Source organism: Ursus americanus, chromosome 11, assembly GCF_024610735.1.
Source record: "Ursus americanus isolate L20-20 chromosome 11, mUrsAme1.1.p, whole genome shotgun sequence".
Lineage (NCBI taxonomy): Eukaryota > Metazoa > Chordata > Mammalia > Carnivora > Ursidae > Ursus > Ursus americanus.
Window position 1 is genome coordinate 63,563,560 of NC_142137.1, and position 242,878 is coordinate 63,806,437.

At 39.8% G+C, this 242,878-nt stretch overlaps 1 protein-coding gene and 2 non-coding genes across 8 annotated transcripts; all 3 read right to left on the reverse strand.

Moving 5' to 3' along the window:
- Nucleotides 1-42,130: 42,130 nt before the first annotated feature.
- IPCEF1 (interaction protein for cytohesin exchange factors 1) lies at nt 42,131-212,097 on the reverse strand. Of its 6 annotated transcripts, XM_045805390.2 has the most exons (14): nt 211,957-212,097; nt 175,076-175,199; nt 174,068-174,132; nt 161,516-161,559; nt 128,192-128,244; nt 114,439-114,478; nt 113,638-113,807; nt 90,717-90,790; nt 89,110-89,181; nt 83,719-83,777; nt 82,295-82,383; nt 70,013-70,370; nt 53,028-53,221; nt 42,131-44,120 (listed from the first exon to the last, which is right to left on the reverse strand). In XM_045805390.2, exons 5-14 carry the CDS (start codon nt 128,213-128,215, stop codon nt 43,914-43,916), a joined length of 1,287 nt encoding a protein of 428 aa, XP_045661346.2. In that variant the 5' UTR covers nt 128,216-128,244; nt 161,516-161,559; nt 174,068-174,132; nt 175,076-175,199; nt 211,957-212,097; the 3' UTR covers nt 42,131-43,913. The 6 variants fall into 6 exon arrangements, with proteins under 6 accessions (XP_045661346.2, XP_045661348.2, XP_045661345.2 ...); XM_045805392.2 differs by lacking the exon at nt 175,076-175,199 and having other exon boundaries at nt 114,439-114,475; XM_045805389.2 differs by lacking the exon at nt 175,076-175,199.
- On the reverse strand, nt 63,539-63,642 carry LOC123797518 (U6 spliceosomal RNA). Its single transcript, XR_006780968.1, has one exon. It is a non-coding gene; the product is annotated as a U6 spliceosomal RNA (small nuclear RNA).
- Nucleotides 74,441-74,547, reverse strand: LOC123797509 (U6 spliceosomal RNA). The gene has a single exon (XR_015726190.1). It is a non-coding gene; the product is annotated as a U6 spliceosomal RNA (small nuclear RNA).
- Nucleotides 212,098-242,878: the final 30,781 nt, after the last annotated feature.

The window sequence follows — 242,878 nt, forward strand, 5'->3', positions numbered from 1 at the left end:
CATTTCAATTCCATCACAAAAGGCCCAAATGAGAATAGCTCACAAAATTACAGAGCTTGACCACATTAGTGCATATTTTGTGAATAAAACCAAATGGCTATTCTTTCCATTATGGGATTTAAAAAGAAAATGGATCCAGTTACGAGTGTGTGTGCGCATGCATGTCTGGGCGCATGCGCATGATTTTGGTACGCCTCTTTACGTATGTGTAGCGCAAGAATGTATTTAGATTTAAAACGAATAATATCTTTAATAAATAAGAATGTCATGTTTCTATAACTTGGCCATAATCCGGGAGGAGAAAATATTGTTTAATTGAAAATATGTTTATTCGCAGAAAATATTTGGCTTTAAGACTGTTAGAAATAACACTGACTGGACCAGTTTGTGTCCAGTATCTCTTGTTTAGTCCTATGAGGGATGGATCATTATCTCTACAGTTGAGGAAACCAATGTGTACAGAATTCGCCTGCCCGAAGTTATAGTTACGAAAAGAACTGAGGAATGAATGCAGTTGAATTTTGTTTTAATCTATGTGCCCTACTGCTCCACCAGTCTGGTTGTCATTCTTCTCAGAACTAAATTGTAGTATTTACATACTAGCGATTCAAATGCCATAAGGTCTTTATGTAGGCTTGTTTAGATATATTCATAGCTATCTGTGTGTCTGTGTATAAAGATAAACAACCAAATAGATTAATGAATAGCTTGGGGAATTAGAAATTTAACAATGAGGATTTCGGTTATCATTATATGAGTTCAAATTATTTGAACTAAAATCTTTTGCCATCATAAAGGTCGTATTGATTCTCACTGAATGATACCATTTGCTTTTCCACAAGTTAGAATTTTTCATTCATGTCAGAGAGGATCACTTAGTATTTTCATAAATCACTTTTATCCTGCTAGAGAAGGCAGCTTGGTGGGCGGTGGTGCCAGAGGAGACCAGGACGGGGAGTCAGGTGAATGTTCCAGTGGTCATGCTTTGCCTGTCCAACTTGTGATGGAACAAATCCCTTCATTTTATGCTATCTCAGTTTTCTCAACTCGTGCATAAGACGGTTGAACCAGAAGATTATTCTGTATATCAGAACCATACAGTGAACCTTGATGCATGAATTAGCTAGCGTTCTTCCTGAATGAATACTCTCATCTTTCAGGGAGGTTAAGTTTTAAAGATTAGATTAACTAATATAATTACTGCAGCATTTTCCTGGGCTTGTTGTTTCAATTGATGTAACAAACTGATAAAACACGGCAACATATTTATCTTTAAAAAACTAAATTTAAATGAGATGTTACTTATTTGGCTGACCTCAAGTGATGAATTGCTATTTCATAATCATTTATCATGGAAAATTTAGTGTTTTGAACCATGTCAATCTTTAGTTGTTATCTATATTTATAGCTTGGGAGCTAAATATGAAAGGTGGAAATTTTGCTCTCTTAACTTTCTACAACACATTTATTCTTCCTTCTACCTCTATGAATTTGAAATGCAGTTACATAGTATTTTTTTGCTTTTGCATTTTTTTTCTTCACACCAACAAACTGAATGAAGATGACCTATCACAAACCAGTCATTAACTTTGGAATGTCATTCTGATTGTTGTATCTTTTGGTAGGTTGCAATAAATATTTGCAAATTGTGACAATTTTACAAATGACAAAATTATTTTGGGGATTACATTATAAGAACTGCAAGTTTCTAGAATAAAACATGTCTTAATTTTTCTTTTCTAATTATTATTTCCATGGAAATCAAGGGGTCACAACTTTTGTTGTCCTTCTCCCTTTACACTAAGGAATTTCTTACTTATATAATGGATTTCCTGGCATTGAAATGAGTAGAAAGTGGATAAGAGGAGGCTACTAACAGGATTTATTTTGAATGCTAAATAATTGTAATGGTACTTTTTCAAAACATGAATGGTTTTCATGATACATATCCAGAAGATTATAATGGCAGCTCTCAAGATGTCATATGAGTTTGATCTTCTGCATTACCAGTGATGTATGCTGAAGGAGTGAATACCCATAAATATTATTTTACTAACCATACCTGGGTGGGAGGTGAGTTTAAATATAATTTAATATTTATGGTTTTATTGCTTGTGAATCAAAGAAGATGAACTACTTTTTCTTTCCATAACAACTGAACTTACTAGGAACACATGCAAATAAATAACTAACCTGATACCCTTAAATAAATATAAGCTGAAAGTTTCATCGTGATTTAAACTAATGGCTCTCTCAGTCCACGAATGAATACAGAGAAAAATAATTAATGTCATTTGTCTATAAAGCATTGTATTTATAAGGAAAGAAGGAAGGAAGAATGGAAGAAAGGGAGGGAGAGAGAGAAAAAGAGTACATTTCGTGTTTGAAATCAGCCATATTCTTCCTACTATTTTGTTTTCCACACAGATACCAGGAATCCCAGGGATACCAGAAATCTAGGAAATCTATTGAGCCCTACCTAGTTGTTTCCCCTTTTTTCTACCCACGTTATCAAATCTTCATAAAGGTCAAAAGAGATAAAGATAGAGTTGATCCAGAATCCCAGAATGGTATGCCTAAGTCCCTTAAGGCATAACAAATGCATAGATTTTTCTTATTGTGATATTTACCTCTAAGACATCTGATACAAAAGCAAAAAAGTAAAGGCTATGGAAAATGCCATTGAGAAATAAGAAAATTTTACTCAAGAAAAGCCAAATTATTTTTTTAAAAAAAAACTTAAAAAATGCAGTGAATAGGGAATGTAGAAGGGAATGTGGTCACTATATATTTGACAATACGATTACTTATTTAGTCCATCCTATAATTTACCAATTTAGCAAGAATATTTCACTCTTACCGTTCTTTCTTCTTCTCTATCATGTTGCCAAATTGTCTTTATCGTCAAAAATCCCCAAGCAAAATTGTACATGGATTCATTCAAATTCAAAACATCAACTTAAAAAATGTTTTCTTGGAGATACTCTTGGGAAATAGAAGAGATACACGTCACTCCTAGAACCTTACCATGCTGCAGATAGATGGAGGCTTGCAGTATGGCTACTATGTGCTTTAACAACTGAGAATTTTTCTGGTTATTTCAGAAATGCAGTGGGACAAGTAGACTCTCAAATGACTACATATAAGTAAATATCAACACCTAAATCCCATTAATGCAATTGGATTTATCAAGCATATGCAAAAGATTCACAGGTCTTAGGGGATTGGAACTGGAAAAATAACACTGGAGATCATCCAATCCAAACTGCCTTATCCTACAAATGAGGAGTATAGTCCAGATATGTACTTTTTAAATTTTGTGATTTTTTTTCCTAAATATAAAAGATGATAGTGAGAATCTTTTCAAATAGAGTTTAGGAGAACTTTTATGACTAAAGAAAAAGTCAGGTAATTATGTATTATACATACTCTGGTATATGTAAATTTATTTAAAAATTTCAGCCGGTAAGGGACATTTTATAATTAGATAAGAATAGCAAATATAATATAAGATCCTGAAAGTTTAGGTGGTGCATTTATTTATCCAGAGTCTATCACTGACCAGCTGAATGCTCCTGGCTAAGTTTCTGGAACTCTCCAGTTCCATTGGCTGCATCTGTGAGAATGGTGATAATTGTAGTAGTTAGCACTTAGTTTAGACTTCAATGTGATGTATCCTAGTCCACATACTTTGCCAGGCAACTGGCTAGCATTATTATTCCAAGCCACTCAATGAGGCTTTACACTTTTCATCTCCTTCTTCTCTTTTCCCCAAGAAACTGAATTACAGCTCTTGTAAAGAAAATTTAAAAGGAATAAAATAATGGTACCAAAAGGAATCATAAGGTTGTTCTTGACAAGGGTTCTCAGCTTGGCACTGGTGACATTTTGAGCCAGCTAATTCTTGTTGTGGGGGAATGTGCATTGCAATGTTTAGCAACGTGCCTGTCCTCTTTCCATTAGATGCAAGCAGTACCCACCCACCCCTAGTTGTGCCAGCTAAAATGTCTCTAGACATTGCCAAATGTCCCCTGGGGTGGGGTGGCAGGGGTATAGCGAGGAGAGGGGAGAATGAGTTGAGAACCATCGATCTAACCTGACAACTGCATTTAATTCATGAAGAAATTAGTTGTGATGTCTTTAAAGTACTGCCCCAAAATAGGAGCTAGACCCCAGGTGTCCTGAGAGACACCACACTAATTTCGCAAAAGAAAGCTTCCTTCTGCACTAAGATTGCAAAGATTAAGACTCAGTATTAATGGAAGACAAGAGGAAAGCACGCTTCTTCAATCTTTATTTTATTTAAAGCTTCTTTTTCTGAGAAAAGTTCTTCAGTCTCAAACATTATTAAGAAAGAATTAAAGGCCAGTAAGGGTGAAGATATTGTTAAAAGATAATGGGAGGCTCAGAATGAGGTCAAGTCTCCTGGATATTGTGAAACATTAAGAGAACTTGTAAATGAAACACAATTATGAAACATAAATCATAACCTCAGAAGCAAAGAAGAATGGGAGACATTCCTGGAAAACTGGGGGTTGGGGGGAAACAGAGTCACAGTTTAAATGGCAACTTTGCAGCAACTAAAAACCTCACTGAACACTTAGCTTTGCACTAATTATTTTTAGGACCTAGAACAAATTATTAAAATATATTTTGAAAGCATTTAGAAAAGAAGCAATAACCTCTGGGAGGCAAGATAAGCTCTCTAAGAATCTTGATTTCTTAGAGGACAGGGAAATCAAGTAAACACAGTATCGATGGTGTTTTTTGCAAGAGATTTGCCCAGCTCTTGCAGTTTTTAATAATGCTATAGTATGTTGAATTATGATCTGAATATAATGGTATAATGAGATAGGCTTATAAGCTTTGAAAGATTCCCATCTTAGGAGTCCCAATCAATGGAGGAATGCTGAATAACCTGAATGATAGGGTAAGGGAACAAACATAGTAGAAGAGTAAGCAAAGCTACAGCTACAGTAGTCACTAGAGAAAAAATTTAGTCCAGAAATCCACCTATAGACACACAGAATGTGAGTGATAGCAGATATGGAAAAAAAAAAGTCATAGATTTTATTTCATGGATCAACAATACGGTATAGGCCATCTCAAATATTGCAATGATAGATAATCATATCAACAGAAGACCTATCAGCCTAAGACATGTTCGCTTTAATACACCACATTCTTCAGGAATGAAATAAGCAAACTGGAACGTGTTCAGAGATGAGCAACTAAGAAGGTGAAAGAAGTTAAAATTCTTCAATATGACAAATGGTTGAAGTAACTGCACGTAGTTACCTGAGAAATAGAAGACTCAGAGAGGACAAGATAGTTCTCTTCATATACTTGAAAGGATGTGAAGAGGGAATTGGACTTCTTCAGTACAATTCCACTAGTTAAAGCCAACAGGTGGAAGCTACAGGGAAAAGGATTGTAATCCAACCAAAGAAAAACTTTTCTAAGCCTTGAAATACAAGGACTTCCTTGTCGCTGGAGGTCTTGCATGTTCAAGCATCAGCATTTTGCCTCCATGAAAGGGAATGTGGCCAGAATTCGGGTGTAAAGATTTGATGTTTAAGGAATCAGAGCAAATGACTTTCTATAAGATTTTACAGCATACTGCTACAGTGAAATATTAATATGCAGTCCGTGAGAAAATAACTCTTTAAACAAATTTTCAGAAATGCTGCTTATCATATTTTGGTCATGGGGACTGATAATCTATATTAACATTGTAAAGGCTTTGAAAAGTCTGTGTGTGTGTGTGTGTGTGTGTGTGTGTGTGTGTGTGCGCGCGCGTGGGTATGCCGCATTTAGTTTTACATATATGTTTGCATTTTGTTTTTTAAGCTGAAGTTCTCAAACATATCTGAACACAGACCCAATGTTTCAAAGGATGCCTGGTAGCAACAGAATGAAGTTTTCACCAAGCAGTTTCAAAGCCCACTGTAGACCATAAGTGCCAGTTAGGCACAATTATTTTCAAAAGCCAATGTCTTACTAGAATAAATGGCAACATCCGTTTGTCCCAGCTATTAACCAGGATTCAGAAATTGATCATTGATCTCTTAGTCTCACTCATTTAAAATACATGGCCTAAATACAAGCAAGAGACTGAAACTTGTTTCTGCTTGTTATTGAACAGGTTGTGTTTTGTTTGGGTTTTCACTTTTGTTTTGCTCTGTTTTGAAATTTGCCGCTTTTTGGCTACAGTCCTAAAGGGGGACAATGTCTATGTAGCTTTGGGATGTGTTTTCACTCATTTAAACTACACATTACTAGGAATAAGTCTCATAATTGGCACATTTTTCTGTTTTGAATAAAGCATCTTTGAGGAAAATAGGTTTCTTTTAAAAATCATCTATACTCAACAGTGAGATGCATGCCAAAAAAGTTGAATAATTATGATCTTTCTTGTGAAAGAACACAAGCCTGGAAACTAGGGAGCCTGGGTTCCAGTGCCAGGCTGACGATAACCAGCTATGTGAGCTCCGCATCCCACACCAGTGGCTGCAGAGGACATCTTCCCAAGTAGGACATTTCTGGACTCTTTCAACTGCCAACAAAGTGGGGTTTGACTAATCACCCCATTCAGACTCTGGGGACTAGCTTCTCCTAGTGAACAACAAAAGTAGCCACGAAAGCTTCCTTTTGTGAGAGAAAAGACTTATTATATTGAACAAAATAAACACACATTAAGAGTAGGAGGAAGCATATGGCACAGAAAGTCCGTATCCTTTGAACTACCAGATTACGTCACCTCTCCTTGAATTCTCCTGAAGTTTGACCCCTTGTCATACTCTAGATTCCAATATGTCTACTCAGACAAAGGAGCTTAGAAAAAAGGGATGGATTCTGTATCATTGAGGTAAATGGTGAGTTTTGTCTATTAAGCATCAGCTCTCAGTTTTTTGTGTGGCTTTGTTTTTATGATTCTGTAGTAAGGAAATTTTGAAGCCTATTGCTGGCTAAAACTCTGATCAGCTTCAAAAGTACCCAACTCTGTTACTGGCTTCAGTTGCAACTTTGGATGGCATCACAAATAGGAAAGAGAAAAACAGAAGTGGAAAAAAGTGGCTGCAAAAAGCAAAAATAAGGATATTGATCTATCTTTCCTCAACCAATACTCAAGCCTGTCCCTTCATCTTTCAAGACCTCCGTTTCCTTCCATAGAATGATGACACTGGTTTAAAAAAAAAAAATCTTTTAAATTCCCTTCAGGGGTAGGAAACACACTCCAGTCATTGTGTGGTTAGAGATTAAAGGTGCCTCAAATAAACTTCACTTTGAATCTAAAAGCTTTTCAAAACTTTATTGTTCAAAACAGGCTAAAAAATAGCCCAAGGGGATTTGCTAGTTGATTTCCTGAAAAAAAATAACAGTTCCAAAAGCTGTTGACAACGTTGGAGAACTGAAGGTGGATTAAAATAGTGTATCGAGGTCAAACGTCAAATTTACTGAAATGTGTAATGATGCCGTGGTCACGTCAGGACAGAAGCTCAGACTTAGGAAATGGCAGGGAGTTACAGGTTTCTAAAGGAGGTATCTCGGCAAGCAAGCAGGTTTGGCACTGCTCCATGGGTACCAAAAATACACCATGTGACTCAATGGACCAGAGAAAACAATGTACTACTCATGGCACTGCAGACTGCAGGAGCAGCGGCACGGGAGCCCTGGTTCCCCATCCCTGTGTCCCATGGTGCAACGCAATGGGCCCAGACTGTCACTATGCACACAGAGGATTGCAGCCAACTGAGGAGCCCAGAGCTAGGGGTTCAGCACCTTTTGTAGCAAGTGGTAAGCAAACCAATCCTCTGTCCTAGGAGCAAGCAATTCCAAAATGGTCGTGCCGTGGTCCTCCTGAGGTCAGGCAGCAAAGGTTCTTGACTATGTGACCATGGGAAGAACTCAGAGTCAGAAGATAGGCCTTGTCATACAGTTGAGTCAGCAATGTGTAGGGATGCTTGGAGGACTGTCTTTCCCAATAATTCACCTGTCAGCTCAACATATTTTTGGCTGAACTCAATTTTCATATGCCACCCCATAGCAATTTGGATTAAACATACTGATGGGGGCTAGAACCAAATCTGTCCTATTTATTTCAATCAATAGTTGATTAGACTTATTATCCATAGAATCCCATCCCAGGATGAGGACAATCTATAGTATTAACCTCAGCCATGCACCCCAGGATCTATGTTCAACTGAACAAGTCCTAGAGAGGGCTAATAGGTCTTATTACCAATAACCATTTAGCTTTCTTTCTTATAGTATGCATGAATTGTACCACCATACTATTGATATTAATTCAAACGCAGCAAATTAATTCAATCACATCAACAAGAATATAGCCTAAATCCCAACAATGATCCATTTACAATCAGAGAGTTTAGCCTGATCTGTTGATCTTTTATGGCTTGTTACATTTCATTGGCTATGGTAGCTAAAGGATAGGTTCCTGACTATCTCTACAGTGTGGAATCTGATGGCGGGGGACGATTTTCACACTGCTACACAAAAACAGGAATCCACGTATCCCTCAGGTCAGACAGCATTGGACAGCCCTCTTTATCTGGGGGCCTAACAAAGGGAATGCAATCCAAGGAATGGTGTCATTGCCAAAAATTGCAGGGGACAAAGAAGAATTAACCAGCAGCCTCCAAACATGCCCAGTAGAGAGATATCCTGTGGCCCATTCTCTCCACATACAAACATATAACTGACGGGACAGGTTACTTTAGTTCAGAATTTGTCAATAAATTTTATTTGGATCACCATTACGTTAATTTGGATAATCCGTATGGGCAAGGTCATCAAGTAGTTATAACGTTGATAGCCATACATGGCATAACCGAAGAACACTCAGGTGTCAGGAGAAGCATATGAATTGGTATGAGCCTAAAACAAGATCACGTGTATCTGTACATTTGTACATGGGCAAAGGGCTTCACATTTAGGAATTTTCTTTGATAACATCGGACACAATAGAGTAACTCAGGGCCAGCCAAGCCCTTATGAGTTTTCTTGAGTCAGAGATCTTCTTGTCTCAATGAACCATGTGATTATTTTGCCAGGTTGTAGAGCTAGAACTTAGACACAAAGAGAGGGTTCATTATTTCCCTCTCCCAGCACCTCTAGTGTTTAAGGAGTTCTTTCCCCAACTGAAGTAGGTAATGGTACCAAGGAGGCATGAAGGGGCTCTCCTCATGGAGGCTGCCTCCCTCTATGGAGCTTGAAAGCACCTTGGGACTGGGGTGTTGGAACAACCTCCAGGATCATGGGAGGCTTAGGTCCTCAGTCAAATTCGGCAGATTTTCTGATTAACTTTCAGACTCAACAAATGCATACATTGATAAGGTACATATTATTTCCAATACCTGAACGGTGCAACTGTGAGACGGCCTTTCTGGTGGTAGAGCGCCATAGTTCTTATCTCTTTACTGTCTGTAGGATCCACTTTTGAGTTGTAGCCCACATTGCTCCCAAAATTTTGACTTGGGTGGCTGGTTCCTGTATTTTATCAGAATTAACAAGCTTTCCTGGGCCTTCATATGAGTTCGTATCTGCTAACTTCATTAGGGCTTATCATGATAATATCATCAATGTAGTAGGACCATGTCACCAACAAAAAAAGAGATTTGTTCCGTATATCAACCTACCTATTGGTGGCAAATATCCTGAGAGTTCAGGTATGACCACTGCAGCACAGTGTGTTCTGGAGGCTCAGCCAGGTGAAGGATCTGGATCTTCCAGGGGCTAAAGAAGTTGAGAAAAAGACAGGATAGCATACCAGGCGCCATCATGGGCAATTGCTTCAGTCATAGTCACAATTACTGGAATAGCCAGATTGTAGGAGCAACAACTGAATTCACTTGGCAATTATCCTGCATGAGCCTCCAGATTGCCTTAGATTTTTTAGCCACACAGAACTATTATACTAAGATACTGTGTTTGTCATATGTACTATTACATTTAAACTATGATTTCCTTTTCTTCTCCTGGAATTCTAAATTGTTTCTTTTATAGACCATGGAAGGGGAACTGAAGTGGAGGTGTGATCTGTTGTACATGCATCTCCCTCATCACCCACCTACAAGAGGCTCTACCATACCAGGAACATCTCCCATACCAGGACATTATGAGCCTACACAGAACAAGCCTGTAAATTATCAATACCAATTACACGTTCAGTCTTGGGAGCAACAAAAGTGGTGCATAATGAGGGTCCAAACAGTCACTTCCTTTCCCATTTTATTCTGTTTCAAATCTGGCTAATTGAATGTGTAGTCCTCGCCTCTCAAGAGAACCTAGCATGTTAGTCATTCAGGTACAGATATCCAAAAAAATAAATAAATACATAAGTAAATAACTTTATATTCCCCCCTTCTTACCTTTCTCCCCCACCCCATTCTGCCCTTCTAAGGGTATGAGGCCTCTGATCCCTGCTGGAAATGAAAATACCCTACTTCATCCTTTATCCTTAAAGGTTTTCAAGTCATGATACAGAAATGCGGGTCAGGCAGTAGAGGTTCTGGGGGAGAAACTTACTCTAAGGCAGCCACGTGGCTTCCTAGTTCCTCAATCAATGGAGATTGGTCTCCACAAAGGAATCTGGTCCTACAGGAGCACACAGAGTTTTCTTTGTATGAACTACTAACTGCCCCCTTGGGGCCCATTGTAGCCTTATATGTGGACTGCATTTCTTTGGTGATTATCCCATCAGCCTGTACTTTGGGATCCCCCATGTTAAGAGGCATATCCCATTGCCTGACAGTTTAGAGGACATTGGCTGTTCCCATCCTGGCCTTTGTCTTAGACAGCCTGCTTTAGAGAGTGCTCTCTTTATCCTGGGCATCTAATGCCCAAAGTCAGCCAGCTTTCAGCACAGGGTCTCCCACCAAAAAAAGTGGTCGAATTCTCCACCTTGCAGGGAGGGGGGGTAATCTTAAAAGTGAACCAGTCATTCTCTGGATGTGGGATCATAATCAGGCTATCATTCTGTTCAGGATAGAACAAGTCTAGAGTAGCCTCAGCCTTTGAGTAGCTTTCTCCATAGGGTTTCGTGGGATTTTATTGGCCTCAAGAAAATCTCCCTGGTTTGGTCATAATGTGACCATTGAAACAGAAATACACAATAGCAAACCTCATTGTGGGGCATGATTCTGTCCCAGTTAAATGATCTAAACACTGGCTTAAAGTATGGGGTCTCCTGTAAGATGGTATAAGTGCTTTGTTCACTAAGAGCATGAGCTCCCTACTCCTTCATCAGCCACATGTCTGACAGTCCCTCGGCCTGTTGGTCAAAGCACTCCTGGATATCCCTCTTTTCCCTCTCACTGTGGGTCTATATCTTAATATTCATTATAATGCTCACTGTAGAGGGCGTTTGTCCTCTAGTTGTTTCTAGTCCTTTTTTTCCTTTTATTTTATTTTTATTTTTTTAATTTTTATTATGTTATGTTAGTCACCATACAGTACATCATTAGTTTTTGATGTAGTGTTCCATGATTCATTGTTTGCGTATAACACCCAGTGCTCCATGCAATACGTGCCCTCCTTAATACCCATCACTGGCCTATCCCAATCCCCCACCCCCTCCCCTCTGAAGTGCTCAGTTTGTTTCCCAGAGTCCATAGTCTCTCGTGGTTCATTCCCCCTTCTGTTTACACCCCCCCCCCACCGCCTTCATTCTAGTCTTGACTTAAAACTGGTGAAGTTGTGCTTTCCTCCCTGGTGGGGCTCAGAGCGCTCTCTTAGCCTCCTAGTCCAAGCAACAACCATGGCACCATTTGGGCAATTGGTTAGACTTGATCCCTCACCATTCAGCCCCACCCATTGACTTAAGTCACATTCATCAACAGGGAGGACAGGAGTGGACAACTTACTCCATCTTTCTGTACCACTTTTGCCAGAACATTTGCTACCTGGTCCCAAGGAGTTTCTTCATATTCTCGAACCCAGTCCATGAGCCCTTGCCTTTTCTCTTCCAAAAAAGTCATTGTCTATCTTCACAAACTGCTCATGGTGCCAGTTTGGGAAGAACCTCTTAGAAGGTGGAGAGAAGTAACCAGATTCCAAAGGAGTTGACCGAGCAAGCAAGCAAGTTGTCTTGCCACAACTCTTCAGGTGCCAAAAGTAGACTGAAGTCAGTTTAGTACTCACAGCACAGCAACTGCAGAAACTTTAGCACAGCAGTGCCTCTTCTGCCCCCAAATCCCACAGGGCAGCATGATGGGACCAGATGGTGGCTGCACACACAATGGGTTGTGTCACAGTTAAGGAACCCAGCGCTAAAGTCTCAGCCCCTTTGGGGGCAAGTGATAAACCAACCTCCCTAGGAACAGGCACTTCACACAGTGATCAATGCTGTGGTCACCTTGGCCCACCTAATTGCCTATGTGAGCACCTGCAGAAACTGTTCCAGGCCAGAGAACAGTCAAGCCTTGCAGTTTGGCACAGTCAGCAAGGATGTGCAGGAAACCCAGGGCCCATGGTAGACTACCTCTCCAAAGTGGTGCTTCTGATCTTTCTATTCCTTATTCTTAGGAAATATATTGAAATATGTAGTGATAAAAGTCAACTGAGTATCAAACAGTTCTGTGAGATAATGTGTGTGTGTGTGTGTGTGTGTGTGTGTGTGTGTGTGTGTGTGTGTAGAAGAAGAGAGAAAAAAAGAATAGAAAGCAAATGATAAAACAAATGGGATAAAATGTTAATAGCAGGTGAGTCTGGGAAAAGTGTACACAAGTGTTCTTTATGCTATTCTCATTCTTGCACTTTTCCTGAAGTGTGAAAATTACCAAAATAAAATTAAGGGAAAAGCCCTTTCATCCCTTTACACTGACTCTATAAAAACCTCCTTTCCTTTTCACCAAAAACTATAGTAAAAATGACGGCAATGATTATTTGTTAATTACGAAACGTGTTTCTTTCCCACAAGTCTCCTCCCATAGTTGAAAATATCAAGCCACATTTTTAGGTGTGTGAACAAATGTCACGTTATTGCTCAAGGTATATACCAGCTTTACAGTAGAAGAGGGGGTGGCAAAATTCCTGTATTTCAAATCGTTTGCTTCAGAAAAAAAAAAATCCATTCATTTTGAGAACTAGATGAAAAATAAAAATGTCTTCATCTAGAAATAAAGAACCTGAACGGTGTTGCAAAGAGAGACACTGCTTTTCTTTTGAAATTCTTGTCAAGTCGTGAATAATTTGAGGAGAAAGAAGGAGAAAGAAGGTCAAGAGCAGAGGGGGATAAGGGATTTGGATTAAAAATGTATTTTTTCAAGGATGCCAATATCAAATATCTCTTTGATGACTAGTGTATAATTCTTATTCATTAGTGTGTACAAATGGAAAGCATATTTATAATGATCTGAGAGATTATTCATAATGAACCAAGAGATTAATTAATGTCTTGACATTTAGGAAAAGCTCTGAGGTTTGCAGGTGAAAGTACTCTGAGGGCCCTCAGGACAGTTCTGACACACAGATGATGCCTGATAAATGTGCACTGCGGCCCAATTTGAAATGCTCACTGTCTTTGCTCTTTCTTCTTTCAGCTAGAAAATCTGGAAGCGGAAACTGCTCCATTGCCCTAAGTGGGTCTCATGCCATTCAGACCCTCACTGAGCTCCGAAGCCACCATCTATGTGGAAACAGGTCACTGTAAGAACCTTTGGGAGGCTCTAGTTTCCTAGCAAAGGGCCTGCTTCTGAGTCATCAAAACTTGATCCTCTGTGGCCACTCCACTTTGCACATGTGAAGGACGTCTCTGCTAAGTCAAGTGCTGGGAAGGAAAGACTATACCACACTCGAGAGTCCAGCTTGTGTACATAATCATGAGGAAGACGCCCAGTGGGACCAAAACACACCGTGGTATGTGAATTGAGATCGTCATAGAAGATGGCCTTTCTGTGTGTAACGTTTTGTTTTCAAGTGAATATTTATGACCTCATCAAAGAAAAACCATCAATGTAAAATTCAGCATGGTGACATGTCAAGTAAGTGCTACCTCTGTTCAAAGGGCCCCATGTGGAAAGCCCAAGACTTTATTTAGTCTTCTGTAAGGGATACTTTCTCTGACTTTATTTAGTCTTCTGTAAGGAATACTTTCTTCTATTTTTTACCTTTAATATTAAGCTTAAAATTATCTTCTGATTAAGACATCATTTCCACCTTCATTTCTTGGTTTTGTATTCTTTTAAAGAATAACATCTCTTACCTAGCTCCATCATTGCAAGGGAAGAAATTAACATGAAAGTTAATGTGAACGGCAGTAATGTGTCAGCTGCAGGAAGGTCAATTCTCGTGCATTGCAGGTACTTCCCGAGAGTCTTCATGCGAGATTGTCCATTCTTAGGTTTTCAGTGGTTTGCTCCCTAGTTTTAACTGTGCAATTCCCGTCTTTAATGTAAGTATTCATAAAAGGTAATAGTGGACCAATGAGCTCAGTCCTTCATCTGTGGAGGAAGTCAAGCGTTAAAATGTACTTACCTTCATTTCTCAGTAGTTTCTCCATACTGCACGCTCCCTTTGCATATTATTTTATCTTTTTTTTAAACTCTTCTCAGCACACTTATGCCTTTTGAATCAATGTTATAAAATGACAGATTTTTTGTTGTTGTCGATTTTCAGAACAGTTTAAGCCTTTTTAAAAACATGGATCCAATAAGCTTAATCTGAAAAGAGAAAGACTCAAATGACCATAGATAAAAATGGTTAATCTTCTTTTCAATCCTGTGGACTTACTTGGACATGAAATACTAACAATGACCCAGGAATATTTTCCTGAAGATTGTGTTTATATAATGTCATCACCAATATGTTGGTCTTTTTGATCTTTGCTAAATGTCAAGATTTCCTTTGTAAAATGTCAGTCTTCTAAGCAATTTCTGTAAGACAACTCTCCTCTTTGACTGGTTTTCCTTGGTATAAAATATAGTAGAGATTGGGCAATCACCCATTTCATTTGATCGATGTAGACAGTCAAGTCAGATGGCCCGTGCAAAAAAGCCCTACACTTTGAACTTCTGTCCGTGTTGATTAAATGAGTCGTGTACATTGTAGTTAACCATGAAGACATAGCAGACAACAGGGTGCCAACCTCCCTTATGAAAGTATTTTTAAGTCTACAAGCTGCCAGTAGACTCAATATCACAATTTGTATCTGTTCCTCAATATAGTAAGACACAAATATGCACCGGACATCCAAAGGCAGTGTTTCAGGAAGACAGCTATCTTGGATCAGAATAACTAAATTTACTGTCTCAGATCCAGGTGGCTGCCATTATGTGGACCCAACATATGTATCCACTGGATGAAAAGAAAACAAAAGCCAAGATGATATTTTATCTTGAATCTTGAATCTTGAAGTCTTACATTGTCTCTAATAAATCTCTATTTCTCAAATATTATGTCCCAAAATAGATATGCATTATTTTTCTTTTTTTTTTCTGATCAAAGTAATTTAAACCAGAGCCTTAAGAAGCTGTAGGATGTTAAATAAATGCATTTGTGTGTAAGTACATATATGCACATATACACTATGAGAGCTTCCACAAGTAAAAGGATAATCCAAATGAAACACAATAAAGGAGAGTGAAATAACTGCATGTAAGTCACTGGGGAGGAAAATTCCTGCCTTTAATGGGCTGTAATAACACGCGTTCTCTCAAGAGATGATGCAGTACTGCTTTCCGCTCATAAGGATGTTTCTCAACAATCATTTCTGCCTAATGACCAGCTCTTAGTTAAAATATTCTAAAGTAAATAATAAATATGTTTTTCAATATTTTTCTTTCAAAACCATGGTCACAAATTTGCTAGAACTGCCTTGCTGTTCCATGGCAAATAGGGAAGTGCCAGGCCTGACTCAGTCGGATGAGCTACAGTTCCTTATGAAATCTACATGTAAAGAAAATGTAATGTTCTGCTTTGTTCTTCCTTCTCATTTCACCTTCCCGTCCTTATGGATAGGATTTCTTCTGGTTTGGCATTCCAGTGAAGCAGACTATAGATGTAAACTAAGGGTAAGACATAGTAGCCTTAGCTTCTCAGCTTCTCTACTAGACATACCGGCTCCTACTATGGCTGTGCATTTATACCCACAAATACTCTCCTTTTCATAGAAATATCCACGAATAGGAAATAGGTGTCTTCGGGAATCCTCACTGCCATTGCAAAAGCATCAAGATTTTTGCCTAGATTTTCAACATACTTCTTTTTTCATGAGCCATATGACTTCGGCGAAGGGAAAGGATGGGAACAAACACAAACGTTCATCAGTGCCTTGGCCTAACCACTGTATTTTCCCTGGTAGGAGATGCTTCAGGATCATAGTGACAGAATATAGCATCCAGATCATATTTAAGACAACTGCCATTGGAACATTAGAGCCTAAAGTGACAAATCAACTAAAGGGTCTAGCTATGTGTCATCCAGCCAGCAGGCAGCTGAATTTAAATAGAAATAATTTCAACCCAGTCATTGTTCACCACTGAGATCAAACTAAAACCACAAGGAGGTATGTACGTTGCTAGCTGTTCAAAAGTAAGCAAAACCAAATGGCAAAACCTTAGTGTGCTATGGTGCGTGGCAAATATTCAAGCTCTTGTCATGTAATGCCTTGGCATTTTTTAAAGGAGGCAGCAGATAAGTCAAGTTCAACTTAATTTACCTAATATTATTGTGTCCTAGACCCTTGAGTTACAAATATAAGGACCATTGACGCTGAGGTTTTAGGATTATGAACAGTGAATTGAGGGTGGACTGAAAATGCATCCTATAACAAGGTGCTTTTCAAATAACATTGAATAGCTGCATATACATTTTAAAGGAATTTTAAAAGCTCAGAAAAAATTAAAATTGAATATATCAATCCTTGAAAGCATGTCTTGACTCAAATATATGAAAAGATGGGCACATATTCAAAGACAGATTAATTTTTCTGGGGTTCTTTCCATCACGTACTTAATGCAACTATACTTTTTTCAACTCACTTCGCACTTTCTATAACCTTGTATGAAGTGAGAATTCCATTAAAATCTGCATTTCAAATTCACCTAAACTTTACAAAGTTGTAGAGGAGATTGGGACAATTGCTGCTTCCTCTGCTCTTTGAGCGGGGTTCAGGTTTACATTTCTTAGCCAACCTACCTAGAAACCAGTGCTTACAACTCTCACGTCCCCATGCCCTTGACCCCACACCTAGAAAAAGTAGCCCTGTGATTTCATGTGGTACAAGGGGTGAGCTACTTCCTTCTCTCCCAACCTCCAGAAACTTAGTAAGTCTCTGATCCATTCACATCCAGAAAAGTACCCCACCTGCTTGAAGACAAAATAAAACTCTATGATAATAGATTAAGATGTTCCTAGATGGTACTACCAGGTCTAAAACAGTGCAAAAGTTTTACTATTTATTTGGAAAAAATGAATTAAGAATCAAGTGGAACCATAAGGGGTAAGGAAGGAAGAAAAATGTTTACTCATTTTTATCATTCTACCATCAGAATTATTTGGCATCATGCTTCACTACCACTCAGAGGAGCTGGTTGGCATTACTACTTTTTATACAAAGATTTTTGTTTCTAAAAAGTGTGCATTTTTGTAGAGCGGGTAGTGATCTATTCAAAGTTGCAACGTTCTTTAGAATATATTAGACAAGAAACAGGACCTACAGGAAACACACTTGAATGCAAGCAAGTTTTATAGCTTTGTGTTTCAGTAAAACCTCTATATACTTGTAGAAAGAGCATAAAACAGTCCTATGTCGTATAAAAATTGCCTAAAATTAGTCATAACAGCCCCAAATGTTTCAATGAAAGCATAGATATGCTTCGATTTTTCAGATGATGTGTCTTCAGTTTTGATTTTGAAAGAATGGTAATATTAAATATACGTCACAAGGGGAGATACAATTTTTGCAGGAACTGAATTTGCCTCTATACATCTCAATGATTGCACACCTCAATGATTTGTTGTCATTCCGAGCTATCTCATGAGTCACACATAGTTTGCTTCTCACCCTACAATTATATTCATGAAATCTAAACTAGGGCAACTAAAAAAAAAAAGTTTATTGCTTAAGTTCCAACTAATAGTGTCGCATTGTTAGCAATGTTTGCGTTACCTATACAGAATAAATGTATATTGGTCTTATGGTTTCAGAGAAAGAACACAGAGGTCTTTTTGGACACAGCAAGGAAAATTATCTTAGTATTGTCATATGTCCTGTAACAGGCATGTTTAGCAACAAAAAAAAATCCTCCAGGAAAAGATGTACTTTAACATTATCTACAACTTCCTTCTTCTTACTTTGCTACTTGATTTTTGAAAGAACCTAAATCTTGAGAACAGGTTATCATATTTCCTTCCAATTCTCTTAAAAGAAATTTCTGTTGTTTTCCTTCCCATACATAAATGTTTTATTCAATTAGCATTACCCACTAAAGCTAGAAAGTTTTTAATGAATACACAGGGTTACAAAATGCCAGATGGAAATGAAAAAAGAAGTGATTCCAACAGAGGGCGATATGAGAAGAGAAAGGGAGGGAACAGACACTACGTTTCTGAGAGCCTGGGTAAAACTGAGCAGTCACATACACTGAACATGAGTGAGCTTCGTTAATATAAGCACAGTAAAACTGTTTGAATTCATGATTCCCAGAGAAAAGGCAGAGGAAATCACATTTGTGTGACCTGATGAATGAGGTTTTACCACCCATAGTGGAGGGGGAAGCAGATGAATCACCAAGAAAAACAACAATTATTTTCCCCATTTGGTGGAGGGAAGCAATGTCCCAACACCACATGATATTTGCAACATTTGCATGTCTCATAGGCTCTCCTTTCTGTGGTTCCTTCAGAGATGGGCTTCTGGGATGCAGAGATACTTTCCACATTCCACATCTGGTCATAGCCATAAAGTCCCCACCCCATACTGCTATGACATCAAAGCAACCAAGCCTAGAGATCAGCTGGTGCCTCTCAGAAGAGACCAGAGTCTGCAAGTGCCTGCATAGATTTGGCTCCCAGGGATATTCCCAGTTCTGAGTTGGGAAGGGCCAGTTACAGGCATATGGTCTTTATTATGCACTCAAAAGGTCTCTAATCGGAGGTTAACCTGTGGTTGCCCCTGGTTTTTGTGTGCCATATTAGGGTTTTTGCTTTCCCAAAATAAGACAATGCAATTTGCATGTAATTTCCATTATGGAGTGTAACGTTGAAATGCAGTATTAATTTCTACAGTTTTCCTCGCAGAGTAGTACATCTGACACTGTTCCTGCCGTGGTCAAGGTATCATGCTCTGAAATCAGTGGGCATTATTGCCTAAAGAGTCTGACTACCAGAGACTTTCGAAAGAGAAGAGTTCCCATTTACAAAGTAAATGAGGATAAAATGGTCAGTCAAGTGTTTCAGAATGCCTATTCCTTATTTGCCAACTCCTTGAGGTTCTTTTGTTTGTTGTTTGCCTGGTTAGTTGGTTGGTTTGGGGATTCATTGTTGTTGGTGGTTTATTTTTTGCTGCTGTTCAAAATTTTGGACTTCGTCCTGGGGTATTTGTTATCATACACATGCAGGTTACTCGAATTTCACTACTCAGTGAATTTCCCTTTGTAATGACCAATGTGGGAGGTCATCATTGCCCAAAAAAAGTAGAAAATTGAGACATATATTTGCTCATGGCTTGACATCAGGCTGGGCCACCTACATTCCCCATTTCATCAAATAATGTCCCTCTTCTCTGTATCATTTTGACTTTAGAACCAATCAGAATGCAATCTCTAATATCCTGACCAGAACAAGAAACCTATCAGCTGATTCTTTTCCTGCATCTCTGCAGGTAGTAAGCCTGCTTCCTATTGCCTGCTCTTGCCTCTGCAGGAGTCCATTCGAAAAACAGAAAAATAACAAGGCCTTCCTGTTACTCTCTTTGGCTGTGAGACAATTTGTTCCCATCTGCCCCCAGGCTCACCCGCTCTGACTCTCTGGGAAGCTGCTACTGATCATTGCTGTATTAACTCAAAACTCATTTGCCTTATGGAAATTCCTGGCCCTTATTTCTCAAGAGAATGGAGAAAACCAATAGGCCTCCTACCCAGCTAGGTACCTTCCCTACTATCTACTACATCTATATAAATTAGGTGCAAATAGCCTCAGGTTATTTTCAAGATTTATAAATTCAATATTGCAAATCATAGAACCTGGCAAGTGGTTCTTAGGATCCCCTTGCTGCCTATGAATCAATCACATAACTGCTGCATGGACTGCGGAGAAAAATAACAAGAAGAAACACTTGTGTTTACATCAAAAACTGCCCCATGATTTTTGTTTGTTTTAATAAATTTCATCCATTTACCGGAGATGGGAGATGGAGTTAATGTTGAATACACAATCTTTTTCACTTTTATTATGAAATCCTTCCGTTTCTAAGAATGAACTAAGTCTTATCATAACCAAATGCATAAACCAAATGTACAATACAATTCCTAATAGTGGCTGGTGATCCATTCATTGTAAGGTTCACGACAATGTAATTCCAGTCAAATCTAAAAATAATGTAATTCCAGTCAAATCTAAGACAGTCCATTGAAGTTACCTACACCAGGATGTAGCTTGGCCCGTAAGCATGGATATGCACATAAAAATATGAACATCTCTTTTAAAGTATCATTTTCTCATAACGAGGCCGAAGCTTCCAGTAGGAAATTAAGAGATCAATATGGTTCATTCTCTTATTAATCCTGAAGACCATTGAAGTGATTATGCTGGTTGTTTCTCACCGAGAGACAGCTGGACCCTGAGCAGTTAAAGACATCATGGGGGAAAAGCCACCCTACACTTCACGCAGGGCTGAGGGACAGGATAGGGGAGTCCACTGATTCCCTGTAACTGCTGGGTAGTGGCCATGCTGCTTCTGGCGTAGATGTAAAAGCTGAAAGTCTTTCCTCTGGCTCTGGTTTTGCATGGTGCACAGACGTCTTTGTAAAAAGCAGGAAGTCAATACTAGATTGGATCTATAAACTAAGTCATTTTGACTCTGTCATGTTAAAAGAGAGTAGTTTTGACCTCTCACTGTATTTTGTAATAATTTGAACTCTAAGAAGCTCTTGTCAACATTTTATGGTGTTGGAGACTCCCACATACAAAAAAGACAATTTGAGTTTGAGTGCCCACTATTTGAGAAAATCCATAATGGAAGAGCTAAAATGTCAATAAGACTTTTAGATGTGTATTTCATGTCATAAGAACATCTACATTACTTTGAAAAAAGTTCTATACATATTCTCAAACATATTTATTTAGTTCATGGCTTAACAAACATGTGACCTTCCAAACTGGCTGGGAATAGCCCTGCAGCCTCTTGAAGGTCAGAGGACTCTATGATTCTTGAAATGTCAGCTTGGCTGAAGCTTCTGTTAGCAATCAGGTACTTTGCACTATATAGTATATTTGAAAATAACTATCACGGACACACACACATAGCAAATTGGAGCCTTGGATATTATATGGTAATTGTAATCAAAATAGAAAGCAATCGATGAAATAAAATGTATCAAGAACTTAGCTCCTTATTTGGAAGGCCCTGAATCAATAAATTACTTGCAAGCTTTTTTATATTTATACTCCTGAAATAAAACAAAAATTAGAAAATGCTTTAAGCTATACATTCTCTATTTAAATCTTAATTTGAATTTCAAATGATGCTCTTATCTCCACCCAAACCAGTAATTTCACTGAAAAGTTTGCATGGTCATAAATCCTGAATCCATAAAATTCAATGCTACAATTTATAATTTAATACTCCCACCATAAAAATTTCTACTATATGAATATAAAAATATAAACTCGCATTAATTTAATAGGAATTTAAAAAACAAATGCCAGTTTCCACTGAACACATCCTTCTCTTGGCAATACATTTTCTGAATTTTTCATCTACTAATAATAATTTTGGAAACTTAAAACAAGTGATCTGGTTGCTTTTATTTTGTTCTGTTAAATGAAAAAAAAAAATACAAGTGGAACTTTAAAAAAAAGAAATTCAAAAATCTGTTCTAGCAAGAAGAGCAAATAGATGAGTTTTTTTTTTTTAAGTGTGAATCTAAGCATTAGGTGCTCCATCACTTGTCATTAAATTTTTTGTAACATTAATGGCACATTTTTGTTTTCCAAAGATAATTTCCATTAGAAAGGAGACGGTGTGCTGCATGATTTTAATTATATTTGAAATTCAAGCAACTGAAATCACTTAGTTTAAAAAGATACCCATGTTTCCATGGGAAAGATCAAAATATTATTTTTAAAACGTTTTATTAAATGAGATTCTCTGTGGTTGACTTAGTACAAATATTTTTAAACAGATTCATGCCCACACTATCCACAAACTACTTTTTCCCCAGCAGTAGAAATGGCAGCAGAATTATTGCTTCCTTTTTCTAAGTTTGAAGTCAAACCTAACGTAAGCAATCAACTCGGCACGTATTGATTTTGGTCTCGTGGCTCCCACTCAGGGGTCTGAGAGAAAAGCAGAATCGATCCTTTTCCTTGAACGTGTTGGGGATGAAAGGAGAGAAACAGATCTTCTGCTCTGCACATGGATTCAGCTTCTATGCAGCAAATACCCAAAGAGCTGAGTATACAAACGCCAACCGGTAGCATGAAAAGTCTAGAGTAGTTCATGTCTTACAGATTTTCTAGTCAAGTAAATGATAACATAACCCCATCGTTAGAAAAACAGGATGAAGTCCATAGATTTAACAGTGAGCACAACATGCTTCCTGTTTACTTTTAAGAACTTCCCCATATCTGCCCTTACCACAATAAGTCAAAAATATTTACCTAGGTAGTGTATTTCACCTATATGGCCCTGCCAGGAAAACAGAGACAAATGAATGCATTGACCCTTGAGCAACATGGATTTGAACCACATGGGTCCACTTGTAAGTGGGGGCTTTTTGATAAATACAGTATAATCCTGTAAATGTATTTTCTCTTCCTTATGATTTTCTAATGACATTTTTTTCCTCTGGCTTCCTGTATTGTAAGAATATTGTACATAATATGTATAACATACAAAATATGTGTTAAGTGATTGTTCTATGGTGGTCATAAAGCTTCCAGTCAACATTAGGCTATTAGTAGTTAAGCTTTTGGGGAGTCAGAAGTCTCATGCAGATTTTAAGCTATGTGGTCAGGGTAGTCAGTGCCCCCAACTCCTGCCTTGTGCAAGGATCAACTGTATATTGTTGATTGTGCTAACACCAACAAGGAATGTTAAAAAATACACAACATTGTTTTTGTGTTGATGGTCTGGTAGTTTGTCTTTAGTTTTTTGTTTGTTTTTTGGCTTTACTTAATGGGTTGGTCTCATCATAATGTCTTTTTAATTGTAGAAAAATTAATATTTGCACTTGAAGTAAAGATGAAGCTATCATTTTGCACTTTATGCACATTTCCAGGTCGGAGAGGATGATCAGCTTTAGCTTTCAAAAGAATGAACTGCCAGATCACAGTGGTCTCATGTGCAAACCAAAATGTTGACTTGACATCAAACAGTGAGCACATCAGTAAATTATCTTTACCTTATTCCTATTTAACTGTTGAAGATAGTTGTATATAAAAATAGAAACTTTTGACTGTATTACTCTTGTTGTGCCAGAATACATAACCATTTGGGGCTATGTTGTGATATTTTTGCATGTAATGTACAATGATCTATATGACTAATAAAGAAAATCTGATAGTGATATATAGATTTTCCTCTTGTCTTTCTCATTTGCACATAACTTACCTGTTTAAAAAGAATATTCTCCCAGGCGCCCCTCAGGGCGTGATCCCAGAGTTCTGAGATCGAACCCCACGTCAGGCTTTTCCGCTGGGAGCCTGCTTCTTCCTCTCCCACTCCCCCTGCTTGTGTTCCCTCTCTCGCTGGCTGTCTCTCTCTCTGTCAAATAAATAAAAAATCTTTAAAAAAAAAAAAAGAATATTCTCCAAGTGAATGATACTGTAGATAAGGACCCCATGAATTGACTAACATACGACTTCGATAAGTACTTTATTTTTTTTAAGTTTTTATTTAAAGTCCAGTTGGCTAACATACAGTATAATATCAGTTTCGGGTGTACAACATAGTGATTCAACACTTCCATACAACATCCGGTGCTCATCACAGCAAGTGCTCTGCTTAATCCCAATCACCTATTTCCCCCAACCCCCCTCCCACCTTCCCTCTGGTAACCATCAGTTTGTTCTCTATAGTCAAGAGCCTGTTTCTTGGTTTGCCTCTCTATGGTTTTTTTTTTCCCTTTGCTTGTTTTTTGTTTGTTTTGTTTCTTAAATTCCACATATGAGTGAAATCATATGGTATTTGTGTTTCTCTGACTGACTTATTTCACTTAGTATAACACACTCTAGCTCCATCCATGTCATTGCAAATGGTAGGATTTCATTCTTTTTTATGGCTGAATAATATTCCATTGTGTCACTTGAATTCTGAAATATAAATGTATAAATATAAATATATATGTATATATTTAAACTTTTTTAGAACTATAGGATTTCTTTTTATACGCTTTGTTGTCTCCAGTCACACTTTCTTTCAGGGGTGTTGATCAATTATTGCACACCTAGGTGCCTACATAACAGAGGGACAATGCATTTTTCACATCCTCATGTTCACTACAATAAAAAAAAGCTTTAAAAAAATAATAAAAAAAATTCCAGTGTGTGTACCACTTCTTCTTTATTCATTCATCAGTCTATGGGTACTTGCGCTCTTTCCATATCTTGGCCATTGTGGATAATGCTGCTATAAACATTGGGGTGCATGTATCCCTTTGAATTAGTGTTTCTGTATCTTTGAGTAAATACCTAGGAGCACAATTGCTGCATCATAGGGTAGTCCTATTTTTAACTTTTCAAGGAAATTCCATTCTGTTTTCCACAATGACTGCACCAATTTACATTCTAACCAACACAGCAAGAGGGTTCCCCTTTCTCCACATCCTCACCAACACCTGTTGTTTCTTATGTTGTTGATTATAGCCATTCTGACAGGTGTGAGGTGCTATCTCATTGTAGTTCACTGTGCAGAAGCTTTTTTTTTTTTTTATGAACCCCTGATAGTTTGTTTTTGCTTCTGTTTCCCTTGCCTCTGGAGACATATCTAGCAAGAAATTGCTATGGCTGATGTCAGAGAGGTTGCTTCCTGTGTTCTCCCCTAGGATTTTTATGTTTTCAAGGCTTACATTTGGGTCTTTAATCCATTTTGAATTTATTTTTGTGTTTGGTGTAAAAAAGTGGTCCAGTTTCTTTTTCTTACATGTTGCTGTCCAGTTTATTGAAGAGATTGTCTTTTTCCCACTGGATATTTTTTCCTGCTTTGTCAAATATTCATTGACCATATATTTGTGGGTTCATTCCTGGGTTTTTTATTTTGTTCTATTTATCTATGTGTCTATTTTTATGCCAGTACCATACTGTCTTGATCACTACAGTTTTGTAATATAACTTGAAGTCCAGAATTGTGATGCATCCAGCTTTGCTTTTCTTTTTCAAGGTTGCTTTGGCTATTTGAAGTCTTTTGTGGTCCCATACAAATATCAGGATTGTTTTTTTCTAGCTCTGTGAAAAATGCTGTTGGTATTTTGATAGGGATTGCATTAAAGCTGTACAGTGCTTGGGTAGTATAGGTTTTAACAATATTTGTTTTTCCAGTCCATGAACATGGAATGTCTTTCCATTTCTTTGTATCATTTTCAGTTTCTTTCATCAGTGTTTTTTGGTTTTCAGAGTACAGGTCTTTCACCTCTTTGGCTAAGTTTATTTCTAGGTATCTTATTATTTTTGGTGCAATTGTAAATGGGATTATTTTCTTAATTTCTCTTTCTATTGATTCATTATTGTTGTATAGAAATGCAACAGATTTCTGTACATCAATTTTATACCCTGCGACTTCATTTATCAGTTCTAGCAGTTTTTTTGGTGGAGTCTTTCTGGTTTTCTATATTGAATAAGTACTTTAAAATGATTGTTGTTTGTATTTTTAAAACTAAAATGTCCCCAAACCTTGACAACCATGACTCCTTCAATTAGAATTGCCAACCCAACTGTATAGAGAAAAAAAAATCCTCTGCTGTAAAGTCCATTGTTGAAAATAAATGTAGGTACCTTCACTTCTAGTCTACTTTTCAAAAAATGAATTTGATATCTTAAGCAGCAAAATTCTTTCCAAGAAACAAGAAATTCAATACGGTAAATTTTAGAGCATACTTTAAGTTGTTAGGTATGATTTTTTGAATGGGGAAGTTGTCTCCCCATGAAAACACTTCATGGTAAGAAAAAACTTTTTAAAAATAATATTGGACAATATTGCATATTTTAAAAAGATATAAATGTGAGCCTTTTGAAAAGAAAAACCTAAGTCCAAATCCCAATACATGTCTTCTCTGCCTAACATTACCAGATGAACTTCCCGAAACACAGTTTTGTTCATCTGCTCAAAACCTCTGAATGGTGTTCCAGCACCTAACTATTAAAGTCTAATGCCTTCCCATGACATTCAGAATCTTCATACTCCTTGTGAATACCACAATTTATTCATCCATTCTGCTATTAATGGACAGTTGGGTAATTTCTAGCCTTAGGCTGTCATAAACAATGCTTATATGTCTCTGTTTTCTGGTGCATATATATATAACAATTTCTTTGGGTACATACCTGAAGATGGAACTGCTTAGTTAATAACACCAAATGGTTTTGTAAATCGACTTCATGAAATTACCCTCCCTCTAGCAGTGTGTGAGAGACTTTCAGTGCTACACATCCTTGCTAATATTTCATCTTGTCATTTTTTAACAATTTTAGCCATCTTGGTGGTATATGATAGTATCTTATAAGGGGATTAAGTTGCATTTCTTTGATAATAATTATGTTGAGCATGTCATCATATCCTCATTTACATCTGCAAATTCTCTTTTTTGAAATGCCTTTATAAGTTTTTTTGCCTATTCCTTATTGGGTTGTATGTCATTCTCTGATGACTTGTAGTTCTTTACATTCTGTGGATACAAGTTTTTTATTGGATATATTCATGAAAGTATCTTTTCCCACTTTACATATTGGTCTTTTACTCTTTCAGAGGCATATTTGGATGAATGAAAGTTCTAGACTGTAATACACTCTATCAATGATAGTAGTTTCTACATCCTGTTTGAGACATCTTTGCTGACTACAAAATGAAGAAGATATTATCCTATGTTTTTTTCTAAAATCTTTTACCTTTTGCAGTCCATAATCTTTTCATAATATACAGTTATTTATGTGTATGAAATTAAAAAGACTTTTCCATATGGACGTTGAACTAACCGACCACCATTTATCAAAAAGATGGGATCCCCTCTGCCTTGTAGTATATCTATGCTGTAACTCAGGTAACCTTATATATCTGGGTCTGTTCCTCTTTAATCTATTCCATTGGTCTACAGACATATTGTAGATACAGAAATTTTACAAGGAGTCTTGATTATCTAATAGCGTAAGGTCTCTAACTTTGTTCTTTGCCATCAAGATTGACTTAGCTATTCTTGGCCCTTTACTTTTCCATATAGATTTTAGAATCAGCTTGTTGATTTCTACAGAAAAGGCCAAAGAGATTTTGATTAATATGAAGTATTGCCTGCTGAGAAGGACCTGTTACTGGGGCATTGGGTTTAAAAGCTGAACAATGCAAGCAGCTTTATGTTTGGCTGAAACCAAGTTTTAAAGAACTTTGAGTGTTATTTAAGGAATGTATACTTTATTCAGTGGACAACAGGGAGCCATCAGAGATCTTTATGCTGGAAAGTCAGATGATTAGATTTGTATTTTTAAAAGATCACTAGGAAGCAGCATCCATGCCGAACTCCAACCACCTAAATTCCCAGATACCTACCTTAAAAATAGAGTTATGTTTATACCCAGGTTCTAACAATAGATTATTCTCCCTAGAACCTCAAAGCAGAGAAGTTGTTTCATGCTTAAAGTTGGGGTGGGGAGAGGCCTCCCCACATGTTAGAGTAAACACAGCCAGCAATGTGTTCCTTTCCAATGCACCAACATTCAGTGCAAGGCTTGTTTTGAGACTCAGGAGAGTGTCACCCTCTTTGAGCCAGTTCATGTCTACAGGAAAGATGCATAGTTCTCTCGGATATCAAGGTAATGAGAGCAGATACGATGGCTCTATACTGGAGTTGTACCCAAATGATCCACCTTATCTCCTTCATTCTCACTCCCCCTTCCTGTAACCCCCAGGCAGAGGCAGGGAACACAGTTAGCATAAAAGTGCTAGACACAGAACACATACAGAAACCACATTATGTACAATAAAACACACACAAAACGGCAACTTATTAAAATATCTTCATCCATGACTCAGACTCCTTTCATTCCAACTTCTGATCCAGACTGCAGGAGCAATCAGACAGTCCTACAAAAGTACAGACAGTTCTCTTCCAGAAACTGGCTGACTGAGCAGCTTATTTAAAAATTCGTATGCATTTTTAGGACAAGAGTCAAAGAGAAAACGTTATTCAAGAAGAGGAAATAGGAATCGTAGTTAGCCCACTTATCAAAAATAGATGACAAGAACTGTCTATTTAAATTAGATTTCATGTTTGAAGAGAAGATCTCAGAGTTATTCTTTGTTTCCCACCAATTTCCTATGCAGTCATGGGGCTTTCAGAGCAGTCTGGTGGCCAACGGAGACTTGGGCCATTTCTATAGGTCAGATCTATCGTCTGCATCCTGACAAAGCTTGGTTCACTGTGGGTATCATGGATTACTTGGAGCTGTCTTTTGCAAAAGCAAACTAGACCAGAATAACATGAAGTCTGTGAGAATAGATGTCTTCCCTTACTAAGTCTGTACCCATCCTCAGGAATATTGATGGACTTAATCTCTGTCCAGATCCGGGGAGGGGGGTCTTAAGTTCTTTTTTCAATTTTATCCTGTCCCTAGTGACAGGCTCCATGTAAGCATAGAAAGACTGAACGAGCCACAGTGCCCAGGCTTTCTGAGCTACCGGGGTCTCTCATCCAGGCTTCTAGAGCCTCTCAGCCTCAGGGAGACAGAAACTCCCAATGATGAGCAGTAGGGGGCCTCCTTTCACAATTTTCCTAGCACAGCCCATGCTGGCAAGGGTGTTCAGGATCTCCCACTGAAACTAGACCAGCCCTTTCTTAGACGAAATTCAAAACAGACATATACTAAAAACACTAAGCTAGAAAGAAAATTGAAAGAATTTGATAGAAGGTATTACCTGAAGAAGCACCAATGTAATCATAATAGAAAAATTCAAAACCTCTTGGGACTTTTCTTTTTTCAATATTGAGTATTTTCACTATTTTGATTTGCATAGGGAAGGTAATGAACCATAATTTTTTGGGTGTTTAGGGCCTTTAGAGACATAATTCAGCTCTGTCCATCCAGAAAGCCTAAGACGTATCTCAGGGAGGCCTAGTTGGTCACATGGATGACTGAATAAATTTGTTGGTTTGGGGCTATCATAAAAAAAAAAAGTAAGAAGCCATATAAAAAAGATCATGTGCACAATCCTACCTGTGTCACAACCTGTCACTAGTGCTGTCTTCCTGGCCTGCTACTCCTTCACCCCTGCTATCACTCCCACACTCCTCGAATTCCTGACTGCACCAGAGCCCCGTTCTGAAGCTATATGCTTAATATAAAATTCAATACTCTGCCTAAGATATAGGAGAGAAGAATTGAGAGGAAAACCCTATGGGAATTTATGATATTCAGCTCTCCTTGACACTTCCAGTAAAACAATGATATCAAATTTCCATGGAATAATGTAGAAACTAATACTAGATATAGCCAAGTGATTCTGCATTCTAAGCTCACTATATCCCTTATGCTCACCTTATACTCCTTCTCTACATTGACTAAGGGACTTCATGTACCAGCTAAACTTTTAGTTCCTTGGCCCCTTTTCTGAGCCCTCCTCTCTTACTGGCCCCACATCCTGGTAAACAGTCACCAAGCCACAACGTGAAATGCAGGCACGACAAAAATTCACAGCTCCTTAAATTCAAATACATGGAGAATGCAATGGAAACCAGCAGGTATGTTCCATGATCTACCCATATGACGTGGCTGGAGCTAGACTTAAGAATTCCAACCTGTTCACTTGCCATGGAAAGGCAAATGGATGAAGCAAGCAGAGTATAGTTAGCTGCCCACACTTACACTAGTTGGGAATGTAAAGTGTCTTTGAAGAACACTTACTTCATAATCCTGTTACTGGCAATGAAGATGTAAAAGGATACTGTGAATATTCCTCAAGCCCAAACTACCTACAGTTTTTCTACTAAGCGCTTTACAATTATTGTCGCGTTTGATCGCACAATATACTTACATGGTAGTACTACTAGCATCCCATTTTACAAATGAAGATATCAAGACTGAGAGATTATATTCTCCATGTAATCCAGGTAGTAAGTTAGTTCGAAACTATGCTCTTAACTTCCACATTATACTACTTCTTTCTAAAATTATTCCCAAGCCTATAGGTGACATGCAAATGAAGTATAAAGAAAAATCCATAATTAGAAAAATAAAGTTAGAGGTGAGGTTATGGTCAAGAGAAGATTACAGCTATGTACACTGATAAAAAGAAAGGATAGACAGGAGTATATTTACTATTTTAAAAAACGTATCTGTTATCTCTGAATATGCTTATTTTCCCTGGCATGACTTATACAAGATCAACAAATTATTTTATGGTTCAATAAAGAAATAAGCCTTTACATACTCAGTTCTTGATGTCAGTAATTTTTTTTCTAATGGAAGAAATATTTTTTTCCTATAATTTGGACAGAGGAAGTTAAATAGAAATTAACCAGCAAGTGCTCTATCCCTGGAGTAGAGGGGGTTATTAGAAATTCAAAAGAGAAGATTCTGGTCTGTTGACACTCTTACTGAAATTATCTTACAGATCCAAATGGAGGTGTATGGTCTTTACACATAAAACAGAGAATGGTACAGATTCAGTCATCGGTCATATAATATAATACATGTTTATGTGCCATGTGAATGAGAGAAAGAAAAACCATTCCAGCCAAGGTAGCCTGGAAAAGTGAGATGAGGTAGGTAAGATGAAGGAAGAAAGTATAAAATGACGATCAGCACGTAGGATGATGAGGAACGTTGGAGGAAAGAGATTCACAGGAGGGATGCACACAAGAAAAGGAAGGACTCTGGTTAAAAACAAGGCAACAGACCCAAAATGGAGTTGTTTATGCTAAGCCACGTGTCACCAGTGGAGCCTTAACTTAATTACAGTTTCAGCTTTCCCAGAAACGGAATCTTCGCCCAATCAGGAATCTCCTGGCCAGCACTCTGAGGCAACCTTCCTGATGGACCCCTACTCTCCCCTATAAGGAAAGGAACCTCCAATTCAACAGCCTGCAGTCTTGCCTAATACCACTTCCTTGTTCCTGCTCCCTGCTGCCTGTAAAATGTCTCATTGTGTACAGCTCTTCCGAGCACCTTTCTATCTGCTGCATTGGATGCTGCCTGATTCAGGAATTGCTGAATAAAGCCAATGTGACGTTTACTCAGTTGAATTTTGCTTTTTTAGCACTGAAGACCCAGAGGTCAGTGCTGAGACTCATGTCTCTGCTGAAGGGCCCTGGAATTCATGAACAACATGTATATTCACTTCTTGCGAATTTTTATCGGGAACAATGCTAAGTGCTAGAAAAAGAGAGATGGAAAGACACAGTCTTCGTCTTCATGGGGCTCAGATCCCAGAGTAAAACAAAACAAAACAAAACAAGAAATTAAAGCAACATCCATAATCATGTAGCACGTCATAAAATTCTTAACTTTGGGAAACAAACTGAGGGCCTCAGAGGGGAGGGGGGTGGGGGATTGGGGTAGGCCAGTGATGGGTATTAAGGAGGGCACGTATTGCATGGTGCACTGGGTGTTATACGCAAGTAATGAATCATAGAACATTACATCAAAAACTTGGGATGTACTGTATGGTGACTAACATAACAAAATAAAAATTATAAAAAAATAATTCTTAACTTTAGAGCCTCACTGACCATGTTTAATCCCTCGGCTCCTCTGTTCATTGGTGTATTGTTAATCTCTCTGAGCCTGTTTCTGCTGCTACAAAATCACTAATAACTGAAATGAGGATTAAAGTAGACAACTTACAGTTAGCTTTCAGTAAAACCAAAAATGACAGGTACGTGGTTTTTAGTGTTAGTATTTTAGAATGCCTTCATAGAGAAGTGATTCTCATCCCAGTTATTTACTAAAGTTGTCTGATTGTTTTAAAAAATGCCAATGCACCCCAGTTGAATTACGTCAGTTAAGTATCTGGCGGTGGGGCCTGGAAATCAGGACTTTTAAAAAGTTCCCCAGGTAATTCTCACATGTGTGCCTTTACACGCAGAAGGGATAAGGCAGGGAGGGGAGACAGCCAAGGCAGATGTCCTGGGACTGATGATCTCTCACCTGTACAGCAGGTATGATGAGAGGAAAACTCTCTAAAGGCCTGATATACAAGGAAAGTCAGCTTAGATTTCTTTTAAGTCAACATGACTGTGTATAGACTTTGTTCAAACCAAGAGCCTGAATGAGAGGCCACCATGCATGCATTGTACATCTGCTTTGGGCATGAGTAGGCTCAAGAAAAACCATCTTGTCCTTGAGATGTCAATCAACGCTCCTACTCCTGCATTCCTTTGCGATGAAACTTGTGATTCCTGCCTATATGCTAATCTATAATCTAAAATCTTTTGTAGAAAGTATATATCCCTATAAATACTGTTCATTCTCCAGAGCATCTTCTTCCCTATAAGGAGCATGTTTTCTGGGCAGCTGTCCTAACTTGAGCTCGAATAAAACTCTTTCTTACTTTTAGAGATTCTAAAAGGTTTGCTCATTTTATGCTGACAGGTGTCAGAATCCAGCAGAAAAGATGGGAAGAAGGTCAGGTGTGCACCACATGTTGGAAAGGTCAGGAGCAGTCCTCTGGGGACTTAAGCATGGTTCCCCTTTATGGTGCATCTCAAACTCCTTGAGTTCTCCCCTTATAATCTCTTGTCTTTAAATGTTCTTTCAACCTGCAGCAAACCACAAATCAGAAAATACACATAGTTAAAAAACCACAGTAGAAGGGACAGCAATCAATAATAGTGTCCTTTGAGTGGCCATGTTCCCGTTCACTCTGACCGTGATCACTCCCTCCAATCTGGTAACTGGCATGTCAGAAAGAGCCCCATACATGGGGATCACTGGGACACCCTTTTTAATATAGAATTGTCCTTAAGGAAAGGAAAAGAGTCACTATGGCTGCAGCTGGCTAATATGCTTTCAGAGAAGCAATCAGGGTGAAAGATACTTAAAGACCCAGGCAAGTGTGGGTGGCCTTTCACATCAGCCCCTATCGTCTGGCTTGCTAGAAATGTAATCAAATGGTCTTCATTTTCTCCACTGTATATGAAAGGAAAGACATGATCTGCAGACCAAAATGGCCAGAAACAAGGAGCATGAGATCCCACTACTCACATTTTGAATTTCCCCGTGATGGTATCTCGCACTTGAATCTGCCTACCCCACAGAAAGAAGAGGAAGCACGTGTGCAGACTTGAGGAGTGACACATACCCCTGTTTGCATACCCTCTGTGCTGACAGGGGGCCTGAAACATTGATATGCAAGTCATTCTCCGGATGAGTCAGTATTCTTCTCGAAGCAATTAGCAATTACCAGCATTTATTCTGTGAGCAGGAATCAGGCAGACAGACACTGACAGTCCGTCATTAACACAACAAAAGAACCACAGCTTTTATCCTCCCCAAAGGAAGTAAGATTTTCAGAACTCCAACTTTCAAGCGCTCTCTCTCTTCCCAGAACTATGATTTATTGCATCATCAACCTTAAAATAATATAAAGTTCAGCCATTTATTGATGAAGACCTGCTTACAGATGTCCCTCCCAAGAATCTCGTGCAGCCCCAGAAAGCTCTGAGACGATGAAACACAGATTTAATAGCTCAACCCACAGGGGGCGTCATCTTTACACTCACCACCCTATTGATTACCTTCTGAGAGAGCTCCCCCTTTCTGCAAGCCTCCCGCAGACCGCTTCCACATTGTCACACCCTAACAACTCAGATGCTCTTGTAATGTGATCAAATCAATCATTATTTGCTACATTCCAATTATAGGCCAGTACTAGACACCGTAGAAGCAAAAACAAACAAATGACCCCTGCGTAGTCCCAGAGCCTCCGTAATGGAGCCAAAGCCAAACTGGAATGGAATCGAATCCACTTTCAGCTCTTACTGGATGCACAACTTGGGGCAAAGCATTTACCACGCTGAGCTTTAGTATAGTTTCCTCATTTATCAAAAGGATAAAACCAACCTCACACAAGAGACATATGTATATAAAGCACGCTGCCTTACACACAGCATGTATTAGCGTCAGAAGTCACCGGTTTGTCCCAGCCTTTACCAGCCGTAAGTATAAATATTCTAACGGTCAGCCCTACCCCTAAGCTTCAGCCTATATTCCCCAGGTCCATCATGGCTTAAAGTCCAGCCCTTTCCATTAATTCCTTCTCTATTTATTCCCTCAGAAGTTTTGATGGGGGTGGGGATGATGGAATTCCTAGCAGCCCTGACACACAGAACTTCGGACAACAAGGCTAGAATTGCAGCCCTCTTGTCTGATGTCCCATGCTCCTGGGCTGCAGCACGACAAAGCATTCCCAGTCTACAAGCCTCCATTGCTACTTGCATTTTTGCCTTTTTTTTTTTTTTTAAGATTCCTCGGGACTTCCTACGTAGACAATCATATCATCTGCAAACAGGGAAAGTTGTATTTTTTTTTCCCCTCTGTTTTTTTTTCCCCTTCTGTTTCTTTCTCTTACTGCACTGGCTAGAACTTTCAGTATTATGATGAATGCGAGTGGCGAGAATGAGCATGTTTGTCTTTTTCCCAATCTTGGAGGAAAAGCATTCAGTGTTTCACCAGTAAGTATAATGTTAGCTATAGATCTTTGGTAGATATGCTTTATCGAGTTGAGGAAGTTCCCATCTATTCTTTTTTTTTTTTTAAGTTTTATTATAAATAGGTGTTGAATTTGTCAAGTGAATTTTCTGTATCAATTACTATAATCACGTGATTCTTCTTCTTTAGCGCGTTCATATGGTAGATTTCTTGACAGATTGTAAATACCGAATCAGCCTTGCATCCCTAGAATAAATTCCACTTGGTCACAGCACATATTTCTTTTTGTACATTGCTGAACTCTATTATTTTAAAGATTTTCAGATCTATATTTATGAGGGACATTGGTGTGTCTGTTTTTCTCCTGACTTTATCTGGTTTTGGTATCAGTGTAACAGTAGTTTCAGAAAGCAATCTGTCCCCTCCAACCACTGGCCCTTTCTGCCAAACTTGTATTTTTACAGTCCCACAGGCCTTGTTACTCATCTTGCTCCCATCTCACCTGGTGGTCCCGCAATCCATCAACTAGGTGTGACCTTCTCTCAACCCCAATTGTGGACTAGTTCTTTTTCATGTCCCTTTAAGTTCTGTTCAATTAGATAGTAGTTTCCTGTCTGTATTGTATATATTTCTATTACCAAAGGATCTGCTGAGTCCTTAAAAACCAGGACAGGCCCACCAAGCATAATGCTTCTTTCTTACTGGTAGAAATGCAAGATACAGTAACTTGTCCTCTACTTTGAATGAGCTGTCCTAGCTTTTCCCAGGCCATTGGACCCTTAAATCTTTTACATATTCGGCAGGCCCCTGAATCTTTGTAGGGTTTATCTCTCACTCTCTGAGGTTCTTGTGTCTAATCAAAGCCTCCAGTGCACTTGCCACCTCTTGCTCATCAAATTCTCATTGTTTATTACATGATATTATCAATATAGTGGATCAATGTGTTGTCCTGTTTAAATGGTTCACTGTCAGATAAAGGAGGAAAATGCCTCAACTTCTATTTTGTGACACGTAGAAGCAGAATTAACATAGACCTGGGGCAAAACCATAAATGCACACGGTCTGTTCTAATAAAGATACCATGTCCAACACAGCAGCTATCATTGGGGTTATATTTTGGTTAAGTTCTCAAGACTCCACTATAATTTGTCATGATCCACCTTCGTTTGTCAGGAGTCAAACTGGTAAACTGGTATGAGTTGGGACCACTACTCTTGTATTCTGAAAGTCTTTTAGGGTGGCACGAGTTTCTGTCATTCCCCTTAATGTGATATTGGTTTTTATTTACTATCTTTCCTAAAGGAGGTAGCTTCATGGACTTTTATCTGGCCTGTCTTAGTATAATAGCTATTACTGGTCAAAGAACCAACATGAGAGTTCTTCCAGCCACTAAGTATTGCCATTCCAATTATACATTCAGAAACCAAAGGATATGGGTGGGCCATTTATCCCTTGACTTTATGTGCCCCTACCCTACTCTAATACAGTGCTATAATATTTGGGGGTGGTTCCTGGGAATCAGCAACAAGGTAGACCCTTATCCAGTATCCCTTGAAAATATATGTACTGTGTATTGCTGGCTTCCCATATATCTTGTCCCTAGGAAAACCATTTTCTACTAGCAATCTTCAAAGATCCTTACAGCCAGCACCAGTCCCAGGCCATCACTCTGACCTTACTGCCCATTACAGTAATGCTGACTACCTTGCTGATAACTGTTAAGTGCTACCATCTGGTCTCAACTAATCACTGGGCACGGCCACCCTGGTTGGGGTTGGGGAACAGAACCTCCTGGCCTCTCTCATTTAGCTGAGGACAGTTTTCTGGAAATGAGGGATGCCATTAGCTACAAAACCTCATAGCAACTGGGGAATCAAAGCTCCAGCCAGGTGAAGGGTTCTGGGCAGGCATCCACGGTATCCACGGCAATAGCCATTGGCACTGGATAATAACTAGCTAAACATCCAGGCACCCTGTTGGCCTGGGAATTTTGTCCCTTCCCTACACTTCCTGCTCTGGACAGAATCGGCAAGACATACTGAGTGCAGACTTCCGTGTTAGTAGAGTGTTTACGACTTCCTAAAAAATGTGACTAGAAAAACTAACCAGCATCACAGAATTACCTGTAAATACAAGTTTCTTTGTTTGTTTAAGAGAAAAGATGAATATAATGTTCAGATTTCCAAAGGCCAAGACGTCTGAAAATTCTATGCTTATCAGGATATTGGAACATCGACCCGCACTCACAAGAGTGTCTTTATCCTGTGCCCTGGTCACACCCTCCATCAGTCTGGCAGGCACAGGACAGCTCACAAACCTAAAAAAATGATTCGTGATACTTGATCCTTGAAAGTGACTTTGTCAGGCTTTGTCTTTAAATGCAGGTGTTATTAAAACCTGATCTGATTATTAAAACACTGTGCCTGTCACACCTGTGTACATGTGCTTTTAAAAGCTACGACTTCGTTTTCTCAGACAGATGGAATTACCTTTCTTACAGTGAACATATTTTGATGAAATCAAATTCATGTCACAGAGCATGACAAAGAACTTTCGTGCTTGTGGTTAAAACTTGGAAATCCTAGGGGCGCCTGAGTGGCACAGCGGTTAAGCGTCTGCCTTCAGCTCAGGGCGTGATCCCGGCGTTACGGGATCGAGCCCCACATCAGGCTCCTCTGCTATGAGCCTGCTTCTTCCTCTCCCACTCCCCCTGCTTGTGTTCCCTCTCTCACTGGCTGTCTCTATCTCTGTTGAATAAATAAATAAAATCTTTAAAAAAAAAATTGGAAATCCTAGAGCTTCTGGGAGAAATCGATGGTTTAGGGGATGACACAGGATATTTGAAATGGAGGTTTGCGGTAGGCAGACCAATGCCTATCTCCTAATCACTGGAAACTGTGTATATGCCACAAAGGGGAACTAAGGGCAAGGGGGAATTAGGGTGGCAGACTGAAATCAGGTTGCTAATCAGCTGACATAAAAACAGGGAGAGTGTCCTGGATACTCACATGGGCCCAATGTAATCACCAGGGCCCTTGAAAGAAGGTGTGGCTAGAAAGAAGGGTGCACAGAGATACGGTGCTGTGGGCTTTGAAGATGGAGGAAGGGAGCCAAGAAGCCAAGAATGTAGGTGACCTGGAGAGGAAAGGGAATGATTTCTCCCCTGAAGCCTCCAGAAGAAGCATAATCCTGCCAACACTTTGATTTTAGCCCAAGAAAGCCATTGTCAGACTTCCGACCTCCAGGGCTACAAGAAAACACATTCTTTGAAGTTCCTACATTTGTGGTAATTCATTGCAGCAGCAATAGAAAACTAACACACGGTTGTCGTAGAAATCAGAAACATGCTGTCCCTGTGCCTTATGCTGAACGCTTTGGCCTAGAATAATTTTTCCCGCTTCTGTGTGGGAGCCTGGACATAATGGATGGTGGCTGGATGGAGAAAAAAAGGGTAGGGCTCAACATGTGAAGTGATAACTGGGAGAGAGAGAGAAAAAATAACCCCTTATTTGTTTGTGTAGACAGCAATCAAGGATTTGTGAATCAAGTTCAAATGCAGGCTAATTTCCTCCCATCAGTGACCCAAAATAAAGGCGATTTGTTATGCTATTTCAATATTTTCTCTGTTCATTTTTCACACAGAAACAGCTTATGCATTTTAAGGGACATATGTGCCACAGGTCTTAATTTTTATGGTCTGCATATTTTTCAAATTCCCTAAACAAAATGTGGGTGCCTTGTACTGATAAGGGGTATGTAACGTGCAAGTCAAATTTTGTGGACCAACAATTCTGAAAAGTATATCTTTTTACTAACAAGCCTGTAAGCTAAGGACCACTGCAGAAGAGCACAACAGTTATTATCAAGATAGACTTCCCAACATATTTAAATGCTGTACTTAAAAAGTAAAAAGCATCCAGTCCAGATCCGTTATTCTTATGCTGGCCACCAGAGGGCACCACAACCTTTGTAGAAGCTGAAAGCCCAGCCATCAAACCCTTCCCAGCGAGTTTGTTCTTGGAGGAAGCAACTTAGCAGGGCAGAAAATGAACACCAGTAGTAGATTTCCATTTTTTTTCTATGTCATTTTACTAGATATATTTTCTCTTGTTTTTATTTGTATCTTACAAGTCAATCTGAAAAACAAAGCAGAAGAAATGAGCCATGCCGCTTCTTCCAGTTCAAAGAGGATAGGTGACAGAGAATGAAAGCACAATGAAATCGAAGAGATCATTCCCACATCGTCATCTTGCCCCAAACACCATGCAGTGCTAGAAGTCACATCCCCATCATGCAAGGACATTAAAGTCTATGGTGATTACAAATCCTGGTGTTTATTATGGGATGCTAAATGTCTCCACGGAGCATGCTTCCCCTTTGGACTCAACATAGAGAAATATCAATATAGAGCCGTTAAGTCTCACGGGAAGAGATATGGAAGAACTTTTTTAAATGTAGAATCATTTCTCATGTTTTCTGTGGTCTGTGGTAGTATGGGAAAGAGGAAAAATGTGCAGAGGAAGCAAGGAAATTGCTTCCTCCCTCACAACATAGAAAACCGTGGAGCTGTTCAGTACCTTGCTCACAGAAAGGGGCGGCTTCCTGTGAAGACTAGACTTATTCCTCCTCCCCCACCCATTTCATATGGTTATTAAAATCTAGTTTCAGGGGCTTTCCTTAATTACACATTACAAAACCCTAGCAGGGCGGTCACCTGACATTTCTAGGACTCGATTTCTCTTGTGAGGTAAGCACACAAAAAATTGGAAGGAAAATAAAATGGGAAATCTCAAATATCATGTTTTATTAGACTGAAGAAGAGATGTATACTAAAACTAACCAGAAGTTATTGGTTATTTTTATTATATTGGCTTGTTTTGGATAGGCATCCTCTATATCTAAATTACTCACTTAAATCTTCTGTGTGACTGGATACCAAAATATTACCTTTCAAGGAGAGTAAAAGAGGTGTGTGTCCATGAATCTAAATATGGCTGGAATTTGTCTAGTACCTCTCCTCAAAAGACTTAAAAGTGTGTTTTCTTTTTATCTGTTTCAGCTCTGTGGTATTGTCTGTCATTTCAAGCCTATCTGAGGAAGCTACCGTAATTACAGGAGAAGGAATTGGGAGAGGAAGGTGGAGGGCCTAACTCCTAGTCACCCTCCTGGCACTCTTTTAAAGAAAATAAATGAATTCCATTTCTTTAACTACCTCTTTAACCCAAGGATCTCCCAGCACCTAACAAGCAGTATAATTTCCAGAAGGAAGGAAAGGAGACACAGAGTGACTAGGTCACACCGCAATCCAGTCAGCCCAGCAGCCCCGGCCGCAGGAGGGACAGTCGCCCTTCAGCCCTGAGGAGGAGCCTGTGCTCAAGGAAAAGGGGTCCCCTCGGGTTTCCAGTGGCTGACTTCACAAAAGCCCCCACAGCCTTGTGCCCGGTCCAGTGCAGTTCACACACACCGCACGTCACAGGGCTGGGACCCAACGGTGACTGCAGGAGGTAAAGAGAAGAGAGAGAGGGGTGAGAGGGGCTTATTTCCTCCCCCGTGATTAAGGAGGAATGATAATCCACCATCATCCCCGCAAAGACCACTGGGGAGGGAAGGGGGAGCCTGAACATACAGGTTTGCAAACCACAAAGTGCTACATAAATATAAGGCTTGGGTTTCACATTGAACTCTGACTCCAAACACAATTTTTCTTCGGCTTCCTGGAGTCTTTGCAGTAGTTTCCTTCATGATTCTTCCTGGGTCTGTGTTGCTGCACTGAGACAGTGCCAGTGTTATACTATCAAAATTATCCTATAGCGGTACGCCCGTCGGCTGTGGGACCGCTCAGTTCGGCAGGTGCTGCAATGTACCAGCCACGGAGGGGTCTTATCAGGCACTAGTCTGGGTCTACAGGCTAACCGCAGAGAGATGCCGTCCTCCCTGCAGCCCCAAAGAGGCGTTCCATCCAGATCCTAACCCACAGCCAGGGCTCCAGGGTTGGACCAGATTCTGCTCCGATCCTCTGCTTCCTGAGCCGCCGTGATTCTAGGTCATTCCACAGCCCTCAGACACTATGTCTACAGGAGTGGGTAAAAGAGTCACCCCTTAGACTCCATGAAACTACCCAAAATCCATTTCAGAGATGCCCCAATTCCCAGGAATAAACTGGAAGTAATCCAGTCTTCCCAATATCCTTTGCACCAGACAAATGGCAGGGTTATTCCTAAATGGCATGTCATGGAAAGTGTCGCCCACTCTGTCACTTCCTACTGTCCCCCCACCCCCACTTCCTCTCAGTGGCCACAGCTGAAGCTGGGACCTCACAGAGGCAGCCCCCTACTTCCTAACACAAGGTAATGCAGAGCGAAAGCGTTTACAGAGGGGCCAACACTGAGAAGCAGGCGAGCTTGGTCTCGAAGTGGGGGTGCGAGACTGGGCAGTTTGGTCTGTCATCTGGGGAGCTTCTGCGGAGTAAGTGCGTTCACAGAAGCCAAAGCTTCTAGACTGACGACTTTGAAAAATAACTGAAAGGTCTGACTCGGTAATCTCATGGACCCATTCTGCCTTTGAGTGTCCCCAAAGGAATTCTCACTAAATGGTCAAATGCCGAAACAAAGCACTAAAGTGTATTCACAAGCCCTGGCCAATAGCTTCTGGAGGACCTCAATTTAAAAAGATTGTTTAGAAGTTTCTAGGTTGGTACTTCAAGCCAGGTCAAAGAAGGTGGAAGAAAACTTTGCCCAGCAATTACCTCCTCCCTTAGTACTTCTCCTTCCCTCAACATTTTCTCTACATTGTGAATCTTCAACAATGAACCCTCTATCACCTGCTAATTGTAGAAATAATCAATGGTAATTCCCAGAGGAAGGAGACGAAAGTACTGGCCTCTCAAAGCAGAAGTTTCGGGGTCCCATCTGAGGACTTCTCTCCAGCCCCAGGGCCAACAGTAAATTCACAGCAACCCCCCCCACCCCCACCGCTTCTGTATAGCCTGTGTCCTTCCCCACAACACATTCCACTAGGAACAGGTGCCCCTAAAGGTTGGTTAGGCCCTACTGCCTGACATGCCCTCTTATTTTACAGAAGCTTCTAGTACTCTGACTCGTTTCCTGTTTTTTTTTTCTTTTTCTTAACACTAACACTGTTTTCTTAACACTAAGACTGTTTTTGTTTACAAAGTATTAACACTTCTGAGTAAAGCTCGGGGGAAACCTTCAAGGACTCTTTCCATTTGGTCTGCAAATAAAATTCAGAGGGTTATTTCCACTTGAATGTCAAGCCACACATGACTCTCTGAAGCAAGGCCGCGTTGGGCTGACAATTTAAGCTAGGGGTAAGGGCAAAATGGGTTTTTGGTGGGTTGTGGTTATTCGTAGGATGAAAAATACTCATGGTGATTAATAAGGGACGATTTTCATATTACTTCTCTAATAAAATGAGTTCTCTTTAACAGCAGACCCCAAAATTTCTATTAGACCTTAGACTATGTTAGTTGTGTTTCATTTGGTTTAGGGTTTGTGGGCATAAATGGCATAAAGCTTAAAAAGTTTATTTACTAGAAGAAATAACCTAACTCCTTTTCTGGTGAAGAATTCTGAGCTCTCTGGGTTGAGAAAGAGAGGCAGAGAGAGAGAGAGAGAGAGAGAGAAGCCAGAAAATGAACAATTATAAATGCATGCCTCCACATTTATCCCACAAGATATCCTGAGCATTCCTCATACGTTATAGTGCAACATAATAACTCCAGTGAATCAACAGTATTCCTATTTTCTCAAGCAAAATGTATATACATGGAGACTATATATTGAGCAAAACATATAATTACTTTACCATCTTTTGAAACACTAGTAATTTGACCTTCTATAAATATACTTAAATAACAAACATATTATAGATAGCTATTCACATAGGACACAAAGTGACACAAACATACAAAAATAAAACAATCATATTGTAACTCTTTTGTTGTTTTTGTTGGGTTTTTTGGAGTAAAGATATCAAACCCATTCAGACACCAGAATTAGCTTGTCAATCTTGATCCTGGGGAAACGGGATGTAAATTGACACTGCGTGTAGGCACCACTCCCAGGGACAAAAGCAGCAAACATTCCTTGATGGACATATTTCTATCTCCTGCAGTGGTTTAGAAAAGCGAGGAGGGAGTGGAGTCTCTACGCGTAATGAGATAGATTTCTTTAGCTGTTCTGTGGAAAGGAAACTTTAATCAGATCCCCCAACCCCTGGGTCAAGTGTGGAAACACCAAGCTCTCCTTTGAGAGGGTGTTCAATAGGATCTGCCTCCCCCCTTGGGCTCTCCCACACACCAATCACCACGAAGCATTTCTCAGCTCGTGGAAAAGGCACAGCCATTCCAGACCAAAGGCAAGAAATCTGGGTTTCACAAAACCACATTTGTTCCCTTCCAGTTTCTGCTGTAAAACATGTTCCTCCACTCCAAGAAATGATTTGAGGAATTCCACTACCCAACCCGGGGGAATATGTACATTCTTCTTTTGGAAAACAGAACATCTCTATGAATAATTCTCCCTGGTAAAATGTGACCTTTGCCCATAGAACACCATGGTTCTCTTGAGAGCAAGGAACATAGACTTCTCACATCCCACTTAAAGCCTAGCGTAACCGAGAGCTCCGAGTAGGAACACGATGTTCGTTCAACTGGACTCAATCCCTCCAGCCTCGATGAAAGCACTCCAACCAGGACGAGGAGTCCTGCTGCCGTCCCAGTGGGTCTTCACCTCAGCTGCATCTTTGGAGAAGGAGGCAATGCTTGAGGAACTGGTTTCAGTTTTCCTTTGAAGGAAAGCCCTTGCAACCTCCCAAAGAGTCCCTTAGGGTAAGTTACCAGGGGAGAGAATGCTGGCTTGTTCTCAAATAGAATTTTCAACACGGGCAGAAGAAGGTGGTTTCTCGAGTCCCTCGGGGGTGTCTTCCTGGGCAGACGTGGGGGCCCGCTGCTGCTGGTAGATATCCTGGATCAGCAGGGTGTTCATCACCTTCCACTCCCTGTATTTCCTGGCTGTCAGCTTCGGATCATCCAGCAACTGGTTGATCATGGCCAGGTCATGTTCTTTACACTGGCCCCGTGGGGGGAAAAAAAAGGGCGGGGGGAGGGGGTGAGATATGGTGAGTATCTTAATTTTAATAAACCCTCTTCAGCCCTTTTACAAATACCCAGATACATTCATCAGAAAATTATCCAAGTGTTTTTACACATGAATATTCTAATCCCTAACCAAGCCTAGGGGCTATGGCAGGATATCCATTTGCATGTATTTGCCAAAAAGAAGTGAAGTATCCTATGCAAAGGCTGGTGGAAGAACTAGCCATATAGACGCATCTTCCTGTTGGCTCCTCCCCGATCAATCCTTATTCCACACCTCAGTAATATTTCTATTTCAGAGTGAGCCTTATTCCTTCTGAAACATAATTGTATCGTTATTTCATCGACCACCCAACTCCGCTAACCAAAATTGGGACATAGTACTTTCCCTCAGACATCAGATAACACAAAATATATTTTTATTTTTATTACATTATCTTTTTAAATAACTCACACACATGTATTTAATTAATATATACCAAATAAATATATAGGCTACCTTTTTATTCAAAGAAAAGACTACTAACTTGCCATCAAAACAGTATGTGTCCCAATAATGCTAATAGAGCAAACAAATCTATTCATACTCGTGTGCCCTGCTCCTCCACAGCCAATGCCACGTATTTCTGAAATGTCTGGCTTAGGTTAGGGGAATGTTCTGTAGTCAAGGAATGGGCTAAAAATGAGGTGTAACAGCTTCTACATTCAAAAAAGGTCAGTCCTGACAATTTTACCTCAAATCTATTCTTGTTTGCTCCATCCCTCTGACTGTAATCCTAACTTGGGGTACTACGTACAGCTCATTACACTTGATGTGTCCCTGCCTCCAGTCCTCACTTTAAATCTGCCCTCTGCACTGCAGTGCAGGGCGTCACCTAATATGCCGAGTCCTCGTAATGGCTCCCCTTCATGTCCAAGGTTCTATGGACTTGAGCTCCACCTGCTGACCCCACTTCCTTCTCACTTCCTGCTCGAACAGTGGTGGTGTGCATTTTCCCCCACATAACATCAGTTCACGCTCCATGATACTATGCCACATGGAGGACCTTCCATTTCTTTCTTCTGGGGAACTCTACCTCCTAGAGTTGCTTTCCCATGGAACACTTGCCCATCTTTCTTTACCAGATTTTACTCTACTTCGTAATTCTACACCCACTTCAGGCATCATGTTCTCTAGAAAACCTCGGAACCCCTAAATTGGATTGAGAAGCGATTTTTATGCTCTCATGCCTTCGAATGCTTAGAACGTACCATGTTATCCTTCGATGTTCACAGATCTGTCGTGCACCCTATTCTAAAGCTTCTTAAGGAAAGTGACAGAAAACGTTTTATTTGTCCCTGCATTCCTTGCACCTAACACGATGCCAAGTGTCAGGGAGACATTCAGTACATCTGTATTATTGAACCAGTCTTTCAGTCTATCCCCAGACCAGCATGTGTGTAGCTGAAAATTCACGACCAGGCTCACTGGATGCAGTTCAGATTCATGACTACTGCCATTAAGTGGCTTCTACTACTATCCAGTCATCATATCTTCCCACCCCTTTTCTCTCCCAATCTCCCAAATTACCATTTCAAAACTTTTCATCTCTACTCAAACCTCCTTCCCCATCCTCCCTTAGAGCTGAGGACCTTGCTTTTTTTTTTTTTTTTTTTTTGAGGAAATGGAAACTATCAGAAGAACACTTCGCCCAAGTTCCTATTGCCTGCTACCTTCATCAACACAGGTATATCCCGCCTTCCTTCCTGTTCTTTTGGATGAAATCTCTGTGCTCCCCGCAAAGGCCAATCTCTCCATCTGTGCATTATCACCCACTCTCTCATACTCAAGAAATTCACTCCCGCAATTCTCCCTTCTTTCCTGTGAAAAATTTAATTTCCAATCTCCTCTTGATCATTATACGGGCTGTCACCTCTCCCATCTTTGAAGCTCTCTCTCAACTCCACATCTCTGCTCCAGGGAATGCTCCACTTTTCTCCTTGTCTCCGTGTCCCTCCTCCCCACCCCCCGCCACCATGCCCATTCTCTCATAGACCCACACCCACCAGGATTCAACCGAAACTGCTCTTGTTAGGACCATCAATGGCTTCCATGTTGCTAAATCCAATAACTATTTATCTGCAACTTACTTATCAACAACACCTAAAACTGTTGCCTACTCCTTCTGGAACACTTTCATCATGTCATTTTTATGACACAGTTGCTTGATTTTTCTCATCCTAAAACGGCCACTTCTTCTTTTTTTTTTTTAATGATTTTTTATTATATTATGTTAGTCACCATACAGTACATCCCCGGTTTCCGATGTAAGGCTCGATGATTCATTAGTTGTGTATAACACCCAGTGCACCATGCAATACGTGCCCTCCTTACTACCCATCACCAGCCTGTCCCATTCCCCCACCCCCCTCCCCTCTGAGGCCCTCAGTTTGTTTCTCATATGGACTACGGCCAGTTATTCTTAATCTCCTTTGTTGATTCCTCGTTCTGGCCCAATCTCTTAACATTGGAGAGCTCCAGAACCCAGCCTTTAGCCTCTTCTCTCCGCTATGTGTATCCGTGTTCTTGCTACTCTCATGTAACCTCATGTCCCCCAATCTCCCGATATACAAAGGGTCACAAATGCATCCTGCAAACCTTACCTCTCCCCTGAACGTCATACTTGTTTGTCTAACCTTCCTCTTCAGCAGCTCCACCTGGACACATACTAAGCATCTCAAATATAACATGTCCAAAAACTAAGCTCCTATTGGGGCGCCTGGGCGGTTCAGTCAGTTAAGCTCCCGACTCTTGGTTTTGGCTCAGGTCATGATCTCAGGGTTGTCGGATCAAGCCCCACATGGGGTTCCCTGCTCAGTGCAGGGTCTGCTCCAGATTCTCTCTCCCTCTCCCACCCTGTCTGCCCCACCCTCACATGCTCTGGTGTTCTCTTTCTCTCTCTCAAATAAATAAATAAAATCTTCAAAACTAAGCTCCTATTATTCTCTACATGCCCTATTATTCTCTACATGATCACCCACCCCAACTTCCAATACACGCTGAAACTTGTTCCTATCATGGCCTTTTGCAAAGCATTTAATGACAACTCCACCTTTCCAAAGTAGCTCAGGCCAAATACTGCAGTCGTCCTGCTCTCACTGCCAATCCTGAGTTCTACCCTCAAACTATGTCAAACTACGGCACACTTCCGTTCAGAACCTTCCAAGGCTTCCTATCTCACTGGGTAGAAGCTAAAGTATTAGCAATGACAATAAAGCACCATAAGTTATAATCCCTCATTACCCTTCTGACCCACTGTGGTCTCCCCAGGCCCCATTCTCCTGCAACACTCCAGCCACAGGACCTCCTTGCTCTTCCTTAAGCCTACTAGGCACATTCCCACCCCAAGGCAGTTGCATTTTTGTTCTTTCTACTGTAACATTCTGCCTCAGATAGCCTTGACCCACTCCCTTTCCTTTCCCAGATTTTACTCAAGTTCTACCTTTCGAAGAGCCTTTTCATGCCTATTCTAATTAAAAATCAATCCATCAGCATTCCTCATCCTTCTATTCTCTATCAAATCTATCATCACTTAGCAGACTATAAAATGTATTTAGTTAGTTAGTTAGTTAGTTAGTTAGTTAGTTAGTTAGTTGTTAGTTCATTTCTTCTTGTACCTAAACGTAAGCTTCTTAACGGCAGGCATTTTTGTCTGATATGCCCACTGCTATTATCCCCAAGTGCATAAAAGAATGATTCACACATGCTAGACATTCACTAAATACTTGCTGGAAAAAATGAATATATGAAATAAAATGTGAATGAATAATTATCCATTTGTTTTTAAATCTCTTTTATATCATGAACCCTATTTAAAGCCTGAAGAAATCCTTTCCGTAAACAAAACAAAAAAAGGTTTATATGTATGTGTGTTTTATATACATATTATTTATTATATATGTCATATTTGTTTATATATAAATATATAGATAGATATTTATATCTACATATTTGCATACAGTCTTAGGGATTCTAGAATTGGTAGCATTTATTCTACCCAAATGAGGGGTCTGGTCTTCGATGATCGCAAACACTGGCACAAAAAAAATGTATTATTTGTTGTTTACAATTAGCTTTAACTTGTGTTTTACTTGAAGCATTTTATTACATTTTCTTTTCTTTTTTCCTACTTATTTTACTTTTTTTTTTACTACCTATATAATAATCTGAGTGGTAGGATTTACGATTTTGAATTAAGAGAGCAAGAATGTGATGATAGATGGAGGTTAAAATATATATTTGGATTCCAGGAAGGAAAGAAAAATTGTGTAGTGAGAAAGTAACCAAAGAGTGATAACAAGCAGGTTGACCAAGAACCAGAAGCAGAGGGAAGACTGGTTAAGTAAGTGGGTAACTAGAAAGATTGCTTGTAGAAAATCAAGCAAGGCCAAGAGAATTTTCTTTCTTCCCTCTGAGTTCTCAACATCTGCACTTCAAATAATAATCTTTCCCCTCACAATAAGCTTTCATCCTTTGATATCACCATAGTGCTATTCATATGAAGTTGTTTAAGGAGTTTTGCTTTGTTCTTAAGAAATTTTGACATCTGGGGTGAAATAGGTTATGTGGATAAAGAGTGTGCTTCTCATGACGAGTACTGAGTCACGTATGGAAGCGCTGGGTCCCTTTATTGTTCATGTGAAACTAATATAACACTGTATGTTAACTGTACTGGAATGGAAATAAAACACTTAATAAAAATTATTAAAGGGGCACCTGGGTAGCTCAGTTGAGTCATGATCTCAGGGTCCCGGGATGGAGCCCTGCATTGGACTCCCTGCTCAGGGGGCAGTCTGTTTCTCCCTCTCCCTCTGCCCCACTCCCCACCCCCCAGTTGTGCTTTCTGCTCGCTCTCTCTCTCTCTCTCAAATAAATAAATAAAATATTTTTTAAAAATTATTAAAAACTATAACTTATTCCACAAAAAAAATTGTTGACATTTGCTTCAGAATTTTATTGAAAGAATTAAATAAGATCTTTGCAAATTAACAAAATTTAAAGAACTGATTTTCTTAAGGCAAAATGAGTTAACCGCCCCTATAAATCTGATCAAAGGTTTTAGGAAAAGGTCTCTTCAACTTTGGGCTAACATTTCTCATATGGTCTTCAGCTCTAAATAGTTCAAATTTCTTACCATCTAGCTCAAGTTTGTGTTAAGTTCTTTTATGGATAAAAGGAATAACTGTAGATAAGACTAGAGAGGAAGGAAATTAATGAGACAACAGAAGGCTCTGTAGTGCTTCCCAGCACGGCACCCCAGTCAGCAGCACGGCGCGCTGGCCCTGCCTCCCCCTGTGGTAGAGCGGGCTCACCAGATGCTTTGAACTACATTTACAACAGCCTCCTTGCCTTCTGGTAGGCAGGGTTTGGCAGGCCTTCCAGAAAATACCATGAGAGAGACAATGCTCTACTTTCCTTTCTCACTCCCAACAGTCAGTACATGACTTGACTCACGACGCAAGCATTGGAAACGTGTTCTACCACAGAAGCTGGGGAAGGAGGCTCGTTCCTCTTTTGACACAGACCAGAATAACCCTGAGAACAAGTTTCAGTTGGCTCCATTACTTATTCATTTTATTGTTCTTAAAAAATGTACCTATTTATTAGAGAGAGAGTTGTGAGAGGCGCCCAAGCAGGGGGAGCAGCAGGCAGAGGGAGAAGCAGGCTCCCTGCTGAGCAAGGAGCCCGATATGGGGCTCAAGGCCAGGACCCTGGGATCATGATCTGAGCTAAAGGTCAACACTTAACCAACTAAGCCACCCGGGCACACCTAATTATTCATTTAAAAAAAAAAAAGACAGGCTTAGCCAAAAGTCAATGGATATCAAATTACCAGAAATTCCTAAAGATCGACATTTAGGGTATGACATGATGGTTTGCTCAACTCCCTAAAAGAATTTCCGTAAAGAGAATTTGTTCCAATACAATCCCAGTGTAGGGATTTTTCTTTATTTATGAAATGTGCCTATCACGAATATAAACCTTATTGTTAAAACAGTGTCATTGTTTCTGCATGAAACTATGTTGTCTTTCCTTGTTCATACTGCAGTTTTGAAGTAGTTTTTTAAATAAACATTTATATCGCAATATAATATACGTAGACAAAAAGGCACATATAAAAAGGTTTGTGCTTGATGAATTACAATGAAACGGACACATCTGTGTAACCGCACTGAGGTTAGAGGGGACCCTTACCCAGCCTCTCAGAAGCTACACTATGGCCCCTCCCAGGAATCTCTTGTCTCCTCCTCAAAGGCAACCACTATCCTGACTGCTCGGAATTTTAAAGGTAATTATCATGAAATTTGATTCAATTACAGATAGTTAAAATAATTCTTATAGCCTTTTGACATGAATAAACAAACATACCAAATTATCTTTCTCCAGTGAATAGGCTGATGTGCTTTTTTCTCTCCAAGAAGGCCAGTTTCCACATCAGTGTGTCTTCCTACCTCGTGATGAGGTTCACAGGACCCTCTAACATGAATTGTGCTTCACCAGCCCCAGCATTACACTCTTGTGAGGTCTAAGGGATCTGTGGAAAGGGCTTCTCTCCAGGAATGCACAGAGACAGATGTGAAGATCTGACAGATCTTCAGATGGGTGTGGTCAACAGCCCCCAATGCTCCCTGCTCCCCAGCATTCCCACCCTTATGAATTCCCCTCCTTGAACGTGGGCTGACCCAGTGTCTTGCTCCTCATGCATAGAACACTGTCATTGTAATGTGGTGTCCCTGCTGAGACACATCTGATCCATCTTGCTCACTTACTGTTGCTCTCTTACTCACCCTGAGGAAAGCCAGCTTCCATTGGAGAAGCTACCGTATTTCCACAGGGCAAGGAACTGGGTGAACAACTGGAACCTCAGTCCAACAACCTGCAAGGAACTTAATTCTGCCAACCAGCACACGGCAGAGCCTGGAAGCTCACCTTCCAGGTGGAGGAATGAATGGGGCCCCAGTGGATGCCAGGATTGCAGCGTGTGGGACACCTGGACAAGCACCCAACCAAGCCACATGGGGAGATTTCTGACTCACAGAAAAAGTGAACTAACAAGTGGTCATTATTTGTAGTTGCTAACTTTGGGGGTATTCTGTTACCTCACAATAGATAACTAATACACGGAGAGAAAAGCAAAAGGCTGCTGAATTCACAAATTCCATGGCCACAGTGCACGGAGAGCAGGAGGTCACAGAGAACCAAAATTCTTTGTACAAACCTGGCCTCCCAGTGGCCAGGTCAGGGCATGGTCCTGTGACAGTCTAGAGTTTTGAGTCGCTATTCTGTGGAAAGCTAAAACCATAGTCTTTCTCCTTCTAGAAATGGCCTGAACTGACCATCCTTCCTTAGCCTGTTTCTTGTTTCTCCCAACATGGGCTGCAATGGATCCTCCCCTGACACACATCTGTCTAGGCCAGGTCCTCCTCCATGAAAGTCCTTCCTTCTCACCCTGATATTCTTCATCTCCTACTCATGGGTCAGTTGTCAGCACCTCCATGACTTTGTCCCCAGTGGCCTCAGATAGGCAGCCACGTCCCCCCCCCAGGCTACCGAAGCACCCACACTTGTATCAGCCACACCTCTCAACACACTGCATTCTGTTTTCCTCTCTGTTTCCACCATCTGGTGGGGTGCACTCAATGCTCCCAGTGCCCAAGAACAGAGTCTGGGACATAGTAAGATTCAGAAAATATTTGTCTAATGAAAAATGTATTCACTCACACTGGTTATCCCAAATAAGACAGTAAAATCCCAACATACTATGGTATATTACATAGAGTGACCAAACGTATTTATCAACTTCATACATATCGTGGAATATAATATATTTGGCTTTGATAGGAGTGCTACAATGTCTTTCATCATTAAATAAAGGAGAATTTCTCTACATTTGGGTTTTCTTTGTGTAATTAAAATACTCCTCTGCCTTTTCTTTTTCAGCCTCATTTTTGCAGCCTTTTGGGGTGCTTAGCTATTCTACCGACTAACAAGGACATCTAAGAGTCACTCGGCCATTTCTTTGTAGCCTTGTCCTTTGATTGCTGGTATTTCTTCCTGGAAGGAGACTCAAATTCTTGATGCAAAAGGACATATACAAATCAAAATTATACTGCAGAATCTATCAAGGCTTTTTAGAATCTATAAATCTTCTGCTAATTTGGGACTATTTTACAAAGTATCCTGGCCTCCTCCTGTTCATGTTATAATCTACATGTGAAAGCAAGATGCTTTTGTTTTGAAGAACCATTTTAGTTCAGGAGGCGCTGAAAATAGCCTCAGTACATTTTGTACCCAGTCCCCCATTCCCATTGTGAAAACATCTGCTGGCCTATCTACTGTATATTTCCCATTGCCCATCTCTCATGGTGTTTCCTGGCTCCAGAGCCAAGGGCTGAGAATCACGAAGTCTTGGCTCTATCTGAAATCTACAGATTTTCTTCTGGATGTAGTTAAGAGAAGACTGGCCCTATCTTTAATGAATCAGGTGAAATTCCAAGATCTTATTTAATATTACTGTTTATTCTCACAAGCTGACTATCTTAAGCCCCCATTTACATTTATGGTGGTAGGTAAAGGGTCTGGGAGTTTAGCATTTGAACTTTTATACCAAAGTGAATGTAAAAATCAAGGCCTGTTGTAGGTAAGTGAAATGGGTGCTATTGTGTGAATGTTCTAGTGCTTTAAGGATGTCAAAGGTCATCTGACCCTACAGATGATTGCATTTGCTTTTACTGCCCTCCCCTCCATCCATACAAACACGCTGGTGAGCCTGAATCTCTCTGCAGAACCAGCCTTGCCCCCCGTTCACAGAGTTCATCCACAATCTGAATTTTTTTTTACCTTCAATGTGCTATTCAAGGTTCGGATTTTGTGAAGTTTCTCATTTATGGATGGATTCTTACATCGCTTAACAAAGGACTTCCTCAACTCCTTTTTGGTTGAAGGTCGACGGTCCCCAAGAGGAGAGAGACTAGCTTGTTCTAACGATTTGTAGAGTTTCTCCATTTCATCATCTTCAGACAATTTTGTTTCTTCTATTAAAATAAAAAAAAAAGCAATTACAATAAACCCAGTTAAAATCAAGGTGAGAACATCAGATGCTGTGATCCTAACACAAGGCTCTGCTGACCCCTTGATCTCACACTTCTGACTTCCAGAACTGTGAGACAATAAATTTTTGTTGTTGAAGCCACTCAGTTTATGGTACTTTGTTAGGACAGGGCCATGTTCTCTTTGAAAGCACTAGGGAAGCATCTGTTCCAGGCCTCTCTCCCAGATTTTGGTAGTTCCTTGGCTTGTGGCAGCAAAACTCCAGTCTTCATGGGGTGTCTTCCTTGTGTGTGTGTCCTTGTGTCCAAATTTCCCTCTTTTGTAAGAATACCAGTTGTATTGGATTAGAGGATCCCTCTCCTGACATCTCTTAACTAATTACATCTGCAACAACCTCATTTTTAATAAGGTCACATTCTAAGGTACTTCCGAACTAGGATTTCAACATGAGGATTTTGGAAGGACACAATTGAACCCATAATAGTCCACCATCTAACTCCCTCCAAATTCACATCCTTCTCACATGTAAAATGCATTCACCCCATCCCAACATCTCCAAGAGTCTTAACCCATTGCAACATCAATTCTAAATCCAAAATCTAATCCAAATATCATCTAAATGTGGTATTGGTGAGAAACCGAGCATGATTCATCCTATGGCAAAATTCCTCTCCATCTGTGAACCTGTGAAACAAGTTATCTGCTTCTAAAACACAGTGGTGGGGCAAGCAAACCCTAAGCAAACTAATATATAACCTAAAGCTTGAGAACCATTTCCCCTGATGAGTTTTTAATGTCCTTCTTAGAACTACCCTTTGAGAAAAGGAATCCCCATGTGATCTTTGTGGCTTTGAGCAAATAATGATCATTCTTCATGCTGCCACACACTTCCACCCCCACTTCTTAACCACAACCTCTAGCCTCAGCCCAAATGCTTCCAGTGAAGTGACATCACATACGATCCAGGGGGGACCACATGAACTAGGCGAAGCTAATGGCTGTTCCACCCTACTGGCCACACTCATTGATTCAGGGATCAGCATGTATCTCAGGTCAGGCCAACTGGACCCAGGAAGACTCAGTTCTGAGACTTTGGTTGGGGTATCAGAGAATCAATCTCTCTTTTTTTCTAAACATGTAATGATGTGAGCTAGAAGCTTTCAGGGATCACCCCAAGAATCATAAGAATGGAGCCAATCTACAGGACATGGCTGAAACATGGATCTTGGTGATTCTTTTGGAGCTCTTGCAGCTAATGGGAGCCAAAATGTTGCCTTTGTCAAACTACTATCAGTGCAGTTTTCAGTCACATACAACTGAAAGGATCCCAAAAGATATAGGTTACCCAAAGAAAAATCTTCATCTCTTGATATCACTTTAATATCCCACTAAGAGCTTTGGTCCTTTATTCCTTCATTCCCTGAAAATAATTTTAAGAAAGATGCATAGTGAGATTTCTTTTTCTACCATGTATTTTTTAGTGTCTATGTGTCTCAAGTCTTATGCTGAGAATAAGCTTGATAGAGGGCCATCTAAAAAATATGGCATTAAGAAGAACTGAGAAAAGGGGCCTCACCAAAGAGGCCTCATACCATATTAATATAAGAGCTTCAAAATCAAGCAAACTTGACTTACTTTACAGTTTACACTTGTAAGAATAGAAATCATTAAACGATAATTAAATTTTCCTCATCTACTGCCAGAAAGCTGGCACAGGTGTTCCCAATATTTTTTCATAAAATAGAGGGCAAAGATGTTGAACTAACTTTACGACTAACTTAAAGTATTAATCAGTAAACCCCTACCAAAGCAGACCCCAAAAAGGGGGAGATATTTAAAACTGCATTTGAACACAATTAGACTTTTGGCTCAGACTGTGTACACACACCAAAAGTGAGTTTTTCTCAATAAGCACATGAAAAGGTGCTCAACATCATTAGTCATTAGATAAATACAAATCAAAACCACAATGAAATACTACTTTGCACCCACCAGGATGGCTAAAATTACAAAGACAGACAATAATAAGTGGAGACAAAGACATGGAGAAAGTGGAACCCTTATACATTACTGGTGAGAATGCAAAATGGAGCTGTTAAAAATATCAGAAATTATCTTTCTCCCCCATACACATTCCTTTCCCTGACTTAAATTTGGGGGCATTAATTACGAGAATATGGGGATGTGTGTGTGTGCGCACACGTGGTATCTGTGTGTAGTGCATGTGTGGTGTGTGTGGTATGTATGTGTGTATGTGGTGTGGTGTGTGTGGTGTGAGTGCATGTGGTATGCATGTGTGGAGTGTGTGTGTGTGGTATGTATGTGTGTATGTGGTGTGGTGTGTGTGGTGTGAGTGCATGTGGTATGCATGTGTGGAGTGTGTGTGTGTGGTATGTATGTGTGTATGTGGTGTGGTGTGTGTGGTGTGAGTGCATGTGGTATGCATGTGTGGAGTGTGTGTGTGTGGTATGTATGTGTGTATGTGGTGTGGTGTGTGTGGTGTGAGTGCATGTGGTATGCATGTGTGGAGTGTGTGTGTGTGGTATGTATGTGTACTGTGTGGGCATGTGTGGGCATGTGTTTCATGTGCAACTTGATCTTCCAGTCTCCCAAGAAAAAGTGGAACTTTAAAATTAACACGCAGGTAAAGTGGACCTGTTGGGATTACTGAAAGTTAACACAGAATTCACCTAAAATATGACCAAATAATGTTCAAAAAACATTCTCTATTTGAATTTATTTAGAAACTGGAGATAATGGAAAGGAGCAAGTATGCTCAGATAAGGTTAAAGCTGTTGGGGAGATGGGGGGAACCTGAAAGGTAAATGTTCTTGCTGTGTTCTTGCCTCTAACCATCCATCCCTTCTTGGGGGAAACCTGAAACTGAAAGACTCTATGTACATCTGACCTCTAATAACAAGATTCCAGAATTGCCCATAGACATAAGGACAATAAAATAATAAATGATGATGTTAGGAGTGAAGAAAATACCCCTATTGGCTTTTTTGTGTCATAATCCGTGAGATGTACAATATATTGCTAAATACTTAGGGGACATACCTGTGATCCAACCATGTCCATAACCCAACTCGGAGCTTTGTATTGTCTTTACTGCTGCTAACACCTAGGGCTTAGGTCTTCATGGGGCCATAAAATGAACGCCCAATAATAACGGAAGCAGATGAGAAACAGAATTCATAGGACAGCAAAAGACCCAAAGGGGATAAGCACAGAGCAAAATACAACTTACATCTGACCCCAGAGCCCAGGTGAGAGTCTTCCCAGTCCCTCCAGAGAGGGTAGTGCTGGTGTGTTAACCCCGGGCCTTCATGGAGCTTCTGCATTAAGTAATGTTTTAAAATCTCCCTTTCATGTTTTTATGTAAATATTGTTCTACATTATAATATCATATTAGGAAGCACTAGGTTATTTATCGTATTTTACCAGATTGTAGAAGGAGCAAGGAAAAAGATTGCCAGCAAAGACCGCTAGTCTGTCTCGCGCTAGAAAGAGAAGCCAAGTCCATCATTTCCGCCTCGCTTGTCTTCTGCAGCAAAAGAAATGAATTCTGTCTGACAGTCAAGTGTTTCCAATGCAATTGCTAGCCTTCCTCTCAAGAGTCTATCTCAGTCTCTTCTTGCATAAAATAACAGGACTTTCACTCCCTCCACCACATAAGGCACTTTACAAACTACCTCAACTAGCTCCCAAGGCTTTGCCAAGGAAGATGAAAACTATTTTTATTTTATGGAGGAGAAAAAAAATGGAGATTCTTGAAAAACAGTAAGTGATCTTTCCAAAATGTAAATCAGTGATGGAATTAGGACAGAAGTTCAATTCCACATTGCGCAGGCCCATGCGTTTCTAGACCAGTCTTCTCAAACTTTAATAGGCGAACAACCACCCAGGGCTCCTGTTAAAATGCAGAATCTGACTCAGCCAGTCTGGGATGGCTCTGAGCTTCTAAGTTATTAACAAGGCCCTACGTGATGCTGGAACTGCTGGCCCATGGACCATGCTTTGTGTAGCAAGGCTAGCCTGTCCGATTAGTCTTGTAACACCAGTTTCAACTCACTGAAGAGAAAGGGACTGGAGTTACAATTAAGAAGTAGGGACCCATCCAGAAAGCAGCACCTACTTTCTCTGTGACCCTGTACACCTCTTAGGCTAGCTCAGAATGTCTCAGGGGTCTGACTAGCAAACGTTCTCTAAACTTAGGTCATTGTAATGTAGAGATTTAGACTCAAGAAAGAAACTGAATTTTTTTTAATAGGATCTTTCTTGGTGACTTTAGCAAACGAGGCAAAACAACATTTTAACTAATGGTTGGAAGTTCACTCCTTTCCAAGATTATGCCAGATGAATGTGCTGCTCCCTTGCCATCCTCCCACGTAACCCACCCTATTGTCTGCCTCTGACAGGGCAGGCATGCTCCCGTAGGCCCAGAATTTGGCTGTCGAGAACACCGTATGCAGATTATCTCTTTAAATGCAGTACTTTCAACTTTGCCTCCCCCACTATCTTATTTTTGGTGTTTCCTTGTGCTTTCTAGAATGTGGTTTTTATTTTCTATTTAGAACATAAGTGCCGAAGAAAATTCGCATGCCATATTTCATATCAGAATTTGAAAGGAACCCTGTTTGAGACTGAAAAAGTCTATATGATGTCCCAAGGAAGAAAAGGTTAGCTCCCAAACATGGACTACTTGGAAAGGTTTACATAGAAAACAGTATTCCCTGCTTTATGTGGGACGTTCAAAGTGTTTGAGAAAGGGAAGACCACGGAAGGCACTTATCACAACAAGATAACTACATAGTCATTTCGACATTATGTGCAGCCATTGAGACTTGGCAAATGTTATTTAATAGAACACCTGATGCCAAGAGATTCAAAAACTTTTACAGGCTTCCTCTAATTAGTGATTCTGACAACTCTCCAACATAGCAAAAGACTTAGAATCATACTGACAGACAAATTTGAATTATGTCACTAAGACAAATGTGGATAATCCATTTTAACAGTAAGGATACTACTGATCAAGAACATTATCATGGTAGAGTCTTGAGAGACTGCCTCCTCTTGCTGCTGATGGAGACAGTCTTAGGTATTGAGTTTTTAGTATGTAAAAGGTACCATATTAACTACTGTACCAACATGACCTCAGTATCTTTGTAACAACCCTATGAAAAAAAGTATTATTAGCCCTGATAGAAGGGAGACTGTTGAAACATTAAAAACTTTGACCAAACCCACAAGGTGACAGACATAGGTTGTGACTTAAAACCCACAGCCTTAAACACTATGCTATACTATAAATATATTTGATGAACTGTCTTTTGAATAAAGCCCAATGAAGAAAGATTTCAAATCAGGCAATACACAGTCAATGAGATGATAGCCACTTGGACCAGACAGACCAAGGTTCAGATCCCTACTCCCACTGTTCTGTCTTCGAAGGGAATAATCCCCACCCAGAGGTGGCCAGGTTTTACACTGCAAACTCTGTTCTCACAAGGCCATAGGGCACCCGACCAGGAAATTCATAAGCTGGCCAGAAACCTAGGAGACAGGCTGGGTAATCAGATTCCCTGCTCGGCATCTGAACTGGGCACCTGGGGATAATCTAGTTCCAATTAGGAGCAGAAGCCGAGTCATGGTCATGGTAGTCTGGGCTCTGTGTAAAACAAAGATAGAAGAGCTTAGAAATGGAGAATAGAATGTTGGAAGAATACTCGATGGGAAAGAAGGAATTAAAACAAAACAAAACAACAACATCAACAACAAAAAAGACAGCCGGTAAAATAAATTCTATTAGAGAGAAATCACACTGAGCAAGACAAAGCCTCCAAGTATAAAGTCAGTACTTGTGCTTGTACTTATAAGAGTAGTTTCATTTTTATTTCCCTCATTTTTTTTTTAGGTATTAGATATTAGGTATTAGATTTTAGGTATTAGATATTAGGTATTAGGTATTAGATTTACCTTCTCCACCAGAGTCATTTATCTTTCTTCTCCTGGATATTTGATGTTTCTATTAAGTAAGGTGACTCAATACTCTTCTACCATATTACTGCTTTTATTGAGAAGAACAAGCCTAGTCTATTGGGCAATCTTTACTGTTGTTCTTTTTTAGTATATTGCATCTTATGGCAGTGATTTTTAAAAATAATCTTAGGTTGAGTCCATGGTCCAAGTATCTGATAAGCAGCTCTACATTCTTAAAACAAATATTCCATTTGTTTTTAAAATGTATTCATCCAATCATAAGAGCACCTATAATTAGGTGAAATATTTAATGTAGACATAAAATTTCTGTATCTGTTCACATCCTAAGAAAACAAAAAAACATTGGCAAGCTCACACAGAAAGGCATTTCCTTGGGGTTTCTTTTTCTTTCTAAAATATACTTGCAAGGGAGAGGTTGAAAGGGAACTTAAAAGGGGAAAATAGCTGGAAAATTGCCTAAATTCAAGGATCCAAATCCAATGTACTGTAGATAAATATGTCAACCTTGGCTCCATAAACTGCTGAGTCCATCGACCATACGAGTCCATGATAAAGGCAAATGAGCACAAAATATAAAAACAGAAGATGCAAGAGGAGGAAAGGGATGGGGGGGCAGTGGGGCGAGAGAAAGGAAGACATTAACCTATTTTAATTTCACTAAGCAGAAAATGAAGGTTTGGAGTAGAAAAATGCTCTTACCTTCTTAAGATGGCACTCTCTTTTCCTTACTTCAATGATTATAGTCTGGTGTAATCTATCATTACTTGTATAACATCCTTCTTTTTGCCTTATAGGAAATCCACAGTGTACATATTTAGAGTTATGTATTTAATTATGGCGTTAAATCCCTACTAGCAAACCTTTTCCCAGGAAATGATACAAATCCCTAAGAGTTGCAATTATATTTAGTAATACAAGAGACTGAATGTGCTGGAAAAGGTATAATGCATCCTTGATTCCTCTCTTTCCCTTGCACATTTGATCCATTCATTTACTCAATTCATCCATCAAATACTCTTTGAATGTTCACTGTGAGCTAAGGCAGTGTATTTTAGAGACTAGAGATAGACTAAATAGGCAAGAATCTTTTATGATTTTTATACTCTTACATTTTATATGTACGATATATCCCAAATGATCATTTTTTTCTGCTCCCTGCCCCACTTCACTATCAACTTAGTGCAGGCCACCAACATTTCACTGCTCTCAACAACTACATACGTGGTCTGCTACAGCTTCCTAATACCCATTTTCCATATATAGCAAAGTAATCTTCTTAAACAATAAGGCACATCAGAACACTCCCCAGCTTCCAAAATCATTCCGTTGCACTTAGAACAAAATCCAAACACCTTACAGGACCCAATAGTCGCCACATAAGCCAGCTACTACCCACTTCTCCAATCCCTCCTTGTGTTTCCCCTGCCCACTCTATTCCAGCACACTGGATTTCTTTCCGTTTCCTGAACTGCAAAACTTATGCTAGTCCTAGAGCCCTTGCATTTTATTTTCTCTCTGTCTGGGGCACTTTGCCAGCTATTATTTTCACATGTAGGTTGCTTTGTGCCATGTAGCTCTCAGATCAGCTTTTCAGGGAAGTCCTCCCCAACCAATCATCTAAATCAAGGTCCTTCCCCCAATCCCCCATTATTATATACTCCCACCTTATTTCCTGTATAGAACTTATTCACTACCAGAAATCATCCTGTTCTTATATTTACCTAAGTGTCTCCCTACCCTGCCATAATAGACGTATATACCAAATTGTAAATTCTACGCAAGAGGGCTATTGTCTCTGTTATTATTCACTCGCATATCTCCAAATGCCAGTTGTGCCAGGAAGATAGTAGATTCTCAATAAATATTTGATAAACATTTATTTGGTCAAACTGTTAATTCTTGATCTCATTTTTATCCCCTTCACCTATCCTATCAAATTAGCACAATGAGTAAATTTTGGAATTGGATTATTAAAAACTCAATAAGTAAATTATACTTATTAAATTCCAAGTATCTAGATAAGCCAAAAGTAAAAATATATATTATTTAGCTAGTTAAGAAAGAAAGAGGACACAAATTACTAACACCAGAAATGAAAAAGGGGGCATCACTATAGATTCCAATAGACATCGAAAGGATAATGAAGAAATATTATGAACAACCCTATGCCCACAAATTTGATAACCTAGCTGAAATGGACCAGTTCCTTGAAAGACACAATCTGTCATTACTAACATGAGAAGAAATAGATAATATGAATAGGCCTATCTCTATTTAAAAAGTTCAAACATTAATAACCTTTCAAAACAGAAAGCACTATGCCCGCATGGATTCATTGGTGAATTCTACCAAATATTTAAGGAAGAAATTATACCAATTCTCTACAGAAGACAGAAGCATAGGAAACACTTCCTCACTCATTCTATGAGGCCGGAATTGCTCTAATACCAAACCCAAATACATTACAAGAAAGGAAAACTATAGACCAACATGTCTCATGAGCATAGATATAAAAGTCCTCAACAAAATGTTAGCAAATTGAATGGAACAATGTATAAGAAGAATGATATACCACAAGCAAGTGGGATTTAGCCCAGGCATGTGAGGCTGATTCAATATCCAAAAATTAATTAATGTAATCCATCACATCAACAGACTAAAGAAGAGGAAAAAAATCATATGATCCTATCAATAGCTACAGAAAAAGCACTTGAGGGGCGCCTGGGTGGCACAGCGGTTAAGCGTCTGCCTTCGGCTCAGGGTGTGATCCCGGCATTATGGGATCGAGCCCCACATCAAGCTCTTCCGCTATGAGCCTGCTTCTTCCTCTCCCACTCCCCCTGCTTGTGTTCCCTCTCTCGCTGGCTGTCTCTATCTCTGTCAAATAAATAAATAAAATCTTAAAAAAAAAAAAAAGAAAAGAAAAGAAAAAGCACTTGAAAAATAATGACCCATTTATGGAAAAAACTCTCGGTAAATAAAAATAGAACTTTCTCAACTTGATACAAAAGATCTACAAAAACTACAGCCAACTTCATAAAGGGTGAGTAACTTGAAGCTTTCCCACTAAGATCAGTAACAAGGCAAGGATGTCCCCTCTCACCACTCCTTTTCAACACTACTGAAAATCCTAGCTAATGCAACACAAAAAGGAAATAAAAGGTATACAGATTGGGAAGGAAGAAATAAAACTGCCTTTGTTTGCAAATTACATTATATGACATTCTGAAAAGGCAAAACTATGAAGATAATAAAAAGGTGAGTGATTGCCAATGGGGTAAGGGAAGGGCGGGCTGAACAGGTGGGGTACAGAGGACTTTTATGGCTGTGAAAATACTCGATATGATACCATAATTATGGAAAAATGTCATTATGCATTTGCTCAAACCCACAGAATACACAACCAAGAGGGAATCCTAATGTAAACTATGAACTTTGGCTGGTAATGATGTATCGGTGTACGTTCATCGGTTGTAACAATATCCTACTCCTGTGGAGGGAATGCTGCTGATGGAGGAGACTATGCATGTAGAGGGATGGAGACAGATGGGAAATCTCTGTACCTTCTGCTCGATTTTGCTCTGAACTTAAAATTTCTTCAAGAAAGATAAAAGTCTACTAAAAAATTATTTTTCAATCTATTACTTACTATAGTTGTGTAGTTTGAGGAAGAGAGAACCTTATTTGCTTTGGCTTTAACTAGGACAGCATAACATTGTAGGGAGAGAAATTAGAACTTAACAACAAAAGGACAGTGCAGGAATAGACCTCAAAGGCTTAAGACCTTATCCTGATGAGAAGGGTCTCCCTGGAAAACTGACCTTCAAATCGACCTTTCTAGCTGCAAATTCAGATATGTGCTGGTATCTTCATAGTTCCTTGCTCTTGATGAATAGAGAAACAACTCCAGAATACTAAAATATGGCCAAGAATATAATTATAGAGACAAAAAAATGAATCTGAGACCATGAGGTTAGAAGCATTTCAAAGAACTACACAGGAATCTTCCCAGAGCAAATAGTGTATCCTGTAGGAGTCTGTTCTCGAGAAGACTTGTAGATCAGGGGAAGTCACCTTCAGTTTTGTGTAACCATATCCCTAAGAGAGATTGCCTTAGCCATTGTCATTAAGAAACCTACAATCTTTTTCTATGAAGATCACAGTTCCTTAAATTATGTCATTGACTTTTGTCATTGGCCTTTTGTGAATCCCATGCAGACAGCTGAAAACATAATCGCTTTGAAATATTTTTAAATATTGTGTGTGTTTAAGTTCTTATTTTAATTCCAGTGAACAAAAATACGGAACACTTCATGAATTTGTGTGTCATCCCTGCACAGGGACTATGCTAATCTTCTCTGTATCATTTCAATTTTACTGTGTGTGCTGAAGTGAGCACTCACTTTGAAATTTAAGAGCACTCTTTTAAAACTAGGTTTGGTTACAGAAGAAATTAAAAGTTAAATTACTCTTAGGGGGGTGGGGGAATGGGATAGGCTGGTGATGGGTATTAAGGAGGGTACGTATTGCATGGTGCACTGGGTGTTATACACAACTAATGAATCATCGAGGCTTACATCGGAAACCGGGGATGTACTGTATGGTGACTAACATAATATAATAAAAAATCATTAAAAAAAAAAGTTAAATTACTCTTAAAACTTCTGGCTTGCAAATGGCCAACAATGAAAGTACTATGTAACACAAACTGCAAGTTCTAGTCCAAGAGGCAGAACACGCACATATGTACTAGGAAAAAGATGTGAAAGTAAATCAACGAGGCAGTTAATTTAAGGAGCTAGCAAAGGTCCAGCAAAATAATTCCAAGTAAAATGAAAGATTTCATAAAGATAAAGCAGGAGGGCACGTGTAGTGATGAGCACTGGGTGTTATACACAACTAATGGATCGTTGACCACTACATCAAAAACTAATGATGTACTATATGCTGGCTAACTGAACATAATAAAAAAAATCTTTAATGATTTTGCTAGTTTCTAGAGTTAAAAAAAAGATAAAGCAGAATTTCATTAACGGGATAATAAAAATAATGTGCAACCAATAATGCCAAAGACTATTTTTTAGAGTAAAAAAGCAAAAAACTTCAGGCAAATTGCGATCACACAAGTAAGAAAAGGAAATGAAGCGTAAATATTAGAGAGGACAAGCTAAAATGGTCATCATAAAGATACGATAATTTATCTAGAAATAAAACAACTTCCAACTATAAGGTAGGGTGACTAGTATAAGACAAAGATGAAAAAAAAAAGCCTTCTATTTTCACATCAGCGATGGAGAAATATACCATGTTCATAGATGAAACGACTCAGTGCTTTAAAGATAGCAGTTCTCACCAAATTAATCTAAACAAAGTCAAGAAAATTTTCATCAAAATCCAAATGTGATTTTTAAAATTAAACTTGAAAATCAAATCCAAAAATTTACCTGAAGATAGTGCCAAAGAGAGTAATGCTCTACAGAATAATAAAGCATGATATAAAAGTAGAATTAACTATTGTACTGACAAAATAGAAGATAAAACATCAGTGAAAGACTACAGAGATTGCAGAAATAAGCCTATATATATATATATATATATATATATATATATATATATATATGAATTTTGATACCATAAAGGTAGCAGTACAAGTCACTGGGGAAAGAATCTGTTTAATCACATCACATAATGAATATTCACTAAAAAATAACTTAGATGTTTATAATCATAAATAAAATGAACTAGTTATATTGCACCAATTTGCAGGTAATCTAATCAGCATTATTTCATAACATCTTCTAGGGATCGTTAACCACTGGGCATGGAGCAAACAAAAAAGGCGGTAGATCATCTATGCTTGAGAGCAATGCCATTGAGGTCAACAATTGTAGATTCTGATTTTCCCAACACTAAATATTTACTTCTATTTTGAGATCGCTTCTTAAATTATAGTTCAAAAAATAGGATCACTAGGAAATCTTCTAGAGACTAAATTAAGTCATAGAGGTACAAAGACCAAGATCAGTCCTCACCTTGGTAGGCATGCTATGGAACCCCCCCAGTCTCTCCTTTGCTTCCTCTTTCCACCGCCACCCCAGCTATTACAAAATTTCCTAACTCTTCTGATTTCCTCTGTCCCCTTATATGCTTCTAACCCCACATTCTAGAGCGACATAATTTTTCTGAAGTATAGCATCTCAGGTATTTGTCCAGCCTGACTCTTGCTGGCCTTTCATGACTTTAAAACAAATTGTGATCAATAATTTTAAAAAAGTATATCATCGATTATATGAGCACCCTGATGAGAAACGGTCATCCATTATCTACTGAAATAAAACTAATGACTAGCCTAGAATTCAACATTATCCAAATTTCTTTTCCATCCCTCCTTCCCATGGCTTCCCTCTCTGCAGATCTTCCCACTAGGATCACAGATTACTTAGATGTGATCTTCCGTACTTTGAGTTCTTGCTCTCCTTTAAATCCCTCAAGTACCTTCTGTCTTTGTGTGGCACTTACTTTACTCTGCTTTCTTTCATTAAATGAGTCTTATTCCTCCCACCCTCCCCATAAAGATCTTAACATTTTTTAGCCCAGAAGTTGTGTCTTGTTCATCTGTGTGTTCCTGTTAGGACTGAGTACATGAGTACATGCTAGGTACTCAAAAAAATAAGAGTAAATTGAATGGACTTCAGTATTTAACTTTTTTTTTTTATTATCTTCTTGCTTCCTAAAGAGACATGCTGAATAATTCCTACAACAGCATCTGAATTAGCTAGCTAAAATAATATAGCATCCATACTATTTTCACTCAGATTATGTAAATTTTTTTTTACGATTTTATTTATGTGTCAGAGAGACAGAGATTGAGTGAGAACAAGCAGGGGGAGCAGCAGGCAGAGGGAGAAGCAGGCTCCCCACTGAGCAAGCAACCCGACGTGGGACTTGATCCGAGGACCCTGAGATCATGACCTGAGCTGAAGGCCGACACTTAACTGACTGAGCCACCCAGGCGCCCCTACAATTTTTGTAACTCTTAAAATCCGGCTCATTTATGTCACATTCTTAAGCTGTCACGCATTTTCCAGTATGCTTGGCTCTTCGTTAACAATTCTTTTTCTTCTACATGGTTCCCATATTGATTCTGACTGGACTTGTCCTTGACCATTTATTTACATGGAGTATTAGCGTCACTGGTGGTTATTCAGCTCTTTAGCATCCAGGGTATGGTCACTCCGTTCATGGTGTAAGCATAAATAAAATCGTCTCCACATTGTCAGCATAATGTAAATAGAGACATACATGGGAGTTATCATCACATAGGCATAAGTAACAGACCAAATAACCTCTCACAGAAGGAAACAATATAGGGTAAAATTGAACTGAAATGAATATTCCACTAACCCCATCACCTTTTTTCCCCACTGTGCTTTGAGGAAAGACTCAGTGAAGAATCTGGAAAGCTCTGGAACTCTGTAACTTCCAATGTGGAAAGGCAATGGGATGCAATTAACACTCTGCATTTTTTTATTAGCTTACACCACAGGGAAGAAAGGTCTAAAAGGCTATTTAAATTCAGTATAAAATTCTAGCAAGCACAATTTTAATTGCACAACCGCAAAACATTTCTCTCGTCGAAATAAAAAGAAGGCTGTAACGCATGCTTCTTACTTATTTCAGGACTCAGTTATTAACCTTTAAGAATCTTTTCTAGGAGAAAAGCCTCTTTCTCTAGCAAATGCATCTTGAGACTGGGACTTAACCTAAAATCCTAACTCCTGTCTTAGACCATGTTGACACTTCAATCCCTGTCATAAAAACACCCTGAACAATATTTCAGACACAGGAATGTCAGAGCTTTTCTTTTTTTAATTGGCAGCTAAAAAATAATTTTTAGCAGTCAGAGAAATGAAAAGCTACCTTCCTCTCCAACACACAAACATACACATGTAAAAAAAATGTATAATATGCAGTCTGATTACTCAACAGCAAATCATCTCAAACGCAAGAAAAGACCTGGTTGCTGTTTCCATAGCAATGACTTTATGTGGTTTAACTCTTCTGGGAATTTAACCAAATCCCCAGCAGCAGGAGAAAATCATCAGCAAAAATTTTGTAACATATGGCAACTGCCAACACATCAGTGAGGGAAAAAGACTTTTATTTTCTCTTCCTTTCTACTGAGAGGAATACCTTCATGTCAAGCTGCTGGAAGAAGCAGAGAGATTTTGTTGGTCACCCAGCACTTAACTTAAAATTTTTAAATACTAGGTTTGTTCTCCCTTAGATTGAAAGAGATGCTGGTCCCCAGCCAGCTCTGCAGCTCGTGCCTCCCCAGAATGACACTTGGACATGGACACGAGGTACACATGTATTCCCATGACTCGCAGTTTATTCATCCTAAAGAAAAGCTCAATCTGCAGGGTCATCTCTCGGGAAAGATTGCAAATGGAATTTTATGCTCTGTTTTGCTTTTAAAGCCCCCCTCATCCTGGGGTGGGGTGTGTGTGTATGTGTGTGTATGTGTGCACATGACACTTTTTAGTTCTACTTATGGGCCAATGATTAAGAGTTTTTCACAGGAAAAGAATAGATGTGGTACTTTTCATGATTTTCTTTAGTTCAAACAACGCTGTATCTGAAAGACTCCTCCAAGTATCAAGTTAGAGGCCGTCCAGCTCAAGATACTTAAGTGCTCTCTTCAGTATGTCTTCATAAGAACAAAGATTGTGGGGCGTCTCAGTGGCTCAGCTGGTTGAGCGTCTGACTTTTCGGTTTCGGCTCAGGTCACGATCTCGGGGTGATGAGATGGAGCCCCAGGTCTCGCTCCACACTCAGCATCGAGTCCTCCCTCTCTCTCTGCCCCTCTCCCTCCCCCTGCTCGTGTCTCTCTCTCTCTCTCTCACTCTAAAATAAATAAATAAAAACTTTTTTAAAAAAAGAATAAAGATTACAATCAATATGCAATTAATACCCAATGAAAATGGTTGTCTCAGAATGAGGAAACACCTCCAGTGACAAGGAATGCATTACTTTCCAAGAAACCCATTCAATTTTGAACCATTTTCAACATTACAAGAAGTTTCTCATGCTGAATCTAAAACCACCTCCCTTTTGCTTGTGCTTCTAGCCTCACCATCTGCATCAGTTCTGCACTTCCAAGGAGACACAGATTACGCCCAATATTTCCTCTACGTGACAGCACGTCTCAAACCTAAGGCCGGCTCCTGTCTCCGGTTTTCCATCTGTCAGAGCGCACCTGTGACCCCTGTATTCCCACTGGTGCTGTTTCCACTCTCCTCCCTATTCCACTTCCTTCACCTCTAGACATAGGTTATTTCGCCAATGACTTTTTTCAGTCTACTTTTTTAAATGTAAAGTAGACCACTGGCCTAGATTAGGGGTATTAAACAAAAATGCCATCAGTTGCCAGGCAGGTAACACAACCGTGGGAAGTATCTTCAGGTGAGGCCATAGGGAGTGATGACAATCATGGTGACTTAGAGAGTGAGTTCCCAGCCTGAGCATTCAAATTTACATACTTCAAAATACTGTACACACACACACGCAACTGGACTATAGTCACGATCCTTGGCTCAAATAACCCTGACACCAAATATTAAATTAATAGGGTATATCTGAAAATTTGAGACCTTAAATAAACTTTCCCTGATTATCAGGCTCGGAGAGAGGGGAGAGCAGCCATCTGTCTTCGGGCCACTCTGGCAAGGTATCATGAGAACTGCCCCCGTCAACTTTCTTTCAAAAGTACCCTGAAAAAATACAGACCAAACTCAGCATTGTCTTGTCGCTCAGGATCTTGTATCAGGTTGGCTTGTTTTTATACCCGAGTAAATAAGGTACAGACCATCCACCAAGCCACATCATGACTGAAAACTAATACTTAAAAAAAGTTTGTCTGAACAAAAGATAAGACCAATTATCACAGATTATTAAGAAAGTTCACGTTTCTATACTCCATTCACTGTTTCCTTTGCTAAGACTTAAAAATATTTTGTTGTTTTTTTTCAAAAGCAGACACTGTGCTCTCCTTCGTGTTTAAAAGTTCTAGTGCTGGGGCGCCTGGGTAGCGCAGTCGTTAAGCGTCTGCCTTTGGCTCAGGGCGTGATCCTGGCGTTTCGGGATCGAGTCCCACATCGGGCTCCTCGGCTGGGAGCCTGCTTCTTCCTCTCCCACTCCCCTGCTGTCTTCCCTCTCTCGCTGGCTGTCTCTCTGTCACATAAATAAATAAAAAAATCTTTAAAAAAAAAAAGTTCTAGTGCTGCCTTCCAAAGTGCGTGCAAACCGTCCATCTTCCGGTTAACCACACTGACAGCTTCAGGAGCCAACTAACGAGGATCTAGGCCTTTCCCGTGGTTGTGGCCCAGGGAAGGTGGTTGCTCTCCGTTTGTTTGGAACCACAAGATATCAACCTACAAAATCTTGATCTAATCACCACGAGCTCCAGGGCATAAGACATGGGACCAAAAAGGAGTCAAACTTTTCCTCAGATTGGTGGAACATTATAAGTCTCATCACTATAAGCCTGTGGCCAGGGACACTTAGGTGGGTAATTAATGGCCTTGAAGCTGGAGTCCTCCACATACAAACTCTACAGAAGCAGCCCTCAGGCTTAGCCCACCTGACTGTTTAATTATTGAATCATCATTCATGACATTCAACATTCTTCTTACAAATTAAACCTAGAGTTCTATATCCACACGCAAATATTCATTCTTTAGGAAAGAGTAAACAAATTGTTGGTTTACCTCTGTCCGCCATCTTTGATCCAGTGGGCTTGTCTGGGACAATAAGATGGTCCAGGTTGCTAGTCAGTGAAGAAGTGTCATCACTAGACAAAGAGTTCAAAAATCCACTTTCCGATGTGGCAAGGCTGTTTTCCAGAGCCCTGCAGCTGTTTGCCTCTGAGGGTGCAAGTGAGTGAACCTGCACGGCGAAAGTTATAGACTGTCCCTCGTCGTCCGCAGCGGCGGAACTATGCACCATGTCAGTCCAGGACTGCCTCTCTCTAGATAAGGAGGCCACACTGCTCTGTGTCTTGATTGTACTTTCCGAGGAAGAGGAAGAACAGGATTTGGGTGAAGAGGAAGATGCCTGCTGTGCAGCCTGTTTCATAAATAAAACCAAAACAGAATAAAATAAATAAATCACGATTAAACTGGCATTCTCTATTTTCCATTTTCAACGAAGGTACTCCAGTGTTTCAGAAACAAATTATTAGTAACAAATCGTTTTAAAAGCCATTCACAAGCTTTGGGTTCGCTTTTTTTTTTTTCATTTGTTTTACCAACTGTAATTCAGAATAATTGCTTTTTGTTCTTGCATTTAACCCTTTTTTTCCCAAACAGCTGAAGACACCATGTTTAACTTTATATCTCAGTGATAGGGAAATAGCTGCATTGGCTTCGCCTACGACCTTAATTCTCATACTTCATGTGAGGATTATTAGTACAACCCCTTTTTATTCTGTTTGAGTTCAATTTGCTATGGGGGAAATTACAATTCTTAAGCTTCCTCATTACTTAATTTGAAGATTCTTAAACAGATCACAGCAAAGTTCATTATAAAACTGTTAAAAGGACTTGATAAAATACACTGAGAGAGAATTGGTCTGTTTGTATTCAGTACTTCCGTTAGTTGCCACAAGGAATGAAGTTAAGATTACATTTAAATGTAAATTCCATTCTACTTCTTAGGGATCTACATCCACAGGTTTAAATGACACGCCCGGAGCTCAGTTGTGTATTGTAATGTGTTATTAAAAAAGATATAAAGAAACCTAAACTACTCTAAAAAAATAATCCAATGAAAAATGTATCTTTATATTCATATAACAAGAACTATCACGCCATTGCCCAAAACCAATTTGTATAACTTTGAATTCTCTGTTTTAGGATCTGAAAGGTCTCCTTAATGTGATTTACCCTATCCTTCAACGCTCTCTAGAAATGTAAAAGGTCTCTTTGGGGGACTCTTTGAAATACTGAAGGATACTTTGAGCAAAAAGCAGATTGTAATCGATCACTGAGTTCTCACTGATTGAGCAAAAACTTTTGAGAAAGGTAATTAAGAGAAAGAAAACAAAAGCTGAAGCCAGACAGGAAGCAAAATATTAACTGAGTGGAGACCACGGATGTGGACAAAGTACATACGTTTCAGTTTTCCAATATCATTTACATATTCTTTAGCACACACCCAGCAATAGCTCGTAACTACACAGGTGAAATCATGTTAGCTCATTAGTTCTTAAATAATTTAAAACCTTCAATAAACTTTCACCAAAAAAAGATAAGAATCCATTTGCAAGCTCTTAACTCAATAAAGAGAAGCCAGGGGGAATGAAACGTGAGAGACTATGGACTATGAGAAACAAACTGAGGGCTTCAGAGGGGAGGGGGGTGGGGGAATGGGATAGACCGGTGATGGGTAGTAAGGAGGGCACGTATTGCATGGTGCACTGGGTGTTATACACAACTAATGAATCATTGAGCCTTACATCGGAAACCGGGGATGTACTGTATGGTGACTAACATAATATAATAAAAAATCATTTAAAAAAAATAAATAAATAAAGAGAAGCCAACAATTGTTCCTAGACTGTGAGAAATAGCTTGACGATAGAGGATCTTCTGAAAGCAGTTCCTAAGAAACAATGCAAGAATTAATAAGAGTCCTTGGCAAAATGTTCATCTGCCCACGGAGAAAACATCAATGCAACACCACCAATCGCCCTCTCTTGGAAAGGACTTCATTTATCCTGAGATTTTATCCTTGTTTCATTTTGATGGTAAAATACATGCCTTCTTTTGGAAAATGGTGATAATAGATGTTAGTTTTTGTCTTTTTAAAGTATTTTTTTATGTCCTACATAGCAAAAAAAAAAAAATGGCAACTATATGTTAATCCTTCACTTTTAATTTTATTTGTCAATAAAATCCAAACATCTAGACAAAAGAGACAAGAGTGTCTCTGGGTCACCCTATATCTCCAATGGCAGATGAGACAGAGAAGGCATTTTATGGTTCAGTTTCATCAATTTCAAGCATTCAAAAGTCGAAGAAGTAGTAGGAAGGAAATTGTTAGTGGGACGACGCCAAAGAGCAAACTAGGATTTTCTCCCCACAACCTCAGAATCATTGCAATTAACTCAGAATGATTGATTTTGTTTCCATCCAGTATGTTCCCAAGAATTTTGCAGGTTCTAAACTCTGAGTTCTGATGGGAAAAGCCCGTATTTACCCAACATATGCTCAATTTGCTGAATACTAGACATGCATTGTCAAATAACCAGTAAATTCACTTTTTAGAAGCATGACATTAAAATATCCAGTTAAGATACTTGCTCATCATATATCTTACTAATAATATGTTTGTACATACTGTACAGACATGAAAACTTTCCATTCAGGAACGTGTCAGTGAGTTACAAATCAGTTGCCTCAAATCATTCAGACCATTCAACAACTAAGAGATTAAGGATCTGTAATTCACTAAATAAAATCTTAGTTATCTAAAGGAGATAATGCCCAGCCCCCAAGCTGTCCAAATAAATGCCAAGACTTGTTTACTCATTAGAATGATCTATGAAATAAATATTAACAAAAATACCATTCAGACCCAGTCCTGACATGTTCCCCCATTGTGAGCTATTTTAGTAAAACTTGGCTTTGATGGGGCCAGCTTCCTTTTCTGAAAAGAGACCAACTGCAAGGTTTTCCTGTTGTTCCTATTGATATTACTGTAATTTGATTAGCAAAATGGGCTATTTGAGCAAAAGCCTGTGCACATAGCTGCTGTAGCATTTTCCATAAGCTTTCTGGTCCCCAAAACTCTGTTTAATGGGCCAGGAAAGATATGTTCATTGAGCATCAGAAATTTCTGTGAAGTATATTCCTTTTGGAGGTACTTACTACTCAAACACAATTCACATGTTTTCAATCCATCATCTCTACTGCACTGTGTAATATTTAGAAATTTGATTTTTATTTTTTTTACAGATTTTATTTATTTATCTGACAGAGAGAGAGAGCACAAGCAGGGGGAGTGGCAGGCAGAGGCGGAGGGAAAAGTAGGTTCCCCGCTGAGCAGGGAGTCTGATGTGGGGCTCATCCCAGTGTCCTGGGATCATGACCTGAGCCAAAGGCAGACTTAACCAACTGAGCCACCAGGCACCCTTAGAAATTTGATTTTTAAATGGAAAAAAGAAGAGCGAGCAAGAAAAAACAAGGAAGAACTAGAGAGATGGAAAGAGAAAATGAGGGAAAAAAAGATGATGTGTATCAGGCCAGAGGGAGCTTTTATTAGAAGAGAGATTAGCAAAATAGGAGTCCAAGCGATCCTGGAGCGCCATCACGAAGGGCTGAACAGGGAAATGCACTTCGTAGATACTGTAGTGCTAAATCACAGGTCATTGTTTCTACCGCTGTGTAGCCACCAAAATCCACAGAACACAGAACACTTAGCTCAGTGCCTTCTATGAACCTCCGTGTAATACACTCACAAAACTTCTCCCTGCAAATCAAATGAAGGTAGAGAGAAGTGACGGTCTCTCCTAGACTGAAGCCCATCTTTCAATACCAGTTCAAGGACTGCCTCCTCCAGGAAGCCTTCAGTGGGCTCAAGGCCGCATGGGTACCTCTGCACGGTGCTCCCAGGCTTCCTTCTATCCTACTAGGTGGAATGTCATTTTATTTGTCAACTAATACTATGACTGCTGACAGACTTGTTCTTTTTTTTTTTTTTGGTGAGCTACTTGAGAACAGGCTGTTTTTAATAATTATTTTTGCCTATTTTTTTTACATCTGCACCTGATATATAGTTGGTAATAAATTAATGCCAATCCAAAAGCCTAGAAGAAAAACAGCCCAGAGTCGTTCAGTCTCTTATGGAGGAGCACGGCGAAATTCTCTATGGAATTGCTACAAATGATTTATCCCAACCCCAGGATCTAGGAGTGACTGTCACTGACGATAACGCACTACTCCAACAAAATGTTCTCCTGATCTCCAACAAAATTATTATTTTATCTAGTAGAGGTTAATAATTGCATGGTGGTTCATTCATTTCAGAACATTTGGGTTTTAAATATTTTACTTTTTAATGAGAAAATTTAAAGACATTCTCAAGATCTAAGTTTCAATGAAGAGACTATATGATTAAGTTAAAAATCCATATTGCTTTTTCACATTTTCTTCACGGATTTGTGTGTCATCTTTGCACAGAGGCCATGCTAATCTTCTCTGTATCGTTCCAGTTTTCCTATATGTGCTGCCAAAGTGAGTATGGTTTTTTCCATTGTATGCATATTTTTTAATTTAAATTCCTGTTAGTTAACATACAGTGTAATATTAGTCTCAGGTATAGAATTTGGTGATTCAACACTTACATAAGATATTTCTATTTACCAAAGAAGCTTAGTTCAAATGTTGATTAGCTTTTTCTTTGAATTGTTTGAAAACACAAATTTGACTTGGGAAAAAGTTTCAGATAGCCACCAACATTAAGAAGAAGTGAGCCAGCATATAAATGTTCAACAACATTAGTCAAAGTATATTTAAAAAAAAGAAAATACAGGAATGACTTAAGACTAAACATAATAAAACCAAATGAGAAAAATAAAAAAGAATGTATCTGTATGGCTTTTCCTCTCTTTTATTCACCACATTAATAAAAACAAACCAGTCAATTGCTGCTAAACCCAGGAAGTACTGTCTGTATTTCTACCACACGCTAGTAGAAGCATTCCTCTAAAAACCCAAAGACCTTATAGAGCACAGCCCCATCTGCCCCTGGCCTCCTGTATGACCTTGGGCAATGAGGTGGCAGAGGACGGGCTCCTCTCTGCAATCCCTTATATCCAAGTGACCTTGAAGAAGCCACTTTACCTCTAAGTCCTATTCCTTTGACTTCCTCCCGCCACCATTACCCACCCCTCCCTATCCTAACCCATCTTCCAAACAATAACTAGAGTGCTTCTTTTTTCTTTTTTCTTTTTTTTTACGATTTTATTTATTTGAGAGAGAGAGTATGAGCACGAGTGAGGGGGAGGGGCAAAAGGAGAGAGAGAAGCAGACTCTCCATTCACTGAGCAGGGAGCCCAATGTGGGGCTCGATCACAGGCCCCTGAGATCATGACTTGAACGGACGGCAGATGCTTAACCAACTGAGCCACCCAGGCTCCCTGAGAGTATTTCTAAAACATAAAATAGATCACAATATTCCCTGCTGAAAATCCTCTAACAACTGCCCACCACAAGTAGAAAAGCAGCCACAGTCTTCATTATAGCTGAGAAGGCTTACGTGGACCCCTATCTGCCCCACCAGTCCCTCTCCTTCCACCTCCCCCTCCCTCTCCTTTCCAGTCACAGCGGCCTTCTCTCCAGCCCTTGAGTGCCCGTTCCTTCCGCCAGAAACGTTCTCTCTGTGGGTTTCTAGCTGGCTGCTTCCTTCTGAGCACTCTGGTGTTGATTCAAGTATCAGCAGGCTCTTCCCTGACAGTCTCAGGAACATCCTCTCCACCGTCAACCCCGGCCACTCCCGAGCACACTACCCCTGTTCATCTTCCTCACAGCATTTATCAGCACTTGAGACTACTTGTTTGAATTACAAATCTGTTGTGCCTCTTCCTCAACTTAGAACTCAGCCTGCTCTGGGGAACAGAAACTGTCTATTTCAATTCGGCATTCCCTTACCTGCAACAGAACCTGGCACATGGTCGATACGCACAAAAAATGTATTAGCTGCCTGCCTGACTCTGATTTATCAAGAGGAGCAAGTGGGATAACATGAAAGAATATTCTTCGTAAAAGGTGAACTTAAGCTTGCAAAGGATATTTGCGATATTTATATTTATTTCTCTTCGGCTTCCTCGTTGGTAAAAAATGCAGAACTTTTGTCAAAGTCAAATGCAATCATTTTCCTCAAAGCCATGTGAAGGTATTAGACAAATGTAAAGTAGTGATGTTCTAATTCACATGGGGAAATAACAGTAGAGCAACAAATTGGCAGGGAACATGGATGAAGTTACAATCACCCACTTGCCCATTTATCGGTCCGTTAAATAAAGATGTATTTCACTTCAAATTGTGGTAGGCACAGTCATAAATGTTGTGGGTAAGGAAAACGATATTGGACACTGCCTCTGACTTTAAGAATTTCATAATTAGAGGGGCGCCTGGGTGGCTCAGTTGGTTAAGTGGTTGACTCTTGGTTTCAGCTCAGATCATGCTCTCAGGGTTGTGGGATTGAGACCCACAATGGACTCCAACTCAGAGGGCATTCTGCTTGAGAGTCTCTCTCTCCTTCTTCCCTTACTTGCACACATGCTCTCTCTCTCTCAAAGAAATCAATCTTTTCTTTAAAAAAAAGAATTTAATAATTAGGGAAATAAGCCAGAAACACAAAAATCTGTAATACAAGGCAAATGATAACAACATGAAAAAGGTTTCTGTCCCCCGCACCACAAAAATAGGAACATGAAGAGCTCAGAAGAGGGCAGGATTATCTTGATTTAGAGGACCAGGGAAGCTTCAGTGAGGAAGTCACATTTGAACCGGAGATGGTGGAACTGCGGTGGGAGCACGTGGTTCCTACCAGTGGAGAAACTTTATCAATGCAAGTACCAGAGCAAGAAAGTCTGGAAAGCTTTGGGGAAACAGCAGGCAGTTTACTGGACTGTGGATAAAAGAGAAATCACCAACAAGACTGTAATGGCAGCTGGAAATAAACCTAAGGACCTTAAAAACCACACCAACAAGGCGAGAATTAATTTGATAAGCACCGTGGAGTCACTGGAAAGTCTTGTGCAGGTGAATCGATACTGTCAGAACTGACTTTGGGAAGACTGATCTGGATGTGTTTTTTAAGAGAGAGATATTAGAGACAGAGAAAGAAAAATACCTGCTGTTTCTATAACTCGGGCAAGAGCCATTGTAGACCCCAATTAGGGCAGTGGCAGTGGGACCAGAAGGCATGAGGGGTCGGGAGCAGCCCCATGCCTTGTGATGGACTGCCAGAGGAGGAGTCTGAAATAAACTGCTGAAACAAGGGCCAAAGATATAAATGCTAATTTTAGAAATCTTGAAATCAGGCGCACCTGGGTGGCTCAGTCGGTTAAGCAGCCAAATCTTGATTTCGGCTCAGGTTGTGATCTCAGGGTTGTGAGATGGTGCCCTGCATCGGCCTCTGTGCTCAGCAGGGAGTCTGCTTCTCTCCCTCTTCCCCTGCTCCTCCCCCAACTAGGGCACTCATTCCCTCTCTCTCTCTCTCTCTCTCTTCCTCTCTCAAATAAATAAGTCTTCAAAAAAGAAAAGAAAAAGTCTTGAAATCAGTTAAATGTTCAACCATAGAGCTTGCAATAACTCTTGCAAGGATGAATTTTCTTTCCACCTTTATCTGGCTTGTATTTGCAGTCACTGATAATTTTTCATACAACTATCTCAGTTGTGAGCATTTCTAGTATATGGTACATGTATTGAAAGAAGTGACCTTTAGTAAACGGCTGTGTGAGATTCGTCCTACCAAAATTAATTTGAATTTCTAAAACTGATTTTACCCTTTTCTGTGTTTCATTTTTTACTTCCTCCTCTGCCACTGACCAAGGGGCCACAGTTGGCTTTGTTTATTTTTATTTACAGATCCTTTGGTTTGCTTTAGATGATTTTTTTGATCATTTAGATATAAAAGGAATTGTACTTCTAAAAAGCATCAAAATATGAGGACAATCATGTTAAGATTATCTGCAGGAGCTGTTTGAAGCTGGAGTTATGAATATTTATCTCTCAGTTTCTCTCTTATCTGATCAATCCACTGGGTGGTCTAGCTTCTCACCAAGTCCAAAAATCTGCCCATTGCATTTTTCAATTATGCCCTGACCTGCATCACCACCATCTCTCACACTAGATCACTGCAACCTTCCCTGTGATTTCTTTGCTTCTATCTTAACCCCCACCTCCCAGGGTCTCTCCCACACAGTAGCCTGAGTGGTCCTTTTAAGAGGGAAACTGATCATGTCACTCCTCTACTCAAAACTCCCAAAGGCTCCCTAAGTAACTCAAAATATCAAAGTCCTTAAGGGGCCCCAGGGGCCCTGCATGGTATGGCCACCACTACCCTCCAACCTCATTTCCTGCTATTCTCATCTTAACTCACCCTGCTTCAGCCACACCGACCTCCTTGCACTGCTACCTATGCACCAAGGAGATCTTGGCTCTAACTGTTCTCTTTGCTTAGAAAACTCCTCCCCAAACATCCACTGGACTGTCTCTCACACCACCTTTCAAGAGTTTTGCTCAGCTCTCACTCGGGCTTCTCCTTGCATTCTGTTCACAGCCACAATCCCACCTCCAGCACCCCTATCTCCCCATATTCGTATCCCCATATTCCCCATACTCTATTTCTACTACATGGTAGATAATTGACTTTGTCTGTTGATTATTTATTATCAGTCTCCCTCAACTAAAAGTTTGACTCCATGAAGAAATAAATTGTTGTCTTTTTTATTTACTCATGTGTCCCAAATATTTAGAAAAGTGGTTCTCAACAAAATTTGTTAAATGAATGAATAAGCTTATAAACATAGATTGAGTTACCAGACAACGCTTTTTCATAATTAAACCTAGAGAAAAAACACATGTAACCGATTTTTAATGATGGTTAAGCTCTTAAATCACTTTGTAACTTATTATTGAGTTTGAAATGTGAATTTTTTGCTCTTTTGTGGGTTTCAAGGAATCATGGATACTGATTTCTACAGAGAACCTTCCCAAGTGAAATCTACAGGGTCCCGTCTACTCAAAGCCTTTTTAGTAAGCTTGTCAAAAGGCCCCCATGTCTAATTTCTCTGTGAATCAATGGATGTCTTTTCCACTCTCCGTCCTGTGAAGTCTTCTCAAGAAGCAGCAACATAAACAGAAACCTCTTGTTCACTCAGAGAAGACCCTGAAGTGTTCTTCATTCTCTTGTGGAAGGTGGTGCCACCAAACTGGTCTGCGGCAGGCGTCTTACGGTTTGCAGTGATTAGAACGACTGGACATTGAATTACATTTCTAATTCAAGATTCTAATTTTAGGGAGATAATTTTCCAGAATAGCATTATTTTACACTTTTGAATCATCATTCCAAAATGAAAGTTCATTACCCAAAATATATTTTTTAAAGCAAGAACTTAGAGGGGCGCCTGGGTGGCGCAGTCGTTAAGCGTCTGCCTTCGGCTCAGGGCGTGATCCCAGTGTTCTAGGATCGAGCCCCACATCAGGCTCCTCTGCTGGGAGTCTGCTTCTTCCTCTCCCACTCCCCCTGCTTGTGTTCCCTCTCTCGCTGGCTGTCTCTCTCTGTCAAATAAATAAATACAATCTTAAAAAAAAAAAAAAGCAAGAACTTGGAGAAAAAAATTTTTCACCTAGGCTTCTATAGCTCAGTCGTGGCTAGCCTATGCCAGACTGAGCCAAAACATTAAGTTGATTCATTCTCTGGATAAAAGCATGAGTTTTTCAATTTTCATCTGTTTCAATAAAAAGCTTAAATGTTATTTTAACCAAGTGTCTTGCATGTCTGTTTTTCAGAAACAAGAGGAAACACAAACAAAATCTGCCTGCAAAATATGTGAGCAGGAGGAACATATTCTGTTTCTAAGGAAAATAAAACCTAACTGTTCAACATTTATCTATTTCCAATATATTTCTTCAGAAAAAAAAAAATGTTAGCCTTCATGGCCTTCCAGAAAAATCCTCAACTTAGAACTTCAAAAAAAATAACATTTGATTAATGACTCAGAAAATTCTAAAGAATCCTCCTAGTTCAGTGACCTAACTTACTGGTCTCATACGCATCCCTTCATTTGTTTGTTTTAAAACAAGCATTCCCTGAGCTTCTACTCTAACGTCAGGTAAGACTGTCATGTATAATGCAATTGAGCCATGATCCCTCATCTGAAAAGACAATTTGGTTGCTTTTACTTTCAACTACAGTTTTTAGATGCCTGACAATGCTCTTAGTAATCTGTGATACTAGTTGCCACTATAAAACTAAAAATCACAGTATTTTAGAACCAAAATAAATCATATAAGAGTCACGGGGGGCGGACAGTAGGAGGGAGAGAGAATTTCAGGAAAAGAAGGACGGAGGACCAATGAAATCATTGTTATGTCACAGGTTAAAATGGGAAAGACAGAGAAGAAGAAAAGAGAGACAAAGACAGAGAGAGAGATAGAAAGGGAAGAGAGAGACAAAGAGAGAAACAGAGAAACTAACTAAAAATACATGTTTCTCTATTAAACCAACGAGGCACATCTATTTAGTCTTTTTTAAATTCAGAAACTGATTTTAAAAGAGGAGAAAGACTATGTTAAGGGCAAGTTATGAATATATTAAGATCGGCTATATTGTAAGTCTAGTTCAAAAACCAGTCTAAATTTTACCATATTCAAAGTTTAATTTTATTTGTATCTTACTTAATTTAATAGACTAGTCCTATTGCATAGAGATTTTGATAAACATACCCAGTCAACAAATATTTATTTCTGGTCTTGGTTGCTAGCCAAGTAAACTAGAAAAGGGACCACAATTCTCCATTGACAGCAGGTGACAACAGTAGAAGTCATCATTTAAATGCTATTTAATATCCTAAACCCAGAAACTGGCAAAACGACAAAGATGCAAACTTCATCACACAAAATAGAAAATTCTGGCAAAAGAAGTTCAGTAGGTGAAGGAGCTGCTGTAACCTATCAGAACCTCTCGTCACTTGGGTCCACGGATGGACAGGTACCGTAGTGGGGTGGAAAGAACACATGCAGTAGAGTGAGACACACTGCGGTTCCCTTCTGAGGCTCCCTGTTCATGGCATGTGTAGCCAGCCCATTCTACCTCTGAACTTCTGTTTCCTAAATCATGAAATGAGGATAGCCTTATCTACCTCCTCATGACCTAGCAAGAGGAAACCATTTTTAAAATCAGAAACAAAGGCACTAACCACAACAGAAGTAATGGATGCATCTGCCAGTCTGATATCAAGAACGACTGTCTACAGAAAGAAATATGAAACAGTCTAAATAAGTAAAAGCCATGAAACAGAAAAGGAGATGTGCCTTACTTTTAAGTGACAAAGAGCTAATGTAAAGGATAATAAAGAAACTTTATAAATACAAAATAATAATCGTAAAAAAGCTAAAAATGTGCTAAAGATTTAACAGACACTAAACAAAACAGAAAATCCAAATGGCAATAAATATGAAGAGAAGCTCATTCAGTAATCAGTGAAATGCAGGTTCAATACTACTACTTTTCAGGGTTATTTGGGGGGCGGGGAGGTAAATGGTTATATATTTAAAGTACCTACATAAGTCCTGACACATGGGAGGTAGAAGAACCATAAATAAGGTTCCCCGAAGATCCTTGCTTGGAATCCTTCTGGGGCCATCACTATAATGCCAACGAGCATCTAAATCATGCCACAGTCTTAACATCCATCAATAAACTGAACTTACGCTGGATGCTTCCAAAGCTGAGACTTACACTTGGACTTCTCTCTAGTGAATATACGGAAGAATTATTCCACGAGCAGATTGAATGCACTAACCCCACTCCTGGCTTCCTGATACCTTTCAGACTCTAACTTTCTCTTCATCTATTGCCTTTACCCCTCCCCTTCTCCCCCCCCCCATTTTGCATTGTTAGAATGCAGGCGCCCAGGACAGGCACTTTCAATTCTTTTTAAAGACCAGTAGGGTATACATAAACATTATAAAACAAATGTCTGCAAGCACTGGCCTATCACCTAGAAGCCCTCTGCATTACCGTGACTCCTGCCAGCGTGCTACATCGGCGGGTCGCACACAAATACACCGAGTTTTTCATACCAGGGGGTTGCTATGGAGAAGACTCAAAATCTGAGAGCTGCACTTGCTCCTTGGCAGGTACCTTAATTTAGCCCGTTCTAAAAATTTATTGGTCAAAGTAGATTCTATGCCACTGGAAGGAATGACGTCCGTGCACTTGATCATGACCAATAGACTAATGAGGTCAGTACGTACCAAAGGAGAGAAAGTCTCCGCGGAGTATGGAGGGGGTGGTGTCTCCGCAGCTATTTCAGGGTCCTCCTGTTCACTCTCACTGTAGCATTCTATACAAAAATGAAAATGCTTAATGTTTCAACACTGTCATCACTCATTCCATAATGCATGAGCAGAGGTTTTGCTCCATCTGGCTACTGCAATTCCAATCCAATTCAGAAAGGACTCATCTACTGAGCTACCTGGTGCAAGGGGATTACATAAGAGGGGAAAAAAAGAAGAGCCACATTAGGGTCTCTGCCCCCATGAGGGTCTAATATGTTGGAAGGGGACTAGCCATAGCTCAGGAAAAGTAAAATAATTCCTCAAAAGAGGTGTGAGTCATATGCTAAGGGATCATAAAATCAGTAGTGATTAATTTTGATTGTAGGAGACATAAGGAGCTGAAAATGGCAGGATAAGTAAACCATCCACAGTGAGCACAGAGTAATGAGAGCTAGGTCTAGGGTGCAGGCTGAGCCAATTATACGGAGCCCCCAGAGGGATGTGGTAAAAAACGAAGCTGAAAGTTTGCTTGAGGCCATATCACAGAAGGCCTTAAACACCAAGATAGGGAGAAGATTTTTGTGTAGTGATTTTTTTTCCCTCACAATCTATAAATGCACTTCAAATATATTGTGGCAAAGAGGACCAAGGAGATGGTCAGGACAGTGATTTCACACTCTTGCATTTTAGTTCTTTATTGTTTTAAATCAAATTGTCATTTTCATTTTCTCAGTTTCAGCTTTTATAATTTTTGCTATCCCAAGATTAACTCCCCACCTTCCAATTCCCAAGTTTTACGTGGTCTGAGCCCTTCAGAAATAGTATCAACTCTGCGACCCCAGCACCTAAAGCCTCCTTCTTCTCAATATTCAGGAGTAATTGCATCATTAAGAAGATTTCAACTCCTGTAGCTTTTGAACCCAGAGAACTATAGACTGAGCTAAAAATATGGCCTGTGTCCCAATCTGACATTGTTTCCTAGCACAAATTTGGAGTAATTAGCCTCAGCAAACACCTGGTGGAAATATTAAAATATCAGAGAGGAAATAGTGGGGTGAAAGTGATCTGTCTAGATCATGACGAGATCATGTCTCTGAGTCAAAATTCAGCGAGTGGGGCAATAAAACATTTGCACAGGCAGTTGTTTGAGATGTCAGTGAAGCCTACAGCTGCTAGTGTGTGGGTGAAGTGTAAAAAGGATTCTTAGCCAGCATGGGAAGCTCTATTCCATGTTGGTGAGTCTGTGTGAATATGTCTGCTTCTCCATATTTTCAGATAATTTTAAATGCCATAGTATGTTTCATTAGGACAAGGCTACGCATAGAACTTGACATTGTGTTTCCATCCTATCTCATTCTAACATTCTTGCTAAATTCTCAGAAATTTAAAATAGAACATACCTTCATCCTTTGTACCAGATTCATGATGGATTACAGCTAACCCAAGCTTGTTTAACCACCTAAAATTCAAATAGAAAAATAAATGCTTAGCCCAAGAGATTGGTCATCTCCTAGCCACCTGCCCCCTAGACCCTGAAGGAAGGTCTTGTGCCAGACTTTATAATGCAATTGTCATAATTCTGTAGTTGGTCTAAACATTTCCAGAAACAGCTTGAGTTTGTGGTATCAAAACCTAAAACCACTTGTTTCACAATACTTTCCTTACTCAGGATAGTCTTTGAAAGACAAGAAACAAGGTGGTTCATTATCCAGCTTGCTAAGGTGGTCAACCACATTAGATATTCTAAATATATGAATAAATATGTCTTTTGTAGTTGTGCATTTCAAATTTTTAGCAGACATCAAAACTCTATCATTGAATTTAGTAACCTAACCATTAAAGTTCCATCTCTGTAATTGCTAAAATATAATTTTATTTCACAAAAAAATAAAGAAAAGATTATCCATTTTTAAGCCAGGATTTTAATATTAAATCAATAAAAGATCTCAGAGTTTGACAGGTATTCCTAAGATGGGGAAATTTTTAATTCCTTGAAGAATTTTATGTTAGGTAGAAAAGGACAATGTCCTATCTTCTTATCAATTTACCATTTAATTGGCAATGATTTTCAAATAAACATCAATAATAAAAATAGAACTAGACAAACCTTAAGGTACTCAAACTTGGCTCATGACCTCAGGCCACTGGAGTTTCTTCCCAAGGGGTTAGTCAAAAACATACTTTATCACACAAATTTGTAAAAGACACAAAATGAGTTTATTTCACATGTTCCCAACTATATAACCTTCTATTTAAAGGTAAAATATTATTTTGGGGTGGTAATAACCTGATTTATTTCCCGCTTCTTTCCAGTTTTCTATATTTTTAAAAAGTATTCCATATTATAGGTTCACTTTTTTTTTCTTTTTTTGAGAAACCAGTGCATTCAGTAGTGGCCTAAGTCAACTAATACCAATAAAATAAGAAGAAAGCTATGCACTTATTGACTCACTTATTTCTTCTAGTCCTGTACTGCCTTGTGAACTATCCAGCACTCTGCTCCCCACCACTGCATAATGATCACATATTCCCAAGTCTTCAATTGTCAACAAATTAAGAATCCTTATCCAACCCTCAACCTGCTATGGTCTTGCCATATTTATTTTTTATTAACAGGAAATATATAAATTTCATTTTTAAAAACAAATAGGGCTTTCTACAAGAAGGAAGATGAGCTTCAGCCTCATTTAAGAATCCCCTCAGGGGTGCCCGTGTGCCTCAGTCCACTGAGCGTCCAACTCTTGATTTCCGTTCAGGTCATGATCTCGGGGTCATAAGACTGAGCCCCGCATGGGGCTCCATATTCAGCAGGGGTCTGCTTCTCTCTCTCTCTCTCTCTCTCTCTCTCTCTCTCTCTCCCTTGCCCCCTGCCCTTACCCTCACTTGCACACATTCTCTAAATAAATAAGTAGTTCTAGGTTTTAATACCACAAATTTATGCTGTTTCTGGAAATGTTTAGACCAACTATAGAATTATGACAATTGCATTATAAATAAATAAATAAATAAAATATTTTTTAAAGGCATTTTAAGAAAACCCTTCAGCATCATGACAAATATGAGCTCTTTAATGGCCATTTAAAACCAGACCAATACGTGGGCCCAGATCCCACCATGGGAACCAGACAGTGTTCATCGAGACCTGATAGAATAATAAACAACCAAAAAAAAACAACCAAAAAAAAAAAAAAAAACACCCAGGCAATCACAGGAAAAAAAAAATACAAATGGCTGATAAAAAAATAGAAAAAATTTATCAGCCTCCATAGTATTTTGGGAAATGCGTATACAAAGACAGGAAAATATTCACCACTAGATTGGCAAAACTTTAAAATACCACTGATTTCTAGAATTTAGAAGGAGGAACATTCTCATCCTTAGCTTAGATGAACATCAAAATTGATACAGCCAATTTTAAGCAAGCAATTTGATGATACTAATCAAAATTTAAATATGCACCCCTTAATTATAGATGTCTATCCTACAAACCACAAATAAATGTGGAAGAATGTTAATTCAACAAGACTTGCAATGGCAAAGAGAAAAAAACACTGATACGATATAATCATTAATAGGAAAATGGATAAAGTACAGAACTAATTTCATCAGTACAATCAATGAAATAATAAATCTAATAAGAAGACAGATAGGAAGCCTTGTGATGGCCTGGAAAAATCCTAACATACTCTTAAGTGAAAAAAGCAAGTACAGAACAATATGATTGGCCTAATTCAATGTACTTTTAAAACTATGAATTTGTGTATGTGCATGAATCAATATGCAAAGAGAAGCATCAGGAAGGATGTAGGTCAGTCATACTGTTAAAAGTAGTTAATCCTAAAGAGAGAAGTTGAATTGGAGGGTGAAGTTTGGGTTATGGGAAGGTTTTCACTTTACGTGCTTCTGTATTATAGGATTTTTTTTTGCAAGAACATGTTTTGTGTGTCATTTAACTAAAAGAAACATTATAATGAACAGTTTTAAAAATTGATCAGGCAAAGCACCGTGAATTTAATGGTTCACTTTTAAAATACCAAAATATTCTTAGTTTATACCTGATTTCATAACTGTATACTGACCCTCCCCCCAAAAAAGCATCTAAAAGTAAAAGAGACAATTTTTAATATATCAAGACAAGAAATACCTTTGAACTTAGAATGCTTGAAACAAGAAAAGGCATTTCTAAGTTCCTTTCCTTTTTTAATATATCAAGACAAGAAATACCTTTGAACTTAGAATGCTTGAAACAAGAAAAGGCATTTCTAAGTTCCTTTCCAGAACACAGAAATACAGAAACATAACAAAACGAAAGAGTATTGACAATAAAGAAATCATTCCTCCCAGCTCTTACCCAAAACTTATGTCCTTTTAATTGCCACATTTAGTTACTTGCTGTGGAAAACGTGATTGTTTAGATTCTTGTTGTTGTTTGTTTTTTTTTAAGATTTTATTTATTTATTTGACAGAGATAGACAGCCAGCGAGAGAGGGAACACAAGCAGGGGGAGTGGGAGAGGAAGAAGCAGGCTCCCAGCAGAGGAGCCTGATGTGGGACTCGATCCCCAAACGCCAACGCCGGGATCACGCCCTGAGCCAAAGGCAGACGCCTAAGGACAGCGCTACCCACGCGCCCCTGTTTAGAATCTTGTTTGACTGTTTCCTTTCTGGAATCCACTGGCTTAGAGTACCTCCTTTGCTAAGAATTTTTTTTTAAAAAAGAAAACATCAAGGCAGTAGAAAAATTTCTATTTGTGCCTAAATAAATAGATGCACGAAAAGACTTATATTTACATAAAAGAAGATGACAGATGTTTCCTGGGAGTTTGTTGTATATTAACTCGATGTGTTGGAGGAGCCCAAGTGCTAAGAAATTGATATACAAAACAAGAAGGTTCTTCCTACAAACACCGTCTGAGAAAGGCAGCTACCAACCAGTCTTTGTTTAGAAAGCAACTCTTCCATTCCCCTTAATTACTTACCCCGATACTTGTAAATTGAGGGTCCCTGCGAACACACAGCATTTCTATTAAACATAATTACCTTTCCCTTCATCGTCCCTGGGAGAAACGTCACCACCCAAAACTGCAGTTTCCCAAGGAAGCGAACTTCTAAAACAGGACCCATCTCTCCACACGCCACTCCCTCCCCGCCCAGATTCTCTGCGTCTCACAAAGAAATACCCAGCTACATTATTCACTGGCTTAAACTGGCCCCCTCAGTAAGAAAGGGAGCTTTTCAGGTGCCACTCAGGACAAAGCTTTAAATGTCATCTGCATCATCTTGTGGGAGAAGAGAGAAGTTAACTTGGAGGCCCAAAGAGATGCCGCTTCGATGGCTATTACCACCACCAGAGAATGCCAGAAAGGACCACTGGGGATTACTTGGTGGCTCAGCTCCAGACTGACCCTCACTGTGGCGGGGTCCAAGTACTGCTGGGTAAGGGTTAAGCCTTTCACATGTATGGCTTGCTCATTGATGGGATTTAGTTACCAATACCAACAAAAAGAGAAAGAGCTTTGTGAAATCTCTTCTCTTCTTTGGGGGCATCTGCTCTTCTTTTTCTCAGGGGCTTGAGAAAGCCAAGGGGAGAGAGCTAAAATCAGGAGGGTAGAAACAACGTCTCTCTTCATTTAAGTAAATAAAAGTCTTGTTTGAAAGACTCAATTTGTCAATTTCTTGTCTTGTCATTTAAAATGGGGTTTCCCAAGGGTCTATAAAGAGTTGTTCTGCCCTCATCTGAAGATTGAGGCTGCTGAAGGGCTTATCCTGTAAGAAGGGTGTGTGTGTGTGTGTGTGTGTGTGTGTGTGTGTGTGTGTGTCTGCGATTTACACATGTTTGTTGAAAAGCAGCTTTTTTTCTTTGGGTTTCTAGAGCAAGAGGGTAAAGAGAAATTAAATAGAGCAGATTGATAAGGAAATCATTATGTATAATGAAACAAAAGAGATTAAACCATAAGCTCTCCGAATGAGTTATGTATGTATTTTTATTTCTATTGCCCAGGATCTGCCGCAGTGGGGCACCTAGTAGGTATTTCACGGACACGTTTTTATTAGTTAGGTGAAGGTAATGAGGAACACTGAGAAATCTGAGAATAGGGCTTCAGTTAAATAGAAGGCCCGTCTGATGCTCAAGCGCCTCAAATATATATAGCCTCATTCAATTAACAGCCATTGTGATCACACTATAATCTAAACCAGCAGGGAATGAGTGGGGCAGGTAGTGTTCTATGCATTTATTCCACTTACTTACACAGAAAAAAAAAAAAAAAAAACCAGGAAAGGGAGTTAGGGATATACAATTTTATGTGAGATGTACTCTGAGCAAGGACATTTTACAAAATTTTCAGGATAGAATATGGATTAGTGATAAACACAGGGGTCATCACGATAATTCCACAGCACATAAGAAATGTTATAGATATTTTTCACATAGAATTCTAAAAGCTGTGAGATTGGTCATGGTACTTTCAGGCCTTTCTCCCTGTGATGCTGATTCTCACTTTAACATTTTCTTATAATGACTTCTGTCCTTTCCTTTCTCAACTTACTGGTTCCCTCGGAAGAATCTTATTACTTCTTCCTAAAATAGCCGTTTTGATCTATGTAGTTCCCCAAAATGCTTCCAATGGTGGAGAAAAAAGCAAGAACACTTCAAGTGCTAAAGAGGTTAGTCTTTAAAGCAGCGGAAATAAATAAAACAAGAATTGATATGAACATATGCTTAAAATTCTAACACCTGACCAAAGTAATCTATTCCCAAAAAGGTTAGATTTAGCAATTTTCTCTACTTACACACTCATTTCTTGTGCATTCTCAGCTGCAAAATAAAAGGTCTTGATCTGTGGATGGCTGATCTTAAAAGCACTTGAAGGGGGAAAAACACAGACACATTAAAAATTAGAAATTAGTGTAGCTGTCAATGGGTTTGAAAGTAAATCAAATATAAGTGTGGCAAAATCATCTGCTTTCTTTGTAAATGTATAAAAAATGATTTAGTTACATTAAATACCCATTGCCTAATCTCTATTTCATGTAGAGAGCAGAGAATTAGTTTATCATGTTGAGACATCCAGAATAGGGCTGAGTCTTGGCTAGTCGATAGTTTCCTTTTAAAATATATGGGCATATTCTTGTATTTTCATTTGCTCACTGCTTTGCTAGAAAGACACAGTAAATTAAAATTTACCGTCTTCGAGTAAATACTCTTTCTTAAAAAATACCGTCTCGAGTAAAAACGTCTTCTTAAATACTCAGATCAATAGAGCAAAATATTGATCCAAATTCAATCAAATACATACAAGAATTTTATGTGTAGGAAAATAATCAAGTATAGAACGTCCACACTGCAACAACACATCAAAAACTTTATCCAAGCCACCCTCTATGAGTAAAGGAAAAATATTTATTTTCAGTTTAAAAGTATAAAATACTGAAGATTAGCAAACAATGAAATAGTTCCCCTTTATCATGAGACCGGAAGTCCTACCATACAGGCCAGCGTTTTGGTAAATAACCAGTTTGGTCAAAACCATGAAAATCAATACAATCTTCTGTATCCCTGGATACGTGCGGCAACACTAGAGGGGCAGAGACTTAAAGCTAACATCATTTATGCATTTTCTTAGAAAAATCTAGTCAATTGCCACTACTGGTAACAGGTGAGTAGGGAAATAAATGCCTTTCTGAGAAAACAAAAAAAGATGTCAAAGGTAGAAGAAGAACAAGAAAAAGGTGAAGGGGACACATTTGCAAAACACGGCCAGGTGCTACCATGGAAAGAGCAGGCAATGGGCATATGGTTGGCGGATCCAGAGCAACTCTCCCGTGAGCTCTAGGCAAGCTCAGGCTCTCTGGGCTGTTCCCTTCACCATAAGCCGGTGACTTTTTTTTGCTTCCTGTCTGTTCTCAAATCTTTTGGACTTAAATTCTATCAGGGTATACTCCCAAAGTCTAAGATATCTCAAAGAATTCTATTTCAAGGATGACAATGTTATGAACTAAGAAAAAGAAACTGGTCTTGCGATCATTTCGGCAGCTCTGGTGAGTCCTATTGAACTAGTCATTCTCTTAACCCAGAAAATATCTTGACATCTGATCTCCCAGCCCATCCTGGACGGGAGCTTGTTTTTCGTTCCATCTCAGACACGGTTGTCAAATGATGCCATGCCAAGGCTCCATGGGGTTTTAAAATCCATCTGTTCCACAAAATGAAATTCCAGAAAACAAGAGGTTAAACGCTTACACCGTTGTTCAGGATGCCAAACTATAAAGTTCAAAATTCTTAGATATTTGGGTGTTACCTTCCCTAACTTCCAAATGACCACATCACTCGAGAAACTAAAATTATGAAGGGATGTTATTCTGGCTCGGGGTTTTGTGGAAAATGATAGGCAACTTACTGCTTTTTCTTGCATTCGGATGCTCTCTCCACAGTGAAATCAGGCAGGTTGACAAATCCATCAGCCTTCTCTGCCTGAGAAAAATACGTATAACAGATATGAATAAATGAGTCAATCCTAGAAGTAAGTTTATAGAGATCATATACATTGAATAGAGATCATATAATGAAATGAAAGAAAATTAAAAGATACCTCCCTGAATCAGCATTGGACTTATCCAAATATGTATTTTATGAGAGAAATTAATATTCTCCTGGTAAGTCATCCAGAATCTTCCATGAGAAGTAACATGACACAGCTTAGGATGGCCAAGGTATGGCATGCAGAGGACTTGGCCCACCCCTTCCTGTCTCCCTGGAAAATACCAGTGCTAACCCATCAGAGCTCCACTCCCTGCTGAGTTAGTAGACAGCCTCAGCATCATTCTCATCTCCAGTAAGCCAGTTCTCATACTCCAGTAAGCTACAAGCACAGAAGGTAGAATGTAATTAGCATCCTAGCATAGGGTAGACAGAGGCCGGATTTTGGAGTTGGCAAGTCAAGGTTCATATCATAACGTATCTAACAACTTATTGGTTGTTAGAAGGCTTAAATGAGGGCAGATAAATAAAACACTTAATGGATACTCAACAAACAATAGTTCTTCTCCCAAGTCTGTAGGCACTTCTCCCAACTACAAAGCCATGTCTCGGAAAATCTCAGTTCCATAATCAATTCCTAGGAGGCCTTTCTACAAAGGAAAGACTGCAGAAAAAAAATGACTCTTTTGGACATCACATGAATGTCCCTTCAAAACACCAAAAATTCTAAAGGAAATGTAATTATCGTTCTACCTCTCTGAGCATTTGTTCATCTTTATGGATAAAATACAACTGAAACACAAGGAGACTAGATCGCCTGTCACATATAGAACCCAAATCTTCTTCCATCTACACTGGTGTCTCTAAGTAGAGAAATACAGTCTGCAAGATTAATCACAAATCAATCAGCAGCTAATGGGAGAGGAGTAAAAAAACTGATTTTGAAAGTACAATTGTAATTTTAGACGTCTGCTAGCTATTAACTTAGCGTCACGGGTCCTCTTACTTCATCACTCTGCAACTCTTTCCCTTATCCCCAGCCAGAGTACAACTCCTACCCTTTCTTCAGAAAAATTAAACTGAAGCATTCAAACCTAGGCCTGTCCTATCTTCCCTCTCCTACATGAATTAATCTATCCAATCTCTTCATTTGAAATACTTTCTTCTTATAAGGCTCAAAACCCAATTCTAAAGGGAACTTCCTTCTTAAAAAATGATGTAAATATATACATATATATATATGCATTCTTTCATACAACTCATTTATTTCTTGATGAGCTGTTTACTCATCATTTCACCAATCCTCTCTCAAAAAGAATGTAAAGTACTTAAAGAACACAGACTGTGAAAATCAACTTTTTCTATAATGCACAATACTTCCTGTGGATTCTTATCAGCATTTATAAAAGTATATTTTTGAGGCGGGGGGGGGGGACCTGGGTGGCCGTTAAGCGTCTGCCTTCGGCTCAGGGAGTGATCTCAGGGTCCTGGGATCGAGCCCCACATCAGGCTCCCTGCTGAGGGCCTGCTTCTTTCTCTCCCACTCCCCCTGCTTGTGTTCCCTCTCTCGCTGGCTGTCTCTCTGTCAAGTAAATAAATAAAAATCTTAAAAAAAAAAAAAAAAGTATAATTTTGAAAAACTGTTAGGCACCAGCAATTCTACTCCTAGATATAAACCCAGAAGAAGTGAAAGCAGGTACTCGAATAAATATAGGACTATGCATATCCATAGAAATACTACTCGCAGTAGCCAAAAGGTAGAAACAGCCCCATGGACAGGGGAGCAGATAGACAAGCTGTAGTATACCCATACAATGGCAGCTTCAGCCATAAAACCAAGGGAAGCGCTGATGCACGCTGCAGTGTGGATGAACCCCAGCAGCATCATGCAAAGTGAAAGAAGCCCGACACAAAACATCACACGTCGTACGATTCCATTTATATGAACTATCCAGAAGAGACAAATCCACAGGGACAAAACACAGATGAGTGGTTGCCAGGCGTTGGGGAAAGTGGGGAATAGGGAGAAACTGTTTAATGGGTATGAGTTTTCCCTTTCGGTGGGTTGAAAATGTTTGGAACTAGACAGAGGTGGTGATTGCAGGACATTGTGAGTGCACCAAACGCCACTGACGGCTCACTTTAAAATGGATAATCTTGGGGCACCCGGGTGGCTCCATCAGTTGAGCATCCGACTCTCGATTTCGGCTCAGGTCATGATCTCGGGGTCCTGAGATCAAGCCCCGAGTCAGGCTCCATGCTGGGGGTGGAGCCTGCTTAAGATTATCTCTCTCCCTTTCCCTCTGCCCCTCCCTCCACTCCCTCTTAAAAAAAAGGGAGGGTTAATCTTATGTGAATTTCACCTCAATTAAAAACAAAAGCTATGTTAGGCTAAAGTATTTAATGTAAATTTCTATAATTGTGTTAGAAAGAAAACAACTTATATTCATCCTTTGTTTCTATTTCCTCCCGTCATTCATTGTTATGCCCAGTGTTCCACAGAAGCTGTAGTTACCTGAACCCCAATGAGTTTCATGTTGCTAAATCCCATCTACCTTTTTTGGTCCTCAGTCAACTGAACTCTAGTAACCGATACTAAAGCTTAAGGTCTCTCTCTAGAAATACCTCATTTCTTGCTTTTCTGACATATTCCTGCTGATCCTTTCTCCTCCAACTATCTGCTTGCTTTCACGGGGTCCTCTTCTCTTGTCTGTTTCTTAAATGTCAGTGTTCCCCAGACTTCGGAACACAAACCTAATCTCTTCTTATTTCCAATACTCTCTGTGAGGGACCATATGCACTACCATGGTGGCATGTATCACAACTGAACCCACATATTCAAAACCTATACCTCAAACTGGGATTTAATCCTGAGCTCCTGTCCCAGAGATCCAACTGCCTGGCGTTATCTGTTCACATGAGCATTCCATAGGTTCCCTGTTACGGAATGAATATTTGTATCCGCCATCCCCAAATTCCTATTCTGAAGCCCTAAGCCCCCATGTGATGGTATCTGGAGGTGGGGCCTTTGGGAAGTAATTAGTTTTAGATGAAGTCATGAAGGTGAACCCCCCATGATCAGATCAATGCCCTTTTAAAAAGAGGAAGAGACAGAACCCCCCCACCTCTTTCTCTCCTCCAAGTAAGGTTACAGCAAAAAAGCAGCCATCTGCAACCCAGAAAGAAGGCCCTCACCAGACAGAGTCTGTCAGCACTTTGATCTTAGACTGCCCAGCCTCCAGAACTGTGAGGAATAAATGACTGTTGCTTAAGCCACCGGTTGAAGATATCTTGTCATAGCTGTACAAACTAAGACACTCTCCAAGAGTGACAAATCCAACACCAAACTTATTATCTTAGTCCACAAAACGCCTGCTCCTCTTTCTCCTGTGTTCTCTACTTCATTGACTGATATTATCTTCAATCTTGTTGTCAAAAAAGGAGATGTGGCAGACATCTTTGACGCTTCCATCCCCTTCTCAGCACGCATACAAGTCATCACGGAGATGTATCACCACAGCCTCTGTCCCAGGATTCCGTCCATGCACCACCTAGCACCTCCTTCAGCTCACCACCGATTCTCACCTCACTTACTGTGAAGTCTGGCAAACTATTCTCAACCTTCCTCTAATTCTGTCCTTGCCTCCAATTTGGTGTCCAAATCACAGTCACGGCAAATCGTGACTCCCTGAACACACTTTGTGTCACTTGTCTCATTAAAATTCTGCACTGTTCCCAATGGCCCTTGGGCCAAGTCTGACTGCCTTAGCAGAGCAGGAAGACCCTTCATGATCAAGGCCTGCTTAATTACACAATTTCATCTCCTCCAATCTCCCTGGCCCCTCACTCAACCAAAAATAAACAAAAAACTCAAACAAAGAAAAAGCTATATTCCACTTGAGCCGAATTAGAATTGATACCAAATTTATGGCATTATTATTCTGTAGACAATTTATTTTCAGAACAAAATCCCATCTTAGATGATAACAATATAAAGTCAATCAATGAAAACCGAAATGTAAATAAATTATAAATCATCATTCGGGTGGATTTTTTTTTTCCTGCACCACTGAAACGGCTGAGAGTCCTTCAACTAAGAACCAAAATGAATTTGAGTAAAAGATTTTTTCCTCAGTAGTTTTTCCTCAGTAAATCTTTCCTTCACTAGCAAAGGCATTTTTTCATTGTACCGAAGACATTCAAGCTGTATTCAAAGTCACAGATAACTGTGTCAAAAATTGCCTTTGCTTATTTGACTTGCAAAAATGCCTTAAAGATGACAATCACATTGGGAAAATCCTAAAGGAATGACAGTTTTCTCCTCTTCCTCCTCCTTCTTCTCCTCCTACCCCCTCACATTCCTTGTTCCTTGTTATATTAACCAAAATAACTTTTCTTGAATGTGTCCTTCCTCCTCAAAAATTCCTAACTTTCTGAAAATTTACTTGAAAGCTCTGCATTGGTAGCCGCAATTTTCTCTCTGTATCCTAATGTAAAAAAAATCTTGTTCTCTTGGGGTGCCTGGGTGACCCAGTCCGTTAAGTGTCCAATTCTTGATTTCAGCTCAGGTCACAATCTGAAGATTATGAGAGCAAACCTCACATCAGGCTCCACGCTCAGCTGGGAGTCTGCTTGGGATTCTCTCTCTCCCTCTCCCTCTGCCTCCTCCCCCCTCCCACTCTTGTGCACGTGTCTCTCTCTCTATCTCTATCTTTATCTTTTGAAAAAATCTTGTTCTCTTACCCGAGGTATCAAACCATCCTTTGGCCATTATGCAACCTTGTCTTACCAAGTCTATCTTAAATTCTGAAGTGAGACAATGCTATTCCATTTCTGGTATAATGTTCAACAATCTCAAAGGTATTCTTCCTCACGTATGAGTCCATCCACTTTTCCCAGCAACTCTGATTTCGTTCATCTCAGTGGGATCCCAGCTTCTGTTGCTGTATTAGACAGCATTAAATACACATTTTTATCAAAACTGTGTTACACATTCACTTATTCAACAAATATTTATTATGTACCTTCTTTGTGTCACGCACCATGTCAGACATCTGGGGTATATCAGTGGACAAAACAGACAGAGATCTCTACCCTTGAGGGGAAAACAGACAACAGCGCAACATATAAACACATTCATCAACATAAATTACATAGCCCATTGCAGGCAAAAATTGCTATGGAATAAAGGTAAAGCTGATCAGAGTAAAGGGGTTCTAACTACAGGCAGGGCAGGTTTCCCTTCTGCTCCGAGACTTACAATGCCCTTCCAACCTCACTCCCCTAGATATAGCTCCACAAATTAACTTAGGTGTGACCTTCTCCAAAATTTGCCCCTGTTCCTCTAAGCCTAGAATAAGTGTCCTCCTCTTTGTGTCCAGAAGCAGGCTTTGCCTCTATACTTCACTTCCTGTATTTAGTTATCTATTTCTCTGTTTCTCCAATAGACTGTGAGCACTTCAAAGGAAATGAGTTTGTCATTTATTGTTATATCATTAATACTTGGGACAATGTAGGTGTTCAATACAAGTGAAATAAAGAAAGGAGTTTTATGAATGAATGAATGACAGCAACATTGTCTTTTTCCTCTGACAATAAAGAAAGAGCTAAACGAGATGCAGAAGCCACTTTGGAAAACTGTTTGGCAATTTCTAAAACACATAAACATATTATTACCATACAACCCCGCAATTCCACTGCCAGGTATCTACACAAGAGAAATGAAAGCTTATGCCCACGCAAAGATGTGCATGCAAATATTTGTAGCAGCATTATTCATAATAACTCAAAACTGGAAACAATTTAAATATCCATCAAGGGGTAAATAAATAGTGTGGCCTACTCAAACAATGGAATATTGTCTAGTGAACTATCGACACGTGCTAAAAGACAGATGAACCTTGAAGACATGGTGCTGAGTGGAAGCCAGAAAAAAGAAACCACATATTACTATATGATTCCTTTATGTGAAATGTAGAGAAAAGGCAAATCTCCAGAGACAGAAAGTAAAATAGTGGGGGCACCTGGGTGGCACAGCGGTTAAGCCTCTGCCTTCAGCTCAGGGCGTGATCCCGACGTTGTGGGATCGAGCCCCACATCAGGCTCCTCCGCTATGAGCCTGCTTCTTCCTCTCCCACTCCCCCTGCTTTGTTCCCTCTCTCGCTGGCTATCTCTACCTCTGTCAAATAAATAATAAATAAAATCTTAAAAAAAAAAAGAAAGTAAAATAGTGGGGTTGACTGGAGTCAGGGTTGGAAATGAAGATTAAGTAGTAAATGGGCATGAAGGATTTTATTGATGTTATAAAAATTATTTAAAACTGATTCATTATGCTGGCTTCATCACTCAGTAAATTTACCAAAAATTATTGAATTATAAATTTTAATAAGGTGAGTCTTATGATATGTCAAATATATTTCAATAAAACTGTTTTTAAAAATATAAGATGAAGGAAAGTTCGGGGAACTGAAAACCATAATGAACTCCCTCCTCTTTGGTTATCAGTAAGACTTGAAAGAAGGTAAAATATGAGGTCTCAGATGCCTTCACTGGTGACTCGATATGATTTGTTCAAACTTTAGACAAAATTGGTTTAATATTTCCCATATTCTATGGCTTAAGCTAAATTACAGCTTCAGTTTTGGACTCTAGGAATTTTAGAGGCAAAGATAGTTTATATAGAATTTGCCACACTTCAGACATATTTTTGAAAATTAATTAAAATGGGACATCAAGTTTTAATATTTAAATGCAAACATCAGTATCCGTTGCCATCGATAATGTTTGGCTCTTTCACACTACAAATACCTTCCAAAATAGACAATATTACTCCATGAGTATCTACATATATCAAAAAGGTAGAAGGATAGACCTAGAAAAACAAGAGTGATATATATATTCCAGAGTAAGTAGGTTAAAGAAGACCAAACCAGAAACAAAGGAAGTGTGATATAGGAAACTGTTATATATTTCACGGTTAAAAATAAAAAGTATAATTATCTCTCTATTCTCGATGGAATCATAGTTCCCTGATTCTAAGAAACCTGATTTTTTACACTTCAACAATTCTGAAATCAAGAGGCACCTTAGAATCTATATGTACTTTTAGTGCATCATTTCCACCCAAAACCTGATATTAAATAAATTGTAGGTCTTTAAATGAATAGAATCTTAAATTGGAAGAAAAAAATAGTTTAGAAAACAAAATATATGTTTCTTTGTAAGATGTTTTTGTGTTTACATTTGAATATGGATTTAATATTCTTGCAACGACTTGAAAGAAACGTGAGGTTCTCCAGTGAATATCAGAATCAGGAGAAGCTGCAAAACTCCATTTTCTCCAAATTAACCCATGGTTTGCTCAGTTCCGCCTTAAAAGCCCCAGCCTGCTGGAAACAGGCAAAATCTAAGCTCTAAGCAGAGCCATCCTTTCTCATGTCATCTTGAACTGTTGTTACTAAGACTTCATCATACACACGGACTTGTGACCACTATTGAAATCTGAATTACAGTCTTTCAAATACAAACCACTATGGAAGAAAAGAAAAGAGAACGTACAATCAAATGTGAAAGCTCTAGTTCTACAGAGGAACAGTCATTTTCATACTGAGTTGCTGGTGGTGGTGCAGAATGGCACCCAGTGCAAGGAAACTGGGCAGTAACTGGCAAAACGGCATTTACCCTCTGACCCAGAAATCTAACTTCTAGGATCTGTCCTAAATATAAAAATGTGTAGTAACATGTGCATGGCAACATTATTTGCAATAACAAAAGAATCCAAATGTGTATCATCAGGGGACCATTGAATACACTGTGGCACCCACATGCAACGAATAAATCCAAAACATGACATATATATATTTAGAGTAACCTGCTAGACACAGTAAGAGAAAAAGAAAGGTACAGGACAGGAGATAGAGCATGCAAATTTTATGTACAAAAAGTGAGAGGATATGCCTGCCTCTGCGTGCATACATACTGCCTATATTTGTAGAAGGAAACCATACAGGAAATGCAAACACAAAGGGAGGCAGAAACAGGAATGAGAGCAAGATTTATCTGGTTGTAATTTGTTACATAGTTTTGACTTTGGAATTAGGGAGACGATGTATATGATTTTTGAACTTAAACAAAAATGAAGCAATTCCTAAAATTAAAAATAGAAACAAATGAACCTCACTGCACCTAAACATGGTGATGTCACCCCACACACATTACAATAACTACTCCAAGAGACCCTAGAGCCCAGAATTTTGACGATACAGAGTTGGTGGAACACAGGCTAAGGATTTTTAGTAGCAACACTGCTCTTTTTTTAGATCATTTTAAGTAGTTTCTTCCAGCATTCCCCCCACACACATAAAAGACCTGCATGGAACCCAAAGCCTCCCTCGTTCTCTGTTGGCACTAGAGGCCACCACGCTGCTCTGTTCTGATAAGCAGCTCATCTCCCCCTTCCTTTCAGAAAAGGAAATGCACACACATTCTGCAAGTATTACCTGGACCTGCAGGCAGAGAGCTGAGCTTATTAGCACTGGGCTGTGACAAGCACTGCAAGGGGAGCAAGAAAAAATGATGGTTGCCTTTGTATCGTCTTCCTCTCTTCTAGATACGGGAAGCAGGCCTGACAGTGATGAGGCCTGAAATCCTGTTAAGAAACATGATAAACTCAAGAAACATCTAATAATAGCTAACATTTACTGAGTGCTAAGCATAGGCCATGAAGGTACTACCATCTTAACCAGCGGAGGGAAATTAATCACATCGGAGCACCAGAATTCAGGAAACTGATCGTTTTTTAATCTCGCCACCAAACGAGATGGGCATCATAAAATGCGAAAGTTATGGGTTTATTTTTAAAGAAACAAAATTCAGACCAGAATCCAGAAATCAGTTAACTAATTCTAAATATGAGATCGAACGGCCTCAACCAGGAGCTAAAATAGAAGAGAATCTACCATCGAATGGATGCACAGAAGAAGAATCCCAGATTTGGAATCAGATGTGTCACGCTGACCGTGTGACATCAGTCAGAGCATGGAAGCTCTCGGGTCAGTGTCCGTACAGTGAAAAAGCAGACATAACCAGATCGAGGCTAACTAGAGCTAGCACAGAGGCAGGTCGTGCTGTAAAATTGTAAGAGTTGTAAAAAAATTTTAAGATTTTATTGACATTAATTCTCAGGTATCAAGGATAAGAATGGGGAAAAGGAATAGAAAGAAAAGACAAAGAATGATCTGGAAAGAAAAAGATGAAGTAAAATAAGTTTTTACTCTGTCCATTGTCAGCTGAGCCCTCTGAATAACTGTCTCTATGTCTGAGCTCCTTTGCATCAGATCAATCGCTGTAAAAAATATTTTAGGGGCATCTGGGTGGCTCAGTCGGTTAAGCATCCGACTCTTGATTTCAGCTCAGGTCATGATCTCAGGGTCCTGGGATTGAGCCCTGCCTCAGGCTCCACCGCACAAAGTCTCTCCCTCTCCCTCTGCTCCTGGCCCCATGCATGCTATAAATAAATAAATAAATAAATAAATAAATAAATAAATAAATAAACAAACAAACAAAATCTTTTAAATTCTTTGGACAGCAATAATGCTAGCAAGCTCAGTATATCCTCCATACATTACCTAGGTTATGTTTTTCGTTAAAATATCGTTGCATTTGAGTTTGTCTAACATTACCCTATGAATGTAATGAGATTTTGATCCAAAGAGACTCTTCTTACAAATGCTTAGAAATAGATATTCCACATAGAAAATTTCTATTAGGTAGATGTGTTTAACTAAGAAGCAGCAAGGCCCAATTTTCTACAGAACCCACACATTCCTGGCCTGAATTATAAAAGTGGACTGAAGCTCTGCCGCTGATCATCGTGAAGGCTCTGAGGATGCTCTAAGGAGGAGAGAAACCCACTGGAAGGAAGCAGACCACAGACCACTTGTAGCAGATGCCGTGGCTAAGCCAGCCACGGGCCCCCCTCCTTACCGAGAAGCCAGGCTTGCCGGATTCCCCACTGACAGCACCTGCACCTCTCTGTGGGGGCTTCTCTGGCTGCCAGATTCCACTTTTCCACCTGCGTGGAGGTGCCCGGGAAGCACTGGCCTCAGGATGAGCCCTCCAGCCATGACTGATGGGACTCGGTGTTCAAATAACCCCAGCTCCCGGCCCCTTGGGGGGAAAACTCGGAGGCGCATGTTTTCTAAAGGCTCTCAAAGTTCCCCAGCAGAACTGGGCTTCAGTTCCCCAGTCACAATTTGCCCACAAAAGAGAGTTTTACCATCTAACTTTCCACCCTGTCCCACTTCCACATTCCCTTTCCAAGTATTTCTGGTATCGCTTCCCAAACGCACTACTTGTACCCAAATCCTCATCTCAGGGTCTGCTTCTGGGAAATCTAACATAGGATGCCATTTCTCTCACAGAAATGTTTCTGCTCATGGTCCCTACTCATGAACAGCCCAACTGCTTGGCGCCCATAATCCCTCTTCATCATTTCCTCCTACGTACCAGCCAAGGCCATGACTACCTGACTCTCATATTAGGTCACATTTCAGCGATGAATAAGAAGTAACTGGCATCCTACTCTGTGATTTGTAAATCAGCTCTCCTAGTTAGCATTCTTACTATATTCTTCCATTCTCTTTTTATGGAATCATGTTTTAAATGAAATTAAGTTACTAGTGAACTCTCTGGTAGTCTGACATATGAAGATAGTCAGTGCCTTCTGAACTATCATTTTAAAAACAATTAAGACGGAAACCTCACCATATAAAAGAGTCTTGGTTATTGTTCTCTATAATAGAAAATCCTGAGCACATGAGGACCCTCGTGATCTGAGTCTGTCCACATCACCTCTCACTTTTCAGAAGCCTTAAAAACCTAGAAATAATTTTCACGTACATAGGATTGGTATCGCCAGCAGGAAAGAAAGAAAGAGAGAGAGAGAGGAAGAGAGGAAGAGAAGAAGGGAGGAAGGAAAAAAGAAAAAAAGAAAAAGAAAAAAGAGAGAGAGAGACAGAGGGAGGGGGAGGGAGGAAGGAAGGAAGGAGAGGAAGGAGAGAAAGAAGAGAAAGCACTATATAGGAAGGAAAGGTTTCTAAATGAATAGGAAGAAATTTGATAAAATCTCACTATCACAGAATAAATTGCATGTCTTACTATCTAAGAAACGTTATCTACCATCCACGGTTAAAGCAAGAGTGGGGGAAGAGTAAATAAAGGAATACCATTCAGGAAAATTAAAAATCTGGTGCATCCTCGTTCAAAATTAGAAATTAAGGAGAAATAAAAAATAAGGTTGGTTCTTTTAAAATCACAGTCAGTATAATACATAATCTTGTCTTCACACAATGTATATTAAGTCTTCCAATATATCATGAGCTTTCAAATATCTTCAAACTGTTTTCATGAGTTTCAGGAGTCTCATTAAGGTATGACTCAACCTCAATAAAAATGGGAAAAGATATTTCTCCAAACAGGATATGCAAGTGGCCAGAAAGGACATGAAAAGATGGTCAAGGTTAATAATCTTGAGGGAAATGCAAATCAAAACTACAATGAGATAATACTTAACACCATTAGAATGGCTATTATAAAAAAAAAAAACACAAAAAAACAAAAAACAAAAAAAAAAACAAAAAAAAACGGGGGAGCCTAGGTTACTCAGTCAGTTAAGCATCCAACTCAGGATTGTGAGATCGGACTTCACGCTCGGTGCAAATCTGCTTGAGATTCTCTCTCTCCTTCTCCCTCTCCCTCTGCCTTCCCCCTCATATGCTCTCTCTCAAATAACTAAATCTTTAAAAAATAAATAGAATTAAATTTCAAAAAAATTTAAATAACAGAAAATAACAATTGTTGTTGAGGACGTGGAGAAATTGGAACCCTTGTACACTATTGGAGGGGTATGTAAAATAGAGCAGCCTCTATGGCAAACAGGACATCGGTTCCTCAAAAAATTAAAAATAGAACTACCCTATGACCCAGCAATCCCACTCCTGGGAACATAACCAAAAAAAAAACTGAGAGCAAGCTTTCAAACCGATATTTGTACACTAATGTCCATGGCAGCCGAAAGGTGGACACAAGCCAAAGTGTCCACCGACAGACATGAAGAGATGAACAAAGCATGGTATGCACATACAATGGAATTCCAGCCTCAGAAAGAAAGGAAATTCTGAGCCATGCCACAACATGCATGAACCTTCCCGACATTATGCTGAGTGAAATAAACCAGTCACAGGAGGGCAAACACTGTGATTCCACTCATAGAAAGTACTGGAGTAGTCACATTCCCAGAGAAGCCGGAATGGTGGTTGTCAGGGATGGCAGAAAGGAGAGAAGGGGAATTGCTGTGTATTAAGTACAGAGTTTTAGTTTTGTAAGATGAAGAGAGTTCTGGAGACAGTTGTATAATAATGTGAATATACCTCTTGCCCCTGAATTATATCCTCCAAAGCGGTTAATGGGAAATTTCCTGTTATGTGTATTTCACTACGAGTCTTCAAAAACAAGAAACAAATTTAAAACATTTTTTAAAGATACTACTGCAAAACATTATTTGTCAGTAAAGGAAAACGCATTTAGCACGATAATTTTCATAAGACTGAAAGTATGAAAACCGTGGTTAACGTGTTGCTAATGCGCACCGTCCCTTTCACAGGTAAAAGCCATCTATTCGCATACCTGTGAAACGGAAGAGGAAGAAGGCTCAGAGAGAGCAGATGGTTTGCTTAAAGTGGTAACTGGCTGCAGCATCAGGATGGAACTGTCCTGATTCCACATCCACGGACATCTCCCACTGTAGCACGTTCTTTCCTTGTGCCTTTTTGAAGACATTGTTTCAAACATGTTCTCCTAAATTCTGACTCCTTTAAAAAATATTCAATGTTTTAGGGACACGTGGGGGCTCGGTCGGCTAAGTGTCTGCCTTCGGCTCAGGTCATGATCTCAGGGTCCTGGGATGGAGCCCCGTGTTGGGCTCCCTGCTCAACAGAGAGTCTGCTTCTCCCTCTCCCTCTGCCCCTCTCCCCTGCTCCTGCGCTCTCTCGCTCTCTCGCTCTCTCGCTCGCTCTCTCAAATAAATAAAATCTTTAAAAAAATATCAATGTTTTTTTCTTTCCACTGCATAGTTTCCTTTTGAAATGCTCCTGAAACGTGCTCTAAAGGGGATCAGACACAGCAGCACAAGGACAGATGAGCTCATCAGTTAGCTTCTTTGTTGAAGCAGCTGGGTCCTTGGCCCTTAAAAAAGCTTGCTCCAGAGGGACGATAAATCTGCAAATAATGACTTCTCAGGAAAATCCTCAGCTGTAACCAAAAGTTCAGCTCATCCCATGGGCCACGTGTCATTCTATTGCTTGGGAAATGTGCACACAAGCCTCACTACACAATCATGTATTACCTGAATTCTTCCTCCAGGTTGGGAACTACTGAGCTGAAGAATCCCCCAGGGCCTTCTAGCTCACTCCTCTGTTTTATAGCTTAAGATCAACTTTTACACGTGGTTAGTAGGTGCATTTTTTAGAATTTCCAGCACAGGATAGGCCATTCTTGCCAAAAGAAAACATTTCCAGTGCCTAAAAGCCTTAGCCCAATTCTTTTACAACTCCAAATCACAGTATTATGCAGGCACATTTCACCTAAGTATATATAAAATTGTCTTTCTTTGTGTATTCCTTTGATTTTTTTTATATTGTTTTCGGGTGCATTTGATCTTCTCAAAGTTGCTCGGAATTATGTAAAGATATTATTCTTGGTCAAAGAAAGTGGATCCATAGAAAGAAGAAAGGGATAAAGAAAGGGGGTATAATCAGAAGGGGGAATGAAGCATGAGAGACTATGGACTCTGAGAAACAAACTGAGTGTGGGGGAATGGGATAGGCTGGTGATGAGTAGTAAGGAGGGCACGTATTGCATGGTGCACTGGGTGTTACACGCAACTAATGAATCATGGAACTTTACATCAAAAACCAGGGATGTACTGTACGGTGACTAGCATAATATAATAAAAAATATTATTATAATAAAAAAAAAGAAAGAAAGTTACATCACTGACCTAGGGGTACCCAACTTGGTAAGAAACTGCAAGACTAAAACCCAGGTGATGTTTCTCCCTTATACCATGCTGGTGAAATCCACCTTCCTGCTACTTGCTTAAAGAATTTATAAGTTATATACACATATACATACATACATACATGTATGTATACACACATATCAATATGTTTATACAGATATTAATACTCATACACATACTAATGGCTATATAAACATACACATATTTATACATATAAGCTAAAATACATATCACTTTATTTTTAAGTTACTATATGTGTCCTTATGTATTCTATCACCTGATGACTATTTTAATAAGTTTTAGAATAAAAGGCATTTCGGATTTTAAATTCTATGGATTGATAAACGATGGTATAACTATATGTATTACAGCTACTAGAAACGATGTGGATGTAGATGTGTTGACAAGAAAATATATTGATAATATATTGCTTAGCGAGAAAATCAAGTTACAGTATTAAACATAGTATCATTTTATTTTTGGAAAATATAGAAAAAAATTGGAAACATATGCACTAAAATGTTTACCGTGATCCCCTGAAGGTGGCAAGACTGTGATTCATTTAAATAAATAAATGATTTTAATTCATTTATTTCTTTCTGTTTGCCTCCCTGTCTTTTTTATTTTGCTTAATTTTATTTTCTAATTTTTCTCAATGAACACATACTATTTTATAGGATTTTTAAGCATTTTCAAAATTAATTTAAATTTCCAGCAAGCAAGAAGATGGATGGTGCCAAAAACAGATAAAGTAAAACAGAGAGAAGTCTTGGAGATGCCCACAACACACTGTGAGGAGAGACAGTGCCACAACCGCTGCGTGGGCATATCAGTCAGTGCTGTGAGCTAAGAGGATGGTCCTTTCCAACAACCCATCCTACATCGTTAACTCTGGTATCCTCTTCCAAATCGGCAGTGCCCGAGCATATCACTGCCTCCTGAGAACAAGACGAAGGAAACAAAGGATTTCATAGTCGTGGTGTTTCACAATTGATTATGTAAAGTTTGGAAAGATTTTAAAGGAGAATCATATTGGCAACACAAGCCATTGTTCCCACGTCATCTGAATTGAGCAACAAGAAGTTATTAAAAACAGCCTGCCCCAAGTAGAGACTGAGCTGCTCATAAAGCTAGGGTGGATTGATTCTAGAAATCCATTCTGGGACCTACCAAGGGAAATAAATGGTAAGACACAGCGACAGATAGCATCAGAGACAACAAATAAATTAAACCAAAGTCCCCTTTAAAGATCTTTCCCACATACCCGAAATTTTAACAAGGGAAGTAACAGATTCAAAAAGTCCTCAATTATTCTTACATTCAGATTTTGGAATGGTACCTAAACAATCCTTCTCACCCTTTTCTTCCATCAGCTGTCACCTTGAGGTAAACTGCTCACTTACAGCTGCTAAAACATCCTATTTTGCCCTATGCAGACCCACTAGTATTACACCTTCCAATCTCCCCTTTCTGGTACAAACACTAGGAATATAGTTGGCAGAGTTCATCAGTTTTACACAATTAGTCTGAACTGTCTTCTCCGAAGAAACAATTTTAAATAACGGAATTTTGTTTGGGATACACTCAGAAGCTGGTTGTTGACTAACACAATATATACGAAGTTCGAATAAATTAAAGCCCGTTCTTAATAAAGCATCTCATTTTGGTATAACTCTGGGAACACATAAGGTGCTCAATAATGCTTTGATTAATTGATTTCTAGAACTAATTGATGATTAAGCAATATAATAAGTAACTCACTCACAAAATACTGGTGCCCACTCTGTCCCTGATAGTTCTAGGCTCTAGCGACAGAGTTTAAACGAGAAAGGTAAAGAATATACCCTCAGGTGTTTACACTGTAGTGAGTAAAAGAAGAAGAAGAAAAAGAATATAATAAGCTCAGACTGAAGTCTTCATAAATTCCTCAGAAATTTTTTCCAATCTATGGTGAACGCATGCAGACGTTTTTCCAAAATGTGTGCTAATAGGTAATTGCTAATAGGTAATTGCTAAAGGTGCATTAGACTTAAATGTCTTTTTCCAAGGCAAAGTGAACTCATTCTTTATTTTTCTTATCTGAAAGAAAGACACTTTATATTCACTGAAACTTTCAGAGGAGTTGTCTCACAAAAAGAGAAATTCTGGCTTTCAAGGATCATTTGGTGCAAAAGTAAATTCTGCCTAATCTAAAACTGATTAGATCTTTGCTGTAGAGGTTCTCATACAACTGATTCCAAGGAAAATCCCTTCCTCTGAAATTCACATGAAGGGCACATGCAGTTAAAGACCAAAAACACATGATACAGACCCAAGTGCTTGAACTCACAGACACGTGGAACCATTCGGACGGTGAGGGAGGAAACAGAGGTCACAGCTGGGCAGGCAGACTGGATTCTCAAAAACTGAAAAGCCTGCATGTGTATTAAACCAGCTATTAACCTCAAACCTCATCAGTTCTCATGAAATCAAGCGTTGGTTGATTCACCTTTTCTATGTGAGGTCCAGGGGCCCCAAGGCTCCCTTGAATTGTAGATGCAACAGAGCAAATGAAATCAACGAACAGTTACTTCACTGCTAAACAAGGCAGGTTTCTAGTCATTTTATACAAAGTTAGAATGTATAAAACTAAAACCAAAAACAACAACAAAAACAAAAAAAAACAGTAAAAGACCGAAACAGTAAAAGACAATGAGTCTAAAGGAAATACATATTTTTAACCATATTCTTCCTCCCTCAGTTTTCATATTATTTTCTCAATCTCCCAGGTACCAAAACTTGGAATCATTCCTATTTTAGCCTCAAATGTTTTGTGTCTTATATCCAAGCATTCAACAGACTTTGCCGTTTCTTACTGTTAAACGTGTCCCACAGTTTCACCGCGTCTACTACCAGCCAGGAGTTCCCATCCCAGTGCCTGCAATTTGTCATATCTACTACTGACCTTCTAGAAGCTCCTTTATTCTCCATACATCCCATTTATTATTGCTACGTTAATATTTTCACTCTCTAACTTCATTAGATCATTTTCGGGCTCAAGAACCTGCAGTGCCTCCCTACTACCTACTGGACCAAATCCACATTCCTGCATGCTGTTTGATGGCCCCATGTACTGGCCCTGGCTCACCTCTCAGTGGGGACACCAAGCAGCCCAGGGAAAAGAGCCTGGCCTTGGCACTGGTAGACCTTGTCTTTTAATCCCAGCGCTGCCATTTATTCCTTATGCTACTTTGAGCAGCTACTTAAATTCCCTAAGCTTCAGTAAACTCCCTTGAAAAATGGGAATAATAATATCTGTCTTGCTAGGTTGTGGGAATTCAATAACATGCCCAACACAGTGGGTTGGCACAGCTCATTTTTATTTTCATTCCTTTGTTCACATAGGCCCCCTACTGGAACACCCAACCCCCCACCCTCCTTCCCTGGGAAAAAAAAAAAAAGAAAAAAAAAAAGCTGCCTTCCAAGGCATATCTTAAGAGAATCTTCTCCCCGAAAATTTTCTATATTCACTGCAATGCACAGAATTAATGTTTTCTGATTGGTGAAAACTGTGTTTACCTGGTAAAGGAAATCTTTGACCAAGGAAATCATGCAGCTTTGAAAATGATTTTTTTCTTTAAAAAAAAAAAAAAAGGAAAAACATACCTTTTAGATAGGAAAAAAGAGAGAGAAACTGCCAGAGAGTTAAAAAAAAAAAAAATCACTGTGGCAGAACTCCCTCACATTTGGCACAAACTATTTCCTCTAGCCCTAGAATTTACAGAATTCATCTGTACTGCTCAATCTCAGAGCCATTGTTTTCACCAACCTTTCTCTGATTGTCATTTACATAGCTCTTTCTCCTCTACCAGTCTAGAAGCTCTTAACAGAGAGAAGAAATGTAGTCTCTTATTTTTTATTCCTATAATAGCATTTACAACTGTAGCCCAAATTATTTTTAAGATCTCAATAATACTGGTAGAAGGATATGTAGGTGGGTGGGTGGATGGATGATAAACTTTTCATGTTGGGTTCCCTTAAAAAGAAAATGTTTTAAATCTGTTTTCTGGAACTCATCTTAAACTGTGCTTTGTTAATTAAAGCCTGAGCCGTTTAGGTAATGCCTCCAAGTTGTATACCAGCATCACGTATACGTCCCTGTGGTGTACATTAATAGTCCGCACACACTGCTGGATAAAGTAAGAAAACACACCGCTGAGATGAGTAAATGCTCTCTGAATAGAAACATTTCAGAACTTCACTAATTTTAAATGGGTTATATAATATACATTTACTCTATAATTTGTCTGGGACATAAATAAAATCCACAATATATTTCCCAGGGAATGAAGCAAGATTTTAATTAAGAATTCTTAGAAAAGAAAAATCAGTTATAGCAAACGTGGAAAAATCTAAAACCTTAAATATGTAAGATAGTTTTGATAACTAAGTAATAAGATCCTAAGGACTTAAATCTTGTCGCTAATTTATAGTGACGTGCCTGAAGGAAAACAGTAACTCAGAACTTTGCTCCTCCCTCACCCGAGAGAAGAAGTTGGTCCCAAACTTCTCCAGCTGTGCCTGAAGTCCAGGTGAAGTGCTACTATGCCGCGGACTTCCCTGGGAAAACTGCCATCGCCCTTTCTACGTTTCTGCCCCAAGTCTGGTGATCTTGATCGACCCTTGTTTACAGCCATGGGACATGGTTAGAAATAATCTTTAAAAAAATAGATCGCCCCTAATTAAAGTGTCACCAAATGGGAGCAGATGTGTGGAACCTACTTAGGACCATGGAACCCTTCTAGCAAATCTCCAATTGCACCTTTTCCTGTATCTGTTTTTAAGAATACAAGTGGAAATCTCTTTACTGGAAAATTGCTTTCCATCAAAAGCAGTCTTTAGCCATCCCAGTTCTCAAAATTCCCAGACGTAATGTAAATGCTATTGATTCCTAAACCTCATATAGTTTATGAAATCCACAAATACTGAGTGCCTAGCATGTGTCAGAAACTGCACTAACGATATACTTGTGGTCCTGTCCTGCAGAGATGATCAATTATGGAAAACAGCAAGCCTAACAAACATGTACAAAAGAGAAAGAGGAGTGTAAACCTGAGAAAAGTATAAGCTGCTATGGGAACAGGCAGAGGCGCCCTGATTTAGGTCAGAGGATCGAGTAAGACCATGTAGAAGAAAGGCTACGTAAGCTAAAATTTGACTTTTGGGGAGGTCAATGGGATTGCGTGGGAGAAACACTTTTTGGGTACGGAGACAAAAATTTTCTGAGCAGAGCAACAGCATGTGCAAAAAGGCTTAAAGAGAGTGCCAGCACATGTGATGCGAACAAGGAATTGAAAAAAAATTCTGTAGTTGAAGGTTGGGTGGCCAAAGGAGGGTGGAGAAATAAGAAAGAAACAGGTCGGGAGACTCTCACAAGGGAGGAAAGAAATTTATACTTTATCCAAGGGGAAAGGGAAAACAATTGTGCGGATTGCAAATGCAGGATTGTAAACAGCCTGGATTTTTATGGCTGTAAAGCTTGAATACGGTTTTGTAGGCCCTGGCATGCACTCTTGCGTGCTGTAGCACAGTCTAAGCACGTAATACGGGGTGTGAACATGGTAGATGAGTGTCTGGACTTGACCTTTCTCAAGGAAATCCCGGTAGGGCTGTCTGAGGCAGCGAAGTGTCACGAGGGAAGAAGGTACCCCAGGCATCCATCACTGGGCAACAGTACAACAGAGAGGCGCCCAGAGTGGCGAGGGTGACCCCTCTCCTGGGGTAGTGTCAGAAAGCAATAGAGACAAGCAAAGGGAACCCATGAGACGGCTGTACTTTCATGTGAGCACTGCCCTAGCTTCCGCGTCTAGAGCTGTTCCCTCCGAACCCCACTGGAGGCTGTCATTTAGCCCGGTGTCTGCATGGGGTCAGGCTGGCCTGTGGCAACAAGCCTGGCTGCGGATCAAAGGGGCTCAAGGTGATCTGTTTTCCCCATTACTATGTGTGTCACCTGGGGCTATGCAGGCACTCTCCCTGAGTCTCAGCCTTCCCAACTTTCAAACCCTGGTGAAAATTACTACCTCGGAGAAGAAAGAGCATGTGTGAAAGGTACCTAGACTATCCCCTGGCATAATAGTAGGCATTCAATAAAAGCTGGTTCTTGCTGGGAGGCTATTGGCTCCATTACCTCCCAGCACCAGGCCACGGAAGAAAGAACAAGGAATAGGGGAGGGAGAACAACGAGAAGCTCGAGAAGCTCGCTCAGGAGGCGTAGGTGCCCTGGGAGCTACTTTGTTGAATCTGAATTCCTTGGGTGGCAGAAAGTAAATAAATGTTCTTAGCTTGAGGATATGTGTTTGGCTCTTATTTCACAGTTGACATTCACACAGATACCAGGAATATGACTGCTAATTAAGTGTTCATTGAGTAGCCTTTTTTTCCCCTGTAACAAACATATAATTAAGGTGTCACGGTATGCATGCACACCCACTCTTGTGGGTGTGGGTGTGTATGTGTGTGTGTAAAGAAAGAGAATTCGTCTATAATAGAGTCATAGGATTAGGGAGTTGGAAGGTCCTTCTGTTACATACCACTAGTTTATTAGGATAATTCCAAGGCCAGATAACAGTAAACTCATTCTCCATTCTATGCTACTCTATTTAAGTGCATGATTTGCTAACTAACTATTGCTTCGTACATTTGAAGGAAGGCAAGTGAGGACTGGGCGCCTGAGTGTGTCTGATGCCCTCTCCTTGTCCTCTTTCCAATCTCGTCTCAGCCAACACTTCTGCTCGCTATGGAAGCATGAGTTTCCTAACAGCCAAAATAGGTAGCTGTCCTCTAAGTTGCTCCTATTAGAGAAGCTTTAGCCAAATGAGCCAATGAAGCCGTATCAGCCAAATCTGTAACTATGTGTGATTCAGAGGGGGCTTCCTTTAAATTCTATGAAGACAAACAGCACTCAGAACATATCTGTTGAATAATTTGTTTGAGAAAATTAATGCCATACTTTTATCTGACTTTGTTACTTCCCACGGATGTGCCATGCCCCATCAATACCCAATCCTTCCAACAGCCTCTGGAAATTCCCAGAGGGTATTAAAAGGTCTATCAGTAAGTCCTCTCATTTTATAAAAGATGCAGATTATCACTTGCCACAACTACCCAAAAGCAAGAGCCTAAAATAATATGAAACAAGAGGAAGAAATTGATATTGACCTTAATTCCTCTTAGGAAAAAAAGCTGTGTTCACTTAGGAACTATTCCTGAAGACTGAAAGTGAGACCCCAGTCCCAGGTTGTCTTAAATCGGGTAAAACTATTCAACCTTACACAAGAGATGATGAATGTATCCAGAAGAGGAGATGAAAAGAAAGAAGGGACACAGTGGGAGAGCGTATACCCTGCAAGGTGATTCTTTCTTGCAACCCTCCCAAGTCTTCAATAAAGTTGTTAAAGCTCACTAAAGCCCCGAAAAAATATATTTCTGCGGAACTCAATGAAGGATTTTGTACCATGTTTCCCATGGGGTGAAACCAAAGCAATAAGCTTGAGAACAGGGGACTGGAGAGGAGTTGTAGAGAGAGAAGCATGGGAGTGGGAGGGAGAATGCTTATTCCAGAGCACTGGAGTTGGATTTGGGTCCAGTTTTACCAAACTTTTATAGAACAGGTGCTTAGGGGCACATGGGTAACATAAATTTCTTATTAATGGTCAATGGATGTAAATTTGTATACTAAAGATCTTACCCACAAACTATACCCAGCACCTATATTACATGTACGAAGTTACATGCTCTAAAGCTCTGTTGCCTGAGTGGTGGGCACCCACAAGCCATTTTAGAAGAATGGTGCCACGGGGAAAAAAAATGCTTATGGGAAATCCCTAAGCTATTTCCCCTTAACTGATGAAAGGACATCCATTGCTGGTCTTCACTAGACCCCAAAAGAAACTCCAGCTCTCCTGACATCAGCAATTGGCTATGGGAGGTTAGTGGGGAGAATTCCTATATGAAAAGTCTCTTCTCATTCAATATTCAACAACATCGTTGTCCTCAAAATGTTTCCAGCCAGGCAAGATCAGCGAACCTTCTAACAATAACTTTATTTCCAGCCCTTCCCAACAGAAAACTAGCCTGTGAAGCAGACCACAGAAGGGTACTGTGATTAAAGATAAATTAGGCAACTTTCTTTTCAAGCGTTGTCTGATCCTCGCTCTTTGATGCCGTCACTTAGCATGCCAAGGAACAAGAGACAACAGTCAGCAACACAGTGCTGGCACACAGGTTAGTGAGCCCAAAACCAACTCACCCAATAAAGAAAGGCAGAGGAAGATAGAGTAAAGAAGGAGAAATGAAAATACATTCTGTGGACTGAATCAATTTACACCCCTAATAGGTCTCAAAGCTGATACCCTTTTTTCGTAGAAATCTTAATAACACAAAGTTTCCATATAAAGTACTGTCCATGTAAATCCTGAAATGAATACAATTTGTCATGGAATAGTAACATTAATAGCTGAAAGCCTCCTTCAGGAAGGATACAAATTCGGACATCCCTCTCCAACCCAAGATGAGTCAAGCAAGATGATTTCCTCTTGCATAAAATACAGTAGAATAACCTACATCTCTTGGATCAGAAACAGTTTCTAGAACTTATTTGTGTATTGGCTCTGTTCCAAGTCCCAGAAATAAAAACGAACTTTCCCATAGGGACCACCTGCTTCTCAGAGCTCCTTAATCCACCCTTGCCAAATCGGCTGAAAAGGAGAGAAGACAGTAGACTCACCATTTGATTGCTGTACCAATATAGCGACGTTCCCTTCAGCACTACCCAGAACTTTTTCCATTTGTTGCCCAGGAAAGTTCCTTTTTCCTTTTTCTTATGTAGCCACCCTTGGCAGTCAGCATGTCCCAGGTCTTTACAGGATATCCTCCTCCGACTCATCGTGAAGAACCCTGCAACAATTATATGAAGAGGTAGGTAATGTATTACCCTGGTTTATGTGATAGAGTGAAAGGTAACTGTTAATTGTTTACCTCTTGGGAGTTGAATTTTTTTTTAACCAAGATTTATGCAAAGTAAATGCAAAAAAAAAAAGACTAATTTCTTTATTTTATTTTTAAGCATTCATTTGGTGCTTAGAAGGTACAAGAGAGGACGAAAGAAACAGTGAGGCTAGAATGCAAGTGTTAGTCTAAGAATATTATTCAACAAGAATAAGTTGAAAAAATTAAAATCGTGAGGCTGGCAGGCATATCATTGCACTAATACAGCTCCTTTCAAAATAATAGCAGTCATTATGCAATAGATGGAGAAGGGTTAATGCCCCCCTAAACACAGCCACTTCCCGACTCAGTGCCAGCTTTTCTAAGCTTTATTGACACACCACGAGGGGTTAATCGAAATGAACAGCATGCCGTCATTTCTTAAAATCGATCCAAAAATAACCAAAAATTTAATCTGCCATCCACCCTCTGATATTAGCATTAAGACAGACAAAAATCTGATCCCAGAGAAGGCATCGGACAGAAAACCCACACTCACGCACACAAAAAGGGGATAAAGAAACAAAAGAGATCTAATTACCTTGAGTTTTCTTTCTCTGCTTCTGACGCAAGGGAACCTGCTGATAATGCAAGAAGGAAAGAAAAGAGGAAATTTCTGATTGTGTTGTAACATTTGTAAAGAGAGAAGGAGGGAGGGGGTGGCAGTGTTTATGAGCAGGATGGAAGCTAAAAAAAACTCTCCAAGCAGAGCTAAAGGGGAGCTACTCGCTGAGGCACACAATGTGCTAATTAGAATCGGTATACATTGAGCTGAACCTGAAGAAAGATACAAAGATGCGTAACTCGGTATGTATCACTAACGCTTCCTGTTTCCACCGCAGGCAGGTTTCGTGCTATCACTTCAGTTAGGACAGGATGATGGGCACTGAAGTTCTTAAAAATAGTGAAATATTTCCCCTTTGATATTGTGTGTATGTGAGATGGAGAGAGAGAGAGAGAGAAGAAAAAAAACCGGATCCTGCTTCTTCTCTCTTGCAATTTCTAAATAACACCAATTATTTCAATAAATGGGGATAATTGTGATCTCACAATATTACAGGTTCACATCCGACTATTAAATCCATGGCCCTGCCCCCACATAGGGTGATACGTAAACCACATGAATTAAATATCCCAGAAAAAGAAATTCCACAACCTCTTTTGGTGACATCGAAGTAACTATCAACCCTTCTTATCAGGAAAATCTTATCTACAGCCAGGTTTAAATTACTCATTCTGTTTTTAAGCATCTCTGAATATTTCTCACATGTTTTACAGAAGATAAATTAATTTCAATTTCTATTTTATACTAGCTCTTCAAATATTCAAATCAGACATGAGATAACATATCCAAAGTACACATCTTTCACAATACATTTTAAACAATTTGTGTCAGATCAGACTATCAGCAAACATAGATAACCAAAAAAAATAAAAATGCTTTCAAATGACCTGTGTGTGGGTGCATAGAGAGAGACATTTTAGATTAAAGGAGTTTCACTTTTTCTCCACAATATCTAAGCTGAATTTACTCGGGTATAAAGACTTATTCTTATAGGTTAACAAGTAGAGAATTTGAAAACACTGCACATAATTGCAAAGGACGTCTAATGGTTGGCATCCAGCAATACTACAACATTCTATAATGTTATTCTAGAGGCACTTGGCTAGTATTCTACATATCTCACCATTGATCTAACAGCTATTGTATATGGTTCTATATGTGTGAAGAGGGAATATGATCTAGGGGAAAGAGGATAGGATTTGTAAATCCAGAGGCCTGAAATCAGTTCCTTGCTGTCATAATCAGTAGCTGTTATTACGCAGGGAAAAGTTGATTTACCACTCAGAACCCACTTCCTCATTTGTAAAAGCAAGAGGTTTCTAATAATTCCAATCCTATAGGTCTCACAGATACTCAACAACATTGTACGTGAAAATGCTCCAAAAACTAAAAAGCATTATATGACTATATGTCACATAATATTATATTATTATAGATCTAAGCAAATACTTCATACTAACAAACAAAAGTTTCAGCATTTTAGGGTAAGTAGCGCTTGTATTTCTTTCAGCAATGATGATGAAGTCAATATGCTTAAATTATATTTCCTGGGAAATCTCCTACTGACTTTTTATCTTACAAATGTTAGAATAAAATTTTATCCCGGAAGAAATCAATCATCCTTGCGAGACGTGGACATAACTAAGGCAGTATTTGCCCTAAATTTTAGGCAAGAATACATTTATTGCAGTCATGACACATGACTAAAATTTCGGCATATGATGATGCCAAGGTCCTAGTCTCAGCTCCACTTCCCCAACTCTCTCCCACCCTGACCTGCATCTTGGTCTGAAATTCCCACCATTCCCTCAAATGGTCTCCTGGGGTCTTTTTACTATGCAATTACCTGAGATCAGGGAAATCAGTTAGTACCTGTTCACAAATTTTAGCCCCAATACCTGTATCATTTGGACAGTTAAAACTTGGGCGAGAGCCAGGACTAAAGGCAAAGAAGAGAGTAAATAAATGTAGATGTGGGAACAGAGGCATTCCCAAAGGGTTCTGGCCCTAGATGAACAAGGTGAGTCCCACTATTCATACAAAAAGAGCAATGCTAAGAAGAACCAAAGAATGGAAAGTCTCAAGAGGACAACTGCAGAACCTGTGAAGGGAGGCAGCGCTCAGACCATCTTTCCTCACCCGGAACCTGTGAATCTCCTCCATTCACCCCTTCTGAGCTCCAGTGGGACAGGGAGCTCGCCAGCAACTCCCTCCAACCTTACGGCTGGCTCCAGGGAAAGCTCAAATGAAACTGCAGGTTTCGTCTCATTTTGCCAAGACCCGCTCTCGGTGTTTGCTAGATTCTTGTGCCTCGGCTGGGTCAGAGTGGGAGCTCCAAGCAGAAGGACAATACCTCAAACAGGATGAACACCCAACACCAAGAAACGATTTTGTTCAGACTTTTTTTAAGGAGGACAAAGGAGTTTAGTCATTGCCTACACCCGCCTCAGACAATACTTCTCCAAGACAAATTATTATAAAATCTATATTAACTGTTCAAACTGTTTCCCCCGACCAGAAGTGCATATTATAGAAATAACAAATTATAGGGAGTTTCGGTTTCATCTGATGTATATGAATTTGAAACCTACACTGGTTTACATGAGAGAATGAAAACAATCTTGAGAACTTCAGTGAGTTGAAGATACATTTTACTCCTCACAACAGGAAGTGGAACCCACGAACTAGTCAGTTTCAAAAAGATCTTACATGCGGTTTTTTTCACTAGGTAAGTGAAAAAAAGCCAAGCAACCGGTTGAGCAATTTGAGATAGTTTTTCAATAGAGGAATTACAACTCATTATCATAACAAGTATCCATGGCCTAAGATCTTCCCATTGGGATGTTGTGGGTAAAAGTGAAGAATTACTCTAAATTCTGAATTTGCACTAACTTGATTCTAAAATTGGGGGGGAAATTTTCTTTTAAATATATATTTCCTTTTTAGTGGAAAATGGCACTTTTATTTTACAAAATGGTTACAAAAATTCATTTGGTTACTAATCATTTAAAAACACAGATAGGGGTGCCTGGGTGGCACAGTCGTTAGGTGTCTGCCTTCGGCTCAGGGCATGATCCCGGCATTCTGGGAATGATCCCGGCATTCTGGGATCGAGCCCCACATCAGGCTCCTCCACTAGGAGCCTGCTTCTTCCTCTCCCACTCCCCCTGCTTGTGTTCCCTCTCTCGCTGGCTGTCTCTCTCTGTCAAATAAATAAATAAAATCTTAAAAAAAAAAAAAAGAACACACAGATAAACACGCAAAGGAAAAGTACAAAATATACAAAGGGACCTCCTTTGATGTTGAATGATGATGTTAACACCCAAGTTACAGGGCAATTACTATAGTGACTTCTAATCTATATAGTAAATGGTAAATCTTGCAGGCACAGTTTACCCCCATGATGTATTAAAACTCACAGTAAGATGGCTTGTCATTACATGAAACTTCATAATGATCCTGGTCTTTAGCAAAATTATACAGTGATGTACTGGTAAATGGGCCCCGATCTGTAGCATTTACCAGTTTCCATGGCGTGAAGCCTCACATCATTGTCCATTTCAGGCTACCAATACTTTAACCAAGCCACAAAATTCCTAAATATTTTATAGCCAAATCAATTTCAGCTGACAGAGCTGTTAAGAATGTTTCTCCACAAACGTCTTTCCTCTACAAAGATCTTTTCTCCTTCCTGGAAAATTAAACTCAACATTACAAAGGGAATTTTAAAGCTTTCAATTCTTAAAATTTAACCAGAGAAAGTACATGAAAATCTCGCTTATTTTTTTTTCAGAAGACTAAGCACCTTAAATATTACTTAATAATTCATATGAAAAGAAGATTTCTAATAGTGAAAAATGGAGACAGATAATAGACATTCTAATAATAAAAGACAGCAGTAGAAAACGATGACAGCTAGAAGATATATGTAATGTTTGCCATGTGCCAGGCACTGCCCTGAATCTTTTCGCAAATACCGGGATTGAATCTTCATGGTAATCGTGGCTTAGGTGCTATTCTTATCCCCATCTTAGAGAAGAAGAAAACTGAAGCAAAGGATTCAGGGTTTTGCCCAGAGTCACAAAAGTAAATGGTAACATGCAGATGTTTATTTCAAGAATAAAACTCACAAAGGGGTAGCCTCTTAGAATATTTATGTGTTTGTTGTGGATGTTATAAAAAGAAGTAGGACAGGGAAGCAAGGACTAGAATATGAGGGGAAGAAATGAAAGAGGGAGGACTAGGAAGAAGGGGGAGAAGGGGAGGGGAGAGAAGGAGAGAGGGGAGAAGAAGCCAGGGAGAGGAGCCAGAGAAAGGTGGAAGGGCTGGAAGGGGAGGGTGAGGAGGAGGAAAAGTGAGAACATAGAAAATGAGGGAGAGTGGAATACCAGGGAAAATCCTGGAGTTTCTAGCTTTAATAACTGAATAAATGACAGCAGTAGAGACAGCATAGTTTTAAATACACATCCCTAGTCAACATTGAATTTGATGTATATCTGAGGCATCCAAGTAGAAATGCTCCAGGTATTATACTTAAGGGTCTGGGATTTGGAGAAAATCTGGAATAAGGATATAAAATTGGGAATCATCCGTGTATAGAGAGTAGAAACCTTGAGCTGGGATAAGATCACCCATGTGTGTAGAATGACAAAGAATTGAATTCAGAATCTGAAGGAGACCCAGTTTGTTAAACAGAAGCAACAGAGCAGACAACCCAGGAGACTGAGAATAGCCAGTGAAAAGATAAAGGAAATCAGGAGAGGGGTTGTTGTGGAATGTGGAAGTGAGGAAGAGATTCGGAAGGCAGGTGAGTCCACACCATCAAGTGCTGCTGATAGAAAAGAGGATGATCCACTCTCAGGTTATACACTGCAGCCCGAAGGAACACATGCCCGCATGCACAAGGGAGATCACTGCAACACGGTGGGGGAAGGGACCGACTGTAGGAAGCTGAATGCGTGCCGGTATGTGAGTGGATAAACAGTGTCATGTTCATTCACTGCTATGCTCTCTCAGAACTAGAAATGCATGGAAAAAAATCTCAGAAACATTATACTGAAAATTAAATGTCTCTATTAATGCTATTATTTATAGATGGTTAAATACTGCTTATAAATAATAACATTGTATGGGAATGATAAACACCATGATGTAACCAGGGGTGAATGACAGGGAAATAGTAAAAGGGAGGCATTAGTAGGAAAACACAACTGTATTTATGTTTTATTACCTTAAAAATAATATTAAGGGGCACCTGGGTGGCTCAGCGGGTTAAGTGTCTGACTCTTGATTTCACCTCAGGTCATGATCTCAGGGTCCTGGGATTAAGCCTGCATTGGGCTCCATGCTCAGTGGAGAGTCTGCTCAAGATCATCTCTCTCTCTCTCTCTCTCTCTCTCTCTCTCTCTCTCACTCTGACCTTCTCCCTGCTCATTCTCTTTCTCTCAAATAAACAAATAAATCTTTAAAAAAATAGTTCATAGCAGCAATGTCCACAATAGCCAAACTATGGAAGGAGCCAAGATGTCCTTCAACAGATGAATGGATAAAGAAGACGTGGTTCATATATACAATAGATTACTCAGCCATCAGAAGGGATAAATACCCACCATTTGCCTCGACATGGGTGGAACTGGAGGGGATTATACTGAGTGAAATAAGTCAAGTAGAGAAAGACAATTAGCATATGGTTTCACTCATATGTGGAACATGAGGAATAGCATGGAGGACCACAGGGGAAGGCAGGGAAAACTGAACGCGAAGAAATCAGAGAAGGAGACAAACCATGAGAGACTCTGGACTTCAGGAAACAAACTGAGGGTTACAGAAAGGCGGGGGGGGAGGGAACAGGGTGAGGGGTATTAAGGAGGGCACCTGCGGTGATGGGCACTGGGTGTTATATGCAGCTAATGATTTGTTGAACACTGCATCAAAAACTAGTGATGTACTATATGTTGGCTAACTGAACATAATAATACAATAATAAAAACAAACAAACAAACAAACAAATAAATAAATAAATAAAACATAAAAAAGTAAGAAAGAAAAGAGGGAAGAAATCTGTACCCAATGAGTTAGAATATGAATATAGTTGATGCTTCTTTAGCTTTTTGGATATTTCCAAATTGCTTTCCAGGGGCCTACTTACAATCTCCGGCAGTATATAAAATGTTCAATTTTCTGCAAACTCAAGTGTATTTTTGTGACTTACTTCAGAATTGCAGAAATCTTTCTACTTATTTCTTTTTTTTAACTATGCCATTAATTTCTGCTCTTGATTTATTATTCCTATTTCTTCAAATTTCTTTATATTTACTCTGTTATTCTTTTTCTGATTCCTGCAGATAATATTTACCTCATTTCTTATTATTCCTTGTGTTTAATAATACGCTTGGAGCTATAAGTGTACATCTAAATTCTACCTATACCTCTCTGTTTTTCAATTCTAAGTCATTTCTTTCCATCCAGTGAGATATTCTAGAATGTACTTGGATGAGAACTTTCTACTCATGTTTTCTTTTTGAGTTCTAACTTCATTGCCTTTTGTCCACAAAACATGATCTTTATGACATCGATTTCTTGAAACGTGTTAGCATTTATTTGTGACTTACTACATAGTCAAACTTTGTAAGCGTTCTGGGTAAACCTCAAAGTCGTTAATTTTGTTTCCCAAACATTCCCTATCTCTATGTGAGTTTTGTTGCTGGAGCTATAACCTTGTTAGTATTTCAATTCTTTTATTTTCAGTCTTTCTGTGCGGCATTTTTGTGTGTACAGTTTTTTGTTTGTTTATTTTTGCTGTTTCTTTTCTTTTTTTACTTTTGTTGTTTCTTTTATAAGCAACCTATAACCAGGTTTTTATTTTTTTTAATACGATTATATGTGCCTCTTGATAGGTGTTTAATCTACTAACATTTACTGTAATTTCATTTTGTGTTTTCAGTTTACATTTATTTTTTCCATTTCCCCCATTTCCTTACGTGCTATTCCCCGGATGCTCAATATAGTATTTCTAAATTAATCATGAATAGAGCGTGTAATTCAGCACATTTTTAACTCCTACTTCAGTGTCTTCTCTCTTGGTATGATAGTCTAGATTTTTATTTTTCTGTTAAAATGTTATTATTATCATCATTACTCATCAATGGACAATTAAATTTAGTGACATGTTATCAATTTCTGTGATCACCTATTTTTCCTTTATCAAATGTCTGTCTGTTGGATTCACTTTTCTTTTTACTAGGGTACCTCCTTTAATAGTCCTTTTAATGGGGGTTTGTAGGTAGCAAATTCTTAATCTTTATGTAAATAGTAATGTCTTTAGTTTGCCCGAAAAATTGAATGATAGTTTAGTTGAGTATAATATTATGTTCACCTGGCACTTTGAATATTCTGACCATCTGTCTTCTATCATTTATTATATTGAAGAAATTGCTGCTATCAGTCTGTCAGTCTTTGTATGTGACCTCTCTTTTCACTCTTTTAAGACATACTTATCATCCTTGATATTCTGTAGTCCCACCCCACCCCCTTCTCTCCCCTGTGCCCATGGCTCCCTCTCTATCAGTTTGTAGGTTGCCTCTACTGGATGCAGAATCAGCCCTACAATCATGTCCTGAGGTGAACATAAAGAATCTTGCATATCCAGTCACTGATCTAGCTGGCGACTAGGTCTGGTCCCTGATTTTGAAGCTGTGTCCCCTCCCTCCCTAACCTTTAGGGGGCTAATTGCATAACCCCAGGCAGTGGTTTGACAAATGTTTTCATCTTCAGCCCCTTTCACAAGTGGGGCTTTCACTTACTTGTTGTCAAGAAGTGAATATGGCTCTCCTCATATTTAGTGGAGCATTCCCCCCCCCCACCCTGGGAGGCAAACTACTTCCTGCCTCCAGACAAGGTACCCATTAGGCCCATAGCTTCCATCTTCCTTGCTGCTTTTCCTTTTGGATCCACAGAGATGATTACTGTATTATTCAACCTATCTGTGCTTTTTTGATTCTCCATGTTTCTCCTTGTCTGGCATTGTTCTGTTTCCAGCAGAGTGGAATATCAAAGTGTGAACTCAGAGGACTATTATTGGCTGGAAGCCAGTCATTTATTAATAAAAGTCTATCTTGAAATCACAGTTCAAATGACAAGCAATCCCTTTCCCATAGTAGCATTAATATACCAACAAGACATCCATTCATTTCCTTTTCTGGCACCTTAAACTTTACTCTATTATGCAGAAATGTCAAGTACTTTGACAACTCCATACTTTGAATACTTTATTCCCTACCCCATTTTTCATCTGGTTAAGGCTTACTCATCCTTTCTGACCCAAGTCAAATGCCACCTCCACCATGAAGCCTTCTCTGACTTTAGAAGACAGTTAGCTCCTATAAGAATCTTGTATGCATGAAGTCATATTTATTTGTAGTCGCTGTAATAATTGATTCATATTATCTCCCCAAAATCTTCACGATAGGTACTATTTTTATCTTCCTTTCCACAAATGAGAAACTTCATCTCAGTGTAGTTAAGTAACATCTCCTTAGATCACACTTATAGCAGAATCAAGAGTGGGACCCAGGCCAGTCGGCTACTAAGTCTATTGTTTAACTCTATGTTGCTTTGCTTATTCTGTCTTCTATACTCCACAACACTTTGCTGATGCTCTGAAGTGGATATTATAATTTATCTGTTTATATATCTGTGTGGTACATTCATGATGGTAAACCTACCCACCCGATGGTCCAACCCAGAACCTGTGAGTAATCTCAGACAAGCCCTTTCCCTTAGTTCACATGTTTACTCAGTCACTACCCCTGTTCATGTTGCTTCTTAAAGTGTTCAAATCTTTTATCAGCTCTGTAGGTGAATGACTACAACTATCTTTAGATTCAATGACTGGCCAAGACTTTAAGGTAGAACGATGTTCTTGAACATGTCCTGATTTCAAAACCTAGCACCTAGCCCAATGTCTGACACGTAGGGAGCACTCAATAAATATTTACCAAAAGATTAACCGTGTCTTATGTCAATTTTTACTTCATATGATGCCTCACTAGTAGTCCTGGCACAAGTGGTGATTTAACAAATATCCAGAAAGCCATCTACTGCTTGATTACTCAGAGCTGAAAAATGCCTCCACTAAATAACATCAGCAGAGTTAAGCAACACGAGATTGCTCCAATACATTTCTCACCCCCCAAAGCAGCACACGCATCGAGAAAAGCTTCTGTATTGATTGACACTCAATTTGAACTCACCTGAAGTATAGACCCTTGCCGTTTCCTTGTAGGTAAAATAAACTTGCGTTGACCAAATCTCTACTTTTATCTAAAATACCATTTCCTCAAAAACTATCACAGCTTTCTCCAACATCCTGTTTTAACCATATCCTCCAAATACTAAGAATCTAAAACCGAAGAAATAAGAATGCATGGGGTGGAGGAGGGGTACTAGTAGGAGGGACAGAAATTTTCCCGTGGCAGCTATCAAGACCCTACCCGGAATCTATTCCCCAGACAGCTGTCGGGCACTGCTCTGCTGGAAGTCCTACTTGGAACAGCAAATGTGTTAAATAGTCCCCCAGCTTTGATCTGTATGTCAAGCTTGTGCACAACAACGCTGGCAAAGCCATTTTAACATAACATTATGTTCATGTAACCTAAAAAACGAGCTGCCAAAATGTGAGCTCTTTTTAGTTGATCAAAAATGTGAAAAATAAATTCCTCACTTCATCACTGAATTATCCCCATATTCCTGAGACAAACACCATGAGCATAGAGTTGAAGGAACAGGCAGCTTCCCATGGGGGCTGGAATCAGGTCCAGGACGTTTAGCACACACAGTACACAACGACCAGGCAATACATGATGTGTAGGTAACGAATGCAGAGCTTTCTTGTGAAGGAAACACAACAAATACCAGTTTGCTGTGAGACCAGCCATCCCACAGATCCAGGCAATGGCAGATAACGCAGCCACAGTGCCGGGAGTAAACATCCGTTCACATTCAATGAGCTTGTCCCCATCGAGCAGGAAAACTGAACACAATTACCATGATTTATATGCAGAGACTTTTGTTTCAAGAAAGTTTTCCCTTGATATTTGATTTAATATTAATTTATATTAACATCTTTATTATTAAAAGTTTGTTAATATTTACAAATTAATTTTATTTAAAATAATTCTTGAGAAATCATTGTCATAAAGTTTTTACGAAAGATAAATCTGACCATTGCTTCCCCACGAGAGCCTCCCTGAAAGTAAGAATTCTCAGAAGCTTTACGTAAAAGAATGACATATGACAGCAAAAGAGACGATGTGACACATTCCCTCTGAGCCTTGTCATCTTTAAGTAAAAGCTGTTTTCCTTTCTTAGCTATAACATTGTTACTACAATCTGAGAACAGAGATCATTCTTAATTAAGCCTTTAGGATTCATATATGCTAGTTGTTATTTGTTTATTCATCTATTTCTTTATTTTAGTGAGAAACTAATCATAAAAGAAAACCAAGCAATACTGATTTAGTGTAAAATACTTTGTTACACCACAGCGTGATGTATGGAAAGCCTTATAAATATCGAGGACTACACAAGTGGATTCTTAGAGATACTTAGGGATTGTCCCAAATCTAATAATTATGCTGAAGGTTTCCCAACAAGCTATGACCTAGATCCTGAAGATGATTATGCTAATTCTTTCTTTCAGGCCACAGTTGGGTAAATTATGGCTTTTGTTTGTTCAACCACCAGTTATTGAACAATTACTTGGTGCCAAGGACCAGAGATTCAGTGGCAAGCGAACTCTCACACACCTTCCAGTCAAACACAGAAAAGAGAGAGTTGAACAAGGATCATGAGGTCGACACGGAAGTGCTATTACCCAGAACTGGGAAGTCAGGGGAGATACCCCACAAACTGATAAAAACAAAAGCCTGAAAGGTGAAGACCTGAGCATAGGAGGATCTAATACAGAGACGCAGGTGTGATTCTAGAGGCACCAGCCCCAGACTGTGGGGACATGACCATATTCAGAAGTCATACCGTGTGGGACCTTGAAAATTATGTTTGAAACTCTAAGGTTTATCCAAAAGCCAATGGGAAGCCACTGAACAGATGTCAGCAGGCAAGTGGCACAATCTGATCTGTATGTAAGAAAGTTCATTCTGGCTGCCACATGGCCAGTGGATTGGAGAGGGCAGGTGCAGAGGCAAGAAGCGCAGCGGGCGGACACTTCCCCGTGTTAAGAAGGTAAAACCAACAGAACTTGGTGAGGTAATACCTCAGTTCTATGTGAAGCTTTAGCTCTGAAAATTCTGCTGTTTCCTTCAGAGGACAGAAAAGACCACTATCAGATAGCAAACAACTCAGCTTAATGGGAAAAAATATTCTTCTACCACATACATAATAACATTTCAAATGCTTAGTTTCTTGAACAGTTTGGCTGGTACCATTTACCATACCAACCTCAATAACCGCCAGGTCAGGATCAACAAAAGTGCCTTAAAAGTATTGCCCTTCCCCCCACAGATGGTAAGTTCCTCATCATAAGCAGCAAGCAGAATGCTCAGCACACAGAGCTCAATAAATGTTAGGTTAGTGGAAATGAAGTGTAATTCGGGATGCGATTAGGTCAAATGCGTCAAGCCTACTGAAACTACCTAGCATAAAACTAGGTCTCCTGTGCTACATTTTATTTAGAGAACAAATGACAGCAGAAAATTGAACTAATTTTCTGAATGGAAATATAAAGTAGGGTAACCACTGAAAAGCAGCTGGAAGAAATGCTTAAGAGAGATGTTTAGCTATACCACCTAGACACTGATGACTATGAGATAAAAACAACAGGTAAATAGGCACACAAAGAGAGCGGAGCTGATTCCATCTAGGAGTGGGGATGGCTCGGGAAATGAGATAGGCCCATCAATAGCCAGAGTTCCCACCAATAAGGACAGAATCCACCTGTGCCCATGTCCGAGGGGAAGCAGGTTACATATTACAGCAGTACTGGCTCTCGATTGGAAATCATACGGGTGGTATGTTAGTCCTTTGGTTATCACATCTGTAGTCTGTCCTAATAGCCAGGGTTTTACTTGCCTGAAGATGTGGAGATTTGAACTTGTTTCAAATCATATTTCCATTTCCAGGTCCCACGTAGTATAATGGCTGATACATGATAGAGTCAGGAGAGGTAATCAGTGAACATTAAATGAATGTTTGAATGAATGAATGAATGAATGAATGAATGAATGAATTCATTAAAGTGTTTAGGTGATTTCTTATTATCTTAGTTTCCATTTCTTCTTAAACATATAGCATGAACTGTTTTCAGTTGGAACACTACATTCTTTCAGTAGGATAGGCAAACAGTAAAAATTAAACCCTCCATTACTTTTCTCAAGGATCCAAACATTCTAATTCTCCCGTTCCATTTCTTTGCTCCATATAACACATATACACGTCCTTATAATCATATGCATTTTTTTTAAATTTTATAAACATTAGGTACTGTAAACTTTAGTGTTTCTATTTGACAAATCGGTGATGCCCACTTTCTTTTACCCTTGACCACAGGACCACAGGACCCTATTTAACACCCTGTGCATATGTCTGACCCTGGCCAAGGCTCCCATTGCAGCTGCATTTATGCTCTTCATTGTTCTTCTTATCTTCATCATGATTATTCACATTTCCATGATCAAACAACACCTACCCATTTGTGTCCAAGGGATCACATTTTCCTTTTCTGCAATTTTTAGATGGCAAATTTCCCAGGGTACATAAGTGACTATAATTTGTGTTTTCATTTTTAGTTTTTTGCAGTCCTGTCTCCCAAAGTTACGACCATTTTCATCACTAACAAGCTTTTCTTCCTCATTTAGAATTAGCATCAGAATCAAAGTGCTCTCATTGTTTTCTCTATTTCTGGGATATGAAATTGTTAACGAAGCAGGGAATTAATCAGCTGCCCTGCTTTTCAGTAAGATGTCCCTTCCAGGAGCTATCCAGTTCAATTTCTCCATCACTATTCCTACAACATGCCTTGATATCCACTTCCTAATTTGCATCAGGAAACCATTGGCCATGTCCCCTGTTTGGCAGGAAGTCCCTACTATATTCTCTCAACACCCCACTTCTGATTCTGCTTTTGGCTCTACTCTAAAAACTCTATCCTGTGCATCCATCACGAGGTCATTAGATTTGCTAAAAGATGCATACCCCACGATCCCACACTACCTCACACCCCCTCCTACTAGAAATATCATGTTATCTATATCAACTTTTTATTTTTCCCTATATCATAAGTGTCCTTGTCTAATAGAGGTAATATACTTGCTCAGTTGACTTACCTAATAGGCAAATTTATAGTTGTACAATTATTTTTTAAAAAACCTACAATGTCAGCATAATAATTGGCAGAATGTTTGCCATAGAGGTTGCATGAGCTCGGTTGCGCTAATACCACAGGTGACCTCAAACACAGACATACATTACGTACCATACGTTAAAATCATGATTATGTTTTTGATCTTTAAAAGCAAATAGCTAGCAGTCTTAAATATTTGGCGATCATAAGAAACCCCGAAACCTAACAAAAAGGTCATTAAATCCAACATGACTAAGGAAATGGAGGACAATAAACAGTTAGCCAAACTTAAGATCAACTTGTTTGGTTTTTTTCTCATTTGTCAAACTGACAATGAATATTTAAGTCAGTGGTGTCTCAAAGGGTACTTACGAGAGTATTGCCATCAGTCGCCATGTACACTGTCAAATTGGTAGAAACAAAAGCTAGAAGAGAAAAAAAGATTCTAAGTTAAATGTGGGATTAAAGTGTTCGTAAAGGCATATATCTTTTTGACGGGGGAAAGGCATTTCTATTTTGATCGATGAATTTCACAATAAAAGCAATTCACTAAATGGCTTTTTAACACAGAACTCAATAAACCAACCTTTAAAACGGTGTTCATAAAATAAGCCAGAATTTCATCTGCACATTGGTCAGTATCCTTTCAAGTCTACAGCAGGACATGCACATTATTTACATACTTAATATTGGGGTATATCTAAACACGTATCTTTGAAAAACAAAACTATTTTCCTCTTCATGATGAACACCACAGTGTAAGATGCAGAAATATTTGATCCATTACTATTATTCTGATTGTATGAACTAAACAATTTCAAAAATGTAACTAATGCCCGTGCCTCAGAAGTCCCAACTTTACTATGAAGATGAGCCCCTTCTGATGTATTGCACTTTGTAGCAGATTACCTGGAAGACAAGATGTTCTGTGGTTTCAAGAAAAGCGGATGAAAACAAAAACTCATATTTTCAGAATTTGACAAGCAAAGAAACTTGTTAAATATCCACCAGCCACTGAAACTCTTCCCAACACAGAGAGATTTCAGTCTCTTTCCGTGACGCCAGAAATACAGATCCCCGCTCTGTGAGACTTTATTCCTTATGGCTCCCAAATCTCAAAGAATGGATCCCCCTTTTTAATGTCAAAACTGTCCTATCCATATTATGTAGATATGAATAAAACACTTATTTATAAAATGCCAAAGAGAAAAACCACAGCAAAAAATGATTGATAAATTTGGTTGCTTATTTTTATTTACTTAAAAGAATAGACGAGGGGCACCTGGGTGGCTCAGTTGGTTAAGTGTCTGCCTTCAGCTGAAGTTATGATCCCAGAATTCCAGGATCGAGTCCCCACATCGGGTTCCCTGCTCAGCGGGGAGTCTGTTTCTCCCTCTGCCTTTCACCCCACTCTTGCTCTCTCTCTCAAATGAATAAATAAAATCTTCTAAAATTAATTAATTAATTAATTAATTAATTAACTAAAGCCTAAGTAAAAATCAAATCACAAGCTGGTAAAAGTATCTGCAACATATGCTTAATACATAGGAATCAATTAAAAAATAGGGGCGCCTGGGTGGCACAGCGGTTAAGCATCTGCCTTCGGCTCAGGGCGTGATCCTGGCGTTATGGGATCGAGCCCCACATCAGGCTCCTCCGCTATGAGCCTGCTTCTTCCTCTCCCACTCCCCCTGCTGTGTTCCCTCTCTCGCTGGCTGTCTCTCTCTCTGTCGAATAAATAAATAAAATCTTTAAAAAAAAAATGGGCAGAAGACATGAATAGATGTTTTTCCAAAGGAGACGTACAGATGGCATGAAAAGTTGCTCATCAGGGAAATGCAAATGAAAACTACAATAAGACTTCACCTCACACTTGTCAGAATAGCTAAAATTAACAACACAAGAAACAACAGGTGTTGGTGAGGATGTGGAGAAAGAGGAACCCTCTTGCACTGTTGGTGGGAATGCAAATTGATGTAGCCAGTCTGAAAAACAGTATGGAATATACTCAAAAAGTTAAAAATAGGACTACTCTATGATCCAGCAATTGCACTAATAGGTATTTACCCAAAGAATACAAAAATATTAATTCAAAGGAACACATGCACTCTGATGTTTCTACAGCATTATCTACAATGGCCAAATTATGGAAACAGCCCAAGTGCCCATGGACTGAAGAATGGATAAGGAAGACGTGGTATACACAACAGAATATTACTCAGCCATCAAAAAGAATGACATCTTGCCATTTTCAACAAGATAGATGGAACTAGAGTGTATTATGATTAGCAAAATAAGTCACAGAAAGACAAATACCATATGATTTCGCTCATATGTGGAATTTAAGAAACAAAACAAACAGGCAAAGGGAAAAAAAACAGACAGGGAGGCAAACCAAGCAACAGACTAACTATAGAAATCAAATTGGTGTCACCAGAGGGGAGGTGAGTGTGGAGATGGGTGAAATAGGTGATGGGAACTCAGGAGTGCACTTGTAGTGGCGAGCACCTGGTGATGTACAGAAGCGCTAAATTACTATAAACTATATAAATTAAACTATTATTAAACTATATAAATTACTGTGTAAGCTATATACACTAACATAACACTGTAGGTTAACTACCTGGAATTAAAATTAAAACGTAAAAAATCATAATATAGTCTTACACACCAGTATGAAAATAATAAGCAAACTAACAGAAAAACAAGTGAAGAAAATTTCAAAAAAAAAAAAAGAAAAATGCTAAAGTTTAACCTCATTAGCAATAAAATAAGTGCAAAATAAAACAACATCATTCCATTTTTAATCTTCAAGATTAACACACAAAAAAATTACGTAATAGAAGCCACATCTGGTGGAGGTGTGCTGGAAAGAATGTGTTGTTGTTAGGATGTCAAATTATTACAGCCTAGCTGGAGGGTGATTTTTCAAGGTGAATTGATGATGACAATCAATGACCACCAACATTTGCCGAGTCTTTACTATCTACTATCAACTATACTACACACTACCGTACTAAACGTGCAGGGTTCTATAATGCATCCGTAATGAAAAAGTAGGTAAAAACATGAGCAGGGTGATCCTGTTCATTTTTCATCATAAAAATATAGGTTTATATCCATACATCTCATACATCAGTGCATTGGGAGGAAATGTCTGAGGATATGTACAGCAAAATGTGTACAGTAATCATCTATGAGAATAGGAACAACCAATAATGTATTGTTTGTTCCCTTATGTATTTATTTCCTACAATAAGTGTTCATTTATAAAATAAAAATGTTCTGATAATATACTGTAAATATTTTATTGACTCATTATAGCAATGTATTTTTAATGTCTATTGATTGAGCAAATACATAATAAGCAAAAGCTGGTTTGAATTCAGCAGCACTTTTAGGTAAAGAAGCTTGTAAACTTGTTAAAGTTAAGAGCAAAGCTCTGGATTAGTCTGAACTGGATTTAAATCTCAGGTTAGCAATTTACTGTGTAATCTTGGGCAAGTAATGGGTATTTGGGGACTTCAGGACTCTCATCTGTGAAATGGGCATCGTAATAGTATTTCCTTCTTAGGGTCAGACAAAAATGAAGTTAGAAAATATCTTTATAATACTCAGAGTATTACCTAACATGTAATAAATATTCAATAAATTATGTTATTGTCATAAAACATATTTATTCCTTTAGCACAAACTTATTAAAATAAAGTTCAGCTATATATACCCTTTAAATATGATAATCAGTCCCTCCCTTAGAACATTTGTTGTATTTATTAAGCCACTACTATGTCCTCTGCCAATTGATGATTTTCATATATCATGCCATATGATTATTAGAACCACCTATAAATAATCCCCTATTATTACTCCCATGTCTTAGATGAGACAATGTAGGCATCTTAAAGGAAGAAGTTAGTAAATGGATAATTCCAAATTCAAGCCCAGACCCCACAGGCTGCTCTCTTAACAGCATGGTACCACCCTCACTCCCCCAAAGTCTCCCACAGGACATCATTCATAATTAACCCCTCAATGGCCATGGTATCTCATGTACCATGGTGCTGTGGACAGGTCTTCCCGGTTGGACAATGAGTATATCAAAGATAGAGGCCAAGACCCAGTCTTCCTCATGCCCCAGGGCCTATCCAAGGAAGCACACAGCTTAGGCAAGAGTTGTCAAAATGATTTTTTTAAATTAATAGATCACTTCATCAGGAAACTGTTATTTCAGTGGAATTCTGAATCCCTTTGCTCAGCCAGCTTTCTAATAGTAAAATAAGCAGAATTGACAGAAGACGATGGAAGACAAATAAGAAAAAAATCATCTCAAATTTTCCGTAAAGCATTGGGGTTTGTTGACAATACACTGCTCTAGTCATGGATATTAAGCCTTCCTTTGATCATGTGCAATATTTCCCTTGTAAATATTGTAACCCTTAACCTTCTAATAACCTCTTAGGTGTGTTCACTCTGTCTACACGCATTGCAACCACTGTTGTCAAAGGCACCTCTCTCTTGGACCATTGCAGAAACATCCCAGCTGATGTCCTGGTTTGCTTTCTTGCCCAGAGCAATGTGTTTCAATGCACATTTAACAATTCATCTCTTTCCTTAAATCTCTACAATGGCCATTGAGTCTTGCGATAGAGACGAATATCATGAAAATCTATAAGGAAGCCTCTGCCTAGCCTCTGCCTCCTCTCTAGCCCCACTTTGGGTCATTCCCATGTCTCTTTCTTTCCTGACTCAATGGGTTTCTTTTTTTTTTTTTTTTTAAGATTTTATTTATTTATTTGACAGAGATAGAGACAGGCAGAGAGAGAGGGAACACAAGCGGGGGGAGTGGGAGAGGAAGAAGCAGGCTCCTCCGCTGGGAGCCTGATGTGGGGCTCGATCCCATAACTCCGGGATCACGCCCTGAGCCAAAGGCAGACGCTTAACCGCTGTGCCACCCAGGTGCCCCTCACTGGGTTTCTTTTTAATTCCTTAAACATGTTTCCACCAATCTTAGGAGCTTTGTGCATGCTCTTCAACAGCCCCCACCCAAGACGGTTTATAGATACCATCTAATTCAGCCCTTAGACCAAATGTCATTTAGTCAAGAAAGCTTTCCCCAGTTCCTACAGGAGATCAGTTCCCCTTTTGCATGCTCTCATAGCATGTTGTCTTTTATTCAAAGAAGTTCTCATAATTGTACTGAATTATTGATGTTATAATTAGTTCTTTCATATCTGATTCCCCACTATAGGATAACTTAACCTGAGGGCAGGCACTGTGTCTTATCTTGTTCTCTTGCTTACTGCTGTATCCCCAGTCCTTTCACACAGGGTGATTTAATAGACATTTGTTGAGTAAATGAATTAAAAATACACACCAGTAAAAACACTAAACTATAGATGAGTTTCCATAAACAAAATCTATGAATGCCAAATTTTTTTTGTTTAGGGGAGTAGTGTTGTCAGGAATATCCCTCTAGAATTCTCCTTCCCAATCTGCAGGATATGGAAACGAGACTGTTGTTGTCAGACTTTTCCGAGTCAAAGAGCAAATGTACAGAAGCACCATGCAATGAGTGGTATGGGCTGGGAAGGATAAGGGGAACGGGTTACGGAGGCATGGATGTGCCATTGTACAGGCTATATGTAAGTATTTACTTAATAATTTTAGAGTTTCAGTACTTTATTTCTTAAAGTAGTGAACATAGGTGAAATTGAAAATTTCACCAAAATTATTCAAAGATAATTTGGGGCAGAAGAATCATCAAAACAATTTAAGCTCAACTCTTGCTTCTTCTCTTCCATAAAAAGCACATAGCCATAATCCAAAGAATTAAGAAGTGGAATGGTGGTCGTGGAGACTCATGTAAGCACGTTTGCTTATTGTTTAGATAATGAGTACCAGCTGAGCTAACCAAGTTACAGCGTACATGTTATCTACATATTGATAAGCTAAATAGGCAGCTGCAAGATTTTGATAAAAATATTTATAAGCCACACAATAAAAGCAGTTAATGAAAAATAATAATGACGCTGACAAAAGTGTTTTGGAAGTAATAATTTTACCTTATTCCTAACCCTGAGAATATCAGTTTAAGCAAGGTGCCCATAAGTAAAAAGAATTAAAGGAGGAAGGAGTGGTTATTTGATATGTCTTCATAAAGGAATAATTCCCAGGAGTTAAAAATGTATAAGAACCTAATGACAAGGCAACAAATAACTTTCATAAATCAAGAGGTTTCTGATTCTTTGCTTTCAACAGAATTAAAGAAAAATCTATTTTAATTGTCTGTTAATTAGTAAAAGTAGTTGTTGTGATAGATCACATGAGGTATTTGGCATATACTTGGAAGGGGTTCAAAAGTGCTTCATTTCCATTTATTTATGTGAAAAACAGTTTTAAGTGCTCACATACGTAAAAACCAACAAAAGAATTAAAACTCGTTCTGAACTCTCTCTCATTCAAGCAATAAATATTATTCACTTATAAGTACTTCCATAATTAAGGGGAAAGCCTCATCTATCGCATTAAATGATGCATTCTCAATAAAAATATGTACCTCTTGTATTAAGCATTATTTGTCAAAATAGCATACTCATGTTGTCTGTTAAATTGTGTACTAATAATAATTATAGTGATAACCCACTCAAATGAAATCTTATATGGCTTAAAGAATTATGTCACACACAAAAAAAATAAATCAACTTCTGTTTAAGTATGTATTTTTTGCTGAAATGTATAAAATCATCAATGAAAGTTTTTGAAGCAATATATATATGTATATATGTATATATGTATATATACATATAAATAATTGGATAAAAATCTATGGAGTAGTAGAATGAGAATAGGAGCTCCACAGGGGAAGAAAACACAGTAATGTAAATTTAAACTCCAAAGATGACTTTTTTAAAAAAATATATGTGACATACCAAATCTCTGTGCTATCTCTATCACATAGGTTATATTTAAAAAGAAATATAACCTTTTTACTATCAAGATTTTTCATATGTCAGAAGTGACATCTTTTGCAACTGTTTAACCAAACATACAATAAAAACTCTAGGTGACAATATAAGGTGTCAAGGAGTACATAGGGCTTCCAAATTACTTTCTGGGTAGACAACCAAAATGATAGGTTTCAAAACTACTACCCACACAGGGATTAGGGTCCAACATTGCACTCTGCCACTTGTTAAATGTGGAAACTTACTAAAATCGCTTAATTTGCCTGCATAGTAGACACCACATATGTGAAACAGAAATAATAACCAGCTCAGAGATTTTGTGAGAATTAAATGAAATATCATATGAGAAACCTGCAAGACCCAATGCGTGTTCACCAAGTGGTAGCAATTATCTTGAATGGGAGCAATTACCTGGAAATGGCTTTGTTATAGAAAACTATTCTTCCTGATGGAATTAGCACACCACTATAGGATGTGAGCAAGTGTGATAACAGGTTTCATCAAATAAAATAGCGTTTACTCTTCAAGGTTGATTAAACTCCCTAACCTACTCTCCTAGAGACATTTCTGGTACCTTGTTTCAGAGTTTAAGGGTTTAAGGAAATAATTTTCTCAGTCCCATTTGAGACGGTTATCTTCCTTAAAAAAACAACTCCTTAACACACCACCACATGAGACTCCGCCAAAACAATGAGGCTGTAAATACTTTAAGTTTGTGGAATGAAATCAAATGTATTTCTGATAAGCTCTGTAACTGAAAAGTGGAAAACCCATTTCATTACCAAATAGATAATAAAGCTAATCCCAAAGAAGATAAATTCCTTAATATATACTGGTTGTTAGGGACTGAATGAATGTGTTCTCCAACCCCACCCAAAATTCATAGGTTGAAAATTAATCCCTGTGATGGGTTGGAGGTGGGGTCTTTGGGAGCTGACAGTGGACTTCTCATAATTGGGATTAAGGCTCTTAAAGAGGCCAGAGAGCTAGTTAGCTCCCTGTCTTTCTACCACGTGAAGAGACAGGAAGAGTGGGCAATCTACAACCCGGAAGAGATCTCTTACCAGAACCCAACCATGATGGCCCCTTGATTTGAACTCCCAGCTTCCAGAACTATGACAAATAAATTTGTGTTGTTGACAAGACACCCAGTTATGGTATTTCAGTATAGAAGCCCAAGCTGACTAGGACGCCAGTGAAGAATCATTCTATTTTGTTTAAGGCACAAACAAAATTCAAGTTTATTCTAGCAACATATTTCAAAAATTGTTTAGCAAATTAGTTAAGTTAGAAATATGGACTCTGGTCTTATATCGTTTTAAAACCAGAAAAGAAACCAGAAATATCAACATGCAACCAATGCTCTATTGATAAAGAAGGCAACTGCTCGTATAGTTGGTATTTTTTTTTAAAGAACAATGAAAGAAATTCACTAAAGGCAGTTATTGGTTCAACTGATCCCAAAATAACAGCCTTGATTATTCTCCTCCAGACTTTACAATCTCTGGGATGATGTTGCAAAATAAGCACCATGCCTAGCTTTAAAGGTTTTTGAAAAGAAGACAATGTAGATGAGCACCAGGTGTTATATGGAATTTATCTGAATCACTATACTGTACACCTGAACTAATATTACACTGTATTTTAATTACCTGGAATTTAAATAAAAACTTTTTTTTTAAGATTTTATTTATTTATGTGACAGAGAGACAGCCAGCGAGAGAGGGAACACAGCAGGAGAGTGGGAGAGGAAGAAGCAGGCTCCCAGCGGAGGAGCCCGATGCGGGACTTGATCCCGGAACGCCGGGATCACGCCCTGAGCTGAAGGCAGACGCTTAACAACTGCGCTACCCAGGCACCCCTAAATAAAAACTTAAAAAAAAAAAACTATATTTTTTTTTATTAAAGATAGTGTTTCAGGTAGAATAAACTATGACCTAGGTTTATTCTTTTTTTTCACAGACCGAGACAACTCTGAACTAAAATTTTAAAAATTTAATTATTAACATATTATCATAGCATGCTTATCCTTAAAATCACAACACTAGCATTTGACAAGATATTCTCAGAGCAGCAAACAAATTTATAGAAAGTCCATGAACAAAGGCAAACAATGTGCATTATCCAGGAACCAGAGTTAGAGAGGAAATAGAAAATGCTGGTCACCCTGGAGGCAGAAGTCTCAGACATCAAAAAGCATGTTATACGTGTGGTAACAAACTTAACTAGCAGTGAGAACCATAAGCAAACATCTTCTGTTACACGGTAGTCCGTCAAAGCAACGCCATGGGAAGCAAGAGAGAAAATCCATCTTTGCTCATATATAAATGCAAAGGACATGAAATAATCCATTAGTTTTGCCAATTAGCAGGAGATCTCTTGTTAAGGCAGAGGAAGAGAGAAGGAGGCAAAACACAAGATAACCCCCCTGTGAACACATACACAATGATGTATGGGGGGGATGGTCTGGAGTTGTTCCTTGGCCCAGGAAATTCATGAAAGGAAAAATGGCTTAACCAAACTATCTCATTTTCTTTTTTAAGATTTTTTTCTTTTTAGGATTTATTTATTCTGGTGGAGGAGGGGCAGAAGCAGAGGGAGAGAGAAACTCAAGCAGACTCCACCCTCAACGCAGAGCCCAACCTGGGGCTCCACGCGGGACTCGATCTCACGACCCTGAGATCACAACCTGAGCTGAGACCAAGAGTCATACGCTTAACCAACTGTGCCACCCAGGTGCCCCCATCTTTTCTTTTAAATTTAAGCTCCATTGTCATCCTGATTCCAATCCATTTCCTGCATGCTTTTAAACATCTTATTCTTTCTTTCTCTCTCATTTATTTTCTCTTTTTATTGTTAACTTTTCCACTCATTTTGCTACATTTCTGGTCTCGCTCCTCTTTGAGGATGAACTGACAGATGGTTTTCAGAGCCATAGCTTTTTTTAAACAGAAACTATGATGATTAAAATTACTTTATTTTCAACACCACTAAAATACTGTGATACATCATCTGAAGAGACTGGCAGACCTCTCTCACTTGTCCTTCTTGCATTCCCACAGAAGCTGTCAGTCCCGACAATCAAGACTCAGACAGAAAAATCTACAAATCTTAGCAAGGAAAGCTTTTCTTTCAGCCAATCATGTCAATCTCTGCTCCCAAGGGACCATTTCACCATGGTAACAAGCGCGGCAAACTGTAAGACATCCCGAACAATCTGCCTCTTTTACCTCCTGAAGAACCTGCACCAAATACAAGTGGCTATTGGCCATGCTCCTGGGGGTGGCATGAAACTCCTTTGTGGACTTCAAGGGTCTCTGGCCCTTCCCTGAGCTTCCAGAACCCAAAATTTCAAAGATTATGGTCTGCACCCCCGCATGCCCTTAGGGCTCAGGCAAGTGGGCAGAGCCATGCTGATCTCCCAGTGGGGCCATGGCAGGTCACCCTGTGCCCATGGCTCCCAACCGAGGCACTTTCCCTTTCCCAGCTCATAGAGTTGACCAGATACCGGAAGAGACTCAACTCTGTGGGACTGATTCTATTCCCATGACTGTCTTAAATTCCATAATGTCAGCCCTGTAAGTGATTGCTCCCACAGACCTTCCAGAATTAGGCTTGCACACTGACTTTTGGCTATTCTAATTATTTCTGTAGGCAGGGGTCCTGCAAAACATATTTGCACACACCCTCCTAAACACACATATGCACGTACACACTAGCAAAAGCCTTGTACAACAATGCAGATAAAATAAATAGGTAATAAAATAGGTAATAAAAAGGTATCCTGCAGGATACCTGCCTCCTCTCCTAGGCCAGTGACAGATCCCAGGAACTTCTAGGAGACAGTCATTCTAAGATTCAGTCTATCTGTGTGTTTAGGTCCAATCTAAGAGATTTGTGACTGAAACCCAAGGAACCTCCTCCAAGGTTTGTACTACCACCAAGATGCTCCATCAGGTAGGGAAAGGGTCACGAGGCCTATGATGAGGCCACAGGAAACACTGGGAGCCGCTAGACAAAGTATCAAGGATTAGATCCACTACAGTCTGACCCAGGAACATACCCTGGTTCTCTACAATGGCAGCCCCTAAGTCACGACACCTGGTGCCTTCACTCCAGTTTATGGGAGTAAGAGCAGATGCAGTGCTCTAAGCTGGACCAGACAAGGATGGCAAGGGATGGCCCTTACTTTTCTGCAATTTGCACCCCTAAATTTCTCTATTATTCTTTATTCTACAAGAAGAATAATCAGATTTTCTCTCTATGAAGAATAGTACATTTTTCTGCGTGTAAAATCCAGACTGCACGGGCACTGCTCTGAGGCAGCCAACCACTCTAATTCAGCTTTCCCGAATGACCTGCCACTGAATGCTTTCCACAAAAGTTAATAGAGTATACCCTCCATAGTGCAGTGGTCCCTACCACAGGACCATTGTTGGCTGGAAGAAAGCCAGAAAAAGAAAAACTATGACACAAGCTGCCTGCTGTTTGCACTTGTTGCTGTGGAGTTGAGCCAAGATTCCCTTTTTGTCTGGCTAGCTCTTTCGCTGGGAAATATCACTTTAACAGCCCTTACGATTTTGCAGAGGTAGTGTGCCAAGCCTTGTCAGACAAGAGAGGTAGAGACCATTAAGAACTAAACTCCTGTGCATAATAATGGGAAGGCTTCCTTTATTAAGAATGGGGTGACTGGAGTGATATTACCCGGATGGTGACATAAATTGTTCCTTATTTTGCTTCCCCTCACAAGAGGAACAAGTAACATTCAAGAACAAGACACCACTGAGAGAATCCTGGAGCATAAGGGTGAGACCGAAGGAGCCCCCTGCACCTCAACGACCAAGACCATGCCTTAGAAGGGTAAGAGAAGAGGCTACATGTTGACTACATTGCCCCTCCCCCAGGACGGGGCCACACAATGTGCAGAGGTCCGCCTGAGTCTCTAGTTCCTTCAGTGGCAAAAGAGAACCCAGGGGGACAACCGGCCTCCCCCAGCACTGTGAGTCACTTTGTAGGAGCTTCTACTCTGAAAGTGCACCATAAGGATGGCAGAGGAATCTGCGGGGCCCAGCCACCAAAAATCTGACTGTGAGGGAGAAGTTGGGAGGGGCCTGCAACAACCAGCACACAGATCCTGGCAAACCAAGTTCATGCCTGCAGTGCCAGGTAGTAATCCCAACCAGCGGCTTTGTTCACCTGTAGAACCAAGCTGGGACTGCACTCTGACAGGGAACTCTGGGGGGTGCAGGTCTGTCTGTTTGGGATCCTAAAACAAGTTTTGCCAGCCCCAGAGCTGTTTTGCCCACACCCAGGCAAGATGCTGAGTCAGAGCCCCACCTGCTGCAGAGAGTGCCTTCCAGCCCCATCTGATGAAAAAGGCTGATGACAAGTCCTGGAAGTTGTGCAGCCCAGTGGCCCTGGAGCCAAGAGGCAGGTGGAGAGAGCCAATTTCCTGCAGAGCAACGCCAGTACCAAGTGTGGAGGCTTCCTGTGCTATATGTGGGCAGGGCATTCATTCATAGTCAAGGCTGAGGGTAGCTCCTGGTCCCTCCCAACCAGACAGCCTATTTGGAAAGTTGAGGATAGCCTGGAATGGCTCCTCCCCTCCCACCCAGGCAAGGGGGCTGAGACATAGCCTCACCAGCTGTGGAGAGTGTCTTCTGGCCCCATCAAAGGAGAAGGGCTGGTGAAAACAACTGGAAGCTGTCTGTGCAGCCCAAGGGTCCTTGAGTCAAGAGTAGGGCAGACAGAGCCAGCAGTTTGCAGAGCAAAGCCAGTGGCCCTGTTTGGCCAGGGAACTTAGGGTTCAGGTCGGCTTGAGTTAAGACAACAAAGAGGCTTTAGAGCTGCTTCCACTACACTTGGGCAGGGAATCTAATTCATAGCCCTACTTACTCGTCACTGAAGACAGCCTTCAGCCTGTCCGACAAGAGCTTAACCAGAGCACACACAGAGCTGCACAGTACTCCCAACAGCCCTGCATACAATGGCACTGGAACAGAGAGCACAGCCAGTGGCTTTCCTCATCTGCAGAGCAAAAGTTGTGGATTCACCTGACCAGGGAATTCAGTGCACCCTCAGGCCTAATTCAGGTCCCCAAACAATAAGCCATATAGGCCTGGGCCCTGGCCTACTCTCCTCCCAGGGCTAGGAAGCTAATTTATAACCTCAGCTACTATTAAATACAGTACCCAGTCCCAACCATCTAGTAAGCCTAACCAAAGAATTCAGGTAACTGTGAGACCTATCCTACAGCCTCACTTGGGTAAGGAACCAAACCAGTACTCCTATGAAACTGTTCTCAACCAGTGGCACACCCCCCATTTCCATCATCAGAGTTCAAACAGTTGCCTCACCCCAAATAGACAATAGCAGGTCTCACCTGCCCAAAGACAGAACCAGGAGACACACCTAGAAACCCAAACTAAGCTAACTGGTAAAAAAACTGCCTCTGCCAAAGCAAACTTGTAAAGTCTGGAAAAGGAGCCCTATATTCAAACGTACAGACACCGACATAAGGAAATAAGGATCACCAAAAAATCAGGTAAATATGACACCACCAAAAGAAACTGATAAACCTCTAATAATTGGCCCAAAAGAAATGGATATCACTAAATTTTACACCTGAAACTAATATTACACTGTATGCTAACTAACTGGAATTTAAATAAAAACTTGAAGGAAAAAAAAGTAATAATATCTATGAACTGTGAGACAAAGAATTCAGAATAATCTCCTTTGGAAAGTTTAGTGAACTATAAGAAAACACAGATAGACAAAGAAAATTAAGAAAACATGCATGAACAAAATGGGAATTGTGAAGGAAACAGAAACCACAAAAAAAAGAAAGAAAGAAAAATCCTCAAGTTGAAAACTGTAATAACTGAAGACTTTAATAGAGTTTCAAAAGTAGACATGACCATGCAGAAGAAAGAATCAGTGATCTGCATGATAGGACATCAGAAATTATCCAGTCAGGGGCACCTGGGTGGCTCAGTCATTAAGCCTCTGCCTTTGGCTCAGGGCGTGATCCCTGGTGTTCTGGGATTGAGCCCAGCATCAGGCTCCTCCGCTGAGAGCCTGCTTCTTCCTCTCCCACTCCCTCTGCTTGTGTTCCCTCTCTCACTGGCTGTCTCTCTCTCTGTCAAATAAATAAATAAAATCTTAAAAAAAAAAAAAAAAGAAAGAAATTATCCAGTCAGAAGAGCAAAATAAAAAGGAATGAAAAAGAATGAAGAAAGCCTATGGGAATTATAGGACACAATTAAAGAAAACAACAACAACAATATTTGCATTATGGAATTCCAGAAGAAGAGAAAGAGAAAGGGACAGAAAGTATATTTGAAGAAATAATGGTGAAAACCTTTCTGAACCTGGTAAAAAAAATAGACATCCAGATCCGTGAGTCCTGAAGGATACCAAATATGTTAGACCTAAATAGGACTACACCGAGACACGTTATAATTAAATTGTCAGAAGCCAAAGACAGGGGTGCCTGGGTGGCTCAGTTGGTTAAGTGGCTGCCTTCATCTCAGGTCATGATCTCAGGATCCTGGGATCAAGTCCCACGTCAGGCTCCCTGCTTAGTAGGGAGTCTGCTTCACCCTCTCCTGCTCCCCCTGCTTGTGCTCTCTCTCCCTCTGTCAAATAAATAAATAAAATCTTAAAAAAAAAAAAAAACCAAAGACAAAGAATTTTAAGAGCAGGAAGAGAAAAGAGAGATGTTATATACAAGGGAACCCCCATGGAAAGGGATGACATATTCAAAATATCGAAAGAAAGTAACTATCAACGAAGAATTCTATACCTTGTGAACCTGTCCTTCAGAATGAAGAGAGATAGAGACTTCTCTGAACAAATAAAACTGAGGGAGTTCATTACAACCAACCTGCCTTACAAGAAATGTTAAAGGGCGTTCTTTGAGTGGAAGTAAAAGAATGCTAATTACCAGCATAAAAATACAAAAAAGTAGTATAAATTTCACTGGCAACAGTACATATATAGTCATAGTTAGATTTTGCAGTATGGTGATAATGGTACATAACTCACAACTCTAGTTTAAAATTTTAAAAAATGAATGTAGCAAAATAACCATAAATACAATAATCGGATTTTACTTACACAATATAAAAACACGTAAATTATAACAGCAATAACCTAAATGTGAGGGGGATAAAAAATAAAAATGTAAAGTATACAAACTCTATTGAAGTTAATTCATTATCAAATTTAAAAGTTGAAGATATTTTATGTAAGCCTCCTGCTAACTGCAAGGGGAAATCATAATCATGCAAACAGATATGATAAAGATGTCCAAGCATATAGATACCCCAAGACATCAAACCACACACAAAAAGGACAGCAGGATAAGAAACAAGGAACAATGGATCTAGAAAACAACCAGAAAACCATTAACAAAATGGCAGTAGTAAGTTTTTATTTATCAAAAATTATTTTACATGCAAAAGGATTAAAGTCTTTGATCAAAAGACGTAGAATGGCCGAATGTATAAAATAACAAGGTCCAACAATGTGCTGCATATGAGATACTCACTTGAGCTTTAAAGACACACCTATACTGAGAGTAAAGGGATGGAAAAAGACATTTTAAGTAAATGGTAACCAAAAAAAGCAAGGGTAGCTATATTTATATCAGACAAAATAGACTTTAAACTAAAAATAGGTAAAAGAGACAAAGAAGGACATTATATAATGATTAGGGGGTCAACACCTCAAGACAACGTAATAGTTGTAAATACTTATATGCTCAACCTCAGAGCACCTAAAGATATAAAGCAAAAACTAACAGAACTAAAAGGAGACATAAACAGTAATGCAATAATAGTTGGGAACTTTAATACCCCACTTTCAACAGTGTATAGGTCATCCAGACAGAGAATCAATGAGGAAACAGCAAATTGGAACATTACTAATGGATCTAACAGACATATTGAGAACATTCTATTCAACAACAGCAGAATACACATTCTTCTCAAGCACTCATAGAACATTTTCTAAGATAGACCATATGTTAGGCCGCAAAACAAGTCTTAACATATTCAAGAAGATAGAAATGATACTAAGTATCTTCTCTGACCACAATATCATGAAACTAGAAATCAATAACAAGAGGAAAACTGGAAAATTCACGAACACAGGAAAATTAAACAGCACTCTCCTAAACAACCAATGACCCACAGAAGAAATTAAAGGGGAAATAAAAGTTTCCAAAAATGGAAATACAACATGCGAGAACTCATGAGATGCAGCAAAGGCAGTTCTAAGAGGGAAGTTCATAGCAATAAATGCCTACGATATGAAGCAAGAAAGATCCCAAATACATAATCTAACTTTACATCTTAAAGAACTGGAAAAAGAAGGACAAACTGAGCAGAAAAAATAACAATTAGAGCAGAAATAAATGAAATAGAGAAGAGAAAGACAATAGAAAATATTAACCAAACTTAGAGTTGGTTCTTTGAGAAGATAAAATTGACAAACCCTTAGCTAGATTAAGCAAGAAAAAAAGGGAAAAGACTCAAATCAAAAAAATTATAAATAAAAAAGGAGACATTACAACTGATACCACAGAAGTTCTAAGGATAATAAGAGGTTATTATGAAGAGGCTATAGGCCAATAAACTGGACAATTTAGAAGAAATGGAAAAATTTTAAAAACATATTACTTACCAAGACTGAATCAGGAAGAAACAGAAAATCTGAATAGAACAGTTACCAGTAAGGATATTGAATCAGTAATAAAAATGTTCCAACAAAGAAAGCCCAGGACCAGGTGGCTTCAGTTGTGACTTTTGCCAAATATATAAAGAATTAACACCAATCCTTCTCTATTTTTTTTAAAGATTTTATTTATTTATTTGCCAGAGAGAGAGTGAGAGCAAGAGAGAGAGCAAGAGAGCACAAGCAGGAGGAGCAGCAGGCAGAGGGAGAAGCAGGCTCCCCACTGAGCAAGGAGCCCAATGCGGGACTCAATCCCAGGGTCCTGGTCCTGGGATCATGACCTGAGCCCAGTGCAGATGCTTAACAGACTGAGCCACCCAGGTGTCCTAACACCAATTCTTCTCAAACTCTTCCAAAAAGTCAAAGAGGAGAGAAGCCTCTCAAAATGACTTCACAAGGCCAGCATTATCCTGATACCAAACCAGTAAAAACACTCACTATTAGAAGAGAAAACTACAAGTCAATATCCCTGATGAATTTAGATGGAAAAATTCTCAATAAAATACTCCAAACCAAATTCAGCAGCATATTAAAGGATCATTCACTATGATCAAGTGGAATTTATCCCTAGGATGCAAGAATAGTTCAAATCAATAGTGTACACAGCAAACATTTATAAGAGGATCATACAATCATCTCCATTTACACAGAAAAAGCAAACAAAATTCAGCATCCATTCAAAACAAAAACTCAACAAATTACATATAGAAGGAACATAACTCCACATACTAAAGGCCAAATATGGCAAACCCACAGCTAACATCATACTGTTGATGTTGGTGAAAAGATGAAAGATTTTTCTCTAAGATCAATACTGAGACAAGGGTGCCCACTCTCACCACGCGTTGTATTCAACATAGTATTGGAAGTTCTAGCTAGAGCCACCAGTCAATAAAAAGAAATAAAAGGTATCAGAATTGGAAAAGAAGTAGTAAAACTGTCTCTATTTGTGGACAGCATACTTTTGTATAAAGAAAACCTAAAGGGGCGCCTGGGTGGCACAGCGGTTAAGCGTCTGCCTTCGGCCCAGGGCGTGATCCCGGCGTTATGGGATCGAGCCCCACATCAGGCTCCTCCTCTATGAGCCTACTTCTTCCTCTCCCACTCCCCCTGCTTGTGTTCCCTCTCTCGCTGTCTGTCTCTCTGTCAAATAAATAAATAAAATCTTTAAAAAAAAAATAAAGAAAGAAAGAAAACCTAAAGACTCAACCAAAAAACTGTTAGATCTAATCAATGAATTTAGCAAAGTTACAGGATACAAAACTGATATAAAAATCAGTAGTGTTTCTGTACACTACAATAAGATTTCTAGAAAAGAAATAATCGCATTTACAATAAAATACTTAGTAATAAATTTAAGGAGGTGAAAGATCTCTAAACTGAAAGCTACAAGACATTGAAAAAAGAAATTGAAGAATATACAAATAAATGGAAAGGTATTCTGTGTTCACAGCCTGGAAGAATTAATATTGTTAAAATGTCAGTACCACCAAAGCCATCTATAGATTCAGTGCAGTCCCTATCAAAATTCCAATGGCATTTTTTAGAGTAGAGAAAACACCCCTAAAATTGATATGGAAAACTAAAGACCCCAAGTAGCCAAAGAAATCTTCAGAAGGAACAAAGCAAGAGGTACCACACTCCCCAACTTCAAGCTGTACTATAAAGCTATCCTCATCAAAACAGTACAGTAATGGCATAAAAATACACAAATAGACCACTAGAATAGAGCCCAGAAATAAACCCAACATATATGGTTAACTAACATTTGACAAGGGAGGCAAGGATACTCAGTGGAGAAAAGACAATCTCTTCAATAAATATTGCTAAATAATTGGATATCAAATGTAAAAGAATGAAACTGAACCCATACATTAACAGGTGAAAGAGGGACAGTTAAGTATCTTCCAAATTCAGAAGGCATTTTGAGACCAAAAAACAAAGTAAGCCACCCACACTGTTTGCACAGTTTTACTGGCACTTACTGATGGTGAGATTGGGCAGATAGATGACCCAGTCCCTACTCAGCTATTCTCCAGAAAGTGCAGACCTTAACCCACAGCTTTTGTAGAGTGAGGGGCATTATGGTGAGGTCAAAAGGTAGTTATCTAAAGTGGTGTCTTCTGTGTGCCAGAGAGAAGCTCAAAACAAGCCTTCCTGCATTCCAGTGAGGGCATACATTAACATCCAACAGGCCTGGAACACATAGCCCTAACGGGGTTATTGTGCAGACATGAACAAGGGCCAAAGATGGAGTCAGTATTGTCAGCACTCCTACACCACATCTTTCACCACCCATGGAAATTAATTTGGAATAGGTTAAAGTCCTAAATGGAATACCTAAAACCATTAGTCTCCTAGAAGAAAATAGAAGGAACAAAGCTTCCTGACATGGGTCTTCATAATGATTTCTTGGATATGACACCTGGAGTACAAGCAACAAAATAAAAAATAAACAAGTGGGACCAAATCAAACTAAGAAGCTTTTGCACAACCAAAGAACCCATCAACGAAGCAAAAAGACAAACCTACAGAATGGGAAAAAATACTTCCAAACCATGTACCTGATAAAGGATTAATATCCAAAACATAGGAAGAACTTCTACAACTCAAGAGCAAAAGGAACAAATAATCCAATCAAAAAATGGGCAAAGGACCTGAACAGACATTTCTCCAAATGAAAGGTCGACAGGTACATGAAAAGATGCTCAACATCACTAGTCATTAGGAAAATGCAAATTAAAACCACAATGAGCTGTCACCTCCTGCCGGTTAGAAGAGCCACTCACCATCAAAAAGACAAGAGATGTTGGCAAGTATGTGGAGAAAGGGAACCCTTGTGCACTGCGGGTAGGAATGTAAATTGGTACGGTCACTATGGAGAACAGTATGGAGGTGCCTCAAAAAACTAAAAATAGAATTACCATATGATCCAGTAATTCCACTTCTGAGTATTTATCTGAAGGAAATCAAAACACTAACTTAAAAAGATATCAGCACTCCCTGTTCATAGTATTTTCACAATAATCAAGACACAGAAACAACCTAAATGTCCTAAATAGATGAATGGATAAAGAAGTTTTGGTGCGTATGTATATATGCAATGAAATATTATTCAGCCATAAAAAAAGGAAATCCTGCTATTTGGGACAACAGGGATGGACCTTGAAAGTGTTACACTGAGTAGAATAAGTCAGACAAAGACAAGATCTCACTTATATGTGAATCTAAAAAAAAAAAAAAAAAAGGAAAACTCGTAGAAAAAGAGATCAGACTTGGCGTTACCAGAAGCAGGGAGTGGGGGAGGGGGGATTGGAGGACAGTGGTCAAAAAGCACCAACTTCCTGTTACAAGATATATAAGTGCTAGAGATATAAGGTACACCATGATGGCTGACTAACACTGTTGTATGACATATAAGAAAGTTGTTAAGAGGAAATTCTAGAAGTTATCATCACAAGGAGAATTTTTTTTTCCTTTATTCTTCTGTTCTTTCTGGGTTGTTTGTTGTTGTTGTTGTTGTTACTGTATTTATAGAAGATGGATGTTTGCTAAAGCAATTTGAGTAATCATTTCATAATATATGTTAGTCGAACCATTATGCTGTCAGGGATACAGTCAATAATATTGTAATAAGTTTGTATGGTGACTGATGGAACTAGACATCATGGTGATCATTTCATCATTTATATCAGTATTGAATTACTATGTGGTACACCTGAAACTATTACGTTATATGTCAACCATATTTCAATAAAAAAAAAAAAACTATCGTGCTGTATACCTTGAACTTATACAGTGATGTTGTCATTTATTTCTCAGGAAAAAAAAACTGGGAAAAAAGTTTTAAAGAATAGGGTGACTTCTCTTAGAGACTCTTACATGATATTTGGCAGAATTATTGCAAACTGTTTGTAGTCTGCATATCAACTCTGTAAAGTAACATCACCTATACTTGTACAAAGAAACCGACATACAGAGCAGGTAGACCACCTACATGCCACAGCTAGCCTGTTAGGAAGTCAGAATTGGAATTCAGGTCTTCAGACTCCAGGCTCAGGGCCCTATGGACATTAGCAGTGTTGTCTCTTATAATAATCTTGGCCTTTTTAATGTCATAGCAACACGCTTAATTTTTCTGCAACTGTACTCATTACATTCTTGCAGGATGAAAGAGAGTGCCTAAATTATTTACCAAATTTGGGCAATTCAAAGGGGGCATATATGACTTAAAGTAATTGATACCTTGTACTCAAAGGGCCATGTGCGACCACAGATTGGCTGCCACTGGGTAATTTTGAAGGATCTGATCAGGAAGGACTAGAGCTCCTAGAAAGAGACATTGGAGAGCCAAACACAGCTTGTTTGGAAATGGAGTATCCTTGCCAAGGCTTCGTTCAGGAATAATGTGGGGCTGACCTCCTGGTCCTCATCCTAAATGGGCTGGCGCTTCCCTCACCTCAGCCTGCCAACCCCCCCCCTCACCCCCCACCCCCCACCCCCCCGGCGGTGTAAGTACCTGAATTTTGCATCTGCGGACAATCCTGGGTTAAGGTTTCCAAAACTTCTAACGCAAGAGTGAGAGAGATGTAGCCAAGACACATCTTTTTATCCTTTCGGAAGAATTGTTACATTAAAGTCATCCCTAAATACCCTCAAATTAAGACATTTGTTGACAAATCCGTGTAACAATTTCCTTCAAGAATAGACGAGCTTTGTCTAGCTGGAATGATAACATGTATGCAAAGAGACACCTAGTGGCCCAACATGTAAGAACGCTATTTAGCTAGAGACCAAAGACTGAAACATTATTTGACTCCCTCATTTAACATTCTTTTGATTTCAATGGGGCTTTTTCTTTTTTTAACTACTAGCATTCTAAACCGAGAAATTTCAGTTTTATGAAAGAATATTTTGTGTTTCTTTCTAAAGGAAGTGTTTGCTCCTCTATTTGTTTTTTAATTCGGCAATCTTACTGCATAAAGTCCTGAGAAGCAATACAAAAATTACAGGGTAGACTGTAATTGGCCAGACACTTGAGTTCACCTTTCCCTGAACACATGTATATTATTTTTCTGTTTCCATCCCTTTCTAGACTTTGTGTGTGAGATTTTCCATTTGTCTTTGGGTTATTTTATTCTTGCTTTTAATTCAGTAAAGCCAAAGACCTTTTTTTTCCCAGCCAGCTTCCTGTGGTCCGCCCAGCTTCCTGTGGCCCGCCCAGCCTCGTTACTTCACACTGCCTTTCTCACTCACACCTCACCTACACAGTTTTATACCCACCTCCTCACAGTCAACTTACATGTGCACCTGCCACGCTTCCACCACCCTACATAACATCATCTAACCTCAAAAGTAAAAGTCTGTCATCACAAAAAACAAGGAATCATCAATTTTTTCTTTACCCTGTAGTACGAAAATTTGGTTATGCCCTGAGTTTAGATGAGAAATTGTTTTTAAATAGATATGTTTAATTGCAATTTATATAACCTCAGGGACTCAGACTCATAGGATTTTAGATCTGAAAGAAATAGACTTATTCTGGGGGCAGCCAAATGACATTTATAAATTCTGATTACTCTGAGACGGCCATGCCATAAAAACGCAGATGGCTAGTCCCAGGAGGATGAAGTGCCGTGTGCAGAAGACAAAGAATGCTGTAGATGTGTAGATGAATGAGTGATCTTAGAAGTAGATTCTCCTCCCAACCACTCCAGCTAAAACCGGGTGGAGCAGAGATGAGCCGCCAAGCCTACCCCTTTCCAAATCCTATCATGGGCAAAACAAAGAGGTCCTTACTCCACGATTTTCAATAAGTAAAGTGGTCCTTATTTCTTCCATCACATATCTGATGGTAAAATGTTGAAACCTTTTTCTTTAATATTAGGAATAAACCAAAGATGTTCACCATCATTCAACCACATTGTATTAGAAGGGCTCATTAAAAAAATTATAAAAATTATAATGATTAAAAATAAGAAATTAAGACAGTATTTTCAGATGATATCACACGTGGAAAAGAACCTACCCATGAATTATTAAAACTAAAGAGTGGACATAGAAGCGTTGCTAGATATGTAAAAATCAATATCATTTCTATATAGCCACAACAAATAGCATGAAAATAAAATTTTTAAGAAAATACATATACAGCAACATCATTAAATTTCACATACATTAGAATGAATCTAACAAAAGATGTGTAATACTTCCATGAAGAAATCTGTAAATCTATAAAACATTATGGAAAGAAATTAAAGAACACTTAAATAAATGGAAAGATATGTCATGTTCATTAATTAGTTTATAATACTCAAGAGTGTAAAGATGACTATGATTAGTGTTTTTAATTTGCTGTTAATTTTACTATCTTATGGTTATAAGGATATTATCCTACCTTTTCTTCCAGAACTTTCATTGTCTGCCTTTCATATTAGATTGACAATCTACTTACAATTGATTTTTTAAGCTTTATTTATTAATTTTTAGAGAAGAGGGAGGGGTAGGGGAAGAGGGAGAGAGAGAATCTTAAGCAGACTCTGCTGAGTGCAGAGTCTGACATGGGGCTTGATCTCACAACCCTGAGACCATGACCTGAGCTGAAGCCAAGAGTCGGACACTTAACCAACTGAGCCATCCAGGTGCTCCTCTACTTACAATTGATTTTTGATCATAGCTTCAGATAAGAATAAAGTTTCATTTTTAAAATTAATAACTAGCTGTTTGAGTATCGTTTATCGAAAACACGTCCACTTCCTTATCGGCTCTAACCATAAAGGAAAAGCTTCAAAAGTTGGAAAACACTGAAATTCAGAATTTCCACTCACCCAAAGACAGCATTAGGGATTGTAAAAGCAAATAAATGAATGAGAAAGCCATGTGCAATACATGTAGCCTGTACAGTCCTACACCAGAATGTGTGAAGGAGTCCTATAAATCAATAAGAAACAAGCAAAAAAACCCAAGAGAAAAATGGAAAAAGACTTACTAGCCATTTTACAAAGGAGGATATCAATTAACCAAGTATGTATGAAAAGGTGCTTAACCTCATTAACAATCAGGAAAATGCAAGGCAAAACTGCCAAAATCATGAAATTTTAAAAGACTGACACTACCATGTGTCAACAACATTGTAAAGCCAATGAAAGAACTCTCAAACACTACTATTGGGAGTGTCAATCGGGGCAACCATTCTGGAAAGCTATTTAGCAATATCTGCCAAAGGGGATCGTGTGCATAGTCTATGGTCCATAAATTTGACTGTTCGATGCACATGCGTCAGATATGCATGCACCTGTACACTGAACACACGTGTAACAATGTCTCTAGCAGCTCTATTAATAATAGCCAAAAAGTTCAAAACAACTCAAATGTTCATCAACAGGAACACAGATGGATTGTGGTATAGTCATATAATGGAACACTACTTAGCAATAAAAAGGGAAAAAACTACTTCTACTCACAGTCACATAATACTGAGAGAAAGAAGCCAAACACAAAAGAATATAAACAGGCAAAACTAGATTATACAGTTTAGCAAAGTACACTTGGGTCATAACACTATACAGGAATTCAAGGAAGCAACGAATTACCACAAATGGCAAAAGAGTGGTTACCTTTGGGAAGATGGCAAAGATTTATTGGAAGAGGCACAAGAGGAGATTCCAGAGTTCTGACAGTATTCTTTTTTTTTTTTTTTAAGATTTTATTTATTTATTTGAAAGAGAGGGAGAGAAAGCACAAGCAGAGGGGAGGGGCAGAGGGAAATGGCGAGGGACAAGCAGACTCCCCGCTGAGCAGGGAGCCTGACAAAGGGCTCGATTCCAGGACCCTGAGATCATGACCTGAGCCAAAGTCAGACACTTGACCAACTGAATCACCCAGGTGCCCCGACAGTATTCTATTTCTTGACTCACATAGTCTAGAATTCGTGCTTTGTGATAAATCACTGAGATGTTCAAATTTGTCTATTTGCTCTTCTGTATTTAGATTTTATTTAACATAATGTATTTTATATTGCAAAACAGAAGTTATTTTAAAAACCAAGCTCTAACAATATGTATCTAAAAGAAGAAAAACAGAAAACAAAAGGATATGGAACGTTAAAAATGAAAAGATGGAAACAGATATCCAGCAAACATAAAGGAAAAGCAAACTGTGGTGAAGATTTTAATATCTGAAAATATAAAATTTGTACACATATATGTATATTTACCGTGCATTGTTAAACATACATTTAATAGGGAAAGATGTTACAAGCCAGTAAAAAAACAAAGCCAGAAAATATAACCTTCATAAACATAAATATATTGCCTCAAAATACATCAAGCAACCATAATTCATAAAACTGGAAAAAGAAGTAAATAAGTTGGCAACTACAGTTGAAGATTATAGCACCCATCTCCCAGAAATCAAAGCAGACAAGAAGTAAACAGAAATGCAGATGACACAAATTAGTAAATTTCAGAGACACAGAATTCTGTACTTGAGAAATACACACATTTCCATCACACATGGTATGTTATCAAAAATTGACAAAGTACTATATTACAACAGAAGTCTTGATAAGTTGCACAGAATCAATTTAACACAGCTTATGTTCTCTGATTATAGTGCTTTAATTGTAGAAATTAATAGTGAAAACATAGCTTTAAAATGTCTATATATCTGGAAACAAAATCTCACACTACTAAAAAACATTGATTCGAAATGAATCAAGAAGGAAATCAAATGGGAAATATTTAGAATTTATCACCATTGAAAACACTACACATCAAAATCTTTAGGGCACGGAACTAAAGCATTTTTTAGGGGGAACTGTATACCTTAAATACATTTATCAGAATACAAGAGGGAATGAAAGCAAATAAGCTAAAAGCTCAACACATGAAACTGGAAAAATAGCAAACCAAGGAAGAAATAGGAAAAATAAAGGCAGAAATGAATGAAATAGAAAAATAAGGAGAAGATTAATAAACCACGAAGCTAGTTCTTTGGACAAGAACTAATAAAATAGAACTCCAGCAAGACTGATGAAGGGGGGAGGGGGTTCTAGATACAAATAAAAACTTCTGAGTGACAGCTCTTAGCCTGCCAATTATTCAGCCTGAAATCAACTTCGAAAATTTCATTTGGATGCAGGCAAACAGTTAAGAAGAAATCTAATATAGAGAGATTGCTTGATAACCCATCTTGCAACCTGCTCTCCTAAAAGAAGTAAAATATTTTTTGCCCAAATCTAGCTATTCTTTCATACAGTGGTCAGTGAAAGCAAAAATCTAACTGAAATTGGAAACAAATGATGTAGAAAAGCAGAAAAAACAATTTTTTTCCTGTAAGTTTTTCCAGGCAAAATTACCTAACAATTAAAGATTAGTGTAACATATAAGGATAATTATACACACTCAAAATTCAAAATCAAACAAATTAGAAAATTACTGTCCTGTTTCAGAGTCTGCTCCATTCTTCCACCTACTCATCTTATCCCCTTTTAACAGAGGCCCCATTTCTCAATGCTCACCAGAAGGATCTTTTTTTGGACATTGATTAATTTTTGTCTGACCGCCTCCTTTTCTTTCCCCTCCTGTGGCACTGTCAATCATATGGCCCCGCATCCCCCAAACAGGAGCAAGCATATGGCTTAGGTTTGCCAACGATTCACTCATTTATCAAATATTTATTGGCTAACCATGTAGCAAGCACAGTTTTAGAGCCTGAAGATACAACCCTGAAGAGATAAAACCTCCTTACCCTCATGGGGTTTATATTTCATGGGGGTAGACAATTAACAAAATAAATAAGTAAAATCAATGGCATATGAGATGGAGATAAATGAAAATAAAATAGGGATGAGTATTATAGAGGGTTGTCATGTTTTTTAAAGATTTTATTTACTTTTTTGACAGAGAGACAGCCAGCGAGAGAGGGAGCACAAGCAGGGGGAGTGGGAGAGGAAGAAGCAGGCTCATAGCGGAGGAGCCTGATGTGGGGCTCGATCCCGGAACGCCGGGATCATGCCCTGAGCCGAAGGCAGACGCTTAACCGCTGTGCCACCCAGGCGCCCCGAGGGTTGTCATTTTAAATGCAAGAATGGGAACAGTCTCACTAAACAGGTGGCATTTCAGTGAAGACCAAGTAGAGGTAAGGAAGCAGTCAATGGAAATCCAAGGGTGAGCGGTCAGGGTGAGAGAACAGCCAAGGCAGAGGCCTGAATTGGGACTGAGAGTGTGTCTAGTACACGTAAGGCACAGCAAGGGGGCCAGCATGGTAGAGGCTGAGTGTGCAATGGGCGGAGAGAGGTAGGAGATGAGGTCAGAGGGATGATGGGAGGCCAACTCATGCAGATCGTGGGTGGTCTTTTGAGCTATTGCTGAAGACTTTGGCTTTTCTTGAAGTGAAACAGGCAAGCTTTATAGAGTTTGACCTGACACACATGTTAACAGCTCTGGCTCCAGCACTGAGAAGAGACTGAAGGAAGCAAAGACATAAACCCAGAGGCCAGTTAAGAGGGTTCTACACTAATCTGGAGAAGATGTGAGAATGCCTTGGACCACAGTGAGGGGAGTAGAGGTGGTAAGAAGTAAATGGACAAAAGTACTTAACACGTTGGCCACAATGGACAATTCAGAGAAGAGTAAATGAACTAAGGCCAGCTAGGAAATTCTACCTGAAATATTGGGAAAGTGTCTTGTCATTTTTTCTGGGATTTGAGCCAAGAGCACAGGGCAAGCCTGGAATTAGCAGTGGCCATCTTGGTGAGTCAGTAGGGAGAACAGAGAAAAAAAAACAAAACAGTGGAAAGAGAGCTCGGGGAAAGAGGTGAAAAAAGAAATCTTCCTGTGCCACAAAATGCTGAACTAGACATACTGAAGAAGATGAGGAGCTGAATATGATTTGTGGAACTTCAAAATATCAAAGGCATACAAAGAATCCTAAAAGGTTAGGGACACCTGGGTGACTCAGTCGGTTAAGTGTCTGCCTTTAGCTCAGGTTATGATCCGAGGGTCCTGGGATCAAGTCCCGCATCAGGCTCCCTGCTCAGTGGGGCTCCTGCTTCTCCCTCTGCCTGCTGCTCCCCCTGCTTATGCTCTTTCTCTGACAAATAATAAATAAAAATCTTTAAAAAAAAAAAAAGAATCCTAGAAGTTTACAGACAGGATAAACTGGTATTATTTACAAAAAACATAAATAAGAATAACATCAGATCTCTTACAGGCAACATGGAACGTTAGAGGGTATTGGAGCAATGCTTCAAAGTTCTGAATCAAAATAAATATGTCACTGTCCATATCCAAGCACACAATCAATCGTGAGGGCAAAACAAAGACACTTGCAGACATGTCTATTCTCCATGTACCTGATATGAAAATAGTGCTTGATAAAATATTTCAATAAATAGAAAAAGAAATTTAAGGGGTGCCTGGGTGGCACAGCGGTTAAGCGTATGCCTTCGGCTCAGGGCATGATCCCCACATCATGGGATCTAGCCCCACATCAGGCTCCTCCGCTATGAGCCTGCTTCTTCCTCTCCCACTCCCCCTGCTGTGTTCCCTCTCTCGCTGGCTGTCTCTATCTCTGTCAAATAAATAAATAAAATCTTAAAAAAAAAAGAAAGAAAAAAATTTAAGGAGAAAAACATGAGATATAAGAAAGTCAAAGAAAAAAAATCCATGAGATTAAGTTTCAGGAAAAGGTGACCATACAATGGGAAAAAATGTATAAAATAAATTAAGGACAATCTATTAAAACTGATCTAAAGTATGGTTTCTTATCTCCAGTTCAATATCCCTTGCACTAATTTTGCAATCAATCCTTACAGCATTTGGAGTTCCATTTAATTTCAAGTTATGGTTTTATAGAAAAGAAAAAGAAATAATAAAATATGACTAATAATACAAATGAAACCTATAGATGCATTGACATGTGAAGGCCATTTTTTCCATAGACATTTTTTCCATGGTTGATTATATGTATACCTTCACTGACTCCTTTTCAATAATCCTTGTTTTATTTAGTCCTACCTAAAATTAGCACATAAAAAAGTGAAATTGATTTAAAACATGAAAATTACTTACCTATTTAGTAAAACATAAGGACTTATGAATGTGACTGATTTAGGAAGGACAATTGTTCTGCAGCGACGCCTAATCCAAGACTTTCCAGCAAAACTCATCAAAGAGGAAATCATTGGTCCTCATTAAATCTAGTTTTTCTCTCCTCCCTCATCCCCCAGGAAGACCACCAGCCCTAGGTTGTTGGGAGAGGCCATGGGACTAGTTCTGGCTCATGGCTCTGGGTGGAGGAGATATGCGTCACTTCCAGTCTGGAGAAGAGTATGAGTGCCCCACATTGTCTCTGCCCCTGTCACAGCAAACCCTGAAGCCACCTGTTGCCATGGTGGTGCCAGAAGGAGGTTGAGCTCCCATCAGCTTGCACCTCCGAGAGACCGTGCGGAGAAGAGGGGTCTTCACCTTCTCATATGAACAGCACTGAACATACAGCGTGAATAAGAAATAAAAATTCCTTGTGTTAAACCACTGAGGTTTCAGGGTGTATTTGCTGCCACAGCATAACCTAGCCTCGGGTAAGAGCTCCCCGTGCCTCACGAATCGCTTGCAAAAGCCTTTGTGAAATTTCTTCAAGTTATGTTTAAATTTTTCCTGTGTAAACTGACATACACCCAAGGTCATTAGAGCCTTTTTCGAACACTTTAGTTGGAAAGTGGTTGTATTAGGAAAGACATTGATATTTCTATGGAGTATAATAAACTAAGGAAAAATGAAATGTCTGACAACCAGAGTACTTTTGCTCCCTGAGTAACCTTATGCTTCCTCCTCCCTTCGCTCACTGTCCATAAACAATAAATGCAGAAGATTTTCTGAGAAAATGCCCCACTAATTTGTGGAAATAACCTCAAAAGACTTTGAGATTTTCAGCTAATAACCTCTCAGTTTTGGAATTGGATTCTGTCCCTTGGAAAGCTGTATCTGTATTTTTGAACCAAAATTTAAGAAAACACAAATATTATTTAACCAGAAAAAATACCACAAATGTTAACCTGTTCTCTTGATAATTTGAAAAGCTTGCAGATTCTGTTTCAAACCCCAATATAAGTATTTTTTCAGCTAACCAATTCTCTCTTTGTAACCCAGTTGTCCCCATTCCTGTTCACATTGGAGTATTTTGTGCAAAAAAAAAAAAAAAAAAAAATTATGAGCCTTCAGAAGAAAACATATGTGGTCATCTATTCCTTAACTGCCAGCACACAGGACTTTAACATAGAGTTTATTTTAAACTAAGCCAAGAAATCCTTGGAGTCCAAGTTGTTTTTCCTTTAGAGGTATGAAACTTGGCCCCACATGTTTCTGTTCTGGAAAAAATCCATTGACGCTCTGAATCACGTGGTAACATAAATTAACATTAGGCTGGTTTTAGAACATAACCCTCATAGGCACAGCAGGAAAAAATGAACTGGAAAAATATAACCTTGTGTTCAAAATCTATTCCCTTAAAACTTCACCATATTCTCTGCCCGGAAGGAATATGTCAAAATAATTAGACAAGCATTCTGTACTTAAGAACCCTGTGATGTGTTGGTGGGAATGTAAAATGGTATAGCTGTTGTGGAAAAAAATTTAAAATTTAAAATAGAATGAACATATGACCCATCAATTCCACTTCTGAGTATTTACCCACAGTATTGCAAGCAGGGTCTCAATGAGATATTTATACATCTATGTTCACAGCAACATTATTCGTAAGAGCTACAATGTGGAAGCAACCCAAGTGTCTATCAACAGATACATGGTTAAGCAACATGTGGTATACACACACGATGGAATATTATTCAGCCTTTTAAAGGAAGGAAATTCTGACCTGTGCTACAGCATGAATGAGCCTTGAGGGCATTACGCTAAGCAAAATAAGCCAGTCACGAAAAGAAAAATACTGTACAATTCCACTTATATGAAGTACTTACTAGTACTTCAAAATCATAAAGACAAGAAGTATAGTGGTGGTTACCAGCGGCTGGGTGGAGGGAGAATAGAGAGTTTTTGTTTAATGGGTGTAAAGTTTTAGCTCTACAAGGTGAAGAGAGTTCTGGGGATGGATGGTGGTGATGGCTGCACAGTAGCATGAATGCATATAATACCACTGGATGTGAATGTATTTAATATTTAATAGAAAATGGTTCACATGGTAAATTTTATAGTATGGGTGTTTTGCCACAATTTTAAAAAGTGAAGAAAATTCTGTGAAGAACTCAAAATAATCACGGGACCAGAAATGTAGTCATCTGTAAGTAAGAACTAATCATGAACTCTCCACTCTCATTATATGCATTTGGACTAAGAATCATGCCTTTAACGTATCAGAGTGATTCTAAAAACAAAGGTCCTTTACCATTGCTTAATGACAATGGTAAAGATGAAAATTACTAATATGCTTTTGTATTAAGTTGGAGGGTGTTTTATTATCCTAGTAGCTGGTTTAAGACTTTCTCTTAGGTGAACGTCTAACTTTGCTAGGAAAATACTATAATAAGCCCCTTTGTTGTAAAATCTGAGATCCAGAAGTGTTTGAATGCATGCAGAAAGGCCTGTGTGAGGCCATGAGAGGACACTGGAAAATCAAGCCCAGAAAATGGAATGATAGAAGTGTCACCCACAACGTTGGGGTAAGTAGAAAGCAATAAAGAGTCTGAACTTTGTTTTCATGTTGGTTTCAGGTAGAACCAAGACAGCATCAAAATACTTGAAGAGATCGGTTACTGGAAACTCAGAGAAATCATTGCCAGAAGCACTCCACTCTTAAAGGTCATAAATTTGGGTGATTGATGAGAAACGTATAACAATTTCTAAGAGCCTCAGATGCCCCAGCTGATGACAATGTCATTCATTCATCTCTCATAACTAACATTGATTGAGTGCCTAACTGTATACAAAGTACTGTTCTAAGAGCTACGGTCATACTAACTCATTAAATCCTTACACCAACTTTTTGAGGTATTTGTACTATCTCCATTCACCAAGGGGGAAAGTAAGCCACATAAATGTTAAATGACATGACCAAGGTCACATAGTTTAGTAAGTGCCAGAGATGAGATCAAACCCAGACCATCTGAGTTCAGAGACTGTCGTTTTCACCACTACCCTGTCTCTGATTTTGTTCAGTGCAAGAATTTCTATAATGCTTAGCAAAACTCAGATTCTAATTGGTCATTGGCTCAGTATCATCTTCCATAAGAATTATCAAGTTTTATGAAGTTTTATAGTACAAGAGACCATAGAGTTCATCTTACCTAGTCTTTCTGCCAATGCAGGTTTCCCTCATAACATACCTTTTTCTGACAACAAGCCAGCCTCTTTCTAGATACCTTTGATAATGAGGAGGCCCCTAATCTGAGGATCAAAAGTGTTTTGCTAGAAAAAATACTTGACAACTTTTAGAGATGGCAAAATCCACCAATTTTTGTCAATACCTTTGGGTAACCAGTTTGCAAACCATCAACAAAAAGTGTCACTTAAAATTCCTCAATGAAACATCAAATGTTATGGTGAATAAAGGGTTCTTTACCATAGAAGGCGATGTGAGAGTATTATTGACTTAGTCACACAATCTGTCTCATGAATAAATGCATATCTTAAGCATACCCATGTTGAAACAATAGGACTTCATGTGTTTGAAGACATCTTAACAGCAAGCATATGCACCAAAACTAATTTTTTTTTTTTTGGTCATTGAGTTGGAAAACCACAAAAAATGGGTTTCAACAACTCCAGAAGGAAAAGAGAGGGCAATGCTCACCAAAAAGAATGGGGGTGACTAATGGGTCATGGGTAGCAATGTTTAAAAGACAGTTGGGATATAATTGGGAGTGGTAGAAAGTGCCTATCAGGGGTAATGGTGATTGTTATTATTGTGGTTTGGCTCATAGAAAAATAATAGCACTTAAATTAATATACTAATATTTTCTGAAAAATTATCAGATTTTCAGTTACATCCATAGAGTCACACACTCACAAAATGTGTCCTTGATAGACAGCTGTGAAAAGAATGCTTCCCCTGTTAGGGCGCCTGGGTGGCTCAGTCAAGCGCCCAATTCTTGATTTTGGCTCAGGTCAGCATCTTAGGGTCTGGAGATCAAGCTCTGCAACGGGCTCTGCACTGCGCATGGAGCCTGCTTAAGATTCTCTTTCCCCTCTTCCTCTGTCCCTCCACGTCTGCTCATGCTCTCTCTCTGTCTCTCAAAAAAAAAAAAAAAACTTCCCTTTCATTCCCCAGCAAGTTTAGAATTGTATTTTATCTTAAAAAACAGTTAAACCAAACAAGAGATGGCTATCCCAGTCAGGAACTAAGACATATAATAATTCTCTTTAAGTTATTTTATAAATATAAAATCAAAGGAATAATGAGAAGAATTACACACATATTCAAAGAACTCCTGTCTTGCCTAGATCATTAGTGATGAACTTTAAAGGCAAGAACATCTTAAGATTGTTTTATTTTTATATTGTAATAATTAAATATAAATATTTTATTTGAATCAGTAGTAAATGTAGATCAGTAAATGCCTCATTTCTAGAGCATTTGATTTGCATTTGGGCATCAAAACACATACTTGCTTATTAATAAATCCTTCACATAATTATACTTCTATGATACTTTGATAGTTATGTTATGTTCCTGACCACCGAGGAGGTCAAAAAAGATCATTCTATATATAAATTGCTTTACTAAACAACCCTCCCACTGAAAAGTAACTACCACCAAGAATCCATTTTCAAGGGAAATACAGAGGAACAAACATAGTTTGTTATTTATTAATACAATTAGCTTCCCTCTGCATTAATCCTAGCCTAAGGATAAATATACCTAGTCTATTACAGTTTGGTTCACAGATTAGAATAACAAAGTAGAGTACAGGCCCTTCAGGTCATAAATATCAGTAAAAGAAAGAATTAGTTTTGAAGAATTTTCAATTACATACCGAAAAGCTATGAGTGTCCTTGTTCCAGTTCTTTTGCCTCAGACCTGTGCAAGGAAAAAACAAGAAAGGGGTCATAAAGTTTCTGCCTGGACCCAACTACCTAGAAGGAAGTCAGAAGAGGCAACAAAATAGTAATTTGCTCATCATAAAAACTACCTAATGTCTCTCTTGGAAAATGAGACAGAAAGTTCTATCCCACAGGAAAGAAGACCTAGGTATAAACTAGCAGGAGAAGGAAAGGAAGAATGAAGCGGGGGGGGGGGGGGGCGGGGGGGGCAAACAGAAGGGGGAATGAACCATGAGAGACTGTGGACTCTGGGAAACAAACAGGGCTTCAGAGGGGAGGGGAGTAGGGGATTGGGATAGGCCGGTGATGGGTGGTAAGGAGGGCGCATATTGCATGATGCACTGGGTGTTATACGCAAATAAGGAATCATGGAACATCGCATCAAAAACTGGGGATGTACTGTATGGTGACTAATATAACAAAACAAAAATTATTAAATAAATAAATAAATAAATAAATAAATAAATAAATAAATAAATAAACTAGCAGGAAATCATTAAGCTGAGATCCCCTGGAATTGAATGTTTTCTAAAAGATAGTGTGAAAATAATGTTCAAATCCCTTTGAACACTACTCAAGATTATTTTTACTTTACTTTTAAATATCTCGAAAGACGTTCACATGGATTTAGCACTTCCGTCTGTTTTCCTGGAATTCTGTCAGTGGGGAAATGTTTCATATTAGTAATAATCATCCCACTCGTTGCCTAAGCCATAAGTTTAAAAAATACAGATTTTTTTAAGACTTCATTTTTTAAGAGCAGTTTTAGGTTTATAGTAAAATTGAGAAGAAGGTACAGAGATGTCTCCTATACTCCCTGCCCCCACATGTGCATAGCCCCCCCATTATCAACATTACTCACCAGAATGCTGTATTTTATACCAAGGTTGAACCTACACTGACACATCATAATTAGCCAAAGTCCATAATATACTTTATAGTTCACTGTTGGTGTTGTACACTCTACGTTTATAAGAAAGTGTGCAGTGACATACATCTATCATCATAATGTCATATGATACAATATCATAGTATTTTCATTGCCCTAAATGTCTTCAGTGCTCTGCATATTCATTTCTCCCACCCCAAGCAACCACTGAACTTTTTACTGTCTCCATAGTTTTGCCTTTTCCAGGATGTCATACAGCTGGAATCATACAGTATGTAGCCTTCTCAGATGGGCTTCTTTCACTTAGTAATATGCATTAAGGTTTCCTTTATGTCTTGTCATAGCTTGATAATATATTTCTTTTAAGCACTAAATAATATTCCATTGTCTGAATGTATCAATTTCTTTATCCATTCGCCTACTGAAGGACATCTTGGTTGCTTCCAAGTTTTAGCAATCGTGAATAAGCTGCTATAAACAACCATGTGCAGATTTTTGTATGGACGAAAGTTTTCAACTCCTTTGGGTAAATACCGAGAAGCATGATTGCTGAGCTAGCTATATGGTAAAATTATGTTTAGTTTTTAAAGAAACCACTGTGCTCCAAAGAAACTGTCTTCCAAAGTGGCTATTCCATTTTGCATTCCCATTAGCAATGTCTGAGAGTCCCTATTGCTCCACATCCTCACTGGCTTTTGGTGTTGTCAGTGTTCTGAATTTTGGTCATCGTAATAGGTGTTTAAGTGGTTATCACAATTCTGTTTTAATTTAATTTCCTGATGACATATGGAGCATTTTTACATGTTTGTTTCATATGCTTATTTGTCATCTGTAAATTTCCTTCGATGAAGTGTCTGTTAAGGTATTTAGTCCATTTTTTAATATGGCTGTTTATCTTCTTACTGTTGAATTATAGGAGTTCATTGTGTTCATTTTGGATAACAGTCCCTTATCAGACGTATCTTTTGCAAATACTTTTTCCCAGCCTGTAATTTATCTTCTAAGTGTCTTTGTTGCCTTTTGTAGAGAAGTTTTTTATTTTAACGAAATCAGCATACTAATGTTTTCTTTCATGGCTCTCGTCTTTGATGCAGTATCTAAAACAGTAGCGCCATACTCAAGTTCATCCAGGCTTTCACCTACACTATCTTCGAGGAGTTTTGTGCTTTATACATGGGTCTATGATACAGTTTGAAACAAAGTTTTCCCCATCACCTCCTTAAGTAGAGATAATCACTTTTGTGAAGGCTGTATGGTCTCTGTCTAGACTCATTTCTTTGCCTGTGGATGTCCAGTTATTCCAGCACCATTTGTTGAAGAGACTATCTTTCCTCCATTGTATTGCCTTTGCTCCCTTGTCAAAGATCAACTGACAACATTTATGAGGGTCTATTTCTGGGCTCTCTATTCTGCTCCACTGATCTGTTTACCTTTTTTTTTTTTAAGATTTTATTTATTTATTTGATAGAGAGGCAGCCAGCGAGAGAATGAACACAAGCAGGGGGAGTGGGAGAGGAAAAAGCAGGCTCCCAGCGGAGGAGCCTGATGTGGGACTCGATTCCAGGACTCTGGGATCACGCCCTGGGCTGAAGGCAGACGCTTAACGACTGAGCCACCCAGGTGCCCCTGATCTGTTTATCTTTTTATCAATACCACACTGTACTGATTATTGAAATTTTATAGTAAGTCTTGAAATTAGGTAGTGTCAGTCTTCCAACTTTGTTTTTCACCTTCAATATTGTTATGCTATTCTGGGTCTTTTCCCTCTACATAAGAAGAAACATCCTTGCCTTGTTCCTGATATTAATGGGAAAGATTGCTCACCATTAATTATGGTGTTAGCTATAAGCTTTTTGTAGATAGTCTTTATCAATAGCCTATCAATATAACTATAAACAGGTAGTTCCCTTCTCCTCCTAGTTTACTGAGAGTTCTTAACATGAATTGGTGTTAGAGTTTGTCAAATGCTTTTTCTGTATCTATTGATATGATCATGTGATTATTCTTTTTAAATCTGTTAATGTGATGGATTGCATTAATTGATTTTTGAATGTTGGACCAGCTGTGCATAAAAAAGATAAATCTCACTTGGTTATGGTGCATAATTCTTTTTATACTTTTTTGGATTAGATTTACTATTATTTTATAGAGTACTTTTGCACCTTTGTTCATGAGAGATATTGGTCTGTAGTTTTCTTGTAATGTCTTTGTCTGGTATTGGCATCAGAATAATGTTGGCCTCAGAGAGTGAGTTAAGACATAATCTCTCTGTTTCTATCCTCTGAAAAGATTGTAGAGAATTGGTATAATTAGAATTTGCCAGCCAACCCACCTGGAACTGGTGCTTTCTGTTTTGGAAAGTTATTTATTATTTATTCATTTATTATTTATTATTGATTCAATTCTTCAGTTCTTTAATAAGTATAGATCTATTCAGATCATCTATTTCTTCTCATGAGTTTTGGCAGATTGGGTCTTTCAAGGAATTGGTCCATTTCACCTAGATTGTCAAATTTGTGGGCACAGAGTTACTCAGAGTATTCCTTTATTATTCCTTAATTTTCATAGAAGCTGCAGTGATGTCAGCTTTCATTTCTGATATTTGTAACTTGTGTCTTCTCTCTTTTTTTTTTTCAGTTAGCCTGGCTAGAGGTTTACTGATTTTATTGGTCTTTTTAACAAACCAGCTTTTGATTTCATTGATTTTCTCTAGTGATTGCCTGTTTTCCATTTCATTGATTTTTACTCTAATTCTTAACTATTTCTTTTCTTCTTCTTACTTTGGATTTAATTTGTTCTTCTTTTTCTAAGTTCCCAAGACAAAACTTAGATTATTGATTTTAGATTTTTCTTCTTTTCTAATATATGCATTCAATTCTATAAATTTCCTTCAAGCACTGTTTTTGCTGCAAGATTCTTCTTTTTTAAGCCTATATATTTATATTTCATAATGGCCGAAAAACATGATGTGTAAAGGACAGATCTTAAAAAGATCTGTTTTTTAATGTCTCATCTGTTATGAGTATTTGGGGTTTTTAAATTTTTTAAATTTTCCCCCAACTTTTCATTTTGAAAGTTTTTGAAACTATAGGAAAGCTATGCAAATATTTAACAATGAACACCTGGATAGCCTTCACTAGATTCCTAAATTATTACCATTTTGCCACATTTGCTTTATCTCTCTGTCTTTACGTATAAATATTTGGCCAAGCTATTTGGGAATTACTTATAAAGATGGTTCATCCCTAAAAACTTTAGCATGGACATCACCTCACACCTGTCAGAATGGCTAAAATCAACAACACAAGAAACAACAGGTGTTGGAAAGGATATGGAGAAAGAGGAACCCCCTTGGAATGTTGATGGGAATGCAAACTGGTGCAGCTACTCTGGCAAATAGTATGAGATTTCCTCAAAAAGTTAAAAATAGAATTACACCAAGATCCAGCAATCACACCACTAGGTATTTATCCAAAGAATACAAAAACGCTAATTCAAAGGGATACATATACTCCAACGTTTAAAGAAGCATTATTATCTACCATAGCCAAATTATGGAAATAGCCCAAGTGCCCATAAACTGATGAATGGATAAAGAAGATGTGTGTGTGTTTGTGTGTGTATCTACACACACACACACACACAGATAGATAGATAGATAGATAGATAGATAGATAGATAGATGATAGAATGGAATATTACTCAGCCATCAAAAAGAATGAAATTTTGCCATTTGTGATGACATGGGTGGAGCTAGAAAGTATTATACTAAGTGAAATATGTCAGTCAGAGAAAAACAAATGCCATATGAATTCACTCATATGTGGAATTTAATAAACGAAGCAAATGAACAAAGGGGGGGGGCAAAAGAAAAGAGAGAGGCAAACCAAGAAACAGACTCTTAATTGTAGAGAACAATGTGATGGTTACCACAGGGGAGAGGGGTGAGGGGATGGGGTAAATAGGTGATGGGGATTAAGAAGGGCACTTGTGATGAGCACAGGGTGATGTATGGAAGTGTTGAATTGCTATATTGTACACCTGAAACTAACACTACACTGTGCGTTAATTGGAATTTAAATGAAAACTTAAAAAAAACTTTAGCATGTACTTCCTGAGAACAAATATCCTACCATGATTACGTAATAATAAGCATACTTGGGAAATTTGAAGTGCTATCATTACATAATATGCAGTTCAAATTTTCCCAATTGTCTCAGGAATGTCCTTTTCAGTCTGGGTATTTATTATATTTTATTTTAAATCCAGGACTCACTCAAGGTCACCATTTCATATATTGTCATATGTGTATAGCTCCTTTTGTCTTTGACAACCGACATTTTTGCAGAGTCCACTTGTTTTTGCATAATGTCCCTCAAAACTGAATTTATCTAATTGTTTCTTCACAATTAGACTCAGGTGAAAATTTTGGCAGAGGCACACATGTGAAGTGGGAATGCTTTTTTTATATACATTAGAAAAAAACAAAATAGATTAACATTTTCTTTCAATCATTAACACTTGGGGATTGCCTCCTATAAAGTAAATTTAGAGTCACAGTTTGCAATTTACAAAATGCTCTGATATGGATTCATTTACTTAATGTGCACACCCACCCCACAAGGTGGGTATTTGTAATTATGTTTTCTTGCTGAATGCAAATTTATCCAAGTTTATAGAACCAGGAAGACTGTATCTATGGCCAAAATTTAAGCGTAGAAATACCGTAAATATCACGCTGAGGAAGAAGCCCTGTGCTTTCATGTCAAATAAATCTAGACATTTTTTCTCTTCTACAACCTGTTAACACTCCATTGTCCAAACTTCGTGCCTTACAGTTTTAGTTGTATGTTCAATTATAAGGTAATGTAATATTATGCTTTATCAAAACATTTCCAACTGTAATGATTTGAAATTACAATAATCAAAGCGGAAACAATATAAAAGTGGATGAGTGTTAGCTGTATTGAATGCCAAGTAATTGGCTTTTGTTCATGTTTATGTCTTTGCATTTCGTACGACTAGTAATTCATCAGCTCTTCTTTTTTCCCCTGAAGACTTTTTTTGTCAATTCCTTCTACTTCCCAGAGCATGAAAATAGCATTGTTTCATAGCATAGTCATCAGTATTTGCACAAGGACTTCTTAGCATATTAAATTAATAACTTTTTCATTTTCCTTTTACCCCCGGGCCTCACAATCCCAGTATTGTTTAGTTTAGGGTCAAATCAAGAAAAGTTTGGCTATCAGTGTATGTAACTTGATTCACAATCGGTAGCATAGATCCTTAAGTAGACAATCCAGCCAGAAAGAGCATAAAGAGGTTTTCCAAACTGGGAGTTAAAGGTACTGGTGGGGATAAAAGCCAGACAACTTTCACAGTAATACTGAAATTCAGAAAGCAGTACCACCCATGTCCAGGTAAGGACAAGTGCAGATGCTTATTTGGGTGGTGTTCACACTCAGATATACTATCTAAATCATTTTGAGTTTTGAAAGGTCTTGAAGAAATAGGGTGATATTTTCCACCAATAAAAACCACTTTGCCAGAGCGCCTCAAGCTCAGATGACAGACCAGGATCCACTTACATTTTCATCCGTGCACGGTTTCCCAGCACTCGGTGATTTGAATACCTCATTTCAAAGTAAAAGAGTAATTTCAAATGCCTACATAATGGGTGTGATATTACTGTCCTTGTCCAGTGATCCATTTCATAAGGAAGCAGAGACAGAATCCTGGAAATACTCAACAAAGGAACAAAACTCCTTCTTCAACTTTCACAGAGTTCTGCAAGCATATCGTTTTCTTTTGAACTGGCGTATTATTCACCCCTTAAAAGAAAAATCTACATTTTAATCCTAGGAAATGCATTATTCTCATTGTTCATTTGGATTCGTTTTCAGGCCAAAGACAGTAAAGGAAGCTGCATTGGATACCCCGGCCTTGAGCACGTAAATTGTCGTGGGCCAGAGTGATGAAAAATTTTTCAGCTGTGAAGTCTTTAATAGAACATATATCATTCATTTTTTCCTACCAATCCTCAACAACAGACTATTATCATCAAATAACAATAAGAGAGGCTGCCTGCAGTTAATTTAATCACTGTAATTTCCCCCAAAAATAAAGACTGATGTCTTTTGAAAATTATTCCATTTATGTCTTTGAAAATGAGTTCAAATTTGTTAAAATTACTACTTTCAATACTATATTAACTTCCACCAAGTGTTATTAGTTATTCTCACAATCTTCCTAGAGCAAGAAATGACACCAGTGCCCCATTTTTTTTATTCGGTAAAAATTCAACTTTGAGATGCCACAATTATTTTTAAAACTTTGCTCGAGCTCAGTTCACTTAAGGTTTAATCTGACCCTTTTCACATACATCCTGAGAAGCCATTTCTCGGCTTAAAACAAAAACACCCAAAATTCATCTTATTGGATCGCATAAAATCAAATTATATACCCACTTGAAAATAAGTAGCAGATAACTAGAGAGAAGGGGTTACAGAAACAATGATGAAGATACCAACAACCAACATGTATTGAGCTCGGATCATCACTTGATTTGTGCAGTCCTGTGCTAAATGCTGTGCACGCACTGATCATTTCGTTCCCATAACAGCCCTAGGAAATGGGTCCTGTCTTTATTCCCATTTTACAGTAAAGACTACTGCCATGAAGTCTGCTGCTCTTGCGGGCATCTGCAGCCTGTGTGCCCCCCAACCTCCGCTAGCCCCCCGCCCCCCACACACACCTGTTGCTGACCATTACTTTGATGAGGACTCTTCCTTTGACTACATGATGAGCTCTCTCCCTTCGGAACCCACAGACACTCTAGAAGAAGGAAGGGAAGGAGTAAGAACAGGGAGGGTCAATGCCCAGAGCAATGCCTCCTTCCACGGGGCCAGACTTCCTTGCTCATCTTGGCTTTAAGCAGGGTTCCCAGGGCTCTCCCTCCAATCCAGCTCCTTTTGGGGACCCAGACTTCAGGCAAGTGTGTATTGTCTAAACTGTAACTGCTGAGAAGTTTTGCCCCCTTCCCCAGGGCTCTGGGACCCCCTGCGATGCACCTTTCTGAAGCTGTTCAGCTGCTCACCCACCGCTCACTGGTTCTGCCAGCGGGGAGGCAACCCACTTTGACACGCAGGTGCGCCTTAGCAGTGGGTTGGCTGCAGCCTAACATCACAGACCATGTTGGCAGACTCTCATCCTGATGCGGCTCAAAATACTATTATTTTGGATAATTTGAATAATTATAAATTATTCCAAATTATTAGCTATGTGAAGGAGGCAAAATTTGTGACTCTCAGACTTTTCCATGTTTTGATCCTTGATGTAGGGTGAACTCTGTGTACATTTGATGAGGATGAAGGCAAGCACTGAGAAAAATGAAAACAAGGAAGAGGAACCTGAAGGAAAGGAGGCCTTGGGGGTGAGGAATTCCTAGGTGTGTGATTGTCTGGACCTTGACCGCCAGAGAGGCCAGGCTCGCGGAGGCAGGGGAAAGGAGCTTCCCTAGAAGGGGACTTCAAGAAGGCAGAATTCTAAGAACAGAATTCACCTCTCAGTTTTGTCACTTTCCCCTACTCCGCTTCTCCCAGAGGCCACAATCACATCTTTCAAGCTCATCAGCCCACCCCAAAGTTCCGCCACCCTCCTGAGACATTCCCATGAGTAGAGACTCATCTGTCAACTTCCTCCACGTAGGAAAATTCTCCTTCTGTTCCTTTCTCTGACCAAAATGGGTATTTGAAATAAAATGCTGTTTACATGGATGTCAGCACCTGTGGTTTTGGGTAAAGGCACAGAAACATTAAAGTGAAGGAGGCTGACAGGACCCACCCATCCCCAACTTCCCATGGTGGGAGGGAGGAGTAGATAGCCTGCAGGTGCTGAATGTTTCTCACACCATGAATCTTCCCCCTTCCCTTCCCTATTGGTCTGAAGTCACTACATTTCTTGTTGTTTGGTCCTTCTTGCAGCTCCCTGATCACCACGGTGGGCATGTGTTTTAAACCCAAAGTTGATAGACACGTCTGACAGTGGTGCCTGCTATCAAGTGCTGGAAGGGACGAGTTATATTCAAGACCCGTGTTCATCATGTCCTTACTCCAAAGTTGGCTCTCCCAATAACCACATCATCAATTCCACTTCTTAGAAATAAAGATTTTTGTATAAAAAAATACATAGTTGCATTGTTATAAACTTAAAAATGCAACAGAAAAGTTAATCTATTAAAGTTAACCCATCATCTCAAAGCCCAGAGAGACCTACTCTTAATGTGTATTTCCTGCTCCATTTTCTTCCATCCATTTGGAAAATCTGTAATGTAACCAGGGGTATTCTATATATATAGCTTTGTGTCTACAAGGCCTAATCTTAGGGCTCTGCATGGATGTGGATTATAGCTAATAGTTGAGCTGCTTGACAACTCACATTTAGATCCTTTAATCACGGCAGAGGCCCTGACGTTCCACTAACTTTATCAGGCATGTATGAGATTTTAGACAGCACCCTAATGAGCTGTAATGCTCTGAAGAGCATTCTTTTCTTATCTCAGTTGTTGAGCAGAAGGTCCTAGGGGGCCAGGTAATCTGAACGTCCACATGTGCATTTTCAGTGTTTGCAAACCAGCACATAAAGCAAAGAAGAGCTTTTGAGAACAAGACCAGTAACACTTTGAAGGCTCCATGATTGGGGCAATCTCAAATATCTCATTGTTTAATGCTTCTATGTTCTTTTAGGGAAAGAGCTGCGTAAACGGCAGGATGCAAAGATTGTTTAACTCAAATTCACTGTTAATAGGAAAACAGAAGATTTAGGATCATCTGGCTCAATTCTAGAGAACCATAAAATAATTTCCTTAAAAAAATGTAAGGACACATTAGAAAAATATATTGCAATGATATTTCATATACACACTACTTTGATTTAACAATTTCTCAAATTGTCCCCCAAATGTCTTTTTAGAATTAGTTTGTAGAAAATTTCTCAATAATAACTCAGACTAAATTTAAGCCAGCAGTTTAACTTTAACTTCCCAAACACTTCATGAGTTATTAAGTAATCAATTATAGAATCTCAAATCAAGAGGACACTTTTATTTGTTTGGAATGTGCCCAGTTAATTCAACTGAAAAATGATGCAAACTCGAAAGCAAAAGAAATAGAGAGTAGACTTCCTTTAACAAATGACATACTGGGGGTGCCTGAGTGGCTCAGTCCCTTAAGCATCTGCCTTTGGCTCCGGTCACGATCTCAGGGTCCTGGGATCGAGCCCTGCCTCCTACTCCTCCCTCTCCCTCTGCCCCTCTGCTCCTGCTCTCTCTTTCAAATAAATAAATAAAATATTTTTAAAAAGTGAAATACTGTTAAGTGTCTCTTCTCCTTTCAGTGGAGCATGAGCAACTCTTATTTAGATTACCAGCATCGACGTTTCCCCTTTTTTTTTTTTTTAAGATTTTATTTATTTATTCAACAGAGATAGAGACAGCCAGCAAGAGAGGGAACACAAGCAGGGGGAGTGGGAGAGGAAGAAGCAGCCTCATAGCAGAGGAGCCCGATGTGGGGCTCAATCCCATAACGCCGGGATCACACACTGAGCCGAAGGCAGACGTTTAACTGCTGTGCCATCCAGGCGCCCCACATTTCCCCTTTCTTACTCTCCATCCTCTCCCTCTCTCTCTCTCTCTCTCTCACACACACACACTCATGTGATATCAAAGGAAGAAATGATACCATATTTCTATTTGTTGGGGTATTTCACCCAGAAGCTCTCAGCAAATACTGCTATTTCCTTCACAGAAGGGTTGTGAACTGTCCATGACTTAAAATGCTGCTGTGAAGGATTAGCCTCCTCAAACGCTGACCAGTCAGGCTCCAGCAGGTGAAGTCGGGTACCTGCTCCCTGCCCAACCGTGTGTCAGTACGGCGAGGGCAGAGGGAGAGCCTAGGCAGGGCTGCAGAGCCCCTGGGTGGGGCGGGTGTGTCTGCACTTGTTGGTTTCACCTTGGACTTCAGGGCACACTTGCATTCAAAGAAAGGATGCTATGACTTAAAAAAAAAATTGTTCTGAAATTGTGAATCGATACCCTTCTGATCTATTTTTCCAAAATTCACACATTCTATGCCTGAATAATTTATAAAAGCAATCGTTGGGTTAGCACACAATGAAAACCCATTTTTAGAACTGTTATAAGCCAAGTGAAGCTAATGTTGGACATATTACCACCTCGAGGCCACCATCCTACCGCTCATTTTCTAAGACCTCATGCACAAAGGAGGAAATTTTCCCACTACCATGTGTCTCGCATCTCCTCCCAGAAGGAAAGGACATCTTCTGTCCATCTCCATTAAAAATAATGAACAGGTTTGGTCTTTTTGTGGGTAAAGACCAAAAAAGAGGAAATTTTAGGTTAAACCATTATATCAAGAGTATTCTCACTTATTCTAAACCTCTGAACATTTTTATTTTTAATTGAATGTAGACATTGAGAGAAATGGATTTTTTTTCTTTAACAAACAAGCAAAGTAGAAACCTCCCATCCAAACTATATTGAAACAAGTAAACATTGTACTTTCCATCAGCTTGGAAGAAGCAGACATTTCATGTGCTCAGCAATTTACTCTGCTTTTAGATGAAATCAATAAACACTCCCCTTCCATAGGTAATAAAATTAGAATTCTTAAATTCAAAAACAGCTTTTATTATTGCCAGCAAGGACTGACCTTAATGGAGAAGTTACCTTGATACTCGAACCCTGCAAAGAAGAGCTGCTGACCAACTATTCTAAACCCAAAGTGAGTATCTTTGTTAGACTTGCTCCACATGTAACAGGCTTGTCATCAATAAATCTATAAAGTAAGTTAACTCAGCCACTTTTCGAAGCATATATTTTGCAGCCAGTTATTTTGGGGTATTTGCCAGAAAGTTATATTAATCAGTTAAAATATTCCATGTGTGCTGTACTGAGTTTCATAGTTGAAATGAGCATATGGTTCTATCAGGTTTAAATTTTCCAACATAAAATCACTGTAGTCATATTATGGTCCATGTATCTATGGCCTTAAATATCCTTGTATCTATGAATGGAAATGGATCCCAGGCTGTTCCTAGTGGCCTTTTCTCATGCTGATCTTAGGCTAGTATGTTCTGAAATATTTGTCTTATTGGAACCTATAGTAAGATCATACTCCAGCAGCTGGGAACAGGGTCCTTCCAGAAAAGGGTCCACATTCCCAGTGTCAAAGAACTTGGAAAGATTTGGCCTCTGAGACATAGTAGGGAAAATTTCCCTCTTCATTCCATCTTGGCCTTGCTCTCTTGAGCCTATACTCTAAGGAATCTTTTTTTTTTTAAGATTTTATTGATTGATTGATTGATTGATTGATTAGAGAGAGAGAGTGCAAGCACACATGTGCAAAAGAGAGCACAAGCTGGGAGGATGGCAGCAGAGGGAGAGGAAGAAGCAGACTCCCCTCTGAGCAGGGAGCCTGACTCAGGGCTCGACGCCAGGACCCTGAGATCATGACCTGAGCCGAAGGCAGATGTTTAACTGACTGAGCCACTCAGGTGCCCCTACTCTAAGGAATCTTACCAGAGGATTCTGTGAAGATGCTATGAAGATGGCTGAAGCCTCATGGAGGCAGTCCTTGGAGAGTGCTGGGGAAGAGGAAAGCAAAAAAAAAATCACATGAGGGTGAGCTGCCAGTTCTGAGAGCAGGCATCTCTAGAAATGGACATACTCGTTTTGTAGTTAATGGGATATACTTATGTTGCTTACACGTTCTTCCTTGTACGGTTAAGTTATTGCTAGCTTTCAGGTATAGTAATAACTTCCTGGAACATTCTACTTCCCACTGGCCAATTCACCTGGCATGATAACATGCTGGCTCGGGGCCAGAAGTCATATTACAATATGAACAAGTCCTGTATCTCCCTGTGTCAGTGGATAGCAGAGGAAAATAAGGTTTCTGATGTGCAGAACCAGAAACAAGTTTATGCGGAATTCTTCCAAATGTAAAGCTCACAGTTGAAAGACGCATGAGCGAGAAATCCTAAAAATTTACATTACCAGTAATCAACTGGAAAGCCAGAAGAAGTTTTTCTAAACAATCAATAAAAACAAAAGAGCAATTCTGATCAACTTATGCTAGATGAAAGACGGGAATATCTCTCTATGCTCTCCAGACAAAATGACTTTACAAAATCATTGTCATATAAAGAGGCAACCCAAAAGCACGCAGCTCGAAATGTAGGGGAATGGATTTGAGAGGTACGTCAGGCACTTACTTTTAAAATTATCTTATTTTTCTGGATTAATGTGTTGCATTTGGTATTTTGTCAGCTTTTCAAAATTTGAAATTTATCCTCATTTCTGTTATGTCTTTTAAATACTAAGTTTCTTACAACTCTCTCTTTGTAATTTTGTATTGTTTTCCTTAAGAAGACTCTCCAAATCATATAAGATTCAGGCCCCACAAAGTCTGGATCGACCCCACTATCCGATCCCTCTCATGACAGCTTGGTCTCAGCTGGGCTGTGGCAAAGGATGGGGTGGTGGTGGAGGAGGTTGGGGAGGGGTGGGTCTAGGGGCTGTACCCACATCAGTGTGGTCATCTCCCGGGGCCTTGCAATAGTAGTAGTCTGAGATTTCTGATGTCCTCCAAGGGGCATGAGAATTTCAGGCACTAGATTCGAGGCTGTGTGATCCAGGCACCCCTCCGACCCTGAAATATTAGCGTTGTATGTTGTTAAATATGCCTGCAGGTTTCCTGTTCTCTAAGCTAGTAAAGCATTTGTTTACTTTCCAGCACAGAATAGCTGTATTCTCATGTTTGCCAGGAGTGTTAAATCCAACTGGCTGGCTCTCAGTCCATGTCAAACACTCGGTTACAATAAGCAATACTTATATAATATGTTCAAAGGCATAGCCATTACTCTATATCCCAGAGTGATTTATTATTCAGAGCGCTGAGACTTCAAGAGGCCTCTGATTACCTAAAATTGTATGGAGAATTTAACGTGTGTCTTCTTTTATAGCTTTCATCAGAGTCCCAAATTCGTCCATGACATGTAAAAATTAATAATCACTAGTTTACATTTTGAGAGTAAGTACCTCCAACGAGGTGGTACTAAAAAATGGTAATACTCCATACCTCCAAAAAGGTTTTTTAAATTACATTACATAATTTTAAACCCATTTCAACAGTAAGCTGGGCCAGCAGAAACATATGTCATTGATTACACTGAGAAATTATAAGAGATAGACCAATGAAAGAAAGGAAGCTTTTAAACGTACCGTTAATTTCATTATAGTGTATCATTACTATGGACTGAATCAGGTTGCCCCAAAAATTCAAAGGTTAAAGCTCTAACCCCCAATATGAAGGTATTTTGAGATGGGCCTCTTAGAGGTAATTGGGCCACCAGGTGGAGACCTCATGATGGGCTTAGTGCCCTTAGAGAGAGACGAGAGAGAGCACTCTCTCCTCCCTGTGAAGACACAGCAGGAAGATGGCCCTATGCAAGCTGGAAAGACAACTCTCACCAGAAATTGACCATCTCGACACGCTGATCTGGGACTTCCAACCTCCAAAACCGTGAGAAATAAATTTCTGTTGTTTAAGACACCCGGTCAATGGTGTTTTGCTATAGCGGCTTGAGCTGACTAAGACAGTCATTATGAGGCAAGGTCTATGGATGAAATTTCTCTCTAGTTTCAGTAGACAAAACGTTGGCATCTCATTTGATTTTACAGGAGATGCGATCATGAATCTATAACTGTTTCTTACCCTTTGCGCTGTGTATCATGAAACTTAGAATCAATACGTCATCGTCCTCAGCAAAGATCTAGAGCCTTCCCACATACACTTTGTGTCTTAACCTTCACACTAACCTTTTCTTCTCATCCACTTCCTTGCAATTTCACTCCGTTTTGCTGTATGCATTTATGCAACTTGCCTCAAATCCTTTCACAAACAAGGCAGGTTCTAAGTAAGAATATGAATAAACAAATGAAGGAATGACATTTCCACTTGAGAATTAAAAATACAAGTGTTCATTACTGCATTTGGAATTATATACAAATAAGTATTTGAAGAAATTCATCTCAACCATGCTCACAAACCTGTGAAAATGATTTATGTATGCCAGGCGTTCTTAACTTAGGGCTCCCAGACAGTCCAGGAGTCTGTACACTTAGATGGGGGAAAACTGATCTTCATTCTCACTGATCTCTAACTGAAATATAACATTTCCTTCAAACACAAATATTGGCAACAAACCACGGAAGTATTTAGCAGTATCTGTGAATTTGTTTCCTGTAGAAATCCCAGGTACACTCGTCTCCCATTGGGGTTGTCGCAGCTATCCGAAAATATCACTTACACTCATCATCACCTTCAAATGTCACTACACTTGCTGCTGCTAGATTGTTAATTAATGCATTGATAAAAAAACTTATTATTTCTATATCACAAATTTTTTATAATTATATTTTTATGTATTTGGTTTCCTGGTAGTCCTTTGTATTCTGTTTTATACATTTCAAAGCATCATTCTGAAAAGGGTGGGCTTAGGCTTCCTAAGACTACCAAGGGTGTCCAGGGCATAAAACAAGTTAAAACTCTGACAAACACAAACGGTATTTAAGTAAGATCTTTAAGAGTGTTTGCAAATATCTTACTGAGATCTGTACTGAGATAATTAGGGAGTGGTGGTTTCTCTTGATTGGACAACAGTGGCAACATCCTGTCAATAAAAGGGAATAGTAGAAGTGGCATGAGTCTTCCTACCTCATTGACAAGATAATGTCACAATGAGCCCACACCAGCAAACCTATTTCTTAGGTCTGCGCTCGCAACTTCTGAAAAAAAACATCTAACAGCTTTGTGAAACTTGGGGTCAGCATTTCTCTTACTGAGAGAGAAAAAAACCAATTGATTTAACATTTCAAACCCCGACTAAGAAGCAGTACATTTGACTCAATCATGTAAAGACTCCTTATCTATTTTGCAAATTATCTGAGCCCCCTCCTTTTATTTTTTTTCTCTCTCTTGCATGTCAGACTCCTTTTGACTTTTCATCAGACACTTTGGCACTTTTAGCACAATTATAATAGGGCAAGAATAAGGAAGTAAAACAAAAAGCTGTCAGTATGATTACTTAACACACACTTCAAAAGTATTTTTAGTTACTGTTGTGACATTCACAATGAGGACCTGGTACAAAGAAGTGTGAGTGTCTGTGTGGGTGTGTTGAGGGGGAGGGCATACCACCTCCAAACAGCCATCGGCAAAGGCCTTTGTGTCCCCACTCCCCAAGTCCGTGGATCTTAGATTAGGAGAGGGAATATGGACCGATCAGGGAGATCCCCCCGCCCCACAACACTGCAGCTCCAGCGGGAAGCCAGAGTAAGGAGGCATAGTGGATCCCTGCGATGGTGGAATTTCTTCCCGCTCTCCTCTGGGCCAAAAGGAGGATATTATCTCTGGGCCACTTACCCCATTTCATTGGAAGTGAGAGTTCATAAATAAATAAGGCACCAGATTATCTAAAATCTGAGTATACATCACTTTGTATAATTAGTAAGCTTTCTAGATGGCTGATGTCTTAGCCTTTCAAGCAGCGACACCTTTTTCATGTTAGTTCTCTTAGACGACTGAATGTATTGTAAATGTACGATACATACTTCCTACACACTTAGAAAAATAGCCTGAAATTAGTTTAATCTTCGACTGATGACTCTGGGTCAACACTGAAAACATCCGCTTTCTTTCGTGGACACGTTACAAGGGTAATTTCCAGTATCCACACAGGGTCTTTGACCCTTATCGGAACTGCTGCTGAGACCTTTGGGTCCCTGAAGCTGCTTTTTCCATTTTTGTCTAATCCTTTCTTGTCAGACATTGCTTTTATCTTCCAACTAGATTTGAAACCAGATATGCAATCCTGAATAGACTGAGGGCTTGAGGACGTCTTGAATGGAATAAAAAGCACAGTGCATGAGATTTATTATTTGTTGTTTATGACATCTATCTGAGCACTCGTAGAGTTTTACTGATTTGCTGATTTTCGTCAAGTGCAAGATGTGTGAGTTTATAACTTCCAAATAAATGAGATTCAGCTCTACTCGGTTTTCTGTGAAAATCAACCAGAGGGGCTTCATTGTTCCCGTATGCATGTCTATATACAAACTCGAAAACAGAGCTCATCCCAGTTTCTGGCTGACAGCAAGCTTCTGTTGTTGAGTTAGCATCCTGAAGTCAGTAACCGAAATATTTACAGACCTTGACAACCCAAACCACTAGGTCCCACTGTCTGAAATATCTGAGTCACATACTCGTTTTCACAGAGGCAGCAAAACCAAGTGCTCCCACTTCCTCTTTCACCCAAGCCTTTATTTGTCTCATTGGGTTGTAACCACACGATGTGGTGGAAGGACTGTGGACATATATTGAAATCCTGCTTCTGCCTCCAACTCACTGTGGAACTTTGGGGAAACTACTTTTTCTCAAGTCTAAAGTGTTTTCACCTGTTAAGTGAATATAATATCACTTGGGACTCAGAGTGTTTGTGAGAATGAAGTAACATCATTTCCATAAATTTACCCAGGTTATGTCAGGCACTTAAACAGATGCTTAAGAATTATTTGTTTCCTGGGGCGCCTGGGTGGCACAGCGGTTAAGCGTCTGCCTTCGGCTCAGGGCGTGATCCCAGCATTATGGGATCGAGCCCCACATCAGGCTCTTCTGCTATGAGCCTGCTTCTTCCTCTCCCACTCCCCCTGCTTGTGTTCCCTCTCTTGCTGGCTGTCTCTATCTCTGTCGAATAAATAAATAAAATCTTTAAAAAAAAAAGAATTATTTGTTTCCTGTCCTTTCCATGTTCCTTTATTTTCATGTTTATTGACTTTGCAGCACCCAGATATATAGATCACCTTCAAACACATAGTTACTGTCTTTAGTGAGGCACTTTTGATCACCGGCTAATAGCTTCAGTAACACTTCCTAAGTCCCCTTCAGATTGTGAACACAGTTGTATGACAGCACCTCCCACAGTCTCTTAAGAACATGTTCATGCAAGCCTATCAGCCCTCAGACTCAGAATTTCTAGAGGTGAGGGCTGACATCTCATGCACTATTATATTCCCAACTCTTAGCCCATTACCTAGGACATTTGCGAACATTTAATAGATGAATAAAAGAATGAATCACTATTTAGCTACCTTAAGCAAAAGTTTGCATGTATTAGGAATTTCCCAATTTGGTATCATAAAAATTTGGATCAGGGGGTGCCTGGGTGGCTCAGTAGGTTAAGCGTCTGCCTTTGGCTCAGTTCATGATCCCAGGACCCTGGGATTGAGCCCCAGTCAGGCTCTCTGCTCAGTGGGGAGCCTACTTCTCCCTCTCCCTCTGTCTGCCATTCCCCCTGCTTGTGCTCTCTCTCTCTGTCAAATAAATAAATAAAATCTTTTAAAAATAATTAATTAAAATTAATTTTTTTAAAAAAATTGGATCAGTAGCCAGAGAACCTGAAAGGCAGGAGGTGAAGGTGACCAAATCCATAGATGTTACTTACCCGAGGCTCTCCACTGACCTCCCACCACCACACCTGGTTCATAACATTAACCTGGGAAATTTCCAACAGTATCTTCAATTCAGAAAAGGAAACAAATCTTCATCTGCATTTCTAGACAGAGTCAGTCTGCTATGCCTAAAATAGTCTGTCTATTTTAGATCATAGGAAAATAGATGAGAAGGCTGGTGCCCTGGCTATCCATTCAGCTCTCTCCATGTCATCGCTTATTCAGTCAGGTGTCTTTCTTAGGAGGGGGGAAAAAAAAAGCTGTAGCTAAATAGCTTGGTTCATCACACTTGTCTTTCAGCTATTTGGACTCCCATCTCCTTTACCCCTTTGGTGCTTTTTTATTGTGCATTCCTCACCAAGCATTTCTCCATTTCCACAACAATCACCAGACCCCCTTATCTTTGTGCTTCTCCCTAGATATTTTAATATACACTGCACCTTTACTGAGAATCCCCTTCCTCACCTTTCCATCCAAACTCGTTTCCTTCAATTCCTTAAACCCTAACGTTTTAGAGTAAAAAAAAAAAAAAAAAAAAAAAAACTTCAGTGACAGTCCAACAATGCAGGGCAATCCCCTCATTTCTTTGCAGTCAAGAAACTAAGACCCAGAGATACTTGTGACATCCATCTGTCAGAAAACTCTCAGGATCAACATACCAAACTTTATCAGCTCCTCTCAGGAAAGCACTTACATGGCAAGGAAGAGGCCGGTGGATGAATACTATGGAACACCCATCAGGCCTATTCTAAGTGCTTTCACATGTGCTCATATTAACCTCATAATGAACCCATTTTATGAGAGACAAATCTAAAACCCCAAAAAGTCAAATAGTGAGGAGAGGAAGATGGCGGCAGAGTAGGAAACCCTAGGCTCATCTCATCCCACAAATGCTATATAACTATCAAATCATCCTAAAGACCCCAAAAATTGACCTGCAGACCGAAAGACTAAACTCCAAAACTAACAGGAGAGAAGAGGCCACATTGAAGAAGGTAGGAAGTGCAGAGATGAGGTTTAGGGGAGAAAAGGATCCGGGGTGCTATGGAGGGAAGGGATCCATGGTTGAGGAGAAAGGTGAGAGAGAGAGGAGCACACAGGGGAATGCACAAGGAGAAGTTTTCCCCAAAGCCATTGGCTTGGAAAAATGAGAAAGACTGAATTTTGTGAGTTCTTGCAAGGCTTACAGCCTGGAGTTTTAAAGGTCAGAGGGCTTGGCTGGGATAGAGCCCAGAGGGCACTACCCTGCTCCTAGGGAGAGGGCAGGCAAACAACCCAACGGCAGACAGCATGGAAACGGTGATCTGGGGGAAGCCTGGGGCACACAGAGGGGAGACTAGTTGCTCTTCTCAGAGTGTATCCTTGAAAGGCAATGTTCGCAGAGATACCACTCTGCGAACAAATAGCTGACACCATTTCCCTTCCCAACCCCTCAGCATGAACACAAAGCCACCTGCAGGAAGGAGCACAGCACCAACACGGGCTGCCGACCTTGTTTACACCACACCCTACCTCCCTGCAATCTGGTGGGACTGCCCTTCTCGGTCAAGCTCGCTTCTCTCCCAGTGCGGCAGGCCCCTCCCCCAGAAAACCAGCACAAACCTCTGCCCACACCACATATTCCAACCAAAGAGTTCTGCAGGGCCTCAGTTCTGGTGGAGTTGATGTCAAGTCTCAGTTCACAAGCAAACCAAAGCACTCCTAGTGAAAACTCACCATGATCAGGCCAGGGATCAAACACTGCCCACAGCAGACAAGGAGGGCCTCTGCAGATGACTGGCCTGATAGAAAGAGCAGCTGAATCATGATAGCAGAGTGCATGCGGCACACACCAGAGACACTCCCTGAAGCACCAGGCCCTGGACACTACCTGACCTCTTCTTTATAAGGCTATTACTTTTAGGAGATATAACTGGCTTTTCTAACACACACTAGAAGGCAGAAACTTAGACTAAATCCCAAGATGGAGGAATTTATCCCAAAGGAAAGAACAAAGTAAGTCCATGGCCAGAGATCTAAGCAAAACAGATATAAGTAACATGCCTAATGGAGAATTTAAAGCAACAATCATAAGGATACTCACTGGGCTTGAAAAAAGAATAGAAGATGTCAGAGAGACCCTTACCACAGAGATAAAAGAGTTGAAAAAGAATCACTCAAAGATGAAGAATGCAGTAAAAGAGATTGGAAACAGGACTGATGCAATGAATTGTAGGCTGAAAAAAGCAAAAGAACAAATACGTGATGTAGAAGAAAAATAATGGAAAATAATGAAGCTGAACAAAAGAGAGAACGAAGAATTATGCAACACAAGAATAGACTTAGGGAATGCTGTGACTCCACCAAACGTAATAACATTTGTATTATAGGAGTTCCAGAAGAAGAAGACAGAGTAAAGGGGGAATGATATTTATTTCAAGAAATAATAGCAGAAAATTTTCCTAATCTGTGGAAGGAAACAGACATCCAGATCCAGGAGGCACAGAGAACTCCCATCAAAATCAATAAAAGCAGGCCAACACCAAGACATATTGTAATTAAGTTTGCAAAATATAGTGATAAAGAAAAATTCTTACAAGCAGAAAGACTAAGGAAGTCCTTAACTTACAAGGGAAAACCCATAAGGCTAGCTGGAGATTTCTCAACGGAAATTTGGCAAGACAGAAGGGTGTGGCATGATATATTCAAAATGCCAAATGGGAAAAAGCTGCAGCAAGAATATTCTAACCAGCAAGACTATCATTCAGAATAACAGGAGAGATAAAGAGTTTCCCAGACAAACAAAAACTAAAGGAGTTCAAAAATACAATGAGATATTACTTCACACCTGTCAGAATGGCTAAAATCAACGACACAGGAAACAACACGTGTGGACGAGGTAAGGGGAACCCTCTTACACTGTTGGTGGGAATGCAAACTGGTGCAGCCACTCTGGAACACAGTATGGAGGTTCCTCAAAAAATTAAAAATAGAGCTACCCTATGACCCAGCAATATCACTGTGTCCATCAACTGATGAATGGATAAGGAACATGTGATATATACATATATATATCGAAGGTGATAAGGATCAGATTTTATTTATGTATATATATATATATATATGCATATATATATACATATATATATATATAAATTTTGCAATGACATGGATAGAGCTAGAGAATTTTATGCTAAGCAAAATAAGTCCGTCAGAAAAAGACAAATACCATATGATTTCACTCATATGTGGAATTTAAGAAACAAAGCAAACAAAGAAAGAAAAAAGAGACCAAAAAAAAAAAAAAAGACTTTTAAATGTAGAGAACAGACAAACTGGTTGCCAGATGACAGGTAGCTGGGGGGATGGGTGAAATAGGTAAAGGGCATTAAGAGCACACTTATTATAATGAGCACTAAATAATGTATAGAATTATTGAATCACTATATTGTACACCTGAAATTAATATAACATTGTATGTTAATTATATTGAAATTAAAAAAAAGAAGAAAGCATGGTGATTGTGGAAAGAAATAAGAGCAGAATGAGAAGAGGCCAAGATATGATAAATGTGCTTATATTCCTTTGTGAAATATTTAATGAGTGTCCAAGATTTAAAATTTTACCACTTAATTCATTTTTTAAAAAACTTATCCCTTATCCAGAAGTCAGCCTCCTAGTGCATATTAATTTCAGATTTCCTGAGAAAAGGCAGTAAAGGAATTATAAATACACCAGCTCCTATTGCAATACATGGGATGATAAAACATGTTCAATTTCTACATTATCCATAATGTGGTAATATTTTTGCATGTCTAATGTGTCGTCAGTCTTACAGGATGAGAATATTTTTCAACTTAAGGTTAGTTGTGATACCTGCAAACTAGGAACACAGGAACAGCCCATTAAAAATGCCTTATGCAGTCCTTCATGGTTCTCATTTTGGAAGTGTAAACATGTACATTTATTTAAAAAGAAAATAAGGAACTCCCTCACAAATATGTCAAGTCATCTTAGATGAAGAAAGTTTTGTAAAGGGACATAGGGGAAAGAAGATTAATGTATGCTGAAACATACTGTCTCTTCCAAATGATACGATTTTCAAAAAAAGAAAGAAAAGCTAACATTTATTAAGTATTATGTATTTAGTGTTCTCTCCCTATTTTCCAAAAATCTGTCAAGCAACCTTCCCTCAGCTCTCTGACTGAGTCAAAAAACCCAAAACTTCAAAACCCTCTTGTTCAGGGCTCTTATTGGTACCAAAAATTTGTATTTATTTGTATGATTAAAATTAATGTCTGTCCTATGGAACGCAGTTATGGATGTTCCTCAAAAAATTAAAAACACACCTATCATATGATTCAGTAATTCTACTCTGGGTATTTGCCTGAAGGAAATGAGACACTAACTGGAGAAGATTTCTGCACCCTTAGTTCATTGCAGCCTTATTTACAATAGCCAAGACCTAAGTGTCCATTGATGGATGAATGGATAAAGCAAATGTGGTACATGCACACACGTGCACACTCACACACAACGGAATATTAGTCAGTAGTAAAAAAGAAGGAAATCCCGTCATATACGACAACAAGAATAGACTTCACAGGCGTTTTGCTAAGTGAAATAAGTCAGACAGAGGAAGACAAACACAATATGATCTCACTTATATGTGGAATCTTAAAAAAGGAATGAAAACAAAAACACAATCTCACAGATAGAAAGAACAAATGGGTGGTTGCCAGAGGTGAGGGGGAGGGGTGGCAAGATGGGTGAAAGTGGTCGAAAGATAGAGACTTCCATTTATAATAGAAATCAGTTCTGGGGGCGCCTGGGTGGCTCAGTTGTTAAGCATCTGCCTTCGGCTCAGGGCATGATCCCGATGTCCTGGGATCAAGCCCTGCATCAGGCTCCTCCTCTGGGAGCCTGCTTCTTCCTCTCCCACTCCCCCTGCTTGTGTTCCCTCTCTTGCTGGCTGTCTCTCTCTCTGTCAAATAAATAAATAAAGTCTTTAAAAAAAAATCAGTTCTGGGAATGTAACGTACAGCATGGTGACTATAAGTAATAATACCGTACTGAATATTTCAAAGTTGCTAGCAACTAGATCTTAAAAGGTCTCATCACAAGAAAGAAAGAATTTGTAACTATGCATAGTGATAAATGTTAGCCAGCCTCAGTGTGGTGATCATTTTACAATATATACATATATCAAATCATTATGTTATACACCTGAAACTAGTATAGTATTATGTCAATTATATATCAATATTTTAAAATGAAGATAAAAAATAGACCATCTTTAGAATTTTTATTCTAATGTTTACTACCCAGCTTATGGGTCTTCCTGAATGCCTTTGAAAATATTATGAAGCTACAGACCCTCTCTTGGAAAAATACAAAACAAAAACAATAAAAATTCATGTCTGCTCCCCTCCCCCCACTCTACGGTGACAGGGATCATATTTGTTTTGTTTCACCATTAATCCCCATTATGGTGCCGGAAATGTAACAGGAGCTCAGGACATGTGCTTAATGACTGCTTGACGGACAGAAGAAAACAACAGTTACCTCTACCTTCCCATCCAATACATCTTTCCTTCTTCCATCTCTCATTCAACCACCTGACCTTTTGCGTCTCAGAGGAGTTAGAGACCATTCTTATATACTTCCTGCTTTTCTCGTCCTATCGGAGACCAGTCCCTACGCCGTGTTTGGGAGCCAGCTCCTCCTGGTTCTTCAAGGAAAGCACGTTTATCATACCTTCTCTCTCTTGTATCTTCAGAGAAACCCTTTTTACTTTCCTTCCTCTAAATGGGTAACAATGTTTAAACCCCACCTACCTCTAAAAAAATCCCTTCTGCTAAAGCCCTACTTAGTCACTCCTTGTTTTTTCAACCTTCAGGCAAGTTCTTAAGAGAAATTTCCTCTTAGTGCTCCAGTTCTCACCATGCACTTGGTTCTCAAAGCCCTGAAAGTGAACTTCAGACACAGCTGTATCAGGATACTCACATCAAAACTGGCAGGCACTTTTTTTTTTTTTCTTAATTCAATGGGTATTTTTCAACCCTTTTTTACGGACCTCCCCAGCACAGGATGCTGTCTCAATATTTCCCTTCCCTTGGTTTTCAGGACTTCACTTCCTCCCAGTCTTCTTTCCACCTCCCTGTCATCTCTCCTCCGACCCCTGGCTCCCCCTTGTCTCCTTTCATCTCTTAAATATTGGCGCTCCCTGGGGCCCTGTTCATGTGCTTTCTTTCTCATACTATATTTTACTTAACTGTCACCAATGCCAATGGATACCAAATCCATATTTCAAGCCAGAATTTCAAGCTCCAGAGATATCCGTTAGATTGCCCACTGGCCATCCCCCCATTTCTAAGTACTAGTTTCCTAAATATGGAAAAAATGAGCTTACCATTTTTCCTAAAAAATATATTCTTCATCCTCATCTCAGTGAATGGCAGACCCCATCCACCCTGTCCCCAAATCTGATACCTAGTCATGTTCCCTATTTTCAAATTATCAATAAATTAATTTCTATATTAACTTCTAAATATACGAATAACTATTCAATACCTTATGAAAATTATATTTAAAGTACTTTTAAGTTATATTTTTGTTTCCTTTATGACAACAAATCAATGCCACACAGATGTCTTAGAGATTTTAAAGAATAGAGAATCTAAGAAATAGATAGATGGCATTTCAAACTAATGCTATATAAATTATGCCTCCAAAATGTTTTAAGAGGCTAGAAAAGTCTATTCTAGTGAATATTTGAAACATTTCCCTTTGTTATGTGTCTATACTATTGCATCAATTAAGCAAAGATATTTTGCCTTAAATCTAGTCCCTGTTAGACCCAATAATAAGGGTTTTCTGAATTAATATTTAAGTAAATACATTCCAAAATGATGTGTAACTGGCTGTATGCACATATAAAGGTGCTGAAAGTTTTAAGGAGCCAAAACTTCATCTTCTGTTCCTGTTTCTGACTCCCATCTACAGATGGTCACTGCCACGTCACCTTGACATTTCCTCTGACATTAAGAAGGAAGTTTACCCTGCTCTGTGGTTTATAATCATATCACTTACATTTGTGTTCTCTTTACAGTTAATCTGATTTCATTTTGTTCATAAAAATAAGTCCTTGGAGTATGAGCATCTTGTTTTGGAGATGTAGAAACTGAGCAGAGTCAAGGGAACCTGCTTAAGATGATGACAGCAGGAAAATTAAATCAGACATTAGGACCCTGTGCCCAACAGATCTCCCAAAAGAATGCAAAGCAGCCTGGAAAGATGAATGAGATGCTAGTGCATACGCGTTTGATCCCATCAGCAGAAATGAAGGCATATACAAATACACATATCGTACACATTACCGACTAAGATGCTAAGGACAAATCAATCAAAGGTCAAATCTATCTGCCTGGAAAAGATTTCCACATCTTCTCACTTTTTAAACCTGTTCTTTCTCTCATGTTTCCCTCTCTAGTCCAGTATCCTAAGAATTCTTTGGCCTCTCCTAGCAGTGAAAGAAAACTCAGAAATGTATTGATTGTTGTGGTTCTCACTGAATTCTCGTACGCTGTTCAACGGTTGATCTCAAAACTTGACATGAGAAATACAACATTCTGAAAAGTTCTGTTTTGTAAAAGATAATATGAAATTAGATCAGGACCATGGAAGAAGTCCTTGAAAAGGCCTTTTATCTCCAACATTTTCAGGGATAAGCTCTCATAGAAGTGGGTTCCTTTCCCTTCAGGACCCCATCTACTTTGTAGTTATGACTGCATATGACTATTTCATTACCCTCTGTCTCCACATCAGACTTAAAGCCTCAGGAGAACAGGTGGAGTGAATGTTTTTGCTTGCCCTTGTATCCTAAGCACTCAATAGTCTTGGTGTTCAGTAAATATTTATAGGACGCTTCTGTGGGACATGGGACAAATCATTCCTGTGTGTGACATTTCTATAGGGAAAGAGAGGGCCCATGAAAGGTGTAGAGATAAAGTACTAAGAGTGGGAGTCCTTAGACAACTGAAGAGCTTCAAAATACAGCAAAGCCAAGGGTTTTCTCTAATAACAGCTATTTTACTAACATGAATAAACTGAATTACAAATATATATCTTCTAGCCATACAACTAGGAAACATTCTACTTGCCCACAAGATCAAGGGAAGGGAGAAGTATGAGGGAGTATAATAATGTGTTGGTGGATAATTACTATAAATTCCCCCATACATGAACCACCAATCTCAGAAACTAGAATACATTTAAATATTAATACAAAACCATATTGGGGTTATATCTGATATTTCAGGATGAACTGTGGATTTCATAATATGTCTACTCATCATTACAAGGAAGTTCTATAAAAAGTAACCATATGTGAATTATTTTTTTATTACCCTGGAGCTAAATATACCGTCTTCCAATTAAGTATGTCAAATAAACAAATAAATGATGTTGCCACAGCTTAGAAATGTCATAATATAGAATTTCATTTAATAGATGCTTATGAGGTATACTAATGTAATATTACTAGAAAGATGAATAACATTTTATTTATTTAGCTATACCACATATATGTTTTAAAGATTTTAATATAGATTCATTCAATCAATTCTCAAAATAACCATATAATGTAAAAAAGGGTTACTAACTCTATTTGCCAGAAAAGGGTAGAGAAACACTTCTAAACTACTTTTATGAGGCTACCAAAACAAAGAAGGAAATTATGAGAAAAGAATATTATAAACAAATGTCTCACATGAACACAAACACAAAATGCCTTTAAAACATTTGCAATATATAAAAAAGCAAATACATTCCAGAATACTAGTTTGTTTTCACTTTTAAAAATCAGCCAATATAAGGGCGCCTGGTGGTATAGTTGGGTAAGCTTCTGACTCTTGGTTTCAGCTCAGGTCATGATCTCAGCGTTCTGAAATCAAACCCCATGTTGGGCTCTGTCTGCACTCAGTGGGAAGTCTTCTTAGGATTCTCTCCCTCTGTTCCTTCCCCCCACACCACTCTTTCTATAAAATCAGTAAGTAAATCTTTAAAAAAAAAATCAATCAATATAATTCTGCACATTGACACAATGAAAGAGAAAAATCGTATGTCTTAGTAGATTCAGAAAAAGCATTTGAAAAAATTCAATACTCTTTCATAAAATTAAAGAACTGTCAGCAAATTATGAATAGAGGAATTTCTTCAATATGAAAAATAACATGTCTAAAAAGCTACAGCTAATATCATACCTAATGGTGAAACGCTGACCACTTACCAATTAAGGTCAAAAACACCACCAGGATATTCACCCTTATCATTTCTATTTAAAATTGTTCTGGTAGGTTTAGCCAGTGTAGTAATGCAGGAAGAATAAATAAAAAGTATAAAACTTTTTTAAAAAGGAATAAAACTCTCTTCACTGACAAATAACATGGTTATATACACAGAAAAATCCAAAGAAACCTACGAAACAGCTATTCCACAACTAATAATTGAATTAGCAAGGCCTCAGGAAACAAAGTCAACAGACAAAAACAACAGTATTTCTATATAATAGTAATGAATAAATGGAAAACTATATTTAAAAAATAATACTCTTTATAATAGCATCAAAAAACAAAAAAAATTATGGATAAATTTCACAAAAGACATCTAAAGCCTCTGTACTAAAATCCACAAAACATGGCTAAGAAAAATCAGAAGAGATCTACAATAAAGCTATGACAATTGAGAGAGCATGATATTGGTATGAGGAGATACAATTTGACAATGGGACAGAAGAGAGGGTTGAGAAATAAAGACACGCCCCTATCGTCAATTGATTTTCAACAAAAGCACCAGAGCAAATCAATGTAGAAAGAAAAGACATTTCGATAATACTCCTGGAACACGTGGATATCCTTATGAAAAAAAAAGAAGTTAACTTCAGTTCCTACTTCATAGACCTAAATATAAAAGTTAACACTACAAAGCTTCCCGATGAAAATATTAAAGAATATTTTCAAAAACTTGACGTACAAGAAGATTTCTCTCTCAGGATGCAGAAAGTATAAAAGAGAAAATTAAATATTTCTTCTCACTAAAAGTGATATTAATAGGGGGGCCTGGGTGGCTCAGTCAGGTAAGCATCTGACTCTTGGTTTCCGCTCAGGTTACGATCGATCGCAGGTTCATGAGATCCAGCCCCGCTTGGGGCTCTGTGCTCAATGCAGAGTTGACTTGAGACTCTCTCCCTCTTCCTCTGCCCCACCCCACGGCTCGCTCCCTCTCTCTCTGTAAAATAAATTAAATAAATAAATAAATAAATAAATAAATAAATAAATAAATAAATAAAAATGACATTAATAGAATAAGCAAACCACAGATGGAAGAAAATACTCACAAAGTGTATATCAAGCAAAGAACCCATATCCAGAATATATAAAGAATTCTTTTTTTTTTTAATATTTTATTTATCCATCTGACAGAGAGAGAGACAGCCAGCGAGAGAGGGAACACAAGCAGGGGGAGTGAGAGAGGAAGAAGCAGGCTCATAGCGGAGGAGCCTGATGTGGGGCTCAATCCCATAACGCCGGGATCATGCCCTGAGCCGAAGGCAGACGCTTAACCGCTGTGCCACCCAGGCGCCCCACAGAATATGTAAAGAATTCTTCCAACCCAATAATAAAATGACAGCTAGACCAATTAATAATGGGCAAATGATTTGAACAGATACTTCACAAAAGATTTAAAACGGCCAAGAAGCACATGAAGTTAACGTAGCGAACTATTAGGAAAACACCAGGAACCTGCAATGAAATACTACAATAAAATGACAAAAGATAAAAAGATGTTAGCAAGATGGGAAACAACCAGAACTCTCAGACATTACTGATGAGCATGGAAAAAGCTACAACATTTTTTTTTAATGCTCGGCAATTTATTTTCTTTTCTTTTTTTTAAAGATTTTATTTATTTGAGAGGCAGTGAGCACAAGTAGGGAGAGCAGCAGAGGGAGAAGGACAAGCAGGCTCCCCACTGAGCAGGGAGCCCAAGGCGGAGCTTGATCCCAGGACCCCAGGATCATGACCTGAGCCAAAGGCAGATGCTTAACCGACTGAGCCACCCAGGCGCCCCAGCAATTTCTTAATAAGTTTAAATACAACATACCCTATGACCACCACTTCTACTCTTTAGTATTTACTCAAGAGAAAGGAAAACATACATCCACACAAAGACTTGTATATGAATATTCATAGTGCCTTTATTTATAATAGTCCCAAACTGGAAACAACCCAAATGTCCAAAAACAGGAAAAGAAGTAAACAAATTGTGACATATTTATATGATCCCATCAGCAGGAATAAACAGAAATGAAGGATTACTGATACATGCAACAGCATAAATTCTGCTGAACAAAAGAAGCCAAATCCGTGAGCACGTGCCAGGTGACCCCATTGATGTGAAGTTCTGGAACAGACAAAACTAATCTGTGGAGAACGAAATCAGAATGCTGGTTGTGGCTGGTGAGAGGAGAGAGGCAGGACTAGCTGTAATGTAGCAAGAGGGGAAATATTCTGTATCTTGGTAACAGTGAGAGTTACATGAATACGTGCATTTGTGAAAACTCAGAACTAAAACACTGATGAGCTGTGCATTTCACTATATGGAGACTATACTCCAATAAAATAATTTAAAGCACAGAAGCTAAGTAGGTGATATATTTTGATGACATGAAAATTAAACTTGGAAACAAATAAAGCAATGAAAGAGGGCAACTCCATTCCACTCTTCCCCTCTAGGAGCGTATGCTCAGGGCTGTGGAGGAGACGGAAGGCACAAATCTGTTTTCATTTGCATCTGACAAGCATCACAGCGTGCTTCTAGCTTTATTTTTTTTTAATGTTTTTTTATTATATTATGTTAGTCACCATACAGTACATCCCCGGTTTCCGATGTAAAGTTCGATGATTCATTAGTTACGTATAACTCCCAGTGCACCATGCAATACATGCCCTCCTCACTAGCTTTAAAGATACATATTTTCCAGGCAACATGCTCCTGCAGTCCATAGTCACCCCCCTCCCATTTGGCCCATAAACCAAAGCTATCCTTATCCTTCAAAACCTGCAGAAGATCTGGGGATCACTTCCAACCCTAGCTGTTAGTAGAACTATGTATTTTCTGTCTCCAGCAGGATACCTTCCAGGGAGACTGTCAAGGGTAAGACCGAATATATATGATTTTTACCTTCCATGCTGACTTCAGAACCGAATTAGGGTAAGCTATGATTTCACAGTAATTGTTCCTATGTAAGTTGATAAGTATTATACATAGATTCAAATGCATAACTGAATTCCTATCGGATGATTCTTAGTGCTCTGGTTATAATTAAATGTACTGATTGTACTTGAAGTACATTAAAATTCTCCCTAATCCTTTCTCTTCCCTCCCCCTACCAAAAATCATGAACTATTTATAAAACTTTCAGAGTCTCTTCATTTGGTTTTACTTATCTGAACTCATAAGCCATGCATGGTAAATTTCAGACCCATAATGTGTGGTTTCCTGCTTCCAAGATTACTCCGGAGCGGCTCGCATGCGGCTGTTACTCTAGTTAAATATTGACACATATTCGCAGGCTGCGCAGGCAGCTCATACTTGACATGATTCAACAGCATCTACATCTGTTTCTCATCACAACATGACTGGAAAATGTGCCCACTAAACAATTGTTTAATATAGTTGTCCAAAACATTGTTTCCACTCCCATCCTGAGACATTTCTATGTAAAGAAAACAAGATAAGATGGCCCCTCTCAGGCCCTGTTTCCTTCTCAATTCCCCTCTTCTGGCTACAGGATACTCCCTTGCTAGCAATCATTACTTTCCAAGCCGAACCAAAATTTGGGTCATGTCTGATTTTCATCAGTGTGTGAAAAACACAAAATAAATGGAGATATGAAGCGAAAATAACCTATGTAAATAAAAAAGCCACCAAATGCAACAATAGGTGTTGGGTGTGGTACTCCAAGGTTAGCAAGACTGCATTTGAACCAAGTCCCTACTGATATAAAAATGCTTGAAGTCGGTTTCATGTTCCCAGAGCACACCTTCAAGCATGGTCTTTCCAAATACAGAACAAAATGAAGAAGGAGGAGGAGGAGAGGAAAGTAAAGGAGGAGGAGGAAGAGAAAAAGAAGAGGAGGAGGAGGAGGAAGAAGAAGGAGGAGAGGAAGAGGAAGAAGAAAAGAAAGTTCTTGGCTTTCTAGAGGTAATCATTTCTGAGTCCCCAAAATTTTAAATCACAACCCAAACATCTCTTCTAATTCTTCCCCTGTCTGTTTAACAAAGTAAATTGTATTTTAAATTCATATATTTTCCCAAAAATATAAAGCATAGTTACGTTATGAGAGTATTCTCCTCAGAACAGTAATTTAGAATAAATCGATCTTGTATGAACTTCATTCTGTTGTTTGGGGTTTTAATCCACAAACCAGTTTTCTCATTTCTACTCATATATTGTTATCAGAAGCAATAACAAGGTAAAATAAATCAAAAACTCCTGAGTGAATTATAAATCCTAGAAGCCGATCGTAGTTCGTACGTATCAAAGAAGCTAAAATAAAAGGAATGATTGTTTTCAACTATTTTGAGACTCATTTTTCCAATTTGTGTCTAATTCAAGACCTTCATTTTTTTTCCTTTTCTCTTCCCTGATTATATTTTGGCCACTTCACAGCTCATTACACTCTGGAAAGAAAGAGATTGGATAAAATAAAACGAGATGAAACTTGAATGAGTGCAATTGCCTCAGCAGCCCTGAGGAAAAGCTTTATTTTAAAGAAGCCTAGAAAACTTGGCTCTCATTACGCTTTTGGTGCATCTGAGAATTTAAATAATCTTCAAAAATTCCTCACACACCGATTAAAAAGCATAAGAATAGATTTTTAGACATACTTTGTAGATACTCTATTTTACAAAATAATATGAAAAGGTGCTCAAATCCAGCTCTCACACTCTATACTCCGAGAAATGCTTCCAGAATACTGTGTATTTTCTCAAACAAGATACATCTATACACACATAGAGGTGCACACATACATAAGTGCTCATTTTGGTTTCCTGTTCTGATACTTCAAATACCTATGCTAGGTTTAGAAGAAGGTAAGTAATTACAATATGTGGGCAGAGACAACTTGCAAATGATGCAAAAATTTTTCATTCACGAGCTCTCATTACATAGCAGATAAACATTTCAGGAAAGGAGATAGTATGTCCATTTAAATTTCCTTCTCAGCTGTTAGAGAGGTAAAACATAGTGAGCATCCAAAAAAACCAAAGAACCTTACAAAACTTTCAGAAGGCCGAGGAGGGAATAGTTCCCAACTCTTTTTGTGATGACAGCAGAACCTGGATACCAAAACCTGACAAGGATATTATGAAAAAACTGTAGACCAGCATCGTTCATGAACATAGATGTAAAAATTCGTAACAAAATTTTGGCAAACCGAATCCAGTAATATATAGAAAGGATATTATATCATAACTATGGGGAGTTGATCTTAGATGGAACATTTGAAAGTCAATCAATATAAATCATCATATTACGAGAATAAAGAGAGAAAACCATAGGATCATTTCAATAAATGCAGAAAATGTATTTGCGAAATTCAAAACCCATTCGTGATTAAAAAAAAAAAAAGACTTCTAAGCATGCAAGTTATAGAAGGGAACTCATCTCATAAAAGGCCATCTATGAAAAAAACTTACAGCTAACATCATATTTGTGGTAAAATATTAAGTACTCCCCTATCATTAGGAACAAAGCAAAGGATGTCCCATCTCACTACTTCTATTTACCCTTGTCTGGGCAGTGATAGCTAGTGCAACAAGGTAAGAAGAAAAAAAATAAAAGACTGAAAGACTTAGAAAGGAAAACACATAACTGCCTCCTAAAGAAAATCTTAAAGAAAATCAAAACATAGTTTAGAAAATCCTAAGGAATCCATGTAGCAAATCCGAACAAATCTTCTTTAAAAACAAAACAAAAACTCCTAGAAGTAATCATTGAATTTAGCATGGTTACAGGATAAAAGATTAATCTAAAAAATTCTATTATATTTCTATGTAGTAGCAAAAAATTAAGAAATAACATTTTAAAAACAATCCCCTTTACAATATCATCAGAGAATAATTAGGGATAATTTTAACAAAAGCATGTAAGACCTCTAAACTGAAAACTACTGTGAATTGCTGAGAGAAGATCTCAAGAAGATGTAAATAAGTAGAGACACTCTTGGTATTGCGCATTGCGTGGGTTTTGAAAAATCTGTAATGGCGTGTATCCACTAGAATAGTAACATACAGAATATTTTCATGGCCCTAAAAATCTTCTCCCTACCCCCAACCCATCAACCTCTGATTTTTCACCATCTCCATAGCTTTGATTTTTCCAGAATGTCATACAGTTGAAATCATACAGTCAGTGGCCCTTTCAAATTGGCTTCCTTCACTTAGAAGATTCATTCAAGTTCCTCCATGTTTTTCCATGGCTTGATAGCTTGTTTCCGATTAGCACTTCATCGTATTTCATCATCTGGATGTGCCAGTTTGTTTATCCATTCCTCCCTGAAGGAAATCTTGGTTACTTCCAAGTTTTGGCAACTGTGTTGCCAAACATCTATAAACATCTGTTGGGCAAGTTTTAAGTTTTCAGCTCCTTTGGGTAAATACCACGGAGTGCAATTGAAGAATAGTATGGTCAGGATAGGTTTTGTTCTGTAAGAAACCACCAAACTGTCTTGCAAAATAGCTCTGCTCTTTTTCTATTCCATCATCAACCTATGGGAGTTCCTGTTGCCCTACTTCCGCACTGGCATTTGGTGCTGTCAGTCTTCTGGATTTAGGCCATTCTAATAGGTTGTTGTAATTCGCATTTCGCTACTAAGGTAAGATGTTGAGGATCTTTCATACCCTTATTTGTCTTCTGTAACTGGTGAGGTGTATGCGCAAATGTTTTGCCCATTTTTTAATCATGTCGTTCATTTTCTTTTTTGTTGAGTTTTAAGAATTCCTTGTATATTTTGGATAGCAGTCCTTTATCAGATATGCCTTTGCAAATGTTTTCCCAAATCTGCAGCTTGTCTTCTCATTCTCTGACAATGATATTTTAATGCAGCACATTTTAACACTAGCAGTGCCTTCAGTTCACCAACTCTGGCTAGGTACATATTGAAAAATAATTAAGATAAAAATAAAAAATTGTGTCAGAAACACAAAATAACAAAATGCACTAATATGTACTGTCATCCAAGTGTTAGCTGCTATTCATAAATCCACTTAAACTTTTAGAAAATTAACAAAATGAATTCTGTTGCTGTTGTTCTTCAGTGAGTCAGATTTTTCCGTGTGATGGTAGGCACCCCCAAGATCACAGAGTGAAGAGCAATAGAAAGATAACAAGGATGGAAATAGAATTATATTGTTGGATATTTTGCTCCCTGTGATCATCACTGTTAACAGTGTTTAAAAATTATGAAAACTTTTAAGTTTTCCTTTGTGGAAATGATTGTTTTATTTGTTGGGAGCAATGTGAGGGATCAGTTTTGAATAACACATGCTTGTTATTCCAACTTACAGAGCTAAAGTTGTTAAACTGAAAGAAATGAAAATTTCCAGTCTTTTTTAGATAAGGTCAAAAATGTCAAAATCTTGCCTATCAGGCATCTTTCGCTTTCTTCACTATCTACTTTTGTAAGTTTGGAATTTTCCTTAATAACAAAGTTAATTTTTTTTAATGAATGCTTAAATACATTAAAATTTAGCAATGTGGTTTAATCAACTGATGAGCCATGTGGAAAACATCTAATAAAGCTACCTTTCATCAAATTAAATTTGAGGCGAGTCAAAGATTTGAGTATATAAGATGAAATGATAAAACCATTAGAAGCAAGTTAGGAGAATTTATTTCCTTTTGGAGATGAGAAAGCTTTCCTAAGCAATACACAAAACCAAATTCCAAAAAGATTAGTGAATATGACTACATAAAAAATGGTTTTTTTCTGCACAGAAAAAAATACCATACAAAGTCAAAAGACAAATGATCAACTGGGAAAAATATTTCAACACATATGACAATGAGCTCATTTCCTTCGTATATAAAGACGTCTTACAAATCAGTTATAAAAGACCATTAAATCAATAGAAAGATTGACAAAGAACTTAGAGGCAGTTCATAGAAAAGAAACACAAATGATTTATAACATATGAAATCATCAAGAAATGAAAAATAAAATGTCAAAGTTATATTATTTTTCATTTGTTGGAAGCAATTCTTAAAATCTATGTCATTTAGATATTAAATTGAATAAGATCAACGTGTAGAACAATCTATATATTGTGTCTCTACCTGTTTAAAACCAACCATATATATAAATGTATATGTGCATATACACACACATAAATGTATGTATGCTTAGACATGCATAGAACATTCTAGAAGAACATCATGCAAACTAGTTACCATGGTTTGTTCTATGGTGGGAGTCAGGAACCCCTGGATGAGGAGTAAACATAACTTTTCATCCTGTGCTCTTTCATAATGTTCAAATTTTTAAATAAATGTCTGCATCACTTTATCAATAAAGAATAACTAGTAAATAAAATTAACTATTTTATTTAACAAATATTTACTAAGCATCTGCTTTGTGCCAATCACACTCTTAAGCGCTGGGAATTCATATAGTGGACAACAAACGTGAATCTCTGTCATCAGAGCTCTAACATGCTCCTGGGAAGAGGATAATAAAAGTTTCTAGTGAATTCTGTTCGGTCTAGTAATTTTGACTGCAATGTTATGAATGTTTCTTTTGGATGTCCTTTTTTAAAATTTAAGTGAATATATTTAGTTCCATACAAAGTAGTTGCTATAGTTTCTTACTGACACAATTGTTGTAAATAATTTGGATGGGCTTTGCTAAGTTAGAAGAAGCAAGATGAGGTTCAACCTTCATGCCCCCATATGTATCCATATCATTCGAGAAATCTGTTCTCCTTGCAACAAAACATTGCTGATTTTCTGCCTTTGCTTTACGGTTTACCTATTGAGAGTTAAGAAGCTTCTCCTTCCCTTACCAGTTAATTCATTTTTTAGGATTTAAATCTAAACCATGTCCTGAAGATTCAGAACAAAAACAGTTCCAGAGTCACTTACTGTTCTCATTTCCGTTGCATCCCCATATCTTTTTCCCTAGGTATAGAACAATGGGGACAACGAAATGTGAAAATACAGCTGTTAAGACTGTTTCACTTGCAAAAAAATACATATTTTGGTTAAAGGGTGGAGTAAGGTAAAGAACAGTATTTCTAAAGCATGGTTCATGAGCCCCAGGCTTGCTCAGTTCTGCCAGGAAGGTGTTCCTTGACCAATAAATTGGGGAAAGATGCTTATTAAATTTCCCTACAATTAGGGGCGCCTGAGTGGCTCAGTCAGTTAAGCCTCAAGATGGTTTTGGCTCAAGATCATGTACTCACGGGTGGTGGGATTGAGCCCTGCATTGAGCTCCTCACTGAAGGGGGAGTCTGCTTGAAAGATTCTCTCCCTCTGCCCCTCCCCTTACTCTCTCTCTCTCTTTCTCTCTCTCAAAATGGATAGATAAATCTTTAAAAAAAAAATCCCTACAATTAAAAATTTTCTCCACATTGGAGATTTACAACACACATCAGCATGTTAGGAGTGAGTTAGACAGTCAGGTAGTCAGGGCCGGGGTCCTCAACAAGAAGATATGGAGTCCGGACAGCTAAAATAAAACAGCACTGACATCCTGTTTTGCAGCTTAGACAGGACAGACCGCATTAGCATTCTGCTTTGCAGCCTTTCCAGGAGTGACTTCTGCAAAACATCCTAAAATAAGACAATTAACCACAAGACATTTTTCCCTATCACAGGCAAGGGGCAGTTAAGACATAAGCCCCCAGATGTCCACCCAAAAAGACCATCAGCACATAGACATTAACCTAATAGGTAGACAGATCCGTGCCCTAAGCCCTGATTGGCACGACTCAGCACACCCTGATTGCTTAAGATAGTTCCGCAAAAGAGCTCATAAAAATCCCAAAACTTAGAAACTTCTGGGGCAGCCCTCTCGGGGCCCCCCTCCCTCTCCGGGAGCTTTGTGCTATTGCTCAATAAACCTCGCTCTCCTGCCCACCACTCTTCATCCGGTCCACCTCTTCATTCTTCAAAGCAGCGTGACCAAGAATCATGGGCACGAAAGGCAGAAAATTCCTGCAACAAGCTTATCAGTGGCCCGAAACAAAACCCTGCATGAAGAAGTTTGCCTAACTTTGGAGCCTCTCTTTCTTCCTCTCTTCTCTCTGCCACCAGTTAGCAGTGTCACCTCACTTAAGACTCCCGTTCTCTCCAGCGTCAGGTCCTTCCGTCTCAAATCTAAGAGTTGATGCCGGATGGTATCTGAGGTTCCCTTTATCATGCTAGATTCTTGATTTCCCCTTAGAAAAATCAAGCCACCTAAGCCCTCGACGCTATTGAAAGATTCGAAACACAGCCAAGTACATAATAATCTGGTTAGGAAATTCCAAAATATGCTCTATGATTGGTGAACGTGATATGGAGCGATACTCAACCTAAAATACTGACTGGTTTATTATCAATACCAAGAAACAATATTTTAAATCTCTCTTCAAGACTACTAAGAATAAATCTCAGAAGACGACAGAAAGAAAGAATCTTCGATTCCAAACTGCACAAGAAGGTATTAGTATAGTTCTAATTTTTCTGAGAAACAGGAAAAAAGTTTAAAGTTGCCTTCTTGTGAAATGACTAAGAATAATATTTTTAACTATTCACATGAGCGACTTTGTCATGACTTCCTAGATCGGTCATGCAAAAAAGAAAATGAGCTATTTCTTACTGGATTCCCTACCCATTTGACTGCCAAACAGTCCCACATCAGCCTTCTGTTGTGGTCAAATGGCTGCAAAGCCTGAGGAAGCAAATGAGGAAAAGAACAGATTTCCAGACAACTCTATGCTAATTAAGAGATCTCCTGACATCAGGGGAATGTATAGTCTCAGCTCAAATCAGAACCAGTTTCAGTCTTGAATCTTTGTTTTCCTCTCAGCAACTCCAGAGTACTTTCTGGCCCCACTCTGGAATCCATGCTATTAAAATTTCTTATTAGCTCCTACCTCACCTGAAGCTTCCATCTGTACAAATTACAGCACAACATACCTGTGTCACAAGGAGCACGCTCTTGTTCCCCGGGCAAGAAGAAAATGAAAAGACTAAGTATGTGTGGGGTGGGAACCCCTGAGATTCCATATTGCCTACCAGAATAGGATACTTCCTCATAGGGATAATCTCCCCCGATACAACACATCAATGACCAAAAACAATAAATGCAGAATCCAATTCTTTTTAAGTATAGAACAAAAGAGATCCAATTCAAACCGCGCCCTCAAAACAAAAATAGGATGGGAAACAACCTTCCTTTTAACAGAATACCAACAGGACTTTTAAAAGTATAGTCTCTCTTTCAACTAGCACTCGGCCCAAGAAAGTTCTGGGTGGTTGCAACTCTAAAACCAATCCAAGAATTTTCTCTGACAGGGCCCTTCACAAGTATGTTCAGCCATGGAACCAGGCTTCCTATGTGCTGAGTACCTCTTGACTTTTATCACTACACATTGCTTCCAAGACTTCCAGGGGTGAAAACAGCCTTGCTTAGTCCTGAAATTTGACCCAGCATTTTCCAGTCTGTTAGCTAAAGGTGAACCTTAATAAAGGAAACTTTTATTTCCAGATGGAAAAGACACAGTTCCCATCAAGAATATTCTGCTACAAGTTCATTAATTCACATTTAGACAAATGCAACTAAAAATCAGGGAGAATGACATTTTCCTACTTCATACCCTGCAAGACATTTGGCCTATGGATAACTTTTTATGAAGCAAATGCAACTTCTGATGAAAGCCTATGAATGACAAGTACTTATCTGAGAGTCTAAGCTTAATAAATCAAGAAACCAAAATTGGTTGTTTTGTGTATGTATTTAAAATCTTTCAGGGGCACCTGGGTGGCTCAGTTGGTTAAGCTCTGACTCTTGATTTCAGCTCAGGTCATGCTTTCAGGGTTGTGAGATCTAGCCCTACGTGGATTCCTTGCTTAGCGGGGAGTCTGCTTGAGATTCTCTCTCCCTCACCCTCTGCTCTGTGGTAAGGGTGCATTACAGGATCAGGAAAAGCTGTCAGTAAAGATATGTGTGATTGGGATAGCCCCACAATCGCTTACAAAATCTAGATACCCAGCTGACCTTGAAGCAGGCCTTGCGGGGACCTTCGAGGGGATGGTGGTTAGGGAGATTTGAAAGAAACTCGATCTAACGGAAAAGGCAGCATTAACTCTACCTGTGGAAACATAGGTCTGTATACTATCCAAGGACAGAAAAATCAGATGGGCTTCATTTCCTGATGGTCTTCAGAGTGTTACTGAAACTAAAGTCATGGGCTGCTTCCTCATATAAGCCAATTCATCTCGATTTTTCCTCCATCACAGACTGCCCCTCAACCTGGACAGCTTGTCCATGCAAAGCCTTGACAGAAAATAGTTTTAGAAGAGAAGAAGGATGAAATAAAGTAAATCTACCATCTTCAAATGCGAGGAACAATACCTCGTTACCTAGAAAGACATTTTAAATGAGAAAAGGTGAAAGCACCTTAAAAAATAAATGATACAGCCTGTTCTGTTCAGCAGTGAATATTTAGAGGATCTGGATCAGGCACGTATCAGCTCGAGTCTGGACATGTGGGCCAGCTGGTTTGGCGATCTGAATTAGTGCTCACTCGGAAGAATCAGATTGGCTAATTCTCACATTGGTGTTAGTAACTCCTAACAACTTTAAGACCTTTCCCTTCCAGGAATATGTTCATTTTAACCCAGATTTAACGGTGAAGAGCATCTAGGACTAAGGAAATCCAGGCAGTGAACTGAGAGTTACTTCCAACAAGCTGTACACATTTGGGAAATCACAGAATCTCTTTGGACCTCAGTTCCCTATCCATAAGGTGGCAGTGTTGGAGTAAAAGGACTCTCAATTCCCTCCTAGCTCAAATAGGTTTGGCGTCTGATTCTATGCAGTAAGCATTAGCATCGGGCATCCGAGACAGGTGAGTACGGGGCCACCCAACCCAGGCAGGTGTAAGACCAAGAACACGTGCCCAGTGGGATAACCCAGGCTGGGAGACATTGAGGGGCAGAAGATGATTAGACGTGAACTCAAACTTCGCTTTGATGATAAATCAGTAGAGACAACTTATGGATAAAGGCCAGGCAATAGAATTTTCCAAAGGGGGAAAAAACCTCCCTCCCCCTTGACTGTAAGAGACAGTCAACTAGAGTTCAAGACTCAGCTCAGCCATTCACTACCAGCATGGCCTGGACACACCACTGAACCATGCTGAACCTCAGTTTCCTCAATGGATGTGTTACTGTCTGCCCCACGGACAGACAGCACAAAGTCTTTGTATGGATAAAAGAAGATAAACACACCCCCCCAGTAGATTGTAATGCAGCCACAGCTCAGAGCTTCCCTGTGAATAAGCATTTAGGATGTAGGAGGAGGTCTCCCTATGAAAGAATAGAACAAAAACAAAAGCAAACACAAAGCTAGAAAAACATTTTTTCTAGCAGCTTCCTACTTGCCCATCCTAAATACAGACACTGAAATACCAACATGTGACGCTTCGCAGATTTTCGATGGAAATGTCTGCATAATAAAAAGACAGCTTAACCTGAGTCTTTGGCAGACTTACTCAAAGCCCCAGGGGGTGTAAGACATTCAAGTAAACCAAAGAATCACAGAATCTCCCCGTTACACCAAGGAGACCAGGCACAGGCTGACGAGTCAAGCAAAAGGCAGAGCTCAGAAGGGAGATTAACTAGCCCAAGTACCTGAGGAATAATGAAAAAGAAGCACAGAACCTGGGCCCAGGGGGAGGAAAAGATGCTTGGCCACAGCCGAGATTGCCTGGGGACTGCTGATTGGGGTGAACAGGTAGGGAAAAAGAAGAACGTTTGTCTGACTTGAATGACCAGTTGGCCAGGAAGAGAAGTATCAGACACCAGAACTCACTTGGCCCAGGGACAGGGACAAGCACATAGTATCGAGGTATAATACAGCATGATTGGAAAAACGTGCTGTTAACCCCTAGACGAGGGAAGAAGAGAACCTAATGGCTTTTTCAAAAATTATACCTCACCAAGTTCATTTGTTTTGACCAACTCTCCACGCTTTCTCAGAAGAGCCTGAGGAGAACATCCGGAGAATGTCGGGTAATAATTCAGTTTTAAACATGACGAGAATGTCATTGCACATGCACACTGCTAGCGAGAGGAAACTGAGTGGGGAACCAGAGTTAGATCAAGACAGGAAAGATGGGTTTTCCAATCATTCTGTGAAACAACAGTTGAAAAGAATTGAGGTCAGGGAACTTCCCAAGAGAGAAACTCGAGACACAGCAAGACAGAGAACCAAGAAGTAAATCAGATCAGATGCTATCGTTGACAGACTTAGGGAGAAAGTTGAGGGAGAGTATAGGGCATTAGGGTAGAAGTGGTAGAAAATCCTGAGTCCTGAGACCTACAGAAGTGATAACTGGGGTATGTGATCCATCCCAAAAGATGTTGAATTCAGAAGGATGAGTAGAGAGAAGGGCCCCAGATTTGACCCAAGCAGAGACTTTGAGAGCAATGGTGTGAAACATGAGCCCGTGGGGCATAGACAGAGGCGCTCAATGCCCGAACTTGTCCAGTTTGAGAGAGGAAGCTCTTGCTAATTTGCTCCCAACACAAAGCACACAGGAGTAAGTACTGAATGCAAAGCAGAAATGACCATACCCCATGTCTAGACCCCTGCTGTTCGGAAGAACACCAAAACTTGAAAGCAAAGTCGCCTCAGAGGGAATCCCCAAGGCCTACTTGCTCTGCTCACTTACTCGGCTCTGATAAACGCTCTGGTGTCTCTCTCCTCATAGTAGCTTGCTGGCTTCCCGGCTCAGAATAGGTGGGGATCTGGCGTTCCTCTCACGGCAACTGATTCGTACATAACTGTGGAATGTTCCCGAGTGTTCACACAATAAAACTAACTGGTGCTCTTGTGCCTAGCTCAACCCTTGCTTGACAATTCCCTCTTAAGTCCTCATTACCTACGCAAGAGCAGCTCTACTTGCTTAATCAAGTTGAAAATCCAGCTGCAGAAAATCTTGGTAGCTCCTGTTCCAGGGTAAAATCTAGTTCTAGCCGGAAAACTCTGGCCACATTGGACCAAGAGAGTTCAAGTTCAGATCCGTCTCTTTGACAGATGACTGCAACTAAATCTAACCAAGAAAAGGTGGTGTTAATTCAAATGCTATAAGGGAACTCAAAGGTAATCTTGTTCGTTCTCGTGCAGTGAAACACCTGGAAAATATTAGGTATTCCATAGGCATGTGGTGAATGTTGAATATGCAAAATGGGGCTCCGATCACATTACATGGGTAACATTCATACTCCGATCACATTACATGGGTAACATTCATACTCCGATCACATTACATGGGTAACATTCATACTCCGATCACATTACATGGGTAACATTCATACTCCGATCACATTACATGGGTAACATTCATACTCCGATCACATTACATGGGTAACATTCATACTCAGAGCACATTACATGGGTAACATTCATACTCAGAGCACATTACATGGGTAACATTCATACTCCGATCACATTACATGGGTAACATTCATACTCCGATCACATTACATGGGTAACATTCATACTCCGATCACATTACATGGGTAACATTCATACTCCGATCACATTACATGGGTAACATTCATACTCCGATCACATTACATGGGTAACATTCATACTCCGATCACATTACATGGGTAACATTCATACTCACCAGTGAGGACAGTTATGTGCCTTTTCTTGTTTGTCGGGATGGCAAGAGAGTTTGAGGTTTATGGTCCAACAAGGAACCAGAAAATAAGGCTTTTAGCAAAATTTGCTTCATGCGTTCAACAGGTGGAAAGAGCAAGGTTGTTATAACTGACCTGCACTTTAAGTGAATTAATAAAATGCTCTTGTTGCAACTATTAATTTGCTAAAAGAGCAGAATCTTCAGACATGTTCAAGAAACACACGAGACTACATATGGCCATCAGACTACAAAAACTATTGCAAACTTCCCCAATACTATGCTATGGTCTGAGGTATCCGAACAGATGATCATAAACAAGTAGCCTAAAAAGGTATGGTTTTCATGTTGATAGCTCAATTTTTGAAAAGATTAAAGGTTTCCTCCTTAAAGCATGACTTAGTATAAATTCAGCCGAGTGAGCTGTGACACGGGGCACCAAATTACATTCTATAGGAATGAACAATGTTAAACTGAGGCTCCTGGGAAATATTTTGAGTCAGCCTCATTTCTCTCCTTTCTGAGCGATCTGTATTTTCCTATTTTAAACCAAGGTTCAGTATCAATATATACATTCGCCCATAAATGGTTAAACGTTCTATTTCTCTCTGATATTAGAGATCAGTGCATAAGACTCCTAAGGAAGAATTTCCCTTCACAATAGGAAAGAAAGAACCGCCCTGCTCAAATCTGAAATAGAATTTCACACATTTCTGTCAAGCATTTTGAAAGAGATTAAATAAAATGAATAACAAGTCAAAAGAAAATTGAATATAGGTCAATTAAAAGGGGAAGCAAAACAACAACAACAACCGGGGCACCGGGGTGGCTCAGTCAGTTAAGCCTCCGACTCTTGGTTTCAGCTCAGGCCATGATCAAGCCCCCCCTCTACCCCCCCACCCCCCACCCACCCCCACCCCCCGTCGGGCTCTGGGCTCAACGCAGAGTCTGATGGAAATTCTCTCTCCCTCTCCCTCTGCCCCTCTCTGGCCACACATGCTCTCTCTCTCACTCTCCCTCTCTCTCAAATAAATAAATAAATAAAATCTTTAAAAAAATAAAAGGGGAATCAAAAATATGTGTTTAGTTTTGTGCAGATTAAATGACTAGGCTCATACAATGATGTTTTCCTGCTAAAAGAATGTTGTTCTGCTAGAGGTAATTATGGTAATAAGAATTAGGGTAATTTAAACTCTATTGAAAAGGGGATTTAACAGATTCTTATGTTGTAGAGAAACCCAAGAATGTGCTTGAAATCCTGGCTACTTATGTTGTCATTAAAATAGCTAGGCAGCTACCAAATTAATTTTATGTATCGAAGGACTCAACAATTTTAGATTAAACCATTTTAGATTCATTAATGACCTGATGGCTCATTAATTGGAGAATTTCCATTTGCTATATGCTTAAAGTTGTAGATTTTATGTTTGGACCAAAGTATCATCACATTGCATTATTTTCCAAGTCAGAATATTTAACCTTTTCTTCCAATATACAACTTGAGGAAGTAAATACCCTCCCAAGTCGACACAAATGCTCCATATCTAGCAAATTACCACATGGGTACAATCATCTGGAGTCCCTTGCTAGATTCAATTTATGAAAAGATGCCTTTTATAGATTTCACAATAGCCTGATTTTCATTTCGTAAATGTGTTTCGTTGTTTAGTGTCTTTATTCATTCCCACTCAATGAGGAAGTGACTCCACTGTTTGAGGCCCAATGCCACAGGTTAAAGTCAGAGAAATGAGTCATGCTGGATTTGGTCCCTAGAAGTGCTTGCCAGCAATGCAGATGAGTTTATCACTAGCACTTAAAATGACGTTTATTCTTTCCCCTTGTTTGTTTCTGGGGCTGTGTAACAAAATACTGCAAACTGAGTGGCTCAAAACAACAGGAATTTATGCTTTCACAGTTCTGGAGGCCAGAAGTTGGAAATCAAGATGGTGGCAGGGCCATGCTCCCTCTGAAACCATAGGGGGTAATCCTTCCTTGCCTTTCCCTAGACTTCTGGGGCCGGTTGGCAGTTCTTTGGCCATCGTTGGCTGGCAGCTCTGTCGCACCCATCTCTGTCTTTATCATCACGTGCTGTCTGTGTGTCTGTCTTTACAGGGCTGCGTTCTTATAAGGACACCAGTCGTACTGGATTAAGGGCCCAATCCATTATGACCTCACCTTAATTCAACTAATGACATCCACAACTACTTTATTTTCAAATAAGGTCACATTCTGAAGTACTGGGGATTGGGACTTCAGCATATCTTTTTGGGGGAGGGAGGCACAATTCAGCCCATACTAATACCCCCTTACTAGCTTTAATCTTCTTCTGCCAGAAAGTTCTTGTATGCGAAGGAGTCTCCACATGGTAAGAAACTGGAATCATAGCAAAGACAGAAGGCCCCATTGGTTTATAACGTTTTTACTTTCTTCCACATCAGAAAGCATACTGGTTAGGAATTTTTATCTTTGCTTTTATAGATGAGAAGACTTATGTGTGGAGACGTTAAATGCCTTGCTTGGTATCACCCAACTGTCATATGTCACAGGCAGCCTGGGTCTCCTGACCCCTGGACCTATGCTGATCCCGCTAACACACAGAGCCTAATAGAAAGCCCCATCAATATGGGTCCACTGACACTCAAAATGCAAATTGGATGCTTTCAGATTAGATAAGGTATTGTTATAAATGGGCCGCAAGGAGGCTTTTTGCTGTGATGAAACTGTCAGTGTGCTCTGACTGGGGCTGCGGACTATGCAAGGACGGTCCTGAGAGCCATGAATGCCACTGTCCCCCAGACCCCTCCCTTCCCCTCTGGTTGAGTGGTGTCCCTGCATAATAGCACCGGACCGCCTAGAAAGTAGGCTACGGTGACACCCATATGTGCCATCCTGTAGGGCAGGGGATGTGCCCTGAAGAAAAAAGAGAAAGTCCTTTTCACTACCTCCTCAGGCAGGAAAGGGAAAGGAATTTCACTTAAAGCGATTTCAAAGTAGGCAATGAATCCGCTCAGACCCACCCTTTGCTTCCCAAGTCTTGGCCTCAAACCACCAGCTGATGTAAGAGAATCCCTAATGTGAATGAAAACAGCATAGGGCCCTGTGGCACAGTGGCCAGGCCCCAGGGGAGACACACAAAGATCTGGGTTTGAAGCCCCTCTCTGCCCCTGCCTCGTGTGGGGGTTTAGACAGGATACGTTTCCTCTCTGGGCTTCCGGCTCATGGAGACGACAACTCCCGTTTCCCGGGATTGTTTTGAGAAGTGACTGAAATTGTTCAGGTACTAGTGAAAGTGCTGCTTACGGTGCCTGGAACATAGCAAGTGTTCAGGAACATCGTCGCTCTTTATTCAGTGCCCCACACACGCAATATCTCGAAAATGCTACGGACTCTCTATTCAAAAGTCTATCCCGCTATTTCTAGTTCAAGTCATATCCCACGCTGGGCTATCTGGGCAGGAGGTTTCTTGTCTGTTAGATTAATTCTTTTGTTTCTAACCTTAACTCACTCTCACTAATGTATTCAGATATTTTTGCAAGAGCTTATCCACATTCTAGTAATTTGGGGGTGAGTTGAAAAACTTCAACGGTCACTTAGTTTGGGAGGCCTGTCTTTTGTTCGCACTTGGTCATCATTTGCCTCTTTGGCAAATCTCTCACCCGATCATTTCTGAGACAAAGGAGAGTTGCTCAACACACCTACGAATCCAAGTATTCGATTCCGGGTTAGCCTCCAATCAGGGACTCCTCACTAGTGACAGGCTGCCCCTGGCACTGTGAGATGGGGTAGCCAAGAGCTTAACAACAAGAATTACTTCTTGACTTCACAAAAATGTTTTTCTCTCCCTGTGTATGCCAAGATGTTATAAAGATAAGTCAACATGCCCTTAAAAAGTAATTAGTCTTATGCTGGCAAGTCCAAATGTAATTTAGAACTATTAACTATGGAATTGACTATTGAACTTGCTAGAAAGTCATCCAATATAGGTTTAGAAGCCGTTATAAATCATCCAGAGAAAATAACCCATTTTTTAAAGTGATTCTAGGCACGAATTAGACCAGTCAGCCCCAGTTGGGTTCTTATTTATTTTCACACTAGAGCTATCACATGATTCCATACCCATCTTAATCTCAAAAGGAATCCCCAAACATTAAATAACATAAACTGTGTCATTTCTTAGATTGCCATGAACCACCAACATTAGCATACTACCACTAAGAAGCTGCTTTTGTTTTATTTTTGGTGGAAGATTAAAAGAGAGTTAAATGTTTGTTCATTTATTTTAATTCAACATTTATTTTGTATTCAAATTATTAAGGCAGCCCAGATATGCTCCACTAATGGAAAACTTGAGGGAAAAAAAGATAGGAAAGTACAAAGACAAATATAACTATCAGCTATAAATCCACTAATCATGTAGTAACATTTTAGCATATTTACCTCAATCTGGCTTCTCTACAATATTTTTACATAGTTGAAATAGTTGTGCGTCTGCTCTCTTTACTTAGCATTCATAAATGACAATATTTCCTCAAACATCCTTGGGTTGGTGTTATTCCTTTATACAGATCTGCTGCTGTCTGCTTAACCATCCTGATAACTAAGCATAACATTTATTCCTTTTTTTTAATTTTTTTTATTATATTATGTTAGTCACCATACAGTACATCCCTGGTTTTTAATGTAAAGTTCGATGATTCATTAGTTGCGTATAACACCCAGTGCACCATGCAATACGTGCCTTTTATTCTTAATACATAATTCTTTAAAAGAATCATGCTTATTTATGTAATTTAGAAACTACTGAAAAGCATAAAGAAGAAAATATAAATTGGTAGTTAAATTTGTAGAGGTGGCTGTGATGATTTGAAAGCTGAAGAAAAAACACTGATAATGGCCATTTAGTGAAGACCCATGAAGTAGCAGACCGTGGGCAGATTTGTGACCTTCACACACAACCCCAAAAACTCAGACTGTTCTAATCACCACTTTTACAGGTCCAGAGCTCGTAGATTTTGAAAAGATGGGTCTGACCCCATGTTTATGTTTTCTCCTGGCTACATCATATTGCTCTCCCAGAATCACCTCCAGTCCACCGCCATGTCTACTGTCACACTGCCACCGTCACCACCATCACCTCCACCACCACCTCCATCATCACCTCCACCATCACCGCCATCATCACCTGCACCAGCTCCATCATCACCTCCACCACCTCCACCACCAGCTCCATCATCACCACCACCACCTCCACCACCAGCTCCATCACCACCTCCATCATCACCTCTACCATCACCGCCATCATCACCTGCACCACCTCCATCACCACCTGCACCACCTCCACCACCAGCTCCACCACCACCTCCACCACCTCCACCACCAGCTCCATCACCACCTGCACCACCGCCATGACCACCTCCACCACCTCCACCACCAGCTCCAAACCCCCATCACCACCAGATCGCCACCCTTAGGGCTTCTTATCCCCATCACCACTTCTTTCCATTTCATTTCTAGATGCCCTTTCTTCTCTTCTCACCCTTATATTTTCCTCTCTTGCTTCACTTTAACCTCCAACAAGCATTTTCTTAAGTGTCAGAGTAACAGAGAGAAAGCAAAGGCTACCCACCACCCTTGCTTTAGAAACAATCCCCATCATGTATCCATTCGACAAAAGCTGACGGAGAGCATCCTATGTGGCAGACATGGTTTTGAGCGCTCAGGGTATAAGAACTCCCCCATTTGCGGTGTTTCTTCAACACCAAGAGCTCATTGTTGAGGACTGTCTTCATGTTCACATACTGTTTGCCATGTGAAACACGCTTGCAAATTGTCAGCCTGTGTTGGCGTTACCAGTTCCCATAGCCGAGCCTCCATGCTGGATGGAAAGCAGAAGTGAGCTGTTCAAGAAGGATACCCCGCGTCAAAAGGAAAGTCTCAGGCAATCGTCATGAAGTAATTTCTTATCTCTTATTGCCACAGAAAACTACCACAGGAAAGAACTTCCTATTTCCAGACTCGGCTGATGTGCGTTTGCTTAATGCAGCTTGCCTGCAAGCGTTTACAGACACACCCTCCCCCGAAAAGACTCTTGATGTAGACGGCAAGGAAAGGAAGAAGATTAGAATATCGATTAAAGAATGAGGACCTCAACAAATACATACACTGAAGTCCCTTTCCTCCTCACTTGCATGAAAGAAACCGTATTCTTTCTGTTCCTATTTTCTATGTAAAATAATTAGGGGGAGAGGAGTCAGATTCTGTGTATGACTGTGCACGACCTAGGACAGGAGTAGGAACACATGGGCCCCTGCAGAAAAGTAAAACCCACTACCGCAGTCAGAGATGCCCTGCTGGGTGGTAACTCAGACTCCCACAACTCCAGTTCTCTCCCATCCAAAGAAAACCAAATGCCCCAGGTGCACGTGGTAAAAACCTCGGGACCAATGTTACCTACGTTCTCATTTATATACAGGTGTGATTTCAAGCCTGTGACTTTTCCCGAAGAGTAAAATCCCCTCCAGCTGCCTGCCTCCAAAGGGGGTCCTCCACAAAGAGCACAGCTTCTCAAATGGGCGGCCACACGGAGTTTCCCCTGCAAACTCCTCAGGACCCAAACAAATGTTTAAGTGTGCTTTTCTAAACCAAATACATGGTCCGCAGTCCAAGCAACTGTCAATACAACATCCATTCAAGAAAGAGAAAAGCAGACTGAGTATACAACCATCCTCTCAGGGAATGAGAGAGTAATTTTGACACTGGACTTCCCAGCGGCAGGCTCATGAAGAGCTGAGCAAACATTGTATCATCTCCCAAGAGTCACATTTTAAAACTCATCGCCATGCTGAAAGAGAGAGCGCCAGGGTTTCGATTGCTTTGCCACCTTGATAAGCCAAGCAATGACGTCTGATACATCAGCCAAGGAGTGATTTTACTTACATGCAAGAAAAAGAGAGTAAATCCAAGAGCTGGCTGGTTATCCCTGAGTTCAGGAAACTCATAATCCACTGAGGCAAAGGCTGGGATTCCACCCCTCGCAGCCAACAGCTCTGGAGGCTCGGTCTACACAGGACTACAAATTAGAAGCTGAGCAGAGACTGAGGCTCTTTCGAAAGAAGAGGAAGTGTCATCTCTACTTCCTCAATTTTCTGGTTCTTCCCTCTTATTGTTATTGATCCCTTCCTCGATTCCCAAATCCAAGGCACTGGGCACGCAAAGCGCGCATGTCTCGTCCGTCCAACTTCACGTAACCCTAAACACCACCCAGTGTCTTCGTTTCCAGGACACAGGCCCAAACATTACCTGGTTTTGCTTTCCTGTTTTGGAGGCAAAGACGTTTATGCACAGCCACGGAGGGTGGGAACGTTCGCAGAGCTGTTCTCATGTGTTCGGTGGAGATGCCATTTGTTCATCACCCACATCGTTTAGGCTCAATCTTATTTCAAATTTCTCTTCTTTCCCTTCTCCTAATAGTTCATAATGCTCTTCTCAATACGGGAGGAAAGCATTTTTGGGTAAAAATGAGTCTTAGCTTGCCACTGTTTTGCAGCACAAATCATAAATTCTCTAATAGCAGAACTTGTCTTTCCCCCACCAGGCAAGAAAATGACAGGCTGCGAGTCAGAGATACTTAAACTCCTCACCAATAAATTCCTGGCCTCCCACGGCTCCTTTCCAACAGCAGCATCTTGTTTCTTGGGAAGAGTACAATCTCTTTCTATTTATACTCTGATTTCAATGAAAAGGAAACAAATTATTAGAATGGAGCTCGTGACCAGTGCAATTTTCCAGAATGTGGGAGCTGCATTGTTAACATGGTTATCGGCTATCTGATTGTGTTGACACTTAGAGGCTTAAAATGACCAACACCTCAAAGCTTCTGTAGGTCAGAAGTCTGGGCCAGCTTAACCGGGTTCTTCTCCTAAGGGTCTCCCACAAGCTATATACTCAAGGGGTCTATCAAGGCTTCAGGCACCTTAAGACTCGACAGGAGAGGGAAACTTCCAAGCTCACTCCTGCAGTTGTTGGTAGGATTTAGCTTCTCACAACTCCGAGACTGAGGGCCTCAGTTCATGCTGGCTGATGACCAAGGCCACCCTCGGTAGTTTGCCGCATGGACTTCTCTGCAGGGAAGCTCACGACATGGCAGCTGGCCTCACCAGAGTGAAAAAGCAAGAGTGAAAGGAATGAGAGAGGGAAGCTCTCATTCTTGGTTAAAATCCTATGTGTGGCCCTTTGGGCCTGATCATAGGCACTTACAAAGGCTGTCACCAGCTGGCCTCATGGGGAAAGCTGGTCTCCCCACACCGCACTCGGTGACAGCGAGCACACTGCAGTCTCTGAGGGGAGTTGCAGTGAAAGTCTCGGGGGTCCCCTTGCCCCTCATGCTCTTTTGCCTATTTACATTCTCAGCCCCAGGTGTCTGATGTGAGAAACAAAGGCAAAAGAAAAATTAAATTTCCTTACTACCCACAGCCCATTGACAAGTCCTTGAAATAGGCAGAGTGACCTTCCTCTAGGAATTCAGCTTCCTCCATGTTAATACCTTGCTAAGAGCAACAGGTAAGCTTAGCCCAACCCCCAGGATCCTATAAGTCTACCTCAACATGTAAAAATTCATTGGAAACTTCCTTTATCTCTACCCCCAAGATACATGTTGGCAATCATCCCCCAAACATATGACCCACCAATATACATCTGAAGGGTCTCATGACTCAGGTTTCATTAGACAGTCATAAATGACCTTTCCCCAACAATAGCTAGCCCCCTCAAGGTCCTGGAAACCTTGCTTCCAAAATTCCTTAGAGACTTATGCTATCCGTAACCCCCTCCCAACTTGAAAGTGTATAATGGGCCACCCCTCATGACCCCGGGGCAGCTCTTACTGCCCACGCGTCCAGTCCCCGTACTTTAATAAAACCACCTTTTTTACACCAAAGACATCTCCAGAATTCTTTCTCAGCTGTCAGCTTCAAAAGCTAACATCTTTCTTACACCCGTGTCCATTCCAAGTTCTCTTCATGTGAGACCTTGGGCCAAGGTCTTCTTCAGATGATTCCACTGAGGCCCCTTTATGCAGGAAGGAGGGGAAGCTTTGAAGATACCTCTCCTACTACTCAGTCCCCTCTTCAGGGGGAATTTCCACCACCCCCTCCACACCCACAAACCCACTAGAGTCCATAACGCTGGAGCCTTTTTGGGGGGCTCCCTCAACAATCGAGACTACCCCTCACACCTGTGCTTATCCACCCGACTCCACAGGTGCGCCATTCCACGGAGGAAGATGGAACGGGGAGAGTTGGTTCTTCCTCCAGCTGTAGACTCTTGCTTCTGCCCTCGCGGTGATGAAAGCCTTAATGCTTTCAGTTGTGGCCGGTCGTTTCAATCAGCCTCTCATCACCTCCACCTTGCCCAGCTCCGTTGAGCTCCTGTCAGGAAGAGAGTGTGAGAAAGACAGAAGTCACAATTTTTGTAACCTATTCTCAGAAGTAATATCCCATCGCTTTTGCCACGTTGTGCTTGTAAGAAGAGGAGAGGGTCACACAGTGTGAACTTCCGGGGCAGGGATCCCAGGAGGCCATCTTGCAGGTTCAGGTACAGTATATAAAACTTTACCCAAATTCAAGTCGCCCCTGTCCAGCCAAATGTTAACAAAAGGGAAAACTCTTCTAAAGATAAAATCATAAATACAGTCACACTGCTACAAGACAATCTGAGACTTGCATCCAGGCATTCTAATATCCTGCAGCCCACTGTGTTCATTACCAAGATCAGATTGCCCAGATCTGAAAACCCCATGACCCTAATCATTCAATCCCCAAGAAACGGACAAATTAGCATAGAAGCAAACCCTGTAATAAACTACAAAACTAGTCTAGAGTCTGCAATTTCAATCAAAAGAGTAACTTTTCACCTAACCACAAGCATGAGAAGCCTCCGAGCAAACCCAGCGATTTCTCAGCGGGCTTATATAGTCTCCTTAAGCATCCATCTCGATGAGATCAGAACTCCTCGACACCTGGCTTCTCTCCTCTTGACACTCAACGAATCTTCTCCCTCCTAAGAATGACCAGGCAGGGCTTCTTTGCTGGCTACAGCCTCCCCAACCCCCCATGGTACAAAAACATACCACTCCTTCCATCTTCCTTTGTAAGCATTTAGAAGGGTTTTTTCCTGGCCTGCAAGCACTGGGGGCAAGGAGGAAAGGGTCTTTCTGGGTAGAGAAGTAAATAATCCAATTAACCTTAGATCTTCCTCATTTGATGATGTGCGGATAACAGCTGACATTCCAGACGGAAGCCAGTGGCACTTGATTTGCAGTTTAACTGGCAAAAGATGAAGGGCAACATATTCAAAAGCCAAGTGGAGATCCTCTGTGTGTCCCATTTTGTGTCTCTCCTTCTACAGAAGTTTTTGTTTTCACAGATTCAACATAGCCTACATCCCAACATACCTCATGCCTCACAAACCAACTGTCAGTTAAAAACCATGTTAAAAATGAATCATGCTGGGACGCCTGGGTGGCTCAGTCGGTTCAGTGTCTGCAGTCGGCTCAGGTCAGGATCCCAGGGTCCTGGGATCGAGCCCCGCATCGGGCTCCTTGTTCAGCAGGGAGTCTGCTTCTCCCTCTCCCTCTGCCTGCCACTCTGCCTACTTGTGCTCTCTCTCTCTGTCAAATAAATAAACAAAATCTTTAATTAATAAATAAATAAATAAATGAAGCTATTGGAGGAGCAGAGAAATCGAGGGCATATAATAAAGTTACTATTTGGTGAGAACGATTGCCTTAGGGGAATAGAAAATAGTTTGAAAAACAACTTCAGTCTCCGGTTGCAGACTTCCTCTCCTTTCTCTTTATATCCCTTTCATCAGGAGACAAAAATGAAATTGAATCTGTGGAAGAGTGAAAGGATGACAAGAAGATGTTGTAATTCTGACCAGGAATAAAATGAAAGTTCTCTCAGTGGTGTCTTGTTTGCATGAACCTCCGTTTCTGGGAAAAGGGGAATCTGCTCCCTGCACGGACTTGTCCCTGCAGGTCTCTGTTGTGGGCGGCAGCCGAAAGCACCAGACGGGATGAAAAGGACTTAGTGACATCAGGAGCAGGAACTTGCCTCTCATCAGGTTTTTCGATGCCATCATCGAAGATATCCCCCAAAGGGCACGGCATTCACAATTATGGGGCTGGGATTGGAGCCACTTAAATTCCACGAGCACGGATCACCTGATTGATAGAAATGGAATAATCCTCAAGGTGGCTGGACTTTCAGTTCAAGACAAATTGATCACAGATTCTTCTTGCCCTTTTCCCTCCCTCCCCAGACTCCCTTAAAATGATAGGAAAAGCGTAAAAAGTATATGAGCCCAAAATAACAGAAGTAAAATTGGAAGAAGAGCATTAGAGCTTGAGAGATTTCAACAGACCTCTGGAAGATGGAGTGACAGAGGGGGGCTATGAACTGCAGGAGGGCAGGAAACCAGAGCGTCCCATCAGTAAGACTCCACACGGTGGTAGAGAAACTGGCCATCTGTGCGGCGGAATCCCTGAGAGGATCAGGACTCGAAAATTCAAGACAAGTCTGAAAATCTAAATAAGTGATGGGGCGGGGCGCCCGGTGGCTCAGTCCGTTAAGTGTCTGCCTTCAGCTCAGGTCATGATCCCAGGGTCCTGGGATGGAGCCTTGCATGGGGCTCCCTGCTCAGCGGGGAGCCTGCTGCTCCCTCTGGCTCTGCCCCTCCACCCCCATTCCCACCCCCGCTAGCTTGTGAGGCACTCTCTCAAATAAATAAATATTTATAAATAAGCAAATGAATGAATGAATGAATGAATGATGGGGCTGGAAAAAAGGAAGATTGATCCAAAGTGTATAAGAACTTAGCCCCACCCCGGCCCACAGTCCCCATTCAGGCATCTCCATCGGCCCTCCCTTTACACAGCAAGAACGCACCAGCCTGTGGACAGCCATTTCCCCCCACCCCAAGCAATACTGTGGAGGATTTCTCTCTAAAACTAGTGAAATTTTGCAAAAAAATACAAACAAGGTATGTGGCTATGGGAACTCCAGAGAGAAAACTCCACATTCTGGTTCATTCTGGTTACTAGAGCATCACTCAGCATGTGCTGGGGCATAACATCACCTCTCCGTTCGGTAACCATGAAATGCTGTGAAAGAGTGGGGGGAGAGGCCTTCTAATGGGCCTCCCTACAGAGCTTCATGAAGATATTGCATCCATAAAGAATGAACAGGGTGCTAAGTAAAATAAGTAACCTGAGAACAAGAAAGAACTTTTGGTTATTGTAAATGTGATGGCCAAATAAGGATTATCATGGAAGGGTCAGGGCATAAATTCAAGTTAAGTCTTTCAGGAAATAGTATTCAATGATCTCATGAAAGCAAGAACATAAAAGAGTTCCCTTAACAGAAGTCCATGAGTATTTGGATTAAAAGTTCTCACTGAATGCTCAGGGTGAAGAATTTCAAGGTATTGTAAAAGTCCCACATTCCAAAGACAAAGAGAAAATACGAAGATCTCCTCAATAGAGAAAACAAGTCACTTCTACAGACACAAGGAACTGAAGGGTTCCAGATCCCTTCTAAGTAGCACTGAGAGTTAGAAGGCAAGTGAGCAAAGTTCTGCAGGGTCTCAATGTCACCCCAGAATTCTGCAGTCACTCACCAGCACAGATTCTGGAGCACCATTCTGGGCCTGGGGGTACAGCAGGCATGAGCAATAAGGAAAAGTCTGCCCTGCGCCAATTAGGATGGGGGCTCTCTCAGCAAGATAAGTGACGCATCATGTGTTCAATAGTGGTAAGTGCTAAGGAGGGGGAAAAAAAAAAAAGCAAGATAGCAAATAGAGGTCAAGGGAAGAAATTAGGCTAAAAATTAGATGAGGTAGCCAGGGAAGGACTGACAGAGAAGACGAGCTCTGAGAAATGGTCTGAAGGAAATGAGTGAGCCAGCTGATATCTGAGGAAAGAGCATGACAGGGAGAGGGAACAGCAAGTGCAAATGTCCTGGGGCCTCCAGAGCCTCACTGTGCACTAGAGGAAGAGCGAGGAGGTAGATCTGGCTGGAACCAAGGAGAAGGGGTCAGAAAGGTAAAAGAAGCCAGGTCACCATAGTTATGGTAGGTCGCATGGGGTCATAGTATTTGGGTTTTTGACTCTAACCAACTAAACCAGAAGTCAGCAAACTTTTTCTGAAAAGGGCCAGAGAGTAAATATTTAAATAGTAAATAGTCACAAACCAGTTCTCTGACTCTGCAGTTATAGCATGAAAGCCTCCATAGATAACATGCACGTGAAGGGACACAGTATGTTCCAATACAATTTTATCTACGATCGTTAGGATTTGAATTGTTTATCATTTTCTTGTGTCCCAGAATATTCTTCTGCCTTTGATTTTTTTCCTCAGCCATTTAAAAATGTAAAAAGATGATCCTATAACTTAGGAGCTGTGCAAAGCACAGGCAGCAAACCAGATCTGGCTCACGGCAATAGCTGGCTGAGCCTGAACTAAACGGTCAATTCAGAATGAAAGCAGAGGGGCACCTGGGGGACTCAGTCGGTTAAGCATCTGCCTTCAGCTCAGGTCATGATCTCAGGGTCCTGGGATCGAGCCCATGTCGGGCTCCCTGCTCAGCGGGGAGTCTGTTTCTTTCTCTCCCTCTGCTCCTCCCCTCTGCTCATGCTCGCTCTCTCTCTCTCTCTCTCAAATAAATAAAATCTTTAAAAAAGAAAGAAATCCCAAGGAGTGCAAACAGGAGAGCTAAGGGGGAAGCCTGCGGTCAGCAGACAGGGTCACAGCCGCCCTACAGCCGTTACAGGAGCTGCTCTTCTCTTAGCTGCTCTGGCCCAAGTCACCCAGCTCTTCCAGCTGTCCATCCTTCAAAGTTCAGCCCACAAATCATGCTTGTCATATTTTATTACATTCATAAGCACACAGGGCACATACCTTCTCAAGTTCCCATCCTTAGAAGGGCCCCCATGCTTGGTTTAATGTTCTGATGTCGCCTTTTCGAAATTCTTAATCATCTGTGAACAAGGAGCTCATATTTTCACTTTGAACTGGGCCCCTCGAAGGATGCAGCCGTCTGTGTAGACATTTGGCTCCTAACTGCACTGTCAGCTCTTTGAAAGCAGGGATGGATCCTTTCTGAGATTTGCATCCCGGTGAGCCAGTATAAACCCTTCAGTAAATGGACATTTGCCTAACTGATACTTAGATATATTTTACTTCTGAGGGCCATAATGTTATACTCTAAAATCCAAGAACATAATCCATCTTTCAGGAAAGCTATGGAGTCACTCTAACATTATCCATAAAACATCTCCGACTCGTTCTCTGATGCCTGAAATGCCAAAATTATAATTTTATTCCCTTTTTTTTTTTTGGAAGGCGTTTCCTCCTCTTGCACTGTCAAATGTCTCTGGGAGGGGGAGTCTTTAAGTCTTGCTAGCGACCCTTAACTGATATGAATTTGTCACATCCCTTCAGACAGAACCAGCCCTGCCCCAAAAGAAGGCAAAAAGTTCGCACTCTGAACACGTAACACGGAGCTGTGTTACTGATTGCGGACTCTATCGGTAAAACATGGAGACAAAGAACTCAAACAGCTTTCCGAGCCTCAGCCATTGCAAATCAGCGAGGTGAAGATTTCAGTGTTATTTGTGAAAACATACCAACACTCAAGATTTTTTTTTGAAAGATATATTATCTCCAATACACATCACGCCATCTCTAATTTCTGCCTGAAATATTTTTTCACCGTTTCCACCAATCAGATATCAAAACCCTTACCTGCTCATTTATTATTCAGTGTATTCATAGGATGTGTTTCTAGGGTGATGATGTGCTAGACAATGGGCTAGACCCTGAGGACCGTGGAGCGAGGAAAGGGGGAGGGGTCAGAGACCCAAGGAGACGAGGAGACTAGGAGGCAGTGTGGGACGGACATTGCCAAATAGAAGGGGTAGGAGAGATCAGCGATAGAAGAAAAGAATCTGGTTGGAGCTAACTTCCCAGGGAGGATAGAGCGGGTGCTGATCCTTGGAGCACAGGTGACAATACTGACAGTGAGACGGGCCAGAGCATGACAATCCACGCTGCGGGTGAGGGTGCGGGAGATCAGCAGGGTGATGCCCAGCTCAGTGCTCCTCACTGCACTGGGAGAGCCTCCTTGGGAGGCTTGTAGGGGCTTTCGATCGTCCCAGTGATTGAGTTGCTCCCCCACGTAATCGACTGGGGGTGAGTTTCATGACGGGGGAAGTTTGATGTCCCTCGAAACAAAAGGCAACCCGCATAACAAAGAATCATCCTGTGTCCCCCAAAACTTCAGACGTCCTCTTACCTGTGAATAGTATGTCAGTTTTAGCCACCTGAGTCTAGAAACAAAGTATATTTTTTACTTGGCTTTAGTACCATTGACATATCTAGGAATGCTACTGTTGTTACTTCCAAATGTATCTCTTGTAAATGTGTTTTATTTGGAAGTTTGCAGAGAACTGCTCACCATTTCAGAAAAGCCCAGGAAGCACTCACGGACAGCCTTGCTTATGGAATCAGTCCGGTATCGATCTGTGTCAATAGCTGTTAAATTCCCAATGATTCAGCGTGTATATGAATATGGTTAGTTGAGCGTGACTTCCAAAGTCAAATTTTTTTCTTTTTTTTTTTTTAAAGATTTTATTTATTTATTTGACAGAGACAGGCAGCGAGAGAGGGAACACAAGCAGGGGGAGTGGGAGAGGGAGAAGCAGGCTCCCAGCGGAGGAGCCTGATATGGGGCTCGATCCCAGACCGCCAGGATCACACCCTGAGCCTGTGGCAGTGTGGATGCGCCACCCAGGCGCCACCCAGACACCCCCAAAACCAAATTTTTTTCAATAAAGTATCAAGAATAGTTAGCCGAATACTGTCTTATTTAGCTTAAATCAGAACTTATATTTTATTAACCGGCATAAGGATTTGTTTGATTTGTTTTCCTAGTGTGATCATGTCTGAGCATTTATATATTGAAATACATATTACTTGGGGTGCCTGGGTGGCTCAGTCAGTCAAGTCTCTGACTCTTGGTTTCAGCTCAGGTCATGATCTCAGGGTCATGAGATCAAGCCCCATGTTAGGCTCCACACTGAAACTTTTCTCCCTCTCCCTCTGCCCCTCCTCTGCTCAGGCTCTCTCTAAAAATAAATAAATACACATGTAAAATACATATTATTTTATTAGAAGCTACATTTATATTTCATTTAGGACATTAAGAGTTTTTTAAAGATTTTTATTTATTTATTTGAGAGAGACAGAGCACAAGCAGGGGGTGCGGCAGACAGAGGGAGAAGCAGGCTCCTCACTCAGCATGGAGCCTGATGCGGGACTCGATCCCAGGACCTTGGGATCATGACCTGAGCCAAAGGCAAACGCTTAACCGACTGAGCCATGCAGGTGTCCCAAGACATTAAGAGTTAATAGAGGGTTTACTGTGTGCCAGACCTATTATATGTAACTCCTTGAAGCAGATGTTATTACCCCCATTTCAGAGATGAGGAAACTGAGGCATAGAGAAATCAAGTCATTTGCCTGAGGTCTCACAGTTAGCAGACAGCAGAGCCTGGATTCAAACCCAGGGAAGCTCGTGCATTTAGCCAAATTACTGTATTGCATGATATTTGTTCTTTTTAAGCTTATGTGTAAGTAGATTATGTTATTTATGAATCTCATTTCAAGATAGTAAACAGGGCATTTTAATATATGTTCTCTCGAGAAAAGGGAAGCATTGCATCTGATAACGTTGAGAACCACTGGTGCAGCTAAAAATGTATGGGAAGGAGCAAGTGATGAGAAATAAAACTCAAAGGATAGCTGAGGGTTGGCCCAGCTCACCTCACCAGGCAAGCCAAGGAACGTGGACTGAGTTATTTAGAAAGATCCCTGCCTCCTTGCATAAAAAACATTCTGAATATTGTGTACTTTCCTTACATTCTATCCTTTTTCTATGCAGAAATTCTCCTTGTTAAGAGATGCAGGGTTCTCAAAGGTAGTGACTATATATTTTTTTTAACTCTAAACCCTAAGGTACAATGTCTGTCACATTACGGTCCGGTAATGTTGGTTGAATTAATTCTATTTTCCAGTATTTAAGACTAGAATGCAAAAACTTAGTTTTTTCCCCTGCTCCCTCTCAATGGGCTCCTCCCCACAGGGGCTTCCTTAATGAGGAAAATTAACAGTTCCAACCTGACACCTTTGGGGTCTTTCTCTTACCAAGCAAAGATCCCCCTTATTGGTCTCACCTAATGGGTTCTTTCATCAGCTTAGGTTACCCCGTGCCTAGGAATTCCAATGTTTACAACAACCATTCCCTCTTCCAGTTAATGAGATAGTACTTGGGACATTTTAGCCTGGATTTTTTCTTAATAGCGGCCTGCTGATAAATCCCATGGGGTCTGCAATACTGTTGGTTAAGAGCCTTATTTTACCATCTCTGAATTAAGCCTGAATCAATAACAGTAGGAAGACCACCCCCAGGACACGAGGTAACATCTCAGCCACTTTTCCATCATCTGGTCTAAGAACAGGATTGAGCCAAGGTTCTCCAGGGGAGGCCAGGACCCGCTAAGACATATGAGCCCCGACCAGACTGTAACTTGTTAGTGAAGCAGGCCTTTGGCAAGTACGGGTCTCACCTCTCACCTGCAAGGGCTTCTCCCCAAGTACCCCTTCCAACCGCACGGAGCAGAGCCACTCAGCACTCTTTCCCCGTCTCCACATCTCCAGATGGGACTGTGCCCCTTGATCTGGCCCAGACAGAGGCTCAGCTTCACTGGATCTTCTCGACTATGCGTGCCCTGAATCAGCAGACACTCCAGGACCCATAAAGATGAATCACAGCAGAGGCAAAATAGGAGATTTTCACAAAGTGGATGATGAAAGAACTGGAAATACGGGTAGTGGGGTAGGTGCTGGAAATACTTTAAAATGTATACGTGCAGTAAAGTTTCCAGTATATATCTGTTGAATTTTCAAGCTATTATGAGCAACCAGGTCAGTGTAGCATACATCAGAAGTGTTGTAGAACAAAGATTCTTCTAGAAGTAGGGAGTTACTGAGAGTTCCTTCAGCCTCTACAGGTCCAGAAATTGACTGTGTTGTAAGTTGAAGTACTTCTATAATTACAATTCCCTCCACACTATAAATCCCTAGAAGCTGGGGATTATATATCTCACAATTCTTAGCACGCAGTAAGCATTCTGTAAATATTTGTTGAAAAAGTGAGGGAAAGATGGAAGAAGTGAAGAAATACCAAAAGTATTTGTTTTCCATTGCTCTTGTAACAAATTACCATGAACTCGGTGACTTAAAACATTACAGATCTATTACCTTACCGTTCAGGAAGTCAAGAGTCCACCATGGGTTGGCCGGGCTCTATTCCTTCTAGAGGCTCCAAGAGAGAACCATTGCCCTGCTTTTTCCAGGTTCTAGAGTCTACTGAATTCTTTGGCCCATTGCCCCACACCACTCCAACCTCTGCTTCTGCTTCTGCTCCTTCTCTTAATCTGACCTTCCTCTCTCCCTCTTCTAAGGAGCCTTGTGATTTCCTTGGGCCCACCAGGATATCCAAAATAATCTCCCCATTTTACGTTAAAATCTTTAACTTAATCATATCTGTGAAGTTCCTTTGCCGTGTAAAATAACAGATCCACACGTTCTGGGGATTAGAACACGGACATCTTTGAAGGACTGTTATTCAGCTATTCCATGGGGATAGACTCTTTTTCCCTCACCTAATTCTTTTTTTTTTTTTTAAGATTTTATTTTTCTTAAGCAATCTCTACCCCCAACGTGGGGCCTGAACTCACAACCCCGAAATCAAGAGTTGCACGCTCGACTGACTGAGCCAGACAAGCGCCCCTTCCCTTACCTAATTCTAACAGTTTGTATTGCTTTTATATTCCGTAAGCAGCTAGATCTCTTCCAGAATGTGAGATATGTTAATGCCTTCCAAATGCCTAGCCCGGTTCTTAATGCCGATTGAGCCGAAGCAGGGGAGACGTTAGGTTTTTTTTTCCCCCAGACCCTTATCTACCCTCACAAGTAAATCACCAAATTTTATCACTATAACCTCATAATTTCCACATCCATGTCTTTCTTCCAAACCTGCCTGCCGCCTCCCTCCTGCTTCAGACCTCATCCTCTGCAAAACCTCTCCAGCCAGACTCCTCCCCAGAGGTGGGTCTCCCTAAAGCTATCCTCCAGGATTCCGAGTTCTCGAACACTGCCACTCCCCAGGGGCTGCCCGTACACCTCGAGAAATATTTGCTGTAATACTTACTAAGCAGAACTGGTGATAATGGATATTGATTTGAAAACAAATGTTCAAAAACGAGATCCTATAATCTAAGATCTGCTACTTCCCTGTTTGTGAAGGGTCCCTTTGATAGGATTTCACCTGTTTCGGCTACATGGTTCAGCGTTGTAAGGAAGCCTGTTACTCTGGTCGGTTAGTGTGTATATAGTTCACGTGAGCCGCCCCCGCGTATGTATGACATTAGCTTTCTAAGACTGAGAAGACGAATCATGGGAGTTTGTGATTGACTCCCAGCCTGGCCTAAACTGATCACTGATCACTGCCACCACGTGGCGAATGTTGTCACTGGAATGAGCAGGCAGGCGGACAGGGCACTCTCTTTCTTCACTCTTTCCATGACAAGCCGTAGATGCATAAGTAAAGCCCTGGAATAGACCTCAGACCTTCATCGGCCCCGTGGGGCGCTGTTTAGAACAGCAGTTTGCAAGATTTTTATATCACAACAGGAAAAAAGAGGTAAAAATACTAGCGAGCCTCACCATAGACATTATTTTTAACTTCTACTTTCCACGTTCAGCCTTACAAAACACAGTAATTCCTTGTTTACTTGACATTAAAGGGAATACAACAATCTGGAAGGTTATTTTCAAGGGAACTCAAGCTATGTCTTTGAGAATTAATGCTTATTTTTACAACTGAACCTCTACAACGGGCATGAATAGGTACATCCCCGCAATAGAAGTTAGAATAAAATGACGGGCCTGTTTCTCTGGGTGCAGTGCGGGGCTGACAGGCCAGTGGCTGCTGAAAGGGCTGTCTCCTGCTGTGTCACACCGTAAATTCTCCGCGGCCCAGGGTCAGGCCCATCCTTACAGGCACAGAAACTCCGTTTTGTTCCTGCCTTGGGGTTCCCTGGCCACAGGGATGAGGACTTATCCTAACCAAGTAACAAGCAAAAACCTGAGAGCAGAGGTAGGTATTCATTTGAGATAAGAAATACAACACATGGGATATTGACATGAACCTGACTACTTTTTTCTGAAGCTGTATCAGGGGTGGGGGCAGGGGCAGGAGGAAAGCAGAGGGGGAGATACAGATCACCCTAACAAGAGAAGCAGAGAGCTGGATTCCGATGGTATTTCTGCTCCTGCTTTAGTTCATGTCGCTTAGCAATATGCCCCCTTCCTCTGAGATACATTACATGAGTCTCTGTTTCTCGAGAACAAAAGGATGAGCTAAAAATACTATTAAACACGAGAGTCCTTAAGGATGGTGTTTTGTTTTTTAAGTACATTTTTAATTTTGGAGCATTTGAGAATTTTTTGTTATTGTTTACATTTTTGCTATTCATTTCTAATTTTATTACAAAACAGTAAGAGAAGATAAGCCGTGCAATTTATTCTTTGTAAAATAGATTTATAATTCTTATTGTCCAAGTATATGATTGATTCTTGTATATCTTCAACGAACACTTAAAAAGGTCAGTTCTCTGTATTATAAGTAATGTATATCTATTAATTCAACTTTCGAAATATGTCACTGCTCTTAACTCTGTCTACTTCATCTGTGAAAGACTGAGAGGTGTGTTAATTTCTATGGCACTTGGATAGTTGTCAATTTCCTCTTCTATTTTCAGTAGGAGTTGTTTTACAAGTTTTAAGTTCACGTACTTTGGCTTATACAGGTTTTTGACCAATTACATCTTCCTTGTGGATTGTACCTTTTATCTAAAATGACCCTCCAGGGAAATGAAAACCAAAACCACAATGCGATACCACCTCCTACTTGTCAGAATGGCTGGTATCAAAAAGACAAGAAATAACAAGTGAGGTGGTGAGGATGTGGAGAGAGGGACCCTCATGCTTCGTTGGTGGGAATGAAACTTGGTGCAAGCACCATGGAAAACAGTATGGAGGATCCTCAAAAATTAAAGATAGAAATCATACAATCCTGTTATTCCATGACCAGGTATTTACCCGAAGAGAATTAACACACCAATCTGAAAAGAGATATGCACCTTTACGTTTACTGCAGCAACAGCCAAGATATGGAAGTAACTCAGCTGTCCATCAATAGATGAACGGATAAAGAAGATGCGGTAAATATACACAATGGAGTATTACAGCCATAAAAATGAATGAGATCTTGCCATTTGAGACAGCATGGATTAACCTAAAGGGCATCATGCTAAGTGAAATAAGACAGAGAAAGACAAATACCATATGATTTCACTTACATGTAGAACGTAGCTCACAAAACAAAACAAAACAAAAAGGGAGCTTATCAGAGGGGAGGGGGAAGGAGATGGGCAAAAGAAGTGAATGGGGATTAAGAGGAACAAACTTGCAGTTATAAAATAAGTCACAAAGATGAAGAATGCAGCATAAGGAATATAGTCAATAATACTGTGACAATGGTGTATGGTGACAGATCGTGATTACGCTTGTCACAGTGAGCACTAAATAATGGATACAATTGTTGAACCACTATGCTGGGCACCTGAAACTACTGTAATATTGTACATCAACCATTCTTCAATAATGACATTTTAAAGGAATGTTAAAGGTAAATAAATAAATGACAGTTTGTCTTCTGCTTTTGCCTGGAAATTTATCTTACCTGAAATTAACATTGCTATTTCCTGTTTTCTTTTGTCTGTATGACTTATCTTTGCCTATCTTTTTTTTAATTCTTACACGTCTATTTCATTTTTTATGTTTTTGCTTGTTGTTTGTAGCTTATAGTTTGGTACTTTATAAAAACATGCTTTAAGATTTTGTATCTGCTTGTGTTTGTCACAACTGCGGCACCTGCTCTTTGGTCTGCCTGGCTTCTGCTTTCCGCTAGTCTGTGCTCCGCTGATGTTCTAGGTTCCACGGCTAGAGCATGTGACCAGCCCCAAGCCAAAGAGAATTCCACCTGCTGCGAGCTGGTGAATCTGCGAGATACCAGCATTTGCACAAGAGCTCTCAGAAGATTCTCTTTCACGCTGAACATCAACTTGTCAAGATGGGAGGTCAGAGCTGCTAAGACCGCGCGCGTCGCTGGACTGAGAACGAACCAACACAATAGAAAAACAGTTGAGAGGTAGAAAGAAACAAGACCCCCTGAGGCTTTGCTCAAACCCCAGAATTCAGCTACACTTGAAGATAAGTCTGTGTGTAGGCCCGGCACTGTCCACCAACTTCCTGCGATGATGGAAATGTTTTGTGATTTGCACTGTCCAATATGGTAGCCACGAGCTACACTGTGACTGCTGAAATGGTTAGAGCAACAAAGGGGGTGCCTGGCTGGCTCAGTCATAGAGCATATAACTTTTGATCTCAGGGTGTTGAGTTCAAGCCTCACATTGGTTGTGGAGCCTACTTAAAAAAAAAAGAAAAGAAATGGGACTAGAGCAACTAAGGAGTTGATAAAGATGGTGCATTATTAACAGAGAAACGCAAACGAAAATTAAGCATCTTGATTAAATTCACAGAATTTGTGACAGAGCCAATACTGTAGCCAGATTTCCTAGAATCTACTCCTAAACTGTGACTCTATGAGCTGAGATTTATAGTTGTTAACAAGGCAGTAATAAGGAACTAAAAAATAAGGTCTGTATTTGGTGGGTGGGTTTCTGGTCATTTCTTTTCTGGCTTGTATCGCTTATGTTCACTGGCATCAAATATAAATAAGTCTCTAGAGCTGAGTTACCTCTTTTTTTTTTTTTTTAAAGATTTTATTTATTTATTTATTTGACAGAGAGAGAGACAGCCAGCGAGAGAGGGAACACAAGCAGGGGGAGTGGGAGAGGAAGAAGCAGGCTCCCAGCGGAGGAGCCTGATGTGGGGCTCGATCCCATAACGCCGGGATCACGCCCTGAGCTGAAGGCAGTCGCTTAACTGCTGTGCCACCCAGGAGCCCCAGAGCTAAGTTACCTCTAATTATACCAAGTATAAAGAATTTGTTCTTACTATGTTTCCATCTATAAAACTGATGTGCCAGATGTGAGGGTGATCTGGCCGCAACACTTGTCACCCCACTGATGGCTAGCGTTCACTCAGCTGATCTGGCTGGCCAGGTGGGGTTCCCTTCCTCCCTCACCGGGATATGCGCGTCCCTCCCAAAGCTGGACTCTCTGTCCAAGAAGACAACCTTTCCTGACAGAGAGGACCGACTTTGGTCAAGGGGATAGGAGTAGCTGTTCTCTCCAGCAGAGCCTTGAAACAAGCTCTCGAGGTCCATTTGTAGGAGAAGGCGGGGTACTCTAGCTTCCAAGACCCCAGACACCCATAAAGCACTGCATGCGTCAGTCTACCTTTCTTTTTTTTTAAAGATTTATTTATTTATTTGAGTGAGAGCGAGCGCACATGAGTTGGGGGAGGGGCAGAGGGAAAGGAGAGAGAAGCTCCAGCAGACTGGGAGCACAGAGCCGATGGGGGTGGGGAGGCTCAATTCCAGGACCCTGAGATCATGACCTGGCCAAAATCAAAAGTCCCTTAACCCTTAACTGACTGAGCCACCCAGGTGCCCCAAATTCTGCCTTTCTTCAAAACAACACAGAACTAATGTATCAATTGTTTCTTAAGATATACTTAAGACAGGGCCCTGTTTAGAAAACTTGAAATAACTCTGACTCCGTATTTTAATTCCTAGTTTCCGTTGAATACTTACTCTGGCATTTAGAATTGTAAGATGTGAGGTGGGCTGGGAGCAAACAGTCAAGAAAGAATTCTTGAGACTCTTTGCAAAACGGTGTTTCTATGAAAGCCCGGGGACGAGACCCTTGGGCAGAAAGAGCTGCACGGGGCTTGCGAGGACATTGATATATACTTTTATGTTGGGGCGGGGGTGGAGATAAAGGAAGCTTCTAAGGGGATTTTCATACGTTACAAAAGATTTACAGGATCCTGGAGGTCTGGCTATTGTCAAGCTAAGGCTGCTTTTCGCCTCTAGCGAAGCAGTGACATCAAGGCAGCTCTGAGTTCCTTGAGGAAGGTCATCCTGGGCCTGAGTCAAGCATTTGTCAATGGGCTGCAAGTTTTAAGACCCTTAATTTTATCTGCGTGTCTTTCGCCTTTGTTCTCTTCATCAAGACGGAAGATGTGCCTTTTGAAAAAAGTAGTCACGGAACAGCTTCTAGAGCTTCTTGCCAGAATCTGATGTAGAGAGTACCGCACACCTTGCATCCTACTCACTGCACAAGGGAGATCCTGTCAGGAGAGCAGCCCAGGTCATTTTCCCTTTTGCACAAGCTCTGTCCCGTTATCTTTCGCCTTTCTCTTGCTTGAGTCTATTTAGAGGTTTTTAAAATATTTATAATAATATTGTGGTATATTTGGATTATAATTCTTGCTAAAATGCCAGCTCTCAATGTTGTTCACACATAGCTAGTCACTCAGGAAATTTCTGGAAATTTCAGGAAAGTTCTGAAGCCCCAAATAGTCACCTATGACCTCGCACAGATCATGCTGTTACTGCCTCAAATATGTCCTACATGGGTTGCCAAGAAGCCAGGAAATGCAGACAGCAGCCAAAATTGAAATGAGATAAAATGTAGCTGAGGGTTGTTTGTTTGTTTGTTTGTTTGTTTGTTTGGCCACGACATTTCTAATTTAAATTTTTGCAGACCCAAGTGAAAGGAGAAGACTTTTACATGTTGATAATAATCAGGAAAAAAATTTGAGAATCAGAGCCAAACCACCCAGTTTTAGCCCCAGGCTGCACCAGTCAGAGGGCAGAGAAGCAGGAGAAACATGTACCCTCAAAGACTGGACGTTGGAAGGACTGCTGTCCTCTGCAAAGTGGGCAAAAACACCCAGGACGAAGGCATGCAGCTCACAAGTCAACGGTAGCAAGTTCTATAATGAAATTTCCCTTAGGAAAAAAAAGTCTCCTTTTATCATCAACATTCTTGCAATAAGACAATCTAACCCTGGGTGGGTTTTTTTTTTTTTCTTTTCTTTTTTAAGATGTGACTGCTGCTCTAAGTTTCTAGGGGGAAACCACCAGAGCTCACTGCTCTCAGCCTTGCATGACCCCTGGGCTGTACTACTTTACTATCCTTCCACACAGCAAGGAAGGAACCAGACATGTCCTAAATTCACAACACATCCCCTAGGCATCACCAGTGAGCACAAGGCAGAACTTCTGTTCCCACCAAAGGGAGTGTAGCTCCCAGGGTCTGTGCGGCCAACATCAGACAGCCGTCCTGCAGGGTGGTCCAAGCATCTCTCTCTGGAGTCTGGGCATCCTGCTCCTGACGGGAGTTTACAGAGAGACTCTCACAGGCACTGGGAGAAGGAACACAAAGGCTGAAAACCCTACTAAAGGGCCCATACTAAAAGGCCATGACCGGCAGCAAATACGTTGGGAGATAAATTAACATAAAGCTGAATGTGGAATTCAAGACCACATCTGTAAGTTTCACCTGTTTTTGAAATGAAGGATACAGGAAGGCAAACACTATTGGGATCATTTTTGACCCAAAGAAGGAAAAAGTTTGGGGAGAAATTGTGTCAGGGATTAACTCAATGTTAAGAGTAGCTTTTTTGTAAATAAACATAGAAGTTTATATTAGGATAATAATTTGTAGGTGGCTTTATTGCATGATTGTCATCAGAAATTAAGAAAGAAAACCCATCCACATATTGTCTCCATATACAGGTGGTCCACACCTTTGCAATGGAACCTCTGGAAGGTTCCATTACGCGTGGCTTTGTTACTATAGTTTAGTTAAATGACACGAGTCGAGCAACAACACGGTGCAAACTGCAGTTACTGATGTATGTTAACTGCGAGAAACTGATTAAGTACAAACTGCGGCTAGTCTCTCGGCCCCCAATCCCTACATAGTAACCGATGCGTCTCATGATCAGTGACCAGCCACCCCACTTCCTCCACACCCATCAGCGATCGGTTATTCAGTTCGCATACAGCCAGCAAGGTGAGCACGAAAAAGGATAATCGAAGGCATCAAAATGAAAGGGCAGCAAAGAAACGAAAAGTACTAAGGCTGGAAGTAAATTTCTATCAAATAAGTGTTAAGTGAGGGGCTCCAGGGTGGCTCAGTTGGTTATGCATCCGACTCGTGATTTCAGCTCAGGTCATGGTCTCAGGGTCCTGGAATCAAGCCCCGGGTCAGGGTCCAGGCTCAGTAGGGAGTCTGCTGGAGGATTTTCTCTCTCCCTCTGCCCCTCACCCCCAAGCTCTCTCTGTCTCTCTCTCAAATAAATAAATAAATCTTAAAACAAAACAAAACAAAACAAAAAAACAGGGGTGCCTGGGTGGCTCATTCAGTTAAGCATCTGCCTTTGGCTCAGGTCATGATCCCAGGGTCCTGGGATCAAGTCCCGCTTTGGGCTCCCTGCTCAGCAGGGAGTCTGTTTCTTCCTCTCCCTCTGTCCCTCCTCCACCCCCTGCTCGTGCTCTCTCTCACTCATTGTCTCTCTCTCTCTCTCAAATAAATACATAAAATCTTAAAAAGTAATAATAAAATAAATAAATAAATAAATAAATAAATAAATAAATAAATAAAACAAATTAATGTAAGTGGACTTAGAAAGAAATAGCCGACCACGGGACTGTGGACACTGCCCTCGCCCTGAAGACGTGGATAGGCAGTCAGAGGGCTGGTCAAGCTGAGGTTAGCCACGTAAGTGAGGATGGTGGTTGCGACACAGGACCTGAGGATGTCCTAAAACAAATGATGTGGGTGAAATCAAACAATAAGTAAATAGGTAAACAAAATAGCATTAAAACCTCTGAGAAAATTTCCCATTAAAGCACAAAGGATAAAATGTCGGAGGCTGATGCAAACTTAGGAAAGGAAAATGATTAGCTTCAAGGTCTAGGAAAGATTCGAAGAAGGCAAGCACCGGACAAAGTATTCTTGATAAATTTTTTACAAAGAAATAAAAACACTTTAATTTTCAACATTTTTAACATTTTAAAGTGGATGATAATATATATCAGTTTTACTATTTTTTTCATTTCCCTATACATTTATAACTGACAGAAAGAGTGTTTGATGTTTTGATAGAAAATTTTAAAGTTCACAGAAGGATCGTAATTTTGCTCATTGGTTATGGGAAGAGTCAGCTTGCATGGTTGTACTAATGGTCCTGCACTATCGCGCAAAGCAAGAGCTGTCTACTCTATTTGATTTTATCTTTTTTAAAGACTTTACTTATTTATTTGAGAGAGAGAGTGAGAGAGAGAGAGAGCAGGAGCGGGATGGGGACAGAGGAAGAAGTAGACTCCCCACTGAGCAGGGAGCCCAACTCGGGACTTGATCCAGGGACTCCAAGATCAGGACCTGAGCCAAAGGCAGATGCTTAACCAACTGAGCCACCCAGGTGCCCGGATCTACTCTATTTTAAATAGGAACATGATTTCCAGGATGTTGACCTCTTTCAGCTCAAATCACTGATATCTATGCTCTTGGTATGAAGTCCCAAGGCTACCTCACCTTCTGCCCACCTTCCATTGCCATGTGTCCTCCCAAAAGAAAAAAAATGAATGGTCTTGGTCTCATCATGCCTTTCGCCAAATTAACATTCATACTGTTAAAGTCAAAATGCCCTTTTTTCCAAGAATCATCATCATTTCACATATAAAGAAGATGATTTCAGAAACTGCCCCATGGTGATTAGCAGCAACTCAGAGACAGAGTTCTAAAACTCTGGGTATTCCCCATAGCAAGTATCTTTCCCACAGCAATCTGAATATACCTGGAGTGTAGCTGTCATTTTCATGCCAGCTTTCGGCGTCAAAATAAGGGATATGCAGGTGTTTGTCCCCGCAGTCTGGGCTCACATAGGACATGTCACACATTTTATCCTTCTAGGCTGAATGACCAGGTACTCACTCAAAAGCCTTACTCTCTCGCAGCCCTGGGCATTCACAGAGTCATTTCCTCCCTTAGAATGCCCTCCCCACCCCTCCCCCACCATCCGATTGCCTAATTCAGAGACCTGTTCATCTTTATACCCTTGATCTCTTCCACAGCACCATCAAATAGTATGCGTCAGGTAAATTCTGTTCTGAATGAATGAATGAAAGAATCCTCAAGTCTACTTCCAGCAGCACCTCCTCTGAGAAGCCTCCCCCTCTTCCACCAAATGGACCACAGACTGGGCAACTCTCTCCTCTGCTCTTGCACCTTCGGATCTTTGTCCTGATCGATGCTTTGTCATCTTTCAAAAGTTGAAATCAATGTCCTTTTAAAAAAAATCCTTTCCTGGGTTCTTACTAGCTCGCTTAAAGTTCAAACTCCTTGGTTGACGTTTTCCATTGATTCATTCCGTCACTCAACTAGGATTTATCAATCGCTGGGTACGCTATGAACAAGTTGAGAGCCTTACTCTCGAAGAGTTACCTGCATGGACTGGCCGACAGCTGCGCAGACGATTGTGAAACAATTCAGGCAGCGCAGTGACAAGGATGAACACGGTGTATTTTGATAGCAGGGGGAAGAGGCACCTAATCCATCTGGAGAACCAACAGAAAGGAAAGCTTTTCCCTGAGAAGGCAGTTGCTTGGACTGTTTCAAGGATGAGTAAGAATCCACCCACCAAAGAAATGTGAAGGGGAAAGGGGGAGGGCATACTTCATTTGTATAGACTTAATACATCGGGAGATACAATGTATCAGGAGATGATGCCCCAGCAGCATAGAGAGAGCTTCATTGCTCCTTATCGCTTGGTAGCACCCCACTATGTGAATGCACCTAGTTTGTTCAACCCGTCTCCTATTGATGGACATTAATAGTTCTTGTTCCATTATCTGCTATCATAAGTCACACTGCAATGAATGACATCGTGCATCTTTGTTGCATTTTGTATTTTTACCACTTGTCACTTTGGGATAAATTCCTAGAAGCATCTGTATGTTAATTCTACTGGGATTAAAAATTTTAAAACACGGGAAAAAAATGCCTAGAAGTGTGATTGCTGGATCAAAGGGTAAACGGAGATATAATTGTGCTAAATATTGCTAAAGTGTAGGGTTGTGCCATTTGCATTTTCATTAGCAATGTATGAGACCGAAAGGCAATTTATAGAAAGATGAAGAAAAAGGTGATGGAAAAATCCTGGTCTCAGTAGTGGACTCCAGCGGCATCCAAGAGAAAGGACAAGTTCAAAATTGTAAAGCACTAGGAACTCAGAGCTCCAGAGGCTGAATCATAAAATCAGAACATTTATTTATACGGATAATGAGGTGCAGAGGAATAAACAGGCTTCTTACTACTTTTTGTCATGCAACAGAACAAACCAAATACACTACCTCTCCCCGAAAACTGGGGGGAAGGGTGTCCTATCTATCAGGTGCGGGCAGTGGAAGGAATTAACAGCACATCACCCCTTATTACTAATTCAGCGTTCCTCCATTCCCCAGCTCGATTTTTCCATTCCAGTGAATCTCACAGCTACAAACTTTTTCCGCCCCAAAAGTTTTCAAGCTCTTTACCCTCAATTAGGGAGACCTGTCATACTCATTCCTGCTCCTCCCCAGGCCCTTGGGTCCTAATTTTCTCTGAAGCGGAAGTAGTCAGGACAGCTTGAAAGCTTAGCAATTTGAACCTGATCTCACCTGCCTGAATCCCTAAATCTGTTTGTTTTGTGTGGGGGACAGGTAAAGGACGCAGATGGTATTGTTTTATTTATCAGCGTATCTATATTTGGTTTAAATAAAAGTGCTACATATACACGTAAGTACAAGCCCAACCCACCCCTGCAACATAAGAACCAGAATATGACTATAGCCTTGAAGCTCCCTGGGTGTTGCTCCTTGATCCCGTCTCCTCCCCCCCCCCCCACCCCAGCCTCTTCCAAAGGAAGAAGTTGTGTGTTTGCATTTGCGGAGAGTTAGATGATTCCTGGGGGCCACTTTTGCCTCCTTTAAACCTAATGGGGGAGCCTGCGTTGTACCCACAAGGCTTAGGCTCCGCATCCCAGGGCCGAGGTGAGAACGTGCCCTCCGGAACACTTGCCTGTCCTTTCCACTCATCACTCTCAGCTCACTGGTGGAGGTCCCGCCCATTCTCACAAATCCCGCGGTGCTTTATACAAAATCATCGTCACCATGATTTTCGGAAGATTTGGTTGTGATGCGGCGGGAGACCTCTCCGTGGTGCCCAGGAGCCCATCCTGCTGTGAGCGGACGTCTGCGGGGCTTAGTCCTTGCCTCTGGTCTCCAGATCCTATCTCCCTCCTTCGCTGTGTCCCAAGCGAGGAACACAGCAAATCCTGGTTTAGGTGCCACTACCCTTTAAGACTTAGATGGCCTGTGACAGTTACAAATAGTTGGTCGTGGTCACCTGAAATTCTGTCTTGAAGAAGTTGGGATTTTTTTTCCAAGCACTTCAGGAATGCGAGGTTGATCTCCACGCGAGTAGGCCCGTGATGAGTGACAGTCTTGCAAGAATTCAACCTCGACAGCCTAAGGTCCAACGTCGGCATTTTTCAGATGAATGTATATTTTTACTCTTCAAGGATTAGCCCTTGATTACCCAGATCTACCTTTGGAGCCCTTGTCATTAATAAGGTTGTAGGAATTTTAAAAACAAACATCTCCCTCCCTACCCTAGGGCTTATCTCGTCATCCTTCGTTCACGCCCCGCTCTAACTCATGCCCTGCTTACAAACCAGCCTCCCCAAAACTCAAGCTCCTTGCATGCCCTTGATTTCCTAAATCCTAGCAGAAGTTACGCACCACAGAAACACTTTATAGTCTCAACACCTGCCTCCTCTCAGGCCCTATTCGGACCATTCTTAATGACATTCTAATTCCTGGCTAATACTCACTGCTTGATATATTATTATCTACCACTGTGTAACAAAGCCTCTAAAATTTAACTGTTTGGAAAGGCAGTAAACATGTGTTTTCCCACACAGTTTCTGTTAGTCGGAAATTTGGGGATGGGGTTGCCTGGCTGGCTTAGTCGCTAGAGCGCGCAACTCTTGACCTCAGGGTTGTTAGTTCGAGCCCCACATTGAGTGTAGAGATTACTTTAAAAAAAATAAAATCTTGGGGAGCCTGGGTGGCTTAGTCGGTGAAGCATCCGACTCTTGACTTCAGCTCAGGCCATCATCTCAGGGTCATGAGATCGAGCCCAGTGTCAGTCGGGCTCTGCGCTGAATGCAGAGTTTGCTTGGCCCTCTCCCTCTGCTCCTCCCCCGTTTGCACTCTATCTGTAAAATAAATAAAATCTTTAAAAAATAAAAGTAAAATAAAATACTTAAAAAAAAGAAATGGGGGGATAGTCAATTGGGTGGCTAGGGATCTCATGTGAGGTTACCGTTGGGATGGCAGCTGGGACTATGGTCATCTGAAGATGACTGGGTACAGGGTCCCCAGTTGGCTCGCTCACATGACCGGCAAGTCAGTGCTGAGCATCCTTACAACACAGCAACTGGATTCCCCCACACTGAGTTGTCCAAGAGCGAGCAAGGCGGGAGCATCGACCCCACCTCAGCCGTCACTTGCTGTCATTCCACAGAATTGCCAGGTCCTCTCTCTCTATCCGGTGTGCGAGGCAATCTCCCAGTGGGATGATGGAGAAGCTACACGCTTGGCCATGGAGATCCCTGGAGGTCTTCCTGCAGGTCGCGTACTATACCTGGCAAATATTTTTCCTCTGGAAAAGGTGTAAAGCCAGAGGTTCCCAAAGTCCCCAGTAGTTTGCCTAGTCTGTGCACTACTCCAGTGAGCTGCGTGAAGAGCGGAGAGTAAGCTTTTACGTTTCCTGTGCGGAAGAAGATGATTTCACATTTTTGCAAGAAATCTCTTAGCTTTGGGGCTTATCGCCTTACATCTTTTTTGAGATTCCAAAAATGAAATTACATTTCATGATTAAAGAGTGAGGAGCCGCAGAGCGGAGAGAAACAATGGATCGTGGCAGAAAGTTGTTACTCAAATGTTCCTAAGGATTCCTCCTGAGAGTCTTTTGGTTTAGTAATTTTCCACCGAATAATAAGCTCCATTCAGTGAAAAATGTTCTTGCCCTTCTACTTCTGACAGTAACTGTCATCATAGAATAATGGTAGACTACACTTTATTTTGTTTTGCTTTGCTCTCTGGAATGCTTGATATGATAGCACCCACAGCGTTTCTGGAATTTCCTTATAATCTTCTAAGGCGGTAGAAAGCCATAAGTCTAATTATAAAACAAGGGTAGCCTTGTCCTTGCTAGGTTGACAAGCCAGAAAGTTCAACAAAGCAGTGGCTTAAAAATATTTATATAAAACTTTGTTTAGTTGCCCATCCCCTGAAGAAGGAGGGTCTTCGAGGTGCGTCAACATTACCAAGGAATATTATTGAAGCTCTCTCCTCCTCCTGAATAATCAATTCAAGAGACCCTTATGAAAGAATCACCAGAATATGCCGGAAAATTTTTTCTAGACTTCTAGGAGCTATGAAGAAAGCTAAGGCCCTCCCCTCCCAGAGCTAGCAGGTCTCTGCTCAGTGTGGGAACCCTCTTACACCCGGTGTGGATTTTCATGACACCCCCTCTTTATCAACATGTAATAAGACATAAAATCCAGTGATACAGAGATTCCATTTGGAGACCTCTTCCTTACACTTTCCCTCTACCCCACCGGCACCCCCACTTTCCTGGGAACAGAACACCTGGCGGGGGAGGGGCAAGTGCCTGGCTCTAGGAGTATTTCTCCCTCCAAATCTGATATGTTTGGAGTCTCATTCTGTCTAAATATTCTCCAAATCCACTCACCGTGTCCTGTGAGCGTGCTTAGGCATTACTTTCAGATTTTAGGCCCTTCGTCCCGCTGGTGTTGCAGTGTTATGATATAATAGCAATCAGAAGCAAATCTCAGCCCCCGGTGATTTACACGGAAGGAGTGTGTCCGGGGTTCCACCACAGGCGTGAGAGCCACAAACATCTGTCCTGGTGACAGAGGATGACTCCCTTCCTAGGAAAGACGCGTAGGAGTGGGAGAAGCAATGGCTTTTTCAAATGGACCCTCTGAGCTCACATGCAGCCTAGGAACTTTCTTCTTTTTCTCCCCCGAGGAAGAAAAAAGTAATCCTGCTCCATCGAAACTACAGACTCACTCAGTTTTTTAAATCCTATTTATATGTATCAACCTCCCTTTCCCTTCTCCCTCTCTTAACTAGCCCTCAACTCACTGAGAATTCTTTGAAAAGGCACAGTGCAAAAGCAGCTAGGTTTATGAAGTGGAGCTCTTAGTCTATTCCACCTTGAAATATCTAAATTTCCTAAAGACAACTTTCCTTTTTTAATTGGGGATAATTAATGTGTAATATTCACTTCAGGTTTACAATATAATGATTCATTTGTATATATTATGAAATCATCACCGTAGTTAAGTCTAGTTAACATTCATCACCACCCCCAGTTACACATTTTTTTTCTTGTAATGAAAGCTTTTAAGATCTAGTTTCTTAGCAATTTGCAAATATGCAAATACAGTATTATTACCTGTAGCCACCATGTTGTAGACTCCATCCCCAGGATTGATTAATTTTATAACTGGAAGTTTGTACCTTCTGACTCCCTCACCCATCTCGCCCACCCCCATCTTCTGCCTCTGGCAACCACTCATCTGTTCTCTGTATCTGTGAGCTACAATTTTGCCTTGATTTTTTTTTTCCTTTTTCTAAGATTCCACGCATAAGTGAGATCATGTGGTATTTGCTAAAGAGATCTTTCTACAGTACAGATTAACCATCTTAAAACCTTCATTAAATAGTAATTTTAAAGCACTTATGGGTTACATAATACCCAGATTCATAGAAAATTATTAGCATTCTGCCCTCCTAACAAGGAGTGCACAATTCCTCCAGCATCTTTCCACCTGTCAGTCTCTAGAATCAAAAATGACCACTGTCCCCTGAAATCCAAAGACAAGTTTCCCCTGTGTAGCTCCTCATTTTTGAAATGGGACTAAGTTATCAAAACCTACAATTTTAAAGGGAAGAATGAAAAAAAATCTTCAAATATGGCAATTATCAAAACATGAAGGGGAAGGTACTTTGTTCCATTTGAAAAGAATTAATAAAAAATACATTCACCAGTGTAGCAATTGCATTGTAAGTGTGCCAGATGTTTTCTGATTTTCACTTCAGATCTACTCTTCATTCCGCCAAACCTTCCCAGCACCCCTGCTTTGGGGCACAGGAAGCTGCCCTCCGTGGATCCCTCCATGGACCAGGCTCTCCTGCCTTCTGTCTTCTGGTTGTATCCTGCCAATGATGGGAAGTAGGGACAGAAGGAGAGGAAGGTCAGATTCTCCTCTCTCTCTCTCTTTCTCACTTTCTCTCTCTCTCCCTCCCTCGCTCCTCTGCATTGGCAGTGATCTTCTACCAAAGACCAAGGCTTCCAATGGGCATCTCTTCCCCTCTCCTCCTGCTTCATTCTCACTGGGTTCCAGGGACCTCTCCCTCCCCTAACTTGTGGTCCTTCCTGCTGACCCTGGGATGCTTCACTGTCCTTCAGGAGATCTCTGCATCTGACAACACTTCTATAAATACCCCATTCATGAGACTCATCAATGACCTCTTTGGAGGGTGCCATCTGTTTACTGCAATGACCATGACCAGTACTGTGCATGACTGATTTTTTTAGCCTTCATATCAATGCATCAAGCATTTCACTCTTTTCCAAAGGAAAAGTAAATTACAAAAGAAAAGAATAAGCCAACTACAGGGTGCACAACTTTGCATGACTAATAAAATAATTTAGGCATTGTCACAAAGAAAGTTAAAGATGTTTAATTGTGTACGCTATTTAATTGAGGCAATAGGAAAGGAATGTTAAGAAAAGCAGGAATGTTTGTCAAGTTCAGGGTCCATGATAACTGCAGATCTCTGCATGTTGCAGCCACATGAGTAATTCACAATGGATATGAACATGCATATGTAACGATTCTTCTACTTTTAATGAAACTTAAGAAACTGGCCAGCCTTGGAAATTAGAAACATAAGTATTCAATTATTTTATTAGGCCTTAGTTAAAGAGAAGATTTTTCTATAATCAAATGTATTGTGCATTGTTTTTCGACATCTGAAACAATAGCTTATTAATAAAACTAATCAGACTTAATAGTTGAATTTTTACAGGAGATTTGATTCTTTTTCTTCCCGAAATAGGTTTAAATTAGCTGTTCAAAAGAGTCAGCTAATTTCCTGGATGTAAGGAAGAGTAAGGTTCTCAAACCGAAAAGCAACCTGCTTTTCTCTTTCGTATAGAAAAAACAAACTCGGGAACACAGCATTGAAATTATTCATAATTTGATCTTAGATTCTTTATACTACATCAACATCGGCCCATATTTGTCCTTCTCTTACTTTTTAAATTTCATTTTAAAAATCATAAAATGAATACCTATGTACCCACGTTGCTAACCAAGAACTCGAATATTACTGACCAGCTGCAAATTCCGCGAGCTTCCCCAGCGCTCTCAGGACCACCTGGTCTCAGGCCCCTGCCACCTGCCTGCCGCAGCCCCTGCCCACGCCCGACCAGCTCACCTGGGCACCGGGCTCCCTGCCTAGGGCTGATCAGGGCGGGGCATCCCCTTGACCGTCGGTCACCACCTACCGGCCGACCACCTGCGCACCCAGGGTTCTAGCTCTTCCTTTACAATGAAAGGCCACACTGCGTGGCATGCGCTCTGGCTTCGTGAACAGCCACCAAACAGACTGGATGACGCCACGCAAAAGTAGAGGCACTTTACCTTCCACGGGCAGACCCTGACCAACGGGAGCCCGGAGCCGGGAGGCACTGGAAGATAAATTCCTTCGTCACCCTCCCTCCTTCCAGCTTTCCAGAGAAGCCCCGCGGAACAGGACGCAATCCCGAGTGACCCACTGTGCCTCTTCGCGACTCATCCTGAAGTGGTAGCCCATACGCCATGCATCACTCGGGTGTCCGGGTGTCGTCTGCTCGGGCGGCCATCACAGAGGACACAGACAGGGCTCAAACCGCAGAAATGTATCGTCTCACATCGCCCGACGCCACAAGTCCGCTATCAAGGTGTCAGCAGGGTTGTTTTTTTCCAAGGCCTCTCTCCTTGGCTTGTAGAGTGCCCTCTTCTCCCTGTGCCTTCCCATGACCCTTCCTCTGTGCCCACGCATGTCTGTGTACAAATTTCCTCTTATAAGCACACCCGGCACACTGAATTAGAGTCCATCCTAAAGACCTCATTAATTCTTTAAAGACCTTATCTCCAAATATGGCTGCATTCCAAGGGCCAGGGATTTAGGACTTCAGCATATGAATGGGAGCAGGGGTGGGGGAGGGGAAGGCATTGGGGGTGGTGAGGTGTGGGTGGTGGGGGGACACTGTTCAATCCATTACACTTTGTATTGCTTCATCTCCCTTTTTTCTCACTCTAGTTGCCCTGGGTCTTTACTTTGCATATAAAGCATCAATACTTTATTCCTTGACCCCAGCAAGAATTGGGCTGATACAACAATCATTGCATACCCCCCCACCCGTGGGTGCTTTCCTTTCTCATGCTCTTATCACCGCAGCACAGGGAACATCCTGAGCTTGGTGTTTCTCATTCACTTTCTTTTCACTTTTCATTTAGATGTGAGGTCTCAATAATATTTTCTTCAGTTCTACCTCTTTTAGAATGTAATAGAGTGTTATCCTATACGTTGAATTCTGGCACTTCCTTGTTCCCCCCAACATCATGTTAATGGAATTCATCTTGGATGTGAAAAGCTGTAATTCATTCATTTTCACTTGCTTCAGGTGATTCCATTGTAAGAATAAATCACAGTGTAAACTGTTGTGTTGATGGACATTAGGTTGTGTCGTGCAAACAAAGCAAAGGGCCAAGCAGCACCAATAGGCCCCTTGAGACCATTTGTTGGGGACACTCAGAAGAGCACAGAAGGAGTGTGGGTCCTCTATTGTCGATTTCATCTAAGGCAACAGACAGAAGTCTAACAGAGCCCAACCTCAGAGTCTAGGAGAGAGTCCCTGAACCTCATGGGGTTTTTAAGCTGCATGACAGAAGACGCCCTAGGCCCTCCCCTGGTGTGATCAGGGGCTGTGTCTGCCGCTGACATAATGCCAACTAGCAGCAGGACTGGCCTCCTTAGCACTCACGGCGAGGAACAACCAGCTCTTCCTTCCCCTTGTAGCACCAGAAAAATAGGATCTAAGCCTTGCACTGGATCAGATTTTATTGCCCTAAATGTGGGTCACAGCCAATTTCCATGGAACTCTGTAGGAGTCCAACTCCTTTTTTGAGATACCAGCTTGTAGGGGATCAGTCTTTGACATGTTAGCGTTTACTGCTCAGGTCGTTACCATTTGTTCTCCAGAATCCATATCCAGGCATGAAACTGCTAGGGTGTAGGATATATGAATATTAAATGCTAATTCAACTCTCCAGCAATGCACGTGAAGTCCCACTGCTCCTCCTCGTATATTCTCCTGGTATTTCCTAGATACTTCATTTTTGCCAGTCAGGTGTAGGAGAGGAGCTCCCTGTAGTTTTGACTTAGATTTCCCTGATGACTACTGAGTATCTTTTCATGTGCATATGGGCCATTTGCATTCCCTTTTGTG

Coding starts and splice junctions, on each gene's coding strand:
- IPCEF1 (XM_045805388.2), bottom strand. CDS start 128,215: ATGGCGACTGATGGCAATACTCTC. Junction 90,791..113,637: donor ATTGGTACAGCAATCAAATG/GTGAGTCTACTG, acceptor TATTTTTCTCAG/GCAGAGAAGGCTGATGGATT. Junction 89,182..90,716: donor TCCGAATGCAAGAAAAAGCA/GTAAGTTGCCTA, acceptor TCCCCCTTCAAG/TGCTTTTAAGATCAGCCATC.